At 53.4% G+C, this 243,793-nt stretch overlaps 70 protein-coding genes and 1 non-coding gene across 79 annotated transcripts; 31 read left to right on the top strand and 40 right to left on the bottom strand.

Moving 5' to 3' along the window:
* Positions 1-3,247: 3,247 nt before the first annotated feature.
* Positions 3,248-5,636, bottom strand: PV07_01788 (uncharacterized protein; the record flags this gene model as incomplete). The annotated part of the gene is made up of 2 exons (XM_016388356.1): positions 3,248-3,832; positions 5,073-5,636. 2 exons carry the CDS (start codon positions 5,634-5,636, stop codon positions 3,248-3,250), a joined length of 1,149 nt encoding a protein of 382 aa, XP_016255284.1.
* Positions 5,637-6,184: 548 nt separating this feature from the next.
* On the bottom strand, positions 6,185-8,958 carry PV07_01787 (uncharacterized protein). The gene is made up of 2 exons (XM_016388355.1): positions 8,690-8,958; positions 6,185-8,639 (listed from the first exon to the last, which is right to left on the bottom strand). The coding sequence occupies exons 1-2, from the start codon at positions 8,923-8,925 to the stop codon at positions 7,328-7,330; spliced, it is 1,548 nt and encodes a 515-aa protein (XP_016255283.1). The 5' UTR covers positions 8,926-8,958; the 3' UTR covers positions 6,185-7,327.
* Positions 8,959-9,131: 173 nt separating this feature from the next.
* PV07_01786 lies at positions 9,132-12,420 on the bottom strand. Of its 4 annotated transcripts, XM_016388351.1 has the most exons (4): positions 12,058-12,420; positions 11,951-12,004; positions 9,929-11,900; positions 9,132-9,879 (listed from the first exon to the last, which is right to left on the bottom strand). In XM_016388351.1, the coding sequence occupies exons 1-4, from the start codon at positions 12,232-12,234 to the stop codon at positions 9,425-9,427; spliced, it is 2,658 nt and encodes an 885-aa protein (XP_016255279.1). In that variant the 5' UTR covers positions 12,235-12,420; the 3' UTR covers positions 9,132-9,424. The 4 variants fall into 4 exon arrangements, with proteins under 4 accessions (XP_016255279.1, XP_016255280.1, XP_016255282.1 ...); XM_016388352.1 differs by having other exon boundaries at positions 11,951-12,420; XM_016388354.1 differs by having other exon boundaries at positions 9,929-12,004.
* A 483-nt stretch (positions 12,421-12,903) lies between these two features.
* On the bottom strand, positions 12,904-14,176 carry PV07_01785 (uncharacterized protein; the record flags this gene model as incomplete). Its single annotated transcript, XM_016388350.1, has 1 exon — positions 12,904-14,176. The coding sequence occupies exon 1, from the start codon at positions 14,008-14,010 to the stop codon at positions 12,904-12,906; it is 1,107 nt and encodes a 368-aa protein (XP_016255278.1). The 5' UTR covers positions 14,011-14,176.
* Positions 14,177-15,061: 885 nt separating this feature from the next.
* On the bottom strand, positions 15,062-16,404 carry PV07_01784 (uncharacterized protein; the record flags this gene model as incomplete). The annotated part of the gene is made up of 1 exon (XM_016388349.1): positions 15,062-16,404. One exon carries the CDS (start codon positions 16,402-16,404, stop codon positions 15,733-15,735), a length of 672 nt encoding a protein of 223 aa, XP_016255277.1. The 3' UTR covers positions 15,062-15,732.
* A 5,737-nt stretch (positions 16,405-22,141) lies between these two features.
* Positions 22,142-23,923, bottom strand: PV07_01783 (uncharacterized protein). The gene is made up of 2 exons (XM_016388348.1): positions 23,658-23,923; positions 22,142-23,569 (listed from the first exon to the last, which is right to left on the bottom strand). Exons 1-2 carry the CDS (start codon positions 23,791-23,793, stop codon positions 22,695-22,697), a joined length of 1,011 nt encoding a protein of 336 aa, XP_016255276.1. The 5' UTR covers positions 23,794-23,923; the 3' UTR covers positions 22,142-22,694.
* A 290-nt stretch (positions 23,924-24,213) lies between these two features.
* PV07_01782 (uncharacterized protein) lies at positions 24,214-25,612 on the top strand (the record flags this gene model as incomplete). Its single annotated transcript, XM_016388347.1, has 1 exon — positions 24,214-25,612. Exon 1 carries the CDS (start codon positions 24,524-24,526, stop codon positions 25,610-25,612), a length of 1,089 nt encoding a protein of 362 aa, XP_016255275.1. The 5' UTR covers positions 24,214-24,523.
* A 65-nt stretch (positions 25,613-25,677) lies between these two features.
* PV07_01781 lies at positions 25,678-27,963 on the bottom strand. 2 transcript variants are annotated; one of them, XM_016388345.1, is made up of 2 exons: positions 26,945-27,963; positions 25,678-26,860 (listed from the first exon to the last, which is right to left on the bottom strand). In XM_016388345.1, exons 1-2 carry the CDS (start codon positions 27,740-27,742, stop codon positions 26,093-26,095), a joined length of 1,566 nt encoding a protein of 521 aa, XP_016255273.1. In that variant the 5' UTR covers positions 27,743-27,963; the 3' UTR covers positions 25,678-26,092. The 2 variants fall into 2 exon arrangements, with proteins under 2 accessions (XP_016255273.1, XP_016255274.1); XM_016388346.1 differs by having other exon boundaries at positions 27,344-27,963.
* Positions 27,964-28,448: 485 nt separating this feature from the next.
* Positions 28,449-31,563, bottom strand: PV07_01780. Of its 2 annotated transcripts, XM_016388344.1 has the most exons (3): positions 30,444-31,563; positions 29,356-30,389; positions 28,449-29,064 (listed from the first exon to the last, which is right to left on the bottom strand). In XM_016388344.1, exons 1-3 carry the CDS (start codon positions 30,772-30,774, stop codon positions 28,852-28,854), a joined length of 1,578 nt encoding a protein of 525 aa, XP_016255272.1. In that variant the 5' UTR covers positions 30,775-31,563; the 3' UTR covers positions 28,449-28,851. The 2 variants fall into 2 exon arrangements, with proteins under 2 accessions (XP_016255272.1, XP_016255271.1); XM_016388343.1 differs by having other exon boundaries at positions 29,356-31,563.
* A 695-nt stretch (positions 31,564-32,258) lies between these two features.
* PV07_01779 lies at positions 32,259-33,774 on the bottom strand (the record flags this gene model as incomplete). 2 transcript variants are annotated; one of them, XM_016388341.1, is made up of 4 exons in its annotated part: positions 33,608-33,774; positions 33,424-33,522; positions 33,295-33,362; positions 32,374-33,228 (listed from the first exon to the last, which is right to left on the bottom strand). In XM_016388341.1, exons 1-4 carry the CDS (start codon positions 33,633-33,635, stop codon positions 32,374-32,376), a joined length of 1,050 nt encoding a protein of 349 aa, XP_016255269.1. In that variant the 5' UTR covers positions 33,636-33,774. The 2 variants fall into 2 exon arrangements, with proteins under 2 accessions (XP_016255270.1, XP_016255269.1); XM_016388342.1 differs by having other exon boundaries at positions 32,259-33,228; positions 33,424-33,774.
* A 772-nt stretch (positions 33,775-34,546) lies between these two features.
* Positions 34,547-35,682, bottom strand: PV07_01778 (uncharacterized protein). The gene has a single exon (XM_016388340.1). The coding sequence runs from the start codon at positions 35,633-35,635 to the stop codon at positions 35,030-35,032; it is 606 nt and encodes a 201-aa protein (XP_016255268.1). The 5' UTR covers positions 35,636-35,682; the 3' UTR covers positions 34,547-35,029.
* A 302-nt stretch (positions 35,683-35,984) lies between these two features.
* PV07_01777 (uncharacterized protein) lies at positions 35,985-37,472 on the bottom strand (the record flags this gene model as incomplete). The annotated part of the gene is made up of 5 exons (XM_016388339.1): positions 35,985-36,326; positions 36,379-36,785; positions 36,835-36,937; positions 36,987-37,363; positions 37,415-37,472. The coding sequence occupies 5 exons, from the start codon at positions 37,470-37,472 to the stop codon at positions 35,985-35,987; spliced, it is 1,287 nt and encodes a 428-aa protein (XP_016255267.1).
* Positions 37,473-37,911: 439 nt separating this feature from the next.
* Positions 37,912-38,184, bottom strand: PV07_01776 (uncharacterized protein; the record flags this gene model as incomplete). Its single annotated transcript, XM_016388338.1, has 1 exon — positions 37,912-38,184. The coding sequence occupies one exon, from the start codon at positions 38,182-38,184 to the stop codon at positions 37,912-37,914; it is 273 nt and encodes a 90-aa protein (XP_016255266.1).
* Positions 38,185-40,902: 2,718 nt separating this feature from the next.
* Positions 40,903-43,209, bottom strand: PV07_01775 (uncharacterized protein). The gene is made up of 2 exons (XM_016388337.1): positions 42,935-43,209; positions 40,903-42,882 (listed from the first exon to the last, which is right to left on the bottom strand). Exons 1-2 carry the CDS (start codon positions 42,989-42,991, stop codon positions 41,212-41,214), a joined length of 1,728 nt encoding a protein of 575 aa, XP_016255265.1. The 5' UTR covers positions 42,992-43,209; the 3' UTR covers positions 40,903-41,211.
* Positions 43,210-52,677: 9,468 nt separating this feature from the next.
* PV07_01774 (uncharacterized protein) lies at positions 52,678-55,044 on the bottom strand (the record flags this gene model as incomplete). The annotated part of the gene is made up of 7 exons (XM_016388336.1): positions 52,678-52,959; positions 53,014-53,221; positions 53,282-53,511; positions 53,568-53,918; positions 53,985-54,271; positions 54,329-54,769; positions 54,867-55,044. The coding sequence occupies 7 exons, from the start codon at positions 55,042-55,044 to the stop codon at positions 52,783-52,785; spliced, it is 1,872 nt and encodes a 623-aa protein (XP_016255264.1). The 3' UTR covers positions 52,678-52,782.
* A 3,192-nt stretch (positions 55,045-58,236) lies between these two features.
* PV07_01773 (uncharacterized protein) lies at positions 58,237-58,853 on the bottom strand. The gene has a single exon (XM_016388335.1). The coding sequence runs from the start codon at positions 58,656-58,658 to the stop codon at positions 58,356-58,358; it is 303 nt and encodes a 100-aa protein (XP_016255263.1). The 5' UTR covers positions 58,659-58,853; the 3' UTR covers positions 58,237-58,355.
* On the top strand, positions 58,854-60,662 carry PV07_01772 (uncharacterized protein). Its single transcript, XM_016388334.1, has 3 exons — positions 58,854-59,937; positions 59,999-60,239; positions 60,296-60,662. Exons 1-3 carry the CDS (start codon positions 59,157-59,159, stop codon positions 60,546-60,548), a joined length of 1,275 nt encoding a protein of 424 aa, XP_016255262.1. The 5' UTR covers positions 58,854-59,156; the 3' UTR covers positions 60,549-60,662.
* On the bottom strand, positions 60,608-61,984 carry PV07_01771 (uncharacterized protein). Its single transcript, XM_016388333.1, has one exon. The coding sequence runs from the start codon at positions 61,864-61,866 to the stop codon at positions 60,712-60,714; it is 1,155 nt and encodes a 384-aa protein (XP_016255261.1). The 5' UTR covers positions 61,867-61,984; the 3' UTR covers positions 60,608-60,711.
* Positions 61,985-62,778: 794 nt separating this feature from the next.
* On the top strand, positions 62,779-64,590 carry PV07_01770 (uncharacterized protein; the record flags this gene model as incomplete). Its single annotated transcript, XM_016388332.1, has 1 exon — positions 62,779-64,590. One exon carries the CDS (start codon positions 62,779-62,781, stop codon positions 64,588-64,590), a length of 1,812 nt encoding a protein of 603 aa, XP_016255260.1.
* Positions 64,591-65,247: 657 nt separating this feature from the next.
* Positions 65,248-66,998, top strand: PV07_01769 (uncharacterized protein; the record flags this gene model as incomplete). The annotated part of the gene is made up of 2 exons (XM_016388331.1): positions 65,248-66,636; positions 66,855-66,998. 2 exons carry the CDS (start codon positions 65,248-65,250, stop codon positions 66,996-66,998), a joined length of 1,533 nt encoding a protein of 510 aa, XP_016255259.1.
* A 287-nt stretch (positions 66,999-67,285) lies between these two features.
* Positions 67,286-69,859, bottom strand: PV07_01768. 2 transcript variants are annotated; one of them, XM_016388329.1, is made up of 2 exons: positions 69,711-69,859; positions 67,286-69,556 (listed from the first exon to the last, which is right to left on the bottom strand). In XM_016388329.1, exons 1-2 carry the CDS (start codon positions 69,766-69,768, stop codon positions 67,713-67,715), a joined length of 1,902 nt encoding a protein of 633 aa, XP_016255257.1. In that variant the 5' UTR covers positions 69,769-69,859; the 3' UTR covers positions 67,286-67,712. The 2 variants fall into 2 exon arrangements, with proteins under 2 accessions (XP_016255257.1, XP_016255258.1); XM_016388330.1 differs by lacking the exon at positions 69,711-69,859 and having other exon boundaries at positions 67,286-69,617.
* Positions 69,860-70,061: 202 nt separating this feature from the next.
* Positions 70,062-72,145, top strand: PV07_01767. 2 transcript variants are annotated; one of them, XM_016388328.1, is made up of 4 exons: positions 70,099-70,312; positions 70,379-71,264; positions 71,322-71,368; positions 71,448-72,145. In XM_016388328.1, the coding sequence occupies exons 2-4, from the start codon at positions 70,847-70,849 to the stop codon at positions 72,021-72,023; spliced, it is 1,041 nt and encodes a 346-aa protein (XP_016255256.1). In that variant the 5' UTR covers positions 70,099-70,312; positions 70,379-70,846; the 3' UTR covers positions 72,024-72,145. The 2 variants fall into 2 exon arrangements, with proteins under 2 accessions (XP_016255255.1, XP_016255256.1); XM_016388327.1 differs by having other exon boundaries at positions 70,062-71,264.
* A 1,243-nt stretch (positions 72,146-73,388) lies between these two features.
* Positions 73,389-75,833, top strand: PV07_01766 (uncharacterized protein; the record flags this gene model as incomplete). Its single annotated transcript, XM_016388326.1, has 1 exon — positions 73,389-75,833. One exon carries the CDS (start codon positions 73,389-73,391, stop codon positions 75,831-75,833), a length of 2,445 nt encoding a protein of 814 aa, XP_016255254.1.
* Positions 75,834-77,922: 2,089 nt separating this feature from the next.
* On the top strand, positions 77,923-79,836 carry PV07_01765 (uncharacterized protein; the record flags this gene model as incomplete). The annotated part of the gene is made up of 1 exon (XM_016388325.1): positions 77,923-79,836. One exon carries the CDS (start codon positions 77,923-77,925, stop codon positions 79,834-79,836), a length of 1,914 nt encoding a protein of 637 aa, XP_016255253.1.
* Positions 78,826-82,050, bottom strand: PV07_01764 (uncharacterized protein). The gene is made up of 2 exons (XM_016388324.1): positions 81,734-82,050; positions 78,826-81,678 (listed from the first exon to the last, which is right to left on the bottom strand). Exons 1-2 carry the CDS (start codon positions 81,935-81,937, stop codon positions 80,194-80,196), a joined length of 1,689 nt encoding a protein of 562 aa, XP_016255252.1. The 5' UTR covers positions 81,938-82,050; the 3' UTR covers positions 78,826-80,193.
* Positions 82,036-83,503, bottom strand: PV07_01763 (uncharacterized protein). The gene is made up of 3 exons (XM_016388323.1): positions 83,225-83,503; positions 82,835-83,096; positions 82,036-82,782 (listed from the first exon to the last, which is right to left on the bottom strand). Exons 2-3 carry the CDS (start codon positions 83,076-83,078, stop codon positions 82,463-82,465), a joined length of 564 nt encoding a protein of 187 aa, XP_016255251.1. The 5' UTR covers positions 83,079-83,096; positions 83,225-83,503; the 3' UTR covers positions 82,036-82,462.
* Positions 83,504-83,696: 193 nt separating this feature from the next.
* On the top strand, positions 83,697-87,269 carry PV07_01762 (uncharacterized protein; the record flags this gene model as incomplete). The annotated part of the gene is made up of 7 exons (XM_016388322.1): positions 83,697-83,963; positions 84,027-84,165; positions 84,214-84,322; positions 84,374-84,850; positions 85,187-85,438; positions 85,513-85,564; positions 85,626-87,269. 7 exons carry the CDS (start codon positions 83,697-83,699, stop codon positions 87,267-87,269), a joined length of 2,940 nt encoding a protein of 979 aa, XP_016255250.1.
* A 1,087-nt stretch (positions 87,270-88,356) lies between these two features.
* On the top strand, positions 88,357-90,318 carry PV07_01761 (uncharacterized protein). The gene is made up of 3 exons (XM_016388321.1): positions 88,357-89,232; positions 89,285-89,558; positions 89,605-90,318. The coding sequence occupies exons 1-3, from the start codon at positions 88,682-88,684 to the stop codon at positions 90,226-90,228; spliced, it is 1,449 nt and encodes a 482-aa protein (XP_016255249.1). The 5' UTR covers positions 88,357-88,681; the 3' UTR covers positions 90,229-90,318.
* Positions 90,319-92,177: 1,859 nt separating this feature from the next.
* On the top strand, positions 92,178-93,351 carry PV07_01760 (uncharacterized protein; the record flags this gene model as incomplete). Its single annotated transcript, XM_016388320.1, has 1 exon — positions 92,178-93,351. Exon 1 carries the CDS (start codon positions 92,272-92,274, stop codon positions 93,349-93,351), a length of 1,080 nt encoding a protein of 359 aa, XP_016255248.1. The 5' UTR covers positions 92,178-92,271.
* A 331-nt stretch (positions 93,352-93,682) lies between these two features.
* Positions 93,683-95,032, top strand: PV07_01759 (uncharacterized protein). Its single transcript, XM_016388319.1, has 3 exons — positions 93,683-94,025; positions 94,099-94,538; positions 94,600-95,032. Exons 1-3 carry the CDS (start codon positions 93,847-93,849, stop codon positions 94,977-94,979), a joined length of 999 nt encoding a protein of 332 aa, XP_016255247.1. The 5' UTR covers positions 93,683-93,846; the 3' UTR covers positions 94,980-95,032.
* Positions 95,033-95,068: 36 nt separating this feature from the next.
* On the bottom strand, positions 95,069-95,882 carry PV07_01758 (succinate dehydrogenase, cytochrome b556 subunit; the record flags this gene model as incomplete). Its single annotated transcript, XM_016388318.1, has 3 exons — positions 95,770-95,882; positions 95,592-95,688; positions 95,069-95,531 (listed from the first exon to the last, which is right to left on the bottom strand). Exons 1-3 carry the CDS (start codon positions 95,822-95,824, stop codon positions 95,069-95,071), a joined length of 615 nt encoding a protein of 204 aa, XP_016255246.1. The 5' UTR covers positions 95,825-95,882.
* Positions 95,883-95,988: 106 nt separating this feature from the next.
* On the top strand, positions 95,989-98,024 carry PV07_01757 (uncharacterized protein; the record flags this gene model as incomplete). Its single annotated transcript, XM_016388317.1, has 3 exons — positions 95,989-96,270; positions 96,357-96,415; positions 96,470-98,024. The coding sequence occupies 3 exons, from the start codon at positions 95,989-95,991 to the stop codon at positions 98,022-98,024; spliced, it is 1,896 nt and encodes a 631-aa protein (XP_016255245.1).
* Positions 98,025-98,292: 268 nt separating this feature from the next.
* PV07_01756 (uncharacterized protein) lies at positions 98,293-101,059 on the bottom strand (the record flags this gene model as incomplete). Its single annotated transcript, XM_016388316.1, has 4 exons — positions 98,293-98,647; positions 99,461-99,903; positions 99,950-100,825; positions 100,874-101,059. 4 exons carry the CDS (start codon positions 101,057-101,059, stop codon positions 98,293-98,295), a joined length of 1,860 nt encoding a protein of 619 aa, XP_016255244.1.
* Positions 101,060-105,641: 4,582 nt separating this feature from the next.
* On the top strand, positions 105,642-105,724 carry PV07_01755. Its single transcript has one exon. It is a non-coding gene; the product is annotated as a tRNA-Arg (tRNA).
* A 614-nt stretch (positions 105,725-106,338) lies between these two features.
* On the bottom strand, positions 106,339-107,911 carry PV07_01754 (uncharacterized protein). Its single transcript, XM_016388315.1, has 2 exons — positions 106,713-107,911; positions 106,339-106,649 (listed from the first exon to the last, which is right to left on the bottom strand). Exons 1-2 carry the CDS (start codon positions 107,745-107,747, stop codon positions 106,521-106,523), a joined length of 1,164 nt encoding a protein of 387 aa, XP_016255243.1. The 5' UTR covers positions 107,748-107,911; the 3' UTR covers positions 106,339-106,520.
* A 1,395-nt stretch (positions 107,912-109,306) lies between these two features.
* PV07_01753 (glycolate oxidase, subunit GlcD) lies at positions 109,307-111,320 on the top strand (the record flags this gene model as incomplete). Its single annotated transcript, XM_016388314.1, has 5 exons — positions 109,307-109,598; positions 109,646-110,808; positions 110,857-110,968; positions 111,018-111,193; positions 111,249-111,320. 5 exons carry the CDS (start codon positions 109,307-109,309, stop codon positions 111,318-111,320), a joined length of 1,815 nt encoding a protein of 604 aa, XP_016255242.1.
* A 449-nt stretch (positions 111,321-111,769) lies between these two features.
* On the top strand, positions 111,770-112,894 carry PV07_01752 (D-xylulose reductase A; the record flags this gene model as incomplete). The annotated part of the gene is made up of 2 exons (XM_016388313.1): positions 111,770-111,793; positions 111,845-112,894. 2 exons carry the CDS (start codon positions 111,770-111,772, stop codon positions 112,892-112,894), a joined length of 1,074 nt encoding a protein of 357 aa, XP_016255241.1.
* A 62-nt stretch (positions 112,895-112,956) lies between these two features.
* On the bottom strand, positions 112,957-117,402 carry PV07_01751 (uncharacterized protein; the record flags this gene model as incomplete). The annotated part of the gene is made up of 1 exon (XM_016388312.1): positions 112,957-117,402. The coding sequence occupies one exon, from the start codon at positions 117,400-117,402 to the stop codon at positions 112,957-112,959; it is 4,446 nt and encodes a 1,481-aa protein (XP_016255240.1).
* A 54-nt stretch (positions 117,403-117,456) lies between these two features.
* On the bottom strand, positions 117,457-118,020 carry PV07_01750 (uncharacterized protein; the record flags this gene model as incomplete). The annotated part of the gene is made up of 1 exon (XM_016388311.1): positions 117,457-118,020. One exon carries the CDS (start codon positions 118,018-118,020, stop codon positions 117,457-117,459), a length of 564 nt encoding a protein of 187 aa, XP_016255239.1.
* A 4,111-nt stretch (positions 118,021-122,131) lies between these two features.
* On the bottom strand, positions 122,132-123,716 carry PV07_01749 (uncharacterized protein; the record flags this gene model as incomplete). The annotated part of the gene is made up of 2 exons (XM_016388310.1): positions 122,132-122,422; positions 122,514-123,716. The coding sequence occupies 2 exons, from the start codon at positions 123,714-123,716 to the stop codon at positions 122,132-122,134; spliced, it is 1,494 nt and encodes a 497-aa protein (XP_016255238.1).
* A 720-nt stretch (positions 123,717-124,436) lies between these two features.
* On the bottom strand, positions 124,437-126,576 carry PV07_01748 (uncharacterized protein; the record flags this gene model as incomplete). Its single annotated transcript, XM_016388309.1, has 3 exons — positions 124,437-125,130; positions 125,178-126,115; positions 126,178-126,576. The coding sequence occupies 3 exons, from the start codon at positions 126,574-126,576 to the stop codon at positions 124,437-124,439; spliced, it is 2,031 nt and encodes a 676-aa protein (XP_016255237.1).
* Positions 126,577-127,619: 1,043 nt separating this feature from the next.
* PV07_01747 (uncharacterized protein) lies at positions 127,620-130,397 on the top strand (the record flags this gene model as incomplete). Its single annotated transcript, XM_016388308.1, has 9 exons — positions 127,620-127,700; positions 127,768-127,844; positions 127,928-128,848; positions 128,919-129,103; positions 129,161-129,175; positions 129,230-129,362; positions 129,459-129,674; positions 129,739-129,903; positions 129,956-130,397. 9 exons carry the CDS (start codon positions 127,620-127,622, stop codon positions 130,395-130,397), a joined length of 2,235 nt encoding a protein of 744 aa, XP_016255236.1.
* Positions 130,398-134,411: 4,014 nt separating this feature from the next.
* Positions 134,412-137,209, top strand: PV07_01746 (uncharacterized protein). Its single transcript, XM_016388307.1, has 3 exons — positions 134,412-135,219; positions 135,277-135,386; positions 135,498-137,209. The coding sequence occupies exons 1-3, from the start codon at positions 134,458-134,460 to the stop codon at positions 135,805-135,807; spliced, it is 1,182 nt and encodes a 393-aa protein (XP_016255235.1). The 5' UTR covers positions 134,412-134,457; the 3' UTR covers positions 135,808-137,209.
* PV07_01745 (uncharacterized protein) lies at positions 136,124-137,236 on the bottom strand (the record flags this gene model as incomplete). The annotated part of the gene is made up of 3 exons (XM_016388306.1): positions 136,124-136,532; positions 136,625-136,940; positions 136,999-137,236. The coding sequence occupies 3 exons, from the start codon at positions 137,234-137,236 to the stop codon at positions 136,124-136,126; spliced, it is 963 nt and encodes a 320-aa protein (XP_016255234.1).
* A 354-nt stretch (positions 137,237-137,590) lies between these two features.
* PV07_01744 (uncharacterized protein) lies at positions 137,591-138,887 on the top strand. The gene is made up of 3 exons (XM_016388305.1): positions 137,591-137,978; positions 138,041-138,180; positions 138,242-138,887. The coding sequence occupies exons 1-3, from the start codon at positions 137,723-137,725 to the stop codon at positions 138,746-138,748; spliced, it is 903 nt and encodes a 300-aa protein (XP_016255233.1). The 5' UTR covers positions 137,591-137,722; the 3' UTR covers positions 138,749-138,887.
* A 6,436-nt stretch (positions 138,888-145,323) lies between these two features.
* On the top strand, positions 145,324-148,929 carry PV07_01743 (uncharacterized protein; the record flags this gene model as incomplete). The annotated part of the gene is made up of 8 exons (XM_016388304.1): positions 145,324-145,422; positions 145,478-145,595; positions 145,667-145,900; positions 145,952-146,226; positions 146,962-147,491; positions 147,550-147,641; positions 147,700-148,304; positions 148,357-148,929. 8 exons carry the CDS (start codon positions 145,324-145,326, stop codon positions 148,927-148,929), a joined length of 2,526 nt encoding a protein of 841 aa, XP_016255232.1.
* A 6,936-nt stretch (positions 148,930-155,865) lies between these two features.
* Positions 155,866-156,907, bottom strand: PV07_01742 (uncharacterized protein; the record flags this gene model as incomplete). Its single annotated transcript, XM_016388303.1, has 2 exons — positions 155,866-156,505; positions 156,558-156,907. The coding sequence occupies 2 exons, from the start codon at positions 156,905-156,907 to the stop codon at positions 155,866-155,868; spliced, it is 990 nt and encodes a 329-aa protein (XP_016255231.1).
* Positions 156,908-160,521: 3,614 nt separating this feature from the next.
* On the bottom strand, positions 160,522-162,199 carry PV07_01741 (uncharacterized protein; the record flags this gene model as incomplete). The annotated part of the gene is made up of 3 exons (XM_016388302.1): positions 160,522-160,710; positions 160,770-161,181; positions 161,262-162,199. 3 exons carry the CDS (start codon positions 162,197-162,199, stop codon positions 160,522-160,524), a joined length of 1,539 nt encoding a protein of 512 aa, XP_016255230.1.
* A 760-nt stretch (positions 162,200-162,959) lies between these two features.
* PV07_01740 (uncharacterized protein) lies at positions 162,960-164,501 on the top strand (the record flags this gene model as incomplete). Its single annotated transcript, XM_016388301.1, has 2 exons — positions 162,960-163,395; positions 163,492-164,501. The coding sequence occupies 2 exons, from the start codon at positions 162,960-162,962 to the stop codon at positions 164,499-164,501; spliced, it is 1,446 nt and encodes a 481-aa protein (XP_016255229.1).
* Positions 164,502-165,122: 621 nt separating this feature from the next.
* PV07_01739 (uncharacterized protein) lies at positions 165,123-166,422 on the bottom strand (the record flags this gene model as incomplete). Its single annotated transcript, XM_016388300.1, has 2 exons — positions 165,123-166,238; positions 166,288-166,422. 2 exons carry the CDS (start codon positions 166,420-166,422, stop codon positions 165,123-165,125), a joined length of 1,251 nt encoding a protein of 416 aa, XP_016255228.1.
* Positions 166,423-166,916: 494 nt separating this feature from the next.
* Positions 166,917-167,438, bottom strand: PV07_01738 (uncharacterized protein; the record flags this gene model as incomplete). Its single annotated transcript, XM_016388299.1, has 1 exon — positions 166,917-167,438. One exon carries the CDS (start codon positions 167,436-167,438, stop codon positions 166,917-166,919), a length of 522 nt encoding a protein of 173 aa, XP_016255227.1.
* A 267-nt stretch (positions 167,439-167,705) lies between these two features.
* On the top strand, positions 167,706-170,313 carry PV07_01737 (methionine-tRNA ligase). The gene is made up of 2 exons (XM_016388298.1): positions 167,706-167,952; positions 168,003-170,313. Exons 1-2 carry the CDS (start codon positions 167,875-167,877, stop codon positions 169,905-169,907), a joined length of 1,983 nt encoding a protein of 660 aa, XP_016255226.1. The 5' UTR covers positions 167,706-167,874; the 3' UTR covers positions 169,908-170,313.
* Positions 170,314-180,747: 10,434 nt separating this feature from the next.
* Positions 180,748-182,684, top strand: PV07_01736 (uncharacterized protein). Its single transcript, XM_016388297.1, has 2 exons — positions 180,748-181,145; positions 181,200-182,684. Exons 1-2 carry the CDS (start codon positions 180,888-180,890, stop codon positions 182,028-182,030), a joined length of 1,089 nt encoding a protein of 362 aa, XP_016255225.1. The 5' UTR covers positions 180,748-180,887; the 3' UTR covers positions 182,031-182,684.
* Positions 182,477-185,564, bottom strand: PV07_01735 (uncharacterized protein). The gene has a single exon (XM_016388296.1). It carries the CDS (start codon positions 185,348-185,350, stop codon positions 183,134-183,136), a length of 2,217 nt encoding a protein of 738 aa, XP_016255224.1. The 5' UTR covers positions 185,351-185,564; the 3' UTR covers positions 182,477-183,133.
* A 271-nt stretch (positions 185,565-185,835) lies between these two features.
* Positions 185,836-188,635, top strand: PV07_01734 (uncharacterized protein). The gene is made up of 2 exons (XM_016388295.1): positions 185,836-187,989; positions 188,049-188,635. The coding sequence occupies exons 1-2, from the start codon at positions 186,261-186,263 to the stop codon at positions 188,171-188,173; spliced, it is 1,854 nt and encodes a 617-aa protein (XP_016255223.1). The 5' UTR covers positions 185,836-186,260; the 3' UTR covers positions 188,174-188,635.
* Positions 188,636-189,152: 517 nt separating this feature from the next.
* Positions 189,153-193,414, top strand: PV07_01733 (uncharacterized protein). The gene is made up of 6 exons (XM_016388294.1): positions 189,153-190,426; positions 190,479-190,749; positions 190,805-190,906; positions 190,972-191,154; positions 191,210-191,348; positions 191,398-193,414. The coding sequence occupies exons 1-6, from the start codon at positions 190,299-190,301 to the stop codon at positions 193,134-193,136; spliced, it is 2,562 nt and encodes an 853-aa protein (XP_016255222.1). The 5' UTR covers positions 189,153-190,298; the 3' UTR covers positions 193,137-193,414.
* A 676-nt stretch (positions 193,415-194,090) lies between these two features.
* On the top strand, positions 194,091-196,417 carry PV07_01732 (uncharacterized protein; the record flags this gene model as incomplete). The annotated part of the gene is made up of 5 exons (XM_016388293.1): positions 194,091-194,615; positions 194,682-194,804; positions 194,944-195,279; positions 195,384-195,505; positions 195,649-196,417. The coding sequence occupies 5 exons, from the start codon at positions 194,091-194,093 to the stop codon at positions 196,415-196,417; spliced, it is 1,875 nt and encodes a 624-aa protein (XP_016255221.1).
* Positions 196,418-197,230: 813 nt separating this feature from the next.
* PV07_01731 (uncharacterized protein) lies at positions 197,231-199,784 on the bottom strand. The gene is made up of 5 exons (XM_016388292.1): positions 199,708-199,784; positions 199,515-199,557; positions 199,175-199,356; positions 198,812-199,116; positions 197,231-198,754 (listed from the first exon to the last, which is right to left on the bottom strand). The coding sequence occupies exons 3-5, from the start codon at positions 199,320-199,322 to the stop codon at positions 198,515-198,517; spliced, it is 693 nt and encodes a 230-aa protein (XP_016255220.1). The 5' UTR covers positions 199,323-199,356; positions 199,515-199,557; positions 199,708-199,784; the 3' UTR covers positions 197,231-198,514.
* A 151-nt stretch (positions 199,785-199,935) lies between these two features.
* PV07_01730 (uncharacterized protein) lies at positions 199,936-202,020 on the bottom strand. Its single transcript, XM_016388291.1, has 2 exons — positions 200,349-202,020; positions 199,936-200,295 (listed from the first exon to the last, which is right to left on the bottom strand). Exons 1-2 carry the CDS (start codon positions 201,807-201,809, stop codon positions 200,218-200,220), a joined length of 1,539 nt encoding a protein of 512 aa, XP_016255219.1. The 5' UTR covers positions 201,810-202,020; the 3' UTR covers positions 199,936-200,217.
* Positions 202,021-202,022: 2 nt separating this feature from the next.
* Positions 202,023-203,885, bottom strand: PV07_01729 (peptidyl-prolyl cis-trans isomerase-like 4). The gene is made up of 2 exons (XM_016388290.1): positions 203,624-203,885; positions 202,023-203,568 (listed from the first exon to the last, which is right to left on the bottom strand). Exons 1-2 carry the CDS (start codon positions 203,701-203,703, stop codon positions 202,248-202,250), a joined length of 1,401 nt encoding a protein of 466 aa, XP_016255218.1. The 5' UTR covers positions 203,704-203,885; the 3' UTR covers positions 202,023-202,247.
* A 273-nt stretch (positions 203,886-204,158) lies between these two features.
* Positions 204,159-205,148, top strand: PV07_01728 (uncharacterized protein). Its single transcript, XM_016388289.1, has one exon. It carries the CDS (start codon positions 204,386-204,388, stop codon positions 204,791-204,793), a length of 408 nt encoding a protein of 135 aa, XP_016255217.1. The 5' UTR covers positions 204,159-204,385; the 3' UTR covers positions 204,794-205,148.
* A 493-nt stretch (positions 205,149-205,641) lies between these two features.
* PV07_01727 (uncharacterized protein) lies at positions 205,642-207,987 on the top strand (the record flags this gene model as incomplete). The annotated part of the gene is made up of 4 exons (XM_016388288.1): positions 205,642-206,390; positions 206,442-206,636; positions 206,697-206,807; positions 206,866-207,987. Exons 1-4 carry the CDS (start codon positions 206,388-206,390, stop codon positions 207,985-207,987), a joined length of 1,431 nt encoding a protein of 476 aa, XP_016255216.1. The 5' UTR covers positions 205,642-206,387.
* Positions 207,988-208,172: 185 nt separating this feature from the next.
* PV07_01726 (uncharacterized protein) lies at positions 208,173-208,583 on the top strand (the record flags this gene model as incomplete). The annotated part of the gene is made up of 1 exon (XM_016388287.1): positions 208,173-208,583. The coding sequence occupies one exon, from the start codon at positions 208,173-208,175 to the stop codon at positions 208,581-208,583; it is 411 nt and encodes a 136-aa protein (XP_016255215.1).
* A 259-nt stretch (positions 208,584-208,842) lies between these two features.
* On the bottom strand, positions 208,843-209,968 carry PV07_01725 (uncharacterized protein). The gene is made up of 2 exons (XM_016388286.1): positions 209,766-209,968; positions 208,843-209,675 (listed from the first exon to the last, which is right to left on the bottom strand). Exons 1-2 carry the CDS (start codon positions 209,840-209,842, stop codon positions 209,348-209,350), a joined length of 405 nt encoding a protein of 134 aa, XP_016255214.1. The 5' UTR covers positions 209,843-209,968; the 3' UTR covers positions 208,843-209,347.
* A 160-nt stretch (positions 209,969-210,128) lies between these two features.
* Positions 210,129-212,034, top strand: PV07_01724 (uncharacterized protein). Its single transcript, XM_016388285.1, has 2 exons — positions 210,129-210,522; positions 210,637-212,034. The coding sequence occupies exons 1-2, from the start codon at positions 210,274-210,276 to the stop codon at positions 211,426-211,428; spliced, it is 1,041 nt and encodes a 346-aa protein (XP_016255213.1). The 5' UTR covers positions 210,129-210,273; the 3' UTR covers positions 211,429-212,034.
* Positions 212,035-215,040: 3,006 nt separating this feature from the next.
* Positions 215,041-216,075, bottom strand: PV07_01723 (uncharacterized protein; the record flags this gene model as incomplete). Its single annotated transcript, XM_016388284.1, has 1 exon — positions 215,041-216,075. The coding sequence occupies one exon, from the start codon at positions 216,073-216,075 to the stop codon at positions 215,041-215,043; it is 1,035 nt and encodes a 344-aa protein (XP_016255212.1).
* A 10,515-nt stretch (positions 216,076-226,590) lies between these two features.
* On the bottom strand, positions 226,591-229,869 carry PV07_01722 (uncharacterized protein; the record flags this gene model as incomplete). Its single annotated transcript, XM_016388283.1, has 5 exons — positions 226,591-228,624; positions 228,671-228,779; positions 228,831-228,954; positions 229,004-229,679; positions 229,738-229,869. The coding sequence occupies 5 exons, from the start codon at positions 229,867-229,869 to the stop codon at positions 226,591-226,593; spliced, it is 3,075 nt and encodes a 1,024-aa protein (XP_016255211.1).
* A 642-nt stretch (positions 229,870-230,511) lies between these two features.
* Positions 230,512-233,677, bottom strand: PV07_01721 (uncharacterized protein). The gene is made up of 2 exons (XM_016388282.1): positions 233,294-233,677; positions 230,512-232,990 (listed from the first exon to the last, which is right to left on the bottom strand). Exons 1-2 carry the CDS (start codon positions 233,570-233,572, stop codon positions 230,738-230,740), a joined length of 2,532 nt encoding a protein of 843 aa, XP_016255210.1. The 5' UTR covers positions 233,573-233,677; the 3' UTR covers positions 230,512-230,737.
* Positions 233,678-234,009: 332 nt separating this feature from the next.
* Positions 234,010-235,398, bottom strand: PV07_01720 (uncharacterized protein). Its single transcript, XM_016388281.1, has 2 exons — positions 235,158-235,398; positions 234,010-235,110 (listed from the first exon to the last, which is right to left on the bottom strand). The coding sequence occupies exons 1-2, from the start codon at positions 235,215-235,217 to the stop codon at positions 234,079-234,081; spliced, it is 1,092 nt and encodes a 363-aa protein (XP_016255209.1). The 5' UTR covers positions 235,218-235,398; the 3' UTR covers positions 234,010-234,078.
* A 1,929-nt stretch (positions 235,399-237,327) lies between these two features.
* Positions 237,328-238,056, top strand: PV07_01719 (uncharacterized protein; the record flags this gene model as incomplete). Its single annotated transcript, XM_016388280.1, has 1 exon — positions 237,328-238,056. One exon carries the CDS (start codon positions 237,328-237,330, stop codon positions 238,054-238,056), a length of 729 nt encoding a protein of 242 aa, XP_016255208.1.
* A 1,609-nt stretch (positions 238,057-239,665) lies between these two features.
* On the top strand, positions 239,666-240,443 carry PV07_01718 (uncharacterized protein; the record flags this gene model as incomplete). The annotated part of the gene is made up of 2 exons (XM_016388279.1): positions 239,666-239,688; positions 239,744-240,443. 2 exons carry the CDS (start codon positions 239,666-239,668, stop codon positions 240,441-240,443), a joined length of 723 nt encoding a protein of 240 aa, XP_016255207.1.
* Positions 240,444-243,793: the final 3,350 nt, after the last annotated feature.

Below are 243,793 nucleotides of genomic sequence, written 5' to 3'. Positions count from 1 at the left end.
GGAAGGTAAGGAGCTAGAATAAGTACGTAAGGAAAGGAGTAAGGAGGTGAGGATAATAGTTACCTCCTTGCGGCGCGTTGGAGGATATAAGGAGAAAGGAAGGATAGCTATTCCTTCCTTCTCTCTCCTCAGATTTATCCTCCTTATTACTAGGTTGGCTAGCTAGTTGCAGAACTCTTTCCAAACCCTCACACTAAGACGCTGATGTCTGGCATGTTCCTCTCGGTTAATCTTCCTTCTTATTTTCTCCCTTAGCCTCCCATATGGTCGGTTCGTAACACTATGCTGGCCGACTCGCTATGCTGGCCGACTCGCTATGCACCTACGTTTTATATATATACTTCTTAAACTCTTGTCGCCCGCGACTTTTTTGCTCACTCATAACCCGCCGCTTTACACTCCCGCTAACCACTATTTAGTTGACTCACTCCCTCGTCGGCTCCCTCCTGCTCCCTCCTACGCCCTCACCGCTCTCTGGCCCGCTCCTGTTATACTCCCTCACGTGCCAGTGAGACTCCTGTTTAGGCGTCAATGTTATAGGCGCCAACGTTGCGCACATCCAACCCTAGTGGGAACTTTACCTCTTGATTTCTACAAAGGCCCGTTTCGGTCCTGATACAAGGTGGGATGTTCAACATACCATTCAAACCACTCCGCGGCAGCCAGGCCGACATTTGGCAAATAGAGGAACCCCTCCAGGATGGGCCTCACGTCGCGCCAGGTGCTCAGCCCCATGAGGAAAGCCAGTTCAACCAATTCGAGATTGTGCCAATTCCCCTTCCCGCCGGATTCGGAGCCATCGAACCCCTCTTCAGCCTGTTCCGCAGCGGCCCCGACAAAGGTGGCCCAAAGGCGGGCGCGTACCAGAGGAGTCCCGATGGTCGCGGGAGTGCTTGCCTTGCTGTCTTCCAAGTGACGACGGAGAGCCATAATCATGCCCGGCGCGGCGGAATACATTGCGAGTTGGCTAGGAGGAAATGCCGGAATGGCCTCCGGTAAGTCACCAGCAGGAATCCTTGCGCCCCGGGATGGATGTGGTCGAGGAGGGATCTGCATCTCGTAGTGTCCCGCAAAGCGAATCCAAAGCAACGTTGCCAGGGTAGCCCATGCCTTGCAGTGGAGGTCCGAGAAGGGATCTCGTTCAAGCCCGGAGGTTCGGATGTTGGCAGCGCACCGTACATAATTATTCACGAGATGGCCCTGCATAATGCCGTGGCGGCTCGAAAGCATTGACAAGAGGTCCTCAGCCGGCAGGTTTTGTTCGACGAGAATACTCGACACCGAGTAGTAGAGCCTTGTTTCTTTGAAGATCCCTCGCAGGACCGCACACCTCATCGCTCCGTCAATGACACAGGGAATAGGATTGCATCGGGACGGCATTAGATCTCCCCAGGACACAGGCGTGCTGGGGCTGCGAGGAAGATAGTTCTGTGCGTACTGCTGGAGGTCCAAGAAGGTAGGCTCCAGCGTCATACTAGCCCGGTGGACGTCTTGCCACAAGATGGAACGGGCAAGTCGCTCGCTTATGTCGATCGATCGACCGGGTTGCAACATGTGGCGCAGCATTCTCCCATGAACCGTGGCAGCCTCGAAATTATGCGCCGCAACCTCAGCTGTGTATAGTGAAGCGATGAGGTCGCATGTCTGTTCCGTAGTCTTGAGCTTGTGCGCCACGATCAAATTTTGCAGCTTGGACATGGCCAAATTCTTGTAGGTCAATGCCAATTGCTGGAATTGCTCTCCGCCAATGACGAACGCCACCACGGCTATGAGGCGGTTTAGGTGGGCGTAGGCCAGAATCTCATCCTGCAAAGCATTTCTGGTATCGCAATCATACTGACTAGTCCATTTCCAAGCTCTTCGCATTTCGAATTGAGAATTGACCGGCGACGGAGTGAGAGCCAGACGATTGAACGAAATGACATAGTTGATTGTTGGAACGACGGCAATAGGAAGCGAATCGAAAGGATCTTCGGCACTCTGCCCCAGGGAAGAGAAAGGGCTGGGTCGGAAGTGAAGGGTCTTGTCGGGGGAGTGTTCATCAAGACGATCAGAGTAGCGTTTTCCAGCGCGATTTGTTTGCCTTCGGTCTTTCGGGTTTATTTTTCGTCTTTGATGCGAGTAATTGGCAACATGAGAGTTGACTCTGCCAAGATGGTAGCCATTGAAAGGCCGATCTTTGGTCTGAACGATGAAAGTTAATGGAACAGGCGACGCTGCCGAATTCATCAGGATTGCTCCTGCCTTCTTCTGAGTCGGGATGTTCGTATGTATGCAGGAGCATTCTGGACGCTTTAAAAGTAGGGTAACGAGAGATCCCCTCTTTTACTAGACGGCATGGCTAGATATGTGAGCTGAGGTCTTCTTGGTAGGTGTGTTGTCTCCGTCGTTCGTCCCCACCAGTTATTGCCATTGGTCGAAGGCGGCGACGGGCGCGAAGCCATGTTTCGCTTCTTGCACCCTGAGTCAGCATAAGCTGCAGAGCAGCCAATCCTGTTGGGCAAAACACCATTTCGAGGGGGGGGGGAAACTTGCTGGACCAAATAGACCAGTTGGGTGTGCAGTGTGCACTGCGAGACTAAGTTTGAAATCCATCCTTTTCGGGCTTGGACGCAGCCGCGGCGGCACTCGCTTAACACTGATTATGTCAACACAGCAGTGGAGTCGCTTGATCGTCTCGGTCTCTTCAAGATTCCTGCTCAGAAGAAGTATTCTGGCTTTGATATCGCTGCCGCTTGTGGCGTGATTCTTCCTCGCGCTCGGGGCGGACGCATTTTAGCAACTTGTACCTTCTCTTCTGCTGAGTCTTGAAGCAGGAAGTATTCCACAGGGCAGCTTCTCGAGATTTTACGTCAGGTGGTCCGAGCGAAAAGCTCGTTTTCTTTCGCGGAGAGACGGACCGAACTCAATCTGCTGGACCAAAATACGTTACACACAAGTTCTTCCTCCGGGCTGGGTAGGTGCCAGCAGATTCTTTTGCCATATCTTTTGGTCGGTCCTAGGCTAGCTCGAAACTCGGCATCAAGGTCAATCCGTCGCAATTTCGATGGCCTCAACCACGTCAACTTTAAATCCTCTAACCATCAATCTCTTGGACTCGAAGTCGAATTCGCATTTGGATGTGGAATCCCGGGTGAAGGCCAATCGTATGGTGTTTGACTCTAGATAGCCATGTGACACGGTTGCGCCATCCAGGAGGGCAAAATTGTCACTTCGAGCAGAAGGCGTCCTCCAATCGGGACACCAGTCAGGTAGCCCCAAATCCTGGTCGTCCTTTGCGATGCGATCTCTCCTCGACAAGGTTCAAGAAGTTAACAGTGCCAGTGTAGTCGTACAGAACTTGGCAAACCCGCATGTAAAGCTTGCAAGTTGTGATCGCATGGTCAACCTCGAGCAAATCTGGGTGTCGTAACTCTTTCCAAATTCCCAGTAGTGCAAAGATTGTGTCCCGCGGTTCCGTCGTATCTTTGCCTTTTGCCAATCCCAACAAGGCCTGAAAGTCATAGGGACTTCTTCTCAGGCACGGATTTTTGACGACGAATCTCAGTTGCTGGATTAACAGCAGGTTTGCAGCATTTTGGGGTAAAAGGTTGCAGCTCCTCGGACTGATGAAATATGTCGGACTGTTGAAGTTCGTCAATGTAGATGAAGCATCCCTTGAAGGCTGCGATAGCTCTCTCAATTTGACCCCATTCGGCGGCCCAACGCCCGCAAAGGACGAATGCCTTGCGAGCCATGACGATTTCCTGAACGACCCAGATACGCTGCCACGAAGAGCGTCCAAGAAGTTGCCCCAAAGCAAGCCAATGGCCTCTGAATTGCTCATTCCCCACTAGGTACGATAGTAAGCGTTGGGCACCTTCAGCGACCATATCCCAAAGATCATCGAGTCCGTGGAGCAGCCGAAAGGCTCGCAATGTATCACTTCCTTCCTCTCCCAGTCATACCACGACTTCTTCGGCTCTAGCATAAATATTTTTCATCATAGCTACCTGTTTGCTCCGCTCTTTCGGACTTGAAGATTGATACAAAGACTATCAATCCATAAGAGACCAGGGGATGCGATTTGCCTCTCTAGTGTTGCCGGATAACGTGGTTCACCGCAACCAGAACAAAGAAGATTCGTGTGGTAGAACAGGTTCGTACGAAGGCGACGGAGAGCGCACTCAAGATTGTGACCTACTTTGACGGCCTTGCCATGCACATCTATTGTTGCGGTTGTTGTAAGATCTCCCCAGCAGTAAGATAATGCTTTATACTCGACAAGTCTATCGTCCAAAAAGGCCTGGACCAAATTGGACTTGCAGTTTTAGCTAATTACCACCTAAACATGCCAGCGTTTCTCATTTTTATGCTTGACATTCTTTGCTTTGAAGGTCTTCCGAATGCACTCATCATGACAGCGCTCGCCTCGCTTACGTATAACCTTGAGTTTGCGGCGTGGTCCCAGTCCAGAATGGCTTTCATCAGAAAAATGGACTGTCCGCCATAGATCGAGTGTCCAGAAGCGTCGAATTCTGAGATATGAACGTCGATCTTGACTGCTCTTGTCTGTGAGAAATGCCTTTTGACAGGCCAATGATGGTTGCTCCCGGCGAAGAAGAGCCGTAGCTGATCGTTGGATAACGCAAACTTTGCTATTTACCCAGCAGTGAACTACTCCTGGCGTTGCCCTTGCCTTTTAGAGAAATATACCTCGATGAGTCTGTTGCAATAATTCTCTGCCCACGTCGCTTCGGTACCAAATTCTGTCACCTTCCTATCCAAAATCTTTCACGACGTACAATATGACAATGACATTGAGAACGTCGAATCACTTTGAGGTGCCTCCTGACTCTATCACAGGGAGTTCTCACTTGACATCGAGTCTGCTGATTTTGTAGATGCTCATTCTCTGGAGACAGACCTTTTTCTCTCCTCCTCAGCTTTTATCACCCCATCAGGCCAAAAAGAAGCCTCAGCCATGGTGCCATCAAAGTACAAAAGGTGAAGAGAACGAACAGGGTCCAAGGGTCTGATAGACTTGTGAGCGGTTCGTATCTTCCATGTGTGCGATACCCCCGGAGTGTCACTGATCTGGGCGTTTCCAGATGTCCAAGGGATGTGAGGACCAACAAAGTAACGACAGTCATTGCCAGCAACCCGAGGACTTTGTCTGCAATGCTGTGGGTCTCCTGCACTCGTCTCGTGGCGAGAGCCCCGAGGCGGTGTGCTAGAAGAATTTGGAGGCCGTAAATGAGAACTCCTTTGGTGTATTTCGACTGCTTAGGGCGCGAGACTCCTTCGGTTTTGCCGACACTCGTGTGTCCCGAAGATTCGTCCCTACAGGGTGGAACTCGAGCTTCGGGAACTTCGGCGGTTGGATTGATTCCACCCGCAGGGTCTGTCTGCTCTGTGACAATACTCGCACCACCCGGCGGAATCAAGTCGTACTCCATGGATGATGTATCTCCTATGTCTGAAGTCTGGCTTTCTTTTGTAGCTGCAGCATCATCTGGCGCCAGCGGAAAGCTTTCGACAAAATCCTGCATCTGGAAGTGGCAGACAAGGGCAAGCAGGAATATCAGGAGAGGATAGATGGCGACAATCCACACCCCGGGATTCCGAGAGTCATCAAGCCAGGCAGGCACGCCCATTGCTTGTGGTATGCGGTCTTAGCTAGATGTATTCAACTGCCTTGATTGATGGGTCTGAGGGAATTCGGGAATTCAAAGTGATCATGAAAGTAGCAATTATTGTTGTTGAACCTCGATGATTTGTGTCTCAAATGATGGAAGATTGGGACAAGGCTGGGGGGAAAGGAATTGTTGTTGTAGCCTGATGTCCCGCTTCTGTCAAGGCCAGAGGTCGGACTTCAGGCCGCACTGCCTCTTCTTGAACCAAGGCGTTGTTGGGGCATGCAAGGCGTTCCAGGTCGTGGCCAGCCCTGTTCTGGGCCTTCCTTCTCCCAAACGTCGCTCTCCTGACCAGCGCTGATATAAAGAAAGGGGTGCCGATGAAATCGATCTGCCGCAGCTTCGAGGCTAGGTTTAACGGTAGCATTTTAAGTTACAGAAATAGGAAGACTAAGATCCAGCCGAAGACAATAAAAGCAAGGACGTGGTGTCCGTGAGCGCGGGGTCCTCCTGGCTCGCCGTCGCGGCCGCAGCCGTTCCGCGCCCTGAAGGTCGGCGGCAACAACTTCGGGGTCGTCACGCAGGTCGACCTCGCCACGATCGCGCAGGGAGACGTGTCGGTCACGACGCTCAGCCACGCCATCGCCGAATGGGAACGGGTCTTCGAGGCCTTCACCAACTTGACCACCGCCTCGCCGTTTGACCCCTTCGTCTCCCTCGTGACAGGCCTCTTGTTCAACGCTACGAGCAAGGCGTGGACGCTGAGCAACTCGGCCGTCTATACACGCCCGGACCCTGACCCGCCGGCATTCCGCTCACTGAAGGCCACAAAGCCATTCCCAGCCTGTCCAACACGACGATGGTGACGAATCTGTCGACGTTTGCGAACGAGAGCCAAACGCCGCCGATGTGAGATACCCGAATCCCCCCTCTGCTATCCCTCGGGAAAGCCTGCCGAGCCCACTGCTCACGCCTCCAATTCTAAGAACTGGCTCTTCTGGACGGGCGCGTACACCGCCTCCGCCCCGCTGATGTAGCAGACTTTCGACCTCCTCAACGCCAGCCTCTACAACTTCACCGTTCCCGGCGGGGTGGTGTGGAGTATCGCCTTCGAGCCACTCCCGACCATCATCTCGTCTGACACTTCAGCCAGGGGTGGGAACTCGCTCGGGACGTCGATCGCCGATGGGAACACATATATTCTCCTCGTCTCCGCGCTGTGGCCGGACAGCCCGGCCAACAGCCTGGTGGAACGCGCCGCGCAGTCTGTGTTGGTAAGAATCTTGACGCTCTCGCCGCGGGGCAGGGGATGCTTCACCGGTTTCGACACCTGAATTATGCGGATCCAGGTCAGACTCTAATGCAGAGTTATGGGCCGGAGAACTTCGCCAGACTGGGGCGCGCAAGTCGAGTGTATGATCCGCAGGGTATCTTTCAGAGGGATGTCCCGGGCGGTTTCAAATTGACCTGCCAATCTCAAGAGCCATAATTGACGGACGAGATTGCTCTACCGTAGCCTATCAAGTTGTTTGCGGATGGTAGGCTGTTCGTCGCGCGTAGGTGGGACTTCTTGTTCCGTTTCCGATGCTTCCAGCAGTCCTTCAGATCCAATGGAATCCAAAGTCCATGTAATCGTCTCCTCTTGAAGGACCTGTCCCGTCCCAAAGAGAGCACCGGGGTTCAAAAGGCTTGGTGACGTCCACCAGCTCCTTTCAGCTGACCTCCAGCCACGAGAACCACTTCTGCGGAGGCTCCCCATTGAGCCGGGCGGCGCGCCGCCTCACGCAGTCGGCATAGTACTCGTCCTCGGGCCCGTAGATCTTGAGGGCCAGATCCAGCTCCTGCTGGGCCCAGTAGTGGCTCTTGGCCAGGTCGCCCCGGCGGCAGTTGACCAGTGACAGGTTCTGGCAGGTGAAGACGCTGCTTTCGTCCCCGGGGCCGCGGTAGGCGTTCGCCGCGGAGTCCAGCGCGAGGATGTTCTCGAACACGCTCTCCGCGTCGTCCCACCGCTGCTGCTCGAGGTACAGGTTGCCCAGCCGGCGCAGGCAGTTGCGCGTCGCCGGGCTGGACGGCCCGTAGACCTGGCGGCTCACGCGGCAGGAGTCCTGGACCAGAGACTCGCTCCGCTCGAAGTCGCCCTGGCGCATCAGCTCGACCGACTGGCTCTGCTGCAGAAGGAGGACGTCCGGGTGCGCGGGTCCCAGTTTCCGTTGGTTCAGGTCTAACATGACGGTCAGGGAAGTCTGCGCGACGCCGCGCATCAGGTCCCAGTCCATGATCCTTCTCATGATATGGGCCAGAGGGTGCTGGCTCCCCAGCGCTTTCGCGGACATGGAGGACATGAACCGCAAGACCGACTCCCAGACCTGCTGATGGCGCTCCCAGCGGCGGTTCCCCATGACCAGCAACAGACTTACCAGGGCATATTTGGAGGGGCGAAGCAGATACTCCTCAGCCATGGCACAGCCCCTTTGGAAGTCTGCAAATGCGGTGCGGACGTCGCCTTGCTCCAAGAGGTTCAGACCGTGCTGAAACTGGTGCCAGATGTAATTTTTCCGCCGGCGGAAGGGTTTGATCTGCTTGATTGGCGCGTCGGTGGGGGTGGGCGGAGGCGGGCTGTCTGCGAAAGACCTAACAAAGGCATCAGTGGCCAAAACGATTGACTCGGCGGGATCATCGATCGCGTGCTTGATAAAGAAGCTGGGCACTGAACTCGGGACATCACGGAGTCGCTTGACCAGCTCTTGCTGTGTGCCCTGTCGCAGTGCTGGACTTTTGTGATCAAATGCGGCAGGCAGCGCGAACCCATCCCGAGGAAAACTGCTTATCCGCGACGGTGAGCCCGTGATGAACTGGCCATCGTCTTCGGTCTTGATCCTTCCCGCGGAGAACTCGCTATTGAAGGTAGAGATCAGAGCCGTGTTAGGATCAAACAAGATGCCCGGCGGATTCGACTGGGGAGTTCCCGCCCGGTAGTATTTGCGAATCCCCCACGACCTGAGCTTGTTCTTGTATGAGCGACACCTAGACGAGATCAGCAGGAGACGACGACGACTGTAGTGTTGACTCCCTACGACGCTCTGAAGTGGTATTTCTGGCAGAGAGTCCTCTGCACCTCGGAGAGGCTTCGCCCTTCTTGGGCGTATAGCTTGTGGATGATAGGCTTGTAGTCTTCCCAGTCGGCCAATGACGGAGGGTAAGCCGGTCGACTTGGGGGCGTTAAGCCATGAACACTCATGGCGCTTTGGAGGGCGTCTGTCGCAACAAAGGGCTCTTCATCTTTCGTCCCGAATCTCGCAGGGCTAGTCATGATACATCATTCAGGAGGCACGGCAGTTCTCCGAGTCCACAGGATTGGGACATAGACGTCGTCAAAGGCAGAATATCCGAAGAGACTAGACAGAAAACAGAGTGGTCGTGGAGAAGTTGGAGTGTGGCAAAGTAGGAGGTGAGGCCGAAAGAGGGGAAATCTTCAAAGACGCGACACTTTGCATCTCATTTACGCCGGAACTCCGGTTGCTGAAGTCAGTAGCTTGAGATTGGAATGATACACGAGATCGTGGAAACGACATTATGGATTATCTGTATTCACCCAGCGACATTTTCATAAATCGTGCCTTCACATTCCCGCCGTGAAATCCATTGTAATGAAATCCATCCCTGGTCATTTCCCCTGGCTCAATCACTAGTACATTGCACTTATTGTACATGACCACACTGTAGACCCTCCGTGTGGACTCGATCCCATCGATTTCCGTGAGGCACATTCGGTGATCCCACGAGTCGATACAAATGTGCGACCTCTTCAACTATGCGGCCTCGTCGTCGTCAAAGATCTGGAAGGTGTTGTTGAGAATGGTCTCGACGACCTTCGCCTGCCATCCCGCGTCGGCTATGTCAGCCCCTCCGGCCACATTCCCATTCACGCCGCCTTGCTGGCCCATCAACGTGGGAGCGAACACGATTGCTAGATTGCTGTGGGTCATCTTGTTCCTGGCGCTGTGCTGTGCAACTTTGAATAGATGAATTGCCAGTACTCTCAGAGTCGCATAGTTAGGATCAGGTAGAGCGTTGACGAGAGCATGCACCGAGTCTCTGCGCACAATATCGTCGTCTATTTTGGCCGCTTGAATAAACTCTCGGTATTGTGCTGCCGTGAGCAACGGGTCTGGCAGATCGCGAAGGAAATGCTTGAGGAGTGTGGTCACCGAAGCGATATCATCGTGGAAAGCCGCCGGGTTGCGGAAGTCGACTGCATCGGCATCTAAACATCGGTCAGCTGGTGCTTCAATACTCAAGATCAGTGATCTTACCATGATCGAATTGTTGTCGTAACTCCATAATGTGATGCGTTGATCCAGAAGTTCTGTAGATACCTTCGACGTCCAAACCGAATAACTCGACGGCTCTAGTACACTGTATGACAATGATCGGTACAGCAGATCCTTCTCGTTGGAATAGCTCGTCCAAGGACACTCCAAAAACGGGCCGAATAGGTGGCCCTGGTCGCGGACCTGCCTGGGTTCTTGAAGGGAGTGTACTGACGCCACCAGTAGGACCTGGGCGAGGAGCGCCATTCTGAGGTCCGTTTGGCCCTGGGCCGGCCGTTCCACGCCCGGCTCCCTGAGGAGGCCCGTTTTGTTGTGGGCCAGCAGGAGCCATGCCACTATTTTGCGGCGGCAGTCCTCGGCCCATGCCTCCTTGCGGTGGCTGACCACGGCCGACTGCCCCTGGTGGTGCTCCTCGTCCCATTCCATTTGGAGGGGGTTGCCCGCGTCCCATGGGGCCTTGTGGTGGCTGACCTCGACCAGAACCGTTTGGAGGTGCTTGGCCTCTTCCCATTGCACCCTGTGGTGGCTGACCTGGACCAGATGCCCCTTGAGGCGGTTGTCCCCGGCCCATTGTACCTGGTGGTGCTTGCCCACGGCCCATGCCTTGTGGCGGTTGTCCTCGTCCCATACCCTGTGGTGGTTGTCCCCGACCCATCCCTTGCTGAGGAGGAGAACCTTGACCTTGAGGGCCCATTTGGCCTGGTTGGCCGTTTTGCTGAGTTCCTGGGGCCTGCTGTTGACTCATGGGCTGCTGACCAGGAGGCGGCTGCCCTAGGGACACGTTCCTGACGTGACCCGGTCCCGCCCCAGGAGCTTGACCTACAGCGGCCGCAGCAATTTGGGGCCCAGCGCCTAGCGGTTGATTTCCTGCGGCAGGATTACTCTGGAGAGGTTGTGCAGGAGCGGGCGGCCTTTGAACAGGGCCTTGAGCACCTTGGGGAGCACCCACTTGCTGCTGCTGCTGTTGAGGCCCCTGTCCGGGCCCCTGATTCCCTGGATAATATTGAGACTGCGATCCATCATCGTAATACTCCTCGCCTGGGTAAGGTGTGACTCCCGAAACCTGCCTTCCGTGAGTCGGAGTATAAGGATCTTCATTGTAATATTGATCTGTAAATCCAGGCTGCTGCTGTTTTGGCGAGAGCGAGGGATGTTTTTCGTACTTGATCTCGTTTGGCCTCGTGGGAGCCTTGTTGCTAAACCCAAGGACAAAGTCGGACAAATCTTTTTCGTTATTGATGTCCGAGGCTAGTTCGCGCAGACTCTTGGTGCCTTGACCTGGAATCGGCGACGGGCCTTTGATAGGCGCAATGCACAGTCCAAACCCCACGAGCAGCTTCTCACTGAGATCGGCGAATTTCTGGACATGTAGAGTCAGGCCGGCATCGGTCTCCCTGATGAGCTCTGAGAGCGCATTCACCGTTTGCGGTCTCAAAGTGCTCAGCAACTCATTTCGCTGACTCTGCGCGGCATCGACTTTGGCGGAATAATCAGCATCTGCAGCCTCGAGTTTGTGTCGTAGCTCTTCTTCCAGCTGGGCGGCGGACCTTTTGAGGCCAAACTTGCCGGGCTGCTTTTCCCCGGTCCTGGCGCGATCGTACTGTTCCGCCAGCGAGTTGTATCGGTATTTGGCCTTCTCCATGGCGGTTTCCGCGTCTTGCACCCGCTTTTCAGCGTTCAAGCCTGTCTGTTTCCAGTGTTTCCGCGCCCTTTCAGAATTGGCAGCTAGGTCGTGGAGTTCCTCCGACATTGCGAATAGCGTCGTGACATATTGCAGGGCATGTTCCGCCATGCGCTCGTGAGTACTAGTCATCTCCTTGAAGTTTTGAGCAAAGGTCCCTTGTCTGCTATCAGGTCTTCCTATCGACTCGTGTGTGCTCCGACTTAGTCTCTTGAGGCCTTGCGCATGTTTCTCTTCTAGGACCGATCTTTCTTTCAGGAAGGCCGCAAAGTCCTGTCCTCGGTCAGCAAGCCAGCTTGGGTAGAGGGCAAGAGGGACGGTACTTTGGTGGAGCCGATGCTTTGTTTCAACCGTTGCAGCAATGTGCTCATGCCAATCTGAGAGGTCGGTCAACAGAGGGCCACAACGGAAACTCTGAGCTTGCGCTTACATCTGAAGAGAGGACGTGTTGCACTCTTTCTCTGGACGCTGGATCCAACTCTTCTCCTCCACCCTCCGCTGCAGGAATTGGAGGCAGGGGCAGTTCATTTTCTCGCGAGGTTTTCGGTGTCGCAGGACGCGGGGTGCCATTATTGACAGGCGCATTTGGCTCGACTGCGGAGGCCATGTCGGACAGCCTGAAGTGCAGCCAGGTTCAATGGGAATCGGTGGCCGGCAAGAGTAGACGCAAGCGAGGGAAGGAGGGACGACATACGGCAGCTCTGAAGACTCGGGTCGGCAGCTCTGGAGAAGAAGAAAGGAAATTGAAGTTTGGGCTGAATCTTGCACGGGTTCTGTTTTGGAATGATGTGACGAATGCCCTGGTTTCTGTTCAAGGTTTCTCTTGTGCTTCCCGCCACGCGCAGTTCCAGGAAACGGGCGTCACCAAAGCCTACCAGCCCGATGCGATCGACCGAGGCCCCGTTGGTGAAGCTTAAGCTGACCATTCGGGGCCCTGGAGGCGTCATCCTTGTTGAGCTGCGCCTCCCTTAGCCACAGGTGTTGCGGCGCCCTTCCCCACCGCTGAAGCCCTACAGCACCAAGCTCCCCTTCTTACCGCCAGCGGGCATTCCCTATTCTCCGTCCCAAGATCGTCATTCGCAGGATCAGATCAGAGTGCATACCTAACATATGCACAGGCCCAGATGCGCCCCGAGGTGTGTATTATTGGCATCTGCACACCATAAGCTGACACAGACCCTGGTACTAATGTTATCAGGGCAATGGGTATATACTTGTATGCCGCATAGAGGAGCGCCTATTCACCGTCGTACCCATAGAATATGATTACCGTCCACTACAGTCTTCCCCTTCGCCTGTCTTCACCAAGCTTAAGCACCGGCTTCAAGTTCTCCTCCTGGACCCGATCCCAAAGGCTGCCTAGCCCCAGTCTCCTCCCCCGAGCGTCCTCCTTTCGAAAGAACTCTTCTGCAGACCTGATCCTCGTGGGGTGGATCTCGTCGAGTAGCTTATAGTCTCGACGAATGACGCCCTCGTTGCGCCCGGAATACTTCCACATGTTGAAGAACCCTGTGAAGTTCTGTTTGAAGGTCATGAAGGCAGGGTCGTTGGGGTCGGAGTTGTACCCTGCTCCAGAATTGGCAGCACCCGCCACGTTTCCAGTGGCCCAGTAGGTGTCCAGGTCTGTGTCAATGTATCTGGCTGGGTGGCCTGTGACCTTCTCAAACGCCTTTGCTAAGTCGGCATAGTGAATGTGATCGATTGCAACTTCGAGGTCCATGCCGTTTGACCTCTCTGGGTGGTCGAACAGCCAGCGAGCATAGTACTCACAGTCATCCAGGGAGACGTGAACTACTGCCCCGTCTCCAATGGGGCAGCGCCAGGTCAAAATACCGTTCTCGACCTTGGGCGTGAAGATGGTGGCTTTGGCGATGCTCATTTCGATGTAGGGCCCTGTGGTGAAGATTGCGACGCCCATGCGGCGGCTGTTGGCCTGGTTCTGAGCAAGCATCCATTCTGCCATTCTGCCCTTGCCATCATAGTGACCGGTGCGAAATCGTGGATCATAGCCGCTCTTTTTGTAGACGTAGTCGAGGTTGCCATAGACGTAGAACCTGATGCCCTCCTCGAGAGCCAGCTCGTATGATCTGATCGTCCAATAGATCTCGGTCTTCTCGCCACAGTTGAAACCGTCGATGTTGACAAAGGCCCCGTCGCAGCCTCGGAACAGTTTGCGAAGATCCTCCTCGCTGGCGAAAGTGCCCTCCATCAGCTCCACATTGCCCATTGCAACCAGTTCTTTAGCCCTGTGGGAGTTGACATCTCGCGTCATGACCCGACATTTGTACTTCTTGTCCTTGACCAACCCTCGGACAACTGGGATGCCTTGGGCTCCAGTGCCCCCGATCACGGCGACATAAGACGTATGATGGTGCGAAGACATTTTGCTGGTCGTCACACAGACAAGATCCTGAGCGCAGAAACAAGATGCAGGGAAAAAGACCTACCTCCCTCGTCAACGGAGCAGCTCGACGTCTTAAGGACTCCATGTGGTTTCTCGCTGATTAGTCTTCAGACATGTTTAGCGCGTTCTTCCAACTCCTCTCGACGTGTTTACTAAACCAAAGTCTCAGGAGATTGTACGAAATTCGCTCGGATAACACTTTGCACGGCCTTGGCAGTAAAGCTTCGATTCATGGGATGGAGGTGAAAGCGTCGTTGTCTCTTCTGGTAGCAGTGTGGGCAAATGAGGGAGGTGTCCCAGGTATGAAGGCTCCATCAGTATTTTGATCTGTGCTCAGTAGGTGATTACATTTGGATGTGGATCACAATGTTCGGACTTCCATAGTAATCGAGGCGCCTAGCAGCTTCCATACCGAGGCAACTCCGCCTGGAAAATCCGAAGCTATGCTGAATCCTCTGTATCTACCTATTACTACAGTTCAACGCAAGTTGCAGGGAAATTTCTTTGACTAGTTTCTCAGAGTATGCGTAGGATCTGCCTTCGGTAAGGTACCTGGCTGGGATTGGAGAAGTCACTAACAGTCTGAGTATTCCACGTGGTACATTCAGAATATTCTTCGGAGCGACATTCTATTCGAACTCATTGTGGCATACGCGGTGGGACTTAGAGTCTACCTCCAAAAAGACCTGAGTGGAGTTTGACCAACATAAGCCGTTGCATTCCACATACAAAACGCCTTGCCGAGACTATGGAAGTCTTTGCGGAAGAGAGAAGCCTGGCGAGACGATGCGATTGTGTGGTCGGTTATAATGATGTGAGCAACGACATACATTCTTCAAGATTTCCACGCCTTCAAAGTTCATGCTCGAGGCTCACGCCAACTTATTGACCTCAAAGGGGCATGAACTCTCTCGACAATTTTGGATTTTTCAAGCGCCGAGTCATTAACATCGAGGCGTCGCTACAAGCGACGCTGCAGCACGAACAAAACGGAACGATGACCAGCTGGCGCCTGCTGCTCTAAGTGAGGATCTGCTTCTTGAACTCCAGATTCGGTATTGTGCGATTCCGCAGCTTCTTATAGACGAGGATCGGCTGCCGGACGAAATATGAGGAGGCTGCATGATATGCTTGGAAATCGTGCATGTCCGACCCCAATGATGATTTGCGAGGGCGCCGCACGGCCACGCAACACCGACGAGGACCCCGACGCAATTACAAGCATGCCTTTCCAGATTCTCGACGACCTTCCAACCTGCCGATACCACAGCGGCGAATAGGCTACTCGGATGGTGTCACCACAATGCCAGAGCAGTGTGCAAGGGTCTCACGCTCAGTAGCGCGGCCACATCCTGTAGAGACCTACCTCTACATTCCTCACGTTGGTGGACCGGACGTTCAACTTGCTCCTCTCCGGAACGCAAACCAGGTTTCCAAGACGGTGTTTCTTCCTGGCAAAGCATAAGTCGGCAGGGCTCAACCTCACTCCAGTCCACCGGGGCGATGTGGCATGATGGCATGTCACCACGCGACCAGTCAGAGACACTGGAACAGATGATGGTGGACTTGACATCTGTCGTTGTTGGCAGAAAGCCGCCGAATTCCGTCGCGAAGTTGGCAAGACAGATTGAACAAGTGGCGGGCCAGCGTCCCTTCAGAGTCCAGAGCGCAGAAATTGGCGTCCGTCTTCCTCTATGTGCTTCATTTCGCCAGTTCTGAAGCGCTGGGCTCTATGATGCCACTTCCAGTCTTCTCTAGGCGCGAGCCAGCGTTACCTGCACCATCAGCGCTCCTCGATATCTCCTTCACCATATCCACCAACGTGTAAGCTCGATCGCGATGCCACTCTCCCACGGGGATCACGTAGCTCGCTCCGCACTGCACAAAGCCCTTGCGCGCCCAGTACGCCGCGTAGAATTCCTCCACCACCTTGACCCACAGCCGAACCGGCCCCTCCGTGACCTGCGCGACCAGTCGTGCCGATAGAACCTGCAAGCACCGCTCGATGAGCCCGCGGCTGCGATATTCAGGCAAGCTGCGCGACGCGGCGGGGCCGATCTCCCAATCTCCCGTCCCGACGTCAGGGGCAATGGCGCGGTCGTCGTCGTCGTCCTTCCGTCGCCCTTTCCACCGCTTCGCCACCGCCACGGCGACGGGGCGGTTCTCGTGCCGGCTGTCCTGGATCACCGCGCACAGGCCGTCTGCGTCGAGGTCGCGCGCAAAGTCTTCCGCGCTGGGATACCGGTCCAGGAGACCCTCGGCTTCCCGCTCCCTGTAGGATTCGTTGATCAGCGTGCAGGTTGGGACGAGGACGGCATCGCTCCACAGCTCTGGCGCCGTGAGGACGCGGAGAGCGAGATGCGATGAGGCCATTTACGTGCGACGGGCGACTTTCACGGGTGATTTGCTGCGCTCTAGATTCGAAGGGCTTGATGGAACTTTGTAGTCCAAGTCGAAGCTCTCGATATTTGATTCTTGACATTCCCTCAATTGACTTTGCGACTAATCAAACGGGCCGTTGCCAAGCCTGTCACAAGGCGCAAGAACAGCCTTGATGTGGTCGGAATAGATCATTGTTTCGAGGCCAGGACCCTCCGTACCAAAGCACCATGACGAACCGACCCTGATGACTATCGAGAAAGCCTAGGCGACTTGAATCCCCAATCTTCAAAGTCACAGACGTCTCCCATCTGCGCGATCAGCAACACGGACATAAACGCCTGTCGGAATGGCAAATGCGCCGTTCATGACGGTCCAAGTGGCCTTCGGATCATCCAATCTAAACTAGACCACTTCTTATACCCGTTAAAAGAAACGGCCGGGCCGCCTAAACCAAAGGCGGATTTCCCGGCAATAACTTTACATGGGTAAAGACACAAGCCAATTCACAAACTGCATAGCACGGCCTAGAAGATGGCATCCCTAGCCACGACTAAGAAAGAAAAAAATATACGCCATCGTGTTACAGCCTTCATTTTCAAGAGAGCGTGCCTTTGCCCTTCGGACACGATCATTCCGGTCATTCTTGTAGTCACTTATATGTCTTTCGCAGCGTAAAGTCATGAGCACATGGGTCGGCGGGAGATGTCAATATCGTACTCCAGCCAAATGACCATAGCAGTTTTCCAAAGGCTGGATCACCTCCTCGACATAGCTTTCCCGCCATTGATCTCTCTCAGAAAAGGTCCTTTCGAGACACCAACGGACGGCGGAACAGTAGTCCGGACCAACATCGTCCATCAGATCGTTACACCACCCCGTGGCGATCGAGTGGTCCCAGATCTGTGCCGTGGCTCTATCGGTCGCCGGTAACGCAGATGCCAGGGCCTTCCTCGGACCGTAATCCTCGATTGGCATGTAGAAATTCAATTCCAGAAGGATGATCCCGAGGGCGCAGAAGACAAAGTCACCACCTGCGGGTCCGGGAATCGAAGTTTGCGCGCTGATCACAAAGTCGCGCGAGAGGTATGGTCTTTCGGTCAGAACACGGTTCTCATCCTGCGGATCGACGAGGAATTGGATGTCGGTTTTGTTCCAGAGGCTTCCAAGCCACGGCGTTGAATGTAGCTTCAAGTGTGACGACGCAAGGGAAAGGGCAATTGATAGGCGATCCCGCCGGGTGAGGACTATGGTCGAGGTTCTATTCAGTAAGGCCCCCAGATTCACGATCTTTCGAGCATCTGTTTCCGGATGAGGTGCTTCGGGAAGAGCCAGAACGTATTGGTTGTCATCATCCTCCAGCATACCAGGAGGACCGCCAGAGGAGGAGATCGTGGCAAAGGCTTTGCAGAGATCGGTGATCATTGACGGTGTCATCTGAGCTGCCCCATCCGGAATTGGAGTAATCGTAGGAATGCTGGTGGGAGGCGTCGGTGATGGTGTGGTAGTAGGGCTGGCTGCTTTTCTCCTGCTATACTGAAAGCATTAGTGCTAGTTAGCGAAATACGGTCTGCTGCCTACCTTGACTTGGGTTTGAAAAGCTGCTTGAGCGATCCTTTCATGCTAGAGGATCCCTTTTGTGCAGAAGGTTGCTCGACCTGGGAAGTCAACCTCGGACTTCGTTGAATCATGCTCTCTGGCGCCAGAATTGTGATCGTATTGTTGCTTGCGCCACTGTTGTGAGCTTTGAAGAGTTTGATACAGGCTGTTTGCCAAAGCCAAAAGGCGATATCTGGTCGGTCCACGTTGTCGCTAGCACGGAACAAGAACGTGAAGGCAACTTCGGGGCATTTGCGATTCTCAAGCAGGAGATCAGCATGGTGTGATCGACAGCAGTTCTCCTTCCATGCACCTTGGAGTAGAGCGTAAATGGCGCTGGCATGTTTAAAGACGCTGAGCAGGGATCTCTGAGATTTTGAAAGCGCACTTCGCTTTCTGATCTGCCTGATTCTGTCGCTTGTCTCCAGAAGGTCTCGCAGCCTCGTGTTGTACTTATCCACCTTTCTTAGCAGATCATCACGAGGCGTTTTGTCAAGGCCGAACAGAAAACGACGTATCTCATAGTCTGAAGTTGAGTGTCCTTTCGAAACCTTTGCTTTCAGCCTCTCCATTACCTCGTTCATTACTTTGACGGTTTCCATGTAGAGACTGTAATTTTCCTGAAGGCGGTGTTTCAGCTTTTCTTCCAGATCTTGATCCTTCCACTGAGGTCCTCCGGGAGAGGCGATCAAGGTTTGTAAGCGCTCATCATCATCGACGACTAACGGAAGGCAGGTTCAGCTCGAGATTCTGCTTCAGCCGCTGGTGCTGGTATTCGATTTCGAGTTTGAAATTACTGAACTCTCTCTCAAAACGCCACCAAGTGTGCAGGGTTTCAACAGAGTCTCGAAAGTGTTCAAGAGCACTTATGAGAAGAGGAAACGCGCCCAAAGCAAGACCAACAATCTCTATGCCGCTCATCCTGCCCCTTGCCAGGGCATCGAGAACTTGTGTGCCGAGAGGTGAGGTTGGGGGTCGAAGTTGTCTATAACCCCACTATTTCAGGGCGGGTTTGATGAGGCTCTGCGGGTAAGGCTTGCATTGGCACCCTTACGGAAGCTCGCGTCGACTTGTTTTCCAACTTTAGGTGGACGCACGCACTCCTGAAAGTTGGTAAGTTGGTCACTGGTCCTTTCCGCAGACGCCATTGAAAGAGGAAGATTGTGCACTGAATTTTCCGAGTTGTATGACAGTGGGTGGGATCTTAGTCCTATCAGTATTGTTACGGTGATGCCCCTCCACTGCCACTGTCTGCTAAGCAGTCGTTGTCGATGGCGCCGAGCGACTCCCCTATCGCTGCAGCAGTCCAGACCAGTCTCGTTCACTTTTCTTCGACGTGCGATATCCTGAGAGGACGAAATGGCCGGGCGATTGACGGCGTAACCTATTACAAGGCTTGCGATGCAAGAGACAGACTCACGATATGGGCCTCAAATATCGGAGCCTTCCAGTATCGACAATCCACCGCCTCGCTAGACTATAGGTTGAGAAGTAGCAAAAGTCTCGCAGATCCCATTACTTCCTTGTTGATTGGCATAAGCGAAGCGCTCAAAGGAGGTGAGCTAGTGATGACCACCTCGCACTTCGCCAAATTGACAAAATTGCAGTTCATTCAATTGCCTCGGGCAGTAGGGACAATCGAGTCAGCTCTCTGTCGGATTATGAAGAATTTTTGCAACAAAAGACATCTGAAGACGCGATTGAGGCGGAGTCCCGGGGGGAGACAACGGTGTCGGAGATCCAGGAACTTTTTGATGCTGTTACGGATAATATATCACATTTATTCAGGTTGTCAACGGTCATTCGGAGTTCTACAACCAGAGATCGCTATGCGCGAGCCGCGGCGGCAACTAAAGAAGCGTTCAGTGGTCAGTACGACATTGCCCATATCAGCCATAAGTTCCCCAAGCTGGCTAGGGACGAAAACGAATGGCTCTTACGCCGTCTGGGAGAGGCCAACGTCTGGCGCCGCCAGTATTTTTGGTATATGAGAGAACATCACCAGAAACTCGCAGAAACGGGGCTTGAACACGGTCTATTGGAAGATACCGTTCGACCCTCCGAGAAGACTGGAGTTCCCACACGCGATCGTGCTGGGTTCAAGAATCCGGTTGCACGGGAGACGCCTCCAAGTCAGCTCGCACCCACCACGGCATCTACCTTGATTGAGAATACGACTGGACTGCTCCAGCCACTTGATGAAAGTCGCTCGCAGGCATCGTATGCCACGACAATAAACGAAACCAATATTTCCAGCGTCAGTCGGATTATGTCGCTCCAAGCAGCTTCGGAACACCAACCAGATTTTCTCTGCCCCTACTGCTGGATCATCCAAAGACATTCCCAAGAAAAGTCATGGAGGTACATTTCGTTATCTTTTCTTAACATCAGAGTCTGGGACTAATCTTTCCTTGACCAGAAAACATGTCTTGACCGATCTGAGGCCCTATGTCTGTACTTACAAAGACTGTGGACTGAAGCTTTTTGAAGATCGCCATTCGTGGGTCCAACATGAAACACAAAGCCACAAGTACAAATGGAGGTGCAATTTCTGCTACCAAAGTCTGGCAGATTCTAGATTTGAGGTAATTCCTTCTTTTGCACGGTGGAACCCGTGAGTCCAAGGTTCCGCAAAATGCCAATATTGACCCTGTCTTCAGACCTATTCCAGCGACGACTTCGAGGGACACTTATCGTCTCGGCATGGGGACAAACTGCCTAGAGCACTTCTCCCTGCCATCGTGCAATCCAGCCGGTACCTACCCGATCAAATCTCGCCAACAACCTGCCCTTTTTGTGATGAATGGGCGGATGGACTAAGCAAGTCTAACCCATTACCACTTGGTCAAGACTTGGTGGTGACACCAGAGCAGCTCGCGAAACATGTGGGTAATCACTTGGTGGAGGTCGCCCTGTTTGCTCTTCCACGCTCTCTTGATGATGCCAGCGTGCCTGGTTCAGACGTGGCAGTAGAACTGAACTCTCGGAGAAGTTCGCTAGAGACGACGGGCGGCGTTGAACGCCCATTTGCTCTGCCCTTCATTTTCAGGATCAGGCACGTCGGTATTGTGATCGATCCGGAACGTCCACCCTTTTATCCTGGTCCAGAATTTTTTTGGCAACCGAGTGAAGCCGATAAATTCGTGGAGGAGAGCTCAAGTGGGCACTGGATCTGGGATCCCCGGACAATTCAAACCGACAGTGGATTCGACCGGATACGACCAGCGACTGCTCAGGAGTTGGCACGACACCAGAAGTATAAATCGGCGTCACTGATATGGGATCCTGAACGACACAACTTTATAGTTGCCTCTATCGATTGTACAGCTGAATCGGAGTCACTTCCGTGGAGACGGCCATCTTTCGTACCGAGCGAAGACAGAACGTCACATGTTGAGTTCATTGGATTTCACGGACAGTATCAGCTTTATTCAGTGGGACCACGGGATTGGTTCGAGCAGCTTCTCCCTATTACCTGCCAGGCACAGATAGATGGTCAACCACATTGTATGCTTGCCGGTGATCTCAGCCTGCTCGTGGGTCTACTTGCTTTCTCTACTGTTCCGAAACTTGGTATTCACGCCATCAATGAGTCGTTCAGACGGAATTTGGAATCAACACGCTTCGTGCCGCACAGCTTGCCACCATCTCCAAGTAAGTCACACACTTCCCTTCTATTTGCATGAGGGGTATCCCCATGATTCGGCCAGCCCAACTTGAAGCAAGTCTGGTTTCAAGTTGAAAGTTACAAATTTGCCCCAACGAAGCTGTTGGAAAACTGACTCTCTTGGCTTTAGAGCATCACAAGAGGGTTATGGTCGTCGAGATCGGGTATGATCCGACTTCTGTGTCTGCGCACGAATTGAAGGCATGGGAGAAGGGGGAATACGGAGAGATATTCAGTTGAGGTTCGGCTTGTTACACCCTGTGCATGCAGCGCCATCAGAAACACCGGTCCTCTGTTCTTGAAGCGATGATATTGTGTATCTCTGGGGGCGTCGGTCATCCTCGACGTCAAGGACTCTGATACATTAACCGCAACATGCCATTTCGCGTCAGAATGAAATCCCTTTCCCCAGAAACAACTGATGCTTCGATTTCGAAGCATTTCGGGCTCAGGACAACTGCGAGAGCTGGGAGCATGCATCCTAGCGTCTTTGCTGCCGGCAGAAACGAGCAAGTCACGTTTTCGGTCTAATGTCATCTATCCCGTGACAAAACATGAGGCAACTAATCATCAGCCTACGGGCCATCCTTCTAAGATATCCCCGACCATTGGATCTCTACTTTCCATGAGGAACATCAGACACCCGTCGTTTCATCGAAGGGACCGTGTCCGGTTCCTCGGGTGGGAACATTCTAAAATCAGCATCAAGTATCGCCTTTTCGACGACAGGAATAGTGTTTCCAAAATTCGTCGTTGGCGTCTCGTCGGCATGGCTGGTGCAACGAGGATTGTGTGGCGCTCTCTGCGTGCTGTGCGACGACTGCAGGGACGGCAGGAGGTAGGTCATGGACAAACTTTCGCCGTCCAAAGGTGGTTTGCCATAGATTGCTGATAGAGCACTTTTGACCGACCACCTCATCTTGACGACCGGTTTGGGGGGGCCTTGTCGAAGCGTCGAGATAGCTTTCCGGTGTCCTGCAGTGACAATCGCCCTCCCTCGCGAGCATTGTATAGACCTTCACTCAATCTCCAGAATCCTGTCAAAATCCAGGGGGTCCTCCCCACGGCTCGTCCTCCATTTGTTCGTGGACTTCTGGGCGTTGAGTGCGCCCTTCAACAGCCAGGGCCACTTGCGCGCAAAGCACTCCGTCACTTCCCACCCCGTCGAGTCCCACGGCTCCGACCACACAATCAATCCGTTCGTCTGCTGCGTGTCGAGATTCTCCAGGCCCGTGTAGTTGCCATCCCCGACCATGTCGAGGCACAGCTGCAGATCATCAATGTTTTCTTCGCCGTACCGGAGGATGTTGTCTCGGATGTCGGGGTCAGGAAAGATGTCCCACATCGGGTGGTGCGCCATGGTCTTCTGCAGCTCGGTCGGCTGCAGCGACGGCGGCAGGTGGCGGATGTTCGAGGTGGCGCTCTGGGACAGAGGGAGGAACGGGGAGGGATAGTCGTCGGTGTACATCAGGTTCAGGTCCAGGCCCAGCATGTGGCAGTTCGAGATGAGCGCCCGGTACACGTTGTAGTAGATCAGGGAGATCAGGTGATCGGACGGCAGCGGATACATCCAGGCATTGTCGCGGTCCGTCACCAGCTTCTCGGCCAGGTCCTTGATGGACACCAGCCGGTTTTCCAGCAGCACCTCGTACCACCGCTGGCAGGAATTCTTGCTCCGTATGGACTTGAAGGGCGACTGGCCCGCGGGGTCGAATGACGCAAGGGCCGTGTGCCATTCGGTGCTGCTGATCCTCTTGCTCCTCAGCGCTATCAGGTCGTTGAGATCGGCCCGCTGGACTAGGGGCACATCTTTGAGCCCTGCTGCAGCTCGCGAGGAGCTAGCACTTGACGAGGCGTCCTCCGCACCCGTCTTCTGCGCAGCCTTGCGCCGTCCTATTCGACCGGTCAGCCGTCTGCATGGCGATGGGGGAAAATGCCACGCGATCGATCTTGGAAAAATTGGGTCTCCAAAAAAACCTACTTGCAGCTCGTTGGTTCAGTCGATTCTGGAGTTTCCGACGAGTGACAGGGTCGGTGACCCCAGACCATTCCTCGTCCAATGACTGCACGTCCGGGTGCAATTTCAACTCGGCACGGAGACCTGGCGCAAGCGGCATCGTCCCTATTCTTCGCTCCCTGCTATCTTGTGGTAATTACGCTGGCACTCGTTGGAAGGGGTGGGAAGACGATGCTGATGGGTTGGACGGCGGAAGGACCCTCTGTTTTAACTGCATCTTGCTGACATGGAGACAAAAGCCCCAGGCTGCAAGGAACAAGCGATGGTGGCTGTAGCTCAGGGCCACCGGGGGGCACATGGGGTGACAGGTGCATTATGTCAGCACTCGGACAGCGACCGCGGTATCTGATTGGCTGTTCAGACCCACCTCATGCAGGCTGCTGACAAGTGGGTCTTCGGATTTTCCTAAAGCCCAATCGCATCGACAGACGGACCGGATCAACTTCTCCCCACGTCTCCCGCTTTTCTACAAATACAGATCGTGCAGACAACTTGAGCGATATCGACATGCGAGGCTGTACGAGGGACCTCTCTTCCATCCAACTTTATCCACATACGTCACCAAGAACGGCGGCTTTGCGAAGAATCTCGGGTCCAGGGGCACAATCCGCTCTGGGCGGAGTGAGGTTTCACGCAGAATGGAACGACATATAAATTCGAGGGGCACCGGCGCGCTCAGGAGGAATGGACCATCATTGCCATCAGCACCAGCGGGGCACAACCAACAAGCAACACAATCGGCCATTTACAAGGACCAGACTGACAAAATCTCCCTGATCACACTTCTCCGCGTATAATCAAAACCTGAAGACTCTCAAAAAAAAAAGGACATGGCCCCCCGTCTCACCTGGACGCCCGACTCTCTGCCGTCGCTGGAAGGGCGCACCTATGTGGTGACAGGCGGCAACGCGGGGATCGGGCGCTGGACGGTGCACCACCTCGCGCTGCACGGGGCGACGGTGTACATGACGTCGCGGTCGGCGGAGAAGGGGGCGGCGGCGATCTCGGCGATCACGGCGGCGATCCAGACGACACACCCAGCGGAGACGGCGGACGGCGTCGCGGCCCGGATCCACCTAGTGGTGATGGACCTGATGTCGCTGCGGTCGGTGGTGGCTGGGGCGCGACGCATCCGGGCCGAGTGCGCGCAACTGCACGGGCTGGTCAACTCGGCGGGCATCATGGCGACGCCGTACCTGCGCAGCGAGGACGGCTACGAGGCGCAGTGGCAGACCAACTACCTGGCGCACTGGGTGCTGACGCAGCACCTGGCGCCGCTGCTGGAGGCGACGGCGCGGACGGCGCCCGAGGGCTGCGTGCGCGTGGTCAACGTGAGCTCGATGGGCCACGCCGCGACTTTCAAGGACGGGATCCGCTTCGACGACACGGGGCTCCAGGGCGCCTTCACCTTCCGGCGCTACGCCCAGAGCAAGCTCGCCAACATCCTGCACGCCAACGCCCTGCACGCGCGGTACAACACCAAGGCCTCATCTTCTCTCCCACCCTCCTCCGCTCCTGCTCCTCGTCACACTCCCGAGTCCGATTCTACAACTACCGAACCAACCAACGCAGACGCCGACGCCACGGCGCCGGCGCCGCACATCTGGGCCATCTCGCTGCACCCAGGCAACATCGACACGCAGCTGAACGCGCGGGCGTGGGGCGGCTCCACGCTGGCGCCCCTCCTGCGCTGCATGGGCGTCTACCTCACGCCGGAGCAAGGCAGCTACAACTCGCTGTGGGCGGTCGCGGGCGCCGAGGTCACGCGCGCCATGTCGGGCGGCTACTTCGTGCCCGTCGGCGAGCGCAAGGCGCCCAGCAAGTTGGCGCAGGACCGCCCGGACGGAGAGCTGGCGCGGCGGCTGTGGGACTGGACTGAGAGGGAGATGAGGGCGAAGGGGTTCTTGGATGGGGTGTGAGGGGACGACGGCAAGGGCTGGAAGAATGAAAGGATCGAGGGACGGTTCGACTCTGGATATTGGGGTGATGGATGCAATCTTTAAAAGGGAAAACATCGAGGAGTGGCTGTGATCTCTCAAGAATGTTTTGTTTCCCCAATTTTTTTCAATTTCTAAATATCGTTTGAGATCATTGGTAGGTATACAATACGCAAACGCCATAAGAGCTGTTCGTTTTCGGGTCTAGAAGCCTGCCCGACCCCAAAGGTTTCCCGTTGTTTCCTTTCACATCCCATACGAATAAACCAAGAACGGGAGTATCCCACCGCAATCTTGAGTTGCGGGATACATTACCACCCACACGCACTTCCTCCCAAGCAACAGCATGGATCCCGAAGAGATAACATCCATCTTTCAGTGTTTCTCCTTTTCAGTCAACAAGCACGCGACAATTCAGCATCAAAGACTGAGAGGAACTTCGGTATTTCATGCCTCGCCAGTTCAGCACGAAAACCTCACACTCCCATGGCCCATTTCTGAAATTTCGACTGTCCTCCCCTGCGTCGCACCTCGATATCCATACAACTCACGACTACTCTCTTTTCGGACGACCAGTCCGGTTCCGCTGGCGCCAATACTCCCATGTCCGCGGCTGGAAAGATGCACCATACCCTCCCACTGAGGCGGGTACGCGACGTTCATACTTCCACTACCACGTACAGTGTGGACGGCTTCGATGGCACGGATCGCCTCGGTCGAGTCCAGGGTCGGCACAACCTTGATGTGTTGGCTGCCTGAGTTGGAGGTAGTCGAGATATTCGATTGTGGATCCATCTCGGAGACGCCAACCGCAAATATAGTGACCGAGATGGAACCGGCATTTGTGGAGATGGTGGTAGACCCGCCGTTGCCGTGCACCAGGTTGCCAGAGACGCTGCCAGCATTCGTAGAGATCTCCGTGACCAGTGTCCTCGTTTTTGCGGTGTCCGGGATGGTGGGTTTCGTGAAAAACCCACCCCCAGAAGTCATTTTGACGTTTACGCTGCCCGCCGACGAGGAAAGACGAAGGACTGCTGGTTTGTCTCCAGGCTGCACATCGACAGTGATTGTGATGCTGCCTGCTGTGGTCGAAAGATCGAGCAGATCATAGAGCTGGTAGGTACCGGTGATAGAGTGGAAGGTCTCGTGCTCACGATGTTCCCGTTTTGGCGGCGGCCAGGGTGCTTGCGAGGGGCGTGGCCCAAAGTTCGGGAGCTGGTACCGTCCGTCCTGTACAAAGGCATTAGCAACTGAAGGAGAATTCAGACAGAGGGATCCCAAGGGAAATAGCTAGAAGGAAAAAGGTCCGTGTACATTCTTGAGCGACCGGCATAGGCCTGGAATCAGTAGCCATAGGCAGGCAACAAGCGCCAGGACGACAAAGCATATCCGCTTGAATCGGCGGGCTCGATGCTTGTGACGATCGCATTGTCGTATTGCCTGCCGACGCCCCCCGCGGCAGCCTCGCCCTCTAACAGCGGCCCGAAACCACAACCGGTTCCGGCGTGGGTGCTGCTGTAGGAAAACAGGGAGGCCATCCGAGTCTGCATCTTCTTCGTGCTGGTGATGATCATGGTGGTGGTGTTGAGAGTGGTGGTTATGCTGGACAGACCCGGACGAGGACGACGAACCCTCCTCTTCATCATTGTCTCGAGATGTACATGGGGATGATTGCGGGATGGAAGAAGAGGATGTTGCGGCAGGAGCGCTTACTGGCTCTGGTATTGAGGAGAGATTCGATCTTGCAGCCACAGGAGAGGCTGGCGCTGCAGGCGATTGAGATCCAACTTGAGTGCTGGCGGAGGGAGTGTAGACTGGAGGTGGATCGGAAGGATCCCCGTCCGATGAAAGGTGCGGATATCTGATATCCCTCACTTCGTCGCCGTCGACGGTTGAAGCTGCTGGGGTTTGGTTAGTGGCGGGCGTCCCGCCTGCGAAGTTGTCGGCCCATGAGCCTTGAGACCCAAGTCGTTGAGCCTCCGCCGCAGCGGATCGGGACTTGTCTGCGTCCCCTCCTCGCTGGTAGGAGGTGGGAGACTGCGTGATGCTGTCGTCGGCGTCGTCGTGGAATGTCTCGTAGTTGCGAGAGGGGTACTGTTTGCGGATAGTCATGGTCGAGAATCCGGTGTGTCCGTTATTGATGGGAGAGGCGGGGTTTCGACTCAGCGCATTGAGGTTGGAAATGGGGCTTTGAGGGGAGGATGTTCTGATCGTGAAGAAGAAACAAAAAGAACGGTCAGAAAGCCATTGCCTTGATATCAGAATTACCTTGCATCATCATCCATATCTCCAGGGACTTGCCATGGGGGTGATGGCGAGGTGCGTGGCTGTTGTTTGCCGCAGGCAGACACCAAAAGAACCCTGGAAACGTCCCGGCTGCGCCTCCGCCCCTCCATTCTACTAGGTACCGCCCGCTCCCCAAAGAGGTTACCAACTTCATGCACGTCCCAGGCCCATGGGGGTAGAGATGGGCATTGATAGGCTCTCAATGCCCGAGCTCGTGCTGCTCTTGGTGCTCCTTGGGTGGCTCTCTCTTCCATAGGGCAACTTAAGGCCTCCCCCCTAACCTGTCTCCGTCTGGAGCTTCCACCAACGTCATAAGCCGCAGCCGTCGTATTCGTACCAACCAGCAATTTCGCTAGCTCGCTGGTCTGTGATGGAGCGATATAATAGCTGAGCCTGAGGGGAAGCTGAAGTCCAAGCACGATGGGGGAGCACAAGGGATACGGTGAACGCCTACATGAGAAAGGCCAAAGTGGCCAGATCCAACCTTTGAGGTCAGGACAAGGTCTGTCTGTGTCTGTAGAAGGCGACAATGGGAGATGATTTGATCATTGCGAGAAAGATCAAAGATCGGGTGTTCATACCAATGATTTCCGAACCAATCCTCAGGGTCTCAAAGCTTTCATTGTCCAACGACGATACTTGTGGGGGATATCTGCATGTGAATGAATGTACAGTCCAGTACCCAGTGTGAAACTCCCTCGCTGATGCATTTGGAACTCGACTCGCTAATCTCGCTCAATCGATCTTTGCTGAAAACTCTGAAGCTTCATTGACCGAAGCATATCCAACACTGTGCAGAGAGCTTTTGGACGAAATCACAACATGCACGCTCATCAAATCAATGGGGTTCCCTTTCACAGCACCATTATCTTCTTAGTCCGCCAGTAAGAGGAGACTGGCAACCCGCCGACTTCGGTTTATCAATCGTCCAGACTCTAGACAAATCCCAGATTCTCCAGAATTGCCTTCGCCTCGTTCATCGGCAACCCGGCAACGCCGAGCGCACGGACTTGCGTACCTCTTCTTAGTCGTTGAAGACCAACCGCAACTTTCCAGCCTTCGGATTGAGACAGAATAAAGACGTACTTCTTGCCTTCTTGGTCGCGTATGCTCGCGCGGAGAACGTGGAGACCGGACAGTTCGCAGCTCTGTGTGATTGTAGAATCAGTATCGGTTGAAGTGGTTGACCTTGTGGTCGCGGTAGCATGGGGTGATGAAGAACAACGTGAAAGGCGGCCCTGAGATCGAGACGGAGATCTTTTCCTGCACGCTCCTCCGCAGGTATCCAATAGCTTGCTGACAAAATCCGTCGATTCATTCTGCGAAGGGGAAGGGGATTCCCGCCTCGAGTCGGCACTCAATCCAAAACCAAGAGAGAACTTCCGTTTAGGGGGACACGCATCCATGTTTTTGGGGGAAAGAAAATTGGGACACCATACCTCTGCCAGCTTCATCGTCCAGGCCTTAACATCCCACTCGCGCTGCGGCACTCCTCGTACGTCGTCGTCGATGAATAGACCCTCGGTGGTGATGCGCAAGATCAATCCGTCGGTGACATTACCTTGTCCAGATACCAACTGGGAAATTGGGGTTCGCATAAATGCATTGTTGAAGGAAAAGACGCCCTTGATGATAATCTTGTCAGGGTCCTTGGTCGAGTACGGTCCGCGCATCGAAGGAGGTGGTGTGGTTTTGGCGGTGCTCTCTGACGGGGCGTACGATGACTCCGAGTACATCGAAGCCGCAGAATTGGCTTTGTGTGTTCGTTTGGGTCGGTCATAAGGTCTAAAGGAGTATGCGTCGTCGTCTCGTTCCGTGGTCGCAGTCGGCATCGGTGGGCGTTTAGGAGGGCTTCGACCAGCCTGCTCCTGTCTCGCTTGTTCGGCGGCGGCGGCGGCAGCCTTTGCAGCAGCCTCCTTTTCTTCACGCTCTTTCTTCTCCTTGCGCTCACGCTCAAGTCTTTCCAGCAACTCTTTTTCTCTCAGCTTCAAACGTTCCCTTTCCAGTTGATCTTTCTGCCTCTGACGCTCCCTCTCTAGTTCTTCCTTCTGCTTCTGGAGCTCCTTCTCTAGATCTTCTTTCTGCTTCTGCCGCTCCTTTTCTAGTTGTTCCTGTTTCTGCCGTTCCTTCTCCAGCTCGTCTTTCTGTTTCTGCCTTTCCTTCTCCAATTCCTCCCTCCGTTTTTTCAGCTCTTCGGCACGTTTGCGTTCTTCCTCTCTTTTCCTCGTCTCTTCTCGCGCCTTCTCCCAGCTCGACTTGGCACCAGTTGTGTTGGCTTTGGTGTTGGCCTGGGGTGGCGGCCTCTGCCACGATGACTGTGGGGGAGGGCTGCTCGTTCCGTGATTTGGCGGAGGCGGAGGAGCACCGTTGGCTCCCGAATTTGGAGGATGGGGTGGAGGGGATTGAGCGCTCGGTTGAGGCCCTGATTGTGTATAAGATCCAGTGTTGCCATAGCTACTATGGCCTGGACCACCTGAACTCGCATTAGACCCTCCGCGATTAAATCCGGGGTAGCTTTGCCATTCACTTTGGGTCTTGCCAAATGCCCAAGCCACAACTGCAACACCGCAGATGAGCGTGAAGACGCCTGTGCCGCCGCTATTGATGGTACTCAATAGCCATTCCTTGACAACGGGCACGGCGGTGTAGTAGATGAAGAAGGAGGCTGCTGTGCAGAAGACTCCGGCCAGGAAGGAGTTGCGGTGTGTCTGGAGCGAAGGGAGGTAGAGGAAGCCCGAGCCCGAGGAATGCGGAGGGATGACAAAAATGTCGTATTTGCCGTTAGGGAGACCTCCAGACCTGCCACCGCCTTGAGGATTTGAGCCATGCGGCGGTGGCGGAGGAGGAGGCGGCTCCATGGGAGCAGAGCCCTCTGGTGACTGAAATCCTTGTCTACCTTTCCAAGTACAGTTGTGTCGTCCGTCGTAACTGTGCTAAGGCCTTCTTTTTCATATTAACAGCCGGACTGCGCAGAGGGCAGTTCGAGTGACAAGGAATGGGGTCCGAGGATTGGGCGAGACCGGGGAGGCGCCGATGCGTGAAGAAACAGGATCGTTGATGACCCTATTGTCGCTGTCAAGATCAAAGGAGAGTGACAGTTCGAGAAGTGGTCGAGTTTTGGCGTGTCTGAGAATGGGGGTAAGGTGTGAGGAAGAGTCTGGAAGAAAAGTAGGACAGGCAGGAGATGAAGCGCAGAAACAACGCCGCGACTGGTCCTGACTCTGGATGTGATTTGACTTTGGGCCCTCGAGACTCGACAGGCACAAGGGCAAGGAACAAGGTGGACTCGTGGGAAGTGTGATGGCGCTAAGGCGGGAGGGAAGGCCCTCGAGGGCGTCGGGGTCAACTCTCCGGCGGGCACCCAGGATCCTGGAGTATGGCCCAAACAGGAGACTGTGCCAATTATCTGCGGTGGGTGGGAGTGGGAGAAGAGAGATTGAGGTGGCAATCAATCGGGGAATTCTTCTTTTCCCTGTCTTTGTGTGCCTGCTCCTTTTTTCCCACTGGGGGTGAGTGAGATTGGTGAGACTGCACAGGACGAACTCCCAGAGAGGTGGTGAGGCAGGGCGCAGGAACGAATCCCAGAGACACCGCGTTGGCCTTTTAATCACTCTGGGACCATGCAACCTGGCTGCCCGCCCTTTTTCAATTCCCCATCAAAAAGACGCGCCTGCTGCACACTACGAGCACGAGGACGATATAAATATGGATTTCTATGGATGTTCGACGCACGCACTGCCGAAGCCCAGGAGGGGATTTGCAAAACAACAACGTCGACCGATATCCAATGGAACAGAGGGTCAGCAGCAGGATGATGCCGGGGCATGCACTCGCATTTTGCTAGCTGGGCAAATCACGGTTGCAGCTCGAGTGCTCAAGGCGCTGATAGGCAGATTTTCCTGCAGAAATCAACGCGCCTCTACCACATCCGGGCCCCTTTCAGCAGGCAACCAAGACCGCATCCTTCGCTTAGCCAGCATCAGCAGAGGGCGCCGGTGTCGGTTGTGGACGCATGAGAGCAGACCACGTTGTACGTTGGATCAGGCGGTGAGTTCGTCTGCTGGAGACTACCCGGGTGACGAGAACGACTGGCTGCGCGAAGATGTGATGCGCGGTTGCAAGGCTCTGGCGCTGGTGATAAACAATGCGGCCCGTTGGAGGGTTGACTGGGGAACAACAGTGCGGGCGACCAGCTAACCGATCGCTAACACGAACCAGTGCCGGGGGTCAACGGCTGTTGCAGCAGGCTAGTCACCTCCTAGGCACACCCTAGTCACACCCTAAGCAGGCCCCTAGAAGCCCTCCAGCGGGAAGTTTGGGCCCCTCCCGCCTGGCCTCGTCCAACCACTCGTCGCCTAAATCCTCCGAGCCGTTCCTCGTGGTCGATGTTCTCCATGCATCCTGCATGATGACTTCATTTCGCCCTCGAACCAAGATCGCTGGGCCCCAGGCTCTCTTCAAAATGTGATCTGAAACTTTTCCCTTACCCGCCCGCCGAAATAATAGAACAATAGCGGACTCGGCGCTATCAAGACCGCAAGAAACCCGAAGCAGCTGATTCCCCAGCCGTAGCCCAACTTCTCAAACAAGAGCGGCGCGAAAAGGGGCACGACACCGCCCACCAGACTCCGAAATACAGACCCTCCTGCAATGGCCGAGGCGGCGTACGTCGAGAACGAATCGATATAGTAGTTCTGGACGGCATTGAAGACCACCACTTGACCCACCCCATAGAAATATGTGGCCGCAATGCTCGCAAGCCAATGGACGCGGAATTGGACGGTCCACGCGAACCAGAAGAGACTCGCCGGGATCAGGATGCTGCCGACGTTGGCGAGTGGCAGGCGGTACTCAGGGAGTGCCTTTCCATCATGCTTCTCCGTCAGCCGGTTGAAGACTGTATCGATACGGGGGACGAGGAAGCGGACTGAGGTCAAAAACCCTAGTCCGGGTCCTAGATATAAGAGGCCAATCTGCTCCGAGCTGAAATTGTAGGGCGGTTCAGAGTAAATGCTCTGCATGTTGGTGTAGATGCTGTACGTGGTGCCAAAGATCAGGGCTTGATACATGCTCATGGTCAGCACGATTGGCTGGACGAAAATCACGAACGGCCTTTTCATGCTAGCCAGGAGCTTCTTGGAGAGCGGTCTCTCGTCTTCGCCATCGAAGTAGTACCTCGTCCTCTTTCCCAGTCCTTGGGAGTCCGGGTGGGCAAGCTCGGCTTTGCGCCGGCCTAGAAGGACCGGTGCATAGGTCTCTTTGAGGAAGAAGTAACCGATTGCCGTGTTAATGGCACAGACGATGGTGAGGAACTATCATGACACCAAAGCATTAGCCTCCGTTCAGCGTGTTGGTTGTCCATCTTTCCAAAAACTCACCCAGTATATCCATCTCCATCCCAAGCGACTGACGATGACACCTCCAAACAGAGGCCCAAGTGTCGGTCCTGGCGTGCTGTCAGGCGATCTCGCTGGCTTCATACGCGATTTCTTGTGGACAACTCTCACCTAGAAGGGGCCCGAGAAGGTACCATCCAAAGATGCCTGCCCGTTCAGAGGGATCGTACATGTCCGAGATGGTGCCGCCTCCGTTGGCTATCCCGACACCTGCAGCAAAACACGCCATCATCAGTCCTTTTCCCTTGCTTTTTCCAGAAAAACGCTCTCCCCCGTGTGACTTGTGCTGACTCACTGCCGAAGAAGCCGGAAACCGTCCTCATCGCGATGAGCGTCTGGATGTTGGGGCTCAACGCCGACGCAGCCTGGAGGACTGTGAACACGGCAAAGCAGCAGATGTATAGCGCCCTGCGCCCAAAGTCCTCGGACAGGGGCGCCCAGACCAAGGGGCCCAGCCCGAGGGTGATAACGAACCCGGTTGTCGTGGCGATGACGCTCTGCTCGTTCGTGCCCAGATCCTCGGCGATCTGGGCGATGCCGGGCGTGAACATGGACGAGGCCAGGGGGCTCAGGATGGCCATCAGCGCGATGATGCCCACGTTGAGGATCTTCTTGCGGCCATCCCAGGCCTTGGGGTTCTCTTCGTCGTCCGGGCCGAACTGGATCTGTTGCGTCTCGTGGCTGTGTTGGCTGCTGGCGCTGTCGACGTTCCCGTCGGGACGAAGGAGAGGCCGTTCCTCATCGTCTCCGCGAGGGGGAGGCATCTGTTCCTGTGTCTAGGACGACTCGGCTGAGTGAAATAGCAGGACATGAAAGCGGAGGGGGAGTGCATGGGTTCATGAAGTGAGAGAAATAGACTTTGGACCGCGAGATCTGTCACCTGCATCGATGACGCCGACGAGGGAATTCAGGCTCGGGGGCCCTTTGGTCCATCCAAACGGGCCTCGATCCCGCTCGCCAGTCTGTCGGTGTCTTTTCGATTACCGAAGCAGTTGCATTTCCCCCGCAAAATCCCCACCACGAGGGAGCGTGCCGAAGATTGGGACATTGAGTTCTCGCCGTCATTCTTCCAGAGGCGTTGCTTCGTGATCAACAACTACCCCAGCTACAATAGCCATATTTACACCCCAACCCATCAAATATGGGGAAGGGGGGCCTCTTCCGATAACTTGGCCGATGCACCTCATTACCTAGCTAGTGGTCTTGATGGCCCTAGAGCTTGCGTTGGAGTTGACGTGGATTCATTTATTTCCCGACCGGCAGATCAGGTCTATATACAGCCCACTTTGCCTCGACTTAGGAGACAAAGATAATGTAATTTAAGGAATATTGTTGAATACTTTTGGGGATCTGCAAAGACATGCGTCGAATCAAAGGTGGATGATTGTACAGTTGTCGAGGTCGCCATTTCGCTTGCTGGGGAATGTGACCGCCGCGAAGGGGTAGTTGTTGATCGCACATTGTGACATGGGTATTTCTGCTCGGGTACCCTTTTGAGCAGAGCAATTGTGCTCTGAATGGGTCTTGGGAAAGGTCTTGGTTCGGTCTCTGCCTTTCCTGTCTCCTGGCGCCAGCGATAGGTGTGTCGAGGTGGTGCCGGCGAAGATGTCAGGGGCGACTCAACATCCTTTCCCTCGTTATCCGCAGGTTTGTTTCAACCCTCACAGGCTCCTCTGTCGTCGAGATACATCGGTATGCCTCCTTCTTAGGGTGCTAATCACCTCTCTTGACCCCGTTCATTCGCCTGCGAAGGTCGCGGTCCTTTCGCTTCCTTCCGTGCCAACACTGTCGCCATCCACTCCTCAAACTCCTCCTCTGCTTCCTTCTCCGACTTGCCCGTCCCGTCAACGCCCAGCCCACCTCTTAATTTCCGCCGCGCCTCTGCCAAACTGTTGATATCGAGGTACCATAGCGCTCCACCCGTGACCATCATCGACAGAGACAGCACATTGATCGTCGCAATGTTCAATGCTTCGACAGCCTCCATGGTACCATTCACTTTTTTCGCCTGCTCTGCCTGGTGTCCCGGCGCATTGGCGTAGAAGGCTGGGTTGGAGGCCAGTCGTTTCCGCGCAAGGCTTCTGCGGGTGACGAGGAGGGAGAAGGCGAAGAATGCGGCGCCAGCTCCGAAAATGAGTTTGTTTCTGTTCAAGCGCTCGGCCTGCGCGGGCTGGGGCGGTGCAGCGGGTTTGACTGCTTCAATGGTGGGCTCGACCGGTTTCACGGGCTCCTCGAGGACGCGTTTCTCGGTGGCTGGAGGCTGACTGGCTGCAGGAGGCACTGAGGTCTTTGGCGACGTGAACCATGACGTGAACCACGACATTATGATCGAAGTGCTGCTGGATGTTCGGGTGAAAAGTCGTCTTGGACCTTACCGGCAAGCAAAAAAAAGTTGGGAGCGGAAGATCAGTGCACATGCCCGCAGCGTGAGAGGAGCAGCACGTGACGAACTTCGGGCCCCAAATATTGAGCACCGAGTTACGGAGGGTAAAGTGCCTAAGAGAATTGGCTCTACAGATAATGTCTCCAACGAGGCCAGCGTAACACGTACATTACAGACCACCCTGCGCGGCACTATCATTGTCCTTCGTACCACGTCCCGACTATGGACAGCCAACTATCTGGCAAGACCGGCTGCTCTCCAAAGTCCACGAACCCTTCAGCCACTGTACCTATTCCTTTTCACTCTGCTCAGAGTCAACGTGCTCAACGGTATCCCTGTGGACGGCTCCGTGCTTTTCCACGTCTCCACCTGTGGATGGTCGTGGGACACCCGCTTCAGTGGCAATTTTGTGCAGACCGTGATTACCGTGTTCATCAACGATGAGCTCGTGCGTGCGATGATCGACGTGGAGGTCTTCGGCGTAGACGGCGACTTCATCTCCGAACAGTTTCGCCATCTCTTCGAGCGGGATGTTCTTCGTTTCAGGGAGATAGAAGTAGGCAAAGAACGCGCCCAGGCCGGAAATGATGATGAAGACCAGATAGAACTTCCAGCCGATATTGTTAAAAGCCTACAAAGCTCAAGTCAGTCACTGATTTAAAGATACGGGGGAAAGCACTTACCGTAGCTGCAACTTGTAGATAGACCAAGTCGGTCAGTGCAATGACGCAAATACTCAGAGACAAGCCCTTCGCTCTCAGATGGTTGGGGAAGAGTTCCGAATAGAAGACGACGCCAGCCACGTCGATGCCGATGCTGTATACGGCCAAGAACAGGTACGCAGCCGCAACGCCCATTCGAAGCCCGGCCTTGTTGGTCGCTTCTTCGGCGAACGAGCTAACCATTGCAGCCTCGAGAATGAGGGACACGCAGCAGCCAGCGACACCCATAACAAGCAGAGGCTTGCGACCTGTCCAGTCCATGATGAGAGCTCCCACCAAGTTGCCAACAATTCCGACAGTAATCCAGCCACACTGGAAGATCAATTGATACAGGGTATCGTAGCCTAGGGCGGCGTAGATGGTTGGACCTGCACTTATCAGCATTTGCTATCCGGCAGGTCTCAAACACGAGCATACCGTAGTTGTTCAAAACCAAGACGCCTGTCGACTGTCCAATGAATGCGAATCCCATGGCCATAATCGTGCGCTTGCGGTAGCTGGGTCGACGAATCATTTCAAGCTGTCATTGTCAGTGCCTTTCTACCGAAGGAAAGCAATTTGTTACTGACCCAGCCCGGTTCCATAGTCCGATCCAACTCGGCTTGCTTTGACATCTGGTAGAATTCCCCGCGAGCAAATTCTTGATCAGGGTCATTCTTCGATGCATGCAGCTTGAACACAACGTCTCTTGCCTCATCAATCTTCCCCTTCATGAGGAGATAACGTGGGGATTCTGGGATGACGAGGCAGACGAGGACCATCATCACTGGCCAAATCAGTGCAATTCCCAATGGTGCTCGCCATTGCGTTTGTGGATCATCCACATAATAAAAGGCGAGACCCATATAGCTGGCAAGAGCATAGCCCAATGCGATGTTGACACCGTTCATGCCCACCATCAGGCCACGCAGGCCCGGCGGTGCCAACTCTGCAGAGTAATATGGCGCTTGGTCTGATCAGCAGGAAACACGAGGACGGAACAGGGGCGAACACTTACTGACTGCTAGGTAACCCCAGCTCCCAGCCCCCGCAAAGAGGCGGGCGACAATAAACATGGTGGCATTTCTGCTACCGCAAAGCAGTGCACCGCCGAGCAGGGACAAAAAGCCACACCAGTGGAATCCTGCCTTACGTCCCCATCTGCGACGGTCGTCAGCAACCCAGGTACCGAATTAGGAAATTAGAAAGGGCCGAAACGTACTTGTCTGATACATAACCGGCGATGAAAACATTAATGGCGGCGCCAGCTTGGAATACCTAGAAAGTTGTCAGCCAGATCGTGCAAAGGGAAGGTTCATCGTGGTGATTAATGGAAGTTGTGACAGCTAGGCGGAGTCGGGCAAGTTTTGTTGATATCAGACTGCCTCTGGTTTACCAGGTAGACTGCCAAACGGCCATAGCTTTATATAGCCTTTTATGGCTGGGTGCTGTCTACGCAGGTGACTCGATGCTTCTCACAAAATTGACACATATTTGTGTTCACGAAGGGTCAACCTACCCCTGACATTGCACCAATCTTCTGATCCGCCCCTGTTTGTTCGTCAGTTCGGCCGGGTGAGGCTCTGCAAGCATGGTCGCCTTACCTGGAGTCATGACTGGGGGGTCCTGTGTGACATCAAGCAGGCCCATGTAAACCAGAAAAGATGGTTGGGCAAGTGTAACACCGATGATGGAAGCAGGGTATCCAAAAGCGATCTGGCCCAGGGAGACCATGAAGCAGATGAAGAAATTCCATGCGCTCCAGTGACGTTCGGTGCCAAAAGCCATGGTGGGCAATGTGGTCTTGCACGAAGAAAGAATCCAAGCAAGGAGGGAGGCTTGTCAGGACAAAGACAACTGTCTGGGAGAGAACCAAACAAGAGCAGCCAGGAACCACCCTGACCTTTAGTACCTCTGAACAACCATCAGTCCATTCGAATGTATTTTGTTCAATATGCCGATCGCCACCTGTTCCCAACCGAAGCGAGCACCGCGGTTATCCTCTTGCAGTTGGCTTTCCCCTTGCCCAGATTGCCCAGATCTTAAGCAGGATACTAGCGTAGCGAGGTTCCTTGTATTTGGTTGTCTGATAGGAATTTTCCCACAGTTGAGTAAAGTTTCTCCGCAGCTTGGGGAATGAGATCCACCCCTGAATACGAGCTGGGTCGAGTTCACGGGTCGAGTTCGCTGAGTCGACGGCCACAGAGTGCTTATGCTGGTTGTAATTGCACACAGGCCAGCCGCTGCTTCTGCGAACGCCGAAATCAATGGAGAAGGATGAAATTTTTGACAGTTTCTTGGGCACGTCTCAACCTGGGATGCCCCTGCGATTTTCTCCGCCGCACGCTGAGATTGCACAGAGATGTTCGAGAGTCAGAGCTGGATAACAGAGCCATCCTCTTAACGGCGGGTTCAGAAAACGTGGAGAGATCATGGGGAAGCCTTTGAGTTTGTGGGGGAGACGCCGGTCCTGGACCAGTCACGAAAGTGGACTTCCCAAAGGTCGAGGCAGCGGTCACTCTGCGCGGACTCCGAGTCAATAAAGGGATGTTTCGAGATTTGATTGGGGACTCGAAAGTTTCTCGGAAATCCAGACCAACTCTCAGGTACACACATCGTCTGATCGTCAGACGAGACCCGCCACATGAGCGAGACTAGCAATAGGCTGTGTAGAGCAGGGTCTGGAACGAGGGTGTGAGGTCCAACCTGTTGAATAAAGTTCAGCGAGTCAGTGAACCATGACACTGTTAGAGCCATCATCTTTGAAAGGCAGGCGCAAGTTTCCGCCTCGTATCCAGGGCGAAACAGACGCAGATTGTCTCTTCTCTTCTTCGTGGCGGCTGAAGAAGTCTGACCGTATTGGGATGGAGATTTTGAGTCAACACTCAAGCCTGATGTGCCACGAGACCGGGAAATGTTTCCTGCTGATATCCGGTTATAAGCTCGCGTATCTCGATCCAGGGACGTCCATCTAACGGTGATAATTGGGTGGGATAAACTGTTGTATGCCTCGAGTCTCAATTCGCGTCGAGCAAAGAGGAATATCTTGTAGTGGGTCTGATTTGTGGATGAGAGGGGAGCAGCTCGTGCCACTCTCGGCGATTCGTGCTTGGTTCCAGTATTCTTCCCTATGACGGATTAGGTAGACTGTCTTCAGCGTGTATTATGCTTTTGGGCCGGTTTTCAGGCGCTTCTTGGTCTTCTTGGATGTACCAAAGAAGCTAGAACGGCAATCCAGCCTCTTCAGCGCAATGTTTCATGAAGACCGTCAGCTTGTATTAGCACGGCTCAGATGCTTTTGTGTGTCCCCTCTCGGTCTTCTTCGACGGTATACGGAGAGGCCTGTGGAAAGGAAACAGTTACAGGAAAGACTCTGGGAGGCTCTGTTTTATTTTTCTGCGCATAGTCAATGCGTATCTGGGCCAGTAAGTGGTCGTCAAATGGCTGGTTCTCGCATGCCGCCAAATATTTGTCTGTTACGATTGGATTAGCGAGAGCAGAGTATCGAGATAAATGTCTGAGTAATTGGTGTTCAAGATAACCAAGCTCTACATTGCCTGCTAGCACATTTCATTTGATTAATTCAGGTCGCTGGGCGTGATGGTGACTGAGGAGATTCAGAATTCAGTGCTATTGAGATGAATGATGGTAATATCCAGAAGAACCACTGATGGAAAGTCTAGACGATGTAAAGAACAGTACATCGGCTTAGGGATCGTCAGATGCTGGAATGAAGCACCACAGAGCACGAACATCTCGTTGTCATGTACGCCAGTCTAGTGATAGTAAAAGACCGGGCCCTCCGATGATCCAATGGATAGATGAAGGAGAAGTTTGGACTGAGATGTGTGGGTAGTGGTGAAGAAGGACGAAAAGTCAGGAAGAGATGCGATCCGAGGCTTTCAGGTGTTGATGGGCGACACTGCCAAGACCCCGAGACTGGCACGTCTTCCTCGGCTGCAGAGAAATTCTACTCACAGGACGCTTGCTTAGTGGTTATCAATCAGACGCTCTATCGCTTGTTGGTTCTTGGTATCGAGTACGAGTACATTATCATCGCCTACCACGGTCAAAGCAGCCATGGATGGAAAAGCACCATCCATCCACGCAACCACCACCACCTAAGAAGCCCGCGCAATGATATTATTCTGTCATTCAAGAAAAGCCTTCGGGTTGAAAAGGAGGGAACCAAGGCCTCACTTATGCAACCTCGCATGCATACCCGCACCGCCGGAGCCTCGCTTAGCCCGCCTTCGCTCCAGGACCAACCCACATGGCTCGAATGGTCTTCCCAAAACGGGAGACAGGAGGCCCGAAAGCAGAAAACAGGCCCCTACCTCCATTTCCCAGCAAATGTATGTCAGCACTTTTATTTCCAGGCTTATTCTTCCTTCGGCTCCGGGTCCCATAACCTTACGGGAGGAATGGGTGTAAAGAGGGGATGCAGCACGCCAATAAGATGTGAGAAGAGGGCAAGGGAGGCGTTAAATCGGTGTCAGACAACGAGCCAAACTACGCATACGAGAATAAGGCAATGATCAAGCCGTCCGAAGTGCGCTTCAGCTCAGGAATACGAAGAAGACACTGTACACTTACGGTCTATCCTCGTGCTCGCTGCCATTAGCGCCAGCCGTAGGCATTCATCCATGAATGTTGTAGCCCTACAGTACGAAAAACATGTCGTGCTTCATCTCGCATTAACGTGGTGAGAATTTAATAATGCCATGCCTTCCGAACCCAGAGAGTTCACATGGCAAACCTCCGTCTTTCCCGCCGTTCGAGAGCCCCAAAGCGTGAAAATTTATGCCGTGCCCCTCAAGTCGTCCACATTCTCTGATTGAAAGACAACGGTTGAAACAAATTATGGCCAGTACCATGAGCATCGCAGAACTGCTTGAGGATACACTTCCAGTCATGCTCAGTCGGGCTCCCGTTGGTCGGAAACAAATAGATCTTCTGGATCCGTTCCATTTGGCCACGGACCCAGGCAGCCTGACCCTTTCTGAGTTTTCCCACCAGTGGCCCCGGCGGTGTCTTCGATATTCCCATGGCTCGAGCCCTGAGAAACCCTGCGAGAGGCACCATGATGAACCAGCCACCTATAGCCGCGGCGGCGCGCACATGGTCTTCCATAGTCATCTCGACCTCGTTTCCGAACGGGTCAACGTAATTCGCCAGCCGCCGAAGCTCCGCGGGAATCTGAGGGTATTCTCTGTGCTCATCGGGGAATGCGGGCCTTGTTCTGTTGCCTAGATGGAACGGCACCGAGGCGCAGAACCGGTCGACAAGCTCTTGAATCTGCCGGTCAATATATGGCTCGACCTCGGGGTCAACGGCAAGACCGAGGTCCTTCAGGCCATTCGCGCAGACTGTTATCAGACGGATTGTTCCAATCTGCGAGCTCCGAGCAGCATTATTGACATGAGAGACTGCGAGCGAGGAATATACGTCGCACATGCCTTCGTAAACCCCAGCGTCACGTATGGAGGGATGGAGTTCGGACGCTGGGATCGATACCGGTCGCCATGATTTGGGAAGGGCATCCATCCAAGCTTGCAGTCTCTTCTCGAGGGCAAGCGCCCTGTCCAAAATGACCCGGTAGAAGTCGGCTAAGCTGAGGCCGGCGAGTTCGGGACCGTCTCGAGCCAACACAAGCAAATCTGCGAGCTCCACGTTCAAAAGGTCCAGCTTTGCAGAAGGGAGAACTGCAGTATCGCACGTTAGGAGTTCTGGATCCAGCGCCACCCTTTTCCCGAACTGCAATGAATAATTGATGTGACGGCTTCTCATAGCATTGAAGAGCCGTTGAGACAGCGGAGTCTTGAAGCCATCTCTCCCCCTGTGCTTGAGCAAGGCCACCGCACCTTGCTGATGGGTACCGGTGTCGACGAAGTGTACGAAGCGTCGATTGAGGGAGTCATAAAAGTCCAGCATGAACACAGTAGCGAGGGTCTCATCCGTTTTGGATTCGACGGGATCTTGCAGCAAGGACTTGAGGATAGTCACGGCCTTTGCGTATGCTTCCCGGGCACGATAAGAGTCCACATATCGGGACATCCACATTGACGTGATGTTGATGGCGACGGCATTGATAGCTTCAGCCAACGCGGAGTTGGGCGCTGTGTTGAGGTAGATGGGAAGGATGTGTTCGATGAAGATGTTGGTACTCGGATCCCGGGGGATGTTGACATAGTTGGTAAAGAAGTAACCCAATGATTCCATCTCGATATTCCGAGACGGTGTGGTGAAGAGCGCAATGTCAAGGGCACGGTCGACATAATTCGGCGATGGTGCGCTGAGGAGACTGAGAGAGCTGTCCGAAGAATCGCTGGCGGGACTGTGTACCTTCTTCTGTCGTTTCGGGGCGCTTTTATGGGAGGTGAGGAAAGTCTCGTCTTTATGGACAGCGTCGAAGAAGTCCCGATAACCCGGGCATTGCTGTTTTCTCTTGACGCAATTGCCGCAGTGAGGCCGTTTCTCATCGCACTAGATCAATCAGTATGGTGTTGAGCAAGCGCCCGACGAATCTCAGATGTACCTTGACACGTCGTTTCCGACACGAGTGACATCCTTTGCTGGGCCCTTTATAAACCATCTTGTTCCTTTCGCTAGATTTGTCGGTAATGACGCGCACAGATGGTGGTATGATTTAGAAGAGCTTTTTGTTTTTTCTCATCACTCGTTGGGATGGGGCGTTTACATAAACCACGCCTGAGGCCTGGAATCCGACATTAAGGCTGCCCACGGCCATCTAGGCAGCATAGCATTTTATGCTGAAACAAGAGATGAGAGAGCAAATTGCTGTCGGCTTTGGGTACCTCAATTGGCTGCAATTACCAGTCTTGCTCCGAGCGGCACCGAGAAGGTTTCTTTGCTCCGACATGACAATGGTGGCTGTGTTGCCTCCAAACTCCACACCCCTTCTGATTGATGAATAGGGGAGCTCGGCTATGGGCTTTCTAATGATCAAAGCGGTTTGGTGTACGGAGCTGAAGCCCCGCGTCTAGAGGCAGGCTTGGTGCGCGTTAATTGTGGCTGGGGGGCAAGAATGACGACAAACATTCGGTTAGAGGGGGTTGCAAGATGGCACCAGATAGGAGAATAAAATGTCCCTATACGCCCGTATTCTCGTACCCCTCAACCCGTCTCCTTACGCGAATACGCGTTTGAGCATTAGCCACCGGCTCTTCAGGTGGCCTTCTCCTGCTCTCAAGCCATGTAACTTCCCGCTCGCGGGAGAGAAATAAGAGAAGTATCAGCTCCTTGACGAACGGGTATCTGCTCCCTTCCATGAGCTGGTATTGGATCGCTCACCCTCCGCGATTGATCGAAGCAACTACAAGTACTATGGTTCCGGAAACAACAATGAGTGTGCGAGCTTAAGGAAATCAATTTATCTTGTTATCGCAGGCTTCTATCTTGTTTATTTGACAGTCCGAGGTCACCAAGGCAGCTGAACTCCAGTGTAATCCCAGAACTTTCCGCTGTATGCGGCCTTATCGGCTTTGTCGAATACTGATATTAAACCATTGACAGAATCCTCCAACTTGACTGGAACCTCTTCTGCCTTCATACCTGCGAAGCCGGCGGCGGTATTACCCATGGCTATTTCAATCCATGGTCAGCATGGTTGTTGTGGGGGGGAAGGAAAGGGTTGTACAACACACGTACCTGTCTGAACCCAACCGGGCTGCATGGCGACAACAGCAATCCGATCCTCCTCACGGTGAATGCGGCTGACTGCCCAGTTCACAGCGGCCTTTGACATGCCATACGCGATCATTGGCAAGGGATAGTTGTCTTGAAGACCGTTACTGCCGATACTGGAGGAGATGATAAAGAACTTTGGCGACTGCTTCGAGGCATTCAACAATTCTTGGGTGGCCTGGTAGAGCAATATTGGCGCCAAAGTGTTGACCTGCAAGTGCTCCATGATGGTCTCCGCAGCAGCTTCTTTAGCAGGACCGAAGTGTTTCAATATGCCAGCGTTGGCCACCACGACATCGAGGGCATTGACGTTGTGAGCTGACTCGAGGTACTTGACAAGGTCAACCGCCGCTGTCGTTGATGAGGCGTCGTATTTGGCGACCACAATCTTACTGCCAGGACCAACAGGTAAGGAGGTCAGGGCTTTGGCAGTCCCCGAATCAGGCCCATCTCGGATGGCGGCAATGGCTAGTGTGTTGGGCCGGGCGGCGTATGTGGAAAGCAACCCTCGGCCTATGCCAGATTTGCTTCCAGTCACCAGAACGGTATTGGCGAAGGACATGATGGCTTTGTGAATGCGGTGTTGGCTTGATTGAGGATGAGAACAACAACTGTGCTGGGGGAATTGCTTTGGTATCTTGCTGGCTTTCGCTTGCGATGATGGACAAACAGTTCTTGATGCACGAGAATGGCTCTATTATATACTTACACGACTTGGACCTTAGGTATCTGTTTGACTTCGTGTTTGACAGAGCAGTTCCTTCGCTTTCCACATTATCTCAGCGGGCGCGTATATTCCACAAGGGCACACGGTTTCCCAATTCAGAGCTTGGTGTCCTGTTACCGTGGTGCTGCTGCAGGAGTGATGACATAACGGGAGCTTAACAGCGATGAATTCGAGGTTCCTGGCATGAGAATGGCAGTCAGTACATCCCAGAGTGGAAGCTTTTGAAGAGATGTCATTGTCCTTCCACTCTTTGGATGCTCCATTATCGAAGCCTGCCAGAAAGCTGACCAACCAAATGACGTCGACGGTTTTGATTGGTCCACAGTTCATTTCCAGATTGAGACAGTGGTCACCTCCTCTCCTGTGTGCTGCGCTGAGCAGAGTCGATGCGGGATTATTACAATTTCTTGGTTCGTGCCAGTTATCAAGAGCGAGATTTGTTCAGCCGAAGTACCGCTCCTTTCACCACCATCTCCAGTCCGGCTCACAGGAGATGCTGAGTTCCTGATTCGGTCCGTTCGTATTGGATTGTGGGCCGAAGCAGTCAAGTCTTGATGGCCTCCGGGACAAATGGGCAGCTTCTACTGGTTGATTGTAAGAATGACGTTGTGATGGCGAAGACAAGCTCGCAGCCAAAGAGGACGGACTGGGGAAAGATCCACCTTACCGTGCAAGCTTTCAAGGAATTCAGGAGACTCATAGATGGACAAGATCTGAGAGTTTACTGAGAGAACGGACTGGGCAACGCTTCACCCGCTGCTTACCAAGGCATGTCGTGTAAGACGGTAGTTAGTTCCAGCAAAATCGGTACCTGCAAGCCAGCAAATGCGCATTTATTCTTTGGCAAAGGAGTGGATAGGACCAACACAAGGCTCCACAAGGCTGAGGTTTTGCATAGGTGGCGACAGCGAGGTCGTGGTGTTGACCGAATCTGACTGCCGCAAGCCAACAACAGGGGCTGGGATAAGACCTCAAAGGGCTGCCGAAGACCATCAGTGTGGTGTCAAAGAACCTGAGCTCGGGTGAGCTCGGGTCTTACCAGATTTAGTGATAACTTGGACAAAAAGTTGCACAATGCTGGGGTTAGTAGAGAGGGTAGGAACTTGCATCAGGGTATCTGAAAGGCAGGGATCAGTATGACCATGAAGTCGACTGCGAAGATTGATGGAAGATGGGCGCCCCAGGCACTGCTATATGCCTCAACCTCTCTTTTCAAAGCAGTGATAGTGGTTGCAATGCTGCGCCAGTGCATTGCAGCTCTCATGCAATTCTGCTCCATGCCTTGCTACTCTCATGCAATGCTGCTCCATGCATCCCATGTTCCCTCATCTGATAATCACCTGACCTTAGTCAGCCTTGCCAGCCGAAACGTGAATCCGCAACGGGCAGGGCCTTCTGCGCGTCACTGGGGACAAGAAGATATTGATCTAGGTGAACGGCCGAAGCCGCGGACATTAGTTCGAAACTCAATGCGCATATGATCTGTTGGCTCACAAATCTGTGCTCGAGGAGCTTTCCAGCATGCTACCTCGTGGAAACCGGATTCTGCAAACTGTCTTCTCATAAAGTCAGGAGAATATTTGAAACCCTCATAGCAATCGATTTCTGTGCCGGCAGGCAGCTCCAAATTCAATGGAGGGCATGCGACATCCCTGATTGCTCGGATGACAAATCGGTGCATCAGTGGCTCCTCCTGCATGACGCCCAAAAACTCCCAGTCTTCGTCGCGATACCAATCATGGTTCAAGATTCGATTGGAATGTCTGTACCCATTGCGAATGAACTGCTCGAACAAGCCATCAGGATCGTGATAGCATTGCCATATAGCTTCTGTGTCGGTGGTTGCGTCCATCGTCAGCAACATGACATCTGTTTTGCCCCGGAGTGCATGATTCTTCCATGTTGACAGACGTGCGACGGCCTCGTTGAAATGGTCGTTACCGAATATTGCGCCAAGTGACATGAAGAACCTGGGGTTATCAAGAGGTTGAGAGTTCAGCCAGGCTAAGCCGTCATCAAATGTCCCCCAAAGGCCGTAGCATTTTACATGCTGGTAATGTGGTGTCAGCAAATGCATGCCGCGCTCAAGCTCCTCTCTGGAAAGATCGAGAGCGAAATACCACACGTCCATCTTCCGGTGCTCTAGGCAGTCCAGGAGAGGCTTGACCTTTCGAATATCACTACAAGTAATTAGCACCATGATTGTATCACGTTACGGAAGTCTTGTAAGCATACCCGCATCCAAGGTCAACGAGTATCGCCTTTGAAGGCACGAAACTGGCAACCTCGTGGCCACGAGCTTCGAAAAGCTCCACCTCACAGTCGGTCATGTAGTACGTGGGTAATCGGCTGATGACACGCATGGTGCGAAGTCCCTCGGTATCCGAGAACAGTGGCGACGGAAGTAGACGCTGTGGCTTGCCGATCGGGCAATATTCTTCTTTTGTCCACAGTAGCTTCTGATGCAATATATCTCTGAAGGTCTTGGAGATGCCTTCATCCCCACCACAAACATTGATGACTGTTCCGATAGCTGGCAACAGAGACTCGAGGTCCTCTGCGGGATGTTTGTGAAGTTTGCTTCCGTCCATTACAGCGTCTGCGAATGAGTATATCTTAGGTTGGATTCCAAATGCTCGAGCGTAAACAACTATGCAGCGGACAGATCCAACCACCTCCTCATCCAAGATGCTTCCTTTATAGCTCCAGCCTCTTTAGAGCGGACTTCTTAGAGCTCTAGTTGCGATATACTGACAATTGTTGGCGCGGCTCTCAACATTGATTTCATTGGGTGAAATTGGTGGCCGGTGAGGGTTAGCAACCTTGCATCCCTGTCTCCTTGACATAAAAGAGACACTCCTTACCAGGTTTGCCCCGCTACGCCTCACTGCCTCCGCAACTTGCCCCGATGCCTGCAGGCTACACCGGTCAGGATTAAATCTTTCCAGCCGGCCGTTCTTTCTGCTGCTGACGTGTCGGCTGCTTCTCAATGTGAAGAACATCAGACTCGGCAGATAGCAGGGGAGCGAGCCTAGCTGCTTCAGCAAACGGAAAGGTTCATTACGCTTCCGTACGAACAATCAACGGCTGAACTTACACGTCTCAACTGTCTCCCTTTATCTACCACTAACTGCCAATTTTCAGCGGCCGGGGGGCAGAGATTCCAGCAAACAGCAATTGAAAAATGGTCGAGGTTAAGAAGTACTACCTCTCACCTACCTCGCTCATGCCCAATTCACCTTATCCATTGTTGCACTACCCTCGCCTCCTCGCAGACAAAGCGGAATGTGATGCAGCCAAAATTCAAGACCTTTTCTCAGGAAATGGATGGCAAATCCAGTGGATTTGGCGCTACGGTCCTACTCAAACGTCTCACTATCACTCCAAAACCCATGAATGCATGGCTGTGCTCTCGGGCTCAGCAACCATTCGCTTCGGTGTAGCGGATACAAGCTCTGATCTCGATGCCAGTACCCATGGCTCCGCCAAAGAAGACGGTGGTGTTGAATTGCACGCAGAAGCAGGCGACGTCTTCATCATACCAGCTGGTATGGCCCATAAGACCTTCGATACTGTCCCTTCCGCTGAGTTGAAACTGCTCACGCCTGGGGATGGTCACCGAATCGATGCCGAGGACGTCAACCAAGCACTAAAAGACATCGAGATATCAGGCTTCACCATGATGGGTGCTTATCCGCAACACGGGGTCTGGGATTTCGCCGTAGGCGGCGATCACAGTGGGGAGTTTGAGAAGGTATGGAGTGTTCCGAAGCCGGAGAACGATCCCGTTCTAGGACCGTCTGAGAGTGGGCTGTGTGGACTTTGGAAGTAGAACACACAATCGGATGCAAAAATGAACTCTACATGGCGAATGCGGCAATGAGCTGTGTGACTGCCAAATCCTCCGGAAAGAAGGGTATTCGTCAGCGGTCTTCAGTATCAAATGACAATCAATCAGCTCGCCGTTCGGGTGATTAGTGACCCAAAAGTCGCATCACTTCCTGTGACGATTGTTAACAGTGAGGGTAAAACTTGGATTGTGCTTCAAAAACCCCGTACGCCAACTATGATCACCTGCAAGCCATCTTCACTTCGCATTGGACAACCAGGCCGAGATCAGAGCCCGAGTAAGCTCGCAAATTGGACAGCTATACCAGGCTAACGTACATTAGGTAGTAGAAACCCAATGGCGACGTGGCCACAAGAGTCGTGGCCACATGCATCTCGTATCCTGAGGCCTAGGCAGATGTTCTGATGGCCTCAGCATTGCCCGACCAGAGTGCTGTTCGATTTCGGGCGGGAGAAACGCCACCCTTGAACAACGTCCCACTTGACCCCGACCCACACCGCTAGAACCGAAAGATAAACAATGAAATGACAGAGACATGTAACCAACTTGAGTTACTCTGGCTGCGTTTAGAACATCGGTGGAATACCCACCAAATATAAAGAATCATGCTGGGGATGGCAATCATCTCATCTTTCGACTGTTAAGCTAGTAAAGACAACTTCGCTGCAAACATTAATTACCCCGAAACCAATCTCAAGGTCAGTGCGCAAGAATATGACATGGCTGAGTACGCGAGGCTTGCGGTGCTCCCGAAAATTACGCCGCCGTTGGAAATTATCCCTGTTCTTGCTCGGACCAGAAGTGCTGACTACTAATATCACGGATGTGATTTCTTCTGCAGTCCCTGCATCAATTGAACCCTGAACCCCGGACTTTTTGCGGATGTTTTCGCCCGAGCCTCAAATTGTTCTCTCTTTTCTCGCTTTGTTTGTGAGCCACGCTTACCGTATGCTCGTGAACTAAGCCAAGATGGGTGCCGTGCGCGGGTGCGCCTGGATTCTTTCTCCTCAGCCTCTCCATTCACAACCATCCACCCGTACGGAGTACATCGACGGTAATTCCAGTTGGTGCTAGCGCTCTTTCGACGCATCACACAGCTCTTGCACAGCATGCAATAGTCGTTTGGGGAATTGTACAACGACAAGAATGTTAGCATGTGATATTCCAGGAAGATCTGATCTCAGGAAAGAGAGTCGCGAAAGGAAGCGAAAGTGCCGCAAAAAATTTAACTGGACGCTCTGATATCTCCTTACCGACAGCAGTGCTTGAATGCCTTCAGGGTTCACCAATGGATTCTGCCTACCTTGGGCAGCACGGGATTGCAAGATTCTCTGTAGGTTTTGCCCATATTTTTTTCAGAGTTGCGCTCTTTCCTCTTGCCTGACTTTCTCGACAACAAAGAAACAGACAGACCTTTCAACCATGCAAAGATCGATTGGCAAAACACACGTTGCTGAAGAATACGCCAATGACCATGAAGGTCTTGTTAGCATGTACATGAAGCAAGGAAACCAAAATACACCCAGGAACCTCGATTTGGATGCTGTAGTTGTCGGTGCAGGCTTCGCGGGATGCTACCTCCTGTATCGACTCCGTAAAGAGGGGTTCAAAGTTAAGATCGTCGAAGCTGGAAGTGAACTGGGCGGTGTCTGGCACTGGTAGGTGACGAAGAAAAGACATCCTGCACTTCATCGTTTGCTATTGCACTACAATAGGTCCTTGTAGTATGCTGACACTCTTCATCTCCGAAAAGGAACCACTATCCAGGTGCGAGAGTTGACAGTCAATACCCGATCTATGCTTTTGGTGCGTAAGCTGAGCGAAAATAATTTACCCACAAACATGTTCTGATTATCTGACATCTGATCCCGAAAGACATTCCTGAAGTTTACAGTACATGGACATGGAGCGAACAATACCCTAGCTCAGCAGAGCTGCAGAATTATTTCCGCCACGTGAACAACACCCTTGGTCTCAGCAAAGATATTCTTTACAACACGACAGTCACTGCAGCTACGTGGAATGACACGGAGCATAAGTGGTTGGTCGACTGCGATGATGGCTCTCACATTACTTCGAGCTTTTTCCATTGCTGTCTCGGATTTTCAGCAAAGAGGCTCTTTCCAGACTGGCCGGGTCTCGATTCATTCGCAGGTTACATGTGTCACAGTTCCTTCTGGCATGCCGATGCGATTGACGTTCGCGGCAAGAGGGTCGGGGTTATTGGCAACGGTGCTACCGCGATTCAAATTGCTCAGGCGACAGCACCAGAAGCCGCAGAGCTTAAGGTCTTCATTCGGACGCCCAACATGTGTCTACCAATGAGTCAAGCACCTCTAAGTCCAGCACAGGCGAGCGAAGACTCGAAACTCTTGGGCAATCTCCTTGGGAAAGCACGCTATCTCAATGCCGGCGGCTTTCTTTACGAAGGCACAGGCAAGAACACCTTCGATCTGGGGTTCGAGGCGCGAGAGATGGCCATGGAAGAACATTATCGCCTCGGCGGGTTTCGGCTGATGTTTACATTTGAAGACACATTAGAAAACGAGGAGGCCAACCGCGTGGTCTACGACTTTTGGGCTCGCAAGACTCGCGCTCGGATCAACGATCCAGCGAAGCGTGACATTATGGCACCTCTGACGCCTCCGCATCCATTATTTGCCAAGCGTCCGAGCTTGGAACAAGACTGTACGTTTACTACTGTGCAGCAGTGTCGGAGGTATGGGCTATACTAACACTGACTCTAGATTACGAAAAAATGGACAAGCAGCACGTCAAGCTCGTCGACTTGCAGGAGACTTCTGTCTCTCATGTTACGCCGAGAGGGATTGTAACGACAGATGGCGATCTACACGAGTTAGACATTCTCGCTATTGCTACGGGCTTTCATCCAATCACAGGCGGTTATAATGACATCAACATCACCGGCCTCAACGGCAAGACCCTGAGGAACAAGTGGGAGACGGGTGTCTACACTTACCTCGGTCTAAGCGTGAACGATATGCCCAATCTCTTCTTCACATACGGTCCGCAGTCGCCTGCCGCATATAGCAACGGACCCAGCCTAATACAGCCGCAAGGCGACTGGATCGTCGAGGTGATGAAGCGGATGCGGTGCGCTGGGCAAACAAGGATCAACCCGCAGCGGGATGCGGAGCTTGATTGGAAGGAAACGGTCGTCCGGCTACATGCACGGAGCCTACGGGACAAAATTGACTCTTGGTACACCGGTAAGTGTCTCCACTCACAAAAGACAAAGCTCTATTTCAATGGGAGAGAAGAGGTTATCGAAGAATATTGTCTTTACGGGAGACGGTGACGGTGACGAGCTTCGAACCACGGAGTTGTGGCTGGTTCCTCATTTGACGTGCATGTCGTGAATCGAGATTACTCTGCTGACTCTAGCAGGTGCTAACGTTCCTGGGAAGCGAAGAGAGGCCCTGATCTATGCCGGAGGTCTACCGCTATACCTGAAGACCATTCAGGAGTCCGCTGACGGTGGATACATAGGCTTTGATATAATATAGCGTACAGTTCTGTGACGGACACGAGCACGGGCACAGCTTTTGTGACAACCTACCCCTCGATAGCTGCGACAGGACCCGGCCGTGAGATATCAAGCTCTCGAGAAAAGACCAACCACCTCTGAAAGGATCCCAATCCCCGATAATTTGCTTGCCAGACAGGTGCTATAGAATTTCAAAATGTTGGAACTGCTTCGTACAACTGATCAACCCTTCAAGTGGAGATGAAGTCGGAATCGGGTGGAAGGCCCAAGGAATGCGAAGGGTGCAAAGCGGCACAAAGGCTGTCGGCTCGCAATACCCATCACGTCCAAGCTACACGTGACAAAGGCGGAGAGCCTCGGGCAGGAGAAGACTCTTCCTTTCTCAAGCGTTGAGTCGTTGTCACATAGGACTACAGGTAGAGGAAGGAATTCAGCTGCTCACAGTTCATCAGTTCCTACTGTCCGATTGTAGGCTTCTGATGTGGCCTTGTAATTTATCTGACTGGAAACGATTTTTGAAAAGAACGAACGGCGGAAATACTCAGCTCCTGATATTTCATCGAGATACTCTTTGTCCGTTACGAAGCATTCTGCTTAAACAAGACTCAGTTCTCCATAATTTTCCAGAAGCCACTCGACCATGTTCTCCCACCAAGGAGTACGCTCGCTCAACAGTGTGAAATCACCGACATCATCCTTTGGGATGGCATAATGCTGCACGTCAATCCAAATCCAGAATTCCTGGGCAATCTTGTAAATAGGTGGTACACTCTGTATAAGAACATCAGACTGAGATAAAAGTCAGAATGTTGATCCAGCGCTTACCGATCTTCCACTGGCCCCTGACACTATGGCATCAAACCAGTTGCGAAGCACAAGACGGTCTTCATGACGATAAGCCACGAGGGCTGCCATGAAGATGCAGAAAAACGGAGATTGCGCAGTGAAGAGCTCTCCACTCGTAGGCATGCGCTCAACACATCGCAGCAACACTGACAGACTTTGCAAGACTTTTGGGTGATATCTTGGCATCCTAACGCATGGTTAGATCAAGTCTGGTTGGGATTTCATCGTAAGCAAAACATGTCCGCACCTGTAAAATCTGCAGCAAAGATATATTTGGGCTGCTTGTACCCAGGTTTCTGCCGTAAGCTCGGTCACTTTAGTGGCACACTGCACTAGCGCGCGATCATCGAGTATGCATGCGTTGAGGAGCTCATCTGTCGTCTCATAACCCCTAGAAAGTTCTGAGACTTGTCTGAAGTTTGTTAACTGAGTCATAATCGCGTCAGCAGCATGTGGAAGGATCGACGAATCGGGGTCCTCGAGATATTGTCAATCAAGCAATACGTTGGCACGGTATGGATGGATGGACTAACCTCCATGATGCGCGCAGATAGCTGCGTGATCTGCGCATATATATGCAAGATCTTTGGACAAACGCCAGTACCACCGTGGATCTCTCGTACATCTTCCTCTGAGCCACCCAGAAGCCAGGGATAAAGTTTGTCGATATCTGCAATGCAAAGTTCTGTGATCGGAAGCGCACAGATCTCTGCATAAGCGCACATATTTGCGTTGCTTCGTCTAGTACTTGTTACTTGGACATTCTCTGGATGCCAATATCGATAACCGGGATCAGTATCATCCAGTATTGCCTTTGCGGTCTGTGTTCCACATCGCCAACGAGGCTTCTTGTCTTTGGGTCTTCGAAGTTCCCATTGCACAATCTGTCCATGATGTCAGTGTAGGTAAAGACTCAAGACTCAAGCGGATATGCGGCTAGATTTACTCACATCATCGCTCCACAAAAGGTGCAGGGCGGTCACGACACCGTCTTCCTTGCCAACTTCGTAGATATTGGGATTGGCCAAAGCCAAGGTGAGCAGCTCGCTGGCTTTCTTGTAGTGAAAATTCGCTCTGACTCGAAGCCTTTCGCTCGGAATGTAATCGAGCATATAGCCAGCAGAAAAGGCGAGGGCCGCATGTCTTGCACATTCATCGCTATCAATAACACTGCCAAGATCTAACCAAGCATTCGTCTTCGGTAGCAGAGTGCGGCCGCCACAAATTGCCGCTGTATCTGGTGTTATCCATGAGCATTTTTGGAAGAGACAGAATCAGGCACAGGAACACATACAGAACCTCAATATCTTCCGGTCGGTTTTGTCAATTTTCGCATTGCTTCCGAATCCTTGAGGCAGTCGTGTGACATTATCTTCGGGCCGAAACTCAGGCATGTAGGGATTTCGATGGTGGACTGCCATATCCTTGTAACTGCTTGTTACACGATGAGAAAAGTCTTCAGAGTCGGTATGGTCTGTTGATCTCATGATGAATTTGAGATAGCCATTGACGACACCGGTGTCGAGTCGACGCACTCTCCTCAAGCAAGAGTGCCTCTCCGTGACTGCCAATTGACCCTCAAGATAAGGGTTTTCTCTGGCTTGAAACGGATGCCGACCCTCAATAGATGGTGATTGTGGGAATAGCTCAGGAAAGAGCTCCCGAAGCATCTTGGATTGCTCATCCGAGCCAATAACAGGCGGTGGCCAAGTAGCCGCATCGTCACTGTCGCGTGCTACCCGAGAGTCAGCCTGTGTACGACTTCAAGATGGAAAGGGTAGACGAGCGTCTTTTCCTGCTGCCCCTCGGCGCACCATGACCTGTGCAAGTACCGAAGCTGCATGATGGTTCAGGTTGGTGCGGTTGTGTCAGCGAGAACAACGAGGTCTGGGCGAGGAGGTTTTCGGAAACGTTATGGCCCCATTCATCCAGCTCTGCATCGTCTACATGTTCACGCAAGATACCACCAACACTCAAACTCTTCTCTCTCAGCTGCGTAGTTTCCGCCATCGGAGGCCATGCCCTAAGAGCAACTGCTTGTGGCGAAACAGGTCTGGGAACTGGAAGCCGGCGAAAGAGTGGACAGACTTCTATCTTTGCGAGGAAAGCTATGGAGAATATGAGCGCTCAGCGTCTGGCTTAGTCCTAGGAAAGGGCCCACAACAGGTGAATCGAGTCCGCTCCCGTGGCTAGGAGGATGTTTCTTTATGGCGGTGGAGAGCCATGGAGGCACCTTCCAGGGTTTTAGCTTCTTGTCGCATGACAGACCCAATACAGCGCCCCATGCCGGACCCCTGCTCTGATCCCCCGTTCAGCGGGAGTAGAGGCGTCTATGGTGGGTCGACGGAACGATCCAGGCCTTCTGGACGGGCCCGTGCCTTAGCGGTTCTTTGTCCTTCGTTGCCCCACCACGACCCTGCAACTGCGCACGATAGCGTAGTTCTCGCCCTTGTTCTCGCACTCTCTCGTATTCATTGGGTTTCATCTTCACGAAATGCGTACGAGAATATATTACTCTTTCCACAGCCGACAGCCCTGTGTCCCTCGTGGAAGCAATTGACATACGCAGAAGCACACATGGACTCCCCGCTCATTCCCTTCACGGAACAGCTGCTCAGAGTCGGGGAAAGAAGCAGCAAAGACTCCTGGCTTGGCATGATCATTCGGAAAGAACTCGTCGAAATCAACATGCTGCTTCCCGATTTTCAACCTTCAGGTTGTCTGCTCACGGATATGGGTGAGTATTTGTGCCACGCGACAGATATTATTGCCCAGTTAGCCTACAGGATGACGAACGGCAATCATATTCATACATATGCACAGCTCAACGTCAATCAAATGAACAGTCAAACAGACCTGTCCGAACTTGGACTCTTGGATGGCATGACCGCCAAGCATTCAACCCTGAAGTTTAGTCTTGCCAAATCATCTCAACACACTTGCTGACCGGTGCTAGGGCCTTGGCGGAGAAGCTCGAATGCGCAAGTAAAGATATATGTCTAGCTTGGCAAGGGCGTACAGCAGCATCGCACAGCGCATCAAGAAGCCAAAAGACCTTTGGAAAATGCACTACCAGACCTATCGGGGTCGACACGAGGCCTGGTATTGCGCCATCTTCGGTTGCGGCCACTTTCAACCCGGCTGCACGACCATCTCTGCGCGCACAATCGCCAACAGCAGAAGCTACAAATCACAACGAGACATTACCTGAGACGACTGATTCTTTGGATTCGGTCGCAGAGAGATTGCTTGACGAGGTAAATCATCGAGGTAAAGGCATGCATCATTGTCCCTATGGACCAGCTTGTACCAAAGGCGGTGTTTCCGAGGATAAGTCTTTGGTCCTATTCGAGAGGAACTCTGCTTTCAAGTATGTATCCAACACTGGAGACCATCGATGGCTGATTTCTAATTGATGAATGCAGAGCGCATTTAGAGAAGCACCTTAAACTACACAAGTGTAATCTTCCGGGTTGTTCAAACAAGACCGGTTTCTCACGACTAGATATGCTGCATCGACATCAAACTGACGTACCGCACAACGCTCCGGCCGGGCTACGGAACACAGATTGATGGCGGTTTCATGTGAGCTTGGTCGTTCTCATGGGTGCATTTGCATGTTCCACAGAAGTTCACAGCACGAGATCATCTTAGCACAGTACCCAATCTATATTGATCTGAACATCCTACATCTCCTTTATGGACCACCATTCACCGGGTTCGCTCAAGCAGCTCATTATAGACTCTACATCCCTTTAGGTTTCGGCTGGCGAGTCTCAGGCTCGTGAGACCATATACAAACCTTAATAAAGGCATGGAATTAGGCGTTCGTGTCACGAACATACCGTTACGTCCAGGGCTGTTGGGTCCCCGACCTGAATCGGATGGAAGACCCAAGGAACGCGAAGGGTGGAAAGGGAGGCAAAGGGGCACAAGGCTGTCGGCTCCCATACCATGACGCCCAAGCTGCACGTGACAAAGGCGGAGAGCCTCGGGCAGGAGAAGACTCTTCCTTTCTCAAGCGCTGAGTCGTTGTCACATAGGACTATAGGTACAAGAAGGCATTCGGCTGCATAGTTCATCAGTTCCTACTATCCGATTGTAGGCTCCGGATAGTTCGCTCTAGGATCTGTCAGGTCAACCTCTCCGAGCTATGTCATGGGGGTCACAAGCATGATTGTAAGTCTGCCAATTGACCCGCTTGCCCCTTGACGTGCGATGATCGGCTACGCAGCGGGTGTGGTCAACCGGCTGCGGATTTCAAGTTCGCAATCTTATACGACCGTTTCCTCCTTCATTACGACCTCCGATTCGCTGAGGCTACTCTAGGAGCTAAAGCCACGCAGCCTTGTTGATTGCTCGGTCGAAAGTTGAAGTTACACTTTTCACAGCCGCTGATCTCGTGCGAAAAGCGAGAACGTCTTGGAGAAATAGTAATAACCGCTGGCATTCATCAACTACTAAGAATTGCTCGCAGCGGCTCCAGGACTGCTAGCGATTAAGGCGGGAACAAAGTCCGTGGCCTTGCTGATGTTTGTAGGAAAAGAGATAACATTGTGCGAGAAGTGATGGCAAACGAACACATCCATAGGACGAAAAGCCCCCAAAGCTTGCCGTTGCTACGACCTCAAACAACGATCATTGACTCAAAACTGGATTGAATACGAATATATGTGGTTGGGAGTCCATGAAGGTACGGCTTCTTGTTGCCCGCAAAATTCTCTAGAATTATCTCTACCACTTTTAGACGTCGCCCGGGGCAATCTGGTATTTCTCAGGTCTTCACTCGTGGAGTAGCTTAGGCAACTTATAATTCCTTTTCCTCATATTGTCCATGTCCACCAAGAAGCTTTGGGTATAAATACAAACTTGTTACCACATCAGCCCACCTCACACTCGTCAGATCATCCAACACTTCCGATTCACATTACACCCACCTGCTGGTTGCTACAATTGTACCGCAAGTTGCTGCTGAAACATGTCGGCGAGCAGCAACTGCCATGGCCCAGGAGCCAAACATTCATCAACATCGCTCTGCACAGGAAATGGACAAAACAAACAGATCAAGGCTTCTTCTTCTCGTCCAGTGAAACCTCTTGTTCAATATGGGCTTCGTCATCTCGAAGACCAGTACGCTGCTCGCCGTACTCCAACAGCTATCGACTCATGGGAATCCGAAATCAACGAATTTCCATCCTCATACGAGCGGATTGTATACAGCGGAAACTGTAAGAATGGAAAACCCTCCGACGTCGCCGACGCTAGGCTCCTGGAGCAAGCGACGCAGATCAATTCCATGCGTGAGACCCACGATGCAGCCATCAAAGTGGTGGATAGAGACCTTTCATTTGTCGGCGCCTGGGCTGAAACTGGATGTCATTCCGAAGGTGAGCACAGCCAGTCATGTCCTCAGCCAGAAGTGAGACTTTTGACTGACTTCTCAAGCACGACACTTGAACGGAAAAAACGACTGGAAGCTGTAAACGATCAGCTGCCGCTTCCCCGAAGCACGAAGGGTAGCTGAAGGCGGACGGGGGTATGCAGGTCGGGCTGTAAAAGTGGCGTTGGTAGTTGAAATTCTTGTCTGGAACTGGGCATCGTGGGGTCCCAAAACACTCGTACATGGGCTACAGGTGGAAAAGGCGTGGAAACCAGCAGGTGGCAGGCCTGGCGTCTGGCGTTGGTCGCTTCTTTTCGTTTATTTTTACCAGCACGACCCATCTAGCCCGGCTCGGGCCTGGGCTATCCCCCGCAATGTGATTAGTGTTGTTGTCTCTTCTCTCTTCTCTCTTTTCTCTTTTCTCTTTTCTCTGCTCGCTCTTCCCTTCGGTTCTGACAACGGATGATGAGACCACGCTCTACCCACTTTATCATACATGCAAACTCTTACGATCTTGCCACCTGAAAGCCACCGCCGACGGTTTCCGTTCGTTCGGCTTTCCGCAGGGTAATTCCGCAGGTCACGTGACTGAAGCCAGCGCATCGTTGAGGAGATCTTGCTTGATCGTGTATAAATGTGCGCGTTTGTCTCCCGATCGCTTTGAAAATGTCAAGGACGGCTCTTGAAAAGGTTGGAAGACTTCGAGACCCCTTTTGAAGCTGTTCATCTTCAATTTTGCGCTATGGCAGACTATATTATCGTCGGCGCGGGTGTGTTCGGGGTTTCTGCCGCATTATATCTTGCAACAAGCGACCCCGATGCCAATATCCTTCTCATTGACCGCGCCAGGTGCCCTTACCCATCTGCAGCTTCGTCCGATCTCAATAAAATCATTCGAGCTGATTACGACGACATCTTCTACATGCGTCTAGCGCTAGAGGCCCTCGAAAAGTGGAACACAGATCCTCTATACGAGCCCTACTTTCATAAGACCGGTATGCTGTTCGCCGAGGACTTGGGTATGGGGGATTCCAGCTTTAATAACTACAAACTGATCGGCATTGATCCGGGAGCGGAGATTCTTACACCGGGTCAGGCGCGCGAGAGGTTTCCTGTCTTCAAGAACGCCAACTGGACAGATGTGAAAGACAATTACTACAATCCCTGTAGTGGTTGGGGAGAAGCCGATCCAGCAGTGCGGGCGGTCATTGAAGCAGCATTGGCAGCTGGTGTGAAATATGTGCAGACGACAGTGGAAAGATTGGTTTTTGACGATCAGGGAGCATGCATTGGTATCAAGACCGTCGACGGTGACGAGATCAGAGCTCGAAGCATACTGCTCTGTTCTGGCGCTTGGACAGCTCAACTGGTTGCTGACAGCGATCCTTGCAGGAAAGATATCCAAGTAAACGGTCGAATGGTGGCGGCAGCGGCAGCGTCTTGCATAGTTCAGTGCGACCCGGAGCATCTGTCTTTGTACAGAGACGCCCCAGTACACTTTCTCGGCATGCCACATACACACGGTGAGTATTAGATATTGAACTCCCCTCTGAAAAAATCCCACTCCGCTGACTTAGCCTGCAGGGGAGAGCATTCCGGCAACGGCCGACGGAAAGTTGAAGTTCAACTTTGAAGTCAGCTTCACGAACATGGAATATCACGAGGCATCTGGCCAAATGATCTCTGTTCCTCCTGTACGAATTACGCAGTCGACGTGGAGCCACGACGTACCCGAGCAATTGAAACAAAGTGTGAGGAAGGTAGTGGACCATGTCTACGGCAAGAATGCTCCCGGTTTGACTGTTGAATCGTATCGGATGTGTTGGTACGTGCAGGATCTCCTGGCTTAATTTAGCGAACATCTCATTCATGTATTTGCAGGGATGCTGTCACACCCAATCAGGACTGGATTATCAGCCCTCATCCTGCGTGCAAAGGGTTGTACATTGCCGGAGGGGGCTCATTCCATAGTTGGAAATTCCTCCCCACGATCGGAAAGTACGTCACAAGGATGCTCAAAGGCGAATTGACATCTGAACAAGCAGAGAAATGGGCTTGGGATCGCAAGAACGAAGGTGCAGCGTGTGTCATGTACATCCCTCAAAACGACTTGAAAGATTTTGTTGAGACCTGAGGATCTTGGACAACAGGGCATGATGTCAATACTAGGTATTTTGCACCCTAAGATAAAACCTTGAATTGATGATTTAGGCAATACCCTGCAAATATTGCTGGCATGCATGGTCTGAAACTAGAATTTTCGGCGTTGTCACCGCTCTGAACCGTCAGTTCTCTCACTAAACTCTCAGATCTTGTCCATCTATGAGTCTCCTGAATTCCTTGAAAGCTTGCACGGTAAGGTGGATCTTTCCCCAGTCCGTCCTCTTTGGCTGCGAGCTTGTCTTCGCCATCACAATGTCATTCTTGCAATCAACAAGGAGAAGCTGCCCATTTGTCCCGGAGGCCATCAAGACTTGACTGCTTCGGTCCACAATCCAATAGGAACGGTACGCCACATTGTCGAAAAACCGGTCATATTCGCCCTTCTCCGAGCCAGCGGCAAAAGCGGCCTCACTTCCACCGTGCAGAATATCCTGGATCCAGGTCTCGGGCACAATGCCCGTGCCACTCCGAAGGATGACTTGACCAAGACGAGCAATGTCGCGAACAGTAGCGCATATTCCGGCCGCGGCCCTGGCATTGCCACTGCGGTCCACAGTGACATAAGCGTCGCTTTCAGCTCCCATACGTTGCCAAATGGTTTCACTGAGCACTTTTGCGAATTTTTGGCCAGAGGCTCGCTCAATGACCCAACCCATGAGGTCAGCGTTGGCGGAGATATATTCAAATGGCGGACCATCCAGCCCATCGACAGCCGCAGACCGCGAAGACTGGATTGTGGGAATGTAAGTGTGCAGATCCGTTGGTTGCTCGTGCGGCTCCAGAGGATATAGGCCTGTAGCACTGCGATAACGGGGAGACGCGTCGTTGTGATTGACGCCTGATCGCATATCCAGCAACTGTCGGACCGTCACGGTTTCGTAGGCAGACCCTTTAACCTCTGGGATGTACGATGAGACTAGATTGGTGGTAGCCAATTTGCCCTGCTCCACGAGGACGCCACAGAGAAGACCGAGGAATGATTTTGATAGCGAGAATGTTGCGTGAACGGACGATTTGGTGTTGCTCCGACCGTAATGCTCAAAAACGACAAAGCCATCCTTGAGCACGACAAGCCCATCGGTTTCGGTCTGCGAGAGAAACGATGGCAGGTCCATAGGCATGTCCTTTGGGACGTTGAGTCTGAAGTCTTCGAAATTGCATGGTTTAGACTTCAGACTGGATATTTCGGAACCCTTACTGATCGGGTCAGTCGGAACGATTTTGTCAACGTTCTGGAAGCCCCAGATGTTGTGTCCAGCTTCGCGCCAATTGGTAATGTCCGTGGGCATACTGTCTTTTACTAGCACCGTGATTCCTTATTAATGCGTTCTTTTTTAAGCCGAGAGGCAAAAGTGTAGATATGTCCACGGTTATCACAGTGAGAGTAGCCTAAGTGTGAGAATGGTGTGAGAGCGGTGTGAAGAAGCGTTCTTCGGAGACTCATGCTAGACTTACAGTGAAGAGCAAAAGTCCAAAAAAATCAGCAAGTGTGCCGAGGGTGGACGACTCATGGTGTCCCACGGAATCCAACTCCCCATCACTGTCGACAGGGCATACTATTGTGGGAAGAAATTCAACGCGATCTTGAGGATCCGAAAGCTACATGGAAATACTTCGCTGACCGACGCTGCTATTCCCCTGACAATTCACTGCACTTGTCAGTCACGATGAAGGCGTCTCGGCGTGCCCTGGTCAGTTTAGAAGAGTACAGGGTCAAGGCTGAACAAATTTCGAGCAAACATATTTGTATTCCAAGGAGCAGCTGCTCACTGGGCAAGAGTTGAGGAGGCGAAGAGAAGAGAGCGGTTATATCGACGGAGCGCCGCTCTTTTCATGGTAGATGAAATACCGACTTCTAATGAAGGCCAGCTTGACCTATTGAGGACTATGTTTTACTTTGCCACCAACGCCCGGCACCTGTGCCACATTCTCAACTTGACTGCCCTTGATGTCGTTGGAAACGCAGCCTCGCGCAGCCTCGCGCAGCCTCAACAGGTGACGAAACTGTCGGCTAAGTTTCCTGATGCGAAGAATTCATATTCCCCGGAAAAGGACCCAAGGGAGATCTTTCGCCTTGGACTTCGACCTGAGATGGTTTTTGGCGGCTCACACCCATGATACGCCAATCGCGGTCGAATTAGACGACCTCGACTCCCAGTGATCGCTCAAAATGATCCCAAGATAACCAAAGGAGGCGCAACATGGCGCCACAATCCTCGTCCACTCCCAACACCTCGAGTGCTGCGTCCACCCCGACGCCCTCACCCGCACCCTCACCTATACCTCCTCCCGTACCCGTCGAGACTCACCCCAATCGAGGCAAACCACAGGTCAATCGCATCGCCCCCGATCCGAATCGCCTTGCTCCTGAAGATGCGTACAAGACTTTTTCGCCGCCACGACTGCGACCGGTCCCAGAGATCAGTGGTTCTGCGGCCGCAAACGCTGCCGCTGCCGCTCTCCGACCAGCAGTTGCGTCCCTACGAGCACCGCCAGCGATCCCTCCGGTCGCTGCTCGAATAGCCGAAGAAAGACGACGGGCAGCCAGCAGGAGACGGAAGCAACCCCACATTTGGAAGAAATTGTTGTGGATTAAACAGCATGGATTCCCAGACAACTATACGGATACCGAAACCTTTCTAGACCACCTGCAGAGGAATCCTCGGCTGAGACCGTATGATTTCTGGCCGCTGGTGGCAGACTCGGCGGTCATCGTGCAGCATGTATGCTCCGTGGCCATCTTCATCTGCGCCTATGCCGGAATCTACCAGGGCCGCCTGTCGCCGGTCTCGGTGGTGACTTGTGGCACGATTTTGACGGTCGGTGGATGGATTGTGTGGGATCATTGGATGGGTCAGCAAGAAGCAGAAGAGTTGGCGGTGCTGCACAAGGCAAACCGGCTTTCGGTCGACGTTGACGACGGCTCGAGTACCAGCTCTGGAGGTTCTTCCAAGATCCAGATGAACGGTAATGGACATGTTGGCAATGGACATGTGAACGGCACACTGGGAGGAAGAGGCGTGGGCTTGAAACTCTCGACCGCGAACCTTGGGGTCAAGGATCACGAGTCGAAGTTCCCGGGGAAGCATGCCCAGTCGCTGTCCAAGTCATCCTTCCAGTCCATTTCTCCCATCGACCCATTGGGCGATGGCTCAGTGGAACCATTCCCCGACCTACGACCGACGACGTCTCGACCACAAGTGCCTCAGTCGCCCAGCATCGTGTATAGTCCAACGACGTTACCGGCCACGATATCCCCCCGAAACCAAGCGCGGCTCAAAACGCTCAAATCTGCCTCCTTGATCTATTTTGCACTGTTGGGTCTTTCGCCCATCCTCAAATCTCTCACGAAATCGACCTCGTCGGACTCCATCTGGGCGTTGGCGACATGGCTTCTGATCATCAACATCTTCTTCTTCGACTATGGGAGTCTCTACCTGCCCAAAAAGCCAGAGCATGCAGGGCGAGCACCTGGGATAGCCAACGCGACACCCACGGACCCGTCACCACCTCAACTGAGTAATACTTTCCGGCCGCCCCCATTTCCATCCTCGCTGTCGACCAATGCTGCGCTGATGGCTAGCACGGTGCTTGCTTCACGACTCCTGACCACCACGGCGGTGTTCAGCCTGACTCTATTTTCGATCCAAGTGTTTGGCCTGTTCCCGGTGTTCCGGCGGCATCTCCATTACAATTCACTTAAGCTGCATCTGCTTCTTACTTTCGCGCTGGTCACCATGTCCACCTGCGGCCTGGGACTGATCCTCTCTAAATCCTACACACATACATATGGCAACTGCGGGCTGTGTTGGGGCTGGATCTGGCATGTGATTCTGCGGAGCACGATCGGGTTTGTTGTCGGCGGACTTAGCACCGCATTTGTCATGGGCGGATGTTCCTGGTGGCTGATTGGACTCCAGCGATACAAGAACGTGGTGATTGGGCCCTGGGATCCAGCCAAACCCGTGCTTGCTGGCGGCGTCTATGGAAGAAGTAGAACTGGAACCGACTGAGATGCGAGCAGGAGGGACAGACCACATCAGCTGTCGGCCCGGATTCATTGCCAGGACACGACGACAGCCTTGGAGGGGGGGGGGTTTATCTCAGCGAGGGGGATTAGGTTCCCATGGAAAAGCCTATGTGGTACATTCCGTCCGGTATCGGATCCGAGGGCTCGACCATGGCCGGGATTTGGAGAAGCACAGCCAACCCAGCGTTCGCATTGCGGCCGGCGATGTCGAGACGCTAGGCTGAGAGGACCTTGGACGAAGATGTTTCGGTCTTGATGCCTCCATTTCGGGGTTGCGAGAAAGCCGCTCGTCACACCTTCTCCAATCTCGGAAGAGGGGTTTTTTCTTCCGAGCGTTGAGGGCCAAGGGCCAGCAGTGGGCGAGTGAGATAGAGACACCAGCCAAAGAGGCAAAACGAGCAGCAACTGCGGGGTTGACGCCCATTAATGACGAGGCGGACGAAGTGGTCGAAGTGTTTGGCCCTCGGGGTTCCCGCTGATTGATGATATTATTACAAAATAACCACATCCCGCAAAGTTCGATTATTCCCTTCCCATTCCTTGTGATTCAACGGCATCGACCTGACCTGGACCTTGATCGTCACCGTTCCATCTCGTAGCCCCCCAACAGAGAATCTCATCCCCCTCCACGACGTCAACAATGGCACCCTCTCTCCCCTTCCAACTCAAGGACCCGGACCTGCTGCGCCAGGACTCGTACGTGCACGGCGAATGGGTTCAGGCAAAGAGCGGCAAGCGCTTCGACATCGTCGACCCGGGCTCGGACAAGACCTTCGCCTCGTGCCCAGACAATGCCGTCGAGGACGTCGACGCCGCCATCCAGTCGTCGTACAAGGCCTTCCAGGAATACCGCATCCTGAACCCGCGTAAACGGTCCCAGCTGCTGATGAAATGGCACGAGCTCATCACGGCCGCCAAGGACGACCTGGCCCAGATCCTCACCTACGAGACGGGCAAGCCGCTGGCCGAGGCCGTCGGCGAGCTCGACTACTCGCTGGGCTTCACCTGGTGGTTCGCCGGCGAGGCGGAGCGCATCCAGGGCTCCGTCTTCACCCCGTCGGCCCCGAACCGACGGACGTTTGTCGTCAAGCAGCCCATCGGCGTCGCCGTCGCCCTGGTGCCCTGGAACTTCCCCATCGCCATGATCCTGCGCAAGGCCGGCGCGGCGTTCGCAGCCGGCTGCACCATGGTCGTCAAGCCCAGCCCGGAGACGCCGCTGACGTGCTTGAGCCTGGCGTACCTGGCCACCAAGGCGGGCTTCGCTCCGGGCGTCTTCAACGTCCTGACCACCAGCCTCGAGAACACGCCGTCGCTCAGCGAGGCCATGTGCCTGCACCCGCTGGTCAAGAAGGTCACGTTCACGGGGTCGACGCGCGTGGGCAAGATCGTGGCCGGGCTGTGCGCCAAGAACCTCAAGAAGTGCACGCTCGAGCTGGGGGGCAACTGCCCCTTCATCGTCTTCGACGACGCCGACCTCGAGCAGGCGCTGGCGCAGTTCATGGCCCTGAAGTGGCGGCACGCGGGCCAGGCCTGCATCTCGGCCAACCGGCTGTACGTGCAGGCGGGCGTGTACGAGAAGTTCACGCAGATGCTGGTGGACAAGACCAAGTCGCTCAAGGTCGGCCACGGCGCCGAGAAGGGCACCACCATGGGCCCCGTGACGACGCCGCGCGGGCTGGCCAAGGCCGAGGAGCAGGCCGCCGACGCCGTCAAGCACGGCGCCCGGCTGTTGCTGGGCTCCGGCAAGGCGCACAAGGGCTCGACCGCGGACGAAGGCGCCGGCGCCGGCAAGGGCGTGGGCGGCTACTTCATGGACCCGACCATCCTGGCCGACATGAACGAGCAGATGCTGCTGGCCAAGGAGGAGACCTTCGCCCCCGTCACGGGCATCTTCAAGTTCGAGAAGGAGGAGGAGGCCGTCCGGTGGGCCAACGACACCTCCATGGGCCTGGCCAGCTACGCCTTCACCAAGAACGTGGACCGCCTGTGGCGGATGCTGGAGAACCTCGAGGCCGGCATGATTGGACTGGTGAGCTTCTTTCCCTTTTTTTTTATTCCCTTTCCTTTGCTTTCCACCTCTCCCCCAGTGCCAGTATATGAGTTTATTCCCGCCCCAAGCAATGGAAAGACAGAGCGAGAGAGAGAGTGCGAGGGAGGAGAAAGACACGGAAGAAAGAAAGCCGAAAAGACTTTCTATACTCACCCCCTCCTGTACGAATCCCCCGCTAACCATCCCCCCAAACACAGAACACCGGCAACTCGTCCGCCGCGGAGTCGCCCTTCGGCGGCATCAAGGAGAGCGGCTACGGCAAGGAGTCTGGCAAGGACGTCGCCGTCAACGAGTACCTGATCTCCAAGACCGGCACCTTCACCATCGACGGACAGTATTAGACTTGCACCTCCCCCTTCCTCTCCCTCTCACACGTCGATTCCCTCTTGCATTGGACGCCCCGTTCGAGTAGGACCGGTTCGTGTGTGTGAGACGAGCTCGGTTGGGTGAGCCCGAGACGGGGATGGGTCGACGAGCTGGGATGTGGGGCACGAGGAATGGAAATCAATCCTGCCTGCCTGCCTGCTGCCCCCCTTCTGGGACGAGGCTGAGACTTACTGTTCAGTCGGTGTTGCCGTATTCTTGCGAGGGGAGCAATTGACATGCCCTACCTAGCCCCTACATGATGTACAATGTAAATGCATTGAGAATACAAAGTTAAGCTAAGCTACTGTACCTCGCATCCATCCATCCATGCATCCTCCCTTGCCAGCTCGATGTTGGTTTACTGTTTCAAGACCATCTATTGTTCTCCATGTGCCTGTGCTGTCAAACGCCCGCTCATTCGCCATGATGATAGAGATACTCGAACCTCGTCCCATCTCTTCGTACATTTCACACAACGTATCCGCTGACTGCTCGAGTCACATTTGTTCCATAATCCATCTCTATTCGCCATTGCGCCCGTGTACCTGCTCCTAACACGAAAGTCCCAGCTCACTTTGGTCATTATCGCACATGGCCGTCGTCATTTTGCATTTGAGGTTTGCTTGTGATTGCGAAGGTAAATGTCCCTGTTCTGTGCAGGCAAGGAGGTCGAACGCTGTCTCGTAGCTTCACCAAGCATACGCATACCCAGCCTGTGCATGGATCGGATCATCCGCCCAGTCTGTCTTTGGATTTGGCGGCACATCAAACCGGGCCCTCTTTTTCTTCGCGGTGCCGTTTCCGCCCTCGTCGGGCTTCGGCCTGCTCGGGCGACTAGGCGTCTCAATCATCCCCGTCGTCGACTCGTCACCATCTAGGTCAAATGTCACATCCCCGGAGAATTGTGGTGGTTGATGCAAAATGCTTTCGAAAACTACTGCTCCTTCGTGACTGGACAAATATCCAGCTTCGAACGCAGTACTCGAGGTCAGGAGAAAAGGACACCGGTCATTACCGCCATTGTGGGCAATACACTCGGGCAACCAGGTCCCCGAAAAGTCTGTCGCTCTGCTTGTGTCAATCGGCAACAGGCCGGCCGAGGGAGGAAGTGTATGGTGGTACCAAGCATATAATCTCGGGAGTTTGGAGGCTGTCACGATGACAAGGACATGCGGAAGGTAAGGATGGAAGTGAACCTGGCGGATAGCATGCGCAAAAATCAGGACGCTAACTGGATTCGATGTCCTGTGCGCATTCCAGAGAAACAACGTTCGAGGGGCGCACCGCAGGCGCGTGGCAAGCAGTGTGTGGGTTGAGTTCAATTCAATCAGGTCAACTTGGTCGAGTTCTTGTGAGGAGGGTTGAGAATGAGGTGCAGAACGGGGTTGTGAGGTTGAGTCGACGGTAGAGGATGTGCTCGTCACCTCGAAAGAACCGGATTGTCGTGCGAACGTCGGTGCCTTTTCGATCGTCGACTTGCTAGACTCCAGCCACACAAATGTCGTGGCACCATCAACCAGATCTGGATGGATGAGTCTCGTCCGGGCGCGAGCACCCGTGCTGTTGGTGGACTGGTACCTCACAAGCACCTGCTTCTGTCCATTGGCCAGTGCTTGGAGTGTCAGAGCGTTGTTGTATCGATTTGCCCTGGTCCAACTCCAGAAGGTAAGACCCACGCCCTCTGCTTCGTCGGCGATTGCAAGGTTGAGATCCCATTGAAATGCCGAAGATTTGATTTCCAATTGTCTGAGTGTATGGCCTTGTGCCGTCATAAATGAGACTTTGACGCCATGCGCGGGCGAGTCCCATACGGCCAGCAGTGGCTGGCCGGTCGGGCACCACGTCACATCCTGGGCATCTGAGGTATTGCAATCAAAGGACTTGTATGTCACCTGATTGTTGTCCCCCAGTTCAAATACCGTCACTCGGTCTTGGGCTTTGTCGCGGCGGAGCAAGGCAAAATATTTGGAATCTGGAGATTTCGCAAGACTTCTAGCGTCTGAAAACTTGATGTGGGCGATATCGTTTCGCTGAGGCCTGGTCAAAGAGAGTATAGCTGCGACTGAGCCAAACTCAAACATGACCAGCGCGTGTCTATGGTTGAAGACAAACTCGACAAGGCTGAGTTTCCCCAGCTGGCCCCCGACGTCGTAATCAGCAAGGATGTTGGACTTCACGCCTGTCTCGTCATCCACCTGCGACATCATCTTGGGCGTTCTGATATCTGTGCTTAGTGCAATCAGACGTTTGCTGTCTGATAGAAGTAGCCAGGATTGTCCAAAGTCGCACTCAGACGATGTGGCGGACAAGACTTCTTCGGCAGCCTCCCGTTCAGGGCTTATCATGGTCTCTGGGGACCAGCGGAGGATGGTGCAGGTTCGAAGGAAAGCACGTGCCGATTTCGGAATCTTAAGCCCGTTGATGAACCTCCGTCCTTTGGCGGCTTCGCAAAGGTCGATGAGGTGTATTCGTTCATCCGGGGCTATAACTGCCAACGATTTGCCGTCCGGCGACAGGACCGGACGCTGCAGCGCTTTTCCATCACTTTTGATCAGCATGGCGTCTGTCAATGGCCGAATCAGAGGAACGAGGATCTGCAATCAACAGTGACGTAGGGACAAGGGTGAGTAAGAGAACAGAAGGCGGGTTTTGGGAGTTGTTTGTCACAATAGGGTTGGGGATCTCACTGTTTCCACCCAACGCATCCATCACGCCTTCCCAAGGCGGTTGCTTTGTGTTCACCATGGCTCCTTGTTTGAGCCAGATGTACGTCCTGTCTGTTGTGCGTTCAAGCCATCGTTCAGTGGGGTAGGATCGGGATGGGCGATGATAGCGGTTGTGGGATAGGATGGTTCATCCGCCGCACAGACAACAAATTGCATCTGCCCCGCAAACACGATGAGCGCAGGAGACGCGCCGCGGGACACGCGAAGTCACATGATATGGATGAGTCAGCGAATGCGCTCATCCGCAGCTGCGCCTCTTCAGGCTTCAGCCCATCGCTTGTCTCTCATCCACCATTTCTCCATCCGGTACGAGTTGTTTCCCCTTTTCGCAGTAGTTCCACAAGTCCAAGATGGAGAGTCCCCGACTCCCTGATGCCCAGCCTACCAATCGACAACTTCTGTGTCTTGCGTCTATCCCTTCCTTCGGCTGAATAAGAGAAGCAACTTGGAAATCCACCTTCAAACCCAAGCGCACACCTTGCTCCCTGAGGCTTATTCGATGAAAGAGCTGGTCCCCGAAGTCACAAAGAATTGGAATGATTTGGTGTCCCTCGAGTACGAAAGTACGATGTGATTATTCTTTTGGCTCGTTTGGTGATTCCTTTGCCCTGATTACTTAACGGCTCCAGTTGTAACACGTCCATTTATGAAGCCGATTTGACTCTCGGGATATGGAACTCCAATTTCATCGAGATCACCAGTGGTGGAATCATGAGATGATATTCTTCATTCGTCAGCTGAGTCCCTGTCTGGCCAAGCGGGAATCCGACTCTTTCTGCTCGACACAGACTTACGGAGAATCTGAAAGCCTTTGGTACGACTTCCAACATACTCTTGCTGATATGATGCCAGTCTCCAACACTTTTGTCTATGCTCGCGTCGATTTACTCCAACATGACTATCTTTGGTACGAGAACAATTAATGATCTACGATGGCCAAATTTCACATACGGGCTTCGGATCAATGACGCCGCCGGCAAACAGATTGCTCATGTACTTATAACCCGGTCAATGCCCCTGTATCTCAGCTCAGTACCCAGTACCCATTTGCAGATTTACTGATTCACATATTTCACCTAACGTTCTTCTCTCTGGAAATGAAGACTATTGTGTTTATTGGGGGCACCGGCGCCCAAGGGAGTGCCATTATCAAGACTCTCTCTTCCACAAATCAATACAAAATTCTCGCCTTGACGCGCAGCACTACTTCGTCAGCCGCCCAGGACATCGGCAGCCTTCCCAATGTCGAACTTGTCGAATCGAATGCCACTTTCGGTTATGATGTTGAACGATTCTTTGAAGCTGCTCAACGATCCGACTATGCCTTCATCAACACCGATGGTTTTGCCCTTGGAGAGCAAGCAGAGACATACTGGGGGATTCGACTTTTTGAGTTGTCTGTCAGGGCTGGCGTGAAACATCTCATCTGGAGTGGACTCGATTACAACGGAAAGAAGACCGGGTACGATCCAAAGTTCTACGTGGGGCATTATGAAGGGAAAGCAAGAGTCACGGGTATGAAGCAATCGCTGTTCAAGTTCTCCCACGTCACTTGCTGACCGTTTGCGCTAGAATGGATGCGTTCTCAGCCGACTAGTCCAATGGGTTGGACCGTTATCGTAAGCCCATCTTCTCCTTAGCCTTTTTTCTCCTCGAGAGAAGCCGTTGTTGGGGCGACTGACTCGAAGTTACGCGCAGAACTCAGGACCCTATATTGAAATGCTTTGGGAACTCCTTCTCCCGGAAAGGGGCAACGACGACGTGTACAAATTCAAGCTGCCACTGGGGCAAGGGGCTATTCCCTTCGTCCACCTGGACGACTTTGGGCGCTATGCTGCATGGATCTACGCCAATCAAGACGAAGCGAACGGCAAGGTCCTGGGTATTGCGGTGGCCCATGTTTCAGGCCCAGCACTTGCCCAAGCGTTTACAGCCACGACTGGCAAGAAGGCTGAATATATCGACGAGCCTGTGACGGAAAACGTTGAGAAACACTTCAGGCATTTGCCCAAGGGTGCGGACACCAAAGTTGGCATTACCTCTGTCAAAGACGAAAACGCTCTGTTGATGACGTTTCGTGAGAACTTTACCAATTGGTGGCATTTGTATCAGAACAGTGCGGACAACAAAGGGGTGATTAAGCGTGACTATGCTTTGCTGGACCGCATTTTGCCTAACAGGATCAAAAGCGCAGAAGAGTGGATGAAGAAAGTTGGGTATGATGCCACTCGGCGCAGCGTCATCACGTCCAGAAACCGGGTGCCTCCAGCGTAAGAGATTGCCAACACGGCATGCGGTGCAGTGATAATGCCTGACAAGTAGTGGGAGACGTTGACCTCGGAGAGACGAGGGAGTACTATGTAGTTGGTTATTGATAGCATATCCATGCCCTCTGCATAATCGGTACACATGTGCGTCTATACCCTGGCTTGTCATACAATTCAATACCAACGTCGGCCATTTGTTTGTACAGTCACATCGAATCAACTGGCAAGCTGGATGCCAGGCTGTTGCCGACCTCAGTACTGTGTATGAACTCACAGGCTTCACGAGGCTCTGGAGACAAGGCTGCCAAGATATCAGGGAGAGTCACGGGACACGCGTCGTGGGCGGGAAGCTTGGCACATTCCAACCATTAACAACCTCAAATCCTTTACTACTCATAACCCTTGCCTTGTGGCTTGTGACGGCTAGACCTTGCATTATTGTCACCGGGCTTGTTCCTGGCTGTATTGTGCAAAGAATGCCCCCTATGCTGGCCTCGATCGCTACGGAGCGAGCCGGTCTGTTTTCTCTTTGCGGACACGGCACTTCCTTTGTCTCGACGCGAACGGCTCTTGTGTCCTGTGCCCGTGATGGCGTCTCGGTCTTCAATGGACGGGACCGGTATCTGGTGGTATGAAACAACCCAGGAACCTCCACATAGTCTCGTCACGCACCCCTTGTGAGAGGATGAGGATAGATACGCATCAAATGGCAATCCAAGCAATCGGTTGCGCAATGCATGGCCCGACCGGACTCGTCAGAACTTCAGGCTTGTCGGGGGATGAGATGCTCAGTCATGGATGGATGACGAGTCCCACATACCTTACTCTGGCCAAAGCGCAGGCTATGGGTATGCCTCACCATCTAGCCGCCGAATTGAGTTAGTCTCTTCCGACTCCTTGACCGGGAACGGGTATTTCTTCTCCAGGGCGAGTCTAACACTGTCCGTCGATGGTGAAGGTGCCAGAAGCAAACACAGAGGGAGGTGGCTACGAGAGGAACATCCTGCCTCTGCACGCCAAAGATCTCTACCTTTACCAAAGTGACATGCTCACCGAGATCTTGTCAACCGCGATGGCTGTTTGGAGGCGTTATCGTCGCTTGGAGCCCATGCTTTCTCGAGCCGATACTATCTCGTCAAAGCCCCTTTGCTCTCACAGGCCTCTCTCCAAGCGGCCTCCTCGTGCGTTTTGTTTGCACAAAGAGTCCTACAAGAGTACTTCCCACGATATCCGCTTGCGGATGTTGGGTGATACACAACTTTATATGATAGAAACGCTAAATAGTGAACCCGCCTCGGGTCTCCTGAGGAAGCCTTCCGTCTGCTCTTCAACATATCGGCTCTACTCAGAACTCTGATTTGCTGTTGACACAATGGATCCCAGCGGACGTGGGTCCAATCGAGGCGCTCCTCGCCGAGGCGGCTCCGGTCGAGGTGTTCCTAGAGGAGTTGCCCGTGGCCGGGGTGGTGCCAGTCGAGGCGCTCGTAGCCAAAGTGGCCCTAGTCGAGGAACCACTGCCAGTGGCCTGTCTAGTGGCGGTCCCAGTCAAGCAGGCACAACCCAGTCCGCCGCAACCCAGCCCGCCACAAGTCAAGGTGGTCCCAATCTAGGCAATCCCAGCAACATCATCCTACCAGTCAACCGCAGACTTGGCTACCAGGAAAATCCTCCTGATCCTCCCCCGCCGCGCGACGATGGGGAACGAGAAGCGCGTATAACGGCGCTCAGACACCAGCTTGCCTACCCTCACGCCTTGCCGGGAGCCAGGTTGCGCTGGTATCTCCAACGCAACAATTGGGATGTCAACCGTGCTGCAGCAGAATTCTGGCAGTACGTGGATAACCCGTCAGCAATCAACCTGCCCGACAACGTCGTTCCGCCAATTATTCGTCGTGGTACAACTGTTGAAAGGGAGCGACTCCAACAAGTTCATGACATGCAGACTGCCCTTCGGAAAGAATTCCCGGAGAGGAGCACAGGGAATGTCGAAATGATGCTTTTACATCATGCCTGCAACTTTATCACGGATGCTGTTGACGAAGAACTTGCAAAGCGGAATGGGGACTATGACGATTTCGAACTCGAGGCTGCAAGATTAAGTCAGCCTGCGGACAGTCAGTTGGTCTTGGACCAAAGACTCGCTGAGTTCTTGCACATGTCAGCCACTAACAGTGTGTATTCTGCCCAAAAACTGCTCGAACAACACGACTGGAATCTAGCCTCCGCCACCGAAGCTTGGATGGCCGCCGGGGGGTTGCACGTGATCTTCCCACCTCAGGAATCTGAAGATCAAGAAGAGCATAATGGGCTCCGGGGGATCAATGTCAACCGTCCTCCGCAGGTGCGAAATGGTCAGTTCCAGTTCTTTGATGATGACCTCGACAAATTCGATCAGTGGGTTACCGAGAAGAGCAAGAAGGCCGGAAAGGGAAGGGCAGGCAGCGACCCGGAGAGCAGCGATGCAGAGACTGACATCTCAGGAGGCCATGCTGATGAGCTTCAGCAGGTGCTCGCCTCTTTTCCCTCTTCAATGAGAAAGCGAAGGAGAATCATCGCTGATGAGTCTAGATCAGCACCTCAGAACGAGCCGCAAACTGGCGCTGAAGACTCGCGCCAAGGTCGAGGGGTAGGAGCGCGTCAAGCCCGAACCCGGAGTTCAGGTCGAGTAGCAAACGTTGACCCCAACAAAGGAGAGAGCGACGAGGCAAACAAGATGGATGTCGATATTAAGGTAAAGATCCCGGGTCGCGACTATATCCGCAGTGGTCGCGGCGCCACAGGCATTCCTCGTGGCGCTCCCATCAACCCTGATCGCTCTCCGGCCGTCGTCCACTGTCCAGACCCGACCAAGTTCTATATCGAATATATCAAAAATGGCAAGTACCACATCGAGTGGTTCCAAGGGCGATTCGGCACCGGGAAGAAAAACAACGCGCCCTTCCGGTGGAACGAATTGCCCGATAATACGGTCAAAGAGGTCGAATTTGATTGCCACAACAAAGAACACATTACGAAATTGAACCGCTGGAGGAACGACCGGTTTGTCCAGATTACCGGCGTCGGCAAAAAGGAACCGAATGGTGGGCCTTTCAACAAATATGAGGAGCAATGGCTTGTGGAACAGGAAGCTATGCGGATCGAGGAGAAATTCTGCGACAGAGCCGGCCAGCTCCACGGCCACCCTGGTCGGACCGATCCCCTGCAATACATACAGACCCAAGAACGATTCGAGAACCTCGCCAATTTTCCTATCCCATTGCCGCTTGCAGAACAGCGGGATCTCGCAAACCGTTTTAACCAGGTCTTCGCGGGCCAGCGATTCTACGACAAGGAGATGTACAAACCAGCTTCTGGTGGTGTTGGCAGCTTCGTCATACAGCGAAGAAGGATAGACATGGGCCGAGTAGGCGACGTGCCTCGACCCGCGCGAACGATGACGGAACTGAGACAGCACAGGTGCCGGATCGCGGCCCTGTCCAAGCACTTCATGCTGAAGCATGATAAGAGCAAGTGGAAGGATGTCCAGGACGAGAGCGAGTTGGTAAGCGACGTCGACTCGGACTTTGAGCAGGAGAGCGGCCGCGGTGCCACTGCGGCTCCCGCCGCGGCCAATGTGAGCAGTGCCCCCCAGGTCCAGTCTCAGCCTGGCAATCAAGCTCAAGCTGGCACCGGTGCGGCCCAGAACGCCAACGCTGCTGGGGGTCAGACTACCAGCAGCGCGGCCCCGGGTGCCAACACCGCGGCCCAGGACGACAATGACGTTGAAATGGGTGGCAATGACGACGACGAAGCCGAAGACTCGGACTTGTATGGGTGATTGCGAAGCACTACGCTGTGCCAGGATTTCAGAATGTTGACAAGGAAGTCGGAAAGGCGGTTACAATGCAAGGGGCTGGGGCTACTATGTTTTTCCTAAAGTTGCTTGTCATGATGTTGCATTTGTTTCCTATTCGTACAACTAATCAGTATCCCCATAGAAATAGAGAGCAAAGTCGGAGGGAAAAAAACAAAAACAAAAACGAGTAGTCATTTGTATTTATTCATGCAAATAACATGTCTGCTATTCTCATCTTTCATGGGTATACCTCAATCAAAGCATTTCCCGTGACACCTTTTCCCACTCTCTCCCACAAGCTCTCTTTTCCTACCAGAAGCTAGCCCTGGACTGGGGCGCCAGCCTGTTCCGGTGCAAAGAAATGTCCCTCGCCGCGTTCGGCCAGGGCTGATCTCGTCCCTCTCCAAGGACAAGCAACGAAGACCAAAGAAACAAGCACAAAGACAAAAAGGATCCGCATCCGGTTTCAGTCCAGGCTGGACGCTTTCAGCGGTGAAAGAACGCAAGGTGGATGGTGTCTGTTCACGGCCAGTGCTGAAAGCGTACGTTGACCCCGCGAACCTTGAGGCGGCGTTGTAAATTCAATCCACAAGACTCCTATCCGTCGACTCATAAACCTAGATAGATGTTACGTGGGCAGGCAGACCCCGTTCTCTCGGCTTGATGGAAGAGGTCCAATCATGCGCTCTTCAGGCCACATCACACCACGGATTGGATGGGTTGCTGGTCTCCAGTGGAATTTTCACCTCAGACCGCTTTTCCCCCTTTGTTTGTGTCATTTTCCTTTGTCCTGCCGACCGCGGGGGCAAAAGGCGGTCGGGATCTCTGGGCCGGAGCCTTGGCTTGGCGTGCCAGTATAGAGGCATGGGAGGATAGAGGAGAGAGAGGATATGCATTTTGTTCGACTTCCAGAGCTTAGTGCAGTAGTCAAATGTCTCGTGTACTATGTTCCAGTGCTTCAGATTGGGTCGGAAGCTGGACGGACGGGACGGGGAACATTGGTGATGGCGTCCTTCGAGCACTCCAGCTGCCTGGGAATACGTGGCCTCCCTTTCGTCTCATATGATGCCTGGCGCCAGTGGTAAGCATCAGAGAAGAGAACAAGCTCGTATCGATATACGAAAAATAAACGATTGACGAGGCTGGGGGGCCATGCTTGGCACCGCAATTAGGGGCTTTCAGCCTCGTCGATCCATGGCAAAGCTCAACAATGGAGTTGAGCACGTCTGCTCTTGAATCTACCGCAGAGCAGTTCTTATATATATCTATCTATATGATGGTGCTGAAATAGATGGGCATCAGAAGCATTATTAGCTCATCATTGGAGTCTGCCTCAGCATATTGTCGCAATCGATGCTCGAAGCATCGTCTGCACCCAACACGAACCTTGCATGGGGAGGCGTCTCGAGATGGGCGAGCCGAGCACATCTGGCGTGCGCAGCGGAGGAAATGAATGCCCACTCCTCCAGCAACCACAGCCACGTTCCGCACAGAAGAACAATGGAGCCCCAGCAGCAGCAGAACGTGTCGCCGCATTGGGCGACAAAACACAAAGAATTTCGTCGAATCTCGAGACAAAGATCCGTCGGCGCGACGAGTCCAGAAAAAGATCAACAATGCTGGGTCAGAAGAAAGCGAAGGAGTCCGAGTGCAGCCCTCGATCGCCCGAACCGACGATGGCAAGCCTCTCTTCCACGAGATGCCATTTGGTACGTCTCAAACATGTCTAGAAGATGCCGGGCTTGTGCTCCGCCGAGATTCGTCCCCTGACCACGCAAAGCCACATTGCAAGATTCTGGATATTGTTGCATTTTTGCCGTGCCTTCTGGCATCCATAGATTGGTCGTCCTCCAGGAAGCAGTTCTCAAGGAAGCAGAAGACACAAAGGCATTGGGCACAAAGATACTTGCCAAAAGACCAGCCGCATAAAGACCATGTCGAAGGGGCGGTTCCGAACAGGGTGCTTAAAACCCTTCAAAGGATTTTCCTCCCACCCTCGAGCTCTTCAACATAGTCAACCACTCCACCGAACCAACTTACCGTCATATACATACATATAACATTCAAAGGAATGTCAGCTCCCGGAGGTCCCCCTGGGCCTGGCGCCCCGCGTCTATTGACAGCCATCGAACGCAGGAAGGCAATCAACGCCCTGCGAGACCGGCTCCGACCCAACGTCACCGACCGCACGTTGCTGGAGACATACCTCGCTTCCACAGACTGGAATATCGAGGACGCCTATAACTTGTGGCAGGTGGACAGAGCTAGGATCCTTGCTGGCCGCGACGATGCGCAAGACTCCAGCTCCAGCACGGAATCAGACTCTGAAGACGAAGGCGAAGAGAGAGAGGAAGAGGAAGAACAAGACGGCGCAGGCTCCTCAAGTTCTTCAAGCTCCTCGAGTTCCTTAAGTGATATACCCCGTGCTCCTGCTGCTGCTGCTGCCGGAGAAGATGACGATGATGAAAAAGATGAAAAAGACGGGGAAGAGGAAGAGGAAGAAGAAGAAAGTAAAACGTTGGGGGCTATGCGCGGAAACCAAGTCAGCCGCCGTTTCAATGCCAACTTAGAACAAGAGCGTCGGGACGCGGCCCTCGCACTTCGCCTGCATTACGAATCCGAAACAGAAGACTCAACAACCTTGAGTCCTTCAGAGGCAATACTTCTTCTCCATGTCAACATGTGGGATCTTGGCGAGGCCATCGACAGTTTCACAACATTGGAGGACATTCGACTCCAGCTTAGCGACTTTGACCGGATGCGTACGAGCCTGCCAATGGAAATCGACCCTGACGAGGTCGACATCATGAGAGAACAAGATGAACGGCTGGCAGAGTTCGTAAACATCACTGCACGGCCTGACTGGTACTCCCTGCGTGCGGTGCTGCAGGATCATAATTGGAATTTGATTGAGGCTGTCTCATTCTGGTTCTTTCGTGGGGTGCCTCCCGTTCGACCCCCCACGAGAGAGGTTCAAAAATCCACCAAGGAGGATCCTGACGGGAAGAAATTCGACTTCGGCATCCGTGTCAACATCAACGAGAAATCAATGAAATGGCCAACGGCGAAGCAGTGTGAAGTGCCTCCGGAGGTTTTCATGGACGACGGTTGGGGTGTGGAACCGGATCAATACACCCCTGATGACGCTGCCGACACAGAAGACACCGGTAAGAAGAGCAAAAGAGGCAAAAAACCCCAAAAGGTCAAAAAGCCCGACAAGCGCGGTGCTGAAGGTTTTCTCATCAACATCGACGGTGATGTAAATGAAAGAGCTCACGTAGGTTGTCCGAATCCAGCCAAATTCCTCGTCGAGCACATCTCCAGGGGGAAATACACCTTCAAACGCTTCAAACAGAGCGCAAGGTTCCAATGGCCAGGCCTTACCAAGGGAAAGGCCTCAGTGCCTCAGTCAGGTCAAGACTTGTTTGACTTTGAGGACGGGTCGCACGTCCAGTTGCTGAACAATTGGCGTCGACAAGCGATTGGCAGAACAATCAAAAGCTCCAGGAACGAGCCCGGTCAACCATGGTGCAAGGAGGAGGACGATTATTTGATCAAATTGTCCGAGGACCTCTTGGAAGAAAAGCGTAAATCGTCGAAGCCCCCCAAGAGCAAGAAATTGCTAGTCAGCAACGCGAAGAAAGAGGAGTGGGCTGAGGCGTTCAACAAGACATTCACTGGCACGATCCAGGCAGATTCGAAGGCGCCGCGCACTGACCGGACAGTAGGGGCCATCATGCAACGGAGAAGCCGCATCCAGGAGCTGGTCGACCGGTTTCACGTCAAGCCAGACAACAAATACCTTGCGAAACTGAAGCAGAAGGCTGGCCAGAAGCGCAAGCGCTCGGACCTTTCTGACGACGAAGACGCAGACCAGTCCCACGTGGCCACCCATGGCGAGGACGACCCCGAGGAGGAAGACGTTCCAATGGATATCTCGTCAGACGACGATGAAGGGGACGCTCCCATGGATCTTTCAGACTAAGCTAGGGATTAGCGACTAGGAAAGCCGACTTTGTCAGGCACAGATGCAGTTTCATGACGAGAAAGCCTTGTTTGGATGTTGACGATTCACACCGCCCGAGGAATTGAAAGGATGACAAGGATAACTCGTCTGTTGATGTCACGGCTGTTTGCTGGTTTGGTAGTTGTTTCGTGTGAAAACTTTGGGCTTGTGTTTATATTGATTTACTTGAGAATGCTGATTGCTCTTCGCGCACAAGATCTTTTTGCAGGCACCTCGATCAGGGCGACGATGGCGTAGAAAGGGACGATTCATTTGTTGTACACATGATGATTGCAGTAGCGAGCGCAGGTAGCCCTTTGCACTGTTCAATCATTTTCAGCCGAAGACCAGGGTAGGCTTTGGGAGTTCTTCCTTTGCGACGTGGTACAGAGATTGATCTTGTGTCTCAAAGACATCCAGTCTCCGGCCTGCATCGCCATTGTTACCTGCCGCCTCCCTCGAATCCACCTTGGACGCATTCCACTTGCGCGGTTGCATTGCACCAAGCTTGATAGCTTCGTCCGGCAAGGGTCGGATGTAGGGTTGACATACCCACCACGGCCTCTGATATTTCAATGTGGTTGTCTGTCTAGGCGTCACTTCAAGTTCGGACTCCTCATCCACACCGTCTTCAGTTATCAATTTGGACTCGACGTTTGGTGAGGCGGCGTGATCGTCGAGTCCGTTTTTGACGGCCGCTTCTACCATGGTGAGAACTCTCTCAAAGCCATTAATGTCTCCGCATCTTGTTGTTGCCAGCGCGTCTCGAATGTCGGTGTGTCTGGAAACCAGGGGTCGGAGGAGCTGGAACAGGTGCGCTTGTATCGATCTGATGTTTGGGTCGAGCTGTTGTTTGCTGAAGCGTTTTTGCCTTTTTCTTGGCCGAACCTCTTCATGAGCCACATCACCGGAGGCTTCCATTATTTGAGGTACCTCTTCAGGATCCCCAGGGACATAGAGGGGCGTGCGCATCGGCGGTTCTCTATCAAAAACATATCGGTGGATAATGTCGAGGTATCTTCTGAACACGGCGTCCATACGATATCCTCCTTTCCCCTCCGCTCCGTACCAGTACTCTCGGGGATTGTGTTCTCTTGGGGGATTGGCAAAAATTGTAGGATCACTTAGATTGCCCTCTGCACTCATGACACCATCGGCTCCGGTTGCGGCAAGGCAGGATTCTAGGTCGCCCGAATTCAGAATGTTCCCATTCGCAAAGATCACCGTTTCTGGCGGTAGCTGTTCTCGAAGGTACCTGATCATTTGCCAGTCCGCAATACCAGTATTGTGGCCCTTTTGTTCTCTCCGTCTCCCGTGCACTGTCAATATGCTGGCGCCGGCGGATAGAATCATCTTGGCATACTCCAGCGTCTTCTCCCTGGTGTCCAGTATTCTCATCTTGGCCGTCACAGGGACTTTCAACTCCTTGTGTAACTTGTTGATCATGTTGTAAATGGTGTCCCAATCTTCTTGCAGAAACGCCCCGTAGTGACCATTTCTGGCGATACCCTGAGGACATCCCAAATTCAAATCGACCGCGTCACAGTAAGGGGCCACATATTGTGCCGCCTCTAGGAGATCTTCAGGTTTGTTTGCGCAGAACTGCACAAACAACGGTCGGTCCAAATTTGGATTCCCATCTAACCAGGGTGAGGATAATGATTTCTCCTTCGAGACCAAACTGTCTCTGGTCGGCTGGAAGTGTTCGTCTCGAAACCTTGCCGTTTCTCCGAACAATCTCGCGTGCAGCATGGGCGAATAGGCTAGAAAGGACTTTGATCGCTCTTCATCCAGGTAGGATCGAGTGAGGAGTCTCCAAGCCTGGAGAACAAGTCAACAAATCTGGTGAAACGCCGAAGGCGGGGAGAGAACGGACGAATTCTGAGCGTTCGACCATGGGGGCGACGATGTACTTGGGGCTGCCGATGCTCTCGTAGAAGGCCCTGCCTGTCAGCTTTGGCGGCGAAGACCCGTGGCTTGCGCCAGTTGGTGTTGCTTGTGCCATGACTTTGAATGGAGAAATATGTCTCTGGATCTGCTGGTATAGGTCCACTACCCAATGCAGGGCTGGCCTAGACATGGGCAATCTCCAAGGAGGGGAGGTACGCTAAGGAAACATCATATTACACGTCAAAGAGGGCCATCAGTGTCAGGATGCCATAAAGGCGAACGAGAGTGCAGCGAAGAACAATTGATGTGCCGCAGTCCAAAAAAAAAGTGAATAACGGTTCAGTGTCACATACTTCGAGGTAGTGCAGACTACGGTGAAGCTTTTAGTCACTCACGCAAGACTCCAGCAAAGACGCCAAGACGCCATGCCTCCTCCTGCGCAGCCTCTTGCTTGCATTCGCATCTTCTTTGCCCGCCAGACCATTCCCCCCCGGAATGACCTACTCCACCACTGCACGAGAGGCACATGCCGTAGGTTGCTACATATTGTTGGAGCGATGCCTGAGACTCATTCGCCGATTCATGGTCTCTACTTCTCCGTTGTCCTCCGCCACGAAACCCAAGGCTGGTAGTATATGAAGTCGGGTTTCCTCTTGCGCCGCTCAGAGTATACGCACTTCCACTCTGGAATGCAAATCCAAATTCAGTTGTTCGGCTATTGTGGAAGGAGGTTGACACCGCCATCTTCGGAACGAATGTCCATCTTCTCATCGTCCTCCGGACCGCTCACCCTCAAGCCACTGCCGAAGATCTTGTCAATCCGCTTCTCACGGTCCCAGACAATCTCTTCCTCCCCGTTCTCACAGAGTCGTTTGAAGTATTTGATACGATGTTGGGGGATCCATTCCTCCTCGGTAAATTCAGATATCCATTTCGTTGCGGGAAGCTCTTTAATACCAGCGAATCGTTCTAAATATCCAATGACATATTTTGACACGTCAAGATCAGTATCCCATTGGAGTCGCTTTAGGACATCTATACGGCATTCGTCAACAGGTCAGTCTTGTGGGGAGCGTATGTGCTGTACCTTGGGCTGGTCTCATCTTTGGCACTGGCACCCCGATGGACGTCATGGTTGTCCCTTGCTTCCCCTGCTTCTTGTGCTTTCCATAGTGCTCGAGATCTTGTGTTCTCTTCAATTCGTCCTTTTCTTCTTGTAATCTTTCTTCATCAATGTCTTTGAGGTGCTTTTCCGCGACTCCTCTCAAGTGGCATACCAAGTCCGAAGGCAGGCTCAAAGCTGCATCCCTTAGGTGGTCGATTCCCGCCATTAGCAGCAATTTGTCAATCTAGAAGATTTATATGGTCAATGGAAGGGAACGGGAATGATGGAACGCAATCCTCATATATTTGGTTCTTGGTGGTTGTCGAGCCAGCCTTGCTGTGGCGCAGCACCGATTCCCGAGCAGTGACTCACCTGGCGTGTTGAGGCTCTCCTATAGATGGGAGGTTATGGAGACACATTAATGCTCATTGCGGTCTGAACGAGACGTAGGATCATGTCCCTTCGACTGTTCTGTGCTGGGCGAGGCCCTCGGGCCAAATGTGAGTCATTTCAGTCGCAAGGCGATTCGGCTGGGAAATCGACATCATTCTCAACGGACTAGATCGGTGTATCATCATTTCATGGGGCAGAATGCTGGCACTCACTCGGAGGATACCATCCACAGGCTTCAGAATTGCTGGGCAGACTTCAAGAAGGAGAACTGGTGAGGGTTGAGCCAGAGAACACAATGATTTCCGAGAGTTTCCCGTGGGCTCGGCCACGTACCGAGCACCATCCAGAAGCCGATTTTGTCATCATCCCAAACAACTCGCCCATAATGATACACTACGCCAACGTCCTGTCACGATGTTGAGAAATTCGGCTGCAGTAGAAGCTTGAGAATATGCCCCTGGGTCGCAGTGCCCATCTCTCCGTCAGAGGACATGGCTTGAAGGTGAAGGTCCACACCTTTCGAAGAAGCTTGAGCCAGTTTCGCGTGATCGAACATGAAGTGCGCACTCAACATACGCGCCACTGGCCGAGGGGTACAGAGGTTGGCTGTGAAAACGCCTTGAGGCTCTCTGTCAAGCAATATATTCCCCATGAACGCAGGAATCCGGTGCCAAGCGACATCACCTTTATCGCTGCACATGCCAATGGCTTTCCCAAGGTCAGTACTCTGTGCCTGCTCAGAGCAGCGCTCGACATGTTCCATGCCTGAGACCATCTTTAGGAGCTATATGAGCCGCTGTTTGACGACCTCTACACCAAACTAAGAGCTGTCGGGGGCGGCATCCGCGCAATATGGATTGCCGACCTTGCTCACCAGGGGAAGAGCTATATCCTCAATGAAAAAGCTTTGGGCAATGATCGTACGTCTGCATATGTGGAACATTCCGAAGCTTGCTGACGGGTGACAGCAAACTGGTGGGATGGTGCCAGAGACTTTCTTTTTCTGATCAACCAGAAGCAAGATGAGTTGCCTCAGCCACTTGTAGGGATTGGGCATAGCATGGGAGCGTCGCAATTGTACATCCCCAGTCGACCACTGAACTGTGCAAAGCATTAACTGTTTTCTAGGGCGCAGCTCTCACTTCTTCATCCTAGGCTGTTGCAGGCATTAATTCTCATTGACCCGGTCATACAGACTGAGAATCCTAGCAAGACATTCGCTAAACCGTCCACCTATCGTCGAGATATCTGGCCATCCCGTCAAGAAGCCCGGGCAAAGTTCGCGAGCAGCAAGTTCTATCAGGCCTGGGACCCGAGGGTCTTTGAGAAGTGGGTGCAATATGGTCTCCGGGATCTACCCACGGAACTCTATCCAGAAAGGAACGAGAGCGAGGAACCGGGCGTGACGTTAACCACCCCCAAGTCTCAAGAGGTCTTCTCTTATCTGAGACCGAAATATAACGGTACTCCGGGTATTGCACCTGAGAGGGATCGGGCCGTGTATGGGGATATGCACCCGGAGGATGTGGAGGAGGGGTATCCCTTCTATCGCCCTGAGCCCGCCGAAATATTCCGCCGGCTTCCCGAGCTGAAGCCACCTGTCTTGTACATATTCGGAGACCAGTCTGAGCTCGCCACACCAGAGCTAAGGAGAAAGAAGATGGCGAGTACGGGTGTTGGAGTGGGCGGGAGCGGGGGACAGTCTGAAGGCCGAGTGAAGAGGTGGTTCTGGCAGATTGTGGTCACTTGGTCCCTTTTTTGAAGGTCAAGGAGTGTGCTGACGCCGCAGCCTCATTTGCAGTTGCCGAAGTAACTCACTGGGAGCAGATGACGAAGGAATGGCAGCAGCGGTGGCTCCAAAAGCCTAGGAGTGAGAGGATTGGTGTTGATGAAGAATGGAAGAAGATGATTGGTCCGAGAGAGGCATTGACCGTCACATAGAGAATCTCTCTGGAACGAAGCAGATATCGAGTCGAGCTCGGCAGATGAGACAGCCTTGCGAGAAGGCGCCAGCCTTGTGGCTGGGACTGCCGCGGCTGCGTCGTCGGGTTCGGAAAAACAGTTGTTCCGCGCCTGCCAACCGCCCGCCGCATTCCGTGACTCCTTTCAAGTTTTGCACCTTCGAGATGTCCCGCCTCACCATAGTTCCAGTACACGACCGCATTACAGCATCAACCGCGCTTTTCGAGTCGCGTAAGCCATCATGGTATTCTTCCCCACCATCTCAGAGTTCGTGTACGATTTTTGACTCTCGAACAGGTTTACAGTTGGGAACCTCACCGAGATGTGCTGTACAAGCTCTACATCGAGGACAGAAAGGTATGTCAACCGTCACAGTTGGTGGCCGCAACCCCGATCGCGCACGGCTAACCAGAATCAGTCCCTCGAGGAGATTATGCAGTACATGCGAGAAGCTACCAACTTCACCCCCTCCAAGCGCGCTTTCCAGACACAATTCAAGAGGTGGGGATTTCCGTCGAAACGCAAACCATCGTTTCGCGATGAGGACTTGGTCGATCGTGTGAGACAGCTATGGGAGGCAAACTACAGCCAACGCGATATGCTTCATACTCTTCAAGCCGAAGGCCATGACATCAAGGAACGCGAACTAATGAGACTGCGTGCTAAGAACCGCTGGCTCATGCGCATTCCCAACGGTGCCAAGCCAACAGCCGCTGATGAGACGGAACCTCGTCTCGAAGGGCAGTTGATCGAGGGTGCGAACACTGACGAAAGCATCGCTCAACCAGAACAACATCCAGTGCCGGATGATCCGCCACCGGATTTTGTGGAGCGCCAAAAGGAGAGACTTCAAGAACTCCAAGCCATCAGTGACCAGCGCTGGAGAGAAAAGAAACGTCGTCGTCGAACCAAAGGGTATGCAGGTCTTCCACCCGATCCCGCAGGCATGCCACCGCGTTTCCCCTCTGAGACCACACTTGAGGAAAGCAGGGAGATATTGGGTCTTGATCCCAGACAATATCGGGCTATTCGCGATCAGTTCCAGTCGATTTGTGATGAGGAGCAAATTATGCAAAAGACAGTTGCTGGAATAGAGAAATGGCAAGCCGTCAAGGATCGACTGGTTCGCGAAAATACCCTGTTACAGGCTGTGATGTGGCACGACACCAGGAATCTTCAATCCAAAGAGCTCGCACTGGACGTTATCTGCACTGATGTCACGAAGCGAATCCGGACCCTAGGTCGTAGATTGACCATCTTGGAGTCCAAGAAGGTGCTGGGCTTGAATCCGGATCAAAGTCGACAAGTCCGCGGCGAATTCTACGAGATCCTCGAATCGGAGTATTACACCAGCAAACTCGAGATGGGACCGGCAAAGTGGAAGGAACTCAAAGATCGCTGGATTGCCGGCAACGCATATCTCCAGAGCGTCCTCGCACCGGGCGAGAACGACCCCACGCATAACCGAAAGCTCGCCGCAATGGAACTCTTGTGTCGGGATGTGATGAAGCGTGTGCGAGACGACCGGGCGAAGAGGAAGGGCACTTTTAGGAAAAAGCCCGTTCACCCTTTGACCCTTGCGGCGGACTCTGCGCTCCAACCACCTGCACCGCCAGGCGCTCCCGCACCGGCCCCTGCCACCAGCGCGTACCGCGATGCTCTGCCTGCGATGCCATATGGTGATGTACAAACCGCGGCACCGCAAAACGATTTGTCAGACCTTCAAATCGACCCCAACCTGTTGCAGGTGGCGGATCATTTGGGCACCCCACAGATCTCGAGCGTGACACCTGCGTATGTCCGTCCACACCCTAACTCGAGCATTTACACGACTACGAAACTCTGGCTCGGGTCGTTGACCGGCCGCACTGTTCGGGAGCTCCATGCAATGATCGCAGCCAGGTATCCCAATGCAAGAGCGGAACAAATCTACGGGGTTGAGAAGGATGCCGTGGGCAACGAGATTCCGTGCCTCATCGAGGAAGATGATGAGTTGGATGCGTATCTCGACCACGTCCAAGGACGCAAGGCTGTGTTTCTGGCGCTGCTTAGGAGAGCTTGAGTCACACAGGGCCAAGTTCGGATTGGGTTCCAAGAAGAGAGATTGTTCGCGAGGTCGACCGAGTATTCTGCGCATTGTCTGTTCCAAACATGTCTTAACAGTTATTGTATCGTGGTGGAAGGGTGCATCAGTGTCTTATCAACGATCGATTCGCGGTGGCATCTTCTATGCGTCTCCTGTTACAGTGCCACTGTTGGAAGCAGCCCGCGAAGAGGCGCTTGGCCGAGAACATCATATGACATCGCTGACCTGAGCACCATGAAAGGAGGAGTCGGTAAGCTATGGATTGTTACTTCTATGGTATGCATCAGAAAACAGGAATTTGGAGGCTGCGGGTAATGTGGCAGATATGCGAACAGAATGAACACGAAGCATGGGTAAATGGTATCAGCCACTGTTCGCTTTCAACCATCGGAACGTTCCTGGGTTGGTCAGCATTTGGGGTGCTGGTTCGTGTATGCACCGATAAGACGTCTTGAGCCAAACTCGAGTAGTGAGGAGAATAGCTTGGGAGGATACAGGGCCTGTTCCGATGGAGACATGGACGGCGTTGTAGGATTGTCCTTGTCCCAGATGAATTTCATCCTGCCTCCTGGTGGTTGATCGCAACAGTAAGATCTTAGTTTAGGCGCACGAAGAATCCTGGACGCGCAACGTGTCCAGCTACCCACCTCCATCTCATCTCTCTGCCCCGTGGATGGGAAAGGCAGCTTACTCTTCCGGGGATACGAGCAACAAACCCCTCGTTCGCGGCTCTTGACGTGGATGTCGCGCAGTTCTAATCAATGCAGTGCCAGTCATTCAAAGGTCAGCATATCTCATCACGTCTTCGCTAGCGTGCATTGCCATGTGTAAGGTCAGAGACTAGGATACGTTCCCTTTCAAGACGCTGTCCCCCCGAATGGAAAGCGAAGAACGCTGCTAACGAACCCAGAGGGGCAAAACCGAGGACCAGCCAGCCCTCACCAGTCCTTTGCTTACACCCTGCATCGGCAGTTCGTCCACTCAAAACGAGCACGGAGCCGGCGAGATTCTCGTTCCCGTGCGCACTGCACACCCTGCACATCTAGGCATCCCGTGGCATCTTCCCTGGCTGGGTAGGTGCAAACTCGCACGTACCCATCGACCAGCGACCAAGTGCGGGGCAGCCAGTTCGGCATTGATGAGATTTGGCACGCCAGAACGGGCACGAACGGGCTCTGGGAGGGTCAGCAGGGGAACCTTCTGCGACACTAGATCCGCTCGAAGACCTACGAGACACAGATAAGAGCTTGTTGATCGCGGGTATAAAAAGGTAGATTATGACCGGGAGGGGACAACAGCCTCTGCTTCTGCCTCTCGCTCTGTGTCCTGCCCCCGTCTACATACAAGAAGACAAGAAGATCAAGATCACAGCATAATCATCGCCAGCCATGGCTCCCTCGAGATTGGATACCGTCTCCTTCACTTCTTTCACCAACATCGTCAACGGCGAATCCCGCAGCTCGAAGACAAAATACCACGGAATCGACCCCACCTCCAAACAACCCAACTGGGATGTCCCCGTGGCTACTGCTGAGGATGTTGAAGATGCCGTCGCCGCCGCTAACAAGGCCTTTGCCGAGTGGAAGACCACGACCTGGGAATACCGCACCGAACGCATTGCCCGCTTCAAGGAGGCCCTCGAGGCGTACCAGGAGGAGATGACCGACCTGCTCCTCAAGGAGACAGGTAAGCCACGTAACTTTGGAGCCACCGAGGTGCAGTCGTGCTCCAAGTTTATGGAGTGGCATATGGGGTTGAAGGAGCCTAAGGGTGAATCATACGACCTTGACGATAGGACTATTGTCAACAAGTTTGTCCCGCTGGGTGTTGCCGCCGCCATTTGCCCCTGGAACTTCCCTCTGTTGTTGAGTTTGGGCAAGGTCTTGCCGGCCGTGCAGATGGGAAACGCTATCATCGTGAAGCCGAGTCCTTTCACTCCGTACGTCTACCCATCGAGAGTATTGCGCCGTGTACTGACGGTTAGGGGACAGATACACTGCACTGAAGATGGTTGAGATCGCCAACCAAGTCTTCCCACCGGGGCTTGTTCAGGCGTTGGGTGGCGATGACAAACTCGGCCCAGCTCTCGTCGACCACCCTGACATCCACAAGATCAGCTTCACTGGTTCGATCGCAACTGGCAAGAAGGTTATGGCTGCAGCAGCGAAGACCGTCAAGCGAGTAACCCTGGAGATGGGCGGCAACGACCCTGCAATCGTCCTCCCTGACGCCGACATTGCCAAGGTGGCTCCTATGGTGGCCATGGTAAGGGATTCGTTCTTCAGTTTGGTTCATGACTGACTCGGTGTAGGGCGCATTCTTTAACACCTCGCAAGTCTGCATCGCCTCGAAACGCATCTATGTGCACTCGTCCATGTACGACGAATTCCTGGCCGCGCTCGTCAATGTCGCCAAGTCACTGAAGGTGGGCGCCTCCAACGAAGAAGGCGTCATGCTGGGCCCCATCCAGAACAGCATGCAGTACGAAAAGGTCAAGACCTTCTTCAAGGACACCAAGGACCATGGCTACAAATTCGCCCTGGGGTCTGGCGACGTGCCCGAGACCAAGGGCTTCTTTATCGAGCCTACCATCATCGACAACCCACCCGAGGACAGTATGATCGTGCAGGAGGAGCCCTTTGGACCCATCGTGCCGGTGCAAAAGTACGACGACATCGAGGACGTTATCAAGCGTGCCAACAACTCCAAGGCCGGGCTGGGTGCCACCGTCTTCGGCAAGGACGCCCAGAAGCTCCAGGAGGTTGCCGACAAGTTGGAGGCTGGCTCCGTTTGGATCAACAGCTTCCCTGCCGCGGGTCCCCAGGCTCAATTTGGCGGTGTCAAGGAGAGCGGCATCGGCACCGAGTTTGGCACCTTGGGTATTTTGGCGTATGCCAATGTCAAGGCCATTACAACGTTCAAGAACAACTCGTAGAAAGCCCCTGATGAGGAGAGTGGGTAGTGGGACGACCTGTATTAGACAGACAAGATACCTTTTGAGCCCAAACAAGAATTAGACCCAGAGTGATCATTTCCAATGCGTGCTTCCGTTAACCTCTAGACGGTCGTAAGTCCCGGGTAGCTGGCCCTTGGAAACATGAGTCTGACGGTAAGATCACAACTTCGAATACCTCCCCCGCCCTTTCCTGACGCCACTCCTCCCTGTCCCGTCCTCGTTCTCGTCTGCGTCCCTGGCCGGATCGTTCTCGGACTTCTCGGCCTTGAGGCTCACAGGATCCCCCAACAGCGAACGGTTCCCTTTCTTAGCCTCGTTCAGGTCCTGCTCCGCGCACTCCTTGAGGCTCTTCTTATCGGTCTTCTCCTGCTGGTGGGGCTGCAGTGCCTGGCTCTGGGCGCCCTTCTCCTGCTCCGTGGGCGAGGTGTCGGACTGCTCGGCTTTCAGGGAGACCGGATCGCCCAGGGCCGATGGGTTTGATGCGATTGCGGCGTCATTGAGTCGTTTTTGGCCAGCCATTGTTTAGCGATAGATCGTGGGTCGACGGGAATCAAATCAGTTAAGTGGATGGAGCAAGAGCAGATAGCGACGAAAGGTGGATATGTACAGGGCAGTTCCGTGCTGTGTCGATATCTCTCTGATAGAGGGCCACAGATACAATGTGAAGAGAAATCGATTGGGAACCCTGGATGGAAGTATACCTACATGTGAATCAGCCTTTGAACTGACGTGTTCCATCTCCTCCATGACCTCAAGAACCCAGATCCGACTGGACCGATTGAGCATGGCTCGTCCTTTAAGGTTCTGGCTGGGCATCTGTCGCAGTATTGAAGCTGCTTTCTTCTTGGTCAGTCCGTGGTGTCCGCAATGAGGGCCATGAGAAGATTGAGGTTGGACATGAAGACGAGAATGCAGGCTCTGCCGCGTCGCAAGATCGAATTCGCGATATTTCGTCAGTATATTGACCCGTTCCGAAGCGGTGCTTCGGGAAAACTTCCCATTCCGGACGCCGTTGTTTTCCTCCTCCCCAGCACTCGCAACCATCAGCGCGCTCTCATTCAATCCTTCTGCTCTTGCGTCGAAGCCTGGGGAAAATGAGACCTATTGGTGACCTGGCCATTCCTACTTGGATCTCACAGACGCATTTCACGCTCAATCCCGCCCATATGAGCCCAGGTGAGGCTACAGGTAAATGAGCTCGCATCCGCTCCTTGACTTTTCTGATTAGAAGACGTTTTCGAAATCATACAACGCAATCACATCTGTCTGTTTGATAGCCGCCTGAAAGAACCTCGACTCGGCATACGATTCCATCCAAGAGGGGGCACGCCCTCCCAAAATGAGCAAAGTCACGCGACCTGCCCACCAGGAGAATCAGAAATTGCGAATATAGTACATTTGGGATACATGCCTCAAGTCGTCCAACACCTAATGCCGGAGACACAGCCTGATCCTCAAAGTCTTTTCCTCCGCTTCCTGTTTTATGTTGGACGTGTTCCCGGCACAAATCCGCCGCCATCGGCCTGATCTTCAATGCCTGAGACGGAGGGAAATGATTCGACTCGTAACAGCACTCTAATGCCTGAGTCACGCCACACGGCAACGACGTGAGTCCTGCGCGATGGTGTCGGCATGTTGTTGTAGAAGATCAATTGGCCCAAAATGTCCGTTTCAGCCTCACCGGTTGCGCCCAATAACGCAGAGAAGCATTACGAATCCCTCAAAAAACCTGGCACGACGGGAAACCGAGTAACGAATCCGATGCTCGCCAGCTTATCATGCAGATGCTCCACCTATGCAATGTTTGCGCCCAGTTGCATTTCGACCCCGTTCTGGCTCCCATGTTGCAGGACGTTTGAAAGATTTGAATTGGCGCCCAGATTAATACGAGGCAAGTAACTTTCCGCGGGCCGTTCGTTGACATACGAACTCCTCCCCCGCCATTTCTACTCTCTTCCTTGTCTCTTCACATCGCCCAAAATATCAGCTACAGATAGCTTCGTCCAAATCAACGCTAGGAGAATGGTGGTATATCTCGCAAACTTGGACGGCCAAGGCCTCGTCTTCACTTATGGTCTTTTCGGCGTGCAACATGACGAACTCACGGCCGAAAAGAAGAAAGTCATTTCCACCTTGTACTCCCTGTTGAGTCAATCTGCCGACCGAGTTGATCACTTACAGGATGAGAGCCACGGCGTCCCGCGTGAGGGCCCGAAGTGCACCACTTTCGTGGGATACTGGCTGAAATCCGGCGACTACGAGAAGTGGAAGGAAACGGACGAAGTGAAACAATTTTGGGACGGTCTGCCTGAAGATGCGGGTGTTTGGCGGGAGGTGATGACTGTCCCGAAGTCTCGTTACATGTTTGCGGCAAACCAACACGAGACATCTGGCCTGGCCACGATGCTGGGTCTCAAAGCCAGCACGGACGAGGCGTACTGGGGTGTCTATCGCCATCGGCTCAGCGCCAATCCCGACGAGTATACCGATCCGGATGATACTTTTACGTCGCCGCTTGCCACCAGCTCCAAAGCCAAGCCTGATCCGAGCAAGAAAGTCGTGGATCTGTCGAAATCGTCGTTGTCCGACAAGATTAGACTGGGAAGGGTCACGATCAGCAAGATCCCGGACAATTTGTGCTATTGCCGCGAAGGCCAGAGACAGCCGAATCTGCCTCCAGAAGAGCTTGAAACGTGGAAACAAAAGCTGGCGCCGCACGCCGTCTCCTGGATGAATCACCTGGACACGGAGCGCAACAAGAACGGAGTTGTCTCCTTCACGTTCAATATTGCACACCTCAACCCCAAGCCTACCTTGGACCCCGGCACAGACCTGGAGGTGGACACCGATGCAATTGCCGAGACGAACCAGTTGATGTACTTGCTTGACCTCGCTCATTTCGAGTTGGCCGGACGCTCTTTCAAAGACCACGTCAAGCTGCGACAGACGACGTTTGAAATGTATGGGCCAGGGGGGGCGCATAGCCAGAATGGCAAGCTCTCGATCTGGGTTGAGCTTTGTATCTTGAAATCGGGCGACATGGACGCGGAGTACGTTGGGTGCAGAGAAGGCACGGGTCTGATGGTCCTGGAGAATGTGTAATGAAGGTGTCGCAGCGACATGTCGTGCATGCTGGATTCTGCCATATCTCTCAGTAATCAACAATCGCTTCCATGTTGCCTCTACCGATTGCTCCGCCACTATGACCCCTCGGAAATAGAACCGTCTGGATCGCGATCTAGCAAAGCGAGGCCGCCAATCGTACATGCTTTATAGATAACCCCGCCCGTGAATGGACCCAGCGCTGAGAGCACCCAGCTGCGAACACGAGCTACCCCTCCTCTCCCAGAACGCCTAGTCTGGGCCTGCCACCAGACGATGCCGCGAAGATAAAGGCCTTAGCATGAAACTCTCCCGGCGTCCATCAGGCTCCCGCTGTCAGCACTGTCCTCAAATTGACTTGGTATACCTTCTCAAAGCGGAACGTTCCCGCCATCACCACGGAGTTGCGAGCTTCTCACATCTTTGCTACCGACTGAATCGAGGACGTCCATCTCCAGAACGTGATAGAACTGTCGACAATCGGAAACAACAGACATGGGAAGTGCAGCTCCTCCGACTCTGCGAGTGGCCGTGGCCCAGTACGAACCGGAATGGCTCGACTTGCCAGCCTCAGTCGCCAAAACATGTTCCATCATCGCCGAAGCCGCAAAGAAAGGTGCAAAGATCGTGGGCTTCTCAGAGGCATTCATCCCTGGCTATCCAGCATGGATATGGTGAGATTTCTACTCACGTACTCAACGAACCCCATCATCACAGCACATGTCCGTAACAGCTTGTATTACATAGGCATCGGCCGGTGGACCCGGCTCTGTCGACAAGATACATCCAGAACTCCCTCGCCGTAGACTCTGACGAGATGCGCACGATCCAGAATTGTGCGGCAAAGAACGGCGTCGTCGTGGCACTGGGCTTTTCTGAGAATGACAACAACTCCGTCTACATCGCCCAAGCCATCATCGACTCAGACGGGAAAATGCTGATGCACCGTCGCAAGCTGAAGCCTACGCACATGGAGCGCACCATCTTTGGCGACGCGTCTGGGAACAGCTTGATGAATGTGGTGGCCACCAAGGCCGGGAAGCGAGTGGGCAGTTTGGCTTGCTGGGAGCACTGTCAGCCCTTGTTGAAGTATCACACCGCGACACAGCGCGAGGACATTCACGTTGCAGGGTGGCCGCCCTTGAGCCCGCACGCAGGGCCGGAGCTGTGGTCCATGTCGAAGGAAGGTAAGTCAGCGTTCGACCTAGCCAGGATACGGCGCGCTTAGCTGATCCATCTCGCACACAGGCTGCCAGAATCTCTCCCAAACATACGCCATTGAGACACAGACGTTTGTTCTCCATGCGACCACCGTGTTGGGACCCAAGGGGATCGAACTGATGGGGACCGGCCAGGCCATGCTCATGAACAGCCCTGGTGGAGGCTACTCGTGCGTTGTTGGGCCCGACGGGCGGATTCTCTCAGAGCCGCTAGACGCCAAATCTGAGGGACTGGTGATTGCGGACCTCGACCCCAGCATGGCCATCATGGCGCGCAGCTTCCTGGACATTTGTGGCCACTACAGTCGGCCGGACCTGTTGTGGTTGGGGTGCGACACCCGGGAGAGGAAGCACAAAGTCGACACGCCTCGACCAAGCGCGGAGGAGAAGGCTGCGGGGGAGGATTAAGTAGCGAGTGAGTGTGAAACGAAAAGCCGTCGCAATTGTTGCTGCCATGTTCTGGAATTGATTTCGCCTTTCTTTCCTTGCCGTCTATCCTACCAAAAGATCAATCCCACCGTTCCCAGCACACTGACCCCCAACCCTATCCACCCACTGACCCACACCTGCCTATTCGACAGCATCATCCCCGTGTCCCAAATCAAGTGCCTCAGCCCGTGTACGAGGTGAAAGCAGAATGCAAACCCCCACACTCCCTTGATCGCCACCCTCACGCCGGCGGGCAGCGCCCCGAACCACGCCACCACGCTGTCCGTGTCCAGGTGCCAGCCTACGACCGGCGCGACGACGTACGCGGCCCCGAAGATGTAGATCGGCGCGGTGAGGAGCATGGCGCAGTTCCGCATCAGCGCGCCCGAGTACCACGTTATCTGCGGCTGGTAGATTGACAGGTGAGGGCTCACGGGCCGGGAGAGCCGCTGGGACGCCAGGTGTGCGGCGTGTTGTGACGGAGTGAGAGGTTTGATTTGAAGGGTGGTCTTGGATGTTGTGCTTGTTTGTCTGGACAGGAGAGGGCCGTTTAGTGTTTGGTTCGGTCTTTGCGGGAGAGGAATGGTATACCTTTTGGTCATCTGTACAGGTCTAGGCGGGCTCAATGCGAAGATGGCAGGATGGGAGGGAGTTGTGTTCAGAGCCCTCGGGCTCACAACGCCCACTCCTGCGGGTTCTGTCAGGCGTGAATCGGCCGAGACGCAATAGGATCATCATTGCCCGCACGGACAGGATACTCGGCACTTACTCGATATGCATTGACGACCAGACATCAGGGTTCGGAGGGACTTTGGACCTAACATCGCGGTCGTTCTGGGGCTCTGGGACTTTAGGTAGCGAGAATAGAATAGTGTTGATAACGGTATAGTCAGAGACGAAGCTCTTATGTATCTGTACCCAGCCCTGGTTCCTCGGATGTGGTGCCATTCTGCTCGTGTGGGGGGAATACTGCGCCAGCCTCGCCACCATGTTCCAATCAAGGGCTAGTGAGGCCGCGCCGCAAACTCTGCCGCCTGCGCAGCGAATCCTTGACCTTCCGACCGTGGCTCCGACACTCCACTTTCTCTCTGCTGCTTTTCCCTCCCTCACCTGTGCGCTCAGTGTACGGGGTACATGTGTCGCCAGTATCTACACTGCCGCATCAAGTCCGCGGACCGGGAATGAGAGCCCGATGCAGACAAGCGTGCGAGGCGTGTCGGGCGCGCAAGTCGCGCTGTCTCCCGGGCTCAAGCGACGAGACTTGCAAGAGGTTGGTCCACGCCCGTGACGGCCCTTTTCTCCCCCTTGGTCCTACTGGAGAGGCCCTTTCAGCGTCGCTGACCTCTCAGGTGCGAGATCTCTGGAGTCGTATGTGTGCCTCATGAAGCCATCAGGCGGACAGCCCCGCAGAAGAGGTAAGGAGGATGGGACACCGCGAAGAGCAGGGGACTTGGCTGATGCGGCATCAGGGTGAGAGGGCGGTTTGCTAGCGGCAATGGCAATATCCCAGTACGGGCTTGGGGCGTAACGGCGTTGAAGGAGGACGGTGATCAAGGCCACCGCCTCGGCGGTCCCTCAACGTCGGGAACAATACAGTCACCGTCGCCTGGCGTCCGAGATGCTTCGAATACTTTGGGCTGTATTCTGCTCACCGCGTTGGACGCCAGAGAGCCTTCGCCTGGCTGCTGGGTTGCATTGAGATCTGCATGTGCTCATCAATGCTCGATGTTTCTGGACCGCTACAGAGACATGGTCGAAGTGGTGCCCTTTGCCATCCAGCTACCGCCGGTTCCGCTGGATGATCTTCTGTCGTCCTCCCCCATCCTCCTCCTCGCCGCCATCCTCACAGGCAGCAGCTCTGACCCGGAGTTTGAAAAGCAGGCGGGCGAGGTATATCGCCACGTGCTCGCCCACCGGGTCATCGTCAGAGGACAGAAGAGCATGGAGCTCCTCCAGAGCCTGCTGACCTACATGTTGTGGTATCACCACCGCTTCGACCCCGAGACCCTCCAATACTACCAGCTCCTACAGCTCGCGAATGGCATGGTCGCCGATCTCGGGCTGCCCAGGAGATTTGCCAGAGACGGGGATTTCTCCACCCGCGCGGACGAAGACGTGAACGCCATTCGAGCGTTCTTGCTGTGCTTCTACCTCAACTGCGGCGGGGGTGTGCTGGGGTACGATCGGCCCGAGAACATGCGATGCATTGAGAGCTTGAGGAACGCCGCGAAATTGCTGGTCGAGCTGTCGCCAGGGTCTCTCGACAAGGAGGCCCCTGCGGTGGTCGAGCTGATGCACCTTGTCAGCCTGCACCGCGGCGATGGGAATCCGCCTGATCATCGTTTTATTCCATCGGAAGGTCTCGCCCAGTGGAGAGCTACAAACCTACAGTCCGAGACGTCGGTGACCTTGAGGTCGAGTTACCACTTCGTCGCGGCATACAGCGTCCTAAAGTCCCTGAGTTCGAAGGCCATGTCGGCCGAGGACATGGTCCTGTGCGTAGAGCACTTTGAGGCACTCCTATCCAACATCCTGGACCAAAGACTCAACTATATCGTTCGGCTGGGCATCGTCGAGTGGGCACATCTGATCACCACGTTCTTTCTGCTCGCTCGTCTGGATCGGTCGAAGACGCATGAACTGGGCGGAGCAGTCTCCCTAGGTCGTCCACCACTCACGCACCAACATGTCGGTCGTTTCCGAGCCCTGATGGCGAAGTTGGCGATGCAGGCCGGGACAGACGCGACCTCCGAGGCTCCCCATCTCATGAGCTGGCTCGACAAGATCTTGACTGCAGCGACGCAGCAGGCCAGCTCATCGCAAACATTTCAACATCTTGGTCAAAACGAGAGTGGCCACCGCCATGAGGAGTCGGCCTACGAGCTCGTCAACTCCTTCCTCGACGACGAGGGACGCGTGCGGGACCACGATCCAGGGGAGGCAGCTGCGCTGAGGAACCACGCGCGGCAGAGAGGCGAGGAAGACTTTTGGACCGACTTCATGTCCGACTGGCTGAATTGGTAGTACTGCTACACCTAGGTACAAAGTGACCCTCAATGCCCATCCTTTGACTTGGTCAAATTTTCGACTTCTTGCGTGCCGCGGCACGCCGAGGGTTTGGATTTTCACCAAGTCAAAGCCTTGACCACTGTGACCGCCCGTCTCCCCTTCGCGAACGAGCCTCGATATTGCAGACCCATACAGCACCCAAGCTCTCATGCCTTCAATTTTCCACGATGTTTCCCCTGTTTTTTCCTGTCACGTTTTGACCGCTCGTAACCATCGCTGTTGTTTACTCTGCCGTCGACGGTGCAGCTGCAACCACAGCGCGGCCAGAAGAGCCAACCTGTCCAGCAGCAGGATCACGTTCCGTCGTTTTCAACTCCAATCCATGAATCCTGGTGATCCGGCGCTTTTCATCGGCCGTCAATGTGGTCCAGTTCTCATTGTCGAGCGTGAACAAAGCCATAGACATGATGCCTTTACTGCAGGCGGCGGTGTAGTCCTCCGACGCCTGCTTCATTCTGTTAGACCATGTTTCCGCTTCTTCTCGTAGAGCCCGCAGCTCCTGTCCGATGCCACCGGCACCACCACCACCAGCAGCCTGTCCTTCTCGAACTTTCGCGACGGCGTCGGCCACCTCGGCCCTGAGAGTAAGATCACTTTCCACCGTGTAGCCCCCCCCGAGTGAACTACAGCTTATGTGCGGCGATGGACTTCTTGATGACGATGCGATAGAGACAAATACTCTCGGGACGAAATTGGGTGTACAGCTCTCGCAGCCTCGCGGGCGGCGACCAGGCCCGACCGGACCTGGAACTCGGCGAGGGCAGCAGATTATAGCGAAAGGATGGTCACCTCGTTGCTGTACTTGCAGCAGGTTCGGGCTTCAGATGAGAGAGAGATATGGGAGCTCTCTAGAATTTACAGTGGCCATTCTCCAGTACCATGTTGGTCGGCTCGAGCAGTATGTTGGTGAGATCTGTTCTCTTTACAGCCTCCCCAGCACCGCTCACACACACGTAACCCTTGCAATGCCTTTTGACTGTTGGCCCGTCTGGCATTCAGCAAGAGAAGAGGAGCTGAAAGTGTACTGAGGTATCCAGAATGGTCCTGGAATGGCTACAGCGTCGAACTGTCCTCCCAGATTGCTCCATCATCCTTTGCTTGAAAGCCTCGTCTCTTTGCAACTACGCCCGCCAAACGGTTATCACAGCCGTATTCATTATCTAGAGACACTCTGCACTCATACTCGCTTCGCGCCTTCCAGTATTCATCCAGATATAGGGTGGGTGCATCCACATTTTATCGATTGACGGCAACGCTGACCTAAGTCGTCCCATGAGCACAATTCCCCAAACTTGGTTCCAGCCTAGTATACTTAATCACGATGCCCTGTCAATCCGGCGATCGATATCTGTGTACTAGCGAATTTTCGAGCTGATATCTTCCTCTCAAACAACAGATCAAGCTCGGCAACCGTCCTATTTTTGGACTCTGGGATAACGAAATAGCTGAAAACCAGGCCGAGCCCACAAGCACCTCCCCAGAACCAGCCGGCCTGAGCCTGCCAGTTCCAAGCCGTCGAGTTGAGCATGTACGGTGTAATGACATTAGCACCAATGTTGATGACCGCGTAACTGCCTCTCGCTATTGCCACCGTCTTGCTACGCAGTAATGACGAAGGCATCTCCGATACCAAGGTGTACGACACTGCTCCAATCGTCGAATTGGCGACATACGACGACAAGAGCAGCAGCGCTCCAATGCCCCAAGCTTGTCCGGGTGATGGATGCGAAGCTTGAGCAATCCCCAGTGCGCCGATGATGCAGTACACAACAGTCAAACAGCTCAGGCCGATCAGAAAAAGCGTCCGTCTGCCGACGCGGAACATAAAAAACCACTATGCGGTCAGTCGGTCGTCGCTTACGTGACAATCTTAGACTCACCGATGATACAACTCCTGCGATTCCGATAGCATACACCACCATCGACATATTGAAGGCCTGATTCGTGGCCAGCCCAGCTTGCTGGAAGAAATAGGTTGCGTATGCTCGCAGTGTACTGCCCGAAATGACTTGCATGCAGTAGCATCCAATCACAATGATAGTCCTGCGAAGGTCTGTGCTCTTGAAACATGTGGCGAAGTGCGTCTCGTCCTTGAGTCGTCTTTCATGTTCGGTCGTGGCGCGGATCAAGGCCACATGCTTGTCAAGATCGAAGTTGACTGATGTCTTTGATGTCAGGCGTTTTACTGAAAGCTTGGCTTCATCGATGCGCCGTTGTCGAACAAGCCACCAAGGGCTCTCAGGCGCAAGAAAGGCACCGATCAGCAGCGGAAGTGGCCAAAAAAACTGTACAGCAAATGGTGCTCGGTATGCCCAAGGTGCAGACAGCTGCAAGGTTCCACGAAGAACGCCGCTTGCAATCAGTTGTCCGAAGAGCCAGCACAAATTGACGTAGCTCGTGAGATATGCGCGAAGACAGGTTGGCATGACTTCCATGGCGTAGACACAGGTGACGGTCTGAAACATGCCAAGAGGAATACCGATCAAGACTTGTCCCACTGCGAGAACTCCGAGACTCGAGGCGAAGAATTGGATGAAGATGAGAGGTATGACGACGGAAAGCGCAATCATCATGGTGAATCGAAAGCCAATCCTCTCGACCACATAGCCCGATAGCATGAGCCCAATGATTTGGCCAACATTCGAGCCATTGTTGAGGCCAGACTGCCACGGTGCAGATATCTGGTATTTGCCATTCGTTCGCAGTTCGCCGTATGCCTCGTTGAAGGCCGGTTGTGCGAACAAGGACCCAATCAACTGCACACAAGTCAGAAAGAGACATGGGCAGCGTGGTTCGGACTTAACCTTGAGGTCGTAGCCGTCCATGACTAGCGCTGTCGACATCATGACGCTCCACGCAACAGCCTTGGGATACAGCCTAACGGCTTCCAGAAGCTTCAGCTCATGTTCGTGATTTGTAGCATCTTCCACCTCGGCCATCAACGGCTGGCCCTGCTCGATAAACTTCTCATGACAACTCTGCTTTTCCATTGCGACTGCTGGGTTTTGTCGTGTTTAGCTCTGACGCGGCAGCCACGATCCTGGGTGGCTCAAGGCCATGTTAATATAGCTTGGGGGGCCATCAGCATCGTACCTCAAGCCCAAGGAGGCTTCGGGGACATTCCACATCTAATACAAGAGGCGTGCTCGAGCACCAAGTCACCATTGGAGTGTGTATAAGAATGGAAACTCGGAGTCTCGGTGGTAGATGTCTCCTCTTATCGCGTGCCGGTCAGTTATCTCTAAGCGGTGACGCCAAACTTGTTGCGGAGGAGACGTTCGAACTATACCTAATTTGCGTATCTCTTAGCTATCTCCAGCCGGCGGTGGAGTACGCTTGGCCCAGATGGAAGCGCCACGGGCTCTTTGCATCGGGACATAGTCTATCACCCTATTCAGTGGTAGCGTTCGCCATATGGCAAGGGAGTGTCCGTGGTTGCAGGATACTCGCTTATTGTCTCATGCTCGCGCCACGTAGGCGCAAGTTGCCCCGGTGGCTATAAAGAGGGGAGATTGCCATAGCCATTGTCGTCGATCGTACTCAGCGTAGCAGCCGATCTAAGCACAGCAAGAACCGCGTTAATCACTGAATATGTCAATCAGGACCGCCCTCAGGAGCATCGCCGTTGAATCTGACTCCCCTTGCAACGACCGGATTGAGCCAGTTCCGAAGCAAGACTTCCCACACGCAGACTATCCGCGATGGATTGGCCACAAGTTCAAGCCCGATGGCACTGTTCTACCATTTCCTGGCAATACCGTTATCTGCCATCTGCCCCTTCAGGCCCCGCTGTACCGATCACTGCTGGATTTCGAGGAAGACGTGAAGCAACAAGACTTCGCCAAACTCTTTGCCTTTCTACCGTCATCAAGCTGGCACATGACGATATTTGAGGGCGTCTCTGATCAAATCCGCAAAAGAGAATCGTGGCCTGGTGATTTGTCCTTGGATTGCAGCCTCGAGGCGTGCAACGAGCATGTTCGCAAGAGGATGGCGAGCTTTGCACTTCCGCATGGACCGCCATATAGGATGTATGTGGCAGGATGGGAGGCGCTCGATGACGGTATAGCTCTCAAAATGACCCCCAAGACCAAAGAAGAAGAGACAGGATTGCAAGACCTGCGAGACAACATTGCTGGACAGCTGGCGATGCAGCACCCCGGCCATGCGACATACTCTTTTCACATCAGCATTGCATATAGCTTGCGCTTGCTGGGCCTGGAGGATAAAACTCGCATCACATCATATCTTGATGGTTGGCTGTTGAGGTTACCAAGAGACGTCGAGCTCGGGGCTCCAGAGTATTGTACTTTCCATGATATGTATGCATTCAAGCAGGAATTCTACCTTGGCGCAGATCAGTAGTCATGCAGTCGAGCGTTGGAAAGAATCACGATCATTGTGTGGCGTGGTGTTTGACCTGTTCTTCGACTGCCCAATGCAAAGATCATGACGCGGAATGTGACTGCTGGCAAAGCCGGGACCATGTAATGACGGTCAGCGAAGGAACTCCGAAGGCCTCGGAACGGCGCTAGTAGCCCTGTGTAGATTACTTGAAGGTATATAGTCTGACGGTCCCCAGGACCTACAAGTAGTAGCATTCACCATGTTCCTCCATTGAGCCACACGAAGGCAAGCCCGTGTCATGTGACCTGAAACTCTCCCCGCCCAATCGGCGCCCACCAATCGGCCACGTCCCTTGAATGCCACTGGTAACCTCGCCTCGTCACTCATCTTCGTCTCCTTCCATCTCGCAACGTACGAATAATGGAAAGCCCAATGCTCCCATAGCTGCGCCTCAGCTTAGCATCGCAGCCCACAGACTCGTTACCTGCAAGGTATCCATGACAGACACGAGATGTGAACCGAGCAGAAAATTGCACCCAACTCTTGCCAGAGGTCGTACTCGCACAGGATGTCTGGCGTGCCGACGAAGCAAGCTGAAATGTGACGAGGATAAGCCCATATGCCGGCGATGTCAGAGGCTACAGCGAACGTGTTCCTACGTGCCTCGTTCGACACCTAGACACTGCTATGGAACTCCTCAGACTTATGCAACACTGTCTCTACAGCACACTCCCAGGCTAGCGGTGTCTCCTGCAAGCACAAGCCACTCGGTAGCCTCACCATCATTACTCCTACCCGACTATGCCGTCATACCCGCATCCCTTGCGCGAAATCCTGGGATCGCTGCGCTGGATCTCGACATACTGAACTCACCCCAAGCATTGTCTCTAATGACATCGCAGGACATCTATCTGTGCACCACCATTGACCGACTTGCAGCCACCGAAGCTTATGCACAACCTTCGTTCGACTATTTCCTCGACCATGTATCGGCGGCCACCATTTCTGTGATAGATGATCTGAACTGGCAAGAATTCAAAACCCAAACTACATGTCTTGGAAACCATCACAGGACGATCGCGGCTGCCATCTTAGCGGTGCAAGCACTCTACAAGGCGCTGAAACTGGGGGTGCCGGTGTCGAAAGCGGTCTATAGCCTGCACGATGCAGCTAGGGCTGCTTTTCGGACCATGCTAAGTAATGAAGCAGAACCGGTCACGCAGACACTTCATGTAGCCTTGCTATTAAGCCTGTTTGAAATGCTCGTGTTCGACGAGACGGGCTTGACACTGACAGACTCGGAAGTGTCGTTGCCTTTCGTGGAGAAATTGCAAGCAACTCACAATCTACTTGAGCCGCAGGATCTTAGGATATCGGCGTGGCTTAGATTACTGCATGCATCTGGACGCCGTGGCGGCAATCCTGGTCTCCTCTCAGAGAGCGTTCTCCGAAATCTTCCAGACCATGCAATGATACCATCAACACCACACACCGATCGAAAGCCACGGGAGTCGCTGTTGAGATACCTCGAAGCACCTTTGTTCGACTTCCACGTACATCTAGAAACAATTTCAACTCAAGTGGCAGACCTCAGCCACTATCATCGCTCTCGCATCACCCCCGCGGATCAGGACGAAGTGGCTCTCGAGATGCAATCTCTGAAGACTCGGCTGTACCAGCTATGGGTTCACCGACCTGATATCTGCCGTCTGGCTCCCACCAACATTCACGCATACTTTGCAGAAGAAATTGCTCGACCATTGATCACGGCCATCGGCATTGCGAACGCCGCGTATTACACTGAGATCATAGAGACTGGTCGAACGCTGTCCGATCCTCCTCTGGCGTCCTCCGAAGCCAAGTCGGCGATGGCAGAGATCAGAAAGATGGTCGAAGCGGCAGATGAGTGGAATATGTACAATGATCAAGGACATTTGAGTGCTGGCTACTTGCGTCCGCTGTTTCTGTATGCAATCGAGTCAATGCGCAAGGAAGACACATTATGGGCGGTGCAGAAGTTGCGAGAGATCAAGGACCCAATATGCCGCAGCGACTTGTTTGCCACCTTTGCGGACGGGCTGACGGAGGCGCAGAGGAGCAAAGGGAGACGTGTTACGACCAAGTTTTTCTGCCGACAGAACTATGGAATATCACCGCCCTTTTGTTGAAAGACATGTCCTGGTTGCAATAAGGCTCGTGCCGGTGATTTTCCTCCCTGGAAATACGCGTTGCCTCTTGTCGTTCTTGGGGGCTAAGTGCCGAAGGCACCGCGAACAAGTTTATCACTCCCTCGAGGGGGAGGCAATTGACATCGTGTATTAATGGTTTTCATGCTCAGGTCTGAAAGCGGAAACGGATTTGGGACAGGTTAAGATTCGCCGCTGAGTATAATGGTATCCACCGAGACGCATTTTGGTCGGGGGTGGGGGAGACCAAAGGATATCATGGGTTCTCATGATATCCTGAGGTATTCTCTAGTTTGCGCTAGGTCTTCGTCCTCTCACGAGTCATCATTACAACTTGCTCAATGTACGCTTGCTCAACCTCCACGCAAGCTTGAAAGTGTGATTATGCTTTGTGTGGGGTTTGGGAATCAGACCTTCGCACGAGAGAAAACCGATGATTGATCTTACGAGGCATTACGTTTGGAGACATGGTGTAAGGCGCTGTCTATTCTATTCTTGATAAAGGCACAATTCGACCTCGCTGCCGCGCTCCCCATCAGGCTCTTGCTGCAGCTGTCTCAAATAGTTTTCATATGCTCTGCCCTCGCCGGAGGCTGTCTCTATAATTTTTCCCATTAGACTCCGAGGCCGGCGGCGAGGTCGAATTGTGCCTTCAGCAGAGAATAGACGGCGCCTTACACCACGTCTCCAAACGTAATGCCTCGCAAGGGCATGCGCCAAAATCCTTTGGTCGTGCCAGCAGATGCCCGTACCACAGAGTCTCCTGTGGCACGGGCCCTGCAACTATCCGCAACTGAAGGTTTCGTCCGGGCATCCCATTCGCCACTCATAGAACGTAGCTTACTCCGCTCTCGGTTCTTTGCACGAATAACCAAGTAAGTAGCCAGGCGCTCAACTCCTCAGGCAGCTCACTTCACTGTCCCTCGGCCCGCCTGCCCCTCCTGTACCCTCCTTTCACCGCCCCCTCCTCCGCCCAATAAACACAAGGCCTTATACACAACCCACCAATTTTCTCTCACAAAATGACCCAGAGACTCTGGGCCGCGTGGCCTAATGGTTAAGGCGTTGGTTTTCGGTGATCACGTGCACCAAAGATTGGGAGTTCGAATCTTCCCGCGGTCGTATCATGTTCGAGGAGCTCTTTTTGTTACGGGAGAGTTTTTCTTTTTGGTCTCTGGGTTTTGTGTGTCGAGGTATCCTGCGCGGAGATAAGCCAGATTGGGAGGTGTGAGTCACGCTGGCACCGATTTAACTATTTTTTTCGTTGTTCTGCTTTTGCCGTTGAGAAGAAGCTGAAGCCGAAAGGCGAGATTTGCACTGCTCTGCAGCTTTTTCTTCGTATAGAATTGGGAACGTGGGTCTTGTGGAATCCACTCCAATCACGTGAAAGCGAGAAGTGGGGTACGTTACAAGTGGGGTAAATTACTTGAATTGGCTTGGCGTCAGATGGTGAGGGGGCACGAGACTATTGTCATAGAAGGACTATTGTACTTGCAATTGATATGAGGAATACAATGAACACCGGTCTGAGTGGCCAGTCCGAGCCTGTGCTCTTGTGGCCATCATTCACCTCGACACAGAGCTCTAGAGGATGGCTTGCAGGAGCAGCTCACTACGTGAAAGGCTCCCGCACAACTGAGTTCCCCGGGTACTGCTGTGATGCATCTACTCACACCTCGATGTCTCGACTTCTTCCTATCAACCCTGGATTGTTGGCTGCAGCACTCGCACACAGGCTTCGTCGAGATGAGATATAAATATTCGAGCTAGTTGTGACTTGAGTATCACTACCTGGGGTCAAGACTTCCGCTGATGTGTCGCGGGTTTATCAAGAAGTGATAGTTGCGAGAGGCAGGGGATACAACTCAATCTTGGCTCCTTCCAATTCTACATTTTTATTTGTCTCTACTCTGTCCCGCTAATGCGCTTGTATAGATTGCGGCTGCGCTGGGATCGACGTCGACTTGCTCGCTGCAGCCTCGGCGGCGGCAAACTTGGCTGCTTCGTCCGCCTGGTCTGCGCGGATCTTCTTCAACAGCTCAGGATACTATTTGCGGCAAAAGTCAGTATGCGAAGCGCGGATCTTATGATGTGGAAGTCTCAGACTTACCCATCTCTCGCCCACGTCCGGGTGGCTCTTGATCCTGTTCATCAGGGTCGCCTCGCCCAGTCGACTCCACATGCCCTTGATAAATGTAAACTCGATATCGTCCAGCCTCTGCCCGCCCCTCTTCGCCAGAATGTCTGCTCTCAGCTGTTTCACCGAGTCTGGCACGTCCATGCTCTCGAACGTTGCGTCGTAACTGACGCCCTGGAAGAATGGGATACTGTACCGCGCGCCGGAACCTCGGGGCGGACTCTGCACTCTATGTGTCGTCGACTGACACACGCCCTGTGTCAGCGCTTCCATCCCCTGTCCGATCGCAACCACAAACGTCCCATCAATGGGCGGACAATCCACCCACTGCCCTTCGGCATTCTGTACCTGCAGTCCCCGGTGATGACTCGCTTGTAGGAGGTAACTCGTGAGCATGCTATCCTTGTGGGGTCCCACGCCTTGCGCTTCCCCTTCGACGCCCAGCTCCGCTAAATCGGGATACTTGACGATCTTCAATTTATGCTGCTGTGCTTCGTCGAAGAACTGCGCAAACGCGTCTGACGGCAGACCGATGGCTTCGGCTATCAGACTGGTGAATTCCATGCTCATATCGCCCATGCGCGCCATGTAGTCCTCGTACACTTCCCTGAACCGCGGCAAGGCGCTGGGATCAGGCCACTGGTTGGGCGCCAACAAGTTCCTGTATAAGGGATCATCGGGGCCTGGGACCGGGTGCGGCGTCGACAAGTCGATCTGCTCGCGCCAGTCGGTCTTGAAGCGCGTGATCTCCATGCCGAGCTTGTTGTAGCCGAGAAACGAGGGTGCGTTCTTCATCTCGATCTCCAGCTTCTTCTCCTCGGGGAGGTCGAAGAAGGACTTGCCCAGCGTCATGACCTCGTCGATCAGGGCGGGCGGGATCCCCGTGTTTTTGATGTACAAGAAGCCGACCTCGAGCAGCGCATGGCGGAGATCGACGAGGAATTGCGGTTTCGTGGCCGGGTCCCGCGCCAGCGAGAGATCCAGGATCGGGATGCTGGAGAACGACATTATGGCGGTGCAGAATCCCTGGAAGTCTTTCACGTCGCGAATTAACTGCCTTCGAAGATCTAGCGTATGAATAAAAGGAGCATAGAGTGTAGAAAGAGCGCTGTACCTCGGGAAAATATGTTATATTGGGCGCGGATCGGCGCATCGGATCACGCCATAAGCTGACTTTCCAGGATGGCGGGGAGCTCCTAATTGATGTGTATTGGTAAAGTCTGGTGCTGTTCGTCTCGCCACGGTTCGACTTGCGCCCTTCGATGGGCTTGGACCCTGTACCGGTTGTTGGCAATCTGCGAACACTGCATTTCCATTGGGGACGGCGTATATGGCTGTCCACCGATCCAATACATGAACAAGAGCTCAGTCTGGTCTTTCGTAAATGTCGGAGCTGGTGCACATTCACGACTTGTCGACATCTCATGCGCCCGATGCTGCCTCGCCGATCTTCTATGTACCATGAGTGTTTCTCCCAACCGAGACGTGTACCAAATTGGATTGAAAGTGGAAGATTGACACCATCAAGCTACGTTCAGGGTACCAACAGGGTCCGGAGCGCAACTTCGCAATCAGGCACATCGTGAGAGAAGGCTTCTCAATTATAGAGAAAGTGCAGCATCTCTGCCTGCCAGCACGACTCATCACTGGTCTAGCGTATCCAAGGATAGTCGTGCCTTTACCTCCTGTTATGAATAACCGCGCCTAAAACAGATGTAAATGCTGGTTGTGCTTCCTGGCAACTCAACAGCCTGGCGCAAATGAACCAGTGGCTTCATCCTGCCATTGACTCCTTGCTGTACTTATCCGTATTGTTGTAGAAAATGGCGTGACTTCTTCCTATGGCATAGCCGTGATGTATGGCTGAGAGCAGACAGTTTCAGGTATCCATGGCCACGGCCTTCTCAAGCGCACGGGCGCTCGTTCGGAATTTTGAATGCCTGAATTGCGTCTCTTCCCGGTCGAGGTAGTAGCAGTGTGAAGTCTGAATACCTGAGCATCATGGCTTCTCTCCGAGGTCTCTGATCGGTGAGATGGAAGAAACATCATCTCTGTTGTTCAGCTATCACTTGAGCTCATGGCGGCGCCCGGGGAGAATATGACGACTCCGGCGGTCATACGAGGTGCCTATTGAGATGTCGCAGTTAGGCGTGCACAGGGCAGGTCTTGGACGTGGACAGCGGACTTGTGTGCGACAGCAGCACCGAAAATTAAGCGTGCCAGCTCCCATACATAAGCAGCAAAAGTACACAGTGGCTTAGGGGATGAAGCCTGTGAGAGGGTGCTGGGCGAAGGGGGTGACCGGACTTCTCATTTCCTGGAGTCCTGCGGCCTCGGGAAAACATCGTCATTTGCTTGTCGATGCATTGACACGAACCGCATCTAAGTTGGCGCTCTTTACTCCTCCCACCACCTTCTCCGCAATTCATACCGGCGGTCCGCTGTCGTGCCGCCACTTTCTCCTGGACGACGAGCTTGGCTGTGTGTTTATATCTGTCGAGATGCCTTCGAAGATGCGTTAGACACCAGCAGCAGAAACCCTCTGATCATCTCGACTGCGATCCACGATGAAGTCAATTGCCCGACTCAGTCGCCCAGTCGGCTCCCTCCTACGATGCGCCGAGCGCGAACGGTCATCCTGCTTTACTCCATGGGCCACACGGTCATTCCATAGCTCGCCCACAAAGCTCGAAGAGAAAGGCAAAGGCGACGCGAAAGAAAACCTATCTTTCCGAGGACAGCTGTACCAGAGCACCGCGGACAGGTTAAAGCGTGAAAGAGCTTCGGAGGAACAATATATTAGGGCCGCCACCACTCGGGGAGGAGGTGCTGGGGGTAGAACGCTCAGTCTCAGTTTCGGTACTGCTCTCATCTGTCGCTGGTTTATTCTCTGCTAACAACACAAGTGATTCTGTCCGTCGCCGCCGCAGCCTACTACCTGGGCAAAAGGGGAGAGCGACCGTTGGATGCCTCTTCCACCACCCCTCTATCTCGAGCACACCCGCCCCAGCACGATACGAGAACCTCTAATTTGCAAGCCGCTTGGGTAGACTTCGCCCAAATTGTGGGAAAGGACAACGTGTCGACGATTCCCGACGACCTCGAAGCGCACTCCGGTTCCGAATGGTCCTCTTACGCGACCAAACCCAATGAACGACCGTTCGCCATTGTATACCCTGCAACTACGGAAGAAGTGTCCAAGATTATGAAGGTGTGCCACGAACGAAGGATCCCCGTCACAGCGCTCTCAGGCGGAACCAGTCTCGAAGGCCACTTTGCGCCCACAAGAGGAGGAATATGCATCGACATGGCAAGAATGGACAAGATATTGGAATTGCGACCCCAAGATTTGGACATCGTTGTACAACCTGCGCTCGGCTGGGAAGACCTCAATGAAGAACTCAAAGGACATGGCATGTTCTTCCCACCGGATCCAGGCCCAGGAGCCAAAATCGGAGGCATGGTTGGCACTGGCTGCTCGGGTACAAACGCTTACAGATATGGCACCATGCGCGACTGGGTTGTCTCTCTGACTGTCGTTCTCGCCGACGGCACCATCATCAAGACAAGAAGGAGGCCCCGCAAATCAAGCGCCGGCTACAATCTGACGCAGATGTTCATCGGGAGTGAAGGTACGCTGGGCATTGTCACTGAGGCCACTTTGAAGATCACGGTTCTCCCTAAAAGCCAGTCGGTCGCTGTTGCGACCTTTCCCACCATCCATGCCGCAGCGGAGTGTGTTGCGAGAGTTGTCGGAGAAGGCATTCAGCTTGCCGGAATGGAGATTCTAGACGATGTGCAAATGCGCTGCATCAACAAAAGTGGCATGACCAGCAGGCCGTGGCAGGAAGCTCCTACCCTCTTCTTCAAGTTTGCTGGGACAACTGAAGGCGTAAAGGAACAGATCAAGATCATCCGGAACATCGCCAAAGGGACTCACAACCAGAGTTTCGAATTCGCAAAGAATGACGACGAGGCCGCAGAACTTTGGAGTGCGAGGAAAGAGGCCCTGTGGAGTGTGATGGCGATGCGGAAGAACAGCAGTGACCACGTTTGGACTACCGATGTGGTGAGTTGTGCCATGTCCACGGTCCTATACAAAACTGACACAGAACAGGCTGTCCCCATCAGCCGACTGGCAGACATCATTCAAGAGACCCATGATGATGTGGCCAAGAGCGGCTTGATCGGTGGTATCTGTGGCCATGTGGGAGATGGGAACTTCCACAGTAAGAAACCCGCGCTCCACCATTCGCTTCAAGAGCTGACCTTTTCCAGCAATTCTCCTTTACAACGACACCGAGAAGAAGATCGCTGAAGAGCTGGTCCATCGAATGATCCGACGTGCCATCGCTATGGAGGGAACGGTCACTGGTGAACATGGTGTTGGGTTGAAAAAACGAGAGTACCTGCGAGAAGAGCTGGGAGATGAAACCGTCGATGCCATGCGCAAGGTCAGTCTGGAGCCATTCCATGTCATCAGAGTGATTGAAACTAATGTCCGACCAGCTCAAGCAAGCATTCGACCCTCTGGGGCTGCTCAACTGCGACAAGATTGTCCAGATCGAAGCCGGCCATTGAGCCTCTAGCCCGGGATACCCTATACCGACGCCCGAGCAGCTCCTGCAAGCTTCGGACGGCATTGTTCCGATGCCCGCCTCGTCATGATGATGCCCGCCAAACTCGCAGATTCAAGATTCAATGCCCCGCACCGCCTCCTGCTGTTGAGCTCGCGCTCTTTAGGCTAAATTTCTCAACCATTCTGGCTGCATGTGTGCCTCCGGTGGTCAGTATCGGCGCGCCATTTGGGATGGACTGACCCTGGAATTATGGGCTCTTCTTACTTACAGTGGAAGGCGGTCCGCAGGCGGCAGCGGCGGCGGCGGCGCTGGTTAAACATCCGCCACCTTTATAGCTGATTTCCACAGCAACAATCTCAGACCTGTGAAAACTTTCTCTATATCTCCCTGCGCACCCCGCACTTGCTTCGAGTTGACCGTGCCCCTTGTTGATTTCTCACCTCTTAGACCATGGCCACAGAAACGCAAACGAAGGTAGGCCGCTGGTGTTGTGTGTCTGGGATCGCAGTATTGACAAACGCGCAGGAGAACAACTCCTTCGTCCTCCGCGGAATCAAAGACGTGTGCTTTGAAGATCGACCCGTACCCAAGCTTACCGGCCCCCGGGACGTCCTCCTGCAAGTCAATTATACCGGCATCTGTGGCTCAGACGTCCACTATTGGCAACATGGCAGGATAGGACACTTTGTGGTCAAGGAGCCCATGGTCCTTGGCCATGAGTCCGCAGGCACCGTGCTGGAAGTGGGGTCTGGTGTCAAGAGCTTGAAAAAGGGAGATCGCGTCGCGATGGAGCCCGGGATCCCCTGCCGACACTGCGTGCGATGTAAGGAAGGGAAATACAATCTATGCCCCGACATGGCCTTCGCGGCGACACCGCCGTACGATGGCACATTGGCAAAATACTACATCCTGCCAGAGGACTTCTGCTACAAGCTGCCCGACAACATGACACTGGAAGAGGGGGCTTTGATGGAGCCCCTGGCTGTGGGGGTACATATCACTAAACAATCGGGTCTCAAGCAGGGCGACACGGCAGTGGTTTTTGGCGCCGGCCCGGTAGGACTTCTCTGCTGCGCTGTGGCTAAGGCGCTGGGTGCCAGCAAGGTCGTGGCGGTGGACATCAACACCGAGCGCCTTGAGTTCGCCAAATCCTTTGCGGCGACGTCAACCTTCGTGCCCTCCAAAGTCTCGGCGGCGGAAAACGCACAGAGACTAAAGGACGAGAATGACCTCCCCGCAGGCGCAGATGTCGCGATCGATGCCAGCGGAGCCGAACCCAGCGTTCAGACGGCCATCCACGTCCTCCGCATGGGCGGCAGCTACGTGCAAGGTGGGATGGGCCGCGACGAGATGACCTTCCCGATCATGGCCGCGTGCACCAAAGAACTCACCGTCAAGGGCAGCTTCCGATACGGTCCCGGCGACTATGCGATGGCCGTGGACCTGGCGGGCAGTGGGAAGATCGACGTGAAGAGGCTGATCAGCCGAAAAGTCAACTTTGATGACGCAGAGCAGGCCTTTGAGGATGTGAAGGCCGGGAAGGCGATCAAGGTGCTGATTGAGGGGCCAAAATAGCGGATTGAAGCCGGGCGTGGGACGTTGCTGTATCAAAAGCGTTCTCCAATTGTGTTGTTGACTTAGTAGCCTGAGTTCAAAATCCGTTCCATTTGCACCAACAGGTCTCGTCTGCCGCCCCCAGTGAAATCTTTGGCAGCATATTGCAGCGGTGTCAAGCCGGCATTGCACTTTGAATCAGCATGAGCATCCCCCGTCGCGACCAGCATCTTGATCATGGCCATTTGTCCGTAACTGGCCGTATAAGACAAGGCGGTCCGACCCCTGTCGTCGCGGGAGTCGACTTCATAGGTTCCTGTCTTGAGCAGGAGCTCCGCCACTGCGACGTGCCCTTCCGCAGCTACGTGGGACAGGAGCGTCCGACCCATCTTGTCGACCAGCCGGTCGATACTGACTTGACCTGTGCTCAGGAGCTGTTTGACGACGTTGACATGCCCATGGACAGCGGCCTGCCACACCGGCGAGAACAGGTTCCTCCCCTCCCAGTTCGGGTCGACCTTGCCGGAGCCCAGGAGGAGCGCCACGATTTCGTCTCGGCCGTAGAAGGCGGCCCAGTATAACGGCGTCGAGCCGTCGTGACTTGTTTTGGCGTCGATGTCGACCTCTCCGGTGGCGAGCAGCTGTTCGACGATATCCGTGCTTCCACTCGCGGCCGCATGGAAGAGGGGGGTCTGTCCGCTGGCGCTCCGGCAATCGACCACCGCCCTCTGGGTGGCCAGAAGCATTCTCACGATGGCGGGGTTTCCCGCCCCAGCGGCATAAGCCAGCGCCGTCATACCTGTGTCGTCTGGTAAATTGAGGTCGACATGCTCTGCGGTGAGAAGTTCCTTCACGGCATTCTCATGTCCCAATTGCGCGGCAAGTGAGAGCGCGGTTCGGTTCTCGAGGCCTTTGACGTTGACATCCACTCGTTGTGAAAGGAGCAGCTGCCGGATCGCCGGGGCGTGCCCAAAGCTTGCCGCATGCCACAACGCTGTCCGTCCGTTTTCATCCCTCTGGTCAGGATCGATGTCGTCGGCGGCCAGCAACGCGTCGATCACGGCGTCATGGCCCTTGCGACTCGCATGGGATAAGACCGACATGCCTTCCCGAAATCTCGCGTTCACATCGACTGCATGCGTGTCGAGGAGCGTTTTGACCACGCGATGGTGCCCATTGACCGATGCATACCACAGAGGTGTGTGGCCATAAGAATCTTCCGAGTTCGGGTCGACCTCCTTGGTGCCAAGGAGATGTCGGACAATCACATCATGGCCGCCCTGAGCTGCCAAACTGAGCACGGTCTGGCCGCTGCCATCCCTTGTATCGACCTCAATCACTTCGGTGGCTAGAAGGCGTAGAATGACGGCCAAATGTCCACGGTGGGCGGCATGGGCCAACGCCGTCATATTATCTTGACTCTTCGCATTGATATCAACCTCCTTCGTCGCGAGAAGTCGTTCTACCAAGGTCACGTACCCCATTCTGGCTGCATACATCAGTGGTGTCCAATTTCTGCGGTCCCTCCTATCGAGGATAGGTTTCCCCGTCGACAACAGGAGATCGAAGACGTTCTCATTTCCACTCAGAGCAGCATACATCAAAGGGGTGGATCCTTCCTTGTCGACTGAATCGATCTCAACGGTGCCAGTGGCGAGGAGCTGTGTGACAATGCATTCGTGACCGTTCTCAGAAGCATACGACAAGGGCGTTCGGCCATTGGAATCCTTCTGATCGACACCGACCTTGCCCGTGGTGAGGAGCTTTCGAACCAGACTTTCGTTTCCTTGTTCGGCAGCGTAGGAGAGAGGAGTGCGTAGAAAGTTAGTCGACAGGTCGAGATCGACCTCCGTCTTGGTAAGGAGTTGGTGGACCACCGCTTCATGGCCGTGTTGGATCGCATACGACAATGCCGTCCGGTTTTGCTGGTCTCTTGCGTCGACGTCCACATCGGCTCTGGCAAGAAGCTCCCGAACCAGATCGTCTTCTCCGAAGCCGGCGGCGAACGAGAGCGGAGTGCGACCCTCATTGCTCCTGGAGTTGACATCGACTTTACCGGTCGCCAGGAGCAGTCTGGCAACAGCCATATGACCCCCACCAACAGCACATGAAAAGGCTGTGAGACCGCGTTCGTCTTTGGCGTCGACGGCGACTTGGTTGGTCAGCAATAGTTTTCGAACCACCCCCTCGTGTCCAGCTGCAGCGGCGTACAGAAGTGGTGATCGTCCTCGGTAATCCCTGGCAGCGACATCAACCTCGTCGGCATCCAGTAAAAGATCCAGGCCGGCGTCGAATCCATCCTCTGCCGCAAACGACAGTGGCGTTCGGTTTTCCCGGTCTCCCAGGTCCGCCCGCAGGCCAAAGCGGAGCAGTAGTAGCTCGGTCAGCTCGTAGTTTCTGTGTTTGACCGCCCACAGCACCGGATCTTGGTCATATCCCTTGTCCCATCTGTGGTAGTCATGCTCGGCCACCAGGAGGTCTAACAATGTCTCATAGCCGCGATGCGAGGCTTGGGATAGACGTACCCAGTCCTCCAGTCCCGTGGACCCGTCGACGTCTTTCCCATGAATCAGTGGCACCAACTCCGCATGGCCAAAGACGGCTGCATACCACAACGGTGGGCGTCCGAATCCATCGAGAACTCCGATGTCAAGGCTCTCTTGCTCGAGGAAAACTCGGATTATGTGGTCGTGGCCATGTAATGCTGCCCACATCAATGCACCACGTCCGAGATGATCTCTCACGTTGATCTCGATATCCTTGCGTTCGAGCAAAAGCTGTAGGACCGGCCCATGTCCGCGCCGCGCTGCCCATAAGAGTGCTGTCCGCCCTAGGGTGTCGGCAGGGTTGACCTTGATGTCCTGCTGGCCGAGAAGCAGGCTGACCACGGACTCGTGGCCGTGTTGTGCCGCATTGATCAACGCCGTTCGATCGTAGCTGTCCCGGAGGTTCGTGTCGACCTTCCAGTCGAGGAGTTGCCTCAGAATCGCGGTGTGGCCTTTCTCCGCCGCTATGTGCAAGGCTGTTTTTCCGTGCTTGTCGCGGGTCTCCCAATTGGACTTCTCCTTCAGGAGTGAGATCACGGCTGTTGAACCGCCCCAAGCCGCACGATGCAAGACGCTTTGTCCGTCGTTGTCGCTTTGGACATTGAAATCCGCACTTGAACTCGTCTTCGCGCATAGGAGCATCTCAAACATTCGGGCGTCGCCGCGCTCCGCTGCCAGGTGTATTGGAAGTTGTCCAACCTCGTCCTTCAACCCCGGAGTGGCATTGTGCCGGATGAGCTCTTCCACTATCGAGTAGTGACCTTTCCACACTGCACGGTGCAGAGGCGTCCGCATGTGTTTGTCTCGACAGTCAGGATGGGTCCCGGCATCCAACAATAGTTGGACGTCGAATTCGGCACCTCTTTCAGCAGCCCGCAACAGGGTCGAGCCGTCTTCTGCTGAAGCCACTGATGTTGTAACAGACCCCGACTTGAAGAGACAAGGGGCAGATGCACCCGTACTTTGCCCATCTTCCACACATCCCGCATAGTCTACCGTTGTTGACACAGCGGCATCCGACCATCTGATCGTCATTTCCAAATCTTTAATACTAATCTCCTCCATGCCGTCAGTATCTCCAATCCTGATTTCAGTTTCGGTGCAGGTCTTGTCCTGAAAATCTTGCGGGGGGTGAAGGTGGACACAGACAACAAATTTGCAGCAGAGAGTCGATGGGGGTCGGTCCCGCCCCATCAGTTGAACCAAGAGAGCCCTTCTTACCTGTTCAGTCTCAGGCTCAATGAGTAGGACATGCTTCCGAGGCTGTCTGGAAGCCAGGCGAAGTGCTGCTTCCGTCAGTGGGTGGATGCCGTTCCATACAAAAGCTTCTTTTGGGATGCGACTCAGATTGAGAACCTTCCACTTGCCAATGACACTGCCGTCCTTCTCAAGGCGTAGACTGGTCTCGGATAAAGACAGTGGCAGGTGAAGAAGGCTCGTGGGACACCATCCAAACCCCCGAGACATGGTGCTCGAGTTGTGAAACAGGTGCCCGTGCCGAACTCGGCCGATTTGTCTGAGTATCTTCTGGTAGATCTCTTGCTGCGACTCTTTGCCCGCTATCTCAACATCAGTCAAGAGACCGGCGATGACTGCCATGTCTCTACCCCCCCAAGAGGTATATCGCGGACTGAGGACAGTGATGAGGTCGTCTATCGACGTGATCTTGAAATTTCGGAGCTTGATAATTGCTTGGGTCGCGGTTTTGTGACAGCTGCTTACCGAGAAGTCGGTCGCGCTTGCGAGGATATCAGTGTCTAGGTCTTTCACCACATAACCACTGGCTCTACTGAGGAGCACCTTTACCTTGCGAGATCGTGCCAGCTCGAGCGCGGTCCAGCCTCGACTAAACCAGGGTGACATGACAATCGCGAGAGAAGCAGCTTCGGCTGAGGCCTTCACATCGTGGTCGTCCCAGAACACTTTCCGTATAAAGCAGTCGTGTACCAATGTCAATCGTGCGTCCTCGTAGTTTCTGTGCATCCTACTGATAGCGATGCTGCGGGCGGCTTTATTCGTCGGAATACTGATTGTGTCCTACCAGATGGCGTCGACTTGGAAGTCCTGCGCGATCTTCAGGAAGAAGTTCCATAGACAGTGATTGACTCCTCTCTCAGGCCAGGTCCCGCAGCCGGTCCCGTCCAACCAGACGTGAGAGATGGCCATGTAGCTTTGAGGGAAGCTGATTATGGACTTGCCATTTAATGCCCAGGCAGTCAGACGACCTGCCTTGGCCGCATTGTCGAGCAAATCCCGGGGGAAATGGTCCTCGAGCTGCCTGCAGTGATGTTCCCCCGAAGAAATCTCATGGCGCTGGTGAACAGAGGTAAAGTCCCGTTGTGATTGTTCGCAGAGATCAAAGGTACACTGACTGTGCTCGGCAAGGTCTTGGTCCCGCTGCTGAAGAAACCGAGTAATGTCGTGGTTGGGTGGAAACAAGCGGGATAAATTGTGTTTTCCATCCGGAAGACACTTGGCCACTCCCCAAACACGATTCGGACAGAAGGCAAATTCTCTCGTGGCCCTCTGGACCGCCTGCAGGATCTCTGCGTCCGCATCGGGTCTATCATGTTCGCTGCCTGAACGCGACTGGGGTCCCATGCTTATCTCGGCCGGGTCGAACAGGCTTCCACCTGAAATTGGAGTATCAGCTTTGGCGGTTGCTTTTGCAACGATGCTGGGATTCGTCGCTCGCCACTGTCCTGCCGCTTTTATTCCGTTCCTTTAAGGACTGGGTGATGATGAAGGAGTTGAAGGTGGGTGGGCTGGTATTCGCGGTTGGCGGTATGTCTGGCATGTCTGGTATGTCGCTAGCTGACACGTTTTGAGCGGGAACTGGATGAAATTAAGAGTGCTGAATGGCCGTGGTGGTACTATCGTAATAGGGGCGCAAGAGGTATGTACGAGGTAAGGTCCTATCAGTGCCTCAGAGGGTCTTGCAGTAGTATCCATACTCCTATGACTAGTAGGGTTACGAAACTCTTTTTAACGTAACTATCTGTTGCCACTTGAATGTGCAATGAATTGTCTGCATTTGCTTGGCTCTATCCAACGCTTCCACAGGTCCGGTGTAGAGTATTCGTAGAGCAGGACATTAGTGTCTATATCTATACCTAGATAACAGTCCCAACGCCAGACACCCCCTATATTCCAAGTTCTCAGAGTTGTCAAGAAGATAAATGCCTGCGGATACGGCACCAACGATGACCGCGTCAAGAGGTAGATTGGCCTACATTGTATCCTTCTAGGACAGCTCAGGACGCTTCTCAGCTTCAGCGTTCAGTTAATGCTATGTTGATCGACGCGTACATCCAAGTAGCGAAGTGTCTATTTGGGGAATTTCAAGGATGCCACATCTCCGTTGAAACCCGCTGACCTCGGAGCTAGCGCTTCAATGCCCCGACTTAGTTCAGCGTCCCTCTCGGAGAAGGATGGTACAAGTAAACAGACAGGGACCAGTAAAGACAATGTAGGCTAGCACACCAGCAACTGAGGCTTTGTGGCGGAGATGTCGACGAATTCTCCAATGACTTCGGAATTGATGACTAGTCGAGGCTGTGTGTACCTCGGACAGTCCAATTGAAGCATTTCCCCCCACAAATCCGACACGAAAGTGAATTCCTGTCTATGTATGTAGGTCCGTAGAAACCGAGGAACGGAGAAGGTGAGGTTATGGATTGTTGAAGATACGCTTGTAGGGGCTGTAAATGTGTTTGGATTGTTAAGTCTTGATTCCCAACCACGAATATTGCCAGACTCTACCAGCGCGATGATTGCCGCCAACGAAACGCAGACTGACTGGTCTGCACCCAGCCAAAAGCCCATCGACGATGATCGCCCGATCAAAGTGATTTGTATAGGAGCGGGTATCTCTGGCATGCTGACAGCCATCCGGTTCCCCCAGAAGATCAAGAATCTGGAGCTGGTCATCTACGACAAATCGGACGACATTGGTGGAACGTGGCACGAGAATCGGTATAATTCCCCAGCCATAGCGCTATACACATTTCCACGCCACAGGTGCTAAAACATGTGTTCCAGCTACCCTGGTGTAGCCTGCGACATTCCTGCTCACAGCTACCAATTCACCTTTGCGAACAACCTCAACTGGAGTTCTTTCTATGCCGCGGGCCCAGAAATCCACCGCTACCTGAAGAATGTAGCTCGGCGATACGATGTCGAGCGCTATGTCAAACTGCGACATCTTTTCCTTGGAGCCCAGTGGCAGGCGTCGGACGGGAAATGGGAGGTGGAGATTGAAGATCTCGAGACTGGAAGAGTATGCAGACCATTTTCTTCTGCCAGACGATACAGCAATACACATAACTTTCACATGTGCTGACGGGAACCCCAGAAATTTACTGATCGGGCAGACATCTTGATCAAAGCCACCGGGATTCTCAACAGGTGGGAGTGGCCAGACATTCCAGGCCTTCGCGATTTCAAGGGGACTCTCCTACACTCGGCGGATCGAAAGAGCTGGGAGACCCCGCTGGATCCCAAAGGGAAAAGAATCGCTGTCATCGGAGGTGGCTCATCAGGAATCCAGATTGTGCCTCAGCTCCAGCCCACCGCAGCCCGAATTGACCATTACATGAAGGGGAAGACATGGGTGTCACCAGTGGGCTACGGAGCCGACAACTCCAACCGCGGAGTGACGGATAACTGTATGTCTCTCTCGGGCCAGACTGGGTAAATATTGATTCAACCTACAGACAAATATTCGGCCGACGAGCTCAGGATGTACCGCGAGAAGCCCGAAGAGTATCTCAGATACCGCCGGGAAATCGAACGCATCATGAACGCCAAACCCGAGATCCTGTTCAAGGGCACCGAGGAGCAAAAGGCCTTCTTCGCGCTGAACGACGAATCGATGAGGCAGAAGCTCTCCAAGAAGCCACACATCTACGAGAGCCTGCGGCCAGACTTTTCGCCCTTCTGCCGCCGGCTCACGCCCGGGCCGGGCTTCCTGGAGGCGCTCGTCGAGGACAACGTCGACTTCATCGGCTGTGGCATCGACACCGTGGTGGAGAACGGCATCAGGGCGAACGACGGACGGGTGCGCGAGGTGGACGTCATCATCTGCGCCACCGGCTACGACACGTATGTCGTCGTTGGCCCTCCAATTCTCTGCGCTGACCGACTGACGGGGGTGTGCAGGTCCATGGAAAACGAGCCGCCCATCGTGGGCCTCGACGGGGTAACTCTCGCGGATATGTGGAATCCCGACCCTCGAGCCTACCTTTCGATCTGTGTCCCGAAAATGCCCAACTTCTTCCTCTACTTTGGCCCCAACGGCGGCGCCGGGTCCGGGTCGGCAATCTTCTTCCTCGAGTCGGTGACGCTCTATCTCGTCAAGCTGGTGCAGAAGATCCAGCGAGAGTACATAAAGTCCATGGTCGTGACGTACGTGGAAAGCCTCTCGTTACCCCCTTTTCTTAACATGAAACATGCGTTGGACCTCAGTACATATTGGCTGACCTTGTTGCTTTGATCAGAGAGAGAGCCACCAACGACTTCGTCAGACACGTCGACGAATATTTTTCCAAGACAGTCTTCACCGAAACCGTACGTTTGAAAGACTCGATTTTCGTTATTGTTTCCCTCCGTCGTTTTCTCCCTCCATCCTCTCCCCCCGTCCTGGTCGCTCTCGTTTGTACCGCCGCCAGCTAACGCCACCAAACAGTGCAAATCCTGGTTCAAGCGCAACAAGCAGAACGGCCGCGTCACCGCGCTGTGGCCCGGCGCCTCGATCCACACCCAGAAGGCCCTGGAGACGCCGCGCTTCGAGGATTTCGAATACGAGTACCTCGACGCCCTGGGCGCCAACACCATGGCTTGGCTGGGCAACGGAACCACCGTGGCTCAGATCGGGGGGCAGGACACCACCGCGTACCTGGTCGACCAGGACGTTCCACCGCCGATCGTGGAGGGGGTCCATGAATGGGACGAATGATTGCCACGGAGGCTTGGCCCTGGAGTCTGACTCTGCGACACATATACATATTGTCTTGCAGACAACGTCCCGCAAGGCGGCCATGGTCGGAGAAGCGTGGATTTGTCCCGCCCAGACGGACTTGCTAACTTTGGGCGCAGATAGTGAAGCCGGCGGAGTATACACTGATGGGCACTTCTTACCGTAGGAAATACTTTACAGGTTTATGGGCGGTAGAACAAACCTCCCCGTTTCTATACCTGCCCGTGGTGTTTGACCCTGGTGATGGTTCCAACGCTTCTAAAATCCGTCCGTCGACATCGACTCAAGAAACTGCTCGTTACGCAACAAGACACCCGACTTTTGTCTGGTTAGATCAGTGAGACGACTTAGTATATCGTATTGAAACCAATCTGCAAATCATCACTGCTCTGTTCGAACCCTCTCGGGGCTGATGGAGTTGGCGTGTGTGCCTGAACTGCTTCGGCGGCTACGGTAGAGACCCAGCAGCCCAGCCGACCGTGCAATGCAACCAACCCAAAAGGAATATCGGCAAGCGAAGTGATGGTCAAAGTTCGACCCTCGTACGGCTGTTTGTTTACATCGAGGAAAGCAAGAGGGAAAAAAACAGAGAGAGTGGCCTGGATATTTATGATATTTGTTTCTGTTCTGGTTTACATAGGTCTGGACAGAGAGCGTGGTTGTCAACTTTGTGGCCGATGGCCCAAATCTCCATCTCGAGAGCACACCCCAGCATTTCTAGGAAGGGTGAAAAGATCATTTAGGGGAATACTCGTACTGTGTGTGTGAGGGGTCACCGGGATCCTTTTCGTCTTTTTGGTCGTTCAGGACCGCCTCCCCGTCCGCCTTGTTAATCCTGTGGTGGTGCAGCTTCTCCTCCAGTTCGGCGCGGTGCTCGGGTTTGGCGTAGAGGTAGTCGATTTCCTCCAGGGTCAGGCCCTTGGTCTCCTTGACGAACAGGTAGATGAACGCGACCTGCAGGACGTTGCCGATGCAGAAGAGGAGGTAGAATTTCCACCCCGCGTGCGTGATGCCGATGGGGCCAACCTGCGGGAGAGAGACAGAGAATTGGTTAGACTAATCATGACCATCCCATTGATGGTTGCTGGATCGGACCAGCGAATGGGGGACGACTTACCTTGACGACCACAAACGTCATGAGCCACTCCATCCCCACGGACAGTGCCGAGCCTGCATGGCGCAGATGCAGCGGCGTCACTTCAGCGGCGTAGAGGAAAGGCAAGCCGCACCACGAACAGCCGTAGCAGAATTCGAACAGGAAGATAAAGACCACCGATGCCGTCAAGGACGAGTCGTTGTACACCCCCAGCCCGATGGTGTAGCAGATCATGCAGATGGAGCAACCCACGGCTCCCCAGAGCAGGACCGGCCGCCGGCCCAGGACCTCGACAGACCAGATGGCGGTCAGCGTGCCACCCCAGAAGACGAGGGACAGGCCTCCCGAAGTGATGCCGGCCTGGTTCTGCGTCATGCCGAGATTGTTGATGAAGAGGTATGAGGCGTAGTACGCTATCAGGCAGATGCCTCCCAGCTGTTGAAAGAACTGGATCAGGATGCAGATCCAGATGCGCCATGTTGCGTTGACGGGCGACCGGTCGAAGATGATGTCGGAAATCCGGAATTTGACTTCGTGTTCAACCTCCAACGCCTGCATGACCTCGCGACGGTGCTGTAGGACGGTGGGGTGGTCGATGGCCACGCTGAAGATGCGAGCAATCACCGAGTCTGCCTCTTCGAGATGTCCCTTGCTGTACAGATACCGTGGCGATTCGGGCAGCAACAGAATGGTCCCGAGCGTCAGAACGCAGAAGACCATCTGGAAGTAGAGTGGAAGGCGCCAAACGATCCCCCCGGTCATGTTTTTGACGGTCCCGTAGTCGAACCAGTAGGCAATGACCAGGCCGAGAATGACGATCGAGATCTGGACCGAGACGAGGGCGCCGCGGCGCGAGGCGTGAGCGCATTCCGACACCCACACGGGGATGATGGAGGAGTTGATGCCCGTGCCGAATCCGCCCACGACGCGGCCGGCAATCATCATGGCGACCGATGTTGCTCCGCCTTGAAGCCCAGCACCGAGAATGAGAAGACAGCACCCGATCATCACCAGGACGCGGCGGCCGACCTTCATGCCGAAGATGGCGGTCCCGATGCAGCCGACCAGACACCCGATGTCGTAGATGGCCACCACCGTCCCTTGAAGGTTGGCGTCAGTGGGCGCGATCCCGAGCCCGTTCAGCAGCTGCGGCGTCGCGATCAGACCCCCGAAGACTCCCTGGTCGTAGCCAAACAGCAGAAAGGCCATGGCGGACGAGAGCATGATGCTGGCTTGGAGCCACCCGCCTTGGAGCGAGCTCCAATAGCCAACGTGAAAGTTCCCCATCCTCACAAATAGTATGATGAAGCCAGAGGGTTGCGGAACTGTCGACAGGTTTGCACTTCGATCTTGGAATTATACTGGGCACCACCAAACTGATGCGTCTGCCCCATCAAGGAGTACACAATAGCCAATGGTCCATGGGCGTAGCTGGAGCACGCTCCAGGTATATACCCAACGCTCTGGGTCAGGGGGACCTGGTCGATGCCCCAGATGCCGAGGAGAAAGATCTCCGAATTCACCAATCTCCGACCGAGGAATTCCAGCCGCCCCGGTTTTTTGGATTTGTTGATTGGGCAATCGATGGCTGGTGCATCTGGGGTAACCCCAGAGAAGGCGCTTCGTAGAATGACTAGACCATTATGGAGTCAATGCCAGGGCCTGTGCTCTGGAAATGTCTGCGGGAGCAGGGACCCATGCTGCCTGGGGAAGCGTGTGCGCGAGTTCCCAAGGACCGAGATTACAATCCCGAGCACGAAACCGATCGTCAACTCGGCAAGCACGGCGTTTCCTAAGAGACGCAACATCGGCATGTGGAAAGGCGTGATCAGACCTGTCTCACGCCATGGATAGTTCCGTAGGTGTTTCCTTATTCGATGTATAAAAGCATGCGACTGTAAATTATGTGAAGCGTCTGCCGGTCTGCAAAAGGATATCAATTCTCTAGGTTTGGCTCTGCAAAAGGTCTTCCCATCCACCTAGCCAAGGTGATGTGATGTCGTCAGCTGCGGTGAATTCTTTAAGGGTCGGCTGGAGACACTGCTGGGTGTAAGGGTCAGCCGATGAAGGGGACGACCAACTTCCAAACACCGTGTCACTGGCGACGTTGAGTTGCTCGACATAGCGGTCCTCGAGCTCGAAGAGATAAGACGATGAGAGGCCTTCGATGTCCTGGCCTGCGGCCTTTCGTACTGGACTCCCTGCCACTGCAGGTGATGTCGAGACATTGGCTGCTCGAATCCACTCAAAATGGTTGGGGCTAAATTGTTCCCCGCCTATCGCCCTCCCTTGCCTGGAATTCTTTCCGTCTTCAGTGACCGGGCTAAGGGACTCCAGGTGTGTCGGAAAGACTGAAAAACCGTTGGCAAAAGAGTTGATGTTGCGGGCTTCTCCAGAGATATGATGTGACGTACCGTCTCGTGGAGGGATTCCCAGTGTTTGTAAAGGCCCGCCAGCACTCTTGATAGCAGCCTCCAACAATGTAACAGCCCGTTGAACAGCCGTAAATCTCTTTCCGAGCATTTGCAGAAGTCCCGTCAGAGATACCAACCTTTGGATCGCTAGGTCGTGTGCCTCTCCGTTGGATGATTTGGCCTCAAGGATTAAGATTGTCACGGGAGGCAAGAGAAAATGGAGGCTTCATGCATTAGCGGGCGATAGCATTCTGCGCGATTCCAAACTCACCTCCAAGCCGGCATAAAATACGGACATTGTGAACCCAACGCATCTTTGGCTAGTTGAGAACTCTGATGTGCAGCATCGCAGGCTCTCTTTCTAAGCTTCCTGCAATTCACTCTCTCATTTGCTGTATGACGGCACCGCAATGTGCACCTTGGGTCAAAGTAAAACACGCAGTCTGCAGCCGCCATGAGCATCCGCAAGAAAAGGCTCTCAGATGCTGCACGTGGTCCAGCATCCGACGGGGAACGTTCATCTGGTGATTGTCTGAGCTTCTCAGACAAGATTTTTGCGTTCTTCTGCAATTGACTGCGACAGTTTTCCAGTTCAGGACTCGTGAGAGCCATGAAAGAGCCCGTCTCACTCCCAAGTGCGATAGTATCGTGGTGACTTGACGGATATGGAGCAGCGTGCTTTATTGAGAGCATGTAATTGATATGAGACATTAAGCGCACGAGATTCCCAAAGGGTTCCATGGGATGCGCTGTAGCACCGGCGGGATTGCATGGCGATGATTCCACGCTCGCAACTGGTAATCTCTGGTCGTTGAACTCAGGTGATCGCAGAGCTTGCTCACACTCGAGATCCATTCGCATTTTGGGCGCCCGCCGCCGACTGAAGGCGAAAATGGTCTCGCTGACGAAGCAGCAACACCATAAGCTGTGCAAAAATCCCTTGTCTTTGGCATCTTTTGTAGCACGCGCCATTTTCAAGAGGTCGAGGGACTCGGCATAGGCGAGTGCAGTCCCGGACCAGAAGCAGCAATCTCTTGCACCATCTCTTACCTCAGTACTTTGCGTCATAAGTAAGAGGGCCTGTAAACGGGCGATGGGATCAGATTCAACATCGCAATGTAGGAGATGCCTGACGCGCTCATAGCAAAGCTGCTGAGCATCTTGGGCGTTATTGTGTCCAAGCTTCTGTAGAAGAGAGGCCGGCGCAAACTAAGTCGATGTCAGCAGTCGGAGTCGTGACATTCTTGTAAGCTTTCGATTCGGTAACTTACGGGACAAACAGCCATCATGATGGTATGTACCTCCAACAAGCTGGGACGGGGGTTTCCCTTATTATTCGGGACTGCAGCAGGAGGTGAAGCCAGCGCAACGCCCTCTGGATGCAGGACGGGGAAAATTGGGTGGATGGTGTTCCAATATACCGAGTAAAACTGTCTCACAACCGTCCTCGATGGAACTTCGAATACACCTTTGCTGGCAAGAAATTCAATGGTGGCTGGTTCAAGATGCCTAGGTAAGGCTGCAATGAACGATGGTACGCCACCGGTCTGCCGTTTGGTCGTCTGGGACAGGGGCCCCGCTGGTGCATATTTGCCACGGATGGTACTGCAGTTGAACTCCTGCGTCCCTAGGATTGCAGAATCCAGTATGAATGGCCCGTTCCCTGCCATCGCGGATGCATTGCAAGAATCGGAGGCTGGCTGTCGGGATAAAGACATGCTTCCGTCGTTACTGTCGATTTGTCTCCGCGATTCGGAAGAATAAATTGGACTACCTCCCGCTGCGCAGTTGTCTGGTTGTTAGTCCTCAGAGGAATCTCGTTACAGGCAAGAGTCAACACATACAGAGCATCGGACGGCTGGCTTCGAGCTGCACTCCACACTGAGACGAGGAGATGATGGGCTGCGCGGCGGCCTTGCGATCAAGCACAATGCAAGGCTTCGAGTCGAGCTTGCAGTTTGTACATGGTATGCCTTGCTGCTGCTGGTCGCACCGGACTTTTCTTTCACGGCAAGATTTGCAGGCCCGGATCGCTCTGCGCTTTCGTTTCATCACGGTCGTGGCCGAAAGAGGGCCTTCAGAGAGCTCTCGTATCTCCATCATGTCATGGCTTTGGTGCATGTTGCGCGCTGAAAACCCAACAGCAAACTGTTTGGGAGAAGAAGGGGCCGAACCAAGTCAAAACATGGCCAATATGTCCAGAGGCTCAGCTCCAGAATAGGCTCCATCAACCTGGGGTAGTTACTGGGTAGTTACTGGTGGTGTGGAGGCATTGTCGGCTAACAGTTTGGGAACCGAGCCTGAGAGGGGGCGGCGGCGACCATTCAGCCATGGACTGGACTCGCCCATTCCCTCCATCTCCTTCGCCCAGCGAGTCTCCCCGCAATGGCATGATTATGATTATTGATTGTTCTTTGGCTTCTCCGTTTCCCCCACAGCGTCGTCAAGGCTCAGCAATGGGGGTCCAGCTGTCCCTTGCAGGTCACTGCCCAGACCGGATATCGGAAAAGACCACGGAATTCACCAGTCTCACTTACAGTAGGTTAGTCTTTACCGAGGGACCCTTCAGTGGCCTGAATGGAGGGTCCTTAGCTTGGGGTGCTTTGTCCGCTGATCCTAGGCGTCTTTGACCTCTCCCGCCTCATTCGAGTTGTCTCACTGAGGGCGCATTCAACCGACTATAGACGAAGAAACTGGAACAAATAAGGGAAATATGCCGCCAGAAGGTGAAGGACAAGCGAAGCGGCGATACTCGTCCAACGCATGCATGACATGCAGGAGAGCCAAAATCAGAGTTAGTCTTCTCTCTACAAGTTGGACAGCGTCGAGCAAAGATGGGAGCGCGGCTCTGACTGCCACAGTGCGACAACAAGAAACCCCGTTGTTCCAACTGCGTCTACCGCGATGTCGATTGTTTACTTGGCGAAGATCGTCGAAAGTGAGTCTGTCCATCAAAGTCGAGTCGGGCTGCACTGGGCCCCAGCCATGAAAGCGAAGAAAGAATAACATTTGCGTAACCAGACCTGCCTCCAGCATCAGCAAGAATCCCAAGAACAACGGAGCCAACCTCGAAGATATCCCCACGAGCAACTCTTCGATCATGTCGCCGTATGGCTCCAAAGGCCCGGGAACATACAAGTGGCCGACGACGGGTCCAGGAGCTTCAAATGTGGGAAGTGTCTCCTATTCGACGCCATCGCCTACAGGAGAGCCCATATTCAACCCTTTCAACCCTCTACCGCACGACGGACAACGCACGAGGTCGCAATTTGCAGACGCCGGGGTTGACTATTGGATCGAAATCGCTGGACAGGAAGGCTTCGCAGAAGCGAGCGATGAGCTCGATCTGCTGGACCTAGCCACGATCGATACGGCCCATCTTTCACCCATTTCCAATGCTGACCTGCCCAAGGACACCCGCGGCGGATTCAGACAGGACAATCCCGACTACACGACTGTCAGTACAGCACATGATATCGACCCATTGTTCAGCCACGAACCGGATGCATTCTCTGTATCGAATGATCCTGACCGACCCAATGCTCGTCAGACGGGTGCCAACGAAGCAGATAGCTGTCAGGTTCGGGTAGACGAGCCCACCGAACAGCTGGCCAGTCGGCTAGGTTGTCTGCGCATCGCCGAGGATGGCCATTTGAGATACTATGGTGCTACCAGCAATCTGCATCTGATCCGCAATGGCTTCCAGCATTGCTTCCAGCCCTCTATTCGCACAATTCGCACTCATGGTCAGGATGCCCTTGGCCGTGCCGGTCTACACTGGCCTCCGGACCCTCGATACGAAGACCATCTCACCACCTTGTTTTTCACCTGGCACAACACGTTCCTCGGTGTCGTGGATGAGGCTGCTTATTACCACCATCGACAATTATACCGCGCCGGCAACACCACCATTTACTTTTCTCCAACGCTGGAGAACGCAATGTAAGCCATCCCCGCCACCACCCATGGCGTTTTCTCAATCTGGTGTTCATGCCACTGACATGTGAGCCAGACTGGGAATTGGTGCCGCGTATGCAACTCGTAAACACCCGGCGATCAAAGACGACCCAGCTGAATTCTTCGCCCATCGCGCGAAGGTGCTGCTGGACATCGAGATGGACAGCCCGAGCGTGGCAACAATTCAAGCACTAGTAACTCTATCGGCCCACGAAGCGGCCTATGCAAGGGACTCCAGAGGTGAGAGCTGTTCTCCTGGCTACGGTGACCGTTCACAGGCACTGACTGGATGCGCAGGATGGCTCTGCGCAGGTATCTAAGTTCAAATGTCACGTTTCGATCTCAGCGTCTCATATGGAGATTTAGGGATGGCGGTACAACTCCTTTCGGATTTGGGATTACATCTGGAGCTCGACCATGCGCGCGTCTCAGACCGCGACACTCCAGACATCACCAATTTACGTCGAACAGTCTTCTGGGCTACGCAAGGATTGGACATGTGAGTATTATACTTCAAGAATTCCCTTCTACTCGTCGGAATGTGCAGCCTCTGTCAAGTCGATAGTGTGGAGTTAACTTGAGCCCATTTCTACAGCTTATGGAGCGCCTACAGTGGCAGACCCTCGTCAATCCGATACGATGATCAGAGAATACCATTTCCTGCACCACTCAACTCCGAAACCTGGCGACCGTATGTGGATGAGGGTGGCCAGGCACAGATCTCAGCCGGCCTGGATGTGACTGTCATCGGCCAAACCCACGTTTACATGGCGCAGTTGACCACCAAAATCCGGAAGATATCAAGATTTCTGTTGGTTGACAATCTGCCCCTTTTTGTTTGTCAAAGTTGGGGCGTGCTGATGATGGTTGATTAGCTATACCGGGCCACAAGTTGCCATGGCCGAAGCAAAGACCTTCGCCAGAAACATGATGCAAGACCTCCGGCACTGGCGGAAGTCTCTCCCTGCCGCGATGCAGGTGCCTTTGGATTCTGACGACGACGCCGACACGCCCATAGCGCCGGCAGTGATCATGTTACAGTACGTTTGAGATGGCGTCCCTCGTCACCGACGGTTGCTGATCTCGGGACAGTCTGCAGTTCCACGAAGCAGTCATTTTCCTGCAACGGCCCTTCATATCGGCGCCCGAGGCGCCGGGCACGAACATGTTCAAGGCCGACCAGGCCGAGGACAGTGGAAGCATCTGCGATGCCTCTGCGAACGCCATCTGTCGCCTTGTTGTCATCTATCGGCGGCAGTGGGACCTGCGCCGTGTCCACGCCCAAATCGTCGCCATCATCCTCACGGCGGCGCTCATCCATGTCCACAATTGCTGCGTCTTCTCCAGCTCCAAAGGGGTCCAGGCGCACAAACAGCTGTCGATCTGCTTCCAGGCCTTGGGCGAAATGTCCCACTTCAACATGAGCACGCGGGCTCTCGAGATCATTTTGTCCCTGCGGCGAGATTGGCAGGATCAAATGTTTCGCGACTCGGGGAGGAAGCGCCTCGGCGGTGAACTTCAACGGCTACACTAGAAGCGATCCGAACGACACCATTGTGGGCGCGTCTCATTTTTTGTAGTATTGTTCCACTGAAGTTCTCATCCCGGACAATTTGAGGGGTGTTGAGTGGCGCTTTGAGCACGAAAATATTGAGCCCGTCACTGCTACCCGTCTTATCCTTCAATGCCTGAACCTGGCTTCATCCGATCTGGAGTTTGATCCACGCCGTTGTTGTAACGTCCCGTAAAAATGGATGTTCAGGATGGGGACATCATATAATATTGCCCCTGTGCACGTCTGGAGGAGCTTCAAGTTTGAAGCAATTTAAAAACATGTGTAGTTGCCGTCGATGGGATCTCCTAAGTTGGCGACGTACTTGCCAGACTACCCCGGCATCTTTACAACCCGTGGCACGGGGGATAAGTCAGGGGGGTACTTCGCTCTAACGTAGGTACCTAGGTAAATTTTGATGCCATCTCCGAGGGTCGTCGGTTTTTTGGCGTGTTCATCGATTCGGAAATGCGTGGGCGAGATCCGAGGGATTGTGGTCTGGATTGAATCTCCGAAACAAAACTGCTGGGGGCGACTCTTCCTGACAGCGAGCGGGAGGGAGGGAAGGGGGTTGTTACCACACACACACCATAGAGAAATATCAGCACTGCCTGGCGAGAAAAAAAAACATGTCGTACAGCGATTTGAAAGCGAAGACATTCATTGTCACCGGCGCCGCCTCGGGCATGGGCCGCAAGACGGCCAACCTGCTGGCCCAACAAGGCGCGAATCTCGCGCTGCTCGACCTGCGCGCCCCGGATGCCACCCTCGCCGAAGTCGAGGCGTGGGGGGTGCGCGGGCTCGCCGTGGCCTGCGACGTGCGGGACGCCGCGGCGGTGGAGGGCGCCGTGGCGCAGGCGCGGGCGCACTTCGGGGCGCTGCACGGGGCGGCCAACATGGCCGGGATCGTGGGGAATCAGGGCATCAAGGGCAAGGGCCACGCCCTGGACGTCCTGCCCGACGAGGACTGGGACACGATCCTGGCCGTCAACCTCGCCGGGGTCAAAAACTGCCTCCGCGCCGAACTGAAGGCGTTGGAGGACGGGGGCGCGATCGTCAACGCCGGAAGCATCGCGGGCCAGCAGGCCTGGCCCTTCCTGGGGCCCTACTGCGTCAGCAAGGCTGGGGTGCTCAGCCTGAGCAGGATCGCCGCGCAGGAAGCTGGGGCTCGGGGCATTCGAGTTAATGCGGTCGCACCGTGAGTTGGGCTCCACCCCCCAAAGGGAGAAAGGAAAATAACGTTGGACAGGGGCATGATCCGGACGCCTTTGACGCAGGCGATCGGGACCGACCAGGAGCTACACGACGCGATGGGGGTCAGGACGGCCTTGAAGCGTATCGGCGAGCCCGAAGAAGTCGCGCGGTTGATTGTCTTCCTCTTAAGCCAGGAGGCCAGCTACGTAACGGGCACGGTAAGTCTCCAGCAGGTTTGTGAATAGTTGGAGACGCACTCACATTTTCTATCTATATAGGTCATTAATGTTGACGGTGGCTATACGTGACGATCGCTCCCTTGCAACATAGGCTGCGCTCCCCCGTGCTCTGCCGTGGCTCTTGCGACACTCTCCAGCTCCAGAAACGGTTCTTGTCTAGGGACGACAAAGGCGAGGCGTACTCCGCCGATAGAGGGAAGCGGTAGATAGACAGGTCAATAAAAGTAATAACACCTAGTATTGATAGCTCTAGCCCTATGTAGAGACTCGAAGCCTTAAAGGTGCTTGGCCGGTTTGTTGTGTTTGGGGAGTCATCCCTAACACTGACGAATTGTTTGGTTCGATTTAGATACCTCGTATTCACAAAGCAAAACTCCGTTATCTTACACAATTAACATCCACTCCGGGCATGCCCTGGACTATAATTCGCCGTAGCGGTTTAAAGATTGAATCGATGAATTGGTGTGTGAGTGAGCCATATCGCCGTCTATATGACATTATTGCTCGATTCATGCGATAGGGCTATTCATAGCAGCTCTATTCGCCTGACTTTCCAGCTCTTGGAACGCACGTGGTGAGCACAGGTCCCCGGAGCCCATCTTCCAAGTGATTTCGCGTCCTATTTCGAGATTCTAAAGGTTTGATACCATCTTCGCAATATACAACGGCCTCTCCATCGAACGTAGTGGCTTTGGAGGTAGACCCTGTACATCAATCCCAAGAAAGCAGAGTTCTGTTCGTGATCCGCCACTCCATCTCGGATGCGCTGCCTAGGTTGACCCATGTGTCGTAGTACTGACCGTGATGGTAGACATCATCGGCAGGCGTCGCATTCAGAAAAGTGGCAGAATAACTGGTCTCGTGTTAGATAGATCAGCCGCACACACATATTTTACTCACTATGAGTGGCTGGTGGCTGCAGTCATGTTCATGATATCGATGTAGAAAGAACCCATGAGATGCTGGCTGTGGACATCGACGGTGGCGTTTCGGAGGACCTCGATGATCTCGGCAGATCCCTTCATCTGTGGGTAGGGCTTGGGAAAGTAGCAACTGCCGTTGGGTGCGAAGACTTGCGTCAGGTTGTCAAATTGCTTGGAATCGACGAAGAAGGCGTAGTCTGACAAGGCATTGGAGATCTGGTCTCGTGCGGCCAGAAGCGACATGGTATTCTGAGCCTCAGTGGCGCGGGATGTCAATGGCCATGCGCCGGCGACCGCAGATAGCGCCGCGGTAGCGAGCAAAGTGGCTTTTGAAAAGAAGAGCATTATGGCTTTGGAGACAACCAAACAACACTTGGATACACAGCACTAGGATGAAAGATCAGTTGGAAGGCGGGTTTCAAAGTGGCTGGAGAAAGTGTTCGCGAGGAAGAAGACGAGATGTTCCAAGGATATACCTCCGTAGTCAAAGGTCGAAACCACTGACAATCTCGGACCTCAGGTACATCAGCCGAGATACCGGAACGTCTTTCTCTCAACGAGACGAACAACATCGTTGATCTCGGAGCGCAACACCCGACCAGGCGGACACGGTTGCAAAAGAGTCGTGCATCGTTCGAGGCGGATAGCGTGGCCTATGCGGACCAGCACTGCCAGCAACCTGGCCAATACCAGGCAGACCCATACCCCAACTCCCTAGCTTTTCCCCGGCAGATGCTAACCTGGAGTGCAGTGCCAAGAGGACGCCTGCAGCTGGTGGTCATGAGCGATTGAGCCTCAAGTTCAGAGACAAGGCATTTCACGCCATTGAGAAGCATGACTTTGAGGGTCTGGGGTCGAGGAACACTCGGCTATCCTTTTCCGGGGACGAGGCTGCTTACCGGGCGGAGCAGATGCCAGCGAGAGCAAAGTCTTGGCAGGAAGCAGCGATGTCTCTGATTCTGTGGCTAGCTAGAGAAAGTTGGGCTCCTCGAGGATGGGGTTTTGCACCTCCACCTCATACCAAGCGGCCAGATCGTTGCTGTGGCAGAGTTCATTGATGCAGACGTCGGACTGTGATTAAATGGAGGAATAGATGAATTCTACAGAGTACAGGATCCTGCTTGCCTGGCAAGCCTCCAGAAGAAAACAATGGCACAGTCTGACAGAGAATTGACGCCATCTCAGAATCTAGCCAGCCACTTAATAGTGACGAGGTGATTGCCAGATCAAATATAGCTAATATTATTAATAAGGATAAGGATACCGCTATTCCTAAGGACGGAATTAATATCATTTTTAATGGTGGTCACCTTTAGGTCGGTAGTGAATCACTTCTCTATACTATTTCTCGTCAGACCGTGCCACTTATTTTTGACACTGGCTCGCCTGGGTACCCTGACTATATACCTTCGGGGAATTAGCGAGGGAGTTGCTCGCGCTAGCCGAAGGCCGTTAGCCGAGGGCCACTATGACCGTCATTACATTACCTTGGCAACCCTTCCAGATATAGTAGACTAAAGTCAGGCGTCACGTGCGCCAGTCAGGATGCCTTAACAACCGGCTTACTTTCCCTCCTGGTTACCCCGCCTTTTCCCTCGCGCTTTACCTGAGTTGAGTGGCTTCCCTCCGCACCACCACAGCTCTTCTGTGAATCCGTCCGGACACGATGATTCAATCCGATGCACCATGAAAGAAGGCAAGACAGGCCAGTCTGACCCGAGCAAAAGCTCTCAGGCGGCTTCAACGCTTGCCCTCAAAAGAGCGAGAGATCGAAGGGCTCAGCAAGCGATGAGAGATCGAGCGAAAGCCGAGATTGGAGCTTTACGAGACCAAGTGTCACAACTATCCGAACGCCTGAGAGTCCAGGAATCCACCTACTCCCGGGACGTGTCGCACTACATCCGTGAAAACCATGAATTGAGACGGCGCGTGGAGGACTTGCACCTCTACCCGCTGCTCCGTCCGTCGCCTTTCGAGCATGGGAGTCAGTCCTACCAGCGGATGAAGGGTGCTAGGGCTCCGAACGTTCGAATATCACTGGATCAGTCGATCCTTGCCGGTCTTATATCTCAGAAAGCGACACTGGGTCTCTCGCCAGCAGAGGGACGACCTTTGCAGGGCTCCCAAGATCCCTACAACAGTATATCGTCTGCAAGCGAACCCGATTATCTTCGCGTTCCTTTACAAGGTCCGCCAGAAAATCCCTCCGACCGCATCGTGCAGCCATTTGTTCACAAAATGCGAGCATTGGTTCGTGCTCCGGAGGCTGAAATGGACTTCCCCTCGCCTGAAGTTCGCGATCCGCCTTCGCCGACACCGAGGTTGTCGCCATCAGCCGTCCAGGTTGAGGTCTCTCGAGTCATTGCCGACATCATTTACACCTATCCCGAGTTCGACACCATTGCGAAGAAGGTTGCATGTATCATGTCTTCAACAAGTGCTCTGACTGTCTGGCATCCCCTTGTGTGTCTCGATCGTAAGTGACAAGCGGCTGACTGGGTACAGTGGCAGATATTGAGGACCAAAGAGGCTTACGATCAGATGCTGCCTTGGATGCGGCCGACCAGGCTCCAGCTCGAAGTACGCCATTCGGCCTGGCTCGATCGTGTCATGTGGTATGAGATCCTTTTCCACTAATCCATTACTCGCCGTCACTCTCTTCCAGAATGGCCAAGACCTCGCTTGAGTGGTCCCAAGAATTGGCTGACATCAACTCATCATGGCAGGCCGCACGCGCGAGATTGCCTTATTCGCGATCCTACCATCACGTTTGAACAGTACTCGGACGCCTTTGCGCCCTCATTCAGCTTAAACTGGCCATATTCGGACGACGACGTCATCCTCGAAGAAACAGATCCCGACACAGGGGTCAAGTCCTTTCACGTGCACCCTGCATTTGAAGAGCACGTCCGAGACATGAAGAATTGGACCTTGACTGGTATTGACTCTAAATTCTGGCACACTTTTCCACAGCTAGCCATCGCTGTGGAGGAGAGTCGAAAAGAGTTTGGAGGCTTCAGAGACCGTCGAGGTTGAAGTCGAGGCTTTTGCTGTTGCTCACATCGGAACGTTGATCAAGCGTTATCGATGCTCGATTATTAGCGGTGTTTACATCTATTGCTCGCTGGGATGATGTCCTCCGCCTGTGTCGACAAGTACAGCTGTGTTTTGCTCTTGGTAAAGCATCACATCACATCATGTTCACGTTAACAACACTATGAACAGTCAACTACGCGATCAAGACGTGGCTATGATGTTCCAAAAGTCCCAAACTCTGGCAAATCCTGCTCTTTGAAGGTAGAGTCTCGGCAAACACCTACCAAGGCTCTCGCATACGCGATATAACGCCCAATCACTCCTCCTGCTTCCTGTAGAAGCCCAGCCTTTCCAACACTCCCCGATCCGAAAACGCAAAAAGATAGACATCGCCTTGGTCACTTGCCGTGTGTGACACACTCGACCATGCCGGTACGGCAAACGTGTCGTTCTCCTTCCATTTCAGTATCGTCTCGGTACCATTGCCGCTTACGATGCGAGTCGAACCCGTGCCCTGGGGAATGTGGTAAACGAATGAACAGGTTTCCCGTATAGCCGGGCTAGTTGTGCCCGCTGCGACGCGCTCGGCCTGGGCGGAGAGGGTGTTGGATATCGGGTCGCCGTCCGGAGTGAGGTAGTGGTGGACGCTATGGGGACGGGAGGAGGAGAGAAGCTCTTTTACAGGCGCCCAGGGGAAATGCAAGTTCGGGCTGGACTCGACAGGCCTGTCGTGATACATGTTAACACGACTTGGGTTCGAGTTGGGGGCAACGCAAGGGTACCATCGATGATAGACAAGCGTTTCGGGGTGACTTACTCGCGCGGGAAGCGCTTCTCATGGTATGCCTGGGCAAAGTTGACTGGAATCCCCTGGAACAGCGGGAGATCTAAGCCGTCAAGCCAGATCATGGGTCCCTGGCCTTCGTGGCCGTGGTCATGGAATGTCCACGAGGGCGTGAGGATCACGTCACCCTTTTCCATGGAGATTTTCTTGCCGTCCACGGAGGTGAAGCCTCGACTGCCTTCGATGATGTAGCGCAGGGCGAAAGCTACGTGTTTGTGAGCCGGCGCAGTTTCGCCTGGATTGATGATCTGAAGACCCGCGTACAGGGTGTCGGTTGTGTATGGGGCCTCTGAATCGCTCCGTCAGTGATGTCCACCTACACTGTGTGGCTCAGGCTGGCGACTTACTCATGGAGGGATTGTTCAGCATGAGTACTCGGCGTTCTGCTTGTTCCTCTGGGATTATTTGGCTGGCTGTGATGAGATCGGGATGTAGCTCATCATACCTCCAGATCGCAGGCGTTGCCTTTGGTGCTGGGATCTGTGAGACCAAGGCGTCCATAACTGTCCATAGAGGGCCGACATTCTTGGCTGGCAGACGTTTCAGGAAGTCTCTCTGCACGGCGTCTGTCGCGATAGAACCCATTTTGGTATTATTGTAGTAAGTTAGTGTATTGTAGCTGGTGATGCTTGCAACAACGCTGCAAAAAGTCCTTGGTCGACGCTCTAAGTTACCCCTTCCATAGAATCAGGGCCCCCCCGCGAAATCGTGTCTACTGACCGGCAAGACACTCTCCGCACTGGATTCAGCCATGGCATGGCGGAGTCTATGACCGACAATCCGGATCTCGACTGCCGGAAGCAAACGACACCAGGTACGAGGACCCATGCAACGGATCGGGGATGGAGGGTTACTGATTCAGCGCCTGATCGCTGCGGCGCCGACCGCGGAGACGGACTTCGCCACGCTCTTCGTTCAGACTCCCATCAGCAACTTGAATGGACATGGTCATAAACCAAGGAGAAACCTCGTCCTCGTTCAGGCATCACCAATCGAGCTGAACTGCTCCCTCATATCTTCCAGACTTCCACCGAAACGGTTGGAATCATAACATCGTCGCACCGAGTGGTCATGACGTGGCAACGACTCATCAAATTCCGAGCTCCCCAGGGACAAACGCACTATGGTGACCCGATCATCAATCACGCAGATGAACTGCTGCAGAAGCTTGAGGCCAAGACCTTAAAAGCGAAGGTTTTCGAGGGCAGCAGTATACCCGCTTTGAAACCGACGGGCACCGAAGTTGAGGTCGCGGAACTCATAGGACCTTTGACTCCGGCAGATGTGCCCATCGTCAAATGCATCGGCCTGAACTACATGAAACACAGTGAGTCCAACATCATGCTGCGTTTTCCTGAGGATTTGCTTTAAAGAGCCCCCCAACTATAGTCAAAGAGGCAGGCCGCACGCCTCCGCCGTACCCTTCGATCTTCATCAAGGGAGCCCCCAGCATCGCTTCATGGAACGAGGACATTCCAATCCACCCAATCATACAAAAGCCTGACATGTTGGACTATGAAGGCGAAATGGTGAGCTATCAAGACCAGGCATACTCTCTCAGGCTTTGGAGCTAACATTTGCCCCCACCAGTGCATTCTCATCGGCAAAGACGCAAAGAACGTGCCGCGCGAGAAGGCCCTGGACTACATTGCAGGCTACATGGTCGGCAACGACATCAGCGCGCGATCCTGGCAACGCGACCCTAAATTCGCCGGCAATGTTCCTCAATGGTGCTTTGCGAAAGGGTTCGACAAGTTCGCTCCCGTCGGACCCATGCTCGTCTCTCCTTCCGTCGTGGGCCTCGCCGAGAACTTGCGCCTTCAAACGTTGGTCAACGGCGAGATGCGCCAGGACACCAACACGGACGACCTGATCTTCTCGGTAGCAGACATTGTGAGCTTCAGCAGCCAGGGGACGACACTGCAGGAGGGCACTGTCATCATGACCGGCACCCCTTCAGGTGTGGCCTTGGGCATGGACCCACCTGGGTGGCTGAAGGACGGCGATGTGGTCGAGGTCAAGATCGAGCAGCTTGGCTCCATCCGCAATCGGATGGTCTGGGAACACGGCTCCATGGTTTGGCAAAAGCCTTCATGACGGCTTTTGGGATTCATTGACCTGCTTGAACTCCAGTTTTGCGATCGTGGAAGATGACGCGGAGAGCAGACACGAATACCTCGGAAACCCCTCGGATAATTCAGGGTGATAGATAGACGTAGACCAAAATCAACCTGCTGCAGATGTGTGACCAAGATAAGCTCCATCTGTCTTTTGCATGGGCTCGTACGCGTGCAAGCCACGCTATTGATGCCATCTTCCCCGCCCCAACCCAGGCTCTCAATGCGTACAGGCGACTCGACATGTCGGGGTGCCAGGATCATTCGTGGCTTTCCTACGGAAAACACGACCCCGGCGCATCGGGAGCACGACAGTCGGGAGACAGAGATCCAGCCCACTAGGTCCCGATACAGAGATGGCGCGTTCCGTACGTGAGCTTGGCATTCTCGGAACTTTTACTTCTGTATGAGCCCTTATTCACTTATATCGTGAAGATCCGGACAAGAGGATCTAAGGTCTTGCGCGAAAAGGGCAGCATCCAAAAAAGCCCAGAATGGCAGAAACCTCATCGGCCCGCTACAACGGCGCCTGCCTCTGCGGCAACGTTACCTTCGACCTGCTTGGACACCCCTATAAAGTTCTGCAGTGTTACTGTCTCGATTGCCAAAAGGGTGCTGGAGGGCCGTGCCAAATAGTATGTTTGGTTCCCTTAGTTTTTGGGAAATTCCTTTGCACTTTTCCTCAAACCATGATTGTGCCATTTCACGTGACGTATATTGATCTCCTTGCGGCTCAGGTTTTAGGCTACAATGCCACCGAAGTCAGTGTCAAAGACCCCGAGTCCCTGATCAACAAATACATCATCGAGAAGACGCAGAGCGGGCACGTCAAGGAAAAGCACTTCTGTTCCAGGTGCGGGTGCACGTTGTGGACTGTACCCATGCATCACGGCGGCACGAAATGGATGGTGCGGTCGTCGCTGGTGGAGGATGGGTAAGTTGTTGATTGTGACTGCGCGCCTTAGGGAGCCCACAGACCTGTACGAAGATGGGCCACAGGCTTGGATGAATTGATGAAACTTACTGTGCAATGGGCAAAATGGTGCTGATTTCTATATAGACTCCACCACTTCAAGCCGGACAAGGAGATTTTCGACGACAGGAGGCCTGGATACATCAAGGCCTCGGAGCTTTGAACGTGGTTCATAAGGAGCAATGCTGCTGTATGGGACGACGTAGAGAACAGAGAGCGACGTAGGCTCATCGGTAGCACTCATAGCAACCTTGAATGTATAACGAGACCAGACCGCGAAACAACTCGGAACAAGATGGAAATCAAGAAAACCCCCGTGTCTCCTATCTAAGCGTACATGATCTTCAAACAGCTTGAAGCAGTCATTAGATTATCCACCTCAACACTGGTAGATACTGGCATCAATAAGCAAACGCCTAACCAACGCTATGCCCAGTTTGTTGAAAGATGTCGTCCCATGAGAGCTGCTGCTCCGACAATTTCTCAGCAGATGATATTGACGACAATTCTTGGCTGAACATGTTCATCGACCCGTTATGCGCACTACTGGTTGGCTTGCCGGTCGCCGACTTCATCCCCGCTGGAGGCGCCAGGGGTCTGCTCGACAGGGCCGTGTTTGAGTCATCTGTCGAGCCTCCCAAATACAGATAAGGGATCAGATTACTGACACCTCGAGGCGAGATCATCATGGGTGTTTCCAGGGTGCCAAACTCCCGATCGTGATGACTACCTTCAACAGAGGCGGACATTCTGTGAGTGGCCTTCTGGGGTTGAGTGGCCGGGGCGTCGAAGGAGATCTCCATCGTCTTGAGCGGGTTAGATGACGAGTCCAGCATGGGCATATCGCCCTTGTATGACTTAATCGAGGTGGTGAGGGACCGAGACTCTGTTGCGGGCGTGAGCAGTCCGTGGGGCTGAGTTTCTGGCGCTTTTCTGGCGTCAATGTCCATCAGAGGTTCAGAATTCCAGCCAAAGTCGTTGACCACTGGCTCCAGAACATCGATCATGTATTGCGCCGGCCGGTAGATCTGTGCCATACCCCTCAGAGAGTCCATGAGGACTTGAAGATGCTGCAAGGCGGTGTGTTGGCCCGCAGGGTCGTCGGGTCGGCTGATGTAGGAGATCAAGGCAGTAGCCGCGGTGCCTAGATGTTGCATACTGGCAGGCCACAGGTCGCACGGTGGAAAGCGTCTTCGGTAACATTGAGATATCCGGGCAACTTGAATGGCAGAGTCAAAACACACGGTCCGCGCAAGTCGAGCGTAGTGTTTCATTGGTCCATAATCTAAGCTGATATTGTGGCTGAAGCTCTGTCCTTCGAATTCAGACTCGGGCAGCCTCAATCGAACGAGAGGACGGTACGCCGTGATTAGAAGTGCGTGAAATTGTTGGCTGAACGATGCAGCGTTAGTTTTCTGTATCATTGGAGCAACGGGAACAACCCTCACTGAGCCTGTCGAAGATGGAGGAGAACTTACTGAAGAAGGAAAAACACTGGTGGTGCGGTTGCAACGTTGATTCGCGTCCACTTCAGCTCTTGGGGAAGTTTCCGATACCACGATCTCAACTCCTGGTCAAAAGTGGCGGTCAAAAGGTGTCTTTGAGGACTGTCGGCGTCTGATTTGTTGGGGGTATTGTCAACGACGAAATAGGAATGCTCCATAAGCTCGAGCAAGGCAACGTAGATCTGAGTCTCGTGACTTCTTTCGGAGCCGTGGTCTAGACCGGCTTCAAGAAGCCTTCTGCGCTCCAGAAGCCGCTCGCTGTCTAGATCACGATGTCTAATATGTGGTGGTCGACCCACCCATAGTGCACAGTATCTATGAAGGCATCAGCGGAGAGCTTGACGACTCGCGGGGGATATGACCAAGGATCACCCACAGGTCATGGAGAACACAAGAGGAAAAGACCATTGACCGGACCAGGGTGTCCTCTTGGCTGAGGTTCACTTGGGTATAGTCGAGGTGTAATCCCATATCCAGAGCTAATCGACATGCTAGTCCTGGTGACAATGTTAGATAGCGCAGATGTGTCTCAAGTGAGGACTCACCTGTATACATCCAGCCACTGTTGTCCTTCCCCAAGCTGCATCCAAGATCTCCCAGTAGCAACAGTGCTTGGATTTTCGTCAGACCTCCAGAGTGGTTGACGTCATGTTCAAATAGATACCGGGCTTCTCGGAGTAAAGTACTGTCCCCATCGCTCAAGGTGAGTCGCTGGATGTCGAGTCTTGATTTGTCTGCATAGCTAAAGCCCATGGCAAGCATACAGACATGCAAAAAGCTCGAGTAGTACTGTGGGTCTTCTTGTTCTCGGGCACGGCAGAAGGTGTCTTTGTGCACGACGTGCATCAGGGTGTTGTGCCGTGTCCAGTAGAGCTCCATAAGATAGTCGTGGGCATCTGAGGTTAGGTCACTGATCATCCTAGCAGCTCTTCGTCTTTGATCCCACGTATCCGCTGCGGCATGTGTATGGAGTAACTCGCTGTAGACGTGGATGTTTGTTGTTGGAGTATAATACCGCGTCTGTCCGTTACTCTTGTCGTGGTTCCAATGTCCATCTGTCGACGTCAAGCACTCCAAGAGCTGTTTGGACCGACCGCAATTTGAGGTTTGGAGATACGTGGGCAGCTGGACATGATTTACTGTTGGTGAGCAGTCACTAGTAGCAGTCTGGCCCCTTGGTGCTTGGTCTACAAGAGGCTCAGGTGGACCTTCCGGCATGGACCATTCGACTGGTTGAGGAGAATTGAACAGATCGGTGTCATATTGACTTGTGCTACTTTCAAATCCCAGATCCAGGTCGACCATGTCGAGACTGTTCTCGTGTTCCGAGTTGGATGCTGAAGGCATAGCTTGTTCCTTTTGACGAAGGAGTCCTTCCAGTAGCTTGACACGAGACGTCAAGAATTCAACGTGGGCTCGCGAACTGGGCCTGAAATCCCTGGTCAATCCAAACGAGGTAGACTAGAGCAATCTAGAGTGGACAGCTTACCGTTTTCGCTCATCATCATGGGTTATTATGCAGGCCACTTTGCTTCGCTGACACTGCTTGCATTCTCCCTCTCCAGGTGTAAACACGCACTGTACAACTGGTCAGAATGGGGCGACAATTTCAGGAAGAAAGAGTAAAGAAAGAGCACGATATCCGGCCGCGTTGATATATTCGAGACCTTCAAGGAGCCGTACATACCTTGGTACGTCGTGTTCTGCACGCATTGCAGGCCACCGAGGCTCTGGTGCGCTTCTTGGTCTCTTTCTCTTGTGTCGACATTGTTCTGGAGCGCCCTTCCCGGTCTGTGAAATGTAGGAGACGACGGTTGCGGAGGGGGAATGCACTTTTGCTACAGTGCTTCTTGTACATTGAAGCGCCAGACTTGAAGCCCAGACATCCATGGGGCTCCACGAAAAATAGTCACTCTGTTCGGCCGCTGAGAGAGGGTCAGCATAGATTTTTCCTTTCGTGATTGGGCGATAACTCTGGGGTGCTGCAAAGCGCTGAATCATTAGCCTCGAACCTTGAGGATGGTGGATCGTGGGCGCGGAGGCCATGTGTGTGTCTGGGCCCGCAAGCGACTCGGGAATCCGGGTTTGCCTCGAAAACATGGATTCCTTGTGGCAACAAAGAGACCACATGAATCAACTCTCCCTCGGTGTCTCCCTCAACAGGAGGGTCGTTTCTTTGACAGTCTGGATGGTGGTCCTGCGTAGATTGTTGAGAGTGCCAGACGTGGCTCACGATCTAGTAGTTTGAGAAGAAGAATTCAGCCTTCAAGGACAATGGCACCAGTACGAGTATCTGGCCAGGCATTATGATTCTTCCCTTTCTCGAGATTTGGCGAGCAAATGAGGGTGTAGATCCACGAACAATCTTCAATCCGTCCGACCGTAACCTGCGGTGATGATTCATATGATCAAGTTGCGAGAACGATCTGGGGTCCCGTTCCTGCTAGCCTGCCTGTAGACGGTCCGGTAGGCGCACCAATTCAGCACTGGAGGCGTGGGAGGGCAGCTTTTAGCACGCTGTGGACCTCTCCCTCTTCTTGCTAGGCGACGCGGAGACGCGACGACACTTTGATGGTTCGGGCAAAGAGCATCACACGGCCTCGTCAGCCTGTCACAGCCTACACGTCCTAATTTTCCGGCGTTAGATTAGCCTGCCTTCTGCTGTCTCGTTAACATTGTTCTCCGTCTGATTCGCCGGTTTCGGGAACACTTGGACATCTCCCAGAATCTTTCTATCCGGCGCAGGAGACTTGATTTTGTGCTTGACCTCAGTCAGTTTTCTGGACGCTCAGTGACTATAATGGCTTCACCAACTCTCTTCAAAGACAAAGTCATCGCCATTACTGGGGCTGCGTCAGGTATTGGGCTAGCAACGGCCCTATACCTGGCTGTTCGAGGCGCTAGCATAAGCCTCGCGGACAACAGGCGAGAGCCTCTGGATGAAGCAGTCGAATTGATCCGAAAGGCAGCACCGGACGCCGGTGTTCTTGCGCAGGTTGTCGACGTGACCAAGTCAGCTGATGTGCAAAGCTGGATTTCCAACACTGTCCAACGGTTCGGACGTCTTTCTGGAGCCGCAAATCTCGCTGGCGTTGTTGGGAAGAGTATCGGCCGTGTAGGCGTCGCAAACTATGACGAAGACGAATGGGATTTCGTTATCAATGTTAACTTGAAAGGCGTCTTCCTGTGCATGAAAGCACAACTGCAGGCCGTTGAGAGTGGAGGGAGCATTGTCAACGCTGCTAGCATCGCTGGTGTGCGGGGATTGCCGAAGTAAGTGCATTACTCCTGTCAGTGTGCCTGAAGTCCTCGACTCTCATGAGCAGGCAAAGCTTTGGACTAACACAGATGGCGATAGTAATGGAGCCTACGTCGCATCCAAGCATGGAGTCGTGGGACTGACGAGGGCTGCCTCGAAAGAATGCACAGAGACAGAAGTCAGAATCAACGTCATCTGCCCGTGAGTGTCTCCCAGAGTATCAATCCATTCATCGATAATCACACTGACTGTCTCTATATGTCAGAGGAACAATTGACACTCCTATGTCGGCGAAAAGCTCTGTGGATCCGAACTGGAAGATGGAAAGGCCTGCTACTCTGAAACGAAAGGGCCAGCCAGAGGAAGCAGCTGCTCTCGTGGCCTTCTTGCTGGGTGATGAGAGTAAATTTATAACTGGCGCTGTTCATTCTATTGATGGCGGCTGGAATTGCTGAGGAGACCTTGACATCAGGTAGGTGGCTGCTCAGCTGCAGACCACTAGTATTGTCTTACGGAGCTATGTGTACCTTTACCTCTTTGGCATTGGAAACATAGTCACCTTGATCCAAGGCTGAATCTCAATTACGTTCCTTCGATTAGCCTATCTTCGGTCAGCCTGTTCGGATGCCTCGCGGTGGTGATCCGAGCCCGCATTTGATCAGCAGGTCAAATGGCAGGCCGGCCCCACAATCGGCATCCTTCACCCGGGGTCATCTAGCGTTCTTGCTTTGGACTAGATATTACTTTTACTTAGTCCTTCGTTGTTGCTGAGAGGAGAATTCCGAGGTTCAGAAGTGCTCGCATTACAAAGCAACAACATGAAAGCCGAGATGGAACAAAGAGCGGTGGAGCTCATCAACAGGCTGGCTTCGCAGCCAGGGAACTCGGATCCCAAGTCGAGCTGGTATCTCATTGCAGTGAGCAGTCCGCAATGATGTAGAGCAGTGGGAAAATGAACGCTTATCGGCATAGGCTCTCTCATTTGCGGCCTGTAACGAGTGTCTGATGGTCACCAAAGTCTACGAAGCTGCCGTAGCACCTCACAAAGATGATGCCGAAGCGAGGCGTCTCATCCTGCGTCGTATCAAAGGTAGGTATGGAGTAACACAGATCGTATTTTCTTGTTTTATGGTATCATTTACTGACTTACCTGTTATTCAGAGGCCTTTTTGAAGGCCGTGCCGGTCATCAGCGTTCCGCGACTACTGAACTCCATGTTTCCACTTTTCAAGGCGATCCCTGACGAAGATTCTGTTGACACGATGGTGGTTCGGAAGGACATTGACAAGGGCGGTAATCTTTACCAGCGAGGTGTCCAGTCCTTCGAAGGCTTGTTTGGAAAGCCGGACACTGACAGTCTCATAAATCGATGCACACGGTACTGGCCCGATCTTCGTGAGTGTACCCAAAAAATGAAACTAAAGAATCGTGCTGAACAAGCAGTAGTTACTTTGATCATGAGCCAGAACTATGGAACCTATGTCTCTGAATTGGCGGTCTTAAACAAAATCGAGACTTCGCAATGCTTGATAGCCGGGTTGGTGCCAATGGATGCACCAGTCGAAGTATCCTGGCATTGGAGAGGGCTGATGAAGGTCGGTGGCACCCTACAGCAGGTGAAGAGCACGACAGAGCTCGCCATAGCCATCTGTGATGTGTGCGATGTGCGGCTGAAGAACAAACTCTTCGATATGGATGAGGCAGTAAACGATCAGGGTCTTGTAGGCAAGCACGTTGATTAGATTTCCCAGAGCTCATATTGGGTCGCATCATGATTGAATCGTTGATGTCTGCATCTAATCTCCAACGCTGTTATGAAGTAGTACTTTGAGGGCAGCGAGACCCTCGTAGCCTCTGTCAGAGACGACGGAGCACTGACCCTACAAGCCAGGGTGTGTCTCCGATGACCTGATGGCGAGACAATCGCGAAATGTTTGAGCGTAGGCCGCATAATGTCAATCTGTTGCCGATCTCGGCCACCTAGGCATAACCAGGACACGGGGGCATGCCAGAACTGGCAAGGATCCGAATGGATAGCTTGACAAGTCCGAACCCCTTTCGTGCCATCAATTGCATATCCCGTGGCGACGAAGGATACCGAACTAAGTGTCAAGTCGGTGGTCTAGGGCCAGGGGAGCAACCCTAGTCCTTAGAACGGAGAACATTACCCTGCATACGGTTTCTCCACCTACTACTTAGAATCGGCAGAAAACAACAATGATGGCATAGGAATCAGCATTGGCGTTGAACTCGATTTCCAAAAAAAAAATCATCCAACAACAGTCTTGCTGTCTTCGCATTGCAGGACATGTTTTTGACCACACAGCATGGCAGAGTCACGAAACAGCGTGCTGTCCAACGGGACGTCGCAACAACATGGAAAGCGTTCAGTAAGAATAGCCGGGGCCTCTGGCGGCTCACTTGACCGTTTCGACTCGATTGCCCGCCTCGCGCAGGATCCCGAACTGGATGCCATCGTGGGCGACTGGATGTCTGAGAATGTCATGACGGTCCAGGGAGCAGCAAAGAAGAAGGCTTTGGCCACGCTTGCGGATACCTCTACTTCACAGACTCTCGACGAGAAGCTCCAACTCGCTCAATTCGCTCCTCAATTTTCGCACTCCTTCACTCTGGCACTTCCGAACCTTGCCAAAAACCGCATCAAGCTGGCCGTCAACGCTGGAGGTTGCGATACCGAGCTGTTGGCTCTGTTATGCGACAGACAGGTTCGTGAAGGCGGGTACAATCTCAAGGTTGCCTGGGTCGAAGGAGACGACGTATTCGATGCCTTCCAAGAACTTCGGGCTGGTGGTGAAAAATTCCAAAGCATCATCGATGGCAAGAGCCTAGATGAATGGGGCTACGACCCAGTTGCAGCGCAGTGCTACATGGGCAGCATGGGCATCGCTGAGGCACTCCGCAACGGCGCCGATATCGTGATCTGTGGCAGAGTGGCAGATGCTGCTCCTTGCATGGGTGTCGCTTCGTAAGTTGTTACATTCTGTTTGCAGATTCGAAAATTGGACACTGAGTATTATTCACAGATGGTGGCACGAGTGGAATACAGGTGACCTCGATCAGTTGGCGGGCGCATTGATTGCTGGACATCTCATTGAATGTTCTACCTTTGTCACGGGTCAGTGCCTCTCGGTCCCAAGCTTCGACGATTGACTCAAGCTGATAAGGAATTACAGGCGGATACTACAGTCGCTTCAAAGATCTGATGAAGCGCAAGCAGCATGTCAACTTAGGTCTCCCCATTGTTGAAGTCGATGCCAGTGGCGACTGTGTCATTACGAAGCAAAAAAGCACTGGTGGCTGCGTGAATACGGAAACAGTTATCTCACAGCTTCTTTACGAGATATCCGGGCCTTACTATTACAACTCGGACGCCGTAGCACACTTGGAAAACATCAAGGTCAAACAACTCGCAGAAGATCGTGTCCTAGTCACCGGTATCACAGGCGGTGCACCACCACCAACGACCCGACTGGGTGTCACAGCACACGGGGGCTACCAGGCTGAATTCCACTTTACGCTTTGTGGGCTCGACATCGAAGAAAAGACTCAAATGATGGAGGACCAGATCAGGGCGTCCATGGGCGAGGAAATGATCAGCAGATTCAGCATGCTTAAGTTCCACCGCCACGGGACATGTCCTGACAACCCGCCAACTCAAGAGTTTGGAACAGTCGACTTCCGCATCTTTGCGCAGTGCAGCGACGCGAAGATTTTTGATCTGGTCAGCCCCAAGGGATTCAACAGGAGAATCCTAGAAACCGTGCTCCAAAGTGTACCGGTGAGTCTGCAGCATTATTTCCGTTATTCAAAAGTCAATTAACTCTTCCTAGGGTGTTGCACGTTCCAATGACACCCGCCAGGCTGCGGCAAAGCCATACTTTGAATACTTTGTGACTCTAATATCGCAGAGCGTGATAAAACATCGCGTCCACTGCCTGTTCGACGACGAGAAGATCATTGACATCCCTTCTCCCCAGAAGACAGAACCATACCGAAAGCAACAGCCTTCGTACGAGACCAGCAATCCTGCCGCCCTCGACAGCTTTGGACCGACTCAACCGGCGCCACTGGGATATGTTGCCCTCGGTAGATCCGGAGACAAGGCAGCAGACGCCAACGTCGGCTTCTTCGTCACTCGAGACGACGAGTGGGATTGGCTGCGCACCGTACTGACCGTGGACAAGGTCAAGGAGCTCCTAGGGCCCGCCGACTATACGGGTCACGGCATCGATCGGTTTGAAATGCCCGATGTGAAGGCTGTTCACTTCTTCCTGCACGACCATCTGGATAGGGGATACAATTCGACATCCCGGCTGGACAGCTTGGGCAAGAATGTCGGCGAGTACCTTCGGTCCAAGTGGCTGGATGTGCCGAAGAGATTTCTGGAGCGAGGCCGACCGTGAGGATGATGATGCTTAGACGTAGATGAGAATGACAGATTAGCCTATGGCATCGCTTACTCTTACCTATTGTTTACCATGTTTTGGTGCATGTATTTTCCAGTCCCTGCCATCGCACTCAGTTGGGCACCGTCTACCTCTATCTTGTCAGCCAAATGCAAGCGGGATACTGCCCTGTAGAGTGAGCCATTATGAGGAGGCCCCTCGATACACAAAGCCATTATTGGCACATGTGCGAATTTACATGGCCAAGTTGAGCAATCTGGCCCTCCTCTGGTCAGGCAGTCTACGAAACGTCAAAGCGTAAATTTATCCGGGCTTCGCCATCCCATCATTCTTGAGCCCTCTGGATAATCCTAGCGTGAAGTCATTATCTACTCTCAGCCCTTGACGCATTCCGGCTTTAGGAATTCTTCTTGTGTTGTTCAGAGAGGAGCATCACTTTAAGTCAGAGCACTTTTGATTTTCTTTGGCGAACGTCAGCCGTGTTAGGCGCAGTGTTGGGCGTCGGCTTGGCCGACCGACATGCGGATGCCTTTAGCCAGCCGGCCTGGCACCGATCCACCATGTCCCGCGAAAATTCCCTTGTGGCTCAGTCGAGTAGAGACAATCCAGACCATTGCCACGGATCTGGAGCTTGTCACATGCCCTTTCAGAAAGGATGCCGTGACGCCGATTTTCGAGACTGAGTCAGTAGCACTACGCTAGAGCATAACAAACTCCCTACTTGGAGAGACAGGCTCGTCGTCACACCGCTCAGGACATGCCAGTGCCAGTGCCTTGCCACATCCCCAACACAAGCAAACACGAGCAGCAATGGTTTACAAAACGCACGCTATAGTTGGTCACGGGCCGAAGCAAGAACCTACAATTAGAGAAGTTGTCCTTGACAATATTCGAGCAGACGAGGCTGTCGTCGAGATTCATGCCGTTGGCATCTGTCATGCCGATGTGGCCATTCTGCAAGGGGTGATCCCTTCGCCGTTCCCTCGGGTTCTAGGCCATGAAGGTAAGGAGCCTCATTTTTGTCACATCAACTCTCGCCCTTTTTCTGCACAGGCTATGCTCATTGTCAATTCTGGCTTAAGGCTCTGGCGTGGTCAAGGAAGTCGGTTCTACCGTCACACACGTTCAACCTGGTGACAAGGTCCTCTTGAGTTTCAACCCTTGCGGAAGGTGCAAAAACTGCAACAAGAAGCTGCCTAGCTATTGCGACGATTTTGAGCAACGACTCTGGTCGGGCCTACGTTCAGACGGGACCACCACGCTCAAGAGCAGCGCCAATGCGGACGCCACGCCCGTGTACGGCAACTTCTTTGGCCAAAGCAGCTTTTCGCGTCTGGCGCTCGTCAGTGGAAGTAGCATGATCAAGGTACAGCAAGACACCGATATCAAACTTTTGGCTCCACTGGGCTGCGGCATCCAAACAGGCACTGGCGTCGTCTGGAACGCTCTCAACGTCCAGCAGGGCGAGTCGTTCATCGTGTCTGGGTGCGGGGCAGTGGGAATGAGTGCCATCATGGCCGCAAGGCACCGTGGTGCGACGACCATCATCGCAGTGGACATCAAAAACGAGCGCCTGCAGCTTGCAAAAGAGCTTGGTGCAACGCATGCCATTAACGGCATGGATAAGGACGTGATCCAGCGGATACGGGAGATCTGCCCGCTACCAGCTGGTGTAAATCACGCGTTAGACACGACGGGCCTGCCGGCCGTCATTGAAACCATGCTTGACGCGATTGGAGTGAGAGGCCAAATTGTCGTGGTGGGAGCGACAGCGCTGGACAAGAAAGTCGGCATACAGCCGCTCGAGTTTCTCAATATGGGGAAACGATTCATTGGGAGCGTTGAGGGAGACTGCTATCCGCCTGAAGTAAGTGTTTCTTGGCCCCTATCGAAAATCATGTGTTTGATATTGATATATTCAGGCAATTCCACAGTTGATCGAGCTACATCGGCAAGGGAGTCTGCCGCTCGAGAAACTGGTAGGCTATTACTTATTTGACGACTTTGCCACTGCACTCAAGGACATGGAAGAGGGCAGAGTGGTCAAGCCTGTGCTCGTATGCGTAAATTGATACTCCACTTGCTTTAAGCTCTCTGTATTCAGTTGAGCGAAAGCGAAGGTGTCTAGAGAAAAGCTCAGTCTATTCTATCAATACTGGCTAGTATCAGGCAATCTACCGCTTTGGAGTGACGTTGATATACATGTCTTTCCAATATGACACACCACCCACAACTGTATACTTCCCAGCCCGGTCTTCGTCGCTCAATGAAATGTCGAATTTGCGTAGAAACTGTGAAACCCTTCACATCAGCATACTGCGAGCCAACAACGACAGAAGAAAATGCAAAGTCGGGAAGAGACTCACCTGGAGCGGGGCTTTGTAGATCTCCAGCAACGCAATATCCTTCCCCAGACAGACTCGAGACCCATAGCCAAACGTAAAGAGGTACTTGTTGTATCGTTTCCCCTGCTCAGGGTCCATCCATCTGTCGGGGTTGAAGGTCTCTGCGTCTGGACCGTACATCTTCTTGTCTCGACCCATCAACCAAGGGCTGGCCGCGACCTCGGTGCCTGGAGGAGCGAACTTGTCTCCAAACATGATGCCGCGCTCTCCGACTAGGCGTGGGAAGAACGCTGGGGACGAAGGGTACAGGCGCAGCACTTCATGGACACAGGCGACGTAGTATGGCATGTTTTTTGCAACTTCCTCATAGACTGGTGTTGGTGACAGTAAACCCTCCTTCTCGACCGTGGCGATTTCTGCCATCAGCTTCCGTTTGACCTCTGGCATCGTCACGACGTGATGGATCAGACCTTGCATTACCGTCCCGGTGGTGTCTGCACCAGCAGTCAAGACCAGCAAGACCTCAGATTTGATATATTCGAGATCCAGGGGCTTGCCGTTAGCGTCGCGGGTCTTCAGGAACGTGTTTAGAAGGTCTGCCTGGCCTTCCTTGCCGTTCTCCAGGTCTTGCAGGCGCTGTTTCATCAGCTTTTCTCGGAGCACCATCAACGTACCCAGACCTGGGTCTCCTGGGTTAGTTGCAAAGAGGCTGCGGCCAATTCCGGTCTTCTGGACGAACTTTACGATAGGGTACAGGCGGTTCAGAATGGCTTTGACGTGTAGACCGTAGTGAAGGTTGGGAATGATGTCCTGGTGGTCCGCACTAGCTTCGATGAATCCAATGGGCGCTCCGAAGCCGATCTCGCTGATGATGTCGTAGGCGAGGTATCTATATTTAGGCCATATATCAGTGCTGCTGGTCGTTATAGGAGAATGCAGTGCGAATCCAGCAGAGATTAGTACATACACACTCCATTCAGTAAATGGAACAGGTTTGCCAGACTCGACAAACAACTCATGCAAACGTTCGAACCATCGCGCAATCCTGGCATCTACCAGACCCTCAAGCTTCTTGACATTCGAAAAGCTGTACGGCCCCGCCATGATTTTTCTAAGCTGGGTATGACTCTTGTGTGGCAATGTCACAATGATATTTTCGACCTTGCCAAAGACAGGGGTAATGTACCAGTCGGACTTGTCGGCCGAGCGATGATACATTTCTGGCAGCTTTTCAGAGTCGCTGACAACGAGCAGAGATGGGCTGGCTCGTATGACGGGTCCTGCAAGCATTAGAACCCCTGAAACTCTTATTGTCGCGGACCTATTTACCATGTTTTTCGTGGAGTGACTGCAAGGTGTCCAACTCCGTCCCGTTCCAGAACTTGTAGGCCATCCATACTCTGCTGGTAGACGCCCAATAGCTTCCAGGAAATTTTGCCAGTGGGTGGAAGAAAGGGTATACAACTAGCTGAATGAACAGTTGAACAACAACCAGCATGGCCGCCAGCACTCCGCCAATCTGAAAATATGATACCCAGTCATTAGCCATTGGGAGATGATATATGTCTAAGCACAAGTGGCCGCTGCTAATGCAATCTAGACTGCTTCAAAATACCTCTGACTTTCAAATAAAAACATTGTCGAGGACAAACAAGAAGTACACCCCACGGTGCAATCCGGGGGTGTTTGGGGTGGATGTTCAGGAGGCTAACGATCTCCGTGAGGGTTCATACCGCTCCGTTCTGGAGTAGAAACGGCACCAAGTTGATGCAGAAGAGGGTTTTGGCACGGAGAAAGCATAAGCTTGCTCATGGTATACAATGTGATCCACTCATCGCCATAACAGCCCCGGAGGACTCAGTCGTGAATCTTCTCGGGAACTAGATTCCCCCGACTCGGAATCGCCGTCATACTACTAGTGTCGTCCATTTAGCATGTGCATTGCCGCAGAAGAAGAGGTCCATACACAACCATCAGTTCCAGTATCAAAGTTGGCTTCGACGCAAAAGTATCTATCATCAGATTGAACCACTGGTCTTGGTAGCCTTGTCTGTCTCTCACAATTGAAGACTTCCACGCAGAATACCTTGGACTAAACAAAACAATTTTCGCCAGTCGTTGCATTATGGGCTCCCTGTATGTCTTCTCCAGTCCAAAGTCATCCAAGTGCTGCTGCAACTAACCAAGAGAAGATCACCTGCCGGTACTAATGGCAATAGTCCATTGACTGGAAAGGTGATTGCCATTACCGGAGCTGCTCAAGGCATTGGTCTCGCAACAGCCCAGTTACTCGCTAGTCGAGGTGCATCCCTCTCCATGGCAGATCTCCAAGAAGGCACGCTGCAGCAGAACGCAGCTCGAATCAAGGAGGAGTTCGCCGTGGATGTCATCACTTGCGTTGTGGACGTACGAAAAGCCGAGGCAGTGGATGCTTGGATCGAGAAGACTGTCGAGCATTTCGGCAGGCTTGACGGCGCAGCAAACCTCGCAGGTGTCATTGGCAAAAACTTGGGCAAGACACCAGTCGCAGAACAAGACGAGGATGACTGGAACTTTGTCCTCAGCGTCAATTTGACGGGTCTGATGCATTGTCTACGAGCTCAGCTACGCCGCATTGAGAAGGGCGGGAGCATCGTCAACGCAGCCAGCATTTCAGGACAGATCGGACGGCCCATGAGCGCCGCCTATTCCGCCAGCAAGCATGGCGTTATCGGCCTCACTCGATCGGCAGCGAAAGAATACGGCAAGGACCACACCAGAGTGAACTCAATTGCTCCGTAAGTTCTACCCACAGAGCATGATTAGCCTTACTGATCTGAAATCACTAGAGGACCAATCAACACACCAATGAATGCGAATGCTCGACAGATTTCGGACACCAGTCTGGGAAAGAACTCGGATGCATCAAGGATTGCGATCCCACGGTGGGGAGAGGCGGGCGAGGTGGCTTCACTGATTGCTTTCCTTCTTGGTGATGAGTCCAAGTTTATTACCGGCGCGACTTACAGCATTGATGGCGGATGGTTCTGCTGAATGAACACGCACACGACGCGGCGAGAGATACCACTTGGTAAACTAGTATATCCGTGTTTTCTATAGGTTTCAACGGATCTACGTTGGTCGTTCGGTTGCTGTGCATGTGGACTACGGCTGATTCATTCATTACTTCAGCATAGAACGGGTTCGAAGCCTCAACGTTCTCAATGGTTATGAAGCCTTTGTGAACGTAGCCGTGAACAGTCTATCGGATATCCTATAACCGGAGGTTCGGTTAGCTCGGGAACGGAGACGTCAAACCCGCAAGAGACACTGCAAATCCCACCCGCGAACAACTACCAGAAGTGTCCGGCTCTAGTACCTACTGGGTACTAGGATGTTCGAGAGTGGATGTGCAATGTAGGTCCACAAGGCATCGTGTGCAACAAAATGAGCAGGATTCAGTCACTATCAATCTCCATCCAAGATCGGTCGAGCATTTATTCGGTCTTCACATTCTCTAGAGACGGCGACCTGAGCTTTGTTGGCCTGTCAAACATCTGACAAGCCAATTACAATCGAAAAGCACGAATACCTCTTGGAAAAAATGACCAGCCCGGCTCTGATCGTCTTTGGGACTTGGATCGCCCAAGATGGTCACCTTGACGAAGTATGCCTGCCTTTCTCCCAGCATTGTGGACGGGATAAGCTGACCCTCACCACAGGTCATCGAGGCTGCTTCTTCCAACGTCCAATATGCACGGGAGTATCCCCAGGATCTGTTGAGCCTATATGTGATGAAAGGTATATCTGACCACCCAAACGCGCACGAGGTTCGAACAGTCTCTTGGTAAGGCCTTGAATCTCTCACACTGCTCTCGATTGGCGCTCCAAACTCACAGGTCTCATCTCTCTAGGTTCAAGAGCAGGCGAGCATATCTGGACTATCTTCAAAGTCCAATAATGGTCAAGGCCAAAATCCACTGCGAGAACAAACGACTTCTGCAAACGCCCCAATTCGACCGTCTGGTTTCCCCATTGGCGGGTTTCATTCGTCGCGAAACGACGCATTCTGATCCCTTTGTCGTTGTTGCCAGTGTGCGGTTTAAACCTTCACGGCGGGTTGACGGGACACGAATGTTTGAGAAGATCGCCCAGGCTGTAGAAGTTGAGGAACCTGGAGCTTATACGTATATGTTCATGGCGGATGCTCATGACGAAGGGTTGATGTGGAACTTTGAACGGTACGAGGACGAGATTTACCTGAGACAAATCCATGCGCCGCGAGATGATGTGCAGAGGAACATGAGAGACCAGCAGGACATCAGGCAGCCGGGTGGGCTGCATCATTGGTACTGGAAACAGATTGCTGAGGTACAAAACCCGGGCTTGTAGTGCACGTGTTGCATCAACACTGTCTCCAGGGCAGGGCTCAAAGTACCGTGATCAATATCATGAGAGAAGGACATTGTCGATAGTCGCCAGAAGACCACCCTTTGATTGTAGCAAGTACATTTGATCTAGTATCTATTGAGGTATATGCAAAAGACTACATCTTCAGACTCATCGACTAGATCTTGTCCTCGCCGGAGAACAGCTTGATATGAACAACCTAATCCTCCTGCGGTTCGTCCTCGTAAAACACAAACGAACGCAGCTCCATGCTCTCTCTCGTGGCAAACTGGCTGGTTCTCGGGTCAATGAACGACGTATGCCCAGACCGTCCCTTGACGCTTCTCTTGGAATCGAAGATTTTAAACACCAAGGCTTCCTCGGGCGTCAATTCAGAAACATACCACCAGTCATGATCCGGACCGTATCTGAGTTCCAGCGTCTCGAAGCCGTCGCCCTTGGACACGCCGTCGTAGTAGCCTTGACCTGAGCCCTTCTTGGGGAGTGTCGACTTTACGATAGCCAGCTCCTCGTCTTTGATGGTGCGCGAGTCACACAGAGCAAGGGGATCTCTGCGGATAGTCTTAATCGGGCGCCAGATGTTGACGATGCCCCAACGAGTCTTTGCCAGTTTCTCGGCCACATCGGCTCCAAGGTTGTCTTGAAGGAGCCTTCGGGCGCCGTTGGGCGACTGGTCGATGTGCGCGAATCGTGCCGGCACCACTTTGCCCATCGCCTGGTTGTCTGGGATCTGTTTGTCCCCTGCCGCGGCTTCGAGGGCTGCGAGGGTCGCTTCATTGCTCTCGGCCGTGTCGCGGCGCACTAGATGTGAGAAGGTGTGCACACTGGTGCAACCCGTTCTGGAAACCGCACGTCAGCCTGCGGGCCACCATCAAGGGATTGGAGACTTACATTTTCTTCAAAAGCTCTTGAGCCTCGGCATACATGACGCTTTTGATCTCGCTATCCACGAAATCCTTGCAAGCCGTGGTGAATGGAGCCACCTCGAAGGATTGCTTGTGGATGTTGAACTCGGATTCACGGCCTCTCATGTCGTGAATCACGACCTTGCGAGTGTCGAATTTGCGGCGGTAAACACCAGCCGATCCTGGAGTGTAGTGTGTAATTCCACCCAACGAAGGATCAAGATAGTAGTTCAGCGACACTTCGACATCGCCAGAAATCAAGGAGCCATTGGTATGCCCATTGACCCCGGTGGTCGTTCCATTAGTCGTCTCCTTGGTCATAGTGACGGTTGCCATGTCTGCTATTCAAGGGGATGAAGATAAAAATAGTTGTACAGGATCGTCGCCCTCGATGGGAAACAAGATACTTGACAAAATCTATGCGATATATATGGTGCTCTAATGGATAGGACAGCTTAGAGAGCTGGAACTGGCAACCATAAACTTGCGACCAAAGCGATGCTGGATCTGATACCGGACCCTTGTCCCCGGACCCAGCGCTGAATCATTGCCAAGCAGAGCGCGGGGAATTGATTCGCGGGACAACGTGGTTCATGCAGGGGACTATTCCCAAGGGGTTGCATACCGGGCCAGTCGCAACATTCACACGCAAGCGATTGGGCCTCGCTAGCCGTGCTAAACCAGCCCCAGCTCCTGCAGCAACGTGGTCTCCATCTCGGTTTCTTCTCCGAGGCAGCCTGGATAATCATTTCCAGGTGTCGGAACAGGGCCGGCATTGTAACGCGCGTCTAGACTTGGGGGACGGCCACTTCATCCAGGAGTGCTGTTACCGCACATCATGTCTCAAGGACGGATCAGTGGCTGGTTGACACTGCTGAGAGAGGGCAAGAATTAATCGTGTTCGGTCTGCAAGCGGGTGTCGAAAAAGCTGGAGGACGAACACCCCGGACTGAGGGGGGGAGGTGGGGAAGCGTGGGCTCCCGTCTGCTATAAAAAAAGTCTTTCCCAGCCAACCAAAAAGGTTAAGATAGTCATCTTCGCCCTGGACAACATCTGTATCAGGCGAGATATCAGGAAGAAATCACGACGCTGTCAGGTGAGGGCATCGGCAAGAAACCATCACTTCTATCATGGCATCGGACATTAAGATGGTGGAACCCCAGACTGCTGTGGAGCGAGTCGAATTTGCTCCCAAGGGAGAGGAACATCCAGTTCACGACCCAGAGAATGAAGAGCAATTCACTTGGCAATCGATCCTGGCGGTCGTGGTAAGTACCGTCTGGCGAAAGGCCTTGGACGAAGCTGACATGGTTGGTGCAGTCCATCATCTGTGTGTACCAGGGCTATCTCTTCAGCCTGGTGATGCCCAGCGCCATTTTGGCATATATCAATGCCGACCTGGGCCCTAGCCCAATCTACACATGGATTTCTGTCAGGTAAATTTTGTCAATCCACTCCATGAATTCCTCAAGATCTAATGCAGAAATTGTAGCTGGAATCTGGCCGCGGCAGTCATGGTCAGTGTTGGAGGCCGTCTCTCTGATATTTTTGGACGTCGGTACTTTTACACCGCTGCTCCTGCCATCAGCTGCGTTGGTGCCATTGTGGGCGCCACCAGCCACAGCATCGGACAGAGTATCGCCAGCGGGGTCATTTTCGGTGTTGGCGGCGGCTTGGGCGAGATGAGTCTGGGTATTGTACAGGAAATCGTGCCCAACCGTCTCCGTGTGCAAATCCTCGGTGGGTTCTGCTCGCACAGCAGTCGAAAGGACCTTCTACTGACACCATTGAAGGTATTTGCGACACATGTACCACCATTTCGGCCTTTGGCCCTTTAATGGCCTATGCTTTCATTGCCCACACTTCTGCCGGTTGGCGAGCAGTGTACTGGTTCATTTTCGCCATTGAGTTAGCCGCCTTCATCATGGTGGCTGTCTTCTACAAGCCACCATCGTTCAAGACCAAGCATATGCACGAGGCAAAGTCCAAGGTCGACCTACTCATGCATCTCGACTACCTTGGTCTGTTCCTATTTACAGCCGGACTCACAATCCTTCTCATTGGAATCACATGGGTTCGTCTACCGTGCCCTTTCTTCAACCCAGGAACTGGAGTCGGACAGCGGCTAACGCGTTGACAGGGCGGTGGCGCTCATCCCTGGAAGAGTTCATATACCATTACACCTATCGTGGTCGGTGTCGCCTTGCTCGCGGGTCTTGGTGTCTGGTCAAGATTCAACAGGCTCGACTATCCACTGATTCCACGTCGGCTATTCCATGATATGCGAAGGTAATGCCTGCGCGTCACCAACTTGCGTTTCGACCTCTAGTCTGACTGTGATTGACAGATTCCCCGTTTCTTGCGCATTCATCGCCATTGCCAATAGTCTCTACTACGCACTTGGCGTGTAAGTCGACCCGACACCTCTTGTATGACGACATAACCTGCTGACAATCGCCGGTGCAGTATCTGGCCTCGGCAGTCGGCGCTTCTCTACGTGCCTCCAGACAACATCATCTTGCGTGGAATCTGGGCCAACATTCCCAATTGCGGTACTATCCTAGGTGGTTGGTGGTCTGCCCTCGTCGTGCCGCGACTTGGGTCTGAAAAATGGCAACTGGTCGGCTATATAACCGTCCAAACCGCAGTGGTGGGTGCCATGGCGAGTGCCGGCAGAGACAAAGTTGAGGCCATCATCTTGGTCGTCATCACTCTCTGGGTCAACATCCCCATGTCGGTGCTCAACTTTGCCATGGTATCTCTCGGCCTCCAAAACCAGGTCGACGTGTAAGTTTGACTCCATCGTATGCCGCGAAACAATAATGCTGACTTTGTGGGGGCCAACAGCGGTGTATCCTCCGGTCTTCTCAGCACGAGCCGTCTTGCTGGTGGCGCCATTGCCACGGCCATCTATTCTTCCATCCAGACCAGCCGATTCGCCGAGGTCTTGGACCACAATGTTCTTTCCGCCGCAGCCTCCCATGGCTTCCACGGCAATCAGACTACGTTGGTGATCGCTGCGCACAACAACACGGCAGCAGCCTACAAATTGGTCCCCGGCATGACCAGTGCCATCCAGAATGCCACGATGGCCGCCGTCGACGACTCGTACATTGAGTCGTTCAAGCTCGTCTACCTTGTCGGTATCGCCTTTGGAGCCGTTGCCATTGGCTTGGCCCTGATCTCAAAGCCCATTGATAAGGCCAAGAAGACTAGGGAGCGTGCTGTCACATTGGAGAACGAGCCCGTCAAGCAGAAAGTTGCTGTTTGAAGATGCGATGAACTAGTTGTGATGGTCTCTGGGGTTGCTGGGCAAAAGTAGACGCATCCCTAGTGGGTGGGTGCGGATATTATCGGACAGAGCAATCTAGAGGGATGAATCCTTCTCAACGACTTTTCAGTCTTACTATATCTCCCTCAATATCGAGTCAGCTTTTCTAAAGTCCTATACGGACGCTGTGAACAACCCGTACCCGCTCACCACTATAAGGTGAATATGCGAAAACGTTGTGCTGTCGACATGACACGATTCACCTATACGCGATTGAAAATGTGGGCCCGACATGTAAACCCTTGGAATGAGTGCTGTTAGTATTGTTCATGGATAGTTCTGTGTCAAGTCAAGCCCTTTAGCACTTGCATTGTTCAGCGTATCGAACAAGCGAACGTTACGCCCAAAAGGTTGAGTGCTATCCTCGGTGGTTTTACCGACGGCTCATATCAGCAAATGAATGGAACGTGAGGCAACAAGGGACTGTCAAGATTTCAAAGAGATATTGATTGATTTCTTATCTAATAAAACCTATATCGTGAAGACAACATGGAGAAACATGCTGGAAATGACGCCAGTGATGTACCCATGCCAAAGGAGGCTCTTCGCCTTAGCTCATTCTCCTCGAAGGAGACACGCTAATATTTCTCTTCAACAATTTCCGTGGTGCAAAACCGCTTCAGAACTTCCTCTTCTTCATGTACACAATCAAGCCATGTTGCACGACGAAGAAGGTCGTGTGATGCTTCAGCGGCACGCCAGGGTTGACGAGTTCGAAATAGTAGTTTCTCAACAGGAACGGAACCACTTTGTTGATCTCGAGCAGAGCGAGATTCTTGCCAAGGCACAGATGACTGCCGCCGCCGAACTGTTCGCCGTTAGCCACAAATTCAGGATATGAAAATACATCAGTGAATTTCTCCATACCTGGAACATGAAGCGGTCCATATTCTTGGCCTTCTCCTTGTCGAGCCAGCGCTCTGGACGGAAGTTCTCGACGTCAGGACCGAAGATCTCCTCATCACGGTGAAGTACCCAGGCATTGAACGCCAGGGAGGTCCCTCCAGGGTATTTCTGGCCGTCAACCACAGCGCCTCCGGGAGGCACCAGTCTTGAGATGTCGACACCAACGCCAGGGCGAAGACGCATCGATTCTCTCAAGGCAGCTTGGAAGTATTCGAGCTGCTGAGAGTCTGACCACTCTAGCAGTGATACGTCGCCGGCCTTTTCGTATGCTGCATCGACCTCCTCGAGGATCTTGCTGTAGACCGATTTCGAATTCAAGACATAGTAGAAGAAGGACTGCATTGTTGAAGCCGTAGAGTCAGAGCCAGCAAAACTGTTTTCAAAAATGCAGTTAGCAATCTGTCACCGCCGGTTTTCGTGGCGAGATGGTAAGGGGCAGATGTTAGTACGAACATGGCGCCATGCACGACGGAGAAGATGTCGGCCTCGCTGAATTTGTCTGGATTGGCCTGATGACCCTTGACCAAGGAGCTCAACAGGTCCTTGTGCTCTGTATGTACGATCCCTGAGTCGTACGGCTTTCTCTTCTGGACCTCTCCCCATGCCATTCGAGTGATATGGGCGTCCTTAATCGCGAGGCCGGGTAAAAATCGGTTGATAGGGTTTCGACGTAAGAAGTGGTCCAAAAAGGGCATTTGGCCCACAATGCTGTTGTACCACTGGCTGTCGTCGATCGTCTTGATGGCGTTCTCGACGTCGTAACCGGCGTCCATGAATCCGAATTGCCGGCTAAACGCAACCTCACCTAGAACATCGAAGGCGAAGAAGTGCAGCCAATCGCCCAGATCGAATGGTTCGTTGGGGGTGCTACAGAACCCGTCCAATTTGCTGCCAAACTTCTGAATGATGCGGGCGACGATTGGCGTAAGTTGCTGCATGGCCGACATCGAGTAAGGGTGAGCGGCGACTCGCTTTTTCTGGGCGTGGACATCTTCTCTGATTTCGGTGAAGATGTCGGGATTCTCTGGTGGAGGGAAGACGCTGTAGAAGTCGGTCTTGTAGAAACCCTTGCCTGCTGCGAGAACCTCTTTCGCGGCTTGCGGTGAGGCAAACGACAGCTCGTTGGGACCCAGGCGCACAACACGGCCATATTTTCGATGGAGGTCGATGCGACTTTTCTCGGTTTTCCCACTGGCCACCGAGACCAGCTTGAAGATTCGACTTCCAGAGGCAATGAATGGACCAGGATATACCCGTAGAGGAGAATTATATCGCTGCACGAGGAAGCGCAAGACCATGTAAAGAGGAATGAGAAGATACCAGTAGGCCCTCAAGAACGGCAGGGCATACAGCACGGCCTGGCGCACAGGGGATGAGGATGTGCCGTCCATCGTGTTAGGTGCCAATAGAGATGTGCTCTGGAGGCTCTGGGCTCGCCAGTCAAGGTTCGTATATCTTAAAGATATCGGTCGGCCAGGTTCTAGGAGCCTTTCGTTGGTTGCGGGCTGTTTGAGCATTGTCCGTGAACGGGGACGAGAAGAACGATAACCACTCCGGATGCAAGCATTTCTCCCGGGCATCGTCACTCGCCCAACGACCCGAAGTCTGACTGGGAACAGTGGACGATGACCTGGAAAACGTGATCCGAAGCATTCATTCTTACTGTTTCCGAATCCGGGTACTTGTTTAGCGAAAACCGGCTATCGCTAGCCCATCTGGCTCAAGCTTCCCGGGGGAGCTTCTGAGTGCATCCACTCCGCTAATCTTGGCTGCTTCCTACCTCAACCGAGCTGTGAGAATGACGCGCTACAGCAAAGTTGATACTCCCTCCACGGCTGTGGGAGGCTAACCACTCTCGAGGTTCCGAGTCTGTTAGGTTCTCGAGATTTTGGGGGCTCCGAAAGCATTGCTGCGTTGGGTGAGGGCTACGAAAGGCCAGCGACTATGACCGCTGGGGCTTGTCTTTATCCATCCCTCGAAGGATTAGTCCTTTCTGATTATTGCGATGCTTGCCTTCGCGTTATCTTAGTCCGCGCATGATAACTTTGCTTGCCCTGTTACGATAGTAGGAGCATTTCTCGATCACATTCCTGGAGATTTATTCGGCCCAACTGTCCAGGCTTGAAGTCGAAGACTCGACATCGCGCCAACATGAACGGCAACGTCAATTCCTTCTCCGTTGTTCCTTTATGGCTCGATGGCAAAGAGATCACTACCCAGAAGACATTCGACGTGGTCTCGCCCATCGATAACAAAGTGCTCTACAAGGCTTCGAGTGCTTCCGAGTCGGATGCGCAGGCTGCGCTGGAAGCCAGTCAGAAGGCCTTCAAAGAGTGGTCAAAGATCAAACCAGCTCAGCGTCGTGACATTTTCCTGAAAGCAGCCGAGATCGTTGTCGCTCGTAAGGAGGAGCTGTGGCAGTACTCGCATACGGAAACTGGCGCCCAGCGTGCTATGTTCGAGTTTGAACTTGGTCTCACGGTAGAAGCTCTTAAGGCTGTCGCCGGCCTGATCGCGACCGTCCATGGATCTCTGATAGAGCCAGCAGCTGAAGGAAGGAGCGCTATGATGGTCCGGGAACCTTGGGGTCAGTTCGTCTCGTTCCGGTTCGGATGACAACTTCGAGAGCCTTCGTCCAGAGGAGTTGCATTGTCAAAGGGCCTAGGCTAACATTCTACAATAGGCGTTGTGCTTGGTATCGCTCCTTGGAACGCACCCTATGCACTTGGACTCCGCGCTTGCTTGTTTCCTCTTGCCATGGGCAACACGGTGGTTTTAAAAGGTTCAGAAATGTCGCCGGCGGTATTCTGGGCCCTGGGCTCTGTTCTCCATGCTGCAGGCCTCCCAGCAGGCTGCCTCAACACCCTCTCGCACGATCCCAAGGATGCAGCTGCTGTCACAGCTTGCCTTGTTTCGTCACCCATTGTCAAGAAGATCAATTTCACCGGCTCGACGAGAGTTGGGTCCGTTATAGCCTCACTTGCAGGCAAACATTTGAAGCCTGTCCTTATGGAGTTAGGAGGAAAGGCACCAAGTATAGTTTGTGAGGATGCTGACCTCGAGAACGCCGCCTTTCAGTGTGCTCTTGGAGCCTTTCTACACTCGGGTCAGGTTTGCATGTCGACTGAACGTATTCTGGTCAACAAAAACGTGGCCGGTCCCTTCAAAGAGGCTCTGAAAGCAGCCATGAGCCAACTATCGGGAGGTGGTAGCGCGGAGGTGCCAATTCTAATCAATCACCAGTCAGTGATCAAGACCAAGGAGCTACTGAAAGACGCACTAGAGAAAGGTGCTAAGGTCATCTACGGCAACGCAGAGCATAATGAAGCATCAGCAACCAAGATGAGACCCGTGATCATTGAGCAGGTAGCCGAGGGCATGGCGATCTACCACACCGAATCTTTTGGTCCTACAGTTTCAGTCTACGAAGTCGCAGATGATGATGCGGCCCTTCGGATCGCCAATGACACAGACTATGGCTTGACCAGCGCAGTGTTCACGAAAGACTTGAGAAGAGGATTCAATATTGCTAAGCAGATCGAGACTGGTGCGGTACATATCAACAGTATGACGGTGCATGATGAGCCCGCCCTGCCTCACGGTGGAGCAAAGAAATCCGGCTTCGGGAGGTTTAATGGACGAGAAGGCCTGGAGGAGTGGGTAAGAACAAAGGTTATCACGTTTGACGTCTAAAGTCTTGAGGTAGATACTGTAGAAGTAGAAAGAGAAGATTGCAGTCTGTAGCAGCGTTGCTAGGACTGCAGTAATTATTAATACAGTCAGGACCTCGCGAGGACTACAGTGTTACGAACTGCTTTGCACACGTGAGGTATCACTGGGTAAACCCGGGGTGGTTTACTTAGTGATATAGCAGTGGGGCGATATAGCTAAGACTAGAAACTAAGAGATATATGGGGTACCAAAGTCACGAATATTTTGGTTGGGCTGGACTGACCGACCGACCAGATCATGAAGTGTGCTGCCAGACCTCTCCACCAGTCGCTCTGGCCGACAGATGTGTCGGCTGTTAAAGCTGAGGTTTTTGATGCTCTATAGGGTAGAATAGCAGTAGCGGCTCTATATGTAAGGGGCAGATTGGAAGGGGGAAACATGTAGCTCAAATCTGTTGACCAGGCAAGCGTGACTTTCTCTAAGGAATCTGACCGGAGGACTGCGACGCCTCTTTGGTTTTGAGAGCATAGATTTGATGTTACGTACAGAGATCTCGTCTCTCGGAATATCTTGGGCTGTGCTAAACCTTCCGAGCTCATCAAATTGACATCCATGATGCGATGTATATCATTCCGGCTGTTATCAGGTCAGTTTCTGCCCAGTGATGTTCCATTCAACCTTGCTGATGCCGTTGTTCCCCATGAGCCACAAAGTGGTCAGATTCTCCCCCGTCCACGCGAAGTTTTGAACCGTGTAGTTCGTCTGGATGCGGATGAGAAGCTGGCCGGCATCATCCAGGACGTCGACACCGTGACCGGACCCCGTGAGCACGAGGCCTTCTTGAGACACCTTCAAGCCATCTGGAACCCAATCCTGTGCCAGGTAAAAGGCACGTTTGTTGGAGATTCTGGTGCCGTTGTTCGACACGTCCCAAGCATAGATGGTCCGTTTTCCGGTGGTGTTGAAGGTAGTGCCCTGGCTGCCGAGCCGAGGATCAATAGTTCCCGTCACGGCACCTGTGTCGGAGATGTACAAGGTTGTGCCGTCTGGAGAGAACGCGATACCGTTGGGTTGCTCCAGAGTGTCCTCGACGAGGAATGTAGCTCCCGTGCTTGGATTGAACCGATAGCTCGCACATGGTAGCTGCGGGGCGGTGTCTGTCAAGGCATTGAACCAACTGTATTGGGGGTCGGTAAAGAAGATATCCTTCGAGATGGGGTGAACAGCCACGTCGTCGATGGTGTTAAAGTAGAACCCAAAATAGTTATTCAGGAGTACAGTTGAACGATTGGTGGCGGGATCCACTGTTCGCAGCGAAACTCTTTGCTCTCCTCCACCGATACTGTCATTGCCTCCGCTGGCGCCAAAGACAATGACACCGTCCCGGAAGGTGCCACCGTTTGGAGCATAGACCGGTGGATTTGGGAGGTACTCACTCAGCGTCGGAGGATCGTCGTTCAAGTTCACGACGAGTTGAGGCAGATAGCCGGGAGGTGGGGCCAACTGGGAGATGAACAACAGATTCTGCTCTGGAGCATAGACCGGAGCTTCATGCACCGCCTTGGAGACTGCGAACATGAACTCGTAGCTCGGATTCGATCCTAGGTACTGCATGCCTCGCTGTTGGTCAAAGACAACAAAGTCTGCGCCACCCAGGAGGTCAAACGTCGAGGCGTTCCTCACGCTAGTGTTTCTGTAGTCGTAGTCGGCGTTGTTGTTGGAAATGGACCGGTTAAAGTGGTAAGGTAGCACCGCGCCCTGGCTTCAGTAAGTCACCGCCCTATGACCGGAACGGAGGGAAACTGACATATTTATTCACACAGACGACAGTTCCATTAAACCCACAATCCTGAGCGATTGGCCTCGTCACACCCGACGGCTGAATTTGGCCCACGGCCACAGCGGCTAGAAACAGAGATAGTAAGCTTGTGATCGCGTTCATCGTGCAACCTGTGTTTTGTGGACATGAGGAGTCGCAGAGAGCAGGCCACAGACGCAGATTTGTATCCGTCTTGTAGCCTGCGGGGTATTCCAGTTTCCCATCGTCAGCCAAGTCCAACTGATGCGGAGAGCGACGTGTCGCACAAGCGTCATAGTTCTTCTGGTAGAAGCGCTCATGGCAGCATGCCCAGAAGTGGACTGAGGAAACTTAGATGACCCCGCAAACGGTTCCTGGTTTTGAAGGAGAAGGGCGCAAAGGAGTGTGGTGGATCGCCGTTGCATATCCGCTAAGGCGTGCCTAAACGGCAACTGGCTTAGCTGGACAATGGAAGTGGTAACAGTTTGCGGGGATGCCTAGGAGACGGCAGCCGGGAGACAACTGCCGCCCGACGCAGTCGCTGCTGGATCACCATTGCATTCGGACCACGTCTGAAAGATTGGCAGCCTCCGTTTCGAATCAGGTCTAGATGCCACAGTGAGCTCAGCGAATCGTCTTCAGTGTCGAGCTTGCAGGCCAGTGGCATCTTCAATGCCCACATTTGAGGCCGAGGTTGAGTTGAGTGATTCTCCAACAATATTCGCAATGACCTTGGCCTTTGCTTTCGCCCTCGCAACTCGGTCGTCAAACTCTGTCACTGCTTCGTCCGAGTTGTCCTTGGCAATGGTCGCGCTGTCAGAAGCAGTGCGCAGACCCTCTACGTGCCTTCGGAAGCGGGTGTTGTCTGATAGCTGCGAAAGAGTTTTGATGATGTCTCCCAGCCTCGAAGAATCAGAATTTTCTGGTGTGGAAGATTCCTCGGGCACCTCTTTCACCGAGAAGGATGATCGTTCTCGCCAAACCAGAGCCCGGCCATGTAGTTTGCCCAGTTCCAAGGCTTTCTCGTACCCTTTCTCAATGCCAAATACCTTGCCTTCGATCAAACCGGCATAGGTACTATCAGCCACACCGGCATCATAGCCTTCTTTGTAATAGTCATTCTCGAGTTCGAGGAGGTCATCGAGTGGATCGGTGGCCATGATGCAAAATCGAACAGGGCTAGGACAGAACGCTTGATTGTTGTGATCTCTTCAGGCTTCGAGTGTATTCTAGAATGAGATGTCCAAAGAATCAGGGTATCGTGTGACTGCAACGGTAAGTGGAAGACAGCGGACGGTCAGCGAAGGGAAAATCAAAGGCACGCCATGAGGCTTAAAAATAAGCATCAAATCTTAGCGCCTCGGCATCCAATTCGCCTGCTACGGCGGCGGGGGATTTTGGTGACTCCTTTCTCCTCCAGCCCCCCAGTCCGCTTCATGTGTCACCACCACGCGCCACTTTCTCTGGGTTGACTCAACGTGCGGAGTATAGACAATCAAGTGTTCAAAAGTCGATATCGGGCCTCGTCTTGACAAAGAATCCCAAAAGCACCTGAACCCCTCCTTCTTCCCCCGATCAAACTCTGCTTCGCCCACCATGGGCTCCGAAAAGATCCTCCCGCAGGAGGGCCAGCGAAACATTCTCATAACTTCTGCACTGCCCTATGTCAACAATGTAAGTTGGATGAGGTATCATGCGCGGGACAATGACTAACAATTATCTAGGTGCCTCATCTGGGCAACATCGTCGGCAGCGTGCTCAGCGCTGATGTCTTCGCCCGGTACAACAAAGCCCGCGGTCGACCGACTCTGTTCGTCTGCGGCACTGACGAATATGGAACTGCCACAGAGACAAAGGCGCTCGAGGAAGGAGTCACCCCAGAAGAGCTGTGTGCAAAATACAATAAAATCCATACGGAAATCTACGAGTGGTTCGAGCTGGGGTTCGACATCTTTGGCCGAACTCCTACCAGACAGCACACAGAGATCTCGCAAGATATCTTCCTAAAACTCCACGCAAATGGCCATCTGACTGAACACATCAACAGCCAACCATTCTGCGAAAAGCACGGGAAATTCTTGGCCGATCGCTTTGTCGAGGGCACGTGCCCAAAGTGCGGTTACGACGATGCCCGCGGCGATCAGTGCGACAAATGTGGGAGCCTTCTAGATCCATTGGACTTGATCAATCCTCGCTGCAAAGTTGATGGCGCAACTCCAGTGACCAGGGAGACAAAACATACCTACCTGCGATTAGACGAGCTACAGAGCCGGATCGAAGAATTCTCAAAACAGTCAATCGAGAAAGGCCGGTGGTCGCGGAGTGCCAAAGTCATTACAGAGTCATGGTTGAAACAAGGCCTGAAAGAGAGGGGTATTACTCGAGATCTGGCTTGGGGCGTGCCTGTGCCTCTACCTGGCTACGAGCACAAGGTCTTCTACGTCTGGTTCGAGGCATGTATTGGATACCCATCTATCACTGCCAACTACACCGAGGAATGGGAGAAGTGGTGGAAAAATCCGGAACAAGTCCAATTATATCAGTTTATGGGCAAAGACAACGTCCCTTTCCATTCCGTCGTTTTCCCTGGATGTCAGATGGGGACGGGGGAGACCTGGACCATGCTGCACCACCTTTCGTCGACGGAATACCTCAATTATGAGAACGGCAAATTCAGCAAGAGCCGCGGCATCGGGGTTTTTGGGAATAATGCAAAGGAGACCGGCGTACCCCCGGATGTCTGGCGATATTATCTCCTCAAGAACCGACCAGAATCAGGCGACACGCAGTTTGAATGGCGGTCATTCATCGATGGCAATAACTCAGAACTGCTTGCTAAACTTGGAAATTTTGTCAATAGAGTGATCAAACTGGTCAATTCCCCCAAAGCCTACTCTGGGGTTATACCAGAATTTGATCCCAACAACCTACCTTCGTCGTTCAAAGAGCATCTGGACGAGGTGACAGAACTTCTCAAGCAATATCTGGCAGAAATGGAGGCTGTGCACCTCCGCAACGGGCTTCTCGTCGCTATGAAGATCGCGGAAGCCGGGAATGGCTTGATCCAGGCTCACCGGCTGGACAATTCTCTCATCGCGAGCGACCCGACTCTCGCTGCGGCGGTGGTGGGGACGGTGATCAATCTCATCTATCTCTGCTCTGCCATCTTCGAACCATATCTTCCTGCAACTTGTGCGTCGATACGGAAACAACTTGACCGCCCATTCTTGCAGATCCCGTCTGAGGAAGATGTTGCCAACGGTTGGCTGCCAACCTATATCAAACCGGGCCATAAGATCGGCAAGGCAGAATATCTCTTCACAAAAATCGATGAGAAGAAGGCCGATGAATGGCGTGAATACTTCGGCGGTAATCAGGCGGAGAGGGAGAAGAAAAAGAAAGAAGAGGCAGAGGCTGCTGCGAAGAAAGCAGCCCAGAAGGAGAAGACTAAGGCCAAGAAAGCCGCTCAAAAGGCTGCCGCTGCCGCCGCTGCTGGAGGTGTTGAGAAGAGCGCGAAAGGAGGCGAGGAAGGAAAGGAGCTGGCAAATGGGGTTCCTGACGTTGGCGAGGACGTGGCGGTAGCCAAAGTTGTTGATGGCGTTGCGCAAGTCACGATACCGACGTCGTGAAACAGAGTTCCGCTTCATACAATAGACAGGAGCAACGGCACCACGCGACAAAGAAGGTAAACGCATGATGGCTAGACGTGGATTCCCAAAAGGAGGAGGCCTTCAACGGCAGATGGAGGCTCACCAAGACTTAACGATTTCAGAGCATTATGTTGACAGTGCTGAGGATGTGACGATGTGCTTTGAGCAGAAATGAAGAAATGTGGCAAGATGTCTACACTGGCATCCAGATGCCATCAGCTCGTTGACAGCATTCCTACCGTTCCGATCGAATTCAAGATTTCTACTTTACAAGGGCAGCACCTGTTTGGCCAGGTCATCTCCCGTGGCCATGTCGGGGACCGGGTTGCTTGCACACAATCGTCGCTCTCGAGGGCGACTTCTGTTCATCTGGCATAGACTCCTGCAGGATTTCATCCATCCACTGCTACGCCGAGGGTCTCACGTCTGCTTCATAGGAGGCTGCTTTTGCTTGATTTTCCGCCAGTGTTCTCACCTATTTCCTTCTTCCTCGGGTCGAAGCTGAGCGTGGTCTGCGAGTTTCATAACGGGCGAAGGTCCGTGATGCCAAGCCTTTGCGGGGCGGGCGGGATGCTTATTTCGAAACCTCAACGAGGCTTCCAATTGGCTCCGTTGCGTCCCAGCCTGCTTGCACAGCCTTCTTTGTATCTTCTGGCCTTGCAACTCCCTCTCGTCTTACTCAATCAACTCGTTTGCTAACGGGACTACTGACCTTTCGGAATGTCAGAGGGGATCTCTGTTGGAGGTGGCTATGCCCACCACTTCGCACCCACCGTTCCGTTTGACACTGAGTCCGCATCCAATCATAGTGGTCCAGAGCAGCTCCATCACGCCGTCGTCCAGAAAGAATCTGTCGCGAACAGTCTCCACTTGAGTAACGATTTCAGGCAACTAGTTGATGGCCCTCAACGAGCTGTGCATCTGTTGCCGACCTCTACTCGCCTCTCAACTCTCACTTCGATGTCGTCTTCATTCTCAAACGCTCGAAAACCATGCCGTTTACGGCCACGAACGTGCCAAAGTGCACGCTTTGAAACAATACTTATTCTGTCTATACTGTTGCAGTGGTCTCGACCCGTCGATGCAACCCGGTAGGAACTCTCTGCGGGTCTTTGTATTGGTATAATCGTGCCTCGTTCTAACCGTGCCTCGTTCTGAAGACTTCTGATCTTTGCAGAAAACCGGACTTCATCCTGTGCTTACTCATTTAGCAAGCCGTGGAGTCTGAGAAGTGCTGATTCCAGCAGAACAAGTTCGCGCCTCGCTTTGAACTTGTACCAGAAGATGCGGGAGATCTTCTCTTGCCTCATTGAGTGGCACGGGCCATGTCCTGGATGTGTTGTCACTATGGGGCTATACAGTCTATAATTTGCCGGGCTCTACGAAACCGATTCTAGCCAAAAGCAGGACAGAACATCATGGATGTTCTGTATCCGAACACGCAAAAGAGCAGGACTGACTTCAGCCCCTAGCCTGTGTATGCTTTTGACCCTCCATTCAAGACTGGCTGTTCTATGAAACGAAACTGTTCCGGACACTGACACTCTCTTTGGGCCAATGGGGGTGGCGATGAGCAACCATAAGGCCTCGGTCTGTCCTTCAGGCGGTTTCCTCTTGTTATGCAACAGCACTACCTCGAAATAACCACACTGCTCTCCTGGGGATTACCATTTCCACCCCATTTTGTGACAAACTAGAGAGATATTCCAAATCGAAGCTGTCCGCATCCTTGAGCTCTCGCCTGCTGGACTCTGCAACAAATGTGACAGTTTTCACCATTCAAAGCACTCTCTGCCGAACATGCAACCTACGGTACGTACAAATATCGAGGCGTCTCCCACCTCCTGTGACATCTTACAACTCATTCCTTCAGACCTCAGTCGATCCATCTACTTTCACTATCTCGCTCTCTTTGCTGCGCTATCAAGGCCGGCCCTTGTTCTCGATCATCTTCATATCCAGCATCATGGTTGCATATTCATCTTTCATTACCTTGGGGATCCTCGCTGTTGCGGAATTGGTGGCCGGTCACGGTGCCATCATCGCCGCCACTGGTGACGCCGGCGGAAATGGCAGTGCACTGGGAATCGATCCAACTACTCCTCGAGACGGAACTAGAAGACGCCCCTTTCAGCAAGATACCACACGTTTCGCGGGTGATGCTGCTGACACCTTCGGGGAAACTCTTGAAGGCGGCGACAATGATCCCGAAAGTGGTACCGCTGCTGTTCTGGCCCAGAACGGTGGCACTCTTCCACAGATCACCGCAGGCGGGCAAGTCCAGATGACCTTGCATCAGGTCAATGCCGACGGGGCTGGCCCCTACACTTGCATGATCAACGCCGACGCCACTGGCACTACGTGGACAAAGGCAAGCTCTCATCACAATGTATCAAAATGGGGAGTTTTATCTGACATAGAACACAGATGACGGTTTCCCAGAACGTTCCCGGCGTGCGAGGAAATGATCCTAAAGGAGCCGAGACAGACTTTGTAAGCCTATCCTTCTCCAGCATACCAGCATCGTAGCTTCGAAGAATCCGAAAGCTCAGAGGATGCTAATGATCGATTTGTCTCTCTTTCAGCCTCTCACTGCTGAGGTCCCAGCCAGTCAGACCTGTACGGGCACCGTGGCCGGCCAAGAGAACGTCTGCATGGTTCGATGCCAGAACCAAGCTCTAGCAGGGCCCTTTGGCGGCGTCGTTCCCGTGCAGCTGGATAGCGCCGCTACTGTGGCCACGAACACCACCAGCGCTACCAGCACCAGCACAGATTCCAATAACACAACGGCGGCCGGAGGGTCATCAACGGGTGCGACCACCGGCACCGCAGACGAGGTCGCTGATAGCGATGCTACGCCCGACGACAGCACACCGGCCGAGAAGGCCGCCGCGGTGGCAGCAGACTCGCAGAAGAAAAGAGCCGTTAAACCCTCTTCGCGCATCGAGCGCTGGTCTGCCGCTGCTCTCTCTTACAGACGCGGTGTCCAATTTGGGGCATGACTTCTGCCTCGCCATGCCACAACTGTGTTGTGAGACTGTGTGCGACGACTTCATGTTGTCTCTCCTTATACTTGACAGAGGCGAAGGGAGGAAGAGCCGAAGCCACACAAGCTGTGACAATAGAAGACCATGACGATGGGCGATTGGATTTCCTTTTTCCTTGCTTGGACTACGAACGACGACGCTCCTTTCCAAAACCCGACCAAGATCGTGGGCCACGAGACAAAATGCCTCCACCTGTACTTGTACCAATATCTGCATTTATGTATCACTAACTACCTTACGCTCCTTATGATGTGTGTGTTTGATTCGCGCATCAATGCAATATATGACCAGGCAGAAAAATATCCGCACGATTTAGGGATTATTGACTTCGTAGAGGCGTCTTCATACTGAACAGTTGGCCTATAACAGCGCTTCGACCATCCTTAATCAGGGAATTTCTCGTTGCTCGTACCTCGTATCCCACCAACTCAGGAAATTTGGGATGCGGAAATAAGGCTGCCAGCTGCGGCAAAAGCCGAGAGAACATCTTTCTTGATCTGACCATGTCGCCTGAAGGCACAGAACTCGGTTCCAGCTCTCAAGAAGATCGGATGCTTGTCATCTAGGGTGTACGTATCCTGCCAAATTCGGGAGAGGTCTTCGTATTGCTCTCTTCTCAACACCGTTGCATCTACCAGCCAATATACCGTCTGCCGTGACATTAGCGCCAACCTCGAAATGGTGAAACCCACAGAAAACATGGCACAACGAAGATACGCGCCAAAGAGCAGAGGAGGCTGTGTGACCTGCAGATCCAGACACGTGCGGTGTGATCAGCTCCGGCCTCGCTGCTCCGCCTGCAAGAAGAGCAGGCGTCAATGCAAATATGCACTCGAGTCGCCAGAGTCCAGCGAACCAGCAGTAAGGCTCGTGCTGTGGGAACCGACAGAGCCGAAGCTCACGATTCGGCGGCTGGCGCACACGCCGGGCCAGTCTCCGCGGGAATGCCGCGCCTTGAGGTACTTCCGAGACGTCGTTGCCGAGAGGTTGGCGGGCTACTTCGACGCCAGCTTCTGGACGAGGCTGACTTTCCAAGTCGCTCAAACGGTGGGCTCGTTGCGACATGCGATGATTGCCCTGGCTTCGCATTGGGAGAACGTCGTGGTGCCGGGGATGCACAAGAGGAGCACAGCGGACTGGGAATGCGACAAGTTCACCTTGCAGCAGTACACGCTTGCCGTCGCCGAGTTGAGGGAGAGCATGGAGCAAGCGTCCAAGCCGTCCACCGTGGAGCTGTTGATCAGCAATTTGCTCTTCACCTGTCTCGAGATGTTTCAAAACCACTACGAATCCGCGCTACGCCAGCTCTCGTGTGGGCTTTACCTCTTTTGTGAGTGGCATGTGAACCACGGCGAGGCTCAAGCTGCAGAGGGAGGCAACGGTGGCGCGGGCGACGAACTTGAAGTCCAACTGGGCCACATATTCAAAAGGCTGATCACGCAGTCTCTGTTATTCCCCGTACGGCGAATGGACAGGAGAGTTTTGGTGCCGGCGTTGACACCCAAGTTGCCCAGCGTGCCCGAGAGGTTCGAGACACCCGACCAGGCAAGAGACTCCTTCAACGACTGCATGGGTTCAATCATCCACGGCGTCAAGAGCCGGCACTCGCCGGATCCAGAGCGATGTGCAGACGGCAGCAACTTCCTCCGAAAATGGTCGGCCGTCTTTGCCGATTTTCGTGCCCGAGCTGATCAGAATCTCTCCGAGTTGGAACGCCGCAACTGCATCATTCTGGAAATGCAACGGCTGGCCGTCCATCTCTGGGCGCTGGCAGCGTCCTTTGCCTCAGAAATGGAGTTTGACTCCTGGCTTCCAGACTTCTCCCAGCTAGTGGCGCTGGGCTCGTACATCGTCAACACGAAACATTTGACTGTGCCACAGGGGCGCATTCTGCATTACCCCAAATTCGACATAGGGATGATCCTCCCTTTGTACCTCGTGGCCAGCCGCTGCCGGCACCCGAAGCTCAGACGCCAGGCGATTGATGTGCTCCACAACGGTCCACGGCAGGAAGGGATCTGGAACAGTGCGATGCTCGCCAGCATAGCAGAACGCGTCATCGAGATCGAGGAAAAGGGCCTGCCAGAAGTGAGGGACTGTACGGATGTTCCCGCCTCAGCGAGGATCAAGCTGGAGGATGCTACTATCTTCACGGCCGACCGAAAAGTGGTCGCCATCTTCGTCCGCCAGAGTATCGATGGATGTCAAGGGGCGGAGATGTTGCACGAAACCATCTCATACCCAGGTTGACGAGCCATCCCACCAGATGCCATAAGGAGAAAGAAGACTTGGAGGGGATGTACTTATGCTCTATTTAGACCTTCTGACCCCAAACACGGCAGACCCTATCAAGCACAAGAAGCACATCATCGAACACACCCCACTCACATTTCTGCGTCAACTTTTTGATTTCTGCCCGGACCGGACTGAGATAAAGTGGGTTGTCTAATATAGAAGTCAGATGAATCCAGCGGTGGAGGATGGCCTGGTGCCCAGATTGGAAAGTGCACCAGTGTCATACGAAGCCATTCCGGCTCATTGACTTTTCACCAGATTCCTCCTACAAGTCCAGAACGGCTGCTGATGGACCCATCATCAGACTATCTGACAATAAGCCAGGTACACTGCCACGTTATAAGTCACAGTGGGACGGTCCGCTCAGTACCTTTTTCTCCTTGGACGTTCGCCAGTCGCATGCGAGATACACAATCCGGTTTCCCCACGGCTTACTATCCAAGGTGCCAGTTTCGGCCAATTGTCACGGGAATGACTCGCAGCATGCCACATCGCTTATACTTTGCAGAAATAGAATAGACGCCGGCAATGTTGTTTGAGACCCGGTTTACTGTAATGAGCCTTGCGTCAGCTCCGCCGTGATCGCGCAAGGCATTCCACTCCGAGACTCCTGTCACTGAAAGTGGAACAGGCCAAAGGCTTCAGGGCTTGTTGATAAGCCGCTCTGACTAAGCCGCCTCTGTTGGAAAACTCGCCCACGATTACAGCAACCCAACTGGCTCGAGTATGGGCTCAGTCGAGCAGAGAAGGGGTAACCAGAGAAGAGAAATGCCTGTTATTGCAATGCCTCTCTGGGATTCGACAGTCACGGCGAATCTGTCAGTGGTCAATTAATCGTGGCCCTGCAAAGTTGTAACTCCATATTTCCAGTGTCCATGCAGCTGAAATGGACGCCCGAATGAAGATCCGACCAAGAATCAGGAGACTCCATCCGCAGAAGACGCCTCATCACAAGTGTCAATTGGAGTCTCTGTGTACATGCTCTATTGATACCACTTCCTTCCAGCGGGGCACCTTACCTGGGCGTCAAAGCCTCGCAGTTGGGGGTTGAAACTCACGGTCTCCCTTGGCGCTAGTTAGCATCAGCTCAACCACTGAAGAAAAGGAAAAGGCCCCGGACAACTTATCCAGAGGTGAGACGGACAAGACGGAGTATTGTATTACTAAGTAAAGGGTTAAGGATATCGACATATAAGCCTGGCGAGCCTTATCCCCGCCGGCACCAATCAGGAGGAGCCCTGCAATCCTTCAATACAAATAGTCACTCTGAGAAGGTGTCCTTTCATACCTCGCTCTCTCTTAGTCCACATTGTAAGTTCATGGGATTTTGTCACCGTTACCTTTCGCTACCGCCTCCAATTATCCAGGTCACCCAAAATCCCCCTTGGGCTACGCGAACACTGGGTTTTGGGCTGAAGGATGGCGTGCGGGCTGCTTAGTCGAGGTATTAAATTTGTGCACTCGGAGGCATTGTCCAGTATAGAACTAGATCAAATATCAGACCATCCAACAGCACGAGGAAGCGAGGGGCAGTCACTGCTCTGTGAACTACTATTAATCCGCTCTTCTCTTTCCCGCTACACCAATCTGTATAGACTACATTCTATCTCGACGAGCACGTGTTATCTGAGTGGTTTCTTTTTGCTTTTCACATTCCTCCCCAGCGCTTATTGTTGATCTACCAATCTATCCCATGGCATCCAAACTACCTTCGATGTTCAGGCGCCCGCGTCCTCCCAATGCCACGGCAGGAAGCTCGACACAAAGCCCAGCAGGCCCGTCCAACCCTACGGCGCCCAGGGGTTCCGGCTGGACCATCACATATACCCAGCAAGTCCCCAATCCGCACAAGCTGCAAAAGCAACCCCCGAGCCGGCTATACCAGGGCGACTCTCCAGTCTCGGCGACCAACTTTGTGTTTCTGGCACACTCGGTGCTCTTCGAGGGCGGCGGGCGGTTCTTCGCGGTGGCGTATGCGGAGGCCAACGGGAGGGGAGCGCCCACTTCACTCAACGACGACAGGCCGAACACGTCGACCGACGGGTTCTTGTCGTTTACCGTCTCCGAGAGAACCGCGGCACCAGCGCCGTCGGGCTCGACGGCGCCAAACCCCACCGCGAGGCGTCCGCAAGATCCTCTCGACTTTGACCCCACGGCAGACTTGGGCGACGACGATGACGAGGATGAAGGAGGCGAGGATGACCTGGACACGCAGGCCCAGCGCAACGCACAGGCAAGCCTCAATCAGCAGGCGGTCGAAGTGCTCCACAGTCGAGGCCTGGAGGCTCCGCCTCTCCCCACAAACCCGGCCGGCCAGGCCAAGTTCGACCGGCAGGTGAGACAGGCCTTCGCGCAGGCCGGCATCCCGGACCTGCCGCCGCTCACGCAGGACTCGATCGAGTACGAGAGGCAGCTCCTGCAGGCGGTGCAAGCCCACGGCACCCAGGGTCAGAGCCACTCCGCCGCCCCAACCCAGCAAGGCCACCCGGGGCAGCAATTTGGGGCGGCGGAGGATGATTCCCACGAGGCCTTCGATCCCCAGGAGGAAGAAGGCACAGAGCATTTCGCGACTCACGAGGAGGGCCACGGAGAAGATGATTTCGGGGAGGAAGGCGAGTTTGAAGACGAAGGCGAAGGGGAGGGGGAGGGTGAAGATGAGTTCGAAGGCGACGGTCCAGATGAGGATGGATACTTTCACGCCATCTAGGCGTTCCTGCGAGACGGCGCCAGCACACTGTACATGGATGAAGCCACAATCTCTCGACTTGTCAGGGTCTCATGGTCTATAGAGTACGAACACTTACCCCCGTTGTATTGGAAGACCCTTCGGGGACGAATTTAGGATCGCGAAGAAGACGGGATGAGAGACATATTGTCTAGAAGGTTAGAGGAGTTTCGTCACTCATCTTGGAAAGTGCAATGCCCTTGGTTCAGAAGTATACCGGAGTGCCATTGGTAAGAAATGCCTTGGCTTGATTGGGGCAACTTGATGGGAATGCCTTGGACCAACAGTTCTTCGTTTGTTTCCCTCAGCTAGACGAGTAAAAGCTACGCTCAGGCTCATCGATTGGCCACTAACTATCTATATACTGTGTAGAAAATCCCACAGTTGTGACTTGACCCGGCTGCAGCTCTTCTCTTTAAGCTTTCAGCCTTCCCAAGGTTGCTGCCAAAAGTTGATACTTATTGCCCTTGTGCTCGTGCAAGGTTTATTTCCGAACCGCTAAATACCTCGAAGTTGCTCTTGGTTTATCCTTTGTCCCTTTTGCACACTTGATTCACCACCGACATTGAATCAAGAAGACATTCCCCCTTATTTGATCCATACCGGCAAGCTGCCGCTCCTTTGGATCAGGCAAATCTCCAACCGTCCGCCCATCAGAATATTGATACTCTTACTCTTGCAAAAGCCATAAGTATGGCAGCGCGGTACTGCCTCGCAAGGCGAGGAAATAAAAGACGGCTCCGAAGGCGGCCCCGCCCAGATGTGCTGCGTGCGCAACCTCCGAAGACGAGTCATCCAGCCTGGAAGCGTCGTAGACGATGTACACCACCATTAGCAGCCAGCCTGGCAGCGACTGTGTCCTCGAAACATCCACTCTGATCTTAGGAGCCGCCAGAAATAGCGCGGCACCCAGACCCATGACCACGCCCGACAGGCCAAGTGCCCGTAACTCTATGCGCGGCATCAGTAAGGCCCACCACCACGGGGGTGGACGCCGCCGGGAAGCATGGTATAAGAATGCAAGATGTGCTGAAATAGCGGAGCCGAGAATGAGCAACCCATACCGCAGGGGACCAATCCCAGATACCAGTAGCATCCTCGAAAATTCGGAAAAGGCCATCAGGTTCCCAACAATGTGGTCGAGTCGGATATGGCTAAAAGCTGGGGTTATCAAAGTCCACCATCTTTTTTGCTTAATGTCGGCCAGTTTGACTGTGAAGTGCTTGTTCAGGCTGTGCAGCGTCTGTCGCTGCTCGAGGCTGGGAGAGTCTTTCCAAAGACCCTCGGTCTGCAGGTCTCCCATGCTCCAATGCCACGCTGCCCAGACACAGACGCAGGTTGCGATACCTGTGTGGAATGGACCAGAATCAGCCGTCTCTAGTTGCGACGTCTTCCACCGCAACAACAGCAGCTAGTTTTCCTCCTGGTGGGGGAGTGGAAGGGATAGCTTACACAGATACATGATTGCTCTGCTGCCGGGGTACCCACGGAATGAAGTCTCAGGTGGCATGGCGCCGCGCAGGTGTCTGTGATTGCCTCTTCTTGTATTGGAATTCATCGAGGTGGGAGAGGTGTGAAGGAATGGAAGGGACGAGGTAGTGATCGAGGTAAAAGCTGGTGTGGTACAGGCTGGCTAGGGCAGCAGTCACTAGCCTGCGGTAATGTATGCAAGCAAGAAAATGCGACAGGAAAGAGATCAATGAAGGTGACGAGGACAAGCTGAAGTACTGCACCTTCAATTGAGGCCAGGGTCGGCGTTTACTAGGTCGTTCCAACGGATGTCGTGGACTCGGTCTCAAAATGGGGCGAGGCGAATCCCTCAGCCTCGTGCATGGTGCACCCTGGTCTCCGACCCGGATGCGGCCAATACTGATCGATGAAAGCAGCAGTCTCCCTCTGTTTCTATTCCACCATATATTGTAGTGCCGAGAAGCTCTCATATCCCTCAATCTATGAATTCCTGCTGCTTGCATCTCTCTTCAAAAGCCTCCTCACCATTAATGGAGGGCGCCTCATCTGTCCTCGTGTTCTCTCACTAGTAAGTCTTCCGCAAGACGAGTGCCATGATAATGCCACTGGTGCACATCTTAAGTACCATTCCGTATCTGATCGGGTGCCGAGACGCTTACGTAGAGAAGTAAACATTGCTTCCACGAATCCCTCCATGTCGCCTACATTCTGTTGCCGTAGCGGCATGTAGACGACACTGTCGTGAGCTGCGACGCATTCTGCGGGTTTGACACACATGGACGGATACAATGGCGGCTTGCGTCTGACAAAGGAAGCAATAACTTCTTTCTCCTCGTGAACGATTAGGTGGCCAGACCAGACTTTCCCGTCGCCTGCTTCAAAGCAAATTAGCCTATCCCAGCCGATCATGACATGCTTCTTACGTCGAAGCATTTTTTGCCTGGCTTTCCTGATAAGCTGATTGCTTGAGGCTCACTTTTCCATGTTCAATACAACATTCAATGATACTCGCCCCAAGGCATCTAACAATCTTCTGCTCTAGCTTAACAGTCGAACATCGATCCGATAGTGGATGCTGAATTGCACTAGGCCCAATTTAATCTGTTGCGCTCAAACAGGCATCATCCGACGCTGCCGTAAAGGACTCACAGTCTATTTGTAGGGCGGCGCCATAGTACTTCCAAATACGGACGTGGACTCGATGTCCGCAGCCTTGGCGTGGGAAACGGCGGTCGAAAGTTGCCGTCGCGCTGTTTCGAAACTTGAGATGTTCAACGCGTTGGCCGCACCGAATTCCTGCCTGTTCGTGCTAGCCACCATCTACTCGACTCTCGCTCAATAGATAACCTCTTGCCCGGCTCCTGCTGCTTGCAATACCCTGTTGAAACCACCTCTGAAGCTTCCGCGCCATAGCTCGGTAAGATGTCCACGCTCTTTGGATCATCACCCGCTGCGGCTGCCACCACAAGCACCACCGGAGATCTGTCAAAGGATGTCGCTTTGGTGCAACCGCCAGAGGACAGCACATCTCATCTCGCATTCTCGCCGCAGGGCGACTTTCTCGCGGTCTCGTCATGGGACAAAAAGGTCCGGATATACCAAGTGAACGAGCAGGGGCAGAGCGAGGGGAAGGCTGCTATGGATTTTGACGCCCCGGTCTTGGGTTGCGCATGGTCAGAGGTTAGTTCTGTCGCAGTATGATTCGCCTGGGGCGATATGCTAACCGTACATTAGGACGGACAAAAAGTCGCAGGCTGCGGTGCCGACAAGACTTTTCGGCTCCTTGACCTGGGATCGGGCAATATGACTCCGCAGACTCTGGTCGCTCACGAACAGCCCGTCCGAGCGTGTCGCTTCGCCACTATCAATAACTCGCCCATTCTCATTACCGGCTCGTGGGACCGAACCGTCAAATACTGGGATCTGCGAACCCCAAACCCGGTCGCAACATTACAATGTCAAGAGCGAGTCTACACGATGGATGTCAAGAACAAGCTTCTGGTCATTGGCACTGCAGACAGATATATCAATATTGTCGACCTTAACTCGCCCGAGAAATTTTACAAGTCGGTACAGTCTCCGCTGAAATTCCAGACTAGAGTGGTTAGTTGCTTCACAGATGCCACGGGCTTCGCGGTGGGCAGTATCGAGGGCAGATGTGCAATCCAATATGTGGAAGAAAAAGCCGCCGACAACAACTTCAGCTTCAAATGCCACCGCGACACACCCTCCGCCACTGGTCCCAATCGCGACGTTGCCAACGTCTATGCTGTCAACGCCATCTCTTTTCACCCCGTACATGGAACGTTTTCGACGGCAGGCAGCGATGGAACTTTCCACTTCTGGGACGGTAATGCGAAACATCGTCTCAAGGGTTATCCAGCAGTGGGCGCGCCAATCACGGCCACAGCATTCAATAGGCAAGGGACAGTGTTTGCGTATGCGGTATGCTACGATTGGAGTCAAGGTTATCAAAAGAATACACCTCAAACCCCAAATAAGATTATGTTGCATGGGGTGCAGCCGGAAGAGGTTAAACCGAGACCCGGAGGAAAGAAGAGATAGGTTGGACCAGTCGGTACGGGAACATGACAACCACGACATCGAAGCCTTGGAGGCTTCGCGAAAACAGGATCTGCTAGCGCAGAACATTTGGACAGCAGGCTCGAGAAAACACGATAAGCAGGCAGAACAACGTCTTGCAGGTTGGGAGGCTTGATCCAAATGCATTGAAGCGTCGGCTCGAACTCGACTACCTGGCAACTTCGTCCATTGTACGAGATGCGAGGATGAACAGAAGTAACATCCAAGGGATGGGCTCCGGCCAGGAAACAGGTGATGATGGAGACCCAGCACAGCAAAACCAAACAGATGCAGCGCAGACCTGACTTGACCTCCGCACTGTGCAGTCTGCCCTTGGCCACCTTGGGGCCGCCCCTCGGACGCATGCCGATCCTCGAATGGGATTAGGATAGGGCTTTTCGAGGCTGTATTTGTATACATGTACTAGAAAGAGAACGACGCGACACGAAGCAGTCGGTCAAAAATTGGGGCGAAGCATGCGATACCAACACCAACCCTCACGGCTTATCTGCTTGGTGTCAAGAATAATGCCATCCGTAGCTCATACATGCTTGCCTACATAGCTGGCTACAAGTCGCGGTAGTTACGTATGTTAACGCACCTACCTACATGCATACCTATACAGCACCATGCAGCCTCGCTCCTTTACTCAGACCCGAACCAGCCCATCCTATCCCATCCCAACCCGGTCCCCGTACAGTGTCCACCATCCGGTATTCGCCATTCCTGACAGATTCTGTATCCTCGCTATGCCTCATGTTTTGGGCTCCTAGATTCCTTCCTTCCTTAGGCTTCCTCTTTTTTTGTGTGTGTGGAACACATTTCGTTATTCCGACCATGCTTCGCCTCAAAACCCTGCATAAAATCTGCCGTAACAACGCGGTAAAAACTCTTGCTGAAGAATGAAAGTTCGAACCTCGTCAGGGTTGGAAGTTGGGGGTTAATGTCCCTTTTCTCGTGTTGATGAATTGAACATCTTGGTGTGCTTCGCGGCTGGATTGGGCCCGTTGGGTCTCAAGCTCTCTTGGTCTGCGTTGAACCAAGAAGATCCCGTTGCGTCAATCGGAAAGGCAGGACGATGGAAATCAGTTCATGTCCATCCCGTCATCGTCATCCCCCTCTGTCTCGTCCGCCTCCCCACTGGGTCGATGACTCCTTCGTCGATATCGCCCACTAAGGCCCCCACCTTGCATGAACCCGCCATCGGCGTCATCCATCTCATCACCATCAACCACGCGCCCTTCCATCCCCACCACCTCGCAAAGCTCCATCAGAGACTGCCGACTCAGGCTCCTGAATCCCTCGGTACGTACGATCCGCCCGAAGTTCGTCATGCAGAAGCGGGCGGCGCGCTGCTTCAGCCATTCTTCCTCAGTACGTCCTGCGCGCTCCCAAATTACGGCGGCATGTTCAATGTCAATCTCGCGCGACAGGCGGTTCACGCACAGAAGGCGGAGCTTCGGCATGTCATAAAGGTTCGCCATTACGAGCATGCCGGCGACGTCTGTGAGGTCACGGCAGAACACAGGGTGCGGCGCAATGCTGTCCGTGTACAGGTAGTACAGAAACGCGCGTACAACCGAGTATGGCTCAGGGATGTGTAAGCGCGAAGTCTGGTATTCAATCATTTTTGAAGCGTAGAGACGTTTGAAGTGTGGCCAGCGAGCTTGGAGTATCATTTTGTGAACATGGATCGGTGGCGACACAGCAGAGCTTTCAGAGACAAATACCTGACTGCTAGTCGTGTTGGTGGAGAATCGCATTTGAGAATCAGCTTCCGAAACGTTGTCGTCCTCATCCGCAGGGATGTTGTTCGCCGTGATGATGAAGTCGCTCATGCTGCCGGATTCTGGGGGTTGGTCAAATGTCATGGCGAGATCGGAGCCGAGGCCAGATCCCAAACCGCCAGCGGGAGCGGTGTGTGTTGTCTGCCGTTCGGAGGCCAGGATGCGGTTCTGCTCAGATGCGAAGGAGGAGTCAAGGTTGCCGAGCAAACCGTACCGTTTGAGATCGACTGCCAAAACCTCGCTCAGTTGCAGCTCTTGATTGGGCTCAGTAGGATAGTCTCCAGAGGATCCAAGCAACCAGACCTTGGTTCCATCCTCATTGATTGTACAGTAATGCCATTTGTAGCCTGGTTGGAATAACTCGGGACCTTCGACCAATCTTTGCCATCTCAACGAGTCCAGCTCGAGGGATGACAGGTTGCATTCATTATGACGAATAGTCGATGCTGGCGTGACAAAGTCTAGCAAAGCGCCAGACGAGCAAACGTGGAAGTGCGTGCCGGACGATTGGAGAGGGACATGAGGGCCAGAAACAAATTTCAACGACGATATTGCACCGGGTGCGACTGGCTTCTCCCGCCTCGTCGATCGAATGTGTATACTGCCCGAGTTCGCGGTGTATATGTCGATTCGGTCAGCGCGGTTGGGATGCGGTATGCCTTCATGTCTGGTAGCGGGGACGCGGCCCACGGTAGAGTACGGCCTGCCAGAACCATTCAAAGCCGGACTTCCTTTCAGATCCAGCCACCAAATCTCTGAGGCGCGTTCCATATCGGCGCCCAGACCTCCTAGCACCCATAGTCGACCTCCCCATATCCAGGCAGAGTGATCGAACCTCTGCACGAAACTCCATGTTTTGGACCATGTCCACGTCTTCAGATCCAGGTAGCATATATCGTCAAGAATATAATTGGCCTCTCCGGTCAGCCCTCCGATGACGAACAATTTGTCCTCGTAAACGACCGCGGCGTGTCTGGCTCTGCCTTTGGGGATGGGACCCTGGACATCGGGTTGGGTCCAGTGATGGTCTTTCAGGTTCAAGATGACCACATCTGACAGATATTCCCGATGTTCATTTTCTCCACCATAGACCAGCAGTTTGTCGCCTTGGTAAAGCGATGCTGAATGCCCCATCCGCACCCCGGGGATATCTCCATAATTATCTACTAGCGCCCAATTTAGCGTTTTCAGATCCAGCCGAAGCACGTGATTGTAGACCTCATCCGTAAATTGGTCGAAGCCGCCAAAGGCGTAGATCTGGTCGTTTCCGCAATAGGTGACTGATGCATTAACCAGGCAAGCCGGCTTCTGTCCGGTGCTCTTGGTGATTCTTGGTTTCAGGGCGTTGTTCATGCCGGCAGGGTTCTTAGCCGGACTGGTCGGCATAAGGTAGGTGTTGGCTGTGGGAGTGTTGGCACCAGAACCAGGAGCCCGAGCGGAGATACCAAAAGTGAACGATACAGTAGGCGCAGGGTAAGGAGGATTTTGTGGTGGTGTCTCAGGCTGGGCCATCATAAGATTAACTGAGGCTTCGGCGTTTACGGCGAGAGGCTTTTTGGTTAGGACCGGGGGCTTGGTCTAAAAGCTTTGGTCAACTTCATGAAGGAGCAGATTGGGGGCTGAAGAAGCCCGTAGGCTCATCCAAGTGGTTGAAGCCAGGCTTGAATATCAAAGCTCTGCTGGCGATCGTCGTGTGTGGTATGAGATGGACATGACCAGAGGATTGCAGAAAAGGGAGTGAAGATGAAAAATGATCGGCGAAAGTTTCAGGTTGCAGGATGTTTGACGCCCGGCGCAAGCGGATCGGATTAATATTCTTCCTAGTTTCCTTGCTTGGCGCTGACGGAATAGTCGTTACTGACGGGCGACGGCGAGACTAGTGCCACAAAGGGTTTAGTGGATTGTGGGTCGCCGTTGCCGTGGCAGACATCCCCACCAACACTGGAAAGTACTTCAACTGCAACTTGGGACCGATCATTGAAGAACTCTTCTTTCTCTCTCCTATACCATACTCCCGCTCCTCCATCCACATCTCCCTCCTCTACGCATACATCCTTGCATGTGCATAGCATACAGTCCATTAGATCACACTCGCATCTGCTAGATTTGGTCGAACCCCCGACTGCATCGCCTTGCCGTGCCACGAACACCGCTCGGTTACCCAATCATCCAACAATTTCAGCGACACTGAGACTTACTAACTTAACAACTACCGACAGCTTCTCAGGATCCATTCAGTTGAGCATCTTGAGATAATCACTGAATTGCTGGACCCAGGCACAGATACTTTCTCGACTAGTTCTGATTGCTTAATCGACAACCACTACTAACCCCCCGAGGTCTTGATTGATTCTCGGTTCAACAGCAGACCCTGATCGAAACATTGATTTGTCCGTTCGATCAAAAACATACACATCTAGACACCATGGCAACAGCCTCAGTGTCAACACCTCTCAAAAGCCATCATGGCCTCTTCTCCACAAAGACCGCAGGTGGTAGAATGCCCCTCACCCCATCTCCCAGGCAGAGAACTGCAAGCGTTGCCACAAACATGTCGACCGCCTCCTCCCCCTCCACTCCTCTGCGAAAAGAACAGTCAATTCACAAGTCAGATCCTTCCGCATTCTTCTCTCGCTCCATCTCCAGATCGGTATCCAAGTTTGCCTATGCCAATTCGCCCAAGTCCAATATTGCCAAGGGACGGCAGTCACCAAAGCAACTAGAGTTAGGTGTCTCAGACTGGACGTTGACAGGCACCGGGCCAAACACAAGTGCCACACCATCGAGAGAAAAGTCAAGGAAAGAGACGGTGCTACGGTCGAGGACAGGCAAGACCACCATCAGACTCCCCAACAACACCGCAGACAGATTCATTCCCAACAGAGCTGCAAGTGCGGGCCTGGCAACTGCTGGGTCTGGCAAGGCAGACGAGAACACTCGACCTCGAACTGCGGGAGTGGATGGATCAATAGTCCTAGCAAACGCTGCAAGTGCCAGTGCCTTTGAGATCTCTGCGCGGGGTGCGGATGCAGATATCACCACCGCACTAGAAGGTCTTGGTCTGGAGGATGACAACACCACCTCAACCTACACTACTCGTACCAACCCCGACTCCAGTGCCTATGAATCATCACTAGCTTCTGCCTGTGGCATCTCAACAAGCCAGCGAATCCTTGAATTCAAGCCTGCTCCTCCGGAATCATCCAAGCCAATTGATCTCCGATCTCAATACAACCGCCCACTGAAGCCAGCCAATGCTCAGTCTGCCCAGTTCCGTCGCCGCATCCAATCCGCACCTGAGCGAGTGTTGGATGCACCTGGCCTGGTCGACGACTACTACCTGAATCTGCTCGATTGGAGTTCGGGCAACCAGGTGGCCATTGGGTTAGAGCGCAATGTCTATGTCTGGTCTGCCGACAGTGGCACCGTCTCCTGCCTTCTGGAGACTTCGCCCGACACCTATGTCAGCAGTGTCAAATGGTCGGGCGACGGCGCCTATGTTGGCGTGGGCCTCGGTTCCGGGGAAGTCCAGATCTGGGACGTCGAAGAAGGGACCAAGCTCCGGAGCATGTTCGGGCATGAAACTCGGGTAGGTGTGATGGGATGGAACAAGCACACCTTGTCAACAGGGGCAAGAAGTGGGCTCGTCTTCAACCATGACGTCCGAGTTGCCCAGCATAAGGTTGCCGAGCTGGTGTCCCACACGTCGGAAGTGTGTGGCTTGGAATGGCGCAGTGATGGCGCGCAGCTGGCAACGGGTGGGAACGACAACTTGGTGTCCATCTGGGACGCCCGCTCATTGGCCGCTCCCAAGTTTGCGAAAAAGAATCACCGCGCGGCGGTCAAGGCCCTTAGCTGGTGCCCCTGGCAATTGAACCTCCTGGCAACTGGTGGCGGGTCGTACGACCGACACATTCACTTTTGGAACACGACGACGGGGGCCCGAGTCAACAGCATCGACACCGGATCACAAGTGACAAGTCTCAAATGGAGCAATCACTACCGCGAACTGGTCAGCTCCAGCGGCTTCCCAGACAATTCCCTGAGCATCTGGAGCTATCCGACTTTGGTGCGAAATGTGGAGATTCCCGCCCACGAGACTCGAGTGCTTCACAGCTGCCTCAGTCCCGACGGACAGATGCTGGCAACGGCAGGTGAGTTTGCAAGGTTTCCTACTAGTATCGAGGCGACACGGGCTAACGAGCACTCACAGCGGCCGATGAAAGTTTGAAGTTTTGGAAGATCTTTGAGCGGAAAGCGGGCGTCAGTGCGGCAGCGTCAAGGGAGGGCGGCGTCGGCAAAGGCGGCGCAATGGCCAAGCAGATGACCATTCGATAAATCCACAGAGCCGGGTCCTTGCCTGGGTCAATCAATGGTTCCTTCAACGGGAAAGGACAGTTAATGACGACCGGGATGGTTCATCTTGTTCATTTTGCATGGTGTTGTTGGGGGCCACGGAACGAAGGCATTAGTAAGAGACATGAAGGTCATGATGCGGCTCTTACCTTTTGACGAGGATGTGTACTAGTCACCTCGTGTGTATGTATGAATGATTCTCGTTGGCTTGAAGTTATGGAACATGGGCTTTCCAGTACGTACAGGGTGTCAGCTCTCCGAGTAGGTCTGAGATACTCCGCACGGGGACCCTAGTCCCTAGACTGCCTAGTTCTGTGGGCAGAATATGTAGGGACTCGTAGGCTATCTACAAGGGTATGTAGGACCTAGGCCAGTGACTTTGTGGCCTTTAAGCTACCTACTCGGTAAGGCTCACTACCTACTACTCGTATCTCTGTGCCCCCAATCCAACCCCCTCCATCCACCATCACCACCACCACCCTCTATCTACTCCACCTAAGTTGCTCATGCACCTCCCACCAGTTAAAGACCCGGTCTCTAGAAGCCCGGGCGCTTACTTGCAGCTGGACAAGTGCTTTGCGTGTTTGTGTGACATGTGATTGGTATCTGTGGCTGGCTCTCTCTTCCTCCTCCATCCGCCCCGCCCTCCACCCCAGTTGCATCTTTTCCCACCCATTTGTCACTCTCTTTCCTTCTTCTCACTCTAGCACCTCAACTTCAACCTCTCTTTGTCAACCCCGATGTCGCCGGGTGCCTGTGCCTCCCTGCCTCCCGCACCCTCCTTTCCCTTGTGTCGGCGCTTAACCCTCTGCCTGCGCTCCACCTGGCTGCGAACCTACACCTCTCAGACCCTCTCAGACCCTCTCCATCGAATCGTCGACTGCGCCGCTGCCCTCCAGCGGTGATCATTTTCCACGCTTCTGCGAGCTTGATGCACCTGAGTTACATTTTCATCACACTCCAAGCTTTCGGGCTTTGCTGCTGGCGCTGTCGCGTGGCAGACGGGGGGCCATCTGCCTGTTACAGGCTGTCCAAGGTTCTCGCCTTTTCTCCATCTGGCCCTCCCGGCTGCCCTAGCTCCTCCTCTGCGCTCCAACCTGCTGGTTCACAAATTCTCCGGCGACCTGGATATCCCCTCCGGACAAGGTGGATGGATGGAGAAGAGCTGTCAGGGTGGATCGCCTGGCCTTTTGCAGAATCTCGCATTGCACTCGACCTCGTTCCACTTTGCCCATCTTCACCTCTTCCTACCACTCATACCTCGTCCTCGACGCGCTGCACCTCCTGAAACCGCCGGTCTCTCTCCGTTGACCCTAGCATCACATTCTTGGTACCCCTGGCCCAGCTCACGAGCTAGGCGCGGCGCGAGTCTTGGACTCCAGCATCGCTCTGTGTCTCTGACACGCACACACCACACCCGTATTCAGACCTGGCTTCCTCATCCGTGTTCTCTCTGTTTCCCCCATTGTGCCATCTCCTAACCCAACAGAGGTATAGCCAGCATCGTGGGCCTTACAATGCACGGTTGATCGAATCAGATGCTTCACTCTCGGTATTCTGATATGCCATACGCCAACACTTAACATCAGGCCTCCACCAACAGACCAGGTACCATTTCCGCCCTCTCAAGTTTTTCTCCCCCCTCCATTGCTTGGGACCCTCTTTCTTCATCGACATAGTTTGGACTCTTGAGTGTCTTCCAATTACTGTCCAACACGTCCTGGTGCCAGTGGTATCATTGCTCATTGACCATGACCATGTGCTGTGCCGTGTTTGCTTATCCATGACCGGGCGCATTGTGTCTCCTCCTACCACACGCTTCTATACAACCATCTTTCTCGATTCTGAATATCCCTGGGCCAACCTGCTGTGCCGCACACGCGACCGTTTAGGCGGCCGCAACAGTAGCCGTGCGACGCTTTGCGGCATCTACCAAACATCGGGCAATTCTATCAGCGCTTGACAGTAGTCTGCCTCGTCTGTCTTGTCTGCCCTCCAGTTGCCCATCATACTCCGCCACCACGCATCTTCCCTTTCTCTGCTGGTGCAGATCGACCTCGCGATCGTGGCCGACTGTGCCGCAGGCCGCTGAGGTTAGCAGAGAAAGATGATGGCCGTGAGAGCGCCTCTGGGGTTTAGTCCTTCGACGAATCCGTTGTTCTCCCCATTTTCGCCCTTTCCAGACCATCCGGATTCGCCTCGACCTCGGACAGCTGCGAACTCTGGTCTCCCCATGTAGGGTTGTCCAATTTCCAAGTGTGGACGAAATGGATCTGACTTGGGCCAGGTCTCCTGCTGCTTCTGCTATCAGTACAACAACTGACAATCAGCTTAAACCTCCACCTGCCAACTATATTACTTCGCCCCAAGATCCCGTGGCGCCCTCGCCTGTGGCTTCGGACGTGACCAACTTTGAGGACGTGGATGAAGAAGTGGAAGAGGAGGGCACAGAAAGAGGCTCAGTGACCGCAGGTCCTGTGGCTTTCAATGACGCACAGAGGCCATCGTTCACTTCTCCATTGAGGGAGGGTCTGCAACATATTGCAACTCCATTGCGGGTATGATGAGTGGACACCGATACTGGAAATAATCGTGGGTTGATGATAGACCTAGGTCGACACGGGTCCTTCTCTGGACGAACACTTCCGCGCACGACTGGAAGAGGAGAAGGAGCCTCAATCTGTTATCCATATACCGACAGGCTTTGGCAAATTTGTATGTCCAATATCATGGAGAAGTGTTTGCAGGCGCTGCTGGCGTTTACTGACATCTGCACTTAGCCAACCCAGGAGGTTACTCAGTCGTACCCCGAGAAAGAGCAAGCAGAGCCACAAGAGGCCATTGCGGGAGAGCCTCCAACACGAGAAACCAAGGACATTGAAAGAGCAAGGGCGGATTCCACTGATTCAGTGGCTTCAGGATCTACCGTCACCAAACCGCCGGCGACTAGATCAGGCGCCAAGGTGAGCAGCAAGCGCGCGCTCTGCTGTGTCGAGAGTACTGACCCGAGAGCTGCAGACCCATGAGGCTCCGATGCCTCCAACGCCGCTGCAAACATCTCTTCCTTCGCTCCCTCTACATGACTGGTCGCGCACTCCGAGAGCACAGACAAGACAGGACCTCAGTTCCCTCAGCCGTCCTGGCTCTAGTCTTGCCAGTGAGGCCAACCGCTCCTTGGCACATCCCTGGTTACTGACATTTTGTAGGCATTCTCGAGGGCGATGACACTGACCACCCCAGCACCGACGAGACCGGGGACGAAAGTCAGCTCGGCCAACGGTTCCTACGTGATGCCGAAGCTGAAATCGAAGCCCTCCGCAATGCCTTATCCGAGTGCTGGACGTTGTGCAACACATTGGCCAGCTTAAGCCACATTCACCGTGAGAGAATCTTCAACTTTTCGGGCCGCGGCGACATGCAGGAGCAAGCGTGGAAATCCTGCTGGAAGCTGTGCCAGAACCTGTACGACACTCGAGATAGCCATTTGTCGCAAACCTTCTCTCACAACTCGTCTCGACCGACCCTTGATCTCTGTCGCGACTTCTGCCAGGCGCTGTTCGAGGTCCGCGTGCGTGATAACGAGACGGCCGACTCTGTCCTCCGGGTCAGCTTTGAGTTGAACAACCATTTGTTTAATACGCATGATCGCAGTCTCCCTGAAGCTTTCCGGGAGAGGACGTTGGATTTCTATATCACTCTGTGCCACCGGCTGATGAAGCAGAAGTCGAAGATGGCAGACGAGACGGATTCCCTCCTTCGTGCGTGCTGGTCTTTGGCGGAAATGCTGTTTAGCCTGAGGCAAAACCGCAGGGAAGGCAAGAGGCCCGACGAAGAGCTCCTCGGCTCAGCAATCCAAGCGTGCTGGGAGCTGTGCGACCTGTTCCGCGAAGGCTGGACGCAGATTCGCCCTGAACGTGGAACGCCACGGCCAAGCCAAACGACCTTCACCCAGGCGTTCAACCAAGCGAAACGATCTGGTTTCGCTCCGTTGGACGAGAACGGCAACCCGAGAGTACTTCCCGAGACACCGACCACGATTTTCGAGGACACGGTTACCACCATCTCACCGGACGAAGCTCCTGTTCCCAATATTCTCGTGCTCGGGGCCGAGGAAGCATCCAGAATGTCCTCTACCTCTTCAAGTTCGTCCACCCCGGCGCCTAATCAAAGCAGACAACTGTCACCGAATCCGCCCACTCAGCCACGTAATCCGCATTCTGCAAATCAAGGCCCAACTTCAGCAATTAATCACAGATGGTCCACGACCTCGTCGGTTCTTTCGGTTCCTGTTTCGGCCGCCTCAGAAGGGGGTCCAAATCCCATGTCTGCAACCACGGTTTCGACTGTTCGTACACCCGCCGAGGATCCGACTCTGATACTTCTCAAGACGTTGTTTGTCAAGGCTGCCCTGGCCACTGGCCGAGGTTACACCCGGGCTTCGACAGACCCTAACATGAACTCGCTGCCCAATTTCGCCAGGAACTTGCCTGACACCGCATTTGGCACTCTGGCGTGGCAAGTCTCGCTTCTGGATAACTACCGTAAGACCATCGCAAATGACAGCACATTCCGCAGCCTAGGCGTCGCCGGGACAATTGCCGAGCAGGGACGGATCAATGCAGTCGAACTCGCGCGAGCCGTTCGAGGGATGACAAGCTGTGTATACGGCTTTGGGTGGCTTCGAGATCTATACCGCTTTGTGTTCGGATATTACATTGAGGAGGCACTCAAGGGGAGCAATTCCCATGCTGGCGGAGGTCGTCGGCCAGGTCGACAAAGTGGCCCGGCCGCAAGCCTTGTCGCCGCAGTCATGAACAACAATCCCTCGACGGTCGGAGGTGGGACTGGAGCAACGTCTGCGGCGGGTAACACGGGAGGACCAAAAGGTGGCGGGAATGGGAACGGCAATGGACTCTCCCACAGCAGGAGATCAGGGAGTCAGTGATGGAGACCATATGCCAGTGCTCTAGTATCCGCGATGCCTCTACTGCTCGAGATCATCTATCCGCTCGAGGGGTCTCGGAGCCAAGGTCTCATACAGGGACATGAGTTCGCGACTGTCGACTTGATTTGTCCGTTCATGACGAGCATCGGCGTTCAGGGTCTACTATATTGTTTTTGCCAATGTCATACTGTGGGCTTCAGGACCCCCTATCACGATGCCAGGGCCAAAATAGGCCGCCGATATCTCAAAAGAAAATCATAATAATAAGTGAATATTACATCGATCATCCGGGATATCGTAGACCATTTCACCAACTCGCACGTGGCCACCCTTATATCTATCCTCTCCTCCGCTCTCTTGCCTCCCACAAGCTTGTTGCCATTCGGCTATACTGCGGTATCAACCTCAACACGGCCATTAGGGTTCGACCTGGGCTCGCCCGCTGACTAACCCAGTTTCTTTGGCAGCGTGACTCCAATGAGGTCCAAAGGGCTGATGGACCGACCTGGCAATCTCGAACCCTGTCTACTTCAGCTTGAAAGACCGTCGAGGACGAGCTAGCGAATACGAGACGGTTCCTCCCCTCCAAGAGACCTCGGTCGCGAACCAAGTCCATATCTGCGATCGAAGAGCCGGCTGAGATTGGGGCGAGTCGAAGATTCGTGCGCCGAGGTTTTACGCAACGACAGCATGAGAACGTCTGGAGCATTTGGGTATCCAACAATCTCTTGCCGTCAATCGAAAGAAACCAACGAGCCTAGTCACTCAGTCAGGACGAGCTGCTGAGAACGAGCCGCCCAGCCACCGTCACCCACCCACAACTCGCGCGCGACTCTCGCCATTCGTCGATGAGGGCAAAGAAAACATCCCCAGAACCACATCCATCTATATTAAAACAGGACCAACAAAACCCAACGGTCAGAACTAGACCCCCTAACCAACAGTCCGCGAACAATGGCCGCCGACTTCGACTTGCTCTTCCTGGTCAACACGCCGGGCATGTACTACTATCAGGCCCGCAATCCCCAGCAGCCCAGGCGGATCAGTTCGCAGGCGCGCTCGCACGCCGCCATGGCGTTTCACCGCAAGAGACACGGGGCCGTCCAGGTCAAGGCGTTCGAGACCCGGGCTGCTGGGCTGGGGGGAGGGCGGAAGCTCTTGCCCAAGCCGTCGATGGGGAGCGGAAGGAAGCTGTACGAAGAGGAAGAAGAAGAGGAGGAGGTGGCGGAGGAAGATACTATTACTAATACGCCGAATACTACTACCACCTCCACCACCACCACAACCACCAGCAGACAAGAACTTGTTCGAGTTCGTGATACATATTCCAGCCCTCTTCACCGGTTCGAACCACAATCCCCCCCGCCGAGCCGTGCAGTCGACATCCTCCCGGGCGTCCCGCACCGCGACTCTCCTGGATTCCCTGCCGCGGCTGAGTTCTGTGAGTTTCTCAATGGAAAGAGCAGACGGGATGCTTTTGTATAGAGCATCCGCCCCTTACCTAATTCCAAACCTTTTTGGATTGATTGGACTGGTTCTTCAAAGTTGCCACGGCTTGCTGACGACTGGGTCGTCGCGACCCGAGCGGGCGCAGACAGTACCGTCCGGCCGGATCTGGTGCATGCGCCGGTATTCCACATCTTCGACGTGAGCAATACGTTTGCCAAGGTAAGTGATTGAGTTGCAGGTGTACATGCGTTGGGCTATCTATCCTCGTGCATGCCGGTGCAGGGGATTGTGGATTCCATGTTACGAAATCCGGGGCGTTTAGTATTGCTATATCGAGCTCACCTCTATCCGCGGACAGAGCTACTACGACCTCATGACCCACGAGGTGGCCTTGCACGCCGGTGTGGCCGTGGTCAACATGGTGCGCGACGTCTTCCGGTCGAATTCCCGCGGGGGCAGCAACAACAACAACGCCAGAAACAACAAACGTCCTCCTTCGGCGGAGGTGCTTCGTCTGGTCCAGGTCGCCCTCTCCAAGCTGCGTCAGCATATGGCTGCACAAGACGAGGATCCCGGCGGCGGCGGAGGGGGAGAAGATCGTGACCGTAGTCCTGGTGGACGTCGTCGTTTTCGACAACGAGACGTTAATGATGATGGTGTGATCATCGCGGCGCTGTTCCTGGGACATATCGCCGTAAGTTCTTGGTTATTTCCCCTCCTTTCCATTGCTCCTCCAGCGTAGGAATCCGTTGGATCATGCTTGGTAGGCGAGAACTGACGATGAGGACAACCCCCCAGAGTGCATTTGGCGATCTAGAGGCATTCCAGATGCATCGGCGCGGGATCAAGACCATGGTAGAGTCCCGGGGCGGACTGGACGTGCTTGGGCTGGATGGCATGTTGAAATGCTCCGTCTTGCAGTACGCTTTGTCCTTTTCCTTGCCTCTCTGTATTTCCACTCTCTAACAAGGCCCCCTTTCACCATTCGCATGATACTCGTCCAAATGGAGTGCTTCGAAAGTTCCTACCACTGATACACAACCACCCCCGGTGGGCTGTTCAGGTTCGAGTCGTGGTGGACGCATATATACCGCGACACCTCCGTGTTTGCGTCTTCCAAACCCCCATATAATCCTGTATACCTCTGTCCACCCTTCTCTGCAGAGACGGTATCCCTCCTCTCCAAGCTACCACCGGGTTTCCGTTGTCTAGCGACCCAAGGGAAACTCGCCGTGGACATAGTGACCGTCCTGTCCAACATCGCTTCTTACCAAGACGCCATCCGGTCCCGTCCCGACGGTGTCGCGCGGCAGATGGAGTCGGTGGCCTCGCTGCCCGCGCGCAGACGGCACACCGACTTCAGCGACGCCTGCACCTGCCTGCTCGACCCGGCGCCCAACTTTGAAAAGTACCTCGTGTTCGCGCTGATCTGCTACGCCAGCGTCGCCTTCTCCCCGGACCGGCATTACCTGTCCGCGAGCCACACGGCCTTTCGAACGCCCAGGCTGCTCCTCACCCAAGACCTTCCGGCCTTTCGGGTCGAGGAGCCAGCGGTGCGAGATGGAAATGCCCCGACGAACCAGGCCGGCGACACCACCACCACCACCACCACCGCACAAATGGACTGCCTGGTCTGGATGTGGCTTGTCCTGGTCAATAGCTGGACGGCCACGGATGGTGCAGACTCCGAAAACGCAGTGTCCTTGAAGAGGGTGTTTCGGGAGAAGTGTCCGGAGGATTGCGATTCGGACCGTTTGGATCGTGTCTTGAGCCAGTTCTTTTGGACAGCTGCTTTAAAGGCGGAGATGAACGAGGTCTTGGATGGCAGCTGAGGCCGCTGCTGAGGCCGCTGAGGCTGCTGAGGAGGAATTACGATACCCACCCTTGACGCTCGTCCAAAATAAGAGCAAAATTTGTTCACTGGGTGCAACATCCCCTCTCTCTCCATTCCTCCTGTGCCTCCATAGACGCATGAGGTGGACTTCCGCTGTTTCGAGTAGGTAAATGGTTTTGTCCCGCTCTTGAAGGGTTCAAAAAGGATTTGCTCCTCGTTCGAAACAAAGGGTCTTCCAGATTCTCGCAGATATACAATTCAGGTCAGTCCCCATTGATGCTCTATTCCGGCCCTCGCCGAGATATCACACCAGAGTTCTGCTGGAAAAATCCACAGTCGCCCCGTTGCGGGTCCTGGGGAAGGACGAGCGTCAGTTCGGAGTCCTGGGTTCCGGAGCAGAAGATCTTGTCTTGTCTTGGTCAAGCTATATCATCATCCGGAGGGCGCTTGTACCCTACAGCGCGAGCATGCAAAACCGATGCTGGGATGTCTCGCTGGATGGTTCGAGCGAGATGGAGCGGGGAGCAAGCGCATGCAAAGTCCTGTTCGTGGCATGGTGTCGGTGTCGGAGCCATGTTGAAGCATTGGGATCGAGAGAGAGGAGTCTCAAGTGTGTGTTCTGACGTTCTCTGCATGCGGCAATGAGGAGGGAAATATCCCACTCGGTCCATCGTCAGTTGATCCACTTGTGGCTGTGTGTAGATCCCAACTCTCTTGCTTTGGCTGCAAATACTCCAGAGCCTCTTGAAGGCTTCCTTTCAGTGAGCGAGTGGGTGGTGTTGTTCCCCGGCGCGTACGCACACCGGGCGCAGTCAGGACGCTTCCGTCGGCTGCTCAGCTTGGAGACTGAAACGAACCAGGGGATCTGGAATTCGCTCGAGAGGCAAGGTGGTTGAGGATTGCTTGAGCCGTTCGCGTCAAGCCTCTACAAAACTTGGTCGTCTTCAGTGATCGAAATCGGTCACACCGTCGCTTTCGTTGTCGGCGGGTCCAGCTAAGTTATCGACCGACGAGGTTCTGTCTCGCACTACTTGTCAATGCTCAATGCGCAAAAGAAAAGTCGGGCAGAGTCCAATAAATCCTAGCTGCATTCCGCACTATGCATAGCGATGCTCTCTCATTAAGTGGCAAAAATCTCATAAAAGGGGATATGATGGTGATGATGATGCTGAGGAAGATGGCCCACAAGTTGCAGATGCCAACCTTGATTCTCCTTTTTGGGTGTGTGCTCTTCTTTCGTGTGCTCCAAGCAACCATCGATCTCATCGAAGGGTCACTCATTGCCTCCCAACCCGGTCTATTGCCTCAACTCGCTCAGGCTCCCGTTCTCCTCCAACTCTCACAACTCAGTGTCTCCCGCTCAGTCTGCCTCGCTTTCACTTCTTCCGTTGCCGTCCACTGCCCGCTTCGCTCCGTATGCTATCTTATCCCTCCAGCTAGTCGGTTGGGGTTACGTCAGAAAGCGTGGTCTAACTTCCTCTCAATCAGATCCTTTTTGCAAACGGTGGCGTGTTCCGATCGTAGAGAAAAGCCAAGGAAAGTCGTTTCGTTGTGTAGCGCATTGGAAAGCAAGATTCGATGATCTTCGTCAGAAAAACGCCGGAGATGAAACCGTCAAATGGGGGTGATCCGTGTGAAATCCTGGAGTCATGTTCGTTCAATTTTGCCGCAAGTTTCAGACTGGTCCATGTTCCGATTTACTCTCTCTCGTGGTCGATGATCCCATTCTCCTGCCTTGCCGGTTTTGTATCGTGAAAAGTCTTGCAGTGGTTGTTCGTCGTGTGAAGGGTCGTGAACGCCAAAAAGGGGCGTCGATGATTCGATGCGTATTGCCAAAAAAAAGGAATCAAAGGCATAGCAGCCTCCGTGGTATCGTAAACGTGACGGGAAGTTTGATTTGCTGAAAAGGGGGATAATGGACAGAAAAAAACAATAACAACTGGATGCTGAGGGGACGTAGATTTCGGAAAGGACTGTCTGTGTGTCGATATTGCTCCGACGAGGAGTTCAAACACCAACATGCAAAGGACGAGGAACAAAACAAGGAAATTTGAGCTGCTATGCTGTGGTGCAGGATGGAATGAGGTTGGGTGCTCTACGCAACTGCGGCGGCGGGGGCAGCAGTGGTAGAGACCTCGGTGGCATCCGCCGCAGGAGCAGCTGCAGGAGCATCAGCAGGAGTTCCGTTCGTCACAGCGACCGCCGAACCATTGGTTTCAGTGGTGGAAGTGCAATCTTTGCTGATATGGCCTGGCTGTCCGCACTTGTAGCAGGTCTTGCCTGCAGCGTTCAACGGCCCTCCATTTGGAGCAGTGCAGTCGCGAGAGATGTGGCCCTAATCACATATTGTCAGCGGCACGTCCTCCGAAAAAGAGGGCTCAAAATGACTGACGAGTTTGCCACAGGCATAGCACTTCATAGCTTGAGCTTGACAGTCTCGAGCGTAGTGGTTGGGTCCACCACACTTGTAACACATCGCAGCCCTGTTGTTGGTGACACCGTAGCCCGGGCGGAAGCCACCATAACCCCCACGACCACGAGTGGGTGGTCCCATGTTAGGAGTAGGGCAATTACGAGCTAAGTGCCCAATCTGGCCACATGAGTAGCAGCGACCGGTAGCAGGGCTGCCGTTGATGCGCAGGGTCGGGCAATCCGCTTGAACATGTCCTAGCCCCTGGCAATGGTAACATTGTTTCGCTGCGGGAAACCACCGTCAGCGCTGGGAACCTGATATCGTTGATAGACCGGTACTCACTCTCCGTTGTACGTGGCATAGGGCACTGGTTTGATTCGTGGCCTGGTTGCTTGCAGTTGTAGCACAACCTCTCGGAGGAAGTGCAGACTTCGGCATAATGGCCAACATTACCACACTTGTAGCAGGCGCGTCGGGAAAGAGACGACATCTTGACTACTTTTGCTGAAATTTTTCCTCGGTCCCTAGGGCGACAGTGTTAGATTCCTTCTCTTGAAATTGTGGTACGCGCGACATTGATTGCCCCAAGCGCATGCATAGCTTGTCGATTGGACGTTTCGATCATTTCGACCACCGATAAGGAACAGGCGCGGCGTATCAAAAAAAATGGAGGAGAGCATACCTGCTCAATTGAAACCGCGTTCGAGAATCCCAAGTCCCGCAACCTGTGATCGGACGTTAGCCGTTGGAAGATGCAAGATCGCGGATAGGTGCAGAAGGGGGATCTCCTCGAACTTGGGAATTGGGTTCAAAGAGGGGCACAAGCGAACAAAGCAAGCTTGCAGCGAGAAAGAACTGGAGCGGCAGTCACTTACAGATGGCGCAACTTCCCACACGACCTTTCCAACGACTTCCAGCCTCCGTAGAACCGTACGACGACCGATCAACACCAACTGGTGGAAGAGAAAAAAATGAAGGCGACGAGGAAACTGTCCAGAGTCGCAAATCCCGGAATCCACAAATGCCAAGACCGCTTACACGAAGGGGGATTAGCGCCGTTTTAAGTCTGTGGGGACCGATTCGCTACGGCGCTTGAAAAGGCTGGACCGTCGGGGTGTTGGTGATAGCAGTGATACAGGCCATCACATTCACACACCCCTACTGAGAGATGGGTGATGTGGAACTACATATATGCAGTGAAGACTGACTGCTGATTCCTGAGCATATGCTCTCCAGGATAGTCTCTAAGTATATCATATCTCTTTTTATCATCCCAGCTTGCTTGATAACTCCCACTGCAGTACCCAACCGTGAAACCTTGCAGTCATTCTATTCCATCAAAGTCATGACCATGCAGCCTGTATCCCCATCCAATCTGGACTGGTCTACTCCGACGGGCTTCTCTCGATCACAGCCGGAGCCTTGATCTCTCTCCCTTTCAGGTAGCCGAGACCCTCACCTCCCTGACACAAGTGTTAGCGATAAGCATTTTCAAGAACGAAAGGCGGCAACATACATAGCTAATGAGCGGAGACACTTCGACGCCCTTGTCGTTGCCCTCGGACACGACCGTGGCTCCTGCCGCTGTCAGCCATCGGGTTCCCTGTTCCATGATGTCTGCTTTGCTGGTATCTGGATTGTCTTCTGCTGAGCCACGAGCATTCTTCAATGGCGAGAACTCCTCTTTCCGGTCGACCTCAAAGCACGCGAACTTGTCCATGGGGACAAATGGAAAGACATCAAACACGAACTGCTCCAACTTGATGCCGTTTGGTTTCTCCGGCTTTACGGTCTCACCCGTCTCAGTGTCCATGTAAGGGATCTTCTTCTTGGCAACGTGATGAGGCAACTTGTGGCCCCATTCCTCGATGGCCTCGAAGAATCTGAATGAGTAGTAGTGGTTGACAATGTTGGCAGCTCGGAATTTGAGGCGATCTGAGCTGTCCGTAGCCTGGGCCATCTCTTTGTCGATCTCAGAGTACTCCACCACGTCGGGCTTTCCGTTCTTCTCCACGATCAGACCAACGGGCTCGTTAGCAGCTCGCTTTCGCACAACTTTGGTGGCAATGTCAACGTCTTTCGATGCTGCGAAGCCAACGAACACCGGATCGGCAACTTTGACAAGACAGTTGTCAACACAGTATGCATGGACGTGTTCAATGCCACGTTTCTGCTGATCTGCACGAGCCCCGGACAACACCAAAGCTTGGTAAATACCGCCATTACCGTCCGGAGCAACAGCGACCTTGGATTTGCTCTCCATGAGAATCTTCCCTTCGTTGGAAATGCACGGGAGCACGCCCTGTTCGAAGATGATGACGTTCTCCTTGGCCAGACCGAAGTAGTTGTGCTTCTCGAAGAATTTCTCCGTAGGTGCTCGAGTAGGACCGCTAGTCATGACATACCAGGGGACTATTGGATCCGCCGAAGAGCCAGCGTGCTGTTTGGCCAACTGTTGCACCTTCCAGATTCGCTCTGCCTGCATCTGAAATAATGATTTCTTGCTTGGTAGGCCAATGTCAAAGCATCCTTTGGGATCAGAGCTTCCCAATCTGGTGCCTTGTCCACCTGCCATCAGGACCACGGCAACCTTGTTCTGTGCAATAAGAGAAAGCCCAGCCTTGTACCACTCTTCTTTCTGGTCGTCTGAGGCATCGAGGAGGGAGGCAGTGGCGGACTCGGGAAGGGGATTGATGGAAGGTGGCTGCTGGTCCGAGTCTTTCGGAGGGTACAGGGCCTTGTCTGCGAGGATATTGATGCGGTCTGGGTCGAAGTTGGACAGCTGCTCAAACAGAGCAGCCTTCCCTTCAGTGTCAAGTTCATCGTAGAAAGCAAAGACATGTTCTTGATTCGCCTTCTCGTATTTCTGACGCAAGGCCTTCAACTCCTCTTCGTCAGGCTCTTGGGCAGGAGCACCCTGATCCTTGGAGGTCAGATGCAGCTTTTCAAGGAGCGTGTTTACCATGTTTGCAGCCATCGTGAGTCGTTGTTGGCGATCGCAATGCAACTGGTGGTGCAGAGGAAGTGGCAGGAGAGAGTACCGTGGGAGGGAAGAAAGGTGTCACCTTTGGCGGACAAAGACAACTGCTCACCCTTTCAAAGAAGACAGCTCCCAAATGGGGCCGGCAAGATCAGCTTTGGTTCAGCTGGCTCAGCTGGCGGGTTCTGGGAAGGGAGGAGGGATGTTTAGCGCGGTGAGACAACAGTTTCCAAAACATCTCCGCATCCTTCGCCCTCTCCAAAATCACCTCAGCCTCGTGGTGACGTATGACAAGGTTTCAACCGACGAGATATACTATGCATGGCCACAATACAGTCCAATCATCCACGTTTACGCATGAACGATGTTTGCAGTATGGAAGGAGCCAGCTAGCAATTGTTGTACAGGCATCAATGTACCCTACGGTCTCTCAGATCAGCGGTCTCTGTCCCTCCAGGAACCTGAGCGATACGACTGTCCTCGCCCTCCTCCGTCTCTGTCACCATCTCTGTCTCTATCCCGATCTCTGTCACGATATTGATGCCTTTCCCGACGATCCCTGTGGTCGTGTTTATCCTGATCTCTAGGTCGGTATTCATCCCGTCTGGATTCTTTGCTGTCATATCTTGGGCTTCTGCTGCGAGATCTTCGCGATCCCTCTTCTCGTCGGGGCTCTCTGTTTCGGCGAATGTCATCTTTGTCAAAGACCATTCTGTAGTTGCCGCCATTTTGCCCACGGCCACCGTCCTCTCGATAATGCCGTCGCTTCTCGAGGCTTGCAATCCCACCAAAACCTCCAGATTGCCTTGCTCTCTTCGAGTTCGTTGCGTCTCTCCAGGTGTCAGACAACTTAGAGACGCTCTGGGAGAAGTCCACGTGGATGCGATGGTCGTCGATGAGCACACCTTGCATCTTGAAGTAGGCTTGCTCACAGTCCTTTTGATTCTCGAACTCAATGAAGGCGTACTGCAGGCTGTCACCAGTGCGTTTGTCCCTGATGACCTCGCAAGAAAGGATTTTGCCAAAGCGGCTGAAGATCAACTCGAGATCTTCATCATTCGTAACGGGATTCAGTTTGCAGACAAAAAGAACATTTTCAGGAGGCTTCACCTCAGCAAAAGGGAGGTCACCAACCATTTCGAGAGTTAGAGCCTGTGCCCTTGCCTCTCGTTCTCTTCGCAGCTTCTCCATAGCAGCCTCATCCACTTCCTCGTCTAGTTCTTCATCGTCGGCGATCATAACAGTTGCCAATTGTGCCTTGGTCGGGGCAGGACTTGAGTCAGGGACAACCAGCCCTGGGGGGTCGTCATAGGGATCTTCCAATATGATGGTGTGCCGGATCCGGATGTCCCTGAGGGGTCTGCCATTGGCATCTGTGAAGGCACTGTTGATCTTGTCTAGAGTATCGAAACCTTCGACTACCATGCCAAAAGGCGCGGCCTTTCCATCCAAGTAGTCAATGTCGTCTCCGAGAGTGATGATGAACTGGCTGCCGGCGAGTCGCTCATCAGGGTCGCGGGGCGAGGGCACAGTGGCCATACTGACTGTCCCACGCTGGGAATGTTTCAGCTTCGGGTCGATGTTGGCTATGAAACTCTTCTTCGAGGGGCCTGATAGCAAGCCCCAGATAGAACTGCCGCCATCACTGTCGGGTGAATCTGGACCGAGTGGATCTCCAGTCTGACAGCTAAAGCCTTTCTGGACGCTGTGGAACGGGGAGAAGTTGTAATACTTGATTTTGCAGAGTTTCAAGAAGCTAAATCACCGGTCAGCGCATTGACAGAAGCGACATGGCATGGTAGAGGTCTTACTTCTCACAGCATTTGGGTGCGTTGTCAACCAAGAGATCGATAACAATTTCGCCCAGAGACGTCTCCAGTATCACGCTCATGGTGAAGGCCCTAGAGATGATAATTCCGGGTGTACCTCAAGAATCTCCCGCCTGTTGGGCATGCGTGCGGTCCCTGGGGCAGCAATGACGGATGTCACGAGGCGATGGCTGTTGCTATCTGATGCGCAATGAAGTCGTAGACTGAATGACAAGGGGAGGTGGCTACTCAGGGCATGGGAATTGATGCAATGAGTTGCTTTGGTGTGTCTAGATCGCCACAGCGACATCCAAGAGAAAACTTGAAATGACCAGCCAGGCCGTCATTTTAAACGCGCTGCCAAGGCGGCTTCTTGCGCCTGCAGCCCATTTGGGGCTTCTCAGCACCTTGTAACCATCCTCGCCATCTTGCTCTCCCTGCATCATGATCTCGTCCAGCTGGCAGCTTCTTCCTGGTCCGTCCAGGCTGCCTTCCCTCCTGTCTTGCTCATTACACAGGTATTGCCGACATCGGGGAGAATCATTCGTCTTAGATGGGTTGAACTGAGGCTCGCTAGGCTATCAGTACCTACGCTTCCGCTCTCCTGCGCCAATGCTCCCGCCGTGGTTCTAGCCTAGCTTGCTAGACCTCTCATCTTGGTGTACATTGTCCACCTTGAAGACCCAACGGGCCACCTGTCCGACTAGTCATTCTCATTCGTCAGCATGACTGTGGAGGACAACATGTTCAACCACTCGCTTTCTCATGGCAAGTCAATGTAGGCCTTTTATTGACGAGGAGGTACTCTGTACACGACTTTTGGCCATGCAACTACCCATCCCTTCTGTTCTCCTTTCGCACAGTCATACAAAAATCCCCCGATTCTGTCACGAACCGTCTTCCTTCTCGGCTTCCACCCGCTTCGATGACAGGTCCAGCCGTCCTGGCCTAGGCGGGCTATCAACCCTCCTTTATCCTGCAACCAGCATTGCTCTGCACCACATGAGCCTGCACAGAGGGAGGCTGCGATCTCACCCGGCTTGTTTTCAAACGTCAGCTGATGGAGATTCTTTTTCCGCGTCTACGACCAACCTGACAATCCTCAAGTGGCGGGGGTCTGCAACGGTTTACACGACGGAGATGGCAATACTCTTTGCATCCTCTATATTATGATGTCCTGTGACAAAGGTATTGGCGGTTCATGGCACCCTTGGTCACATTGAGGATGGTAGCATTCGGGGGTTGCCTTCAGCACTACTTCCTGTCGTGCCCACACCCTACGGAGGGATCTTCCTGGTTGCCTCCCACAAAAGTGTGGCGGCAGTTCTAGCCTCGTTGGGGCTCCATCCTGGTATTGATGCGCCTTTGTGTGACCAAGAGGCACCTGAAACTCAGTCTCTGATTTGTCAAATCGCGCTGCACGTTGGGCTTCTAGGGAATGAGGTCAACCTTTCGACATCTTGTGCGACCAAAATATCCTGTGATGTTCCGCAGGCTTTTTGCAGCCCTTGCCCAGGGGCTGACATTGGACACAGGGTTCAATCCGACTCAGGAGACCTCCTACTGGTGACATGCACCACCGCTACCCTCTGTCATGTGCATCAACCTTGTTGCAAGCTTAGCACATGAGAAAATCCCGTATATTCCGGACCTATTTCAGTCGGAGAATCTTCGTGGCCTCGAGTGGCTATGTTGCACGGATTATCTGCTCAGCATAGATTGTCAACAGCCAAATGCATAACCAGTTAACGGGTGGTAAGGCTGTGCAGTCGAAAGCCAATCTTCCTCGATATCAGAATTTGAAAAGTTTGCGCAAAGGACTTGGCCCTCGTCCCTCTAGCCATGGCCCAATTCTCAAACGGTGTTATCAGCTGCGAGTTTGCTCCGGTGCGGATGATGCATATGCCACGTTCTCTGCAGGGGGTTGTGGCCAATCAAGGCGGAGACATGCTGGGAGCAAACAGAATCCATCCTTTGCCTCTTGTTGGAGCTAGTACCAACAGCACTGGATGATTGATATCCCACCCTTTGAAGAGCATGTCCGTTGGAAGGTGCGTAACCCATATCCCTCCAGGTGTGGCTCAAAGAGGCTGTGGGCTTGTTTTGTTTCCCCACATGGAACCTGTCGACGCTAGATCCAGAACCAATGCTACCTGCACCTACTGCTCAAGTACTGTTCGCAGGTTGGTCTCTGAGGCATCGTCATGTTTTGATTGGTCTTGTGCGTCCGATTTGTTTCACAGCTGATATGGCAGGCGCTCCATCAGTTGATTGATGACTGGTCAGACCATCTTATGCCCGTTGAATCAAGTTGTCGCAGTGGACCAAGCATCATGGTCACACGGTCGGACGCCTGCATTGGCCGTTACAAGGGAATCTTAGATCAGGTTTCAAAGGCCAAGTCCGAAAGCGTGACTTGATCCAGGCGTAATTTGAGAGAATAGCAAAGCTTTTCAGCTCGACACCGATCATGATATGACATACCTCATTGATCCGGCTCCCACAACTGTTGAAGCTTGCCCATCTTTTTTCCTATTGGAGTATGCCCTTGAAAATGTCACTATCAACCTGATCCTGGCTACCTTTCTGCTCACTCGCCAGTTTTCATTGCTCAGAACCAGCTCTGAGCTACTTGATGGTCTGGGATCGTTGTCAGAGAGCTTGCTTCAGAACTGGTCGTGGTCGAGGTGGCGGTTGGTGATAACGCAATTTTTGACGATCGAGGAGCCTTGACCGCTTGTGTCCATATTGCTTTGCGAAGCACGTCATGGTAAAAGAAACCCCCGGATGTCGCATTCCTTCGTGTTGACACAAGCTCTAGATCTCCACACGATCACTTTACCCGGACTTTGAGTTCTTCAGACGCAATGAGAGAGGTCCCCATATGGCCCTGAGCCAAAGTTCTCACATCCATGACCAATATGAAACTGGAGGCCACCTCAGCAGCCGTACAACACCCACGTCTGAACCAGATAGCAGAGCAACGAGCGGCTCAAGAAAGCGGGTACCAGTTGCAGTATGTATCGAAAAGTCCGTGGCAAGCAAACTCAAAATATCACTTGCTCACGTCTTGCAGTGTGAAAGATGCCGGAAACGCAAAATCAAATGCAGTGGCAACGAAGGTGATAGCCAGGCATGTGCAAACTGCAAGAACTCGGGCCTAGAGGACTCATGTCGCTTTCTGCGGGTGAGCTTTCGTCTTTCGTCTTCAATCCAGACATACACAACCGTCTAACAACCTCCAGGTTTCCTCGGTGGACCCCAGTCAGTATGGCTTTCGAGCGTGGCATGGACCTCCACGATACTCACCATACTCGCTTCCTGCGCATCACCGTCTGAATTATGTGTCTGTACCGTCAAGGTGCAGTCCACAAAGCAGTCTGCAATACCACCCTGTGCCCAGTGGCATTGAATATGGCGGATACACCAATCAAAGTACAAGCGTTGATTGGGGGAGAGCACAATATGTCGGACCTTACTCACCATACCCAGATGATGAGGGAACTAGCCCTTACACCACCCAACCTCCTCCGTACATTCTCCCGAACACGGATCCGATGTCTACGAACAACGCCTACTATATCCACGGCCACGGGGTTCGACCTCATCCTGGTTCACTTTGGCCAGAGACTCAGCAATATGTACCTCAACCCAATGCTCAGGCAACTAGCACCTCTTATACGATGCCTAATGAAGCTCCTCAATCATTCCAAACAATTGGGGCTGGTGGAAGCCTTCCATCAGACCGTATCTTGCCACAGCCCATCAGTGCACGAAGCTATATCCCTACACCGGCCAGTTCAGTGGATCTCCCGATTTCTGCTGTAAGCCAACGCAGCCAGAGCTATTGGAACGGTGACAGTGCGACCTCTGTTCAGCAGATGTCACCCCAAGCAGACTCAAACGGAGCTCAAGAACAACACAATGCCAGGGAAAATATTTCCTACAGAGTCCAGGACCTGACTTACGGCCAAATGGGTTTGGGTGAAGTGCTCTCTGCGACGTCGGTGGCATCTGGCGAGCAGCTTGTTGTCAACGAAGCCCAGCCAGCAGTGGCAACAACTGCTCCAGCAGAACATACTCTCTCGCAGCATTCATCGTTGAGTGCGGTCTCCCACCAAAGCCTTAAGTCCTCCGTTGAGGACCATGCTGCGACATACGGGTACAAAGGCTCCGCGAATGGGCACAGCTCACAGTCGATGAGTGCTTCAAACCAATCCTTTACTGGGCCATTCTACGGGCGAGCCATGGTTCCACGCCCAGAATCGGGCTCAGATGACTGCAGTCCAGACTGTTCCAGCTGTCAGACAACCGAGTCGACTCGCACTTCGATCACTTCGATCAACAACACCTTGTCAACTTACTGAAAAGCACCCTGGTGCTGTGATACCATATTTCCGTTTCCTGACCCGCGCCAAAATCTCGTCTAATGTCTCTGTACTGTCTCAAAACTTGTTGCTCGACCAATCTGTGCGCGTTCAAAATATATTTTCTGTATACTGCCAATTTTATATGAATCAGATAAATCTAATAAGCAACAGGACACGTTTCCATGCCGCAGAAGGAGCACAGGACCGCACCACAGCCGAGGGGATTCGGCAATACATTTCGGGCTATCACGATGGTAGAATTAATATCAGCTCCATGTTCTGTTCGGTTTTCCGTTGGACTTCATGATTCCGAAAAGATGGTTGGAAGAGGGCTAAGAGGAGATAACAGCTTTTGGAAAGGGAGGTCCGAGTCATCGATTCAGTTTGGCTTGCAATGTTCGAGCTGGTGGCCTCGTTCCGAGCACAGTGAAATGATGATCGGAGGAAGAAAAAGTATGCCGTCTTACGAAAAGGGTTTCATGTATGAGTGCTCTCCAGATGTGTACGCCATGCCACGAGCGGGGGTTTTGTATTCGTTCTGCTGTGTATGGAAGGGATGGACTGAGCAGCGCCACGGGACAGAGTCCGTTTAGTTGTTCGAGCGATGGAGAAGCAGACCCAGACAGACAGAACTATGAAGGAGCACGAGCCGTGTATGATTACCTCCTACCACCTACCTGCCACTGTGCTTACTCACTTGTCTGTCTACCCGTCTCCCTGCTTTTCTTGGCCCAGCTGGTGGAAAGCCAGACGGCGATGCTGTGATAGACGAGGACCCTGCTTGCCCATCGACCTGTGTCCTGACCCAGATTGTTGAAAACTGTAGCGTGGGCTAGAAAACAAAACAAAACAAAAGGCATACTATTGTCATCTCATTCTCAAGGTCGCCATCGCTGACTGACCTATCAGCTAGTCCACATGTTCTATTTCCCTGTCGACTTCGGTTATCTCTCCGATGTGCGGTACAGCGATACGAGGTATGATCAGAGTTCACGCAGGTTGTAGGAAGTTTGGCAAGGTGACTCGTTGCTTTTTGCATTTCACAAGTTTGATATCATTTCAATGCAGTGTCGATCTCGTTGCGCCATTGCCCATTCCGCAAACTTCAATGCAGAAAATGGTTCCCCCTCTAAGATTGCACGCAATAGGCGGCTCTGTCTTCATCTGGGAAAGGGCGTACTTGACCATGCTTCAACACCACCATAAATCTCCTTTCGGGGACAAGTAGCAGGCCTGGCTTTTGTCATTTCTTTCTAGTCCATGAACAAGCACAAGCAACCATTGCCTCCCTCGATCCGGCACCACAGTCCACATCCACCACCCAACATAACCACCACACCCAGAAGCCAGCACGCGTTTATTTGTCCTTGGACTTCTTCGCACCCTTTGTCTTCGCCGTGCCTCTGAACTCCTTCGACCGGTTCTTGCGTTGCTTGCGCTGCTGTCTGCTGGCCTTCTCGATCTTGGTAGCGTGACCCACTCGGACCAATCTGTAGTGCGGTTCGAATTTCTTCATGGCCTCGACGGAGTCGTAGATGAGAGCGAAGCCAGTGGACTTGCCGCCACCGTATTGCGTCCGCATGCCGAACACGTTGATCTGGTCCTTGTTGGATTTGTAGACTTCGGCGAGTTTGGCGCGGAGGTCGTCTTTGGAGACATTGGGGCGGTTGGGGTGGAGGACATCACTGCAGCAGAGAAAATCATACACATGTCAGCTTGAGACCTCTGAAAAATTGATGCCATTGCGAATTGATCTGGGGAGTGTGCGCCCTTACAGGACCATCTGCTTGCGCGACAGCAGTCGGTTGGTGATGAACTTGCGAGTTCGGATGGTGACCGGTGAGTCGGCCATGATTGCGATTCTTTGCGGTTGTCTGTCGACGGATCGCAATCGAGACAGTGAAGGATGGAACTGTCGAGCTGGTCGAGATGAATTTGTTCGACACTCAAATTGACTGCAGTTGTGGAAAGGCCGCAGTGTCGAGCAAAGATTCGCTCCTTCCCGAAAATTGTGGGCTTGGCATTTCGAAATCTTGGCGCCTGCCGCGCTACTCTGTATTTGGCTAGTGCCATTTCCCACCACATACTACCATGCAAACCAACTTGCAATTTCTTTCCATTCTCCTGATGTGCGAACTGGAAGACATATGTGCGTTTCAGTGCAAGAGAACGCGTATCTCGGGTCATACGTCTTTGGGTCATTGATATTTGAGCCCCTCTGGTCTTGATTCTGCACAAAAACACACCGCACACAGACTCGGTGACCCGCCGCTTCCCTTCGGGATGGACATCACTCGAGCCGGAGTAGAGCCGATTGTGACCAAGTTCTATCGGCAGTACATGCAGCAGATCAATGATTTGACTTACCCCCCAGGCGCGCTCCTGGTGAATCCGGACGTGCAAGACTGCTTGTATCGGTATTTCTTCGACTCTAGCCAGAACAAATACTTGCCTCCCCCACGGTATCAGGGCAGGATTTTGCGACGTCTGATTGAAGAGATTGAAGACTCTTGCAAGGACCCCGAAGAAGATGTAGGCTGAAATCCGACAGAGCCGAAGCAATTGATGACGACCGTCCCCATGCCATGTCCTTGTCATCCTGCCCCCTTCCCGACGTTGAACGACTGACATCTGATTACGCTGCAGCAAGTCTCAGATCATCTAATGGAGCATATGGGTTACCTCTCCAGCCTCCCCCAACAGGACCAGACAGAAGAAGCACAGCAACTACGTGTTCACTCGTACTATCCTCCACTTCCCCTTGACGAGCCTGGAGTCCGGCCAGTCCTCATCAACGAAGCCAGGAATCTCCTCTCCAGAGGCAACAATGTTGGTCTTCGTACGTGGGAGGCTGCATTGCATCTAGCGTGGTATCTCTTTACCCAGCAACCAGAACGTGTAGGCAACAAGCATGTCCTCGAACTGGGTGCTGGAACTGGACTTCTTTCTTTGCTATGCGCTGCTCACCTCAAGGCCTCATCTGTGCTGGCAACCGATGGTTTAGGACTTGTTTGCGAGAGTTTGGTGAAAAATATTCTGTTGAATCAGGAAAACGGCGTTCTTGATGGGTGTCAATCGCCGGAAGTTCGCCAACTAGACTGGACGGATCGGGCGGGAATTGATGAATTGCTGCATAAAGCAGAGAAGTCAGGCAAGCGCTACGACCTTGTCATTGGCGCCGACATTACTTACCACCCCGACATCCTGCGACCACTAGCCGAACTCCTCGGCGTCCTGAAGGACCACTTCCCAGACGTGGCCATCCTCATTTCTGCTGCTATTCGAAGCGACACATTCTCACAGTTCACAGCTATATGTCGAGATGATCTCAAGTTTAAAGTTTGCGAAGTATCGTGTAAGATTCCTGACGGTTTGCGGTACTGTGGATTCTTCCACTCGGTGGCCACGGAGATCAAAATCGTCTCTTTGGAAAGATGACATCGCCAATGTTCAACACAAACTCGAAGGATGTCTCAGAATGTTTCGACAAATAGACGCGGTGGGCAGAAGACGCAGACTTCTGGTGTCCGAGCCGAATATGCAGCAGGCAGAGTGGGAGGTTTAAGATTGAGCACTTGCTTCGTTGCGTGTCCTTGTGGCGGAAGAGAGAGCCTGACTTCTTGTTCCTCTTCGTTTTCAAAGAGCACCGATAGGTTCGAACCTTTGTACCCGCAGACGTTCTGCGACTTGACTTTGTTGTGGAGGTCGGGGAAACAGACAAGCGGCGGACGAGATCATTACTTCGCAAGGATGCAAGAGCAAAGATAATCCAATGGTCCGATAAAGTCAGACATTCATCAGATACCCTTCAACGTCAGCAGAGAAGGTATGGTATATGGTATGGTTGGCATGTGACCTAGGAAGAAACCAAAACATCACCAGAGCAACAATCAATGATCCAATACCAATCCGAATTCCCAGTCTCCTGTGGCTTGCACTCCTGCATAAACGACAATCACAGAACCCACAGATATTCAAACTAGGGCTGTAGCGTTTAGGAAGTTCTCAGATAGATCGAAGGACCGTCGTTCATTCGCGTACCAGGCTGCAATTGAAGGGGCGCTGTCCTGCCAATATGGCTGGATTGGGCAGCACATCGATCGTGGCTGTGCTCGGGAAAAGCCACAAACAAAGAGGGCGTACCCCGTTTTGACGAAGACCAGTTATCTACTGGGTATGTTGAGCCGCCCTAGGGGTACGTGTAAGTTAACGCCCTGTGTATTCAATTCGTTCTCAACATGGAGGCCTAGGGCAGTTTGTTTCATTTACTCGAAAACCTCTAAGCTTCGTCTTTATTCCACGTTCGGGTCAACATGTGCAGCTGCGCCCCATATTTTGCGCCTATACAACGACCCTGAGTTTGAAGTTGGTAATCAGCAACCTTGCCATGATGACGAAAGACACCCCTGCTAGCAGCGTCACCCCGGTAAATATCTTCAAGCCTGTATATCCTCCACCTTCAAGCGAGACAATGGCTCCACCGACCGGATTCCCCGCCAACAACATGAACGAAACCGTCATGAAAAAGGTCCCATAGCGGACCCCCAACTCAGGGATAGGGCAGTCGTAAATGACGAGCGACGACACCATGGTGAATATCCCGCCGCCGAAAGCTCCGTAAAGCGCCGCAAAAGTCACTATCGTGGCATTGGAGTTTGCCGGTAGCCACAAGGCAAGGCACAGGACGCCTGATATGATCGAGATGATGATGAAAATATTGTATCCCCCGTAACGAATAGCGATATAGCCAGGTATAAGGCGTCCAGGTACACTGGAAATCTTATTAGCACGCGTGCCGTGTAGTAAGAATACCGGCGTGTGTGTGTTTGGCTTACCTTGTTGCATTCATGATCGGTACCAGATATTGAACCAAATTCGAGGACATTCCAGCCTGCCTCGCCTGCACGACAACGTAGTTGTAAGGCAAGAGTATGCTGAAGTAGATCAAGCATGTGCCAAACACGGTCAGCGAGAATGAAAGCTTCGCGAAAGGTTTGGCGAACTCGGAAATGCGCAGCGGCTGAGGCCGTGGCGGTGTCCGCGCCTTGACTGTGAGATTGACAATGGCCAAGAGCACCACGCTCAGGAAAGCCGCGATCCTGATTGCCCACGGAAAGCCCAGAGACTGTGTGATACGGTCCATCATGATCGGGAAGATAACTCCGCCGAGGCTGGAACCGCACACGGCAATGGCTATGACCAGGGGATAGCGCAGTTTAAACCAAGTCCCCAAGACACCTGCGGCTGTGGACAACGTCAGTGCCTTAAGGTATAGGAGGAAGCATGGGGGCGGTAAGACATACTCGTGAAGAAAACGAGACTGAGTCCCACGGCCCAGCAGATACTCTGGGAGAGGAAGATCTGATAATACTCTTTGGAGACGGAGGTCATCATCATCCCGAAGACCGTGAGAAAGGACCCGACCAATAGAGGCCATCTTGGTCCGTAGTTGTCATACAGCTTTCCTGAGACGCCCCCCTGCGAACACATCAACGGTTGAGTTCTCTCTTCCTCTTTGGCGGGGGCATGCGGTGACTTACCATGATATACAGCACGAAGGACTGGACGGACGAAATCCAGGCAATGGTGCTCGGAGACAGTCCACGGAGCAGATAGTTCTGGTAATAATCCTGGAAGATGCCGATACCTGTACTGTCCAGGAGATCCGGAAATCAGCCCAAAAGACTCAAGTACTCGCGTAGAAAAGAGGCATTGGGTGCGAGAAGAGTGCAGGGTAGGTTCTCCCAGAAAGGCAATCGAGACTCACATTGCAACCAGCCGAAACTGCACATAAAGGCAAAGAATGACCCGAAAACCACGATCCACGCCTTCAAACCCCCGTCTGGAGGGGTTTCGGGGTCAACCGCCCCCGGAGCATTCGCCTCGGTGATGCTGATATCCTGGACTTTGGCCTCCTTCATGGACGTTGTCGTCTCCCCCAGGCTCATCTGGATGCTTCTAGGCGAGGGGTCTCGGCTCATCGAGATCTGGGGACTATCGTGTGCCATCGCAGGAAGTTATGAGAGACTGCCCCCGAAAAAACCCCCCCCTGTACGTACCAGGGCCACTTTTCATATATAAGTTTTCGGTTCGCGATGCGGGGATAGTAATGGTTGGCCGGCCCATGTCTCCAAGATCTGGCATTCAAAAACGTAATACCCGAGCTTAGGAGCCCACGGAGATCAAAGCCGTGTCCCCTGGAAAAGATAAGAATGCCGCAACGCGGTATCAATGGGCCACTTTGCATCTCGTTAATCGATCTGTCTCCTGGGGTTAGAAAAGAGATTCTTCGGCATCCAGGGAGGTCGTCGGCGCACTAAGAGCCGTTCCTCGTGTGAGTTGGCTGTCCACGGCCAGTTCGTGGCACCGGCTTGGAGGATTTCTTGGTAGCTCCAGCAAACGAATGGCGCGGCCGGAAGACCGAGGTTGTAGCATGACAGGTCCGTCCGTGTAAGAGTCAATGTGGAAACCGCATAATGAGTCTGCGTATATACGAGAGGAAAAGGGACTGCTTGATTGACGGACCAACAGAGTCTGCGGTGATGTGTGTGGTCGGTGGACTCTATGCAACATCCACCAACAGAGTAGTCCAGACGGTGCCATGTCTCGGTCTCCTCAGTGCCCTTCTCGACACCCCGCACTCGGTAGGATCCCAGATACACTAAACCTGCATTCGCTCCCCCAGGATCACACAAACCTACCTATGATTGGGCCCAATATGGCCTACTGGCAAAGGTGCCCAATACTCTAAGTACTCGTATTCAGCTCTTGCCAACAATGTCGGGCTTGAGATACGAATATACCCTCTTATCGAGAACTCCTCTGTCCATGGGCTAGAACAGGACTCGACCTTCAGCCCTTGGCCTGAGGATCTCATGAAAGCCTCTGGGAATGGGCCCCAAAAGGAATGTCCAACACCTAAATACTCCCTCAGGTTATTAGCCAACAAGTCAACTCCGCCGGAATGAGTTACCTGTGTCTGAGACGTCTATCAACAGGATATAGGGCAGGCGTTCTCGTAGGTTGCGAGTGCTTGGTCTTGCGACTCCTCTAACTTGAGGGGCGGTAAGCTTTGTACACCTGCAGGGCACCCTCAACGCAGGCAATGATCGTTAAGATGAACAAGATAATGGCTATCCAGAATGTCCACCACTGAACCTGGTTTCGGTTATCGCGCCAGACCTGCAGAATGCCCTTGGGCTGGTGCTCGTCAAAGACCTCCTTTGCAACAACGATACGATCCCTCCAGAAGTCAAAGTCCCGAGTGTGCCGCTGAGATGCTTTCAAGTGCGGGCAGCTGCCACATCGAGGATCCAGTTTCCGTTTGCGCTTTTGCTTTTCCAACCATGCCTGCGTATTTTGGTCTGCGCTCGGAAGCATCAGGGCCAAGGTGCGCCGTGTCTCCTCCACAAAGCCGGCGGGTAGCATCTGGTTGAACTCGGATTGCTCATACAGATCCAGTGCGGCGACACAGTGGAAGATGGCAATGTCTGAATCGTCGCCTGTTACCTCGAGATGCTCGGCGAGATTTCGAGTCCATTGAACATTGATACCTGCGACCATCGCAAATGCTCTTGCATTGAATGATCTGCGCATTCGGAACTCATCTTTGATCGTTGACTTGCTCGCAATTTTCCGCGACAAGAATATCGGTAGGGACTCCGTCGAATCCCAGTCTGCAAAGTCTATGAAAAGTGCTGCCTTGCCGGTAAAGTCAACCAGCTCGGCCGCCATAGCAGCAGTGGAGCCAGCTGGAAGCGATTGCAGTACCGCCTCTTCACATTGTTCTCGTGTGCGGTCCTTTAGTTCTCGGATTGTTTGGCAGACGTGCCTATGTGAACATGTTTTGATGACTGACGAGATCTTCCCGCAGCATTCATGGTAATGATGGAAGTAAAATTCAAATCTCTCGAGGTTGTCTGCTTTTGACGGACTAGGAGGTTGGACCTTCCAGGCAAGTTCCAGAAAGCGCTGTCGGCTCTCGAGAGAAAGGAGCAGCTCGGAAAATAGCGGTGTGTCGAGGTCTGTGGCTTCCTGGAGCGATGATTGGCGCTTGTCTGATTTCCATATGGTGAACATGTTCATGTCTCACAACACTGAAAACAATTTACGCAAGATCTCAGTTGTACATCTTGGCCATCAGAAGGAGACTGGCGTACGGTATGCTCAAGAAGGGTTCAGAAACAACAGCCTCGAACAAGGCAGAACTCCAGCGGTGCAGCAGTCTCTTGGATTTAGCCACGTGCACACTGGGCTTATACAGGCAGCATTTGATCGAGCACCGCCTTGCCGAGATGGCTGGTTGACCAGCACACTGGTGGAATCGAACGTGGCTGTGTTGGGGAACTGGCCAAATAGAAATTGGGCGGGGTGATATGATCAGCCCTTCCACTCAGCCCGGTCTATCGCTCGAAACAACAATTCGCACAACCCTTCTCCTTCTTTGTCCTTCCGGCTGCTACATTGTTAATCGGCATTCAGATGTGATCTTGGTGGTTTGCGAACTGCTTGTGTTTCCCACCGCAAACATATCTCGAATTCCATCGATGTCAGCTATTCAGGCGTGATGAGTGCCAACAGCGTCACTACGACGATGGTCCGCCATTCCGCACGCCTCAGGGACTTGCTGAAGCCAAAGGAAACCTGGCCTGAGCCTCTGGAATCAATTGATTTTACATTTCCCGCGTTGGTAAAGCGTGATCGCTCAAAGCTTCAGCTCACAGAATACTTCTTCTGGGCGGTAAAGGGGCCGGCTCTAGCAGCATACTCCTCTATTGAAGGCAACATCAAGAATTGCCTATCCTGCCGAGACGATCTGTTTGAGGGCGAAACCGAGTCGGCCCTGCCTTCCAGCATCGATTGTTACATGTTCGGACCTACGCCGGAGACAGCGCGCCCTTGTATCGCGGTCAGCTGCCAGAGCAAGGGTTATTGCCACAAGGCCATCATTGCCATCAAAGAAAGTGACTTTTGGGAGTGTTTCCGTAAGGAGCACCCAGGTTTCAAACTCGTCCATCTACGAGATCGACCAAGGCCTGTCCGCATGGCCACGTTTCATGACAATGAAATACTGGTCTACACATCAGAGCCACTCAATCTCCGGTGTGGAATGCCGCTGTTCTTCCTGAGACCAGACGAGACCGCCGTTAGTGGCGTAGCTCGCTCTCCTGACTCGACCATGGGAGGCATAGTACTCCTAGACGGCAAACCTTACGGTCTGACAATAGCACATGCCTTGCGGCTCAGTACAACTCCAGCTACTGTGGACATTGCCGGCGATGAAGAGTGCGATACAGAGTCAACATTTTCCATCATTGATGACTCGGACGACGAGCCAACATGTACGTCCGACATGAGGGGCACGATAGCCATGCATGCAGACCATCCAAACTCCCACCATGTGTCGGAGGGAGAGTCTTCAGAGGACGTCATCTTCACAGAGGTCGAGCCAAAGGCTGCTCCACCACCGCTTCTCGACCTACAAGTAGTGGGTAGGTTAAAAGAGTCTTCCGACGGATCGCCTTCCGATGAGTTAGATTGGGCTCTTATCGATCTCACCGACCGGTGGACCCAACTTCTGGGCATCCGTAATCGGGAAGAGAGCGGAGCTTTCCATCCCGTCCGGGTCGTCGATGATCTCAAGGATCTTGACTGTGTAAAGCCAATATACACCTTTGACTGGGATGGACACACGATAAAGGGCATTTTGAAAGCAAATCACACCCTCATTGGCCTTAAAGGCAGCCGGGAGCTTCTGTCACTATACTGCGTTATGCTTGAGAAGCCTATGTTTCTCGGCAGCTGTGGCATGTGGATACTGGATGCTGATGGGAATTGGTATGGCCACATTGTGGCCGGCCACCCAGGTTCCAATATAACATATATCGCACCTGCTCGAGAAATTCAACGCGCCATTGAAAAGTCGACTGGAAGACAAATGCGGGTGGCGCCATTGGAGTTATCGATACCGCTTGCGATCACTTTTGATCCGAATAAAGGACAAACCGACGCTTCCGGGGCAAACGAAGGATCAGGAGAGCAGAAGAGTCCATCAGGCTTGTTGAGTTCGGGAAAAGCTGCAGCCAAGGAAGCCCAGAACAGTCACAATGAAAGGGCTGGGAGATCAAAAAGGCTGTATGGAGAGCAAGGCTTTGGCTTACAACAGGAAGGCTCCTCAACATCCATCGACTTCCGATCAAGAACTGGGATTGTTGGGTTCGCAGCGCTTGAGAACAACGACGCTTCTCGTCGGAAAAGACCCTCTTCTTCCCCAGGTGCAACGACACAAGCGACCAAGCCGACGAAGGAAGCACATCAAAACAAGTTCGATCTAAACACAGCGACGATTCAAACCCGAAACGATAGCATCAAATGGGTAGTAGAAGGGCTCGCACATGTGGATAGTCGGCCATCTCGCAATAGGACTGCGCTTAGACAAGCGTCCACCCGTTCCATGGGGAGTTCGAACCATGCCCCAATTAATGCATGGAAATGCTGCCAATGCAACTTAAAGCTAATCCGGGCTCTACACGTCGCGTGTCCAGACTGCTACCACAGGATGTGCAAAAATTGTGAGCCGAGTGCCTTTCCAAAGGGGCATTAGTAGGGGAACAAGCTGCAACCGAAGGTCCAAATCCGCATAATAGGTGATTGAGCATCGTTGTCATTCAATGTAGGTAGAAGGATACGCCAATGTCGTGCACCTGGCCATCAGTCATCACGCAAATATACATAGCCTCGAGTCGATTTCCTGTCGAAAATCGTAACGCGACGTAGTCACATAGCTGTGTCTAAGCACAACCGCTCCAAGCGTCACAGCCGAATATGTTTTCTGCACCGGTTCTTATCACATCGCCATCTTGTTCACCTCTTCGCGTGCCCACAGGGCTGTTTCGGAACCCATGTTTGATGCGAGAACCAGTCAAGACTGTGTCCAACAAATAACTGCGAGCGACGGTAGAATAGGCTGTATTGTTCGTGAGAAAGAGGCGAAATAATAGGTGGAATATCTCTCCACAAGAGACACAGTCTGTCAACAAGATCATGAGTAGATCGAAGAACCAACGGTCCACTAAGCTTCACCATCACTTGTTTCGAGCTGTCAAGTCAAGCGAATTAGAGCAAGACCTCTCGACTCCAGACTCTCGGAGAAACCCAGACCTTCTCATTCCCTCCGTGGAAGATCATGACGCAATGGTGAATTGTCGGGGGTTCAAAAGGATATGAGGACAGAACCCCTATCCTTCTCTCTGTCTCTCCGGCACTCTCCTCAATTGACCACCCTGCTTGCTACAACGGCTTATCACTCGTCGCCAGCTCTTGTCCGTCACACGAGAGGACCGCGCTCAGGCGATCCGCCGACAGGGCCAAGGTGAGCTTCAGCCTCGCGACGTAGAATGTGCCGTTCCGGCCCTTGGCCTTTTCGAGGCGTTTCCGGACGAGGCTGGCCAGGTCGTATTCGAGAACGTCGAACTCGACAAGGTCTGGAGGAGAATCAAAGAGCGTTCAGCATTCTTACTCGATTCCAAAAATACGCTGAAGAAGACATGGCCAAGGGGGAGCTTGGTGGTTTGCTTACCGTCCAAAGAATTTTTGATCGTGTGGGGCCGGTCGTCGTCGTCGCCGTCGTCGCCGGCGTAGGAGTAGATGGCGAGCTGCCGCTTCGTCTTGTCGGTGTCGCGGAACGAGAGGCTGATCATCTGGGACACCGTGGTCGGCGAGTCGGAGAGGACCAGGTCCCCCTTGCCCAGCATCCAGAGGAGCCGGCCCTCGACGATCGGCGACTTCGTGATCGAGTTCACGGTGACGTCCTTCTCGTCGTGGTGGATCTTGGAGAACGGCTCACTGACGCTGATGCCGAAGTGCCGCGGGCACGGCGTCGCGACCGACAGGTTCGAGATCGTGTCCTTCTCGATGCCGTGCAGGACCGCGCCCCGGACCACCGCGGTCCACGAGGTGTCGGGCCTCCTGAGTTTGATCCGCCTCAGGCGCAGAGAAAATTCGATCTCTTCCTGCAGGTACGGCGACTCTCCGAAGCCCCCGACCAGAAAGATGTTCTGTAAAGCCAATCCCGTTAGCATTCCCCCTGTTCCCATATTGGATGCTCATGCTTCGTCTAGCGCAGGGGACAATAGAGCTGGTGTGTTGGTCACTCACCTTGACTTGCTTGCCTAGATTGTCGATCTGACGAATATGCCCCAGCAGCAAATCCATGATTTTGCCCACACAAAAGTTGAAGAATCCCGTCATTGTGGCGCTACGGAAAAAGGAGGTGGTCAGTAAGAAGGTGAAGATCCCACCGACTTGGACGCAGCTGAGGGCTCACTTCGTGATCTTGATCTCGCCACAGTCCACCCGGTTGTCCAGGGTCAAGTTGTGGAGCGGCGGAGGCAGGTCCAACGCCATGTCCCTGTGGTTCTTGTGGAACTGCTTCTTCAGCACGTCAAACGACTTCATCAGCTGGCGCATGGCCTTGCTTTCACAGGTGTGCGACGTGATCCGCTGAAGATCCTGGTTCTGGTCGAGTTTCTCGTAGTATTTGTTGCCCAGCAGTTGCCTCAGCCATTCCTTGAACGCGATGTCAATGTAGATGGCGCCGCACTTGTCGCCTTTTTGAGTTGGGCAGATGTTAGCCCGGTTTTTTTTTTCGTTCAGTGCTAGCAGCATCTCTACGGCCGGTATACAGATTCAAGGGGAAGGGGGACACTTAATTACCCGTTGGAACTCCAATTCTCTCCAGTACCAGTGACGGTTCCACCTGTTTGACTTTGTACGACACGACATCCTACGATGAGAAATGCAAAAGTTAGAATGTGCAAAAGAGAGGAAGCCATGGCCCCTGTATAAGACTTACGACCGTGCCACCACCAGCGTCGCAGAGGATAAAGCAAGAATTGGGCTGTAGGGAAATCGTCAGCTATGCGTGGGGGTGGGGGCTGAGCATCTCGCTCTATTTGGGAAACTTACCTTGAGGAATATTTCATGGATCTCGTCCTTCAGATACCGTGCCGTGTATATTGCTGCCGCTTCGGGTTCCGTGATGAACAGGACGTTCGCCAGCTTTGGGAAATATTGCTGATTGAAGCCGGCGTTGGTAAGGGCCCGGAAGGTGGAATTCTTTGCTCTGTAAGACCATTCCTGCGCGGTTGTCAGATTAAAACGGAGAAAAGGAAAGACGCTCGTAGGCACGCAATATGACAATATGAAAGCTCTCCGTACCGTTGGCACAGTGACGACAATGTCGACGGGGACTCGGACCCTGAACGTTGTGGAGAAGTTGACGATGGCCGCGGACAGGTGCTCGAACACCCTTGACAGGTACTCGGTCACGACCTGCTCGGAGGATCGGTCGCTGAAGGCGTGCGCGGCGCCGGCGCCCTTGATGTGGTCGAAGCCGAAGTCACCCATGCCGTCGAGGGCCTGGATCATGAGGTCGAGCTCGCCGGCGACGTCCTGGAGGTCCAGTTCCAGCTTGGTGTGGACGATGGAGATGGCGTGTTCGCTGAGGTCGTACCCCCACTGCTGCTCCATGGCCTCCGTGGACGGGGAGAAGGAAATCACGCTGGGGATCTTCTTGTGGTTCCCCATGTTCGACCCCCAGTCCTCGATCAGGTCGATCTCGTCGAGCGGGAGCTGGTTGGAGTTGGGCGTCGCGAAGGCGACCCCTGCCCTGATCGTCAGCCAAAACACCCCCAGACTCTCTCGTCGACAGGAAGCATTACCTGTGTACGTCGTGCCATAGTCCAAGCCGATGACGAACCGCTGTTCCCTGTGTGACGTGGCTCCGTTCTCTGCCATCGTGTGAGGCTATCCCGCGGCTCTCTTCCAAGTCAACGCCAGTACGAGTGTCGAGAGAGGTGAATAGGTGGGCGGTAAACGAAAGGAGAAGGACGAAAAACCACGAGACATGATGGCTGGCCGCGAAAGAAAAGAAAACGCCAGTGTGCATAGGGAGTGGGAGAAGTCGAGCTAAGACAGAGTCCCATGGCCAAGGTCAGCCGTGAAGGCACTGTCCCGAAACATGCTCAGGCTGAGAATGGCTACGGTATGGCCTCGATGACTTGTTTCGGCGCCTCACTGTGATACTGTGCCGTTATATCCAGTCAGGCTCACAGCTTGTGCGTCGCTTCGACCGAGGCGTAGCGTGCATACATCCGAGCTTGGCCAGGATACCGCCGTCCTTTTTTTTGAGTCTAGCAAGTCGAGTCTTGATTGCACTACTGCAGCGAGGCGCTGAAAGGCAACCATAAGGCGAACTTCAAAAGCAGAAGCATACCGTCTCTCTTGTGGATACGTGGATAGCTAAGTTCACTCAGCCCGACCTTACTAGCGCCGGTCTGGCGGGTTCCTCTTCAGCCTCATCGATGTATCCTGCTGTTGTCGCAATCTAGGCATCCGTAAAGGAGACCAGCATTTTACAAAGCTCGAGATCATAATCTAGCACTTGAAGGCCATCGATGGGAACAGCAGGGCTCTCTGCTCCCGCTCCCTTTGTGCTCGACCCTGTTCTGCATGATCCTCGTCTCAGTCTAGCCGGTACTACCCCTTTCTCATAGCATGGGTGGCTTGAAGAAGAAGTGGCGGGAGCTGTCTAGTCCGGTCAGTGCTCTGGTACCTCCTCGCTTAGCGTCCCGGACGGAAGTCGACGACCAGCTCCAAACTGGTGACGGAAGAGGGGCAGCTATGGCAACGCCCTCTCCCATTGCAGCAAATGTTGCTTTCTCTTCTGTTTCTCGCACTGCCCCTTCAGCCAGCAGTGGGTTGGAAAAAGAGAGCGTCCGCTTCTCAACAGCAACAACATTAAGGCCAGACCATGACCCCTCCGCAAGTCAGATTTCGGAAACCAGAGGATCTTCAGTCCTGCCTCCAGCGGAATTAGATGCCCTCGGAGACGGTGGTTCAATCCCACAGAGCGCCGCAGGCATTCATGAGCTGGAGGATAAGCCTTCCAGCACGACGACGACCGAAGGCCGCGGTGGTCTGTTCAAATCGCGGTTCTCCAGTCTCCATTCAAGGTCGACGTCTGTCGCTCCCGCAGAGCTGGAAGCAAACCAACACAAGGCCGATTGTAAGCAGACAGGTGCTTCAGAGATGGACGCCACTGGTGATAAGATGCACAGTCAAACCGGCGATCAAACCGGCACAATGGCCCCTCGTCCGAATAAGGCTGCAGACGACGAGCTTTACCGCATCGACAAAGAAATCCGGAAAGCCGCGGACGGCATTGTAGATGACAGCGAACTCGACACTGCGTTCAAGAAGCGTGGCACCAGCGGCGCACTCAGGCTTCTCATCGACGTGTACGAGCCAGCACTGGACGCAGAGGACCGTTTACATCATCTTGAGGACAAGATCCGAGCGGCCATGAAGGGCCATGTACGGACATCCGAGGTGAATGCGGAAATCAGAAAACACGGCCTTGCGGGCGCCTTGCAACTCCTGCTCGACCAGTGTCAGTCCAGCCTGAAGGCCGAGCAAGCCTTGGTGCGCGTCGAAGAGAAGCTGCGATCTGCAAACCACGACATTCGGCCAGCCGATCTAAATCATGCGCAGAAGACAGGTGGTGCCGAGGCCATGCTGGCACTGATTTTTGATGACTACCAGGTGAAAAGGTATGCGTCTATTGTGCTGGATCGTGTTGCAGGGCAAATCAGAAGAGCGTCACCTCAGGCGGCCCGTAAGGACGTGGATACTGCGTTGAAATCGAGGGAAGAAGGGGTGGAAAATGCGTTTGGTATTCTTGTGGGAGCTTACCAACCCTATGTGGATGCATCCAAAGAATTAACCGCCGTCGAAGCTGAACTCAGGAGAGCTGCCCGTGAAATACCGTGGACCCGGGATGTGGATCTCCTGTTGAAGAAATCTGGTCCTGACGGGGCGTTGAGGTACCTAATCGAACATGTTCAGGCAAAGACAGAGAATCTTCGAAAGATGGAGGCTCAGTACAGTGGCCTTGAGCAGAGTTGGAAGAAGTTGACGGGCGAAAACCACGAACTCAGACAGGAGCAAGCGCGGCATCGGGCGCATATCGATGCTTTGAACGCGAACCATCAAATCAGGATGGATGATTTCGATAGGGCATGGAGAGAAACTCACGAAAAGCAGCAGAAAGACGCTGCCAGTCAAGCACAGATGGTTGACCAGCGCCATCGGAAAGAAATTGCGACGTGGAAGGCAGCTATGCAATCTGTTAAGGAAGTGCACGAGAATGAACAACGAGAGTCGAAGGCTGCTCTGGAGAAGGCGGAGCAGGAATACAATGTTAAACTGGACCGTATGCGGGAAGACTTTGAGGCGAGAGAAAAGGAGGCTCGCCAACGAGAGATGGAGAGGATTGAGCAGTTCCGACTAGAAGCCGAAGAACTGAAAGGAGAGCTGGTCAAACGAGACCACTTCAAAGGACTGTCCGACCCAGAGATATGCAACCGATTCAAAAAGCTGGCCGGGGAAGTGGACAGCTTCTCGAGAATCCAGTGGGAGAAGAAACGAGAAGCCCGCTGGCCCATCCAGGAGAACGTGCTGCGGCGTTCTGAGAACCCCAGGAAGCTGAAGCAGCAAATCGTCCAAAGCACCATCTGGATGATCCTGAAGGAGAAGATCTTCCACTCTCCATTCGGAGTGCTCGGTGACGACGGCCAAAGAATGCACCGCGAATGGACGGGCGAGTTTGGCGAAGGTAAGTACCAATGCACCATTGTCACCGTGGTTCAACCATTTTCCTTCGCTAGTATTTGTAGGCTGATGAATCCAATGTAGATCAAAGCTCCGAACTGCCTCACTGGCCAGAAGCTTCAGAGGAGTCCGAGGCATGGCGATTCGAACGTGTCAAAGAATACTGGGACGCTTCGAAGAAATCCGACTCGGAAGCATCGCGCAGGTTGAAACAAAGGTACGATCAAAGCGTAGGTGCTGCCGTGGGCGACATCTGCAACGCGATAGAAGCGATCTCGCCTCCGTCGCCTCACGACCTCCTCCTCGTCCGAGAGTTCGTCGAGGTCGCTGCCACTTTCTGGTTGGACGTCATGGCCCAAAAATGTCGAGTGTACTTGGTTTTCCCAGCGCAGGGCGCAAAGGCGCTCGTCCATCGGAAGGCGGCGAATGCAACGGCCGATCTGGTGATTCAGCCCGAGGTCCGAAGAAGGGGAAACGCCCAAGGCCAACGCTTTGTCAAGGAGCAGGTCATCAAGGGCTGTGAAGGCGAGAAGACCAGGTTCTAGCCCGCCAGGCTGAAATGGTTCCGAAGCGGTTGAGGAGGAACAATCATGATAGAGTTTGCCGTAGTCATACCCTAGCTATGCAGAGACTTGCAACTAGGACTCAGCGCCCGCAAGCTACTGCATCTACTAAAGACACACAGGGTCGCGTGGGCAACACGACACGGTATTGGCTGCGTTGAGCCTCATAGTCCCAGATTGGGTGCCTTTCCTGGGCGAAAAGGCACACCTTCGTGCCCTGCCCACAGCTTGTCAGCCTGATATCGATCCGCTGTCCTCCCAATATGGCCACGTGCCACTTCATCTTTCGTATTTCTTCTCTTTTGACTATGACCCTGGATTCTATTCCTCAACACCTGCAGATTTAACTGGCCAGTCTGCCAGGTGAAGACGCAGCCGGTACCAAACAACAATAGAGGTCAGTCAATGGTACCTCTCCCCTGATCTGAATCCAGTTCTCGGTCGTACCCTATGACAAAGCTTCACCATTGAGAACCACTCGAATTCTACGGTGGGACAAGAATAACCAAAGGGAAAATCTTGTTTATACAGACCGTGGTTCCCCGGTACATTTGACCCAGGCTCGAAAGCGGTGGTTTGTCCCATCGCTGACTCTGCATTCCATAGTTCATTTTCTTCCGGCAGAGCAACGAAAACCACACCTTTCCCAATGATGCGCTTTATCAAGAAAGAGTACGTGCGCGGGCCACCACCCTCCCCTTCGGCAGAAGACCCCCTCACAGGCCTCACACACAAAACTGACAACCCCCATTTTCTCGTTTCTAGCAAAGACTCAGACCGGCTCTCCAAGGCCGACCTCCTTTCCGCCCAGCGGCACAAGGGGCAGAAGGTCACGCCCGAGGAGCTCCGGCGGCTGCGCGAGATGATGCGGCAGCGGTACGCGCTCGACCTGGAGATCTGGAGCCTGCGGAAAGTGGGCCGGCACAACAAGGGCGTGGTGGAGGACAAGATGCGCCGCGCGGACGCGCTGCTGGCCGGCATCCGCGCGGCGGTGGGTGCCATGGACGGCAGGGACTACTTCCACCACGAGGCCGACTACCAGAAGCTCAAGGAGGTCAAGGCCCGGGTCATGGCCGGAGGGAAGAAGGACTGGGTGCAGAATCCCCCGTGGAATGAGGACTGAGGGCGGTCGCGTGGGCGTGGAGGATTTGATGGCAAGCAATGTAGAAAGAGTTGAAGGAAGAGACAGCAGTTCGTTGTCGATATAGTCGTGCCTCCGTGTTCTTTTCTTCTGCGAGAACGTCTCACGTCTAGCGAGAATAGATACCGGTCAGTGGCAGCTTGTTCATGGTCGAAGCTTTCTGAGGATGTGAACCTTATACTGAGTCTCACACAAAGCTAAGCTTGCCATACTGAATATTTTGAATCAGTATGCGGTCGTTCTTTCCGTCCCAATTTCCCCCTGCACAGTATATGGTCTCTTCATGCCACTCATGACGGGCATCTGCGGCACCAAGTCAAGACTTCCCAGCTTGGCACCTCCCGCGCCATCACTACCATCGCCGTCCAGACTCCAGATGCTCACGCCGACCCAGTTCGGGGTGCCGTCGTATGTCAAAATCCCCTCGGGGACCGGATACGCCGTCTGTGGACCGAGGTGAGAGATGTACTTTCCAAACTGCCACCCGTTGACCCAGAGCTGGGCGCGGTAGTGCGGACCCTCGAGCGCGGAGTGGTTTCCAAACACAAAGGACAAGGGGACGTCGTAGCCCTGTGGCACGTCGAGTGTGAAATTGGTGGTGAACAACTCCGCGCCGGGCTGGGATGTGCCGTCGAGGATGGGTGACTTGTCGCTCCAGCCGATGCTGTTGTCGTCCACCGGCGGGAACGGGAGGTGGTAGCCCATTCTTTCGGCGAAGAGCGCCCCTTCGTTGCGCGGGCCACGCGATTTGTCCATGTACTGTTCCCCGCCTAGGTTTCCCTGTATTTTCCAGGTGACGTCGGCCTTGGACCGGTTCGAAAGCGAATAGTCGAGGATGCCCACGGGGAATTTGATCGCGTCCGTTCCGGGGGATTCCTCATCCTGGCCCATATGATCGATCAAGACCGTCAAAACATAATGGTCTCCCGCAACAAGCGCATCCGGAAGAGTGAACGTCTCTGCATATGTCTTGTTACTTGGGCTCCCCACCCACGATCCCAGATACGTCGAGTTAAGCCACACCGAGTGTCCAAAGGCCCAGCCGCCGCTGACGTTCAGAAAAACGGATGTCTCGGAGCCAGTGGCAGAGAAATGGCCACGATAGAGAAGTGAGGAGGTGTGAAACCCGTAGTCAGACGCATAGAGGGAAGTGGGTGTCGACAGATTCAGCTGAGGATTGGTTGTCGACGGGTTTGTGCATATTATCCATGCGTCGTCAGAGTAAGCGCCGCCAATCTCCGGCAGAGAGTTCAAGGAGTACCACCTCTGTCCAGAAAGGTTGGGCAACGAGAGCGTCGGAGGTACAAACACGACAGTGCCACTGAGTTTCCCTTGTGAGTCCACTGATGTGGAAATAATCTGGCCGTTCAAGGTCGCTGCAGAAATCTCAGATGGCGCGGAGATGACTTCAAAGGTCGTGGTGGAGTTTATATCTCCGGTGAGATGTAGAGTTGAGCCGTCGATGGACGCCGTGCGCAGAAGATAGCCTCCCTTGACAACCACACTCTGTTTTGACGGGGATGAATAGTTGCTCAGGGGTGGCGACGTCTCCAATTCCAATACCCAATGGGTATACGCATCATTGCGCCACAATAAGTGAATTTCCAGCGTTCCGACCATCACGACCTGGCGATCTGCTGTCACATTCCATTGCAGTACCCAAGCCGAGGGCGTCGGCGTGATCGAGACCCCAGTACCCTCGACGACCTGCGGGTTGGGAAGCGCAATAGGAACGGCGAGTTCGTGCAGCTCGTCGGAGCCTCCGTATACTATCAACACTGTCTTTCCGGTGTAATCCGTGTTCCATGTGAATATTTCGGCAGATGAATAAATCATATTTATGCCGCCCACATCGTAGTCGGTCACAAAGATCTTAGAATCTCGTCCATAAAGAGTTAACTCGCCTCCTTGCTGGGGGACTGTGACCTCTCCAGCGGCAGTTGAGACAGTCAGTTTGAAACTTGTCGTGTCCATGGATGTCCAATTGGCATGGCGAATAACATAAAGGTTGGTGTTGGTTTCTGTCGCTTCGACCGGGGTCACCGTAATGGCGTCTGTGTCAGTGTATGTCCCATTGGTCTCGTTGAGAGCTCTAGCTGTAAGATATTGCGGAGTGACTTTGAGAAAGTTGGCTTGAAGCTTCATTTCGCTGTATTTCTCCCTCCAAACGTGACGATCTTCGGTGATGGCGGCGCCATAATCATAGGAAGAGTCACCGCCTTCATAACCCAAGTTCCCCCAGTTCGTACCACCGTATATCTGGAACAGTGAGCTGAAGGTCACTTGATTTAAGAGGATCTCTTACCATGTATGTATTTTGGATCTTTGCTCCAAAGCTCCAGTTGTTCTTGTGCAAAACTCGAATAGCCTCCTCGTTGACGAGAGCATTGCACATATCCTGCGAGACGCTGCCCCTTGGAGAGTATCAGCAGACGCTCCCAATCAAGTTTCTAGTTGAGACTTACCATGAGGTTCCTGTTCCTCCCTGGAATTCCATCACGGCAAAAGGCGTTGATGGGCTTTGTTGTTGATGCATAATCTGCCAGTTTCTCGGAAACCGAGTATTTGGCCAAACGTCAGGATGAGCACCTACCGACTACATGAGCGAATCTCCCGTCTTGAATCGGTTTAGACTCACAATCATAGCGCAATGGATAAGCGTCGATACCATAAATGTCTGTGGCGCCCGGACCCGTGCCGGGAGCGAAGATGCCTTGGACGAGGTTGTCGTTGAAAGCGAACGGAACGTCGATACCAGCTGCTCTGAACTGGTCCTCGACGTATTTCATATATTCCTTTTGCGGCATTTCCGGAAAATCCCCGGACGGCAGAGTTGGCCACGATGTATACTCGTTTTCCGGCTGCACCATGATGACGGGCCCACCGTTGGTGATTTGAGCTTTGCTGATGATGGCCGCAATCGTCGACACGTAGTTCTGCGTAGCTTCGAGGTAGTCTGGTGCACTTGAACGCAGAGTTCCGTTGATCCTCAATGTCCACCCAGGCAGACCGCCAGCAGCAGTTTCCGCATTGATATACGGCCCGGGTCGGGCAATTAAGTAGATTCCCACTTCGGACGCAGCTGAGAAGAACTCGTCCAAAGCGAACACGCCCTGTGCAATGACCTCTCCGGGTGTGCCTTCCAACAGTCCCCAATCCGTGTAGAACGAAACAGTGTTGTAGCCGATAGCCTTGACCTTCTGAAATATGTCGAGCCAGAGTCCCGGGGATGGAATGCGAAATGGGTGCACCTCGCCAGAAAGTATCATAAGTCGCTCACCGCGAATCATGATGGAATTCTCATCCCAGGTCACCTAGAACAATCCTCAATACCATGCCCCATCAGCACCAGCAGACGTGTCCAATGCTTACCACATCTTGTAGCGGTTGGCCTCGTCGGGAGACACTACCAGCCAACTGGCCGGTCTCACCGTTGACGGCGGAGGCAGCAACGGCATAGGCAGCAGCTAGCCAGGTGATCAAAAGTCTGGTCACTAGTGTCATGGTCTATCAGAACCTGGCCTCCAAATTCATTTGTCGAGGACAGCGGTAACCTACCTCTGGGCTCGGAGGTCCTTATGCCTTGTCGACGGTCCGGGAGTACTCCTCACGGGTCAGAGGCCTAGAGCACCTGTGGGATTCATTTTAGGCAAAATACTTTGGTAGAGTGTTGTTAGCGGTGGTATTTCTAGTGATCGGCGGCGGAGATAATGGAGAGTTGCTGCAAGTCGGGGTTGGCTTGTCGCCATTAAGGGAATTTGCCGGTGGCCATCGTTTTCTCATGTTGTATCCTCTGCATCCGCTGGAAAGGAGCAGATATTAGGCGTAATCTGTCGTATGAGCGTGAGCAGATGAATTTTGATGCCAGACACGAGATGGCAGCCAAACCTGAAAGCTCTTTGCTATCCCCGACATGGTCACTTGATCAGGTATGGTGATGGTGGTGGTAGTGGAGGTCGGGGGCCGGAGTGGCAGGTGGGCAATAATCGCGGAGTAGTCTGGGGTATTGACACGTGACTTGTCTCTGCGGAGGTGCTGAAACGACCTTGCGAAAGCGGCTATGCACGCAGGCTGCACTGCAATCTTAGAGTGGGAAAGCAGTTGATAATGTGGAGCCCAAGCATGGATGCCTCGGTCTGTCTCAATCACGTGGGTCCACATCAATACTCCAGCGTTCTACCTATATCGCAATATAACTTCGTTCACTATACGTCCAGTCCAACACGTCCTGTAGGAAAGGACCAGGTTAAATTCAGGGGTATCATCGTGCCATCCAGACAATGCTTGCAGAAACGCTCACTATCCCAACTCAGTACTACACCCGGTACAATCGCCCAAGCATATCATCGTGGATCGCAGTCGAGCGAACTCATCACCCTTCTGCCAGACTCTCCTTGAGCCCTTCCTCATTAACCATCGTCACTTGCACACCGGTGAGTTTCGGCGCCGGCTTGAATCCGGGTATAGGACCTCTCTGATTAATCCCAGGAAGCCGTCCACCCATGTATGGGAAAGGGGACCCAGCTTGTAGCTGGGTTTCACTCGATGATGATGTGGTTGAAGCGGCCGAGGATGTCAAGTCAGAACTTGACTTCATTGGTGCAATGCCCCATCTGCCTCTTACCCAGCCACCAAGCAGACGCCCCAATCCGGAAGATGCAGGTTGCTGGTCGTCAGGTTGGGAGGATGAAAGATCGGCTAGACCACTCAATGCTGCGACACTCGAGCTTACACTGCGTTGCGGCATTTGATGTCCAGCCGACCTACCGCTCGCCGAGTCTGAGCTCAACGATGTCATCGAGCTCAATGCTGTGTACTCTGTCACCATCGCCAATGGCTGTGCAGAGGCAATCCTTCGAGCTGCAGATGGCGAAAGAGCGAAATATGCCTTGTTCCCTTTCAACGTATTCGACGACTGAGATGTCGACGAAGTCGGTCGCTTGGCGATGTGTATGTCCATGCCAGAGATTGACACTAGAGAGTCGTGCGAGGCCGTCCGGCGGAGGCTGGACGGAGTGGCATCGTCGGAGGTAACATCCAGATCATGGGACGTCGTCGGGTGGCACATACCGTTAATGTGCCCTTCTCCTACTAACTTGTCTGGTATATCCGGCACCTCCCCTTCGATGATTATATCAGGTGGCTCCGGTTCTGGGCGTTCACGAGGCTGTTTGGTTGGGTCGAATTCCAGAGAATCGGGTTGGATGGTGTGATATACCTTTTCACCAGCAACAAGAATTTGTGAAGGTTTGGGAGTCAGCTCATGCGAAGTTGATTCCTTGGCCTCTTCTTGATGATGGAGGTCCACATCACCTTTCAGGTCCGCCTGTTGGGCTTTCGCAAACATTTGTGTGGCGCTCTCTTCGAGTCCCTCCTCTGCGAGCAGGGCTCTTGTTCTCTCATCGTGTTCGGATCCAAATTTCAACCGGGGAGATGCGAAGCCGCCGGTAGACTCGGGACTCGTTGGCCTGGACGACTCTTCTCCAGCTTCAAGCCGGTCGAAGATAGAGCTGGATTGCTCCAAATATGACCGCGGAGAGCTTGGGAAACTAGAGACCACAGACGAGCTTGTGGTAGCGGATTGAACAGACCAGCGTTTCTTTATAGCTTGTGGCTGGTGGAGAGCGATGGGCAAAACCGGGCTGGAGGCAAACCGATGAGGACCGGTGTTCGGCGTCGTAGGTGCAGAAGACTCGGGCGTCGAGGGAAGAAACCCCAGGCCCACCACTGTCCTCTTGCGAGATGATCTTCGAACCGTTGGAGCCCTGTCTCGCTTCGCCAGTTTGGCGTGATAATGGTGGTGGACATGCACCGATTGCTGCACATTCGGAGAAGGCTGTGACCAACCAAGTTGATCGCTCAAAGGGACTGACCCGGAGATGGGTCCAGAACTGCCGTCATCTACTGGCTGATGCTCCAGGATCTGCTCTCTCAGGTTCTGTACTTCTTCGTTGGACGCTTGGAGCAGCTCTTTCAGCTCGACGATCCCAGCTTGTAGATTCGCATTGTCTTGAAGGATGTCCCTGACAAAGTGGCCGACCACGTTGGTGTTCTTTTCATCTGCGTTGAGACCTCTGAAGGCAGCAGCGGACTTCAGTCGACCTTCCGCACCACCCAATTCTCTCTCAAAAACACGCTCACGCTCCAGCCTGGCAATGATCTCTTCGTAGCGTTCTCTGTCCTCCTTCGCATCCCATTCAATTCTTTGAACTTCACGCTCAAGCTGGTGGACTTTGATTTCGCTCTCCCTCCACCGCTTGATCGTGCTCCGGATTTCACCCCTCGAATCATCTGCTTGTTGGGTCAAGGCCATGCGTTCCTTCTCCATTTCGAGTATTTTGAGCTCCAATTCTTCTGTACGCCGGCTGAGGCCGTTCAATCTCCGAACCTCGACTTCGCAGTCACGAAGCAGTGACTCAAGACTCTTGACATGGTGATCGCTTTCCTTGAGGGACGTGTTGGCCGTTTCGAGCTGTGTCAAAAGCTGGCGATTTTCCTCCACAATCTTGTCATTTGTGGACTGCAAAGCCGCCCTTTCGTTTTCCAGTTCGTTGATATAAGCTGTGAGGCGCCGGTGCTCGTGCTGCGATTCGGACACGTAGGATTCATGTCGACTGAGAAGTGCCTGAAGAGCGAATGTTAGCCCGCTGCCCATCTGCATGTTCTCGAGAGCGGCTGAGCAGCCAGCTGCAGTGGGAAAAAGGAAATCCATTTCATCGGACAGAGCATGAGGTGCGCTGAACAGAGATAAACAGGGCATGCACAAGCAAAGTTGGAGTGAATGGCCACAACTCGACACTCTCACATTGCGCCTTCCCAAAATTCACCGTCCACACCAAACAAGATGTGCACATCCAGGCGCAACCAACGGTGGGTGGGCCATAACAAGAGCATCACCCGAAGTTCCGAAATGTTGTGGTGCACATACCTGACCCAGTCTTGCCGCGGTCTCGAGATCTCTCTCTATGCCGCCTAAGATAGTGTTGTTGTTCTCCAGATAGGCACATTCTGGCCGCCCGCAGCAACACAGCAATTTCCCATCGCTAATTGAGGGTTGGGAGTCATTGGACGGGGTCATAACGGTGGTGTTAACGTTGTCCGGAATGCGGTCTGGGCGCGTGTCCATGCTCGGCTGGGTAGGGAGATCATCGTTTGTGGCGCAGAAGGATCGGAAGCGGAGCGAGGTGTTATTGAAGGGCGACGACATAGTGCGGTCAGCATGGTGCTTGATCTTAGAGAGAGCCGCACAATCGAGAAGCAGGGCCGCAGGTGAGAGGAGAGGAGGGGAGTCAAGTTGAAAGTGGTCGAGTTGCTCGAGATAACCGGAATCCTGGCACCGAGTCGCGTTGGGATGGTGGAGAAGGTCGTTTTCCAAGGTGGCACTCGATCGCCGGCATGCGGTCGGGGAACGATTGGCCCAACCTCGTTCTTCGAGTCTCTCCAAAAAGGTCTCCAAGACGGTCACTGACACCCTATCATCGTCATCAGTGTCGACCATCCATCAAACACCCGCTAAAATGACAAGCAACCCACAGAGGGTGAAGCCACACTTACCCAGGAAGGGCACCGGAAAACAGGCACCACTCACAAGCATACACGGATTGAACTACGGAACTAAAAATATCAATAACAACGAGACGAACAGAGGATGGAAATGCGACATGTATGTAGCCTGAAGTCTATCGTGTTGTGAACTAACTGCAAGGACGGCCCTCAGTCGGGTTCCTGCATGATCGGCCCTCGTCTCCTCCTGTCAAGAGCCCTCTGCACCGCTGCCCTCACGTCCGGGTTCCTCCTCAATGCACTTGTGACCAACGACTCCTTCATTCCCGCCCTCAGATGGTCTGATTTCTCTGCGTCACCTTTAAATGGGCTCAACCCCAGCTGGAGCAACCCACCGGACTCGGCGTCTAACCTGCCTGCTCCTTGAGCCAAATGTGCAATCTGCTGCTGAGTCTGCAGGTCCCGCATGACCGTATCCCGTGCCTTCGGAGGTGCGAGCTGAGAGATGAAAATGTTCACAGACATAGACATTCGTCTCGCTAGGCCCAGGATTTGAAAAGGGAGAAGATGGGGTGGCAGGAGGTCTGGTAGGAGCTTCTGAACCGTCGACACCCAAAACACCACAAGTTTTGGAGGCTGCCAGACGTGAGTAAGGAAGTACAGCTCTAGAAACGCCATGCAGGCAACAGCAAAGTAGCGCCAAAACTGTCCCCATTTTGGCAGCCAGATGTAGTTGAGTAAAACAAGCAGTACTGCATTGGATAGGTATTCAGGAGCTTTGGAACGAAGGCCGGCGTAGACATAGTCTCGAATGGTTTTAAGCCCAGGATGTTGAACCTGAACAATGACAGGTCCGAAACGATCATATGCAAATCGCTTCGCAGGATCCAAAATAGTGTCATGCGCCAGTTTGAACCGGACGAACACTTCATCGGCACCTGGAAAAGGCTGACCATTCTCATGTAGTTTGTCTGGGTGATATCTTGCCGCCAACTTCCTGAACCGACTCTTGACTTCCCGCTCCGTTGACCATGGTGTGACTCCAAGGAGAGTGTAGAAATCTCCAGCGAGTCTGGTGTCATAGAGGGCTTGGGCGAGGGTGTATATGAGGTAGAGAGACAAAACCAAGACGCGGATACGGCGGTTATGGTGGGCAAATATGGGGTCGCCAGGCTGCGGATGCCGTTGTCCAGCCCGGATAGTCAGACGGTAGTAGATGGACTGCAGGAAGGCCGTAGCGTACTGTCTTCAGATCAGTATGCTAGTTCCAAAGACGTTGAGCCACTTACAGCAGGGAGGAATGCCCATCCAACAAGAGAGAAGGCTTGTGTCACCACGCCGTCAGCCATTTCAATCGGTCAAAGGAGTCAAAAACAGCATAAATCGCTCGGTCATCAGGACATATCCAAGGAAGAAGCAAGTGTCTAAGTGATCTGCGTCTGCGTCTGTGCAGAAGAACAACTGCCCACGTCGCTGGAGGTTGTTTCTGTCATGACAGTCAACGAATGTGGACGCGCGTGGGAATCCTGCCTCCGCAACAGTTCGACTCGTCAGAGAAGACACGTCAAAACTGCGCGCACCTCACGTATAGCCCGCCCTCGTCCGCTGCCGCTTTTATAATCAGATTCCTCTTCCGTTCGCACTCACGTCGCTCACACTCAAACTCATTCTTTATCGTAAACTTACTCCATTGTATAGCGCCAGCTAGATTCCAAATTTAGTGGCTCGTCGATAATTTCCTCTCCCATATCTTTCGCTCGGAGAAGCCCTTTGCGTGTTGAATGTCAGTGGCAATCGACCAGCTTATGAATGAACAGCAAAAGCTGAACTCCTCATACCTACGAAAACCCTGCAAGATCATTCAAGAATGTGCAAGAATTGGGTCTTCTCCTTGAAGAAATCAATTCACTCGGGAATAACAATCTCAAGAATTACAGATCCCTAAATTTTCCCAGTTCCACTACCCACTTCAACAGCAAGCTGTCCATCAGTTTCTCACAATCCCTTTTCTACCAGAAAAATTCAGCCTACGGGTGATGAAAGTGGATTGACTGAACCCCCAGACCAGGCACCCTTGACACACACACAGAGGATGTCCTATGCCTCCTAAATCTCTTCCCAGCTCAACGTTGTTGGCATCTCGGTTATGAGTGACGGAGTCTAATAAGCTCCTCGGGAACGCTTCCAAGGAATGCCACCTCGTTCGGTGTCCTCCTCCCGTTTCCACGGAATGCCTCCTCGCTCAGTGTCCTCCTCGCGCTTCCAGGGGATACCGCCTCGCTCAGTATCCTCCTCACGTTTCCACGGAATGCCACCGCGTTCGGTGTCTTCCTCACGTTTCCAAGGGATGCCACCGCGTTCGGTGTCCTCCTCGCGTTTCCAGGGGATGCCGCCTCGTTCGGTGTCTTCCTCGCGTTTCCAGGGGATCCCGCCTCGTTCGGTATCTTCTTCGCGCTTCCACGGAATGCCACCGCGTTCGGTGTCCTCCTCGCGCTTCCAGGGGATCCCGCCTCGTTCGGTGTCTTCTGCGCGTCGGTAGATGCTAGGGGGCTCAGCACCTTTGGCGATAGGGGTCGCCGCTGTCATGCCTGCAATTGCGGCAATAAAAATGAGTGAGAACTTCATATTGGATTGAGGTGTTGCTGCGGGAGCTGATTGGGCTGCGAAGATTGAGTTTATAAGATTGCTGGTGTCTCTGAGGCTCGTGCTGCAGTGAATCCGATCAGGTGAGTGAGCATACGGAGTGTGAATTCAATGCTCGGCCAGGGACTTGGCTTTAAGCTTGATCCCGTACGTGCTTGTGCAACCTGGGCAGGATGCTGTCTTGGTGGTGCAGAAAGTTGTACGATGACGTTGACCAAGTCTGTGGTGTGAGATTCGATGACAACAGTATACTCGCATGATGGTTGAGGGAGCGAATCTCTTGAGATAATTGCTTATAATAGCATTGACCTGGTGAATTGTAGAAACAATATGCGTATACTGGAGCAAAATTGGGCTATGAAACGTGATGTGGCTGGATTGCAACACCCAAACTACTCAAGAATCTCTTCCACTGCCTCAAAGATTCTTGCTCGTGTAAGCTGTAACGATAGAGATCTGCATTACGTTGGAAGCTCCATATCGTGTAATACATTGGCAGCATGACCGGTCACCTCCCAAAAGGGGCTTCAGCCTTGTTGCTTATATGATCATTCTTTGCGCTGATTCCTGAGGATCCAACAATCCCCGCTTCTATAGTGGAAACAGAGCTAAGCACCAATGGCATAAGCAAACATTGCTCATGTGAGCCACCACTCCCTGCCGAGGCTTCCCAACGACCATGGGGGGCGGATGTATCATCGGCTTGTCTGCTCTTTGCCAGAGGTTGAAAGCGCGACAATCAAACACACACAACCACAAGCCCATCATTTCAGGCCTTGATTTGGCACACGGACATCGCTACACCAAGTCAACGCCATGGACGACTCTGAGCCCTTCTTGCCGGCGAAAATCGAAGCCTCTGAAGACCATTATCACTCTCTGAATTGGCTTTTACCACGACGGCGCGCAACTGACAGAATCCTCAAATCGGCAATTGTGTCCCACCTGGCGGTTTTTGTTGCGACTACGCTTTTGTGGGGAGGCATTTTCCTTCTCGCCGCACATTTCTCCCCAGCAGTGATCCACCACCCGGAGATGTCTTCGAACACCGCCGTGGAAAACTCACCCGCGCACACCAACCATGTCGGAAAGCTGTTGGCCAACGAGGTCGACTATCTGACCTGCGGCGCAACCCGCGAGGAAGCCAAGACTCGGGGGTGCATCTACGACACGCTGAGCAACGCCTGGATCCCCGGCCAGTGTCAGGATGACTTCTCGGTCATGGAGTACGAGCTCGACGGGTCCTGGTACCCCTTCGCCGACGTGAACAGGACATTACCGCTGCGCAAGGAGGAACTGGGGGATCTGGATTTCTACTACACCTCGCTGCGGGATCACATTGTACACTGTGCCGCGCTCTGGAGGAGGCAATTCCGCGCGTGGTCGGAGGGCTGGCGGTATCTCGACGACGTGCTGGTGGACCCGGTCCATACGATGCATTGCTCCAAGTACCTGGTGGACTGGACAGATAAATTCGAGAACGAGTACCGGACGACTGCCATCAAGGTCCACGTCGGCCACGTGGGCTGTCATGTATTAGCTTGATAGGAATGCTCTCTCATCTGCTCACTCGCTTTGCCTGGCTCTGCTCTCAGATATTACAGCGATAAAGTGATGCAAGCAAGTTATGTATTGAACAGACGGGCTCTGTAGTATCATATTCCCTTACAACATCTTAATCTTTGCCATTGTCAGCTGAACTTCCATCACTCTGAGATACATTGGTCTCTCTCAGTAACCACTCCATCTCTCTCTGCAAATCGTCCCAGAACCGTTGACAGGCTTTGAGCTCCCAAAACTGAGCAAAGTTGTGGGGCACCCCCGGGTACACCTGCAACCTCACAATGGAACCTTGTTGCTGAAGCTTCTTCGCATACTGTAGACCCTCGTCTCTCAGCGGATCCTGACCAGCAACACATATGATGTGTGGCGGTAGCCCGGAAAGATCGTCTCCGAGTGGCGAGGCAAGGGGATCTGGTTGAGGTCCTGGGGAAGGTCGTATCATGTCCCACACAGCCATCAAACCACGCGAATCCGAAAATGTACCTATGCATTGCTCGTACGACGTCTCTCTCTTCTTCATATGTGGCACAATAGCAGACATGTCGCGGTAGTCACAAAGAACGGGAACGTTCAGGATCACCCCGGAGACGGGAATACCGTGGTTGCGGCATCGATGCGATAAGACGGCGCTGATGCCACCGCCAGATGAGGAGCCTGCCAGGTAAAGAGTCTTTGGATCGATTTGAACAGGACAATCCGCCGGCAAGAAGGGTCGTGTGTCATGCAAGAGTCGCTGCAACACGTCCCAGGAGTCTTCAATCCAGGTTGGGAATCCGTGCTCCGGCGCCAGACGATACTCGACGCTGACAATGATGACATCAAATCTATTGTAAAGTGGCCAAAGCAGCCACGCTTCTTCGGTCTGGTGCGTGCCCTGGATCCAACCTCCGCCGTGCGTCACGAATAATACTGGTAATGGAGATGAGTTTGCCGCCGAGGCGCCTCTAAACCGTTTGTCATGTCGTGGGTTCGCTGGCCAGGAAACCTTTACACTGCATAAGGTATCGTCACGAACACGGATGTTGGTCAGCAAGGTCTCGTAACCAACGCTGGAGAGTGGATGGTCGCGGGCCCAGACTGCCTCCGTCTCGGCATTTGCCTCTCTGATTGCTTTAAAGTTCCAGGAATGTGCGTCGAATCGCGGCAGAGAATGTTTGTCGAGAGGTTCATCTGGAGGAAGGGGAAAGCCGTGCTTGACTGCATAGGCTGCCCAGTCGGGATCAGTTGTGAAGAAATCGGGCACAATCATGTTTGAAAAGCTTCAAAGGCTCACGTGTCGGGAATGGTCTCCAAGGTCTCTGCACACTCTTTGGCCTTGTGCTCAAAATGCAGTCGCAGCAGAGCAGATGTTGGAGGGAATCAGGTTGTGGTGAAAAATGCGGTTATCTGATTGGTGGACCTTGCTCACCTCAGCGTTGAAGTCTCCAGTTTTCTAACGCTAGTATACATGTTGAGAGGCTTCGGCCCCTGATGGCGAGAGCACACACACCACTTGAAAATGGCTTCAAGCATTCGTGCGGTCGTTAAGCTCGCTCAACATTCACAAACTCGAGTAGTGAGCCTTTTTCACAAGCCTTCAACGCAAGCCGCTATGGAAACCAAGCACTCCCCAAGGTTCGATGAATTCATCCACTGGACTTGACAGAGAGTACTAACAGACTCTACACAGCGCGATGGACTTAGAGTCCTCTGTTGGACTACTCGACGGTCAAGAACCAGATTCCAGCGCGTCCAAGGAGCTCGAGGAATTTGTGCGATCAGAGCTTTCTGTCGGCAAGAAGAGATCACTGCGAGCAAAACTTGTCATCTTCGCGCTCCGATTCTTTGTCGGACTCATGGCATTCATAGGAATCATGAATACGGTCAACTCCTTGGTAAACATGCGCGTCGAACGATTCGTTCCATCATACGACAACCCCAAACACGCAGCCGAATATTCGAATCACCCTTGCTACTGTGGAGAGAGCGTGGCAGAAGCTCTATCCAAAGGATGCGTCTTCGATGAGTTGTCGACAGCCTGGCTGCCAGAGCGCTGCCGAGACGAGGAGCTTGCGGCCGAATTTGCATCAAAGGGCGACGGTCCGAATGGAACATGGCTGTACTGGGCAGACAAGGAGCATACACAGCCGTTGAGTGTCCATGACATTTCAATGTACGCAGACCTGGGTACCCGTCACTTGTTCCATATGAGTATCCAGTGGCATCGGCAACACTGCCTGTATTCTTGGCTCAAGGAACACCGTTTCAAGACGCGACCTGATAAGGTCTTCGATCCGCGGTCCGACTCAGACGGCCATATCTACCACTGTATGATGGTCTTCAACAGCCCGAGAGAGGAGACGGAAGCTGGTGCGGTCCTCGAAGTCTAGAGCAATATTGAATTGGATTTGTGGCGACATCTATTATCTAGCTGTTCGACACAAAATGCAGAGCGTTGTGACTCCTGGTTCTCAGCCGTGGTCATGAATCTAGTATTCTAGTAATTACTTCGTCTTGACGCGAACATATCTTGTTCTTCTAAGGCTTGAATCTGTCTGGTTTTCTCATCTATATCTCAAGTAGAACCAGAAATACGACTATAGAGAGTCGCTAAAAGAAGGCAAAGTCGCTGCCACTTCCCAAACACTTGTACTAGCATGTGATCTCATGGGCGCCAAGTTTATTCGTACCCTCATAACTCCTTTACAAGCGCAACGTTTCAGCCGGCCTGCGAGCGATTGAGTCTGATGTTGTCGCGCCTAGAACGATCCTTGACTATCAGGAGGCGCGGATGCCATCATACCATCAAGGTCTCGAACAGACGGATGATTATCAGCGAGTAGCAACTACTTGATTCGTGATCTTAGCTGTGCAGTATTCATGCCCTCATCATGATGTGATCCACTTTTGCGGAGAGGTGGATCCTCGCAGCCTTGCAGCTCACAACATCTCATAGCCTGAGATCACCACATAGGACTTCACGTAAGCAAGCAACCAATGGTCATCATTCGCTCGCCGCAGCCCCTGAAAGGTGTCGCTTATGATGGAATACCACGACTCCAGCTCGACAGACCGGAGTTGAAACCCTCCAGAAGAGCCAGAACTTGTGCTGGTAGTCTTGGAGAACGACTGTCACTACGAAAGTCGAATTTCTGCATGTCAACACCAAGCTCCGATTTCCCAGCAAGATTTCTGGACCTGGACGAAATGATGGTCGACTTCAAATTCCTCTGGCCGAAAAGGAAGGAATATGCACCCATCGCCGTGCAAGAAGATCACTCGCCGGCAGATGAAAAGTTTCTAGAGAAGACCGAGATTTTTCAAAACCCCCATGGTTCCCGGAGGAGTTCACAGACACCATGGGTAGTCCTCACATTCATTTTCGTCGGACTTTCGGGTCTCCTCCTTTTCCACGATCTGCGGCGTGGAGGACGGGGAAGTTTTGACGCCGGGTACCACAATGACATGAGTGAGTAACCCTGTGGCCTTTCATCCGCCTTGAGACGGTCCATACTGACCCATATCGATCTCTAGTCCTGGCCAGATCGGCGATCAAAGTGTCCCAAGTTAAATTTACGGGCGGAATCAAGTTCTACGACAACGGCACCATGTATCGCGACAATGGGCCGGGTCCGTCGTACGTCGGTCGCCCGACTCCGGAGATGGACGACGCCTGGGAGGAGCTGATCGGCACGCGCTACCTCGCCTTCACGGAGGACCAGAAGTCCTCGTTCTCCGTCCGGATCGACAAGGGCAGCGCCGACGGCCTCTACCGCGCCGGGCCTGACGCCTTCCACTCACTCCACTGCGTCGACAAGCTCCGGCAGACCATTGACGGGTACATGTACGACATCCCCGACAAGGTGGACGAGAGTAGGAATAACGTGCTGCACATCGAACACTGTCTCGATTTCCTCAGGCAGCTGGTCCAATGCACCTCGGATCTGACGCCCATCCCGCTGGTGTACTCGATCGGCGCGGGTATGGAGGTGCCAGATTTCGAGCAGGTGCATACCTGCCGCAGTTTTGACACGATCCATCGCTGGGCAATGAAGCAGAACCAGGACGCCCTAAATACATTGGAGGACTAGGGATAAAGTTGGGAGCGATATCAATTGGTTGCATACTGTTAGCCATGCAAATGCTTTTCTCTGCATTCGTGGCGTATACCGGATCTCTCTATCTGTAGACGGTTCTCATCTTCACATAGTTACCCGGTTTTTCAAAATATATACTTGCGAAAGCATGAAAAGCTCCGGCACAGATAAGGGTTCCCCGCAGAAAAACCGTCTTCAAAGGTCGATGAACGTCATGGTCACCATTGCAGCATAGCAGAATTTTCAGGATGTCAGCTTGAGGCAGAGTTGCTAGTATGCCTGTAGAACCATCTCACTCCTTCGAGGCTGGCTGCTTGCTGCTTGCTGCTTGCTGCTTGTATCCCATTTATCAAAGCTGGGGCTTGCTTCTCTCAACCGACGCACAGCTCATCGAAATGTGTACAAGTGGAAGAATGGATGTAACCCGTGGCTGGTCTAAATTTGGATCAAGGTGCAGTGGTGTTCCTCCTTCCACCGCTGGGGAAGCACAGATTCCTTTCTTTTCTTAGGATGAAAAATACTAGGCCAGATGCATACACCTGTCCACGCTGAAATCGTTCAACTAAGTCACTACATAGTAAGTCTACGGAGCGCACAACCACTGCCTGTAGGCAGCCAGATATTAGGGGTTCGCAAACACGCCAGGCTTCAACCTCTGGGCATTGTCTCTCCACAGCGCCTCGTCGAGGGCGTCGCGCTGCTTGGCCCACTTCTGCATCGCCTTGAAATCTCGACACGTGTGCTGAACTTGGAAGACTGGCTCCAGTCCTCCATTCGGCCGGAAAGTGGTGTGTATCTCCGGAATCGGCGTCATATCGGCCTCGCACATTAAACTCTGGCGGATGGAATCGATGCAGTGCTCTGTTTTGCAAAGTTAGCGCCTAGCTCTAAGACCTTGAGGACCAGGGGCGGAGTTTCGTACGGATGTGAGGCTTGAAGCTGGGAGTGAGCTCTTCGGGGTAGTATTGGATGTATACTCCACGGCGGATAATGTCCTTGACGGTCAGTAACAGACAACACGACAACGCCAGTGAGATAGAACGTACAAGGCAGTGCAAGTTATGAAAGACGGCAGGGCTGCGAACTTGAAGTTAGCTCTCTTAATCAATGTTGTGATATATCCCGTGGCAACTACTTACACAGCCTGATATAGCCCTGTGAATGGGTCAGTGTACAGATGAGCATCCGGCGGCACCTCTGCAAAGGCTCCGTCGTTCCCAATTATTTCGTCGACCTCCTCTCTTGTCAGGAAGATATCCGTTGCTGAACAACGTCAGTAACTCGTTTTGGGATCTCAAGCGGGCGAGGTCCAAGCAACTCACTCGAGATCAACTCTTGCCAGGCTGCATCGATCTCAGGACTGGGAATGCCGCCGTAGTCTGGAATTGTCGGGTCGATTTGCCGGATGAGGTGGCTTGTCTCATCCCACTTCAACCCGCCTGAGAATTTGACCTGCGTCGTTCTTGCAGGGACTTCCCGTTGTGCGATCTCTAACGCTCTTCGTTGGTAACCTGATTCAAGGCACTAATCTGGGAGCCTGTGGATTTACTAACCAAGGTCCGAAGATCCCCAATAACCGACTGGGACACATCTTCTAGACTGATAGCGCCAATGTTGCAGAATCAAGACGAACAGCATAAATC

This window comes from Cladophialophora immunda (genome assembly GCF_000835495.1).
Source record: "Cladophialophora immunda strain CBS 83496 unplaced genomic scaffold supercont1.1, whole genome shotgun sequence".
Taxonomy (NCBI): Eukaryota; Fungi; Ascomycota; class Eurotiomycetes; order Chaetothyriales; family Herpotrichiellaceae; genus Cladophialophora; species Cladophialophora immunda.
This window is presented reverse-complemented; position numbering and strand designations above follow the sequence as displayed.

What these genes read in the sequence shown, in the direction of transcription:
- PV07_01734 (XM_016388295.1), top strand. Translation starts at nt 186,261, where the DNA reads ATGGCAACAGCCTCAGTGTCAACACCTCTCAAAAGCCATCATGGCCTC. An exon ending in ACAGATGCTGGCAACGGCAG is followed by an intron (nt 187,990 to 188,048) that starts GTGAGTTTGCAA and finishes GAGCACTCACAG; the next exon opens with CGGCCGATGAAAGTTTGAAG.
- PV07_01763 (XM_016388323.1), bottom strand. Translation starts at nt 83,078, where the DNA reads ATGGCGGGAATCGACCACCTAAGGGATGCAGCTTTGAGCCTGCCTTCG. An exon ending in AAAGATGAGACCAGCCCAAG is followed by an intron (nt 82,783 to 82,834) that starts GTACAGCACATA and finishes AATGCCGTATAG; the next exon opens with ATGTCCTAAAGCGACTCCAA.
- PV07_01731 (XM_016388292.1), bottom strand. Translation starts at nt 199,322, where the DNA reads ATGTCGTCTCTTTCCCGACGCGCCTGCTACAAGTGTGGTAATGTTGGC. An exon ending in TATGCCACGTACAACGGAGA is followed by an intron (nt 199,117 to 199,174) that starts GTGAGTACCGGT and finishes GGTTTCCCGCAG; the next exon opens with CGAAACAATGTTACCATTGC. An exon ending in GCTATGCCTGTGGCAAACTC is followed by an intron (nt 198,755 to 198,811) that starts GTCAGTCATTTT and finishes ATATGTGATTAG; the next exon opens with GGCCACATCTCTCGCGACTG.
- PV07_01721 (XM_016388282.1), bottom strand. Translation starts at nt 233,572, where the DNA reads ATGTCGTCGCCCTTCAATAACACCTCGCTCCGCTTCCGATCCTTCTGC. An exon ending in CCGCGGCAAGACTGGGTCAG is followed by an intron (nt 232,991 to 233,293) that starts GTATGTGCACCA and finishes TTCGCTCTTCAG; the next exon opens with GCACTTCTCAGTCGACATGA.
- PV07_01767 (XM_016388327.1), top strand. Translation starts at nt 70,847, where the DNA reads ATGAAGACTATTGTGTTTATTGGGGGCACCGGCGCCCAAGGGAGTGCC. An exon ending in AGGGAAAGCAAGAGTCACGG is followed by an intron (nt 71,265 to 71,321) that starts GTATGAAGCAAT and finishes CGTTTGCGCTAG; the next exon opens with AATGGATGCGTTCTCAGCCG. An exon ending in CAATGGGTTGGACCGTTATC is followed by an intron (nt 71,369 to 71,447) that starts GTAAGCCCATCT and finishes AGTTACGCGCAG; the next exon opens with AACTCAGGACCCTATATTGA.
- PV07_01759 (XM_016388319.1), top strand. Translation starts at nt 93,847, where the DNA reads ATGGGAAGTGCAGCTCCTCCGACTCTGCGAGTGGCCGTGGCCCAGTAC. An exon ending in GGCTATCCAGCATGGATATG is followed by an intron (nt 94,026 to 94,098) that starts GTGAGATTTCTA and finishes TGTATTACATAG; the next exon opens with GCATCGGCCGGTGGACCCGG. An exon ending in GTGGTCCATGTCGAAGGAAG is followed by an intron (nt 94,539 to 94,599) that starts GTAAGTCAGCGT and finishes TCTCGCACACAG; the next exon opens with GCTGCCAGAATCTCTCCCAA.
- PV07_01736 (XM_016388297.1), top strand. Translation starts at nt 180,888, where the DNA reads ATGTCCACGCTCTTTGGATCATCACCCGCTGCGGCTGCCACCACAAGC. An exon ending in TGGGTTGCGCATGGTCAGAG is followed by an intron (nt 181,146 to 181,199) that starts GTTAGTTCTGTC and finishes ACCGTACATTAG; the next exon opens with GACGGACAAAAAGTCGCAGG.
- PV07_01773 (XM_016388335.1), bottom strand. Translation starts at nt 58,658, where the DNA reads ATGTACGAGTGTTTTGGGACCCCACGATGCCCAGTTCCAGACAAGAAT.
- PV07_01746 (XM_016388307.1), top strand. Translation starts at nt 134,458, where the DNA reads ATGAAAGAAGGCAAGACAGGCCAGTCTGACCCGAGCAAAAGCTCTCAG. An exon ending in CTTCAACAAGTGCTCTGACT is followed by an intron (nt 135,220 to 135,276) that starts GTCTGGCATCCC and finishes GACTGGGTACAG; the next exon opens with TGGCAGATATTGAGGACCAA. An exon ending in TGGCTCGATCGTGTCATGTG is followed by an intron (nt 135,387 to 135,497) that starts GTATGAGATCCT and finishes TCATCATGGCAG; the next exon opens with GCCGCACGCGCGAGATTGCC.
- PV07_01729 (XM_016388290.1), bottom strand. Translation starts at nt 203,703, where the DNA reads ATGAGCGTGATACTGGAGACGTCTCTGGGCGAAATTGTTATCGATCTC. An exon ending in GCACCCAAATGCTGTGAGAA is followed by an intron (nt 203,569 to 203,623) that starts GTAAGACCTCTA and finishes CCGGTGATTTAG; the next exon opens with CTTCTTGAAACTCTGCAAAA.
- PV07_01783 (XM_016388348.1), bottom strand. Translation starts at nt 23,793, where the DNA reads ATGCCGCTTGCGCCAGGTCTCCGTGCCGAGTTGAAATTGCACCCGGAC. An exon ending in ACTGAACCAACGAGCTGCAA is followed by an intron (nt 23,570 to 23,657) that starts GTAGGTTTTTTT and finishes CCGGTCGAATAG; the next exon opens with GACGGCGCAAGGCTGCGCAG.
- PV07_01768 (XM_016388329.1), bottom strand. Translation starts at nt 69,768, where the DNA reads ATGGTGAACACAAAGCAACCGCCTTGGGAAGGCGTGATGGATGCGTTG. An exon ending in GGATGCGTTGGGTGGAAACA is followed by an intron (nt 69,557 to 69,710) that starts GTGAGATCCCCA and finishes GTGATGGAAAAG; the next exon opens with CGCTGCAGCGTCCGGTCCTG.
- PV07_01735 (XM_016388296.1), bottom strand. Translation starts at nt 185,350, where the DNA reads ATGATGGCCCAGCCTGAGACACCACCACAAAATCCTCCTTACCCTGCG.
- PV07_01764 (XM_016388324.1), bottom strand. Translation starts at nt 81,937, where the DNA reads ATGTCTAGGCCAGCCCTGCATTGGGTAGTGGACCTATACCAGCAGATC. An exon ending in TGGTCGAACGCTCAGAATTC is followed by an intron (nt 81,679 to 81,733) that starts GTCCGTTCTCTC and finishes CTTGTTCTCCAG; the next exon opens with GCTTGGAGACTCCTCACTCG.
- PV07_01787 (XM_016388355.1), bottom strand. Translation starts at nt 8,925, where the DNA reads ATGACTAGCCCTGCGAGATTCGGGACGAAAGATGAAGAGCCCTTTGTT. An exon ending in AAATACCACTTCAGAGCGTC is followed by an intron (nt 8,640 to 8,689) that starts GTAGGGAGTCAA and finishes GATCTCGTCTAG; the next exon opens with GTGTCGCTCATACAAGAACA.
- PV07_01778 (XM_016388340.1), bottom strand. Translation starts at nt 35,635, where the DNA reads ATGTCGTGGTTCACGTCATGGTTCACGTCGCCAAAGACCTCAGTGCCT.
- PV07_01772 (XM_016388334.1), top strand. Translation starts at nt 59,157, where the DNA reads ATGGCAGACTATATTATCGTCGGCGCGGGTGTGTTCGGGGTTTCTGCC. An exon ending in CGGCATGCCACATACACACG is followed by an intron (nt 59,938 to 59,998) that starts GTGAGTATTAGA and finishes CTTAGCCTGCAG; the next exon opens with GGGAGAGCATTCCGGCAACG. An exon ending in GAATCGTATCGGATGTGTTG is followed by an intron (nt 60,240 to 60,295) that starts GTACGTGCAGGA and finishes ATGTATTTGCAG; the next exon opens with GGATGCTGTCACACCCAATC.
- PV07_01761 (XM_016388321.1), top strand. Translation starts at nt 88,682, where the DNA reads ATGGCTCCCTCGAGATTGGATACCGTCTCCTTCACTTCTTTCACCAAC. An exon ending in AAGCCGAGTCCTTTCACTCC is followed by an intron (nt 89,233 to 89,284) that starts GTACGTCTACCC and finishes GTTAGGGGACAG; the next exon opens with ATACACTGCACTGAAGATGG. An exon ending in TGGCTCCTATGGTGGCCATG is followed by an intron (nt 89,559 to 89,604) that starts GTAAGGGATTCG and finishes GACTCGGTGTAG; the next exon opens with GGCGCATTCTTTAACACCTC.
- PV07_01724 (XM_016388285.1), top strand. Translation starts at nt 210,274, where the DNA reads ATGGACATCACTCGAGCCGGAGTAGAGCCGATTGTGACCAAGTTCTAT. An exon ending in GCAAGGACCCCGAAGAAGAT is followed by an intron (nt 210,523 to 210,636) that starts GTAGGCTGAAAT and finishes ATTACGCTGCAG; the next exon opens with CAAGTCTCAGATCATCTAAT.
- PV07_01771 (XM_016388333.1), bottom strand. Translation starts at nt 61,866, where the DNA reads ATGCCCACGGACATTACCAATTGGCGCGAAGCTGGACACAACATCTGG.
- PV07_01737 (XM_016388298.1), top strand. Translation starts at nt 167,875, where the DNA reads ATGGGCTCCGAAAAGATCCTCCCGCAGGAGGGCCAGCGAAACATTCTC. An exon ending in CACTGCCCTATGTCAACAAT is followed by an intron (nt 167,953 to 168,002) that starts GTAAGTTGGATG and finishes ACAATTATCTAG; the next exon opens with GTGCCTCATCTGGGCAACAT.
- PV07_01775 (XM_016388337.1), bottom strand. Translation starts at nt 42,991, where the DNA reads ATGGTTTATAAAGGGCCCAGCAAAGGATGTCACTCGTGTCGGAAACGA. An exon ending in GTCGGAAACGACGTGTCAAG is followed by an intron (nt 42,883 to 42,934) that starts GTACATCTGAGA and finishes TGATTGATCTAG; the next exon opens with TGCGATGAGAAACGGCCTCA.
- PV07_01780 (XM_016388343.1), bottom strand. Translation starts at nt 30,774, where the DNA reads ATGGAGCCGCCTCCTCCTCCGCCACCGCCGCATGGCTCAAATCCTCAA. An exon ending in GGACGATGAAGCTGGCAGAG is followed by an intron (nt 29,065 to 29,355) that starts GTATGGTGTCCC and finishes ACAATCACACAG; the next exon opens with AGCTGCGAACTGTCCGGTCT.
- PV07_01754 (XM_016388315.1), bottom strand. Translation starts at nt 107,747, where the DNA reads ATGTCGTTCTCCAGCATCCCGATCCTGGATCTCTCGCTGGCGCGGGAC. An exon ending in CGGACGTGGGCGAGAGATGG is followed by an intron (nt 106,650 to 106,712) that starts GTAAGTCTGAGA and finishes TGCCGCAAATAG; the next exon opens with TATCCTGAGCTGTTGAAGAA.
- PV07_01744 (XM_016388305.1), top strand. Translation starts at nt 137,723, where the DNA reads ATGACGTGGCAACGACTCATCAAATTCCGAGCTCCCCAGGGACAAACG. An exon ending in CCTGAACTACATGAAACACA is followed by an intron (nt 137,979 to 138,040) that starts GTGAGTCCAACA and finishes CCCCAACTATAG; the next exon opens with TCAAAGAGGCAGGCCGCACG. An exon ending in TGGACTATGAAGGCGAAATG is followed by an intron (nt 138,181 to 138,241) that starts GTGAGCTATCAA and finishes TGCCCCCACCAG; the next exon opens with TGCATTCTCATCGGCAAAGA.
- PV07_01720 (XM_016388281.1), bottom strand. Translation starts at nt 235,217, where the DNA reads ATGGCTGACGGCGTGGTGACACAAGCCTTCTCTCTTGTTGGATGGGCA. An exon ending in GATGGGCATTCCTCCCTGCT is followed by an intron (nt 235,111 to 235,157) that starts GTAAGTGGCTCA and finishes ATCTGAAGACAG; the next exon opens with TACGCTACGGCCTTCCTGCA.
- PV07_01728 (XM_016388289.1), top strand. Translation starts at nt 204,386, where the DNA reads ATGGCAAGTCAATGTAGGCCTTTTATTGACGAGGAGGTACTCTGTACA.
- PV07_01725 (XM_016388286.1), bottom strand. Translation starts at nt 209,842, where the DNA reads ATGGCCGACTCACCGGTCACCATCCGAACTCGCAAGTTCATCACCAAC. An exon ending in TCGCGCAAGCAGATGGTCCT is followed by an intron (nt 209,676 to 209,765) that starts GTAAGGGCGCAC and finishes TCTCTGCTGCAG; the next exon opens with TGATGTCCTCCACCCCAACC.
- PV07_01786 (XM_016388351.1), bottom strand. Translation starts at nt 12,234, where the DNA reads ATGGCCTCCGCAGTCGAGCCAAATGCGCCTGTCAATAATGGCACCCCG. An exon ending in AAAGCATCGGCTCCACCAAA is followed by an intron (nt 11,901 to 11,950) that starts GTACCGTCCCTC and finishes GACCGAGGACAG; the next exon opens with GACTTTGCGGCCTTCCTGAA. An exon ending in ACGACAACAATTCGATCATG is followed by an intron (nt 9,880 to 9,928) that starts GTAAGATCACTG and finishes ACCGATGTTTAG; the next exon opens with ATGCCGATGCAGTCGACTTC.
- PV07_01730 (XM_016388291.1), bottom strand. Translation starts at nt 201,809, where the DNA reads ATGGCTGCAAACATGGTAAACACGCTCCTTGAAAAGCTGCATCTGACC. An exon ending in TGTCTCCGCTCATTAGCTAT is followed by an intron (nt 200,296 to 200,348) that starts GTATGTTGCCGC and finishes CACTTGTGTCAG; the next exon opens with GGAGGTGAGGGTCTCGGCTA.
- PV07_01781 (XM_016388345.1), bottom strand. Translation starts at nt 27,742, where the DNA reads ATGACTATCCGCAAACAGTACCCCTCTCGCAACTACGAGACATTCCAC. An exon ending in TATGCCGGTCGCTCAAGAAT is followed by an intron (nt 26,861 to 26,944) that starts GTACACGGACCT and finishes GCCTTTGTACAG; the next exon opens with GACGGACGGTACCAGCTCCC.
- PV07_01733 (XM_016388294.1), top strand. Translation starts at nt 190,299, where the DNA reads ATGATGGCCGTGAGAGCGCCTCTGGGGTTTAGTCCTTCGACGAATCCG. An exon ending in CGACAGGCTTTGGCAAATTT is followed by an intron (nt 190,907 to 190,971) that starts GTATGTCCAATA and finishes ATCTGCACTTAG; the next exon opens with CCAACCCAGGAGGTTACTCA. An exon ending in CGACTAGATCAGGCGCCAAG is followed by an intron (nt 191,155 to 191,209) that starts GTGAGCAGCAAG and finishes CGAGAGCTGCAG; the next exon opens with ACCCATGAGGCTCCGATGCC.